This window comes from Triturus cristatus, chromosome 4_1 (assembly GCF_964204655.1).
Source record: "Triturus cristatus chromosome 4_1, aTriCri1.1, whole genome shotgun sequence".
NCBI classification, from domain to species: Eukaryota; Metazoa; Chordata; class Amphibia; order Caudata; family Salamandridae; genus Triturus; species Triturus cristatus.
In genome coordinates this window covers 893,455,644-893,744,001 of record NC_140585.1, presented here as the reverse complement: position 1 = coordinate 893,744,001, position 288,358 = coordinate 893,455,644, and the positions used below count along the sequence as shown (strand labels likewise).

Genomic DNA, 288,358 nt, shown 5'->3' with positions numbered 1-288,358 from the left:
CCAACAGTGCCCGCGCCACCACCGGTGCAGTGATGGTCCTCAGAGGAATAGCCTCTGGGTACCTTGTGGCATGGTCCACCAAAACCAAGATGAACCGGTGTCCCGCTGCGGTCGGAGGGTCCAATGGCCCAACAATATCGATACCGACCCTCTCAAAAGGGGTCCCGACCACGGGGAGCAGTTCCAACGGGACCTTCAACTTAGTCCCAGTCTTGCCACTGGCCTGACAAGAATTGCAGGTCTTACAAAAGGTGTCTGAGGCAATCCTCATCCTGGGCCAATAGAAATGGGGGACCAACCGTGCAAAGGTTTTGTCCTGACCCAGGTGTCCGGCTAAGGGTATCTCGTGCGCTAACTCCAGCAGGAAGGCCCGGTAACATTGGGGGACCACTATGGCCCTCGAAGATCCATGTACCGGCACCCTGGGCTCACTGTATAGGAGACCATCCTCCCAATACACGTGATAACCTCCCAGTTCCTGACTGGCCACTTGGGCTTCGGCCTGCCGCCGCATGCCTTCAAGCGTGGGGCACGCCCTTTGTGCCTGACAAAATTCCTCCCGGGTAGGCCCTCCTTCCACATGCCCATCAGCAAGGGTCGGCAAGTCCTCCACAGGAACGACATCTACCTCCGCGGACTCCGGGGGCACCTCTGCGGCCTCCCCATCCATCTCACGGGGCATGTCCTCTACCACCTTCTTCTTTCCATGTTTGGCTTTGGGTTGGGCCCTGATTCCAGGCTCCAACCCAGGGTGAGTTCCATGCCGGGCAGCCATGGACCGCGTGCTTACGCAAGTCCACCCTGGTAATCCCAGCATCTCGGTGTGAGCGTGAAACTCGACATCTTTCCACTTGGTGTGCTCCAGGTCGTTCCCTAGCAAACACCCCACAGGCAAGGCAGGGCTCACAGCAATTCTCAGTAGGCCTCTGACTCCTCCCCACTCAAATGGAACACGAGCCACTGGATAGTGACTCATACTGCCGTCAGCCAATACGGCCGGCTGGAACTCCTCGGGGACTACTTGGTCTGGGGACACCAGCCGCCGCACGACAGTGGTCATGCTGGCCCCTGTGTCCCTCAGAGCTTCCACCTCCTCCCCATTAATTCTCACCCTCTGCTGATATTTAGCAGTGTTCGGGGGCAGGGACACTACGGGGACCACCTCTCTATCCCCGAGTGAAACCAGCGTCAGGCCTGTCCACTCCCCTTCCCTATCTAAGGGCAGCTCCACCCCAAGCGCTATACTACTCACCCCGGGACTTTTCCCGCCCGTTGGGGCTGGTGGTCGCTTGCGACACTTGGGATCTCCCCTGTAGTGTCCAATCTCCCCACACTCGTAGCACCGCACAATCCTAGGCTGCTGACTCCTGTTAGGGTAAGTGGGTCTTGTGGAATTGGACGGGGGTGGGGTTCCTACTCCCTTCCCAAACTTATTTTGGGGACCTTTCGAGAACTCCACCTTTTTATCTCCCCCCTCTTTCTTCTGGGGGAAACCCTGTCCGCCTTTCGAGCCATCTCCCCCGGGGCCCTTGTGAGACACCCGGGTGCTCACCCATATATCTGCCTCCTCCGCAAGCTCACGGGGATCCATCAACTTGCGGTCCACCAGATGTTGGCGCAGCTCCGGAAAGCTCTTATCCAAGAGGTGCTCCCTTAAAAAAAGATCGTACAACCCTTGGTAGTCCTGCACCTCGCTGCCACGCACCCAACCATCTAGTGCCTTCCTCGCATAATCAAAAAAATCTACCCATGTCTGGGTGGACAGCTTATGGCTGCCACGAAACTTTTGCCTGTACCTCTCGGGGTTAAGACCAAACTTTTTTAACAAGGCCTCTTTCATGGGGGCATACCTTACCTGATCCGCCTTGGCCAAATATAGCAGGGTGTCCCTAACATTGGGAGGGATATACCGGTATAAACCACCTCCCCAATTACTCTCGGGTACCCCATGGGCCGTCAAGGCTACCTCGTATGCCTCCAACCATTTCATGATGTCGTCCCCCACTGTGTAATTGTCAATTACCTCCTTAGGTAGGTAGAACTTTGACTCTTGAGGTTCCTTAGGTATGCTGCCACCATTGTCCTTATTGGACGCGTTCAATTGGAGGGCGCGTAGCTCCAGCTCTTTTAGCTGAAGCTCGTGCGCCAGCTTCTTCTCTTCCATTGCCCATTTCTTGTTCTCTCTTTCATGTTCTAATTTCGCTAGCTCCCATTTTAATTGCCTCTCTTCCCTCCTGTCCTCGTACTCCTCTGGGGACGCGCTCCTTCTAGATCCTGTCCTACTACTGGCCCCAGAACGTTTCCCTGGGGGCACATTTTCCGACATATCTACATTTAAGATGTCTAGTACTTCCTGGGCGCTCTCCTCCTGAGGTGCATCTGGCGCCTCCTGTCCCTCATCCTCTTTCCCTTCTGGGTGGGCCTCTACCCATGCCCTAATGGCGGTGCGGAGTTCCGGTCCTTTGGCCCTCCGTACCCCAGGCACCCCCATCCCCTGCCCGAACTCCCTTAGTTGCTTCACCGAGTACCCCTCGAGGTCAGCTAACCGGAATTCCATTCTGGCAGGTGGGGACCTAGACACTAAGGAGAAAAATTCCTAGAGGATAGGCAACAGTTCTCAGCTAACCAGGCTTCTTGTACTCTCAACCTGGACAGTGGAAATAACAATGCAGAAATCAATGGTTTCAGAGCTCTGGAACAATTAGGCGTTTAATTGTGGCGCCCTCCGCCTCACGGAAGGGTGCTGTATGGTCACAGGTCCTAAGGATCCCACCGCTCGCCAACAATGTAGGACCTGGGGTCTCCAGGCCCTATGGGGCGTTAACGTGACACGAGCGGTCGGGCCACCAAAGGTCTGTGTGTAAAGCAACCATACAATACGCACCTCACATGGGACGAGGAACACACACAATAAGTGACGCCACACTGGAGGAGTTATGTAAATACTCAAGTTTATCCAAGTAGATCACGTTAGATGCAGTTCATGAGGTAGCAGTACATTTCAGAATCAGATAACACAATTCCTAGCGATATACAGATCAGTCAGGAGTTATAAATGTTGGTCATACCATAACTGCAATTCATGAGATATCAGTACTGCCTGAGATATAATCACCATTCACGTATATGCACTCGCGCGCTTCACTTTCCTGTAGCGCCTGAGGGGGGGTGATTATAGCGCTAGGCGCGCTAATCGGTGACGACCTCAGAACGGGGCATCTAGCACAGAGAGCTACTCGTAATCAAGGACATTTAGCACTTCTATATGGAACATGAATAACAGAGCGCTATTCGTAATCAATAGCACTTAGCACTTCAATATGGGCGCGAATAACAGAGCGCTACTCGTAATCAATAGCACGTAGCACTTCAATATGAAATATGAATAACAGAGCGCTACTCGTAATCAACAGCACGTACCACTTCGGTATGGCACATGAATAACAGAGCGCTACTCGTAATCAACAGCACGTAACACTTCAATATGGCACATGAATAACAGAGCGCTACTCGTATTCAACAGCACGTAGCGCTTCAATAGGGCACATGAATAACAGAGCGCTACTCGTAATTACTGACATTTAGCACTTCAATATGGCACAGGAGCAACAGAGCGCTACTCGTAACTACGGGCGCTGAGTACTTCAATACGGGGTAGGACAGTCAATGCGCCTCACGGAGCTTCTAGCGGGGAGTGCCCGAGACTGGAGGAGCAAGTTTCTCGGCTCCGGTGCAGTTCGTAGGGCACCACGCGTCAATACAGTCACGGGGGACACCAGGGAGGGATCCCTCGGCGGGGTCTCTCTGTCGCGATGATAGGGGGAACTCCCACGGAGAGGGAACCCGGGCTGAGGGTGCGGTGTGGCTCCCGACCAGTAGGGGGCGCACCGGGGACAATCCCAGCCTCCGGGCTTACCTCGTTCTCGGCGTCCGACGGCGTCCGCTCCAGCGACGATGGGGAACTCGGCCCCAGGCCTCGCGCACCTTCTCACACAGCTACGACGGCAGCGGCGGGGCCCCGGGCTTCTCACGGGCCTCGCGACTCGGCAGGGCACTTCTTCCGGCCTCCGGGCCGCGGCGGTGAGCGCGCTGGCTTCCACGTCACAGGGGGGTGCTCAAGTTAAGGATGGGGGTTCCGCGCTCAGCGGAGCACGCTGCCGGGGGTCCCAGGCCAGGTCAGGGACCGCAGGGGTCACAGCGCTAATACCTGGTCGATCCCCGGTGGCTCTTCAATCTGCTTTGCATACGGCGTCAGGGGTCAGACTGGACACGCAGTCTCAGTGCTTGGCAAACAAGTTTTAGAGTTCAATCTGGACACGCAGTCTCAGTGCTTGGCAAATAAGTTTTAGAGTTCAATCTGGACACGCAGTCTCAGTGCTTGGCATATAAGTCTCTGTTCTCAGATGTTAGATGAAGTCTTGTTGGCGCAGATGTATCTGGCGCCCTTAAAGGGGTTCTGTTACAGGTAGGTTTTCCCTATATATATATTAAACATATTTAAAATTTACAGAAACACACACTCACTGGATGATTTCATCAGTGATGTCATCAGTGATGTCATTTCAGATGTCATCAGTGATGTCATCAGTGATGTCACTGACCATGTCATGAGTGATGTAATATGTGACGTCATCAGCAGTGCATTGCGGGGGCGCGAGTTATAGTTAGCTGAACTAACTATAACGGGGGAATTTCTAGGGTTTTGTACGAGGGTTTTGCACGAGGGAAATGTCCAGCTAACTATAACGCCCCTGAAACCTATGGTTTTTTCAGTGAATTTCAAAGGTTTTTTAAATGCTAATTCCTAACTATATCAGGCCTGAAACAACCTATGGTTTTTTCTGTGAATTACAAAGGTTTTGTAAATGACAATTTTGAATGTATTAATTGTTATACTGATTCTTTTTATACTGATTTACTACATTTTTAAAACTATTTATTTTTATATATATTTTTTTAATTACATTATAATCACATTATACATTACAATACAAAATATACTTTCTCAGAATGAATTACTTTAGTTTAAATACTTGGCAAATAGGCAACAGACTTTTATGTACAGTAGTTACAGTTGTTGCAATGGGCAACACAATTTCAAACACAAAGCAACATTGAGCTCAATGTGAATTTCTAGTTAAATGCAAACAATTACTTTATGGATTACTTTTCTAACCACAGGACTGGATCCTAGATTCAGTCCTTGGACATCTCCTGTAAACAGTTGAGTAAAAGCGCTTTGGTTACAGTAGTGATTTTTAAGGAATATTATTGTATTTTAAAAGTTGACACTTAGAAACTTTTTCCCATAGAATCACAAATGTAATCCTATGGCAGAAAATTCACTAAGCAGGTAAGTAGTGTTATCGTTATTTTTTCTTACTCAGTGGTGGATCCTGGATCCAGCACAGACCAACCTCCTGTAAACAGTTGAAAGAATGTGTTTACGTCATACAGACGATTTTTTAGGAATATTTTTAGTTTGTGAAAATAGACACTTAGAAACTTTTCTGGTGAAAACCACACAATGGATTCCTACGGAATGAAATACAAGTTACTGGTAAGCACGCTTAGAATTACTTTTCAGGGTCAGTGCTGGGCTAAAAGATGCAGCCCTGGGTTCTCTCCTGATAACAGGTGAGTAAATCGGAATTCGTAGTTCGGCTGATTTTAGAGGAATATTTGTACGTTTCAAAAATGGACACTTTGAAAATTTTCTGGTGAAAACCACACAATGGATTCCTATGGAAGGAAATACAAGTTACTGATAAGTACGCTTAGAATTACTTTTCAGGGTCAGTGCTGGGCTAAAAGATACAACCCTGGGTTCTCTCCTGATAACAGGTGAGTAAATCGGAATTCGTAGTTCGGCTGATTTTAGAGGAATATTTGTACAATGGTAAAGGAAGGGGGAGGGGCCTGAGGTGACCTGTGCAAACACGCCCTGTGGCGCGTTTTAAGTTGGGGAATTAATTCCTCTTCAATCCTGTGGTCCCCTGGGGGCCAACTAGCCCACCAGGTACATACAGACGATTTTTTAGGAATATTTTTAGTTTGTGAAAATAGACACTTAGAAACTTTTCTGGTGAAAACCACACAATGGATTCCTACGGAAGGAAATACAAGTTACTGGTAGGCACGCTTAGAATTACTTTTCAGGGTCAGTGCTGAGCTAAACGATGCAGCCCTGGGTTCTCTCCTGATAACAGGTGAGTAAATCGGAATTCGTAGTTCGGCTGATTTTAGAGGAATATTTGTACGTTTCAAAAATGGACACTTTGAAAAATTTCTGGTGAAAACCACACAATGGATTCCTATGGAAGGAAATACAAGTTACTGGTAAGTACGCTTAGAATTACTTTTCAGGGTCAGTGCACGGCTAAAAGATGCAGCACTGGGTTCTCTCCTGATTACAGGTGAGTAAATCGGAATTTGTAGTTCGGCTGATTTTAGAGGAATATTTGTACATTTCAAAAATGGACACTTAGAACATTTTCTGGTGAAAACCACACAATGGATTCCTATGGAAGGAAATACAAGTTACTGGTAAGTACACTTAGAATTACTTTTCAGGGTCAGTGCTGGGCTAAAAAATACAGCCCTGGGTTCTCTCCTGATAACAGGTGAGTAAATCGGAATTCGTAGTTCGGCTGATTTTAGAGGAATATTTGTACAATGGTAAAGGAAGGGGGAGGGGCCTGAGGTGACCAGTGCAAACACGCCCTGTGGCGCGTTTTAAGTTGGGGAATTAATTCCTCTTCAATCCTGTGGTCCCCTGGGGGCCAACTAGCCCACCAGGTACCTCCAGTAAGCGCCAGGGAGCTGCGTTGCAGAGAGGTGTAAAAAGGGGCGTGGCCCCATTACACCTCTCTGCAATGCAGCCCCCTGGCACATACTGGAGGTTCCTGGTGGGCTAGTTGGCCCCCAGGGACCCCCAGTATTGAAGGGAAATTCGTTCCCCCTCTGCAAACGCGCCAGGGGGCGCGTTTGCAGAGTGGTGTAAGGAGGGGGCGTGGTCTCCGGCCCGATCCTTTTTTTTCCCCTCTGTTTTTTAGAAGGGGGGCTGTGTAGCCCCCCTTCTTTTTCTTTTCCATCCCCGGGGCGTTTTTTTTTTATTTGATTATTATTATTTTTTAGGATGGGGGCCTCCCGGGCCACTTATGGCCCTGGGGACCACATTCCCCGGGGCCTGGCCTCCGTTGGGGGCCGTGGGGGGTCCCCAATCCCCCCACAGCCCCGCTGGCTCCCCGCGTCCTGCGGGAGCCGGCATTGCTTTTCCACATGGGGAGCAGCTAACATGCTGCTCCCCATGTGGAAAAGCAATCGTCTTTGGTATTTGGAAGAGAGAGCAGGTTTCCTGCTCTCTCTTCCAAATACCAAAGCAGTTTGCTATGGCACGATGGGAGCAGCGAGGCTCCCACCCTGCCATAGCAAACAGCAGTGTCCCGGGGGTGGGCACTCCGGGACACTGCAGGAGCCGGCCCAGGGGGGTGGCGGTCCCCAGGGCCATCACTGGCTCCAGGGGGGGCCGCGCTGCCCCCTCCCATTAAGTTAAAGCCCAGGGGGGGTGGTGGTCCCCGGGGCTTGGGGGGGGCTCTAACCCCCCCACACAGGTATTTTATTTATTTATTAAGCCCCGGGGGGTGGCGGTCCCCGGGGCTGCGGGGGGGCTCATGAGCCCCCCCGCATACATTAAATTAAAGCCCCGGGGGGTGGCGGTCCCCGGGGCCCCCCATTATAATAAAGAAATTGCCCCCGGGACTTGGCCCCCCGGGGGCTAAATCAAAACGCAGCGCGGAAGTCCGCGGACCCTAAGCGCATCCCGCAATTTAAAAAAATAAATAAATAAATTGGGGGCCTTGGGGGTCCTTGTGGGACCCCCTGAGCAGGCCTAGGGGGACAGGGTGTTTCTACCCTGCCCCCTTGTCGCGTTTTGCGCCTTTTTTTGTGCTTTCTTGTGCCTCGGTTCTACCGAGGCACAAGATGGCTGCCAACACTTCCTGATTCAGAGTGTTGAAAGCCAATTAGAATTCAGCTCATGCTCGGGAGGGTTCGGGGAGGGTACGGGGAGGGTGCACGGATCCTCCCCGGCCATAGATATTTATGTACTTTTAACTCTAATTTTCTCAGGAACTACTGAACGGATTTACACCATTTAAGCAAAAGACACAAGTCTGAACTGAGGACTACCTCTTTGCCAAATTTGGTGTAATTCCGTTCAGCAGTTCGGGCTGTAGCTGCAACAACAGATCCTATGGGAAATTGCATGGGGAAAACGCGTTTTGGGACCCCCTTTTTTCTCGGCCCCGGCTTGACGAATCACCACGAAACTTTCAGGGTAGGAGCGGAGCGGATCTGGCCAAAAGTTTGGAAAATTTCGCGAAGATTCGTCAACCGGCGCCAAAGTTATTCCCAATAGAATGTTGCGGATTTGCTATGGAAAATAGGTCCTAACTATAACTATCTACTGGCGACCGCTAGTAGATAATAGGTTTGTGAACACAGAGGGATTTCAAGTGTTCTCACATTCTGATGCATTACACATGTGTGTATGCCTCGAGAAAGTAGAGTTCTTTCGGTAATGCTGCCAGGAATCCATTCTGGATCTGACAGCCTATACATACACAATTGACCATCCCTTCCCCATACACAATTTGTTTTTGTGGGATGTCAGGTAGCCCACCAAGGCTTTGAAGTTGTCATAGTTCTTCTGCTAGGTAGAAACGAATCCATCTCCTTCATGCTCCAGATCTGCATTCCTTTATGAACTTACCTCCTTTTTGAGGTGAATATCTATTTCACCAGAGTCCGTTGAAATGGCTCTGGATTGTGCAACAGCGCTACATAAACTCAATATGAGGTGATCACACTGAGATATGACCATCCAGGAATGAAGGGACCCCTAGAAATTCAAATGCTTCAAATCACCGAATTCGCCAGACATGGGCATCTGGAAGGATATGTACTCGGCCCCTTCCATCAACATTATGTTCAAAGTTTGACTCTAAATCAAAGAATGAGCTGTATATAGTTATCTATAAGAACAAAACAAAAGACCCCAGAGTTGAATCTCTTCAGGTGGGCATTCTCATGTGCAGACTAGGACAAAGTCGAAGACGAAACCACTGCAGCTGACCGTAACAGACAGAATAACTTCCTTGGCCTTGGGAGATGATGGACTGGGGGGTTGTACTACTAAATATCGACCCCCAGAAGTAAAGAGATGACTGGATAAAAAAGTTGTTTGCATTTTATAACAATATATTTGGGTAATACAATCCTTCCCACATATTCCTCACCTTATAAATATATCCCAGGAGCAAGCCTGGATCAGGAAACGTTTTTTCTGAGCTAAAGCTTTTGAGCACTGTCAGGAGATGCCATAAAGTTTCAGCCAAGACTTTGACCGCCCCAGACGTGATGACATTGGAATATAGAAAGTGCTGACTGGCATGCTAGAATCATTTCCTTGAAACTTTTCCACAACCCTTCAAGGCATGCAGATAGGAACCACGAAAGCATTATCAATAGCAACAAATTTAGCATATAATATGTCTTCATAACTAGGGATGTTATAAGTAATATCATTAACACCAGGGGGGGAGGAATGGTGGTGTGGAATCTGCAGGAAGATTATGTGTCCATCATAAAGGTAGGTCATATTTTCTTCTGATGGATGCATTTCCTCATAGATTCATCACCTTAATATTGCATTCCAAAGCAAAACCCTCAAGGAAGGAAGATTTAGGAGTGCAGTTAACCAGGGAAGTCCTGCAGCACAACCCTTGTAAAGTATCTCCACTGCGTATTTACGCTGAGTAATATTTAGCAAACGTATGCAAAGATGACCATGTGCCTGCCCTGCAGATGACCATCACAGCAACATCTCTGCTGGGAGCCTGAAAGCAGCCTTAGCCCTTGTGGAGTGAGAAAGGATGCCCTTCACAGTGCAAACTAGTATGGGCAGAATACTATCAATGATGGACAAATGAAAAGGCTGGCAGTTCTCCGACTATATGAGTTGAAGTCATTGTCACCAAGAGAATAGTTTTCAGAGTGACGTCGAACAGGACAATTGTGCATTGGCTTAAATGGGGATGCCATTAGAAAAGTCAACAAAAGATTGAAATCAAACTGAGGAACACTGAACTGTTTAGGATGAAACAAGTACACCATTGAGAAAACACCCCACTAGAACCCACATAAACAAGGATGGTTGGTCAGGAAGATACATAGAGGAGGACAGGAAAGCTAAATATCCTTGTACAGTGACCACTGCCAAGCAAATTTAGCTTGAAAAGAGGCAGTGATAATTTCAAAACATCAGAAAGGCAAGACTTAAATATAATGCAGGCCCTCCACCTTGCACAACTGAATAAACTTGCTGCAACAACGTTCATATATGGGTTTCATAATGGTTTCCTGGCAACCTAAATGGTGCATGCCACTTCCGGAGGTATGCAAAATAAATGACTCCAGTTGGCTGGGCTGAATCTACGTGCTTGCAACCATAACATTTAGGATGGAGGACTTAGTCATCCTGCTGTGAGAACGGGTCTGCCCTTTGTGGAAGACGAAGAGGTAACTGAATGCTGAGTGCCAACAGACTGGCATACCAGATCCTCCTTACCTAATATGGGTCAATCAGCATCACATATATTTGAACCTCCCATTCCTTTCAAAGGACCTCCAACAGAAGTGGATTTGGTGTGAAGATATAATGCAGGGCCTAAGACCAGAGGATTCTGAAGGCCTCTTTCAGGGAACCATTTTGAGGCAAGTGTAGTGCACAAAACCAATATCACTCTCTGTTCTGGGCCATAGCAAACCAATACAAGTATGTACACCCCAATATGGAGAAGGTCATGCCCAACACGTCACAGTCTAAATACCATTTGTGGTCCTCCAGGTTGTAGTGACTTAGAGTATCCACAGTGACCTTGATAAAGCCTGCAAAAAGGGCCAAGACTGGGAAAATTACCAATCACTGTGCCCACTGCCACAGGCGAATCGCCTCCCAATGCAGGGTTCATAAGCTCACATCACCTCGTCTCCTGATACAATGAACGGTGGTCATGTTGTTTCCCTGAGATGCAAAGGATGAAAGGGGACCACACACAGCTTATCTGAGACCAGGGTAGCCTCCACTTGTGGGAAGCTGAAGTTGAAGGGACATATCTAACAGCGTTTCTGTGGATAGATTGATTCAAAGATCAGCACATGAGCAAAGAGGCTCTCCCAAGGTTGCAATCGTGTTTTTTTAGGCAAAACTGAGTGGCTCTCATTCTCCATTTGGCACAACAGAATAAATAAGGTCAGGAGACCAAGCAGACATAAAACTTGCACAACTAGGATCTGTGTCTGAGACAGAAACATCAGAATCATTTCTCAAATATCCGTAATTCTATGAGGAGGAGGAAAAAGCATTCATGATTCATGTACCAGGACCACCCCTATGAAGGTCAGTCTCAATGTAGGAGTGAGGTGAGATTTATGGGTGTTGATGGTAAAAGTCAAGTCATGGAAGAGGATCATTGTGCATTGAAGGTGTATTTTGCCCAAAGCCTGAGAATCAGCATTCTACTGAATGCTGATTCTCAGGCATTCAAGTATGGAAATATGAAGGCTCCTGACCTTGCCAGTGAAACCACCACAACTGCTGGCTCTTTCATTAACAAAATCAAGGTGCGGCTTTCAGGTCATAAACTGATATGTAAACTTATATAGCCGAGACCGCACTGTAAACCTCAGGTAACATCGGAGGCCTGGAAGGATCAGAAGGTGAAAATAGATATTTTGGTGGATCAGGGATGCCGACCAATCCCCAAATTCAGGGTCAGCAAGATTTTGTTCAGGGACAGCATCTTAAACTTTTCGTGCTGAATAAACAAGTCCACAAAGTTGGGACCCAAGATGGGTCTCAAACCATCGTCCTACTTGGGGACCAAGAAATAAAGGGAGTAGAGTACATACCCATTTCTTCTAGAGACCCAGCACTATTGTTCCATTGTTCAACAGGGCAAAGATTTTCACCTCCAGAATCAAGCATGTCTCAGAACGTATGCCTAGTGGAAGGCGGAAAATCCAGAGAAGGGACAGGAAGGATAGCATTTAGACCTCAATGATTTGCTGGAAGACTGAGGTATTTGTCATGCTTGTCTTCCAATAGGTGGAAAAACCTGAGACCCCCACTGTAAGAGTGAGGATTAAGGGGGAGAGCCACAGAAGTTTGGAGGCATCAGAGTCAGTGGTAGATGGTGATAGATGGTGGGGATGGGGTCTGCTGCTACTTATGGAAAAAGCGTCACTTAGAACCATCCATACCCTGAAAGGAGCATAATAATCAATATTTGGAACAGCTGAGAAATGTGTTGCTGACATTAAGGTTATGACAAGGAACAATGGAGCAGTGATGGTTTTGGTGAAATTTCAATATTTGATAGACACCAAAGCATGGGTCACTCTCAGCACTGCAGCTGACTTTTGCGGCTCCTTTCGGTAATCCCATACATTTCTGGGACACTGACTGTCAAAACCTGGAACAGCGACTCTTACTCGGGCAATCCATCCGACACTTTTCTCTTCTGTGATAATACTTACACTGCTTTCAATTTAAATTGTCTATAGCTTCATGAGAAACGTTTTGTACTGATTATGACCCCTCTATGGCTACAGGTCGAAACACTGTAGGCAATTTTGGCAACTGGAATTAATTGATATGGTGTCTGAGCTTTCAGGACCCAAATATTGTCATTTTACGAAAACCCTTGCTGCTCCATTGCTACTTGTTGTATCCTACAAACTTTGCACTTTTAAAACCTTCACGCACTGAATAATCACCGGATCAGAGAGCACTATCATGGAGCAGTAAATATGCTTATTTATGCAACTGTGTAAAAGCCTTTATTGTGATTATTTCTAATCTCATAATTAACAGTGACTTTTTTAAGTGTTTAATCATTACTGTACCTCTAATTGATCTCTCCACATGGACCATTTTGTTGTTTAAGTGTTTGAATGCCTCTGGTTCCAGGAGGTTTTGGGGTTGCCCTTGTTTTATTTAACTCGTGTCCAAGGATCGGGCCATGATATCCACAGTATCCAGCCGTACTTTAGAATCTCTGTGAATTTGCCGAAACTATAGTCCAGCAGTCAGAGAATGGCTTTTTCATGTAGTCTTGAAGAATGCTGACTTTGTTACGCCAGTTCCGGCATGGCATGAACATAGTATCATGAACATAACGTCACCCAGAACCCTACACCACACACGTCTATTCGGTTGAAATGTGCACTACTCAATTGCAGATCAGCAAAAAATCATGTTGCAGATATATTCGATCTTATCCAAAACAATAGGCTAGATATCATAATCCTCACGGAAACCTGGCTAGACCCTTCGTCCACTACCATATTAGACCTTTTAGTACCTCCTACCCATGACATAATCCGACTAGATAGAACCACGAAACAGCGTGGGGCATTAGCCTGTATACACAGGAATATGCTTTCGGTCTCCCACATGGAGACCTCCTCCTCATATGTTGTGGAATACCTTTGACTCAACATTTCTAGTAACCACCTCCCTGAATACAAACTTCATACTTTCTACCACCCTCCTGGCGATAACTTACTCTTCATTGAACAACTAATGGAAATGATTTCCTCCAACGATGACCGCTCAATATCTCAAATCTACCTCGGTGACTTCATCCTTCATTGGTCTAAACCCAATGACCATGCGGTGAGCTGTCTCAATGCCTTCCTATTGGAGAGGGACCTTACACAATACTGTGACCGACTAATGCACAACAAAAGAGAAATTCTGGACCTCATTATCTCAAAAGGTAATACCATCACACGGGAAGATATTACTCCTTGTGATTGGTCCGACCACTACAGCATCTTCTTCCTAATCAATAGGGAGGTGTTGCCGAAAATGATCGAACCCAAGAAAATTAAACAGTGGAAAAGGGACCTCAGGAATATCAACATGGACTGTCTAGCTATCGACTGTAAACATGTCTTGTCTCCTCAAGATGACTTGACTGACGTTCATGAGCTCACAGACTTCTCTACAACTCTACTATCTCTGATATCATGGACTCAATAGCACCTCTACAACAAATAAATACCGCCTCTAAACTCTCCAAACCATGTTTCAACGACAACCTAAACTCTGATCCGTGCAACTTAAGGGCAGCTGAATGTTTATGGAGATCAAAGCCATCTGTGTATCAGTTAAAGGTCCTTAGATTGGTTAGGAGCTCATACAATAAAAAAATCAAGACGACTAAGGCCGATTGCTTCAGAGCTCAACTGAGACAAGCCGCAAATCGCCCAAAATTACTTTTTTAAATTGTGAAACAAAAATTAGTGCAAGCTCCCAATAACCTCAACCCTGCAGCCAATTCTCCTTCCTGCGCTGATCTGGCCATCTTCTTTAGGGAGAAAACTAAATCCATCAGTCTTGACCTTAAAGCTAAGAGGGCCCTTCTATGATAATACAGCTCATCCTGTCCTCTCTGCAAGTCAAAAGCCTCTCAGTACTTGCACTAAGAACAGGGCCACCTGGATCTCCTTCTCGCTCCTTAGTGAAAAGGACATCTACAAAACCCTTCTTAGCATAAACCCCTCTAATCACTTCAGCAACCCACTGCCACCATCTGTCTTCAAAGAAATCAAGGAAGCCCTCATCTCCCTCTGGACTAAAATTGTCAACGCCTCTTTATCTCAAGGCAAGATCCCTGAATGTCTAAAAGCAGCTCAGGTCTCACCCATTCTAAAAAAAAACGAGGCAGACAGAACTGATCTCAACAACTTCCGATCCTCCCCAACATCCCGACTCTGGCTAAGCTCTTAGAAAAATGTGTCCAATCGCAACTTTGCTTGCACAGCAAGACTTTCAATCTCCTGGATCAATATCAATCTGGCTTTAGGAGTGGTCACAGTACCAAATATGACTCATTCACATCATTGATGACATTTTAAACATGTAAGACCAGAATGAATCCTGTCTCTTAATCCTCCTCGACTTGTCATCTGCATTCGTCACGGTTGAGCACGACAACCTCTTAGCTATTCTGGAACACATGATGGGCCTCTACAGCTTGGTATTACAATAGTTCTCCTCCTTCCTTCACAATAGGTTCCAAAGAATTAAGGTGAATCATACCATATCCCATCCGTCTGCCGGGCCCGATTCACAGAACTAACTTAAGACAAAATCCTAAACTTACTACCATTTTAGTATTCACAGAAGGCACTTACTCATTTTGGTATTCACAGGCGGCACTAACTCATTTTGGTATTCACAGAAGGCACTTACTCATCAATGAGTAAGTGCCTTCTGTGAATACCAAAATGAGTAAATGGTAGTAAGTTTAGGATTTTGTCTTAAATTTGTTCTGTGAATCGGGCCCACAGTTTCCATGGGGGTCCCAAAGGGATCTGCCCTCTCTCCTATACTCTTAAATATTTTTCTGCAACCACTAGCGAACGTTCTATCAACCATGAACATTCTTTTTCATATGTATGCGAATGACACACAACTTTATCTGAAAATCAATTTCTCTGAAGACTTCATCTCACTGAACTCCTCCTAGACGATTATCCAAAACTGGCTAACTGAAAACCATCTCCTACTGAACACCACCAAAACAGAATTCCTTCTCTTCTCCCATCCCAAGCACACCCTCAAGACTGACCTCTGGATGAAACAACTCTCGACATTTAACTTCTCCCCGGATATCATCGACTCAGCTAAATCCCTTGGAATCACCCTAGACGCACACTTGAACATGAAGAAAAATATTAGTAAGATGTGCAAGGGTGCAAATCACCAAATAGGGTTGCTTAGAAACCTAAAACAATTCCTCCCCCAAGAGGGCTTCATGCAGGTGGTACAAGCACTTGTCCTAACGAGGCTGGACTATGGGAGTGCGATGCTCTGGGGCCTCCCCAATTATACCTTGGCCCCACTCACTGCCTCATTGAATGCCACGGCCAGACTGATCACCGACACAAAAAGAAATGAGCACATTTCCCCAGCCTTAAGATCTTTAAAGTGGTTACCCTACAAAGCAAGAAATAATTTAATGATTACTTGTTTGACGCACAAAGCCCTCCACTACAAAACCCATGAATACCTGGCTCAAAAACTGGAATTATCAGGAGGGGGCAGACCCACCAGAAGTGCAAATGCTTCACTACTGAAACCTTAGACTTTTTGCAAAAAGAAAACGTGACTCAGAGCCTTCTCTGAAGCTGCTCCTAAGATCTGGAACTCTCCTACCTGAAATTCGCAGTATCCCCTACACGGCGGCGTTCAAACTTGAAGTCAAAACAATCCTAATGAACAAGTTCCTATCTTAATTGGATCATGGCATGTCTGTTTGCGAAATGTATTTTGTTTATTCTCTCTCCTTACTATTGCAATGTCTATGTTTCTCTGCCTTACCTTATTATGTAACGTTTTGTTCACCTCTTTGTACAATAACATTAGTTAATCTTGCTATCCTCCCATACCCTCTCTTCAACGTCCCCTTACTTTGTTCCTCCACCCTCTACTGTGAAGCGCTCCGATACCCTTCAGGGTCTTGTTCGCGCTATACAAAACTTTAAATAAATAAATAAATATAAATAGCAGACGAGACAAGGTATGCGGTGTTTGTCATCTGGAGGGCGAGGCTACCAGACCTCAAAAACGTTCCAGCCAGAGGAATTTGCAGTCCACCTGGAACAGGTGTACTCTCCCTCTACCCGATACATGGCTGACGAATCACATCAGCTTCTCCGGGACAGCGATGTGCCGGTCGTCTCAGACGTCGAGAGAGAAACACTAGACCGGGATCTGTCGGATGACGAGATTAGTAAGGCCATAGGACAGATTAAATCCGGGAAAGCGATGGGGCCAAACGGTATACCGGTTGAGTTTCTAAAAGCCACTGCCTCTCAAACCGTGCCGCACTTATGGGCCATGTACGAGGAAAGCCTAGAGGTGGGCAGGTTACCAGTGGACCAACGGCTAGCTACCATCGTAGTTATCCATAAGCCGGGACAACCAGCAGATAATTGTAGCTCCTATAGGCCAATGTCATTGATTAACGCGGAGGCAAAAATCTTGGCAAAAAATCTGGCCAATAGGCTTGTGATGGTCATCGCTTCTCTGATCCATCCAGATCAATCCGGATTTATGCCAGGGAGAAATACGGCCCTCAATATACGACGACTACATAATGTGATGGCCCATAGGGAATATATCGAAGAGGATGCGGTGGTGTTGTCTCTCGATGCCTCAATGGCATTCGATTCAACAGAATGGCCGTATCTGTTTGCAGTCCTAGAAAAAGGTGGGACTCGGCCCTAAATTTATAGCCTGGGTGAAGCTCTTATATACTGACTTGTTGGGACAAGTAAGGGTCAACAGCTATACGTCCTGGACATTTAGACTACAAAGAGGTACCCGACAGGGGTGTCCACTGTCCCCGCTGATATTCTCTCTCCTGTTGGAACCCCTGGTGGCATGGGTGCACCGAGATGGTATGGTGCGGGGATTGAGATGAGCAGATGACGTGGAGGATCGCATATCCCTGTATGCGGACGATATACTGCTATATCTAGCTTCCCCATACAAGTCTATACGAGTAGTGCTTGACATCTTCACTAACTTCGGGAAATACTCTGGATATGCAATTAACTGGCATAAGTCCATACTGTTCATGCTGCGGGGCCAGGTCCCCCGACTTCCGGTTCACTGTACCATAACGGTGGCGGAGGAAGGGTTTCGATACTTGGGGGTCTTTGTTACTTCGGATCCGGTTCTTTTCTACAGTTCCAATTTGGCTCCCCCACTGGTGAAACTGTGCGCTGATGTGAAGCACTGGAGGTCCCTTCCTCTTTCGCTGGTGGGTCGAGCTGCCCTCTTTAAAATGCTGGCTCTCCCCCGGTTTCTGTACATGCTCCATAATTGCCCACATAAAGTCCCTGACTCCTATTTTAAAGCAGTGGAGAGTGAACTCCGGATTTTGTTGTGGGATGGGAGGGTCCTAGGGTGGCAATGAAGAAATTGACTAAAGGCTGGTATGATGGAGGCATAACACTGCCTGACCTGCAACTTTATTACTGGGCGGGGCAGTTGGTGACTGTCAATCACTGAATATGTCACCCCCCTGATGACCAGGCACACACTTTAGATAGGTATCAGATTGATCGCTCCGGTTACCTAGGGGCCCTATATTCCAAGGACAGAAAGAAAAAAAATAAACTTTTTGGGCCCACCCAACATACACTTGAAATATGGCGCATAGTTAATTCTCGTCTGGGGTGGGCGGGTGTCCTCTCTAGGGCAACGCCACTATGGTATACGCATAAGTAGGGCATGTTATGCTACCAGCCTGGGTTTGACAAATGGGACTTCATAGGTATCTCAGCAGTAAAAGACCTGGTTAAAAAGGGTTCGATACTCACATTTGAAGACCTGCAGAGCCAATATCACCTGGCCCAGGGAGAAATATATAGATATTTGCAAATAAGACACGCAATTCAGTCTGCGTTCCCTACCCTTACAGACATACCGGAATCGTCCCCACTGGAGGACCGATTGCTGGATGGACCTCTACTCTCCAAAGCGATATCTCTCACATATAAAAAGTTGATTAATAACTTGCCAGATGCCTTCCCAAAGCTAAGAGAGCGATGGCAGGATGACCGGGGCCCGATAAGTGATGAGGATGGCAATTGGCTCTTATGTCCCCCAGGGAGGCGGCTATCCCACTTAAATTTAGGCTCATCCAGCTAAGGATACTTCACCGATCATACATGACCGGGAAAACCTTGGCAAAAATAGGGTCTAGACCTGATGACCTTTGTTTGAGACGATGTCGGCAACAAACCACCTTTTACCATATCCTGTGGAGCTGCTCAGCCTTGCGTGTTCTTTGGGAGGGAGCCTCGGATCACATGCAGACAGCCTTGGGAAAGGAGATAGTGTTGATGCCACAACTGGGGCTGCTGAACATAAGGTATGCAACAGATCTCACTGAAATAGAACAGCAATTCACTACACTGGGGTACACGTTAGTCAAACGGGAACTGGCAAGAGGATGGGGGGGGAGCGAACCCGCCATCCACCATTGCATGGGCTAAAGAGCTAGATAGGTGCATGTTGGCAGAGTCAGAAGTCTTTGTGGCTAGGGGGTGCCCCTAAAAATGGGATCAGAAATGGTCTAAGTGGAACGAATATCGTGGAGATATTTGTGTGTCCCCTATGAAAGATTTGGAGATGCGCAGGAAGGCAGAGAGGGTTGGGAATCTGTGATATCCACCTAACTTAATGTATGCATATGCAATGTACTGATTGACTTGATAAATTGTTGTCAACTTATTTCATATGGCTGTCAATAAAACCAATAAACAAATTTAAAAATAAAGAAATGTTATAATATGATGTATAGCCTTCACCCAAAAAAAAACAAAAAACAAAAACGTTCCAGACCATAAAGTCCATCCTTTTTGACCCTCTATCTGAAGGGGGCTTGGAAAAGATATTTGATTTTAATTCAGAGAAGAAGCTTGGACCACTATATTTTCTGGTGAAGGATGTGATGACAGGAGCTTCGGGTCAGACTGTTGCAGGTCTATGCCATTTAGCTATTTGTCAGACAGTCCCGGGACCCAAAAAGCATTTCTAACTAGCAGCCAGGACAGAGTATCTGTCAGAATGTTAGATATGGCCTTTGCGAGGAATAAATTCAACCTCAAGGCTTCAGCTGTTTTTCACTTCACCATAGTAAAAAATTACTTCTTCAGTAGGAGGGCCAGAGACAAAAGAGATATTGCATTCTGAAGAAGGCTCCAGACAACTTGCATTGTGTAAATCAAGATGTAAGTCAGCAAGGCACCAGGCTTCCCAACAGAATAGAATCCTGATGAAAGAAGTCCCAGGCAAAGGGGAAGAAAAAGCCAAACAACCACAGTGTTGGTAGCAGGAATTGGCTATTTCCTAAATAAAGCACGATGAATACTCTCTCCGAGACAAGCTGTGAGAATTTCAGAAAAGATTCATGCAGCTATGCTATAAGTACAGCAATCAAAACTTGTGATTGTCTATCTATAACTTCAATCTGCTTGTGCCCCACATGTTCCTGCTGAAGGCCTAAAGGTAGGTCACCACAGTGCAGAGATATGCTCTAGTACAGTTCCACAGCCATTCAGATGTATTGTCAACTATTGAATATTCTCATTCAGGGCCAGAATAATGTCAACTAAGAATGTGGATCTTTAGTGTAGATATCCCTGCTAGAGCCAGTATGGCAGATGAGGAAGACATCCCAACCAATTAGGGGCCATTGTCAGTATACACAGTACAACATTACTGTGATTAAAAGATACTATGTGAATATTCCACTATCAGTCAGTTGTCACAAAGCAGCCTTTCAATCTTGTTTCCACTATGTAGAACAAGCATTAGGATTCAGGTGTCAGGGATGGGTCAACAAGAAGTGGGCTAAAATGTCCTCAAAGCTAGATAACGTGTCATTTAATCTGCGAATCATATTTTCACATGCTGCTGTATTACAATGTCTCTCATCCATTCCTCATGGGCAGGGAATGTGGAATTTTCCTGTTTTTATAGGATACAGACCTTTACCGCTGTTGGCTAGTGGGGCAGTCCTTGTCTTTGGTGATTTGTTGGGTCAGGGATGGATGATGCCTCATGAAGAATTATTATTAAGGCAGAGAAGGTGGCAGCTTGGTATCTGGGCCCAGTAACCCTTCTCCAGACACGCAAGCAAAACGTTGTCTGGCACTGCCACAACCAGAGGATGCACACAATGCATCATCCATAATTATGGCATCACCAGCAAAGTGAGTTTTACATGATACACACTGCTCTAAGCCTCCAGGGGGACTAGTGCCAGGCAGGAAGAATTTTAGAACATCTGAATGTGAGATCGGCCTCCTGCCGGCCTCTCATGCAGGTTAATCATCATCTGAAAACTGCATAGAAAGACACTTCTTCCACTATTTCTTAATGTTAGACACCATGCATTCCTAGAATAGTCTATCAACAATTATACAGTGTATTCCTTGTGTTGTGCTTTGAATTGGGTCCACATTTTCAGTTAAGACAGGATTGGCGCTCTGCCCACAGCATACTTTCTGGAGGACCTGAGTTGGCTCTGTGTCCAGCATTGGGAGGAAGGAACAAGGTGTTTTTCTTACAACACCCAAAATGACATCACATATAAGGCGGCTCTGAAATCCCATTATATTAATATTGAAGCCGCCAAGAAGAGCTATCTGCAGAATAAGATTGCTATCTTCAACAATAAGGGAAAGGAGATTTTTAACATCGTGAAGCGGTTCACGACCCCTAAGGCTGCCATTAAGGAGTTTACGCACTCTGCTGAATGAACAAGCCAGCTGGCATTGTTTCTACATGAAAAGATTGTTGAGATTCAAGATTTCCTTTTCAGAGGGGTCTACGGAGGACCCTGCTCCAGGTACTCACCCGTCCAGGCAGTGTTCCACCCGGCAACCCCCTGTGTTACTGCAGATACCTTTTCTGCAACATGAGACATCCATTGAGATTCTGAAGGGCCTAAAGTCTGGCTCGCCTGCGGATGTGTGCACAGCACAACTGATGGCCTCTGTGGCCTCGGTCGTAAACCCTGTGGCCAATAAGGTGATGAACGAATCTCTTTCAATGGGCCTCATGCCTTCCATCTGGAAGCATGTGAAAATTCTTCCGCTCCTTAAAAAACCCTCTGCTGATTCGAAGGTGCTTGGTAACTACAGGCCCATCTATCTTCTGACTTCTCTTTCTAAGGCGCTGGAGAAGCATGTGAATAGAGTAATTTCGGACTACGCTGAGAGTCATAATCTCCTACACATCACTCAATCTGGCTTCAGGGCTAATTATAGTACAGAAAAGGCTCTGTTGGAAGTTACCGAGCACATCAAGGAAAAGCTAGACCAAGGTGGCAGAGTTATCCTTATTTTATTGGACCTGTCGGCGGCTTTCGATACGGTCCCACATGACAGGCTCCAGGAGAGGCAGAGGGATCTTGGCAATAGGCGGATCCGCGCTCTCATGGCTAGCCTCCTTTCTTGAGGATAGAAGTCAGGAAATTTGGGTGCCCCTTTTTGCTTTCCCCTTGCTCATCCTGAAAGTGGAGCCCCTCAGGGCTCTGTTCAAAGCCCCACTCTCTTCAACCTTTACAAGTCGCCCCTTGCATCTCTGACGGAAGCTTGTGGGGCCAAAATAATCTCATATGCCGATGATACACAGTTGATTTTCACCTGTGTGAAGTGAACTGATTTTGATGGTGAAAGGATCAGATCATGCCTTACTAAGGTGTTCAACTTGCTTAATAGGTACCAACTTAAATGTAATTCAGAAAATCGGAAATTGTCTTTTTTGGCTCTCCGTCCGTAGTGGACTGGAGACAATGGTAGCCGGATGAGATGTCTCTGCCCCTCTCAGCCCAATCCATGGTAAAGAATCTCGGCATCTACATTGACAGAGTTCTTTCTATGATACCCCAAGTCCAGTCTGTAGTGGGCATTTGCTTTGGCATGCTACGTATGATGAGAAAGTTTCTTCCTCTTCTCTCATTCGACACCAGGAAAATCGTGGTCGAGGCTCTGGTCACTTCCAGACTGGACTACGCTAACATCCTGTACCTGGGCCTTCCAGGCTATCTCCACCAGCGCCTTCAAGTGATTCAAAATGTCACTGCCAGACTGGTCCTTAGGCTTAAGCCCAGGATCCACATGACCCCGCATCTTGAAGGCATTACACTGGCTTCCTATGAGTAAAAGGATCCCGTTTAAGGCCCTCTTAATGTTCTCCAAAGCCCTTCATGGTAAGGGCACCAGCTACCTCAGGGCTAGAGTCAGCCACTACTTGCCTGCCAAATCCCTGAGGTCATCCTCCATTATCCTGGCCAGCGTCCTCAGAATACCCCTTGTTTGGGCTGGGGGCAGGTCTTTCAGACTTCTGGGAGCTCAAGCGTGGAACCAATTCGCGGAGTCTCTCAGAGCTATGGCTGAACTGACGTTTTTAAGGAAGATTTTTCAAAACCTGTCTCTTTTAGTGTGCGTCAGGTCTGTTAGTTTGCGACTATTAGCGCCGGGACACTTTTGCTGATTAGCCGTGCACTCTATAAATGTATTTCTTTCATTCACTCATTCGACCACGTCTTGGATTGGATGTTATTGTCCTCGACGAGCCCCTCTCCATTGCAGCATGCAGTCACCACCAGTGACAGTAAATCGTCAGACCTCCTGTCCTGCCAAACCCCAAGTTCTCCACTCCATTATGAGGTGTGGGGAACCACTGGTTTAGCGTCAGCAGAGCCCCAGCTGGCTCTCCTGACAGTAACTCATTAGCTGCCCTATTAAGGGTGAGCCAACCATCACTGATTTTCCCTCCCATGTTGCCATTTAATTAGTCCGAGCAGAGAAGCAAGCCATATAGGACAGAGAGGATAATTTAGGAAGACTGTCCGTTAGTTCACAGGTCACTTTTCCTGCAGATTTGCCATGCACATAAAACCCCAAAGCTGAAGCATGGAGTGCGCCCTGCAGAACAACCGCCGAACTCAGGACTATAGAGATGCGGAAGAGCTTAGCCCTCACAGGTTGACACTACTTCTGTTATCTGACACCCGGAACCGAGGCAGCCTCCCCAATAACCAGGACTGTAGACGGAGACATAACCAGATGGTAAGATCCAATGGGAACCACCTTGAATGCCAAAGTAGGAGCAGGATGAAACAGTACCCCCACCTTTAGGGGCACCTTCAGGAAGGGCTGATTTAGTAAGATGAGAAGAATGAAATAATGCAACTATACAAGATGCGAATACAGCCAACGCAGGTTCCCAAGCTGAACCTCTGGGCCATATCCTTTCCACACAATGAGATATCGTAAAACTCCATGGAAAAAGCATCAGCCTATCTTCTGCACATATTTCTCCAAACCCATGACTAGAACAGGAAAAAGATGAGTTCAAAAGTGCATCAGTGTTAACTAGTAGGAAGTATAGATATTTGAAACAGAATGTTTTGAGCTTTAAGCAGGAACTATAAGTCAGACCACCAGTGGACTGACGACTTTTTCAAGTACATCAGGGCGAACATAACAAGGAAGAATATTTCTGTTTTGTACAACTCGAGGATTGCATGTGTATTGCCAAACCTTGTCTCCAGTGGCATACAAAGGAGTGTCACTGAGATGGTGACTTGCCTTGTGCTTTTACTGTTATTTGGCTCTATCCAAATTCTTTTTTGCGTGTTTTCTTAAATAATGTTACTCATCCACTAGTACAGATATAAAAATTCTACTCTCACCAATAATTTAGAGTTTTGATAAAATACAAGTCAGTTTTACTTACTTTCCGTAGTGAAATGGTAAAAATAGGCTTTTATTTACAAATAGGTCTTCTCATAAGAAAATGTAACTTGACCTAACTAAACAGTGAAGCACTGTGGGGATATATGTTTCTTAAAAATTTAACAAGTTCTGCTTTTCTACATCCATCACCCAATCCTGTAGGCTTATAGCGTACACGTAGGAGTGACTTAACTAAGGTAAAAAAGTAGGATTTCAAGATAACGAAGCACATTTCTTTGACAGGTGTTACTACATTATTTTTAAAACTGCGGCCAGCCTGGCTACTACGGAGCCATACATTATAGTAATATATGTGAGGGGGCAGATATACACTTCAGTCCACATGTGACATTTAACATCCATGCCATTGGTCATTACCCCGTGCTAACTTATTGTGGCCTTTCTGAAAAACTGAGGAAGCCAGTTGGCTATAGCTAATTTTACATCATGTTTCATAGGGAATAGCACACGTGTCGTGATACTGATTAGCAACATCTTTAGTGTACAGTCTTAATGCCAGCAAAACCCCTTACCCTCTGCTTTTCAATCCCAACATGATGATTCGGCCAGTGTCGCCCGGGGTTAAACCTCCTCACTAACAGTTCTCCGTGATGGAATTCTAGCCAACTCCTGTGTCTGTTTCTAAATTAACGAGGACAAATTCATACATAACAAGCATTTGCAATGCAATAGGTCTCGCATTTACGCGAGTTGGAGCTATTGGCATTGTAAATGACAATGCGTTTTATTTAGGTTTCAAAAACCAAAACATAAATAAAAGGCATTGTCATTTACGTCAATAGCTCAAACTCACGTAAATAAGAGACCTGTTGCATTGCAAATGCTTGCTTAGATTCAGCCAGCAGGGTCAGAGTACTGGCGCAGAGGAAGCCCCGCGACAGACCATACCATACGACTGGCTTTCCACAGCCCTGCAGGCCTTTGACAGGCATCAACCAGCCTGCCCAACAATCTGCTAGTTCCCCCACAGGGCCTGCACGCACCACTGACTGGCACCGCATGAGCAATGCGCGTGATTGGTTCACATAGTTATTTTCATGGGACATCGGACCAGAAAAAAAAAAGAGAAGCTGTGTTGGAGTGATATATTAAAGCTAAAGCAAAATTACAGTCTGTAAAGTATCGCTAAGTGGCGTGTTTTCAGAAGATTCAGAGGTAGGATTTTACAGGATTACTTCTAATGGGATTAGAATAGAACAGTGATGTATATTAAGGAAGAAATCACAATATTCCTGTACTTCTACCCTTATCAGTGGATACTTTAGACAGTAAATGTAAGCAGAAACACTAAAACAAGCTCTGCAGCTGCCCGATGACCCCTGATTGAGAAAGTACACAAAAACAAACAAGCTACATGAGGGAGGAGGGTGGGGGGACAAAGAACGGACAGCGGGAGGAGGGTGTTAAACAGAATATACCGTTGTAGGAAGGCAGATGGTGGTAAAGAGATAGACAGCGGGAGGAGGGTGGGAAACAGAATGGACAGCGGGAGGGCGTAGGGTTGTCAAAACAGAATGGACAACGGGAGGAGAGTGGAGGGTTGGCAAAACAGAACAGACAGTGGGCAGAGGGTGAAGGGTTGGCAAAATAGAACGGACAGCGGGAAGGTAAGAGAGATAACCTGCAGACTCACACACTTAATAAGTGTGCATCACAAAATTATTACAGGGGGGGTGGCAGGCGCTCACCAGACAGACGCAACGAGCAGTTAAGGATAAATGAAAGTACCTGGTCTGTTCCAGCTGGAATCGAGTGGGACGCTGGCAACAAGGGCCGGAGGGCTAATAAATTAAGTTGGAGTTGGTGCGCCTGCGAATTGGGGAAAGTAGCACGTAACATATGAACTGTGCCAAATAATTAACAAGTTATGTGTGCTCCGAGGCAGGGGGTGGGGGATGAAGCGAGGAGGAAAGTCCCCAAGTGTAGTGATTTCGAATCATGACAAGAAAGCATTTGTTGCACCACTCTTCCTATTACCAGTGTCACTGATGGCTTGTTAGCTTTTCATTTTGCTGTAGACAGCTCTGGTCACATGAAGTCTGTCTGCGTCGCCCTGAGGTGCCATCTACGTGTATATTTTATAGTTTTCCTAAAAATCAGAACTGTGTAAGCGAAGTGCCCTGATAATGAAGCATAATGATAGCATTGGGAGGGAAATGTTTTCCTTCTAATTAAGCAGTTAAGGCACAACCGAGGTGCTGGTGTTCAGTCACTGAGATGCAGCTTGGGGGCAAGTGACTGCTGAGTTCGAGCCCGCTGTACCTGTTGGCCCTGCCCTCTTTGTTACCTCGTTGGTCTGTTGAGAAGCACGGCTTACCTCAAACCTTTACACATCGGGTGCACTGCAGCCATAGGTGATGACACCCGTGGACCCATCTGCTTCAGGTGCGGGTGGCAAGCTATGTTACTCGAAGGCAGAACACAAGGCTATGAGAAAGGTAACCATCGTGAAGCCTACATTGCTCTGATCATCTGAAAACTTGAAGTGCATTTCTTGACCACAAAGTGCGTGTATTAAGACTGCCCAAAAATCAACGTAATGTGATTCTGTATTTGTAAAGCTTTCCTGCGTGTACATATTGTAGACATAACCACGCAAAATTCAGGCCACATCCATAAAGGGAGAAGCCACCATCCTCTATTATTTTGATAATATTAAATGTAAAATAAACATTTTACACGAGCAGTGCTCTCCCTCGTTTAGTATCACACTAGTTATTAATAGAAGTGACTGTATAGATGCTAATCACCAGACAGGGTGATGCCACATGGGAACCGAGATGTCAGTCAATACGCACACACGCCCAGGCACGCACACACACACTGATGCACACACAGACAGATGCGCACACATACACAGGCACACACACATAGGCACGCACACATACACAGATGCACACACACACGCAGGCACGCACACACACACAGATGCATTCACATACACAGGCAAACACACACAGGCATGCACACATACATAGATGCGCACACACACCCAGGCACGCACACACCAAACACACACACACACACACACATACATTCATATTTCCGTCTGCGAGGCTGCGAGAAACAGTCAATTCCAAACTCAAGTAGAAACCCTTAGTGCACAAATTTGCACCAACGCCGTGATTCCGTTTTGGATGCAAACTTCTTTTCGCAACACATCGGAATGTACACGGTCCTTGGGATACAGAAACAGTGTCCATCAGAAAAAAAAAGGGAAATTGTGCTTGTAATAAAAGAAACGACGAGCTACAGTGCACACCAACAGTCTAGCTTTTTTGTCCAGCGTAGCTTGGTGTGAGCAGGTGTAAGTTAAGGGAACCGAGATGTCAGTCAGTATTATGTGAAGTAATCTGTGTGTCAGAAAAACACAGAAAGCAGACTTTGGACAGTGCGTGTTATCACACACCCTGGCCTCTCTCCAGCCTGGCACTCCATAACTGTGCCTTTCCTGGTAAACAGACTGAAGTGAACGATAGGTGCTAGCGTGAGATCCGATAAGGGAGACACGTGATAATTTTACAGCTGCCACCACTTCCCCAAAGCGGAAGGGAAACAAGACAAGCCTGGCGGAGCGTGGCGCGCGCGCTTGGGGGCGGGGGAGCGCATTCCAGGTGGGGGAGCGGACCCTTTGAAGTGCTCCCAAAAAGCGGATTGCATGGCGGCACGATGCGCGTGATTGTGCGCGTGCTAGCCATGCAATCCGCTTTTTGGGAGCACTTTTAAACCCGCTTACAATAGTCTCGCTTCGCGATCGCTTACACGATAGCAAGGCGAGACATAAAAAGGGCCCCTGCTCCTGTTTCAAGTGGAAGCAAGCTGAAATTCAATCTATAAACAAGGTTTAATCGGAGCCTTCGGATGTAACCACCCGGCGAAAGGATGCGACTATTGCAAAATGGCAACCGCCATGTAGTGAGGTTCATACCAGCGCCAACAACAGAGGTGCATCTGGTGCTTCAAATCCTGAACAGTGAGTGACACATTTAAAAAAAAGAAGCAGAGACCTGAAGCCTCATAATGCGCTATTCCTGTCAAGCCGAGCAGCGGAGGACAAGTCCAGTGGTAACAGCTAGTTTTGAGAGGTAGAGATACCTGTGATAATTAACCGCCTATGGTAACTGAGACGTGCTGGGTGCACCTGGCTAGTGAAACAGCGCCAACCACTTATTGTGGCCTGCTTACATACCAAACTGCTTCATTCTACAGAGACGTTCACCACTCAAACAAAAATGCTGTGCAGGACCCTCATGATGACTGTGGGCGATCGCGTTGATGATCGTGTTTGCCTGCTAATCCACACATTGAGGAATATGCAGTGTAGGGTTTGCTTGAAGCTTCTGCTTGTAATATCTGCATGTAACTCGTGTACATGAACTCTGCGAGTTCACAATAAAAATAGGGAAAACACACGCATGTAACTCCTGCATGTAATCCTTGCACCTGCGTCTTGCAAGTTCATAATATTATGAAAAAAATGCTGTGGAAGACTCTCACAAATAATGGGGATGAGCATTTAGACATGGTTGAGTGTTACATCACGCTAGGGGTCTGATTACAATGGCGGTCAGGCGAGTGGACCATCAGCGACGGCCTGACGGTGGCAGTCCGCCCAACATCATAATAATGCCTTTGAGGTGTTTGAAATGTAGGAACTGCATGTTATTTATACACCTGAAGCTTGTATGTGACCCTCGCCAGATGCTCCTACTTCGTGCTGCTTTAATCTCACAGTCTGGAACCCTATATTCTGTTAGCCCTGATCTATATCAATGATAAACACACTGGCACTATGTGCCTTGAGGATCACTGACATAATATCGAAACCAAAAATATTGTGATACAGAAATATTGTGTCAAAAATATCGATCACAAAAATATTGTTTTCTAAACATATTGGGCCTGATTTGCGAATTTGGCAGATAGGTTACTCCATCACAAACGTGACAGATATCCTGTCCACCGCAATATGAGTTCCATTATGTTCCATTGAATATAATGGAACTCGTAATTTGGCGGACAGGATAAACATCAAGTTTTTGATGGAGTAACCCGTCTGCCAAAGTTGTAATCAGGCCCATAACAGTAAGCACAAAAATATTGAAAAAAAAACCCTACATACTCCATTACACAATTTACATAATTAGTTATCAATTAAATAGTTCAAAATTAATTATCAATTAAATACATTTAATTTACTTCCCATCCTGCACCCCTACAAACACCACAACCAGCACTTAACTAGTTAATTACACAATTTACATAAATATTTATCAATTAAATAATTAATAATAATGAAAAAAAATGTATTCATTATTTTTAATTAATTTTCTTTCCTCCCTATACCTCTATAAATCGCTGCCTTAAAAGAACAGGACATACTCCACGCATAAATGCACACAGTCAAGCGTGTTCAAGTTTTCGATATGCATGCATGAGTAGCTCTTCTAGTGATTTTTTTTGCATTGTATTCTGGGGCCTATTATATTTTAGACCATTATCAAATCAGCACTACAATTCCCAGAATGCGAAGCAAAAAATATCTGGCCTTGATGACTTACACACGTATGGGCCTTGGAAGATTGTGAGCTCTGATTAATTCTTCCTTCGAAAGAGATATTTGAAGATACCAACGCCCTGCAAAATAATAAAACAGCTTTAAATGCTCAAAAATGCAAACAAAAGTAAGCGCATATGTGAGAATTTGAGTGATGTTTAAATGAAACGATAAAGATGTTGGTGTTTTATTGGTATTATGTTTTCCTTAGTACATACAAAAAAACGAATTATTGCACTTTTAAATACTTTTTGCATGTGGATTTGTAATGTGCGACTCAAAACTTTGCAACATATACTCGGGTGCCTGCAGGTTGAGGAGGGCCTCGAACTCAGACCAGCAAGGGTCAGGGGCAACAGCTACCTAGAAGGAGGGAAGGTAAACTGTTCACTGACGAGGTCAGTGAGATTGCTCCTTTCACCGTGCAGTGGCTGCCATTAAGTAGTGTGAGGGGGAGAGCTGGACAGCTGGGCAGCGGGAAAGCGGCACTAGAAGGGGGCAGGCCACGGTGGACGTGCAGCAGCAGGGACACAGGGGGAAAAGGCACAAAAAGTGAAAAGAGGCAATAGTGATAGAAATGTGACACAAATTTCTCTCCACATTTTGTGAATCTTGATCTATAATGACTCGGAAGGCACACAATACAGTGACATAGCCATGAGGTCCCAACCTTCAGCATCTTTTAGATAATGCTGAATGCTTTTCCACTGACATCGCAACAGTTGCACTGTGGCGTCTGTATCCCCGAAGCAATACAAGTCTCACAAGGACTGCTTGGTGAACAAAGTTGTTACTCCCAAGCACAAGTAGGTATCTGACAACGCAACCCGTGTTACTTATTCTACAAAAAACAGACGCAGTGCACAGCATTCGCTAATTCTTCTTCGGGATTAATGTATAAGGATACCACACATGTCTTAATCAACCTATATGCACAGCTTAACTAAGCACCAGAAGATATATTAGCTAAGGTAAACAAAAAAACCTTAACCTTCTTGAAGGGAAATGTACACAGCTAGTAACTTACTTCGACAGTTCAAGAACATCACATCGACACAATGTAATCCATGTTATATACATCCCCAGACATTAACGTCTTTAAAGGAAGGAAATATTGCAAGCAAATTTCCCCAGAAAGGACATTGAGTGCACAAACTTGATTCTACAACACAGTAAAACAGCCATTTTCAATCTAAGAGGAGAGAACAGAAGTTGCTCATGCCTGGAGACAAAAAACAAGAGGGTTGCTTATTGCTTTGGAGTAGGAAGAGGTGGCAATGTAAACTTTGATTTCGATCCTGCAGAGCCGTAGTATTCCACGTGCATAACTAGAGTCCAGTCACAGCCTTGTGAATGAGAAGCATAGACTGCAGTTTCTGCTCATTCAGGAAGCCTGAGCCAGCGGGAGCACATTGCCCTCACACCTTAGTTCTGCCCCTGGTCCCCACAGACTCAGTGGTTACAGGCAGAGCTGGTGTGAGTGCTGCAAAATGTGTTGCAGCCTGTACCAAAATGTGCGCTTTAAAAAGTATCCATATCCACAAACAACCAGGTTGGAGCTCTGCACAAGCCTCTTCTCTGTATGTAGTGCAGTAAAAACAAATCTGCGTAATAATCTCAAAATAAACCAAACACCATTTCATGCAGAAATGCTACATGTAATAAATCTTTACAAAGTGCCAGATCAGAAGGGAGTGCGGCAGGGAGTTGGGGACATTTGACCTCAGTCTTTGAATGCAGAGCAAATGTGACAATAAAAGAACAATATTTACAGGCCTTTTCATAAAAACGCAGCTCGGTGTGAGTGAAACCACAAGCGCTCGTGTAAACTGCTCATCAACAACAACAAAAATAGTTACGAAGACACTTCCTAAAATGGGGGCAGTGAATGGATAGTAGTAATTGGTCCCTGCTCTCGGGGAAGGCTAAACACAGCACGATGCATGACGTATGTATGGCATGGAAAAATGGGGAGAACGAATATGAGAGCGACAATGGAGCCAACAAATGGGGAGCATATGGGCGAGCTGAAGCCTACAAAGAATATACAACATGTCACGAAGAGACAGTTCAAAAACTGTCAAGCTGAGACCTGAAAAAGCAGGAATACAAAATAATAAAAAAATGAGAAGCTAAAATGGAAATGTTAGAATTCAAACTCAACCACACAAAAGGCAGCTCGTTGCTAACTTGGGTAAAATTCCCTAAAATAACAACAACAAAATGCTGAGAGAAAAGGCTCAGAAATGGGTAATCCTTAAAAATGCATTTTTAGCAAACTATCTAAAATATAGCAAGGACAAATTAACAATCCTGGCTATAAGAGATAAACATTGTGTGGTATTCTGCTCTTATTGCTATGTATTTCCTCCTTTGTATTCGTTGCCCTGCTACTCAGCCAGAATGTGTGTGATGTCATCGAATGTTTATGTGTGCCTGGTTGAGTGAATGTCAGTTAGATTGTGTGGGCTGAGCGGCTGGGATGCTGGTCCCAGTGGGGCTGCTACCTTACAACATACAATACCTGCAACCTATGACTCCTACTTGAAACTGAAGAATAAACGTTAATCTTGTTTTATCATCTACGCTGGTTGCTCTCGTTCTTACAATTCTACACAGGTGACAAGCGGAAAAAGGGCCTAGAGTGAAGAAAAGGTCACAGCTGGAACAAGGGACGAGAGTAGAGTGAAACTGGTGTGTAACTATGTCCAAGAGACTGAGAAGAAACCAAGAAGATTACCAATAAAGCCTTAGCGAAGCCTTCCAAATAAGTTTGATTGGTAGCACCAACGGTTTCTGTCTCCTGTAGACAGCCAACAGGCCAGGACATTTAAAAAGGCGTACAGCAGATTCAAACTGCAGCTGCTGAGTTACCATTACTTTATTGTCGTACAACGACTTGTAATGTCTGGCCTGGTAAGGAAAAATACAGGAAATATTTCTAGCATTTCATTGCAGTTTAGTTCATTTTAAACTACGCGTGGCACCGTGATTTTGACTTTTCAGAATCAGTGGAGTAGTGTTGCCATGTGTTTAGTGTCTTCAACCTTCTTTTCGTCAACTTGCACAGCAGCAGACGGATTGCCCATCTGACAGCCTGTACATGCAGTATAAACCTTGAACTACCGGAAACTTTCATTTAAAACTAACAGGCAGCGTGATATTGACTTTTGAGATATCCATCGAAGCACTACCTTGTTCCCTTGGAGGTTATTGCGGTGAGTCAGCATCTACTGTGCTGATGAACTATTTTACTGCCGACTGAGTCTCCTGAGCGTGAGCATTTTTGCTATCCATTTCCTAACATGTATAGTTTATCTATGCCATTGTGCTTAAAATATATGGGGAATGCCTGACCGCTTCCATATATGTGCTAGTCCTCTTAACTTTCAGGCATTCGAAAATATTGCAGCATTGACTGCCATGTGCTGGACAGTAAAACGCTTATTTTTGGCTGAGGCTTTTGAACGGGTAAGTGCGCTCTACACTCTACGTTCTCTTCCTGAAGAGCCGGAAGGCGGAGACACAACAGGTCTTGGATGCGTCAGAGGAATGCACCGTTATTTCCCTTGTGACGCGCCAATCAACAATTCAGCTAATGGTCTAGTCTGTAGAATGAATCTACAGAGTCCGTCTTGGGTCTAAAGACTTACACACAAACGGGACCTGTTAGAATGGGGGTCTCTAGTAATCAAGGCTTTGCACCTTAGGGACCCTTCCTTCTAGTGAGGATAAGGGGGATACACTTCTGAAATAACCCCTACTTACCCCCTTGGTAGCTTGGCACAAGCAGTCTGGCTTATAGCAGAGACAGTGTGTAAAGCATTTGCACCTAACCAACAGTAATACAGTGAGAACACCACAAAAGGACATCACCCCAGTTTTAGAAAAATAACCAATAGTTATCTGTGCAAACAAGACCCAAAATTATAAAGGGCCAACATACAGTAATCAAAAATAGGCACTTTGCATGTATGACTTAAAAAATGCAGTTCCTTGAAGTCGATAGCTCCGCCCGGGGCTACTGCGGTGCTGAAAACAACAGTTCCGGTTGACCGCGTCGGTGCGGACCGGTGTTAGTGTCAGTAGACTCGTAAACAGTACCTTTGGTTCCGGCCAACCGCGTCAGAGCGGGCCGGTCGTGGCAACCATCACGGTTGCGATATGAAGCGTAGCGGTGCTGTTCCCTAAAATCCCAGTGCAGGCAGCGGCTCAGTGACGGTCAACCAGCGGCATCGGTGAGACTAGGGCTGTGGTGCTGAGTGAGGCGGTGCTCATAAGGGTGCTGTAAGGTCACGGTGCAAGGGACTGTGCCAGTTGATGGGAGCTGGTGTTGGTCGGCCCAGACGGCAGTGTGAGACGGGGTGGTGCGTCGTGTGAATTACGAGCAGTGCCCCCAAACCACGGTGAGGTCATGGGTGTCGAGGTCAGTGTGAAGCGTCGTCATCGGTGAGACCAAGGAGCAGCAGCTCGGCGGTGGTGGCAGTCGTCGTCGTCGGTGACACCAGGGTTGCGGTGCAAAGTGCGGAGGTGCCCTCTGCAGTGCCTTCAGGACACGAAGTCCCCAGCTGTGTCAGTGATGGTGTTGGCTGCTTTTCCCCTCTGTGGTAACTGAACCCCACGGTTCCAGAGGCGGTACCGAGAGGTGAAGTCTTTGCTGTCCCTGAGACTTTGTGAACAGGAGGCAAGCTCTATTTCAAGCCCTTGGAGATACTCAACAATAAGTGAAGAAAGTTCAGTCCAGTCCTTTCACTGCCCAAGTCAGAAGCAGCAACTGCAGGCCAAACCAACAAATCAACAACACAGCAAATGGGCAGTATTCCTCCTGGCAGTTCTTCCAGCTCTTCTTCTTGGCAGGTTTCTTGATTACTGCGAGTTCTCAAGTTCTGGGGTCTGGGCCCCAATATTTATACTCAGTTTCTCTTTGTTCTTTTGGTCAGAGAGTGTCTGTGCCCAGCCCAAACAAGTTCTGTCCTCTCTGGCCCAGCTTCCTTGTAGGAGGTGGAGACAGCATTGTTCAAGGCAGACCAAGCCCATTCAGGTGTAAGGAAATCTCCTCCCACTACTTTAAATGCAGTCCAGGTCTATTCAGCCCAGCCTTGACTCATCCAGGAAACGCAGGACACACCTCAACTCCCACAGTGGCTGTCTCAGGAGAATGCACAACCCCAGCCCCTGTAATTCCAAAGGCAGACAGTGAATCCACAACCCAGCAGAGGCACACAGGATGGCTAAGCAAGAAAATACCTAGGGGCAGCTTTACAAGCCCCATGCGCCACATTTAGACTGCCGTTGCATCACTTCTGTGATGCAGGGGCGGCGTAAATCATGCGCCACGTTGCGCCTTATTTACAATGTGACGCATCTAGGGAGATGCGTCACGTTGTAAAGCCCTGCGCCACATGAAACCTGCGTTAGGTTTCATGTGGGCGTGACTGCGCAGGGTTCCGTTGCAAGAACGCCTCGTAAAAGTGACGCAGTGAAATCTACGAGATTTCACTGAGTCACTTTCCCGAGGCCGCTGCGACAAAACCTTACGCCTGCTTGAGGCAGGCGTAATGAGTGGCACACCAGGTTAGGTATGGGCAGGCCGGAGTGCATTGCTGACACGACTCCAGCAATGCGCCACCCTTATGCCACAGGATGCGACACTCATCGCTCCATTCTTGCGCCACGGTGCGCCGCATTGTAAATGCGACGCATTTGTGGCGGCGCAAGGAGAGAATTGCGTGTCGCATCTTTTCTGGCGCATCCCTGCTGATTTGCAGTGATGCCCCAGAACTTGTAAATCTGCCCCCTACTTTCTAAAAGAGGTATTTTCCAACACAGAACATACTAAAAGATGCATTTCTACATTCTGAGTTCAGGCATACTAAACGTCATTTCTCTAGCTGGTCCCATTGAGATGGGAAGATATACTCGTAAACTGATACCCAGTATTCCCCATTCTATTCAATGGGACAGAGAGCCTTTTAACAGTGAAAAAGGAAATACATCTGTATTTCGCTATCAGGACATGTCACACACACCAGTACATTTCCTACCTTTCACATACACGGCACCTTGCCCTTAGGAGTACCTTGGGCATACCTTAGGGATGACTCACATGTAATAAAATGGAAGGTTAGGGCTTGGCAAGTGGGTGCAATTGCCAATTCGAAATGGCAGAAAAAACTGCGCACAGACACTGCAGTGGCAGGTCTGAGATCCCTTTGAAAGGCTGCTTGTGTGGGTGGCACAATCAGTTGTGCAGGCCCACCAGTAGCATTAGATTTGCAGGCCCTGGCACTCTCAGTGCACTTTACTAGGTACTTACCGGTATATCAAATATGGCAATCATGGAAACACCAACCCATAATACAATTTACAATAGGAGCACTTTCACTTTAACACTGAACAGCAGTGAGAAAGTGCGCAGACACTAAACCAGCAAAAACAGAGTCAAAACCAAGAGGTCAGAAAGCAAAAACACAGGGGAAAATGCCAAAAGATGCCAGGTCTAACAGGACCTGATTAGCTTTGACAGCGGTGACAGAAAATCCCTTTGGGAGAAGCGCACAGAGCACTCACTCTGAGGGCACATTTTTGATTTCAACATTTCTTGGCCCCTCATTCTCCTACTTATTTTGTATGCTGAGAATGCATTGAGTGTCTATGTGCCTGCACGTATGATTTAATTCCACTGGTGATAGGCACACCACATAAAGTTCAAGAGGCTTTTTCTTTGCTTTATAAGATGTAGTGAAGATCTCCATGCATCTGCTACTTCAGAAGGATTTCCGGTGATAAACCGCACACCAGGGTATGGTTTCCATCATACGACATGTTATGTTGTTTAAAACCTTACCGGCAATCGAGCAGCAGAGGGGCAGGTAATAGGCTGCAATGGAGTAGAGGCATTGTTGCCCTCTTCATCACTGTGCAGACATGCCAATGAGGCCAACCTTTATTATTTGAGGGGTTGGATCAAAGAACGCCCACTGGACGTTCATGTTGGCACATTGACGCCTTATACCTGAATTTAGGTGCCATAGGAATATAAAGTGTCGCCGTCTCTGATTCCTATTTTTTATTCTTTCACTCCTGTATCACGGTCCTGATGAAGAGCAACGGGATCCACTAGGGACCCATCCAAAGCACAAAACATGTCAACCTAATGTACTCACCATCACTAGCACTTAGACTCACTGACAAGAGAACAGCAGGAAAAATACTCACTCCTCTGCAATATTTTTAAAGAAGCCTTCCTTGTCTACCGTTTTTTAATCTTATCACTCGGACCCTTGAATAAAGCTTAGCTTCTGGGTACCGAGGGGGTAATTTTTATTCACTCACTTAGTTTTCCCACCCACACACCCACAATCACAACTGCGGTGTTACTCCTATAAAGATCTCCCACAAAGAGCCCGCTCGTGGGGCCCTTGGGGGACAGCAGCGCCACCCTCACGAGGAGCAAATGCCCGCTGATGAAGCATGACACCCGCAAGGGTGTGTGAGGGCCCTCTTTCTAAAAGGAGGAATTCCCCCACCTTCATCAAAATACAACCTTTACTGTGAGTGCTTTTCACTCATGATGAGCCTCTTTAAGCTACCAAATAGGTCCGCTTCTTCTCCTATTTAGGAACTGTTACCTACTAGTGATTACTACGTTAACCTTGGGAGCACGGGTACTGGACCTATCTTTTGTTAGAGCTCCCTGTCCCCCCTCTTCAGTATTTTATGTTGTTTAAAACGCCATGCCAGTATATTCTGAATTTGCTGCCGATTTATTTATGATGATGGTGCCTTTCCTATTTGACTATTTTAGCCTTTTCTTCTTATTTTATTGCCGTTCACTATATTCTACTATGGTTGGCATTTTCTGTAGAATTGTCTTTGCCGTACTTGCTTGTCAACTTTGGTATGCTAAGCTGTAAACCTCTATGTATTGTTATACACCTGTGAGAGTGTTGCATCTGAATTTGTGATTGCTTTTTAGATGAGGGTTATGTTTTTCACCCATACGTTGCATGCTTTTTCTTGTGCTGGGATATGTCTGTTTGTATGCATCCCAAACAAATCTTTATTTGTACTGGTGATGGGGCAAGTACCCTATTTCCCAAACCTTATTTGCTAGGTGTACTTATGGTGTTGGGACATGATTTCTAGCTCAAACCATTTTGCGGGGGTATGTTGCGACCCCAAACTTTACTTTCATTTTCTGGTGATGGGCATGTTGTTTCGCTCAACCCATTTTACATTTACATTACATGTGAGGGTGCATATTAGTTGTGAGTTTTACTGGTGATGGGCATTTGTCTCATGCTCAAACATTTACATTTACCATTTACATTACATGTGATGGGGCATATTAGTTTTGACCCCACACAGTTTACGTTTTACTGGTGATGGGCATCTGCATTAGCTCAAACCTTTCTAGCATTTACATTTTACTTCTGCATTAAATGCGATGGGGTATATTGAATATAACCTCAAGTACTACTCACGTTTGCTGGTCTTGGGTATTTGTGCCCAAACCGTGATACAGTTACATTTTACATGGTGCATATCTTGCACCCTGGTTCTCCCTTTACAATTCCTGGTAATGGGACATTTACTTTGTACCCCCATTTCTAGGGCATATGTGTTGCCCGTGTTGGGGCACATGTATCCTGCCCACTTGCTGAAGGGTAGAGAGTGTGTGTGTGTGTTTATTTCTCTCTGTATTTCCTCTTTCTTTATATGCCTGTTTGTATGATGATGAGTTTTTCCTTATTCGAAGTGTTGTTTGTTAGTGTCGCCTTAAAGGAGGGCGTTGTGTGGTATCCTGCACTAATTGCTATGTATTTCCTCCTTTGTATTCTTTGCTCTGCTGCTCAGCCAGAGTGTGTGTGATGTCATAGAATGTTTATGTGCGCCTGGTTGAGTGAATGTCAGTTAGAGTGTGTTGGTTTGAGTAGCTGGGATGCTGTTCCCGGTGGGGCTGCTCCCTTACAACTTACAATACCTGTAACCTATGACTCCTACTTGAAACTGAAGAATAAACGTTCATCTTGTTTCATCTTCAAAGCTGGTTATTCTCATACCTACAATTCTACATATGGCAAAAATCTAACTTCTTCAAGAGGCATACCAGGTGACTTTCAAGAATTCTATAAAGGCCATGTATAGATCTCAAGCTTTTATTAAACCTGAAGATTATAGAAAATACCTAGATAGCCCCCCACTGCCCTCCCTGGATTTAGAAAGCAAAAAACAATCTCTCATACAGAAATACTGAAGGCTATCCAAAGGCTTAAAATTTGGAAGGCCCCAGGGCAGGATGACCTATTTAGCACATTTTATTAAGGGTACCCAATTTAATTGTTAAAACCATTCCACATTATATTTCAACACTTTGCAAATACTAGGACTATTCTAGGTACATCTACTAATGCAAACATAGTAGTTGTCCGAAAAGAGTGTAAAGATCATTTTGATAGCAAAACCAAAAGTCCTATATCACAAATAAACCTAGATTAAGAGATCTATGCTAAATTCCTAGTCATGCACCTGGAACAAGTCCTCAAACAGATCTTACCTCCAGCACAATCCTGCTTCCTAAAAGGCAGACTCATGAGCGATAACAGCAGAATATTTTCCCACGTTCTCGAAAAGCAGAAGCCTTGCAATAGCCCAAGATGCAGAAAAGGACTTTGATAAGGTATCTCCTGCACATTTTTGAGGCTGTCTTGGAAAGGTTTGTTAACCTCAAATCCCACAATCAAGGTAAGGATTGATTGTAAATTGTTCAATAGTTTCAAACTGAAACATGGCACAAGCAAAGTTGACCACTTTCCCTACTTGTATTCCTCTAGACAGCAGAACACTTTTTAATTGTAATACCTGTTAGATAAAACACTGACATTGAAGTAATTCCCTTCACATCAGGACCAAAAAAAAGCTGTGGCCTATATCAACGATGTGTTACTGTTTACAAATTTCATTGACTCAGCTCTACCACTCATAATGGTAAAGAGCCCTCTAGATATGCCGCAGTGTCTGGATAATACCTTCACAGGAATGAAAACGAGGTCTTCCACTAAATATTTACTGCTCCTACCTTGTGACACAAAAACTAAGCTTAAAAGAGCAAATCAAAGCTTTGCAGTACTTAGGGAATTCATTTTGTAAAGATTTGAATGAATCTAGACAGATTTAATTAATCCAAAATTATTGCCAAAACCAAATACATTGGGTCTCATTAAAATGGCACTGGGTCAGACCGCCGACCACCATAGTTTCGGGCAAGAACCATCTGCACAATGAGTTGGCAGTCCCGCCTGCACTATTTGAATATGATCTCCATGCAGACAGTCGTAAAAATGCTTTTTTCTACTGCGGATTGTGCAGCGGCCCCAGAAAAAGGACTCGGCACAAGCCGCAGTAGAAAAAGGCACTTTGTGCACATCCATGCACTGTGTGTCAGGCACCATGTGGTGCCCGGCAGACTGAACATAGATGTGTGGGGTGGCGCTACATGCGCCCCCCAGGCCACATAGCAGTGGCCCACGGGGGACAGGGCACTGTTTGTTGGCCCTCAAAGTCCCTTTCCATCTGACTATTGATGGCAGTGGGACCTCCATGAACAGATAGTTGGAAAGGGATATCCTAAGCCATACTGCGGTGCCTGTGCAGGCACCACCTCCACTGTAGGATTAGGAATTTGACCGCTGTCCAGACAGGATCTTTGATATTGTCAGAGGCGGCAGTCTTTCCCCCGACATTATCGCTCCGGACACCTGCATCATTATACGGCATTCGGACCGATGGCCTGGATGTCGGGTAAACCGACAGCCTGTCAGTGGGGGTCCGCCCGACATCATAATGAGGGCCATACTGTTAAGTTGGTCTCCAAAATTAAATACCTGGTGGGGGACAATGGAAACTAGAAAAATTATGTTAACCCCTCTTGTAAATATCACCACCAGTAGGGTTGTAGTGTTATTCCTTCCAAAATATCTTTAAATCAATTGAAAAACTCCTCTCGGAATTCCAATGGCAAAACAAGAAACCAAAAATGTCTCTCAAACTTAAATTAAACTAAAATGAAGGAGAAGTTGAGCTGTCTGCTTTTTGAAGATACCAAACTTTGATGTAAAGTCATAATACCCAACTCCATTTTGGGTAGACAGCAGCTCCATTTTGTGTATTTCTGCAAAATCATCAACCTGTCTTCCTTTGATACAAATGTTGTCTGTCCGTATCTTTCCAAGAACTGTGAAAGTGTCATAGCTTTTAGATATAGACATCAACAAAAGACCTGATGTGACATCAGTCTGAAACAAGAGCCTTGTTAGCTCAATTTAAAAGTCAAATAAAGAACAGTAGTCAAAATAGTGTAGTCTGAATTATCATACTTTTACCTTACATGTTTAAAGGAATGCATCCTAAACTAGCATCTTATTGCTTATTGATTATATCATACATTCCTACGATGACGTCGCAAATTCCATCTTAGATACGAAACAGTATAAAAGGACTGTTACTTGACCATCTGTAAGGAGAGATCCTTCACTTAGATTATCAAGAGCAAGATAGGGCCAGACCAGGAGACGATCCTGCCTGCCAGAGATGCTGGCACCGTATCGCACTTTCTACTGAAAGTTGAGACCGAGCCCAAACCCAGGAAGAGTTGATGCTGATACTGAATATGTGTTTGCCTTTTTCAGGGAACACAGCCTCCCTGACACCGAGTAATTATAGCATTCTGCCCTAAACATATTATTCAGTGCGCCCATTACTCCTAAGAAAATCTAGCTGCAAGTTTTTCTACTTCAGGCTCTCCTAGCATAGAGCATAGAAGCAGGCTTTAGGATGCTATGTTTTTAAATTACATTTTAATCATATTAGAAATGTTCCTTTTATTTTCGTTGTTCAGATATTGCATTTATGTTGTTTTAATCATATTATGTGTCATTATTTTAGATGTGTTGAGCAACGGGTTGCACCTGTTGTAAATGTGCTTTTTAGATAAAGTGTCTTTTTCTTAGAGCATCTTGTGTGTATTGTTGAAGGGAATGAAAGAGGTTTGTTTCTGATCACCATGGTGTCCCTGATCCCTGTCTAGGGATTGTTAGTAACCCAAAAGCATTAACATCATTTCAAGTAGGAAGGACTTCTGAGGGGCTACAAACACCTGTCTCTCACATTCAAGTATGGTGCATTGAACTAAGTTCACTCGTGTCACCTCTGGGTGTGAGAACAAACCTTGGAGAGCTCAGCCAGAGACTCAGTTTACACAACAACTGCTTCATGCACGCCAGGGTTCTTGGTGGCTAGCAAGGGATACATGTACTAAACCACTATGGCTTTCAATAGAACCTGAACTGTTATAATCAATACTACTTATTTCATCCCTAACAACCAATCAAGTCAAGCAACTAAGAATCCTTCACTCGGACACAATAATCTTTAACACACTGGGGATGCGATGATCGCTTGAGAAGAGACTGCCCATATAACTTTCCAAATCGTGCAAAGCCTTTATTTGGTACAGCAAATCAATCAAGATTGAAGGGCTCACAGTATTCTTGGAGGATTGACCCTTTAAAGGCATTAACCACTTTTAGATTTAGGAACTGAAGAGAATCCTAAAACCTTAGAAGAATTGAAAACTAAACATAACCTCCTCAACTTTCTTTTTTATAAATTCCTGTAATTGAAAGAGGCAATACAAAAAACAAGAACACCCTAACAGCCTATTCTCTCTTAACCTGATTCCCTGAAGAAATATACACAGATGGGCCATGTTCCTTCAAAAATGTACAACTTTCTAACCCCACTTAGACCACACGTTAACTGCAAAATTATAACCTTTTAGATCAACCACTAAGACCATTCCATATACACATTCTCATGGGAACAAATATGACCTGCACCGTTCAAAGACAAAATTACACTGGCACGCGCCCAAACAAGGCTGTGGAGAATGCACAATGCTTACTGGACTCCAGACTGACTCCACAGATTTGGACTTTGAGAATCTAACTACTTTTGGAAATGCAACTCAGACACAGGCAATCTGCACCACTTGCTATTCAACTGGAAATATGTCCTCACACTGTGGATCCAAATTCAGTCACTTATTTAAAAATGATTTAACATACTTCACAATCGGAGCCAACACAGAGCTCTAAGGTATTTTTGTTGACAATTCTATTGTACAACTCACCTTATATTCTTCTAGTTTATCTTCTTCTGGCGATGGATGCAAAACGGTTACTAGTTCAATGGCAAAGATCAGCCAATACTTAATTCCACATTTGGTGTGCATGACTGTGCTTTATTTAAAGTTCTGAGAATGCCATACTCCTAAAAGTTCACTCCTTATAGCCATCCAGAAAAACAAACCACTGAGACAGACTTTCTTTAGCCATATACAGGATGTACATCATGTTCTGACTCTGCTACCCTCAAGGAAGTATTAGTGTAATACTGACTCACTTCCTAGCTCTGAACACCTCTCCCTCCTGTCACCTCTTCTCTCCTTCATCTTTTCTTTCCCTCTTGGACTTTCCGTGTCTCATTTCCTCCTTCCTAGACACTCCTTCTTAATAAAACAACTTTGTTCCTAAACTAGGTACATAAGTTGAATCCTCATTGCAAGAGTACATGTCAGAGTATAACATTTGTACAGATTGTCGTCATGCTGAGTACCAGTCAAGATGTTTGATATACCAATGTCCTGTATTTCATATCTTTAATAATATTTTAAGAAATTAAAAAAAGAAACATGATCACTCCATCATCTCAAAAATTGGGCTGTGGCGGTATGGCCTTTTCAGGTGAGTATTCTTATTTTTTTTAACATCAGAAATGTTGTCTACCACTTAAAATTCTACCAGGCAGTGAAGACTTCATCAAAGTAGACCTACACTTGGGGCACATGCATCAAGCATTTTTCCGGTCGGAAACGGGCCGATTCGCAGAATCGACCCATTGGCGAATGGAAAAAGGCCTTTTCCGATTCATGAACCTTTTTTCTGTCGCAATTTAGGTAATCACAAATTTCTGCTGTTACCTAAATTGTGAATGCATTTAGGGAATCACAATTTGCGATTCCCTAATGCCGATGCATGCAGCCTTACTTAAATGCAAACTGGTCATTTAGGAAATGCAAATTACCATCAACTTCAAGTTGATGGTAATTTGCACATGCTTTGAAAAATGCACAAAAATGCATTTTTCAAAGTGGCACTTAGCGCACACATGCCCTTAGGGCATGTGTGTGCTGCACATGTGCACAAGTGCATCTTTATTTGGGGTGCTTCAGGGGGGCCTTAGGCCCCCCGGCAACCTTGGCTTTGCATTCGCAATTTGCAATTACCAATTTGGTAATCGCAATTTGTGAATGCAGTACCATTCATTCCTATGGGCCTGTAAGCCTGCTGTCCTGCATACAGCTAAGAGTAAGTGACCAACTACGCCATAGATGAGGCTTCCCTATCCCTGGGGAAATGCATGTGGGAGATACGATTACTCATTGCTAGACTGCATTTGATGGGGCACCCACAAGACACATACATCATCCTGCTACCACTGCATGGGAGAGGGATTTACTGTGCACGCCACAGCATTTTATGCTATGATGGTGCACCCTAAGGGCTCCAAACCTAGGGATGCTCGTCCGAGCTGGGGACACCCCTGATGGGGTTGCCCCCCAGTTCGGATCATGTACTGAAGGACAATATTGCCAAGTTCGTTGAACTGTTAGCAGCTGTGCAAGGCTTAAAAACGACACTTTAGCTTAAACTGGATTCCTTGATCTTTGACATGGGCCACATGCCTGAGGAACATAATAAACTGAAGACAAGAGTAGCCACCCATGATGTGGCTATAAAGGAGATGTAGCCAGTTGTATCGGTAATGCAGGCTGCGCTGACCTCTCTGCGGCAAGAGGTGGACCTATTGAAATGAAGGGCTGAAGACATGGAGGAGAGGTTGGGATGGAACAACATACAGGTGGTGGGCCTACCTGAGAAGATTGAAGGTCTGAGCAGGGACCTGTATCTAGAACAATGGCTGACACAAACAGTCCTCGGAGGTCGGACAACTACTTTCTTTTCAGTTGAGCAGGCTCGTCGAGTTCTGGTCCGACCACTGTTGCGAGGAGCGCCTCTGCATCCGGTGGTGGCATGCCTGCTCAATTATCGGGACCAAGATGGCATTCTTAAGATTGCTCACACCAAGGGCTCATGGCAAATGGATAATCAGGCAATTACTATCTTCCCGGACTATACAGCTGACGTACAGAAACGTAGGGCTTCCTACCTTTTGTTGAAACTCAAATTCCGACAACTGGGGATCAAATATTAGTAAATCTTTCTGGCTAAGCTCTGCGTTGCGTATGGCGACAAGGTGCTTCTTTTTCAATCCACCCATAAGACGTAGAATTGGCTGAAGTACAAAGGAGTGCAGCATCCGTTGGACCGTCAGGACACGAAGGAGGGTTGTCATCCTGTGCGGAATCAACGCAGAACCATTCGTAAGTACTTCTCCCGCCCCTCCCAGGCCACACAGGAGAGGGCACAGGTGGTGGCCACACTGATACGGCGAGGTCCCTTGGCTCAGGGGGCAGCATCAGAACCATAGACACCTCAGACTCTCTGTCCATGAATGGCTAAATTAGTTGACTCTCTTTTGCCCATATCCTTTTCTTCTTCCTGTGAGAGTCCGCTGGGCTGGTTGTTCTGCTTCCAACTGGGTGCCTTCTTGAAGGAGGGTGGCAGGGTTTGAAATGGCTTACCTTTGTTCTGGCGCTACAGGACATGTTGAGCGTTTTCATGATTTGGTTCACACAAGCTGTTGCTGCATTGTTGTGCATTGTTGTGCAATGGCATGGGGAAGGGAGTTTGAGACACAGTTGGGGACCGGAAATGTGTGTGTGTGGTGCTGAGAGCTAGTGGCATCTGACCAGCTTCTGTCTTGGGGTGCGTGCATGTTTATAATTTCACTTTTTTATAACAGTGCCAGAATACAGGTGCCTCATATGGAATGTTAGTGGTATTTGTACGTATGCTAAGCGCCACAAGATATATGCTTACCTGAAGAGACGTGGGCCCATTTTAGTTGCCTCCAGTAAATGCATCTTACATCTTTAGAACTGGCTCGACTGGGTAGACAATGGTGGGGCGGGGTCTATGGTACTACATATTCTAGTTATGCAAGAGGTGTACTGATATGGGTGTCCCAGGGTGTGCCCTTGATGACATCACACAATAAGGTCGACCCTGAGGGTCGCTAAGTCGTGGTGGGGGGATGCTTGATGGAACACCCTTAACACTTGTAGCGGTTAACGATCCAACTGCGGGGCAATCTGCATTTTATGTGACCCTAACACCCATCTTGCTCCCAAATCTAGGGGCACATACACTTTGGTGAGGGGACTACAATGGGGTGCTTGATCTAGCCATGGACAGATCCACTCCCCCCTTCCAGAGGCACACCCTTGCTCAGTCCCATAACACCTGAACACGTGGGCTCATTATTTACAAGTAAGGGACATTTGGCATTCATTGCACTCTACCGACAGGGAATATTCCTATTACTCGATGATACACAAGCTTCATTCCAGACTCGATGTGGTCTTCACTCTGTTAGCGATGATTACATTGTGCACAGAATTGGAGTATACGGGCAAGACACTGTCAGACCACAATCCCTTACTGATTTCACTAAAGTGGGGGAGATCCAGACCGTGGTTTCCCATTTGGCGCTTGCACACTGATGCCTTAGCCAACACGGGGTTTCGCTCTCAGAATAGCGAGGCCACTGATACTTACTTCCAGGAAAACAAAGGAACAGCATTAAATGCGTTGGTCAAATGGGATGCATTCAAAATTGTGTTACGTGGCTTCTCTATGAAAACTGCATATGGGGTACGTAGGAGGCTGAATGATGAAGTGACTGTTATGGCGGGTCGCTTGGGAGAGTTGGAGCAAGCCTACCTGATGGGCTGTGACCAATATCCACCTCCGTTGTCCTTACTAAAAGGATACAGGCAATTAGTCAGTCGGCTATCCAGAATTGATTTCAAGGTATATACACAGCAACAACACGAACATGGAAATAAGGCCAGTCACATACTGGCATGGCTGCTACATCCAGAATCCTCCAGACATCTGATCACTGTGATTCAAGAGCAGTCAGGGAAGATATTTAACGAACAGGGGGATTTTAATGGAGAATTTGGAAATTACTAGCGGGGTCTGTACAGAGATCCCTTTGAGATACATCCAAAGTTTATCCCCCCCATAGAAATTAGATAGTACAATTACATTGGAAAAGGTGCAGGTGGAGATAGCCCAGATAGCCTGAGGGAAGGTTCCAGGTACCGATGGGTTCCAAATTTAATTTTATGCCCATTACAGTACTCAATTGGCCACGCGCCACCTTGAAATGAAAAGGCATTTGTAGAGTGTGCGCATACTCCAGAGAGTGTCCCGGCACTGAAGATAGGGAATCCTGCCAGCAATTCTTTTGGAAAAGCCAGGTTATTAGCTTCTTCATGAAAACAGGAAGCTCTAAGTGTGGCACGGAGTTCCCTAGGGAGTTTATACCATGCGTTTGAATCAAGAAAGGAGAAAGAGAATTCTGGCCCGGCGAATTTTAGGAATACTGGCTAAGTGGCTGTGTGTAGATTAAAATGCTGGGAGGGGCATACGCACATGTCCTCCTCCTCAGATAAACAGCTCCCTTTTCATGAAGGGCTCCATGCACCAGGACCAGTGTCTTAAAAAGAATCCTCTTTTAGATGGGGAGCCAATGAAGCACCCTCAAGTGTGGAGTCATATGAGTTCTTGTAGCAAGATTCGGAATTATTCTGGCTGCCGCATTCTGGACCACTTGTAATCGACTTGGAAGATATTCAGAAAGACCTAGATAGAAAGCATTTCCATAGTCAAGCCTGGAGCTGATCAGGGTTTGGACCACTGTTTTCCTCGTTTCAACATATAGGAAAGGTAAAAATGTTTTCACAGAGCGTGATAGCCCAAAACAGGAACCCACCAGTGTCTGAATTTGGGGTTGGAAAGAGAGGGCACTGAACATTTTGATTCCCAGGTTTTTTACGAGCTCTGTGTGTTCCTGGGTTGGGGGGAGAGGTCTCGAGGCCACCAAGTCCTCCAGACCCCAGGTGAGGAGTCACCAAAAAACACAGGGGCAAATTCTCAAGGAGCTATCGATGAGTTAATGGCACTTTGTCGCAGCCAAAGTCGCGATACATTTATCTCCCCATTCTCAAGCTGGTGCTAACAGCCCATAGCACCAGTTTACCTGCTGTAGCAGCCGCCAAAAACATCGCCACAGATGACCCCCGCAACTATCGCTAATGACATGCAGAGTAGGCATTCCCGAGCAAAAAGCCGCGACAATACCACTTTGCAACATTCTCAACGACCAGCCACATCGGCGATATGACCAAAAAACATGCGATAAGGCGCATTAGCAGCAGGAAATTCACACCTGCTCTGACCTGGTGCAAAGTCGGACGACAGCTGGCACCAGAAAAGGGAGCCCCCCTGTAAGCGTGAGTAGAGTTGGATAGCCCGGCATACGCCAGGCCAGCGTAGGGGTGTGAATAAAAAGCACGTAGCACTGGGCGTGGTTCTCTTCTGGAATGCCCAACGTCTCTGCCAGGGCGCCGCCACGAGGCCATCGCCGTGAGTGGTGTGGCCTGCGATCCTGTGGGCCTGATGCGCCCCAGGCAGCTGGTTCCCGAACCAGTGTTGCCCGCCTCTGCGCACCCAGCCCTCAATGCCCAGCAGCCGACACCGGTGTGTGTCGAAGAGGGCCCACCACGTGCCGGTGCAAGCTCCAAGACCGAGGCACTCAACTTTGGCAGCCTCCTCAGACCATCACGGCCTCCGCGACACAGACCCGCAGTACTCCTTTCTCATTTACCTGACCTGGTGCAAAGTTGGACGGCAGTTGGCACCAGAAAAGGGAGCCCCCCTGTAAGCGTGCGCAGAGTGGGCTGGCCCGGATACGCCAGGCCAGTGTAGGGGTGTGAATAAAAAGCACGTAGGTCTGGGCGTGGGTCTCTTCCAAAATGCCCAACGTCTCTGCCAGGGTGGCGCCTCTCGCCCTGCCATGAGGCTGTCGCCGTGAGCGGTGGGGCCTGTGAGCCTGTGGGCCTGATGCACCCCAGGCAGCTGGTTCCCGAACCAGTGTTGCCCACCCCTGCGCACCCAGCCCCCAATGCCCAGCTGCCGACACTGGCGTGTGTCGAAGAGGGCCCACCACGTGCCGGTGCAAGCTCCAAGCACAAGGCACGTGACTTTGGCAGCCTCCTCAGACCATCACGGCCTCCGCGACACAGACCCACAGTACTCCTTTCTCATTGACGTACTCCACCAGCGTACGCAGCGGACTAGTAGGTCACACATTTGGAACTGAGTCTTGCCCTCTACATGGAAGAGTCCATGTCATTGTACAGGCCTCATCGCATACTGCATCCCCTTCCAGCTCTGTTGCCCCTGAGCGTGTGCCCTGAAATTCATGGCCGATATCTGTCTGTACGTCTGTGGTGTCTGGGCCCATGGGCTGGAGGTTGTCTTCGTCTACATGTAGCTGATACTGACAAGGTGGAAATGTGGAGTCTGTAGCATTCAACTCCGCCATTAGCCTGTTTCTGCTTGCTTCTGCCCTCTGCATCATGCCCTGGAAGGACACCTTCCACTGTCCCCCGCAAACCTCCGCGACATTCCCCTTGGACATCGACGAGTACACGCTCAGTTCGCATGGCCCTACCCACCGCAAGTCACCGTCCCGTGGCGGTGTGCCTGTGCAGGCCGCTGTGCATCCGGGGCCACAAACTCTGTGCTGCTCAAGTCAGAGACCCATGATGTCCATACCTTGTACTACTGATTGTCTGCTCACTGTTGTGGTTTTTGCCAGCACCAACCAACCCCTGAGTGGTAGCTTACACTACCCAACACCCATCCAGCAAAGGCTTTACTGGAGATGTGACCCTGGAAATAAAAGGGACCGGGCGCACGTGCCCGTAGCCAGTCCCAAAAACTCACTCAGTTTGTCCGTGTGGTCATTATAAATGCATGTGGGACTGGGGCCATTCCACATAACATTGTGCTGTGTACAGCGTGCGCAACCATGTCACCGCAGGCAGTGGTGTGGACCTGGGTCATGTAACCGTGTCGTATCTTCATGTGAGCGTAAGCGGGGTGGACAGGCGTACAACAGTACTGCATAGGGGTCTGGCTCCTCCACACGTGGTCTGGGTGTGGTTCAGTGTGGGCCTTGCCAAGGATGTGGCTGTTGCGTGTGTCTCTGTTGTAGTGTCTGCGCCACCCATCACGCAATCGACAATGTTGCTATGTGGCATGTCCCCGGTGTGTGTGGTCGGGCGAAGGGGTACATGGGGAGGGCATGCCCGCTCGGGGTCAGGGATCACACTTGCCAACTGTTGTGTGTGTCGCTATTAGCGCAGCATGAGCTAAATATGTACCCTCAACTGCATGTCAAGTTCAGCCAGGCAGGTTCTCTATATCTGTGTCAGCACTGTCCTTGCAATGGGCCTACCCACACGTGGCCAGCCACATTCTGCGCAGCATCATCACTGCGTCGTACTCAGGCTTGTAGACATGCGCAGACAGGCATGTCAATGGTGTGCCGTAGGGGTGCATGTGATGTAATCGCGCTGCACACACTAGTGAATGTGCTCGGGGGGAGGTGCAGCAGTGAGGCTACATAGTACACAGTGATGCAGCTCATTTGCAACACGCAGTACATGTCATACAGGAATCACTAAGTCACACATATCACACACCAATGAAATAGCGAGCCTGCCAACACATCATGCAGTATGTAGTCGTGACTCATGTCTCTCTGCACTGTCACAGGTGACCAAGGATATGCACTCTGCGCTTGGATGATGACACCCCTCCGAGCCCCGAACACAAAGGCCCAGAGGCAGTACAATTTGGCCCACAAACGCACCAGGGGCATCGTGGAGCGCACATTTGGCATGTTGAAGTCACGTTTCAGGTACCTGGACATCACAGGTGGTACGCTCCTTTACAGCCCAGACCTCGTGTGCAAGATGATCGTTTCATGTTGTGTGTTGCACAACATATGTGTACGCAGCAAAGCCCCATGGATACGAGTGCCAGATGCACCGGACGATGATGATGAAGATGAGGCAGGTCGACCACACCCCACTGCAGCCGCAGCAGGAATATCCCATAGGGACTACATCATTGACAATTTCTTCTCTGGTTGACGTCACATTGTGTGGTGCTTCGCAGTAATGGCACAGTACGTTGACTGCCACAGGCACTGCATGTGCTAATAAAAGCATTCCGATGCACATTCCCTGCGTGCACGTCACTCATCTGTACAGGCACTTCACTCAGACAAGTGTGGGTGCGACATGTTGTGCTGTCAATTGAGGGATTTGTTGATGGATGGTAGGTGTGTCACCTCTGTGCAGTGAGGCTGTTTATGGTGTCACGTATTCGAACTGCCAGTTCTGTGTGTCACAGTTGTTATGGTATCCCACTCTTCGGCGTTTCACGTGTGTCCCAAATCATTCCATTTTGACTGTCATTTGTGGCCTAGAGGTGACAACAGGGATTCTTTTGTGCTCTGATATGTGCCACCATGATGCAGGGATGCACCCTGTGACTCAAGTCTCACGACATGGGCAACATGTACGTAAGGGGGAGTCACTGCCCCTACATTAGTCCGTGCTTTCATTCTTGTTTGGTCATGGACATGGCACGTCGGTGTGCAGGGGGTGTTGTTTGTCCCTCTGCAATGTGAGGGGGAGATGCAGTTTCGCAGTGTGTACCATGTTTGTTTCCGCATTGGCGCAGGTTACAAACTGAATGCATGTCAATGTACATTGTGGCTGTTTGTGGGGAAATGCAATTTGGACAATGGTCATTTGTTCTGCGCCACAGCTGTGGGGTTGTGCTCGCACGTTGTCATCTCACCATTTATTTACTCTGCTGGTCGCTGGTTTTCGGTATTTTTTGTACCGCGATTGGCCTCATCGCAGGATTTATTGCGTTTTGCATTTTTGCAGCGTGGCTTTGATTTAACGCGGTCAGTTGACGTGTTATCTGGTGACTATCGTATGGTACCGTCGTGTTGAGAATGCTTAGTTAACACGGCGTAATTTTTCCGAGATAGACTGCGATGTTGGAAGTTGCGCTAAGATACTTTTGCGATGGTTATCAAACGTTCTTGAGAATATGCCCCTCGGTCTCCCTTTTGTCGGGCTGTATTTTAGTTGATATTTTGTTTTTTTTTATAGAGTTTTATATAGCGCGAACTAGACCCGAAGATATTGGGTATCAGAGCGCTTTACATGAGCACCAGTTTCGTTACACAAGGACACATTCATTTTTGTTAGGTACGGAAGATTAAGTGATTTTCCCAGAATCACAGGATGTTGAGCGCCGTTGCCGAGAGCCGAACCGGATTCCCTAGCTTCAAGGTCAACCGCTCTAGCCGTAAGGCTATATTTTCTCCCAAAGTGGTTAGTGGATAGCCAAAAGAACACCTTGAAGAGACAGGACTTAATAACCCTTCCATCAAATTCAACTCCTTTTTCACAGGTAATGATGGTGCAGGTAAAACAAAATTTTGTATACCTTCTCTATTTTACACGAAAATACTAATGACATAATCAATTTATATATTAACCTGTATTAACTGTGTGCCATGATTTATTAACCAACAAAGTGCACCTTGATAAACACGAATTACACGCGGGACTGATTGCTATTTGCATGGCAGAATAACTTTAATGACTAACTGTGGTACGCATATTAACAATAGAAGGTGTGGCGATAGAAATTGCATGATTTGTGTTGCTTTTGTGATGTTTTTATTCCTGCCCTGGACCAAATGGTGATTATTATTGCTTTAAATGTCGCTATAAGCCAGGAAAATACTAATACATAATAGGATTAGTGTGGGTTTAAACATTAGAATCTTCATTTCCGTATATTAATTATGTTTTATGTTTGTTTTGCTTAAGTTGGCATTCGGGCCTACCAATCCATAATATTCAAAATGGAGTTCGGAAGTGGCCACCGTCTTGTGAGCGCGATGTCTACTGTGCCGACTCGGATGGCTCCGAAGATCTCCAAGCATCCTCAATTCAGAGCACAGTGTTCCTTGTCAAGGATAGGAACGTGGAGGACTGCCAGATTTCAGTCAGTGTGAATGACCCAAAAAGAACAATAACCACCTATAACGGAAGGTCAACAGGTCGATACATCGGACCTTTTCGCATGAGAACTGTTTGAGCTAAGAGAATGACATAGCAAATTCTATGAGAACCCAGGACTATGAGAAATAAAGGACTATATTGCAACATTAATGGGTTCAACCAATCGAAAGATATTCCCAATTCAGTAAATGTTACACGTTCCCCAGAATTTATTATAAAAGGATAGTAGAATAGAGAGAGAAGTTAGTGCGTTCTGGAGGGGTGTCCCGAATTTGCGTAATCGACTTGCTTGCACGATTGCTTGATCCTTTGGATATCTTTGGGACTGTGCCGTGCTGAGTGAAGGAACGTTTCGGACTTGTTGAGTCTTGGCCTGCATTTGATTGGGACGATTTATCAAAAGGGATTTGAGTTATGCAGAGCTAACAGAATTAGAGAAAAGACCCCGATAGCAAGAATAGGTAAATATAAATGTCATGCTAAATTGTGTTGATTAATTAAATTTGAACTTTATTGACCAAAATGGTAATTATACAACTGCAAGCAAGTAATTAGATAAACTAAACATTGATTAAGAGAAAAATGAGTTTGTGGTTCTTTAAGTAGGGCATTAAATAAGGATTCCGAAGCTTTAATGTGTTTTAGCTGGTTCTAGATCACCATCAACCAGTCCAACTAATTGGTCCGTCGACCAAGTGGTGGAGTGCCTTGATGTTAAGGTTAGGATCCTATAAGTTTTGATGTAAATATGTATACATTATAACAAATTTCCTTCCCTATAGGTAATAAGGTACCCGCCACATGTCCAGTGGATTCCTCATCCTTCTGTGTACAGATACGAGTGAGACGTATGAGTGTTGGTGTTATGGGCCCCACCAATGAATGCGTGTGTGAATGAGTAAGTGTGGTGACGGATCTGTGACACAGAGAGGATATGTAAATTTGCCCCTTTCCGCTGGATCAGTTTTCCTGGTAGCAGATTGATGGTTATTTTTGGCTAATTTGGTGATTAGGACGGGTTTTATTGCATTGGTTTGGTGATTATTGATTATTGATTATTGATCGTGGATGTTGATTGATTGTTGATTTATGTTCTAACATCCTATGTTGAGTCGCATTGCGTTATATGTTGTTTTTGAAGACTTCTGCGATGTAGGATGTTGGATGCCCTGGAGGTACACGGGGAAAACGTGTGACGGCTTGTAGCTGAGAGCCTGTGTCAGAGATGCCTTATATGTCAGCAGTACAATCCCGGAAGAAAAACAGTGGTGAGTCTAGGAACGATAGGATGGGAAGGAGGACCTTTCACCAGAATGCAGATTGACTTCATTGAAATGCCGCCCTGCAATAGGTTGAGGTATGTTCTAGTAGTAGTTTGCTTATTTTCACGTTGGGTGGAAGCGTACCCGACTAGAAGGAGTGATGGAATTACAGTAGCAAAACTCCTATCGAGGGAATTAATTCCCAGATTTGGTTTCCCAGTCACGATCGAATCAAATAGAGGGAAGCATTTTCATAATGAAATCATGAAACTGATTTGTGAAGCATTGAATGTACAGCAAAAACTGTATTGTTCTTATCGCCCAGAGGCTTCTGGATTGGTAGAACAAGTGAATGGCACCATTAAAAATAGATTGGGGAAAACGTGTTTGGCTACAGGTTTGAAATGGCCTGATGTCTTGCCTCTAGTGCTCATGACTATTAGATCTATCACTGATAGGAATACTGGACTGAGTCCCCACGAAATTGTAATGGGGAGGGCAACGAGACATGTTTTCGTTCCTGTCAACAAACTACTGCCTATATCTGATGACTTAGTGTTGGATTATTGCAAGGGGTTGGCTGATTCCGTTCATTCTGTGTTTCATCAGGTTGGACCAGATGCAACCACTCTTGAAAAGAAGCAAGCTCATGATTTAAGTCCAGGAGACTGGGTAAGAATTAAAGTGCATAGAAGAAGAAATTGTCTGGTCCCATGGTGGGGAAAACCACGTCAAGTGATCTTGACCACTACGTCAGCTGTGAAATGTGCAAGAGTCAAGAATTGGATTCATACGAGTCATACCCTGCGAATCCCTAGTCCAGTAAATAACCCTGAAGAGGAATACTTGGAAGAATCTGATACCAGTTCCGAGTCGGATTCAGAAGAAGCAAGAACAAGACCAACTCCTGGAAGGGGGGAGTTGGAATCAAGTCCAGTTATAGCACCAGAGAATCTGCCCTTAAGAAGGAGATGGAGATTTCTGACACTAGCTCAGAATCATACGGAACAAGTGCAAGTACATGAAAGTGTAAACGAGAACATTGAGGAAACTGTCAAGGAGATTCTTGATAAAGAAGCTCCACAAATAAATACGAGAGAAATTCCACCTGAGGTCACAGAAGTAGAAGGTGAGGTACTAGATTCAGAGAGTAAGGGTAAGATTGGTGCGGAAGACCCCCGAGGAGGTGTAGGGAAACCACACATCCAGGTGGAAGAAGGGACAGTTAGTCAGCAGGAAGATTGCGTGGAAGAAACACGAGGAGGGACAAAATTAGAAAGGGAACAGGAAGTTGTAGAAAGAAAATCTACCAAAGGTAAAGGTCAAGGTGGAACCGAATATGAAGACAGTAAAGAAGAAGTACAAGAAGCTCGAGTCCTGAGGAAAAAAGGATGGAAAACTGAGAGAGGTGTAAAGGGAAGTAAGTTGAAAAGGCCGGCGAAGGAGGAAATTTGGCCGAACAAGGTAAAAAGATTAAGATATCGATTGACACGAGTAAATTCATGTAGAGCAGAACAAGTGAATGAGGTGTCTAGCCAAGAGAAATCAAAAGACATCAATCAGACACCCTTGGAGAAGGGAAAACGGACTAAGAAACCCAACCAGATATATAAGTCACCAGAATGGATATACGTGGCACTTTCTGAAGTACAAGAGGAAGCGGACAGCCAAGGAAGTCTAGGTGTGACTATACCAGAAGTGGTTGAGGAAGACGAAGATTCGGAAATCCTGAGAGTTATCTTGTCCAACATCGGAGGAGAGACGGATGTTCAGGAAATTCTGAACCAAGACTGTGAGAATGAAGTGAAGAACGATCAAATGACAGATTGAAGGGACGAAGGTGTTCCAGAGAGATTGAATTACTGAATAAAACACATACCCGAAAGGAACCAAGTAGGCGCTCAGAGCCTTGGGTTTAGACAAAACTAGTTGTGAATAGACGAGGCTAAGTCAAAAGACACTGATCATTTCCGAAATGGCAAACACAGAAGGTAGAAAATCTACATGTGTGTTCCTTCGAAGATGGTGCAAGGTGTGTTGTACAGGATTATTAATTCTTCTGTGGAGTGTATTAGCTCTAATAGTTTCATTTAAAGTAACGTTCGAAATGATAGAGAGTCATAGTGAGAATAAGACTAATATAGAAAAGATTCATGATACTCATTCAACTAGAGTGATTGACAGAACTGATTTACATAAGGACAGGTCCATAACTGATATTTCTAACAATGTTTTCTCCAAGTTATTATATGAATACATAAAAACTATGGATGTGAGAGATTGTTACGTCTGCATGCAGTTACCTGTATCAGTGTCTGAAGGTGTTACGTACCACCACCTTCCTGTGACATATGGAATAACATGTAGTGTATTAGCAAGTTTGTTTTATAAAACGGGGAAACTAGAATATTATTTCTCTGATGTAGATACCATTTTTTCACAAGTACCTGTAGTTCCTGAATTGAATAAGATAACACCTGGTAAAGGTTTAGGTGAATATTTCTTAGAAACTAGAGAATTAACTTTAGAAGCAGTATTTAGGAATAATCTCACTTGTAGTCTGAAGAGGGAAGACAAGACCTTTTTGGATATGGTGGAAGAGAGGAGAATCAAGATGCAAAGGAAGATATCTAAGGGAAAGGGAGAAAAGACGGTCTGGGACGTTGAAAGAGAAAAACATTTGAAAGGAGAAACCAGTCCGGCTATGGCTTTAGATTGGCCTCAGAGAGGGAAATTGTGTATTAGAAGAAATGAAACTGTGTATGATAACTATTTTATAGGTGCGAGTGAATGCTATGATACGTATAGAATCATGGGAGGATGGGGATTTAAAGGAGGAAATGATCCAGTACTCCCTGGATTATATTTTATCTGTGGGAATAAAGCTTATTATTGACTACCGGACCATTGGTATGGCACATGTTACCTAGGCCTGGTCTTGGAAAAATATTTCATGTGGGAAGGGGAAAAGATCGGGCGCATGAAACAGGTAGACAACTAACACATAGAAGGAGGGAAAGTTGGTCAGAAATTGTAGGGGATATTTTTGGAGCACTCATACCAGCTGTTGGAATATCTCTAAATGCACACAAACTTAGAAAATTGTCTACAATAGTGGATCGCTTATCGACAAGCACTGCTGGAGGGTTTCTATTAGCAAATACAGAAATGGTTGCCATGAGAGCCATGGTGATGCAAAATCGACTTGCCCTTGATATTATTTTAGCCAAAGAGGGAGGAGTTTGTGGAATGTTGAAAGTGCAACATTGTTGTACTTATATTCCTGACGAAAGTCAAGATTTAAAGACATATATTAAGAATATAAACGACTTGCATGAGGAGATTGTTCCGTTGGAGGTTGAAAGTGTTTGGGAAAAAATTGGGAAAGGGTTTTCCACGATTAAGAACTTCTTAGTTAAGTTAAGCAGTACATTTATAGGCAAGATTCTAATTCCAATAACTTGTGCGGTAATATTAGTATTAATTCTGAGCTTAGGATGTGTGTGTATAAAAAGAAGAAAGTTACAAAATAAAATAAAAAGAGAAGTCGCTAAGAAAAGAGAGAAATAAAGGAAGGAAAGAGAAATGGGAGACATAGAACTGGAAGAATGGAAAGAAAATATGTATAAGAAAACAAGAGAGGATGAGACGGGGGAAACTATGATGTAACGTAACAAACTTAAGAGAACTGAATTAATTTCCATAAAAATGTTATCAAAATTTAGTGGAATTTGTGGTGATATAAAAAAATCACCAAAGGGGGGATTGATGGAGCAGGTAAAACAACATTTTGTATACCTTCTCTATTTTGCATGAAAATACTAATGACGTAATCAATTTATATATTAATCTGTATTAACTGTGTGCCATGATTTATTAACCAACAAAGTGCACCTTGATAAACACAAATTACACGCGGGACTAATTGCTATTTGCATGGCAGAATAACTTTAATGACTAACTGTGGTACGCATATTAACAATAGAAAGTGTGGCGATAGAAATTGCATGATTTGTGTTGCTTCTGTGATATTTGCGTTCCTGCCGGGACCAAATGGTGAGTATTATTGCTTTAAAGGTCGCTATAAGCCAAGAAAATACTAATACATAATGGGATTAGTGTGGGTTTAAACATTAGAATCTTCATTCCCGTATATTAATTATGTTTTATGTTTGTTTTGCTTAAGTTGGCATTCGGGCCTACCAAGCCATAATATTCAAAATGGAATTCGGAAGTGGCCACCGTCTTGTGAGCGCGATGTCTACTGTGCAGACTCGGATGGCTCTGAAGATCTCCAGGCATCTTCAATTCAGAGAACAGTGTTCCTTGTCAAGGATAGGAACGTGGAGGACTGCCATATTTCAGTCAGTGTGAATGACCTGAAAAGAACAATAACCACCTATAACGGAAGGTCAACAGGTCGATACATCGGACCTTTTCGCATGAGAACTGGATGAGCTAAGAGAATGACATAGAAAATTCTATGAGAACCCAGGACTATGAGAAATAAAGGACTATATTGCAACATTAATGGGTTCAACCAATCGGAAGATATTCCCAATTCAGTAAATGTTACACGTTCCCCAGAATTTATTATTAAAGAATAGTAGAATAGAGAGAGAAGTTAGTGCGTTCCGGAGGGGTGTCCCGAATTTGCGTGATCGACTTGCTTGCACGATTGCATGATTGCTTGGTCCTTTGGATATCTTTGGGACTGTGCCGTGCTGAGCGAAGGAACTTTTCGGGCTTGTTGAGTCTTGGCCTGCATTTGATTGGGACGATTTATCATAAGGGATTCGGGTTATGCAGAGCTAACAGAATTAGAGAAAAGACCCCGATAGCAAGAATAGGTAAATATAAATGTCATGCTAAATTGTGTTGATTAATTAAATTTGAACTTTGTTGACCAAAATGCTAATTATACAACTGCAAGCAAGTAATTAGATAAACTAAACATTGATTAAGAGAAAAATGAGTTTGTGGGTCTTTAAGTAGGGCATTAAATAAGGATTCCGAAGCTTTAATGTGTTTTAGCTGGTTCTAGATCACCATCAACCAGTCCAACTAATTGGTCCGTCGACCAAGTGGTGGAGTGCCTTGATGTTAAGGTTAGGATCCTATAAGTATTGATGTAAATATGTATACATTATAACAAATTTCCTTCCCTAAAGGTAATAAGGTACCCCCCACATGTCCAGCGGATTCCTCATCCCTGTGTGTACAGATACAAGTGAGACGTATGAGTGTTGGTGTTATGGTCCCCACCAATGAATGCGTGTGTGAATGAGTAAGTTTGGTGACGGATCTGTGACACAGAGAGGATATGTAAATTTGCCCCTTTCCGCTGGATCAGTAAAAAGCAGTTGACTGTCATCCACGTATAATATTATTTTTGCCCCAGAGCCTCAGCCAGAACAGCTAGAGGAATAAGGTATGCATTGAATAAGGTGGGACTCAATGCCGACCCTTGGGGGACTCCCACAGCAAACTCATGAATTGGTGATGAACACGCTGGGATCCACACTTCATGACTTCTGCTGTTCAGAAAGGGGGTCAGTCACTTCAGGGACAGACCTTCAATCCCAATAGACCGTGGCGAGCCAACAATCATTCGTGGGGGACTGTATCAAAGGTCATGGATAAATCTAACACGATCAGGGGAGCTTTACCTTGAACGTGCTTTTATGCGTTCAATTACTTCGAGCAGTTTCTGTGCTACAGTTGGCTCTGAAGCCTGACTGACTAGAATGCAGTAGGTTGTTGCTTTCCAGGTAACCCGAGATGTGCACGTTAACATGCTTTTCTAGTATTTTCGGAAGAAGGGAAATAGGTCTGTAATTAGATTTGAACTTTCGGGTCAGCTGTTTTTTTTTAAGCAAGGGTAAAATGTTGGCATGTTTCCATCTGGTGGGCACAGACAGTGACTCATTCAGAACTCTGTTTACAACCTGATATATAGCCTGAGTCACTTTAGAGAGTAGGCTGAGCAGGCAGGGATCAGACGGGGACCCTTACTTAACACCCTTGATGGCCATTAAAGATTCAGCCATAGAAATATTTGGGAGGATACAAAGAGTGGACGACTCGAATGTGCTTCTGCTAGAACCAGACACCTCACAGAAACTTTCTGCCATCTGAGCCACATTCAACAAACTTGCTTGGATCATAGTTATTTTATCATGAGAAATAACTGCCAACTGTTTTCACCATTTGGTGGAATAGGTTTGTCGTTTGGTTACCGCCCCTGGGTTAAGGAAGGTTTTCACAAAATTGAAAATTTCTTTCTATTTTTTGTCCGATTGTATAATTTTCTTCTCAAACAACAATTTTTTTTCCAGCTGAGCCTGAGATTAGTAATCCGTTAGTGCTGTTCTATATATGTCTTTGTTCTCCATATTATAGTTTTCCCACCATTTTATCTCAAAACGCTTACAATGTTTTTACAGGTCCTCAGGTTTTCATTAAACCAAGGGGCCGACTGTTTAGTTCTAAGGGATCATAATGTGGGAAGATGGGCTAGTTCGTTGATATTATTAAGAATCCATTCATAAGCACACTCAACATCTAATTCAGGATCTCCAGACAGAGAGGGAGGGTCTGTAGAGATCTGTAAAGGAGGGTACCTCAGGATCTAAAGCTTTTACCATATAGTGGTTGAAGTCACCTAACACCAAGCAATGTGCATATTTAAGGGACCATGGGGCCAAGATTTTATTTAAAGATCTCAGGAAAGGTACTGCATGACAAGGGGGTCTATATATTAGAGCCCCTGCCACAGACTGCTGAGGAGACACGAACAACAAAAACCCAGACTCTCAGCTCCATCTACTTCCCCTAGGGTAATAGTAACAAAATCATACTTATTTATATAAATTATAGCCACTGCTTCACCCCTGCCTTTAAGGCGATCCTTCCTAAGAATTTTATAAACCCAGGGAATGCCATTGGCTAACGTAGCGATTGAAAAATCTGTAAGCCACGTCTCTCTTAAAAAAAAGAAGTCTGGTTTTTCCTCCTCAATTTGCTTGAAAATATGCATTTCATGTTTATTCTAGGAGTGAACGTTTAGATGAATAGCTAAAAACTCTCCTGGAAACTGTCCTGATTTTTTGGGTATGAGTGGTGGATTTACTTTTGACTGAGGCTTGAGGGGTCCAGTAGCAGTGTGTACAGAATAAGTCATTGGTCAATATGTTGGGAGAAAATTAGGGTGTGCAGAATTGCTTGGGGGCGATATGCGCAAAGTTGTGCTATCATAAGTAATCCCAGGCATGCCATCTGCTTTAAAACTGGCAGAGTGGCTTGCGCTGGCCGCTACAGGGACGCTGAAGGGCTTGTGTTAGGCACTCCTTCAGTGCGCCAGCAGCGTGTCTGCTCAGCACCTCTCCTTTAAATACACGTGGCCCGAGATTACAGCGCGTAATAGATTTGAAATCCCTTTCCTTTAGTCACACTTGTCATGTTTTGTTATGTTAGCAATGTGTGGCTACATAAAATGTATTGATGTTCGTATCTGTGGCCTACTAAGTTGTGCCTGCAGTATAAAGGCCTGCTTGACTAATGTGCCGCCATATTGGATTTCGTAATCATTGCCTGTCTGTATTTGCTCTCATGTTAGGCCCAGTTATGAAACTGCTTGCTTCAGCAGAACATTGCATATTGTTATATTCTCTGTACGTGCCCAAGTTTGCAGCTGCCCTTGCTAATAAGAATAAGGTTGTTTTACATTCCGTTGGATACACTTCACGATGTTCTTACATTGTGAAGACGCTGGGATTCGGAACGCGACCGACTGGCAGGTGCAAGCTCATCTGTCTGTACCTCCTTTGTTTGTGTCTGGCTCTGGCCGGTAGTTTTCCATTCTGGGCGTGGCCGAAGTCTCCAGAAAGGTTTATCATCTATTAGCAAGTGTTGATTCGTCAGTCCTCTCGATGCACTCCTTTGGGTGAGGTTCTGATGGGGCTCCTCTATAGAGATTTATGATAATAAACGCTTATTGTATTTTCTCCACTGTCTGACCGACTCTTCATTTGGAAAGGCATAGCAGGTGGTTGTAAGTATAACCCGCGTGGCTTATCAGTCATGTCCTTCAGATGGCGCCTGAACAGGGACTCCGGAAAAGGGCCCTCTCCCCCATAACCGGGTCGTAAGGGTTGGGCTGGTGTCTGGTCGGTCGGGCGGGTCGGAGGGCCCACATATCCAAGACCGAGGTTGGTTCTTGCAGCTGCTCCGCCTCCCTGATCGGGCGGATCTCCAGCTGGCGGCCCTTGGCCGGAGTCCTAAAGGCAAAACCTTGGAGTCGACTATTTGGTCCAAAGAGTCGGCAGTGGAGAATAACTTGCTTGACCTTAGTGCACCATGTGAGTGATTTGTTTCTCGGTAAATTGTGGCACCACTCCTGAACGACACTAGTCAATGGGACTGTGTCCTGAACCTGAACAACGCTAGTCGATGGACTGGGACCTGAACCTGAATAACACTAGCCAACAGGCTGTGTCCTGAACCTGAACGGCAGTCTGTGGAAGGCCCGAGCGTGTGAACAGGTTGCAAAAGGTCTTGATCTGGTACGGCAGATTCTCCAAACGCCGTGTACTTACGGGGCAGATTGCAAAGGGTCTCACATGTGTACGGAAGTCTGCAGAATGTCCTGAATGTGTATGTCAGTCTTCGGCTGACCTGGTTTGATCTTGGTTGGTCTGCGGACCCTTGAGGGACACAGAGCGCTTGTGAGCGGCCAGCCGGACCAACCGGAAATTAGCTCTTTGTAAAAGGTGCGGGCCGCTCACATGTTCTCTGCCAGGCTAACCAGAAATTTGATTAGCTAAAAGGTCTGGGGCTGAGGCCTGACTTGTCTTGGTACAGTCGATGGACTGTCGTGGGTGCAGTTTCTGAACTGCCAGCTTGAACGGCATGTGCCGGTGGACTGTGTCTTGGTGAGGTGTACCGTCTTGATCTGGTACTTGGTGGGTCTGCGGACCCTTGTAATAGGCATGCCTACTAGAATAAGTATGATTTTTTAGCAATTGGTATTTGATTGTATTGCAATTGTGTGTTTCAGATTGGTGTGGTACAGAGACCGGTGTAGATGAAAACACGGATGCAGTGAGTGCACGTATGAGAGACGACAGACATTTCCGGACAGTTGATTTCAATGTGGGAACGATTGTTGTTTTTTTGTTTATTTTTATGATTGTGTGAATTGCCTGTCTGCTGAAGATTGTGTTTGCGTTTATTTGACAACGCCTTGTTTTAGTAAGTTGGGATGTTTTGGATGTCGTTATTGCTCTGCTGATGCGCAGTTGTAACAGAGCCAGCCCACACCTCCGGAGGGTACCCCGAGTTTTGATATTTATGTCAAATATGGTATTGGTCCTATTATGTTTAACACATTATGGAATACATATACCAAAGACAATGCTGAGTTACAATGACCACTTACTGGCTCATTTGATTAACAGAAAATTAATTATTTCCAAGACAAAATGTTTGCTAGGCGAAGTCGACAGTCTATGTTTGATTCTCTGAGAGTGTGGCAGAAGGAAGCAAAGCAACAACGTTTGAGGGCAGAGAAGATGGCTAGGAGAAAAGAGACATAGACCATTACACAGAAGGCAGTAGCCTATGATAGAGAAAAGACAGAGAAAGGTATAGAATATGAAAACAGGACAGGAAGTTTTAATTACAGGTCGATAAAAGCCATGTTGCTAGGGAGGAGGGTGATGAACTAATTGAGGAACTTCTAGACTCTCGCCCACTGCCGCCATATGCCCTGCAGCGTATATCCCCTACAGTCCCCACTTCCCCGGCCCCGGTCACGGGGGCTGCCCCCTCCGGCACCCATGACACTACCGCATCAACTTCCCGTCCTCAGCAAGGAACTGGTGCCGCCCCTCTTCCTGCACCATCTCGTCTCCCTACTGAACCTCCCCTCTTGCCTGTCATGATCGTTTCCCCTCTCTTTACACCCCCAGTTTTGGAAGCTTATGCAACAGTGCCTGTCTCTGCGTCAGCTTCATCCTCCGCAAGCGCCACACCCCAGTCATGGATGCATACTGAGACCCCTGCACGTGGACCCTCCGACGCCGACTGACCAGCGGTGCTGGATCATGCGAAAAGAATACTAATGCGTTCAGCTGTGGGAACAGAGGAGAAGCAGATTGCAGCGAATCAGGCAGCTCAGTGGCTCGACACCCGATCTATAGTGTGGAAGATATCTGGAGTGTGATGAAAGATTATAAACCTTTTATACAGCAGCATGCCCTTAAGCACATGTCGACTACTTTGATTCAGTTGTGGGAACAGTATTTTGGGGGAGTGGCAACGCAGATTATTTATGATATACGAGATAGAGTGTACATGACTGACATGGCCCCAAACAACATTTTTAGTAATGTAACTACCTTGGTGGGTTATAGAGATCGATTACGTCAGAAGGTCCCACTATTAGGGACCCAGAACCCTATGAGAGAGGTTCACCGCCTCTATCACCCTGAAATACCAGAATTGCATGACTCCACGAATACTGTAAGTAGGCTGCGTGTTGATGCCCGGCTTCAAGAGCAATGGATCTACACTCCTTGGAAGAGGAGTGAGGTTCTTTCCCTAAAACGTCACTTACCAGACTCTAGGAAAAATCCTACAGCATATTATAAGGAACTGACAGAAAGCGACCAATTCCAATGTAATGACATTAGCTGACATAGAACTATTCTTTGGGTTATTAGTACCGGTGGATACATGGAAACAGGTTCATACTCAGGACCATGTGCTAGAGTTAGGTGATAAATGGGAAGAAATTAGAGCATGGGACAAGGAGCGCAAGCCCGGTGAGAAGCCGAAAGCAGAACTGTTGGCCCTGCCGGGGCGTATCATCACTTACATGCACTTCCTTATTCCACCGAAGAAAGTGGATAGGGATAAGTTGACTGCATGACGCCAGAAAAAGGACGAGAGTGTGTTGGATTTCTTTACCAGGTTTGAAGGAGTGTTTTTAGATTTTAGTGGCCAGGATCTGGCACTGCATTCGCCTATTTGTCAACAGGTTTGTCAGTAATTTGCTTCCCAAGATCGCTACTCGATTGCAAGCTGCAGAGAGTACTTGGGCGACGTCAGTGATATTGAGTATGGCTCAATATTCTGAACTTAGTGAAAATGAGGACAAGGACATGGTAGAGAAGAAGACAAAGGATTTAAAGACCAGGGTGTTGTTGAGGTAGCTTGCAAGAGGTGGAGGTAGAGGACGTGGTTAAGATTCAGGCCAGCGAGGTTTCGGATCCACTAGGGGTGGTGTCTCATGTGCGCCTGTGGAACTGAATCAGTGTGCGTACTGTAAAAAGGAGGGACACTGGCGGAATGAGTGTCCGGAACGGCCGCAGAGCAGTAGAGGTTTTGGAAGTAGGGGCCGAGGAGGGGGAGGACGAGGTGACATACGCCAAAAGAATACAACGGGCGATAGACAGAGTGTGAACCATTTTGATGAGCAAGGGGGGCGACAGTACTATCATGACGACTATGACATGGATGAAGTGACGGGACTCTCACTCAGCTAGGACAGCCAGGGACATAGCAAGGGACCAGTTCCGGTGTCTGTAGATCAGCGTGGACCGTATGTTACTGCAGATCTGCAAGGTTCCACCGAGAAATGTTTAGTTGATACAGGGGCTATGAATAGCTCTGTATCCCGTTCCCTGGTCCCGGGGGCAGCTGTCTGGCCAGAACAACATTTTGGTGGGTTTTCCAGGTGTACCGGTTGTTAGCCCCATTTCCAAGCCCCTTTCTCTGACACTTGGTCCATTTACAGTTGATTCACCGTTCCTGTTGATGTCACATTGTGGGGAAAATCTAATGGGACTGACACAGATGTTGGGTTACTAGAGATCCCGCCTGTTTCTATCAAGGTTAACCACGAAGCCAGGTGGCCTCAGATTCCCCAATACAAGATTTCCCAGGCAGGAGAGAAGTCCTGATTACAGATTATACAGGATTTGATACAGTCAGAGGTAGTGGAGGAGACAGTATCAAATGTGTGTAACAACCCTAGTCTTCCCATTCTTAAAAAGGCCCCTACTGACTCTTCTGACACCAATCCAGATGTTTATCTTTTTTGTAATTGACCTGAGAGAAGTCAACAAAGTTGTGGTTCCCCAATATCCTGTAGTATCTGACATTACCACCATACTCACAATGATCCCGCCAACTGCAAAATTCTTCTCCGTTATTGATTTGAAGAATGCCTTCTTTGGCATACCGATCCATCCAGACAGCCGCCATCTTTTCGGGTTCACATTAGCCGGCCGAAGTTTTAGATTCTGTTGTGCTCCACAAGGGTATACCAAAAGCCCCAGTATTTACAGTCAGGCTTTAAATGCACAATTGGACTCCCTGGAACTCCCTCCTGGTAATGTATTTTTGCAGTACGTGGACGACTTGTTGGTGGCTTCGGATACGGAAGGGGGTTGTAAGGAAGCTACAGTCAAATTATTGCTACACCTGGCTCACAATGGGCAGAAGGTGTCCCTTTCTAAATTTCATTATTGTCGACAGGAGCTCACCTTTTTAGGTCACCTACTGTCGAAGGAGGGTCTCAGACTAACACCAGAACTCATAGCGGCCATAACTAACATGCCTGTTCCTAAAACCCAACACAAGGTACACGCGTTTCTGGGTATAACTTCATACTGTCGTTAATAGATCCCATATTTTTCCCTACTAACGAAATCCCTTCTGTACCTGACCACTAAAGATGTGCCTGAACCTTTGCCCTGGACACCTGCATGCCAAGAAGCTTTTGATCAATGGAAGCTGAGCTTTGCTCGGCACCTGTGCTTGGCACTCCTGATTACCAGAAGCCTTCTGTGCATTACATACATGAGGCGGAAGGTTGCTCGCTCTCGGTACTAACACAGGGTTTCGGTGGTAAGCAGAGACCCTGCGCTTATTTTTCTGCCATTCTTGATAACGTCGCCAGAGCGCTCCCGAGCTATCTGAGAGCTGCAGCGGCAGATGCGGTATCTATCAGACAATCGGCAGGGCTTGTTCTTGATACTGACCTTACAGTGATGGTATCTCATGCTGCGGACCCACTGTTGAACAAGACAAAGACACAGCACCTCACCAGTGCATGTCTTACTGGATATGAACTAACTTTATTCACTCCACATGTCACTATAAAAAGATGCGCTACTTTGAACCCAGCCAGGTTACTACCACTCACCTCGGACAAAAAGGACAATGATGTTCATGATTGTTTATTTCGGACTGAGGAAGAAACGAAGGAATGGGTAGACCTGATTGATGTTCCCTTATCTGACCCCCAAGGGGAACTATATGTCGATGGCTCTTGTTTCAAATTGCCGGATGGCACTACTACTGCAGCATATGCGATCACCACATTGCACACGGTGGTTGAGACATCCCGTGTCCCTTATTAGTCAGCGCAGGTGGCAGAGTTGGTTGCCCTTCTACGGGCTTGTGAATTGAGTGAGGGACTGACTGTTAATAACTATACGGACAGCCAGTACGCCTTTGGCGTGGCACAACATTTTGGACGCCTCTGGGCGGAGAGAGGGTTCCTCACATCTCACGAGCAGAGAATCCAGCATAGCCCATTGATACTTAGACTGTTATCGGCAGTGACACTACCTGACAAACTAGCTATAGTAAAATGCAGTGCACACAAAGCTGTGGTGGACGATGTTGGGAGGGGAAATGCGTTCGCTGACAAGACAGCCAAGAAAACAGCCAGTTTAAAGCTGAATAAAATGTTTGTAGCAGGTCCTGCTAGGTGGGTTCCAGACAATGGGATGTTTGAGGACACTGTGGAACGTGTGAGGGAAATACAGAAGGAGGCAACTACAGATGAACTGTCAATGTGGGAGGAGAAGACAGGACGCTTAGATGAGGACGGGTGTTGGATAGATTTGTCAAACAAGCACAGATGGCTACTGCCCAATGCGTATGTTCTTCCTGTAGTAACCATGGCCCATGGTCCAGCACACATAGGCGCAAAGGGCATCTGCAAATTGTTGGATCTGGTATGGCAGAATGAGAATATTTCTAAGGTTGCAACACACTTAGTGAAACACTGTATGGTTTGCTTGAAGCATAATCCCGGAAAAGGCACCCCTGTACCACCTGGTCATTTTGCCCCACCTTCCTTCTCTTTCGAGGTCATTCAGATGGATTACATCGAAATGGAACATGTAAATAATCTGAAGTACGTGCTGGTGATGATTTGCACGTTCAGTAAGGGGTTTGAGGCCTACCCAACTAAAGAAAACACGGTCATAGCAACATCGAAAGCACTCTTAAAAGAGTACTTCCCACTCTACGGATTGCCAAGCGTGATCTGGAGTGACAAGGGGAGTAATTTTAATGCTAAAGGTATTGACTTTGTATGCAAAGGCTTGCAGATAACGCAAAAATGCCATGCTGCACATTACCCCCAATCCGCAGGTCTTGTTGAAAAGAACAATGGCACCCTCAAGTTGAAACTAGCAAAGATTCATGAAAGCACAGGATTGAAATGGCCAGATGTGTTGCCCTTAGCTCTATTGTCCACAAAGGTGACAGCACACTCGAGGACTGGTTTGTCACCCTATGAGGTGATTTGTGGGCGTCCTGCTAATGTGTGAGGCGTTCCTGAGACCGAGATGTTTCTCTGACATAGAATATCCTGTTTTGATTGATTATTTGTATGCCTTGTCTAAAGATCACCGTTCTGTTCACCAACAGATATCTGCTGCTCTACAGCCATTGCCAGAGGGGCCAGGACACCAGATCCAGCCTGGCAACTACGTTCTTGTGCGAAACTTCCAGCGCAAATCCTGCCTAGAGCCAAGGTAGCGGGAACCAGTAGAGGTGCTTCTGGCGATTAGGACTGCAGTGAAGGTAGAAGGCTGGAAGCACTGGGTCCTTGTAAGTCACGTGAAATGTGTACCTCTACCGCTGTCTTATGATTCCTGGGGGAAGGGCGGGATCGCGGACCAGGAAGGAGAGCAGATTTCTTGTTTTGTTCCCTTTTCTGATGCCCAGCTGAGAAGGGCACAGACTGACAAGGATGGCGAGGAGGCTTTGCGTGAAGTGACCCCCTCTGAAAGAAGGGTTGCTTTAGACACTCCAGTTTCTATGCATCAAGCCCCTGAGTCCCGGTCCCCAACTGATCAGAAGGTGTCTGGGCATACTAGGTACAATCTGCGGCCCAAAGTAAAGACAGTGCACCAGCAGGGTAATACAGGAGCTAGGGAAGGACTTGAGTTCAGGGTACAGGTGCTGTGACTCTGGTGCCTGTTAGATTAGAGTGAAGAGTACTGGCACACTGCCTGAGACACTGGATAGGATCATTGAGGGTATTTGCCCCGGTGGATAATTGCCCTATCCTGAAAGAAAGACTTTTTTCCTTAGCCTGGGCAGCGATTGTTTCCCTGGCTTGCAAGTTGTGCAACTCCATCATGGGAGAGTCAACACTTGATGAATGATAGGAGCCTGCCTGTGAGGCTCAGAGGGACACAGGGAGAAGACTCACCTCTGGCAGGTTGTACAGCGACTCTGATTCCCTAAGTACTTTCTTGTTAGCAATATACTCCTTTGGTCGTCCCATTCCTGAGGAGAAGCAGCCCTTTGCGGCTCCTCGCCCTAATCCCCAAGGCCCCGGTTGGTCCTCCTGGTCTCCCAAAGCAAAGATTGTTTTTGTGACAATAATCGTGCTTGCTTTGATCTACGTATTTGGAATGCTGTTTTTCTGGAAGAAAGATATCCTGTGCACACTTTGATAATAACTACTCCGACCCCTCCTGAACATATCATTGGTACTCTAGCCCCTCATAAAGAAGAACACAGGAAGGCCTACCAAGATAGTGTTTTTATTCAGACGTTGCATCAGACACATGCTGTCTATAATACAACAAACTGCTGGGTGTGTGGGTTATTGCCTTCGTCTACGCATAAGAGTGAAAAATTATTGCCTGTGCCTTTGCCTTATGGCAGCAGTTGCGAAGGTTGGTTCACCCTGATTAGTCTGGTCCGATCCTTCTCCCAACCAGATAACTTGGATTGCAAAGGTACTAGATCCCGGTCATCAATGACAATGCAGGTGCGCCCTCAGCATAGAACCCCATATGGTGTTTCCCCAGGCAATGAGCGTTTTGATCGTATTTTTGCAACTTCTTATCACTGAGCGATAGGTAGGAGAATTAGGATAAATGAAACAGATGTAGATAGGGACAGATTCCGCCAGCTCAATATATCCACATACTACCAAGCTTTCCAAGCCCGCAATGTCACCGGAGATAAGCCCATGCCTCTTGCTGTTATGAATGTTAAGTCCTCTTTCTGTGTCCAGGGTATGGGGGATATTGAGGTGGGAAGTAGCAGTTGTAACACCACTTCCATACTGAGAATGCCTAGGATTCCTCCACTGATCCCACCTTCCAATGTCTATTTTGTTTGTGGAAATAATGGTTTTGTGTGGTTACCTGAAGGGTGGTCTGGGCGATGTTATCTCTCTTACCTCCTTCCCTTAGTTTATGTGGCCCCTTCTGACTATCACAAGACACATCGACTGCAGAATAGACAGGTTTCCTTTTCCCGGGTCAAGAGGGCTATCAATGTGGATGATATTGATCAAACGGACACATCATTGCAGGAATTTGCTGACATAATGAAAGGGTTTACTCCATTCTGGGGCCCTATGTTCAATAGTCGTAATATACGTCACCTTGCCAGAGTAGTAGTGGGAGTCATCAACACCACTGCAGATATACTAACTAATATTACAGTTGAGCTTCAAGCTACAAGACTTGTCTTGCTTCAAAATCGGATGGTTTTAGATGTTATCTTAGATGATAGGGGTGGAGCATGCCGCGTCATCGGGAGCAGCTGCTGTGTTTTCATACCAGACATTGCCCCAACTGTTAATTTAGAAATTCAGAAGTTACAAAAAATTGCATCAGAAATACATGAGCGCAATGGCTCCTGGTCGTTGACAGGATGGCTCTGGGGCCTATAAGCATCATGGGGTTGGAAGATCCTCCTAGTTTTGATAGGTGTTAGATTTGGGGGTCTCAAGTTGGCACAGGTATGCACTTGTGACAAAGAGGGACCCTTGCCTCTAGTCAGGGTAAGGGGGTACACTCCTAAAATAACCCCTGCTCATCCCCTTGGTAGCTTGGCTCGAGCAGACAGGCTTATCTCAGAGGCAGTGTGTAAAGCATTTGTGAACACATACAGTTATCAAGTAAGAACACTACAGATGGACACCACACAGGTTTTATATAAAAAATAAGTATTCTTTATATAGATTTAACACAAGACCATAAACGACAAAAATCCACAATACTGTTACTTAAAATGGTAGTTTTTAGCTTAGTTCTCTTTTAGATCTTAAATGCGACACTTTGAGTCAATGTACCTTTAGAAGCAACACGCAGGGCAATGAAAGAGTTGCAACGATGGTGATGCGATGAAAGTTTGGTGCAAAGAAATAAAGACGTGAAGATCTTCCTGATGCGGCACGCTTCTCCGATGTTGCGAGAAGACTCGACGCGATGCGTCAGCTGCAGTGGCGACACCCTTGTTCCGTGATGCGACAACAGCGACCTTGGCGGCGGCACTCTTCTCCGATGTTGCGAGACGCTTCCACTCGATGCATCAGCTACAGCGGCGTCACCCTTGTTCCGGGATGCGACAGCAGTGGCTGCGACGGCGACACGCTTCTCCGTGAGTCGCGCTTCCAGCTCCTTGCGAGACGCAGTCCCTCAGAAGGCCCAAAACAGCAGCAGGCACTTCCAAAGAACTCTGGGGAGCTGGGGGTTGAAGTCTGATGTCCCTGAGACTTCAGCAGGAGGCAAGCTCTTTTCCAAGCCCTTGGAGATCCTTACACAAGTTGAATGAAAATGCACACAAAGTCCTTTCTCCTTTCTTTGGCAGTCAGGCAACCACTGCAGGCCAATCTCCCAAGCAGAACTTCAGCTTAGGGATAGTCTCTCCTCAGTTTCTTCTGGTTCTACTCCTCAGCAAAGGTTTCTTCTTGCTTCCCAAAGTGATCTAAAGTTCTTGGGTTGGGGTCCCAATATTTATACTAAGTTTTCCTTTGTTCTCTGAAGGCAGAGAAACCTTTGCCTAGTCCAAACCAGTTCTGGTCAGTCCTGGAGCACTTTGTTTACATGACTCCTTCTTTCCTTTCAGAGTGCAGGGCAGAGACATCAGACGCACCACAGGAGGTGGAGCCAGCATTGTGGACGGAAGGCACAGCCCTATTCAGGTCCCAGGTGCAACTCCTCCCTCCCATCTAGATGCAGATCTCTCTATTCACCACTGGGCTGCCTCGCCCTGTCTCCTGGAATTCCACAGCCCTGTCACTCAAACTCCAGACAAGGAATACACAGCCTAGCAGAGGCAGGTTTGAATGGTTAAACAAGAAAATACCTACTTTCTAAAAGTGGTATTTTCAAACACAGAATGGTAAAACCAACTTCACTAAAAGATGTATTTTATCATTCTGAGTTCAGGCATACTAAATTCGAATTTCTACCATGTTCCCTGAGTCAGTTAGGATTATAAGATGTAATAATCAAACTGCCCATTCTGGCCTATGGAGAACAGGTAGCCTTGCAACAGTGAAAAACGAAAATGGCTGTAATTCACTATTAGAACATGCCAGACACACCAGGGCAGGTTCTACCTTGTGCTTACAATGCACCCTGCCCTCAGGCCTACCATAGGGGTGTCTGATATGAAGAAAAGGGAAGGTTTAGGGACTGGCAAGTGGGTGCACTTGCCCAGTCAGCATGACAGTACCAGACTGCACGCAGGCTCAGCAATGGCAGACCTTAGACACACTTTTACAGGCTGCTTCTGTGAGTGGCACAACCAGTGCTGCAAGCCCACCAGCAGTATTTGGTTTACAAGTCCTGGGCACACTCAGTGCACTGTACTAGGGTCTGACAGGTAAACAAAACCAACCAATTATGGAACCACTAATTCATACATCAATTTACAATAGGGAGAACTTGCACTGTGGCACTGGACAGCAGTGGCACAGTGCCCAAAACATCTAACACCAGCAAAAAATACATGAGGCAACAGCAAAAATGGAAGGGAGACCCGCGCCAAGGTGCCAGGTCTAACACGTGTCCCCTCCAGCTGAAATGTGGGGAGTACTACCCTACCTCCTGGGAGTTCTCATCACTAAGGCGGAAAAATCTGGACAGACCATCAGCGTTGGCGTGTTCTGTACCAGGGCGGTGTTCCACCGGGAAATCCATCCCATGTAGGGAAATGGACCACCTCAACAGCTTTGGATTCTCACCCCTCATCTGCATCAACCATCTGAGGGGCCTGTGGTCTGTCTGAACTTGGAAGTGAGTCCCAAACAGGTAGGATCTCAGCTTCTTCAGTGCCCAGACCACAGCAAATGCCTCACGTTCAATAGAACTCCACCTCTGTTCCCGTGGAAGTAACCTCCTACTGATGAAGGCTACGGGTTGATCTAGGCCCTACTCATTAATCTGTGCCAAAACAGCCCCCACACCATGCTCTGAAGCGTCTGTACTATGAACTCTCAGGAGAAGTTGGGTGCCAAGAGGACGGGCGCCGTGCACATAACAGTTTTTAGGGCCTCAAAAGCTTTCTTACAGGTGTCGGTCCAAATCACTCTCTTAGCTGCTTCCTGGAAGTCAGCGCGGTCGAGGGTGCAACAATGTTGCCATACCCTTTGACACACCTCCTGTAATAACCTGTGAGTCCTAAAAAGGCTCTCACCTTTGTCTGGGTTTTGGGCGGCTCCCAAGCCAGGACGGTTTCAATCTTGGGCTGCAGGGGCGTCACCTGGCCGCTCCCCATCTGGTGTCCCAAGTACACCACGGAACCCTGCCCGATCTGGCACTTACTCGCCTTGATCGTGAGGCCTGCCCTCCGCAGCACCATCAACACTTCCCAGAGGTGACGCAGATGTTCTTCCCAACTGGCACTGAACACTGCAATGTCATCCAGGTAGGCGGCACTGAACTCATCCAGTCCAGCCAACACCTGGTTGACCAACCTCTGAAAGGTGGCAGGGGCATTCTTCATCCCAAAGGGCATCACCCAGAACTGGTAGTGCCCATCTGGTGTGGAGAATGCTGACCTCTCTCTTGCCCCATCAGTAAAGGCGATCTGCCAGTACCCAGACGTTAGGTCAAACGTGCTGAAGTACCGTGCAGCCCCTAGCCCATCTATGAGCTCATCAGCTCTGGGGATGGGGTGCGCGTCAGTCCTGGTGACTGAATTGAGCCCTCGGTAGTCCACACAGAACCGGAGTTCTGGTGTGGCACCCGGTGCGGCGACCTTTGGGACCAAGACCACTGGGCTGGCCCAAGGACTGTTAGAGGACTCAATCACCCCTAACGCAAATATCTTGTAGACCTCCTCCGTGATGCAAGCTCTCACCCTGTCAGTCACCCTGTAGGTTTTGTGCTTCACAGGTGTACTATCCCCAGTGTCCACATCATGGACGCACCAATCAGTGACACCAGAAACGAGGGAGAACAGATCAGAAAACTGTCCCAGCAACTGGTGGCAGTCATTCTGTTGCTCAGAGTGGAAGAGACGTTGACACCATCCACTGACCCATCTTGCTCTGTCGCCAACAGGAGGTCTGGAAGAGGCTCGGTCTCCTCCTCCATTCAACCATCTGTCGCTAAGAGCATGACACTTGGGACCTCTCCTAGTGGGCCTTCATGCGGTTGACATGCAGGACCCTCAAGGGGTTCCTGGGAGACCGCAAGTCCATCAAGTAGGTAACCGGACTTTTGCGCTCCATAACCTCAAATGGTCCGGTCTACTTATCCTGGAGCACGCAGGGCTCCACTGGGGCCATGACCCACACTTTCTGACCAGGCTTAAGCTCTACCAGAGTGGCATTCTGGTCGTACCACTGCTTCATCTCCTTCTGGCTGGCTTCCAGATACGCCTCAGCGAGTTGCCTGAAATGCCTAGTTTGGTTCCTAAAGGCCAGCATGTAGCTATATACATCCTGGGGAGGTTTCCTGGGAGATTGCTCCCAGCCTTCTTTAACCAAACTCAGAGGTCCTCTCACAGGGTGTCCATAGAGAAGCTCAAAGGGGCTGAACCCCAGAGATTTCTGTGGCACCTCACGGTAAGCAAAGAGTAGGCATGGTAAGCGGACGTCCCACTTACGCCTCATAGGTTCCTCAAGACCCATAATCATGCCTTTTAGGGTTTGGTTGAACCTTTCAACCAACCCATTTCCTTGGGGTGGTAAGGAGTGGTAAACTTGTAGGTTACCCCACACTCCTGCCACAGGGACTTCATATAGTTGGAAATGAAGTTAGTATCTCGGTCAGACACTTCCTTGCGAGGGAATCCCACTCTGGTGAAATTTCCCATCAGTGCTCGTCCCACCACGGGGGCCGTCACTGTCCTCAGAGGTGTGGCTTACGGGTGGCATGGTCCACCAAGACCAGGATGAACCTGTTGCCCATGGCTGTGTTGGGGTCCAGTGGCCCCACAATGTCAATACCCACCCGTTCAAAGGGGGTGCTGACCACAGGGAATGGCTGGAGAGGAGCCTTGCGCTTCCTCCCACTCTTTCCACTTGCCTGGCTAGTCTGACATGTCCTGCAATGAGTGTCTGAACTCCTGCGCATTTGGGGCCAATGAAAGTGGGCTGGTTTCCCCCGCCTCCTGCCTCCTCTCTCTAAGGCAGGTGCCTGGGACCCCCTCTCAGGCTCCAGGGCCTCTTGAGAAGCCCTAATGGGTGCCATGGACCGTGTGGTGACACACGTCCAGTCAGGCAGACCCAACATTTCCAAATGAGCACTCCGCTCCACCTTTGCCCAAGGTGTGCTCTCCAGATCGTTCCCTAACAAACAGTCAACAGAAATGGCAGGCCTCACAGCTACCTGAAGAGTACCAGAGACACCCCCACTCACAGGGGACCTGAGCCACCTTGCAGTAGCTCTCTGTGTTGTCAGCGGCAACAACTGGATAGAATGCATTGGGGACAACCTGCTCTTGGGAAACCAGATGACACATGACAGCTGTCACACTGGCTCCTGTATCTCTAAGAGCCTCCACCCTATGGCCATTGATGGTCACCCAATGCCTGTATTTCTTAGTGTTATCAGGTAGTTGGGTCCTAGGGACCACCTCACAGTCTCCTAAAGAGACAAGGGACATCTCTTCTGGCCCCCACCCACCTTGGGCAACCATCTCCTCACCCAGGGCTAGACTAGCCATCTGCCGGGGGGTTGCACCAGGGGGTGCTGTCTTCACAAACTGGCGGCTCCTGGGATCATTCGCTTTATGACCCAGGTCCCCACATTTGTAGCATTTCAGGGGTCCCCCTTGAACAGGTGGACCTGTCGGGGCCCCTGACGGTTTCTGTTGGGGAGGCTGGGAACCTTTCCCTTGGTTCCCTTGGGGATTACTTTGGGGCCTTCTCTGAAACTCCCTCTGTTTACCCTTGTCCCCCCCACTCTTCTGCTGGGGACCCTGCTCACTCTTGGCTGAATCTCCCACGTGACCCTTGTGGACCCTGGTACTGACCCAATGGTCCGCCTCTTCAGCAAGCTTTCTAGGATTAGTCAGCCTACTATCAATCAGGTGCTGGCGTAGCTCTGGAAAACAATTACTTGACAAGTGCTCCCAAGCAATCAAATCAAAGAGCCCCTGAAAATCATCAACTTTGCTACCCTTCATCCAACCATCCAATGCTCTGCAGAAAAAAGTGACATATTCCACCCAGGTACTGTTCTCTATCTTCTTGCAACCCCTGAACCTCTGTCTATATAATTCAGGAGTTAAACCATACCCGGACATAAATGCATCTTTCATGTGGGGATATGAATTATAGACTTCAGAAGGCAAGTCTAACAGTGCATTCCGCCCTTCACTAAGGAACCGCCCCCACAACCCCGCTCCCCAATCCTTCTCAGGGACCCGATGGGAAGACATGGCTACCTCATGGGTCTTGAACCACTGCCCAATATCATCATTCTTAAAAAATTCTTTCACCACATCTTTGGGAATATACACCCTCGATTCAACAGGCAATGACGGTGTGCTGCCTCCAGAGGGAACAATCTCTAAGCTCCTGGCTTTCAATTCCAACTCCCTCAAACTTTTCTCATGATCCAACTGCATTTTCTTTTCTTCTAGGTCCAATTTCTTATTTTCTAATTCCAGTTGCCCACCCAACTTGAGCTTGGCCAGCTCCATCTCATGCTTCCTGCATCTTTCTCTGTCCTCCTGCTCCTCTGGAGACAGACTCTTGGCAGAAACACTTCTACCTGTGGAGGAAGGTGCTCTCCTTCCTCCTGGACCCAATGGCCCATCCAGTTGCCTATCTGCAATCTCATTTCCTTCCTCATTCTCAGGGGCATTCCTAGCTTCTACCCAGGCCCTCAGCGCCTTGTGGAACTCTTCCTTCCTGTAGAGCCCAATAATGGAAACACTGAATTTCTTGCAGAAGTACTTCAGCTGCTTTACTCTGTAGCTTTCTAGTTTCTCCTCTTCCCATTCCAAATCAACAGAGGCGATGGATGCTGTGTCCTCCATGATGGTTAAACTTGGCAAAAATAGAAAATCCCAAAAAGAAATCTACCAAAAGTATGTGGTTGCGTTTTGGTCTGCACTCACTAGTAGTGTTCACCAATCGCTGTACATGAGTCACAAATGCAAGTCCAGAATCCTCACCGCTGACCACCAATGTTAGATTTGGGGGTCTCTAATTGGCATAGGTATGCACTTGTGACAAATAGGGACCCTTGCCTATAGTCAGGGTAAGGGGGTACACTCCTAAAATAACCCCTGCTCACCCCCTTGGTAGCTTGGCACGAGCAGACAGGCTTATCTCAGAGGCAGTGTGTAAAGCATTTGTGAACACATACAGTAATCAAGTGACAACACTAGAGATGGACACCACACAGGTTTTATACCAAAAATAAGTATTCTTTATATCGATTTAACACAAGACCATAAACGACAAAAATCCACAATACTGTTACTTAAAATGGTAGTTTTGAGCTTAGTTCTCTTTTAGATCTTAAATGCAACACTTTGAGTCAATGTACCTTTAGATGCGACACGCAGGGCAACGAAAGTGTTGCAACAATGGTGATGCGATGAAAGTTTGGTGCAAAGAAAAGAAGACGTGAAGATCTTCCTGATGCTGCACGCTTCTCCGATGTTGCGAGAAGACTCGACTCGATGCGTCAGCTGCAGCGGTGACACCCTTGCTCCGTGATGCAACGACAGCGGCCTTGGCGGCGGCACTCTTCACCGACGTTATGAGACGCTTCCGCTCGATGCGACAACTGCAGCGGCAACACCCTTGTTCCGTGATGCAACGGCAGCAGCTCCGATGGGGGCACGCTTCTCCGTGGATGCGAGGCACTTTTCTTGATGCGGTGCAATGCGACAGCTACAGCAGCGACATCCAAGATGCGACGGCAGCGGCTGTGATGGTGACACGCTTCTTATTAGATGCGAGACACTTCTCTCGATGCGGTGCAATGCGACAGCTCCAGCGGCTGCGACACGCTTCTTCGGTGTTGCGGGAAGCTTCTCGTGATGCGATGCAATGCATCAGCTACAGCGGCGTCACCCTTGTTCCGGGATGCGACGGCAGCGGCTGCGACGGCGACATGCTTCTTCTCCGTGAGTCACGCTTCCAGCTCCTTGCGACACGCAGTCCCTCAGAAGGCCCAAAACAGCAGCAGGCACTTCCAAGGAACTCTGGGGAGCTGGGGGTTGAAGTCTGTTGTCCCTGAGACTTCAGCAGGAGGCAAGCTCTTTTCCAAGCCCTTGGAGATCCTTACACAAGTTGAATGAAAATGCACACAAAGTCCTTTCTCCTTTCTTTGGCAGTCAGGCAACCACTGCAGGCCAATGCCCCAAGCAGAACTTCAGCTTAGGGATAGTCTCTCCTCAGTGTCTTCTGGTTCTACTCCTCAGCAAAGGTTTCTTCTTCTTTCCCAAAGTGATCTAAAGTTCTTGGGTTGGGGTCCCAATATTTATACTAAGTTTTCCTTTGTTCTCTGAAGGCGGTCCAAACCAGTTCTGGTCAGTCCTGGAGCACTTTGTTTACATGACTCCTTCTTTCGTTTAAGAGTGCAGGGCAGAGACTAGGCCTGGGCGGTAAATTTTGTTCCGCTCGTGGAATTTGCGATATTTTGACATTTTCGCGTTCCGCGGAGAGTGCGAAAATGTAAAAACTTTCGCAACCTGCTGCGAAACGGAAGTATTTTTCTTGTTCGCGCTTTAAAAATGCATTCTCGCGGTCGCGACTTACCGGGTCCCTGCGTTCGCCAACGAGTTTTCCTATCAGTTCGCGCGCGCCACAAGATGTTGGATTGTTGGTAGCCGGTCGCGCTATCCCACGAGAGTTTCCGATCGTGAACACGTCATTGCGATTGTGAACAGGAAATAAGTATCGCGAGCAAGATGGCCGCGCCCATTAGCGACCGCATGGGAAAGTTGGAGATATATTTCCCCGCGAGCACGCAAAAACACATCGCGAACGGGCGGGAAAAGCAATCTCCACATCTTCGTGAAAGTTTTGCATGCTCACGGAGATTTTGCACAATTTCGCGATAATTTGCGAAAGTCAATTTCGCAAATTCCGCCCACCCTTAGCAGAGACATCAGACGCACCACAGGAGGTGGAGCCAGCATTGTGGAGGAAGGCACAGCCCTATTCAGGTCCCAGGTGCAACTCCTCCCTCCCATCTAGATGCAGATCTCTGTATTCACCACTGGGCTGCCTCACCCTGTCTCCTGGAATTCCACAGCCCTGTCACTAAAACTCCAGATAAGGAATACACAGCCTAGCAGAGGCAGGTTCGAATGGTTAGACAAGAAAATACCTACTTTCTAAAAGTGGTATTTTCAAACACAGAATGTTAAAGCCAACTTCACTAAAAGATGTATTTTATCATTCTGAATTCAGGCATACTAAATTTGAATTCCTACCATGTTCCCTGAGTCAGTTAGGATTCTAAGATGTAATAATCAAACTGCCCATTCTGGCCTATGGAGAACAGGTAGCCTTGTAAAAGTGAAAAACAAAGATGGCTGTAATTCACTATTAGAACATGCTACACATACCAGGGCAGGTTCTACCTCGCACTTACAATGCACCCTGCCCTTGGGCCTACCATAGGGGTGTCTGATATGAAGAAAAGGGGAGGTTTAGGGACTGGCAAGTCAGCATGACAGTACCAGACTGCTCGCAGGCTCTGCAATGGCAGACCTCAGACACACTTTTCCAGGCTGCTTCTGTGGGTGGCACAACCATTGCTGCAAGCCCACCAGCAGTATTTGGTTTACAAGCCCTGGGCACACTCAGTGCACTGTACTAGGGTCTGACAGGTAAACCAAACCAACCAATTATGGAATCACTAATTCATACATCAATTTACAATAGGGAGCACTTGCACTGTGGCACTGGACAGCAGTGGCACAGTGCCCAAAGCATCTAACACCAGCAAAAAATACATGAGGCAACAGCAAAAATGGAAGGGAGACCCATGCCAAGGTGCCAGGTCTAACAATAGGTATTGCAGGTGTAATTTTCTCCTGTTGCCTTTGCATCCATTGCCTTCCGGTGTGCTGTACATAATGCATAAGTAAGCTCACTCCTAGTGCTCCATTGCCCCAGAATGACAATAAATATTCTCAAATGATGATGCAAGAAATACAGTCACTCATGTTGATTGATGAGGGCATATTCGACTGTTAAGTATAATTTCTCTGAAGCTTACATTTGCTTTATTTTTGCTTTGATTAATAGCTGATTAATAAACGATATTTCATCTACCCCTTAGAACGACAAAGACCCTGCCGGATACCCAATAAAGGCTTCGCTTATGATGGCCACACACTTGTCGCACTTGTCATGTTGTGTTATGTTAGCAATGTGCGGCCACATATAATGTACTGATGTTCATGTTTGTGGCCTACTTAATTGTGCCAGCAGTATAAATACCTGCATGACTAATGGCCCACCATATTTGATTTCGTAATCATTGCCTGTCTGTATTTGCGCTCATGTTAGGCCCAGAAATGAAACTGCTTGCTTCAGCAGAACATTGCATTTTGTTATATTCTCTGTACGTGCCCAAGGTTGCAGCTGCCCTTGCTAATGAGAATAAGGTTGTTTTACATTCCATTGGATACACTTCACAATGTTCTCACATTGAGAAGACACTGGGATTCGGCACAGCGGCCTTGGGCCACTGATAACGCAACCCACTGGCAGGTGCAAGCTCATCTCTCTGTGCCTCCTTTGTTTGTGTCCGGCTCTGGCCGGTAGTTTTCCATTCTGGGTGTGGCCGAAATCTCCAGAAAGGTTTATCATCTATTAGCAAGTGTTGGTTCAATATTTTTTCAATCCTATATCACCTCTTTTTAACCCTAGCCTATGGGGACAAACAGTAAATTGAATTCTGTCACCCAGTAGCTAGTTTTATTCACATATTTTTTCCTTATTTGCACTCTGCCCCTTACTCCCGGTGCCTAAGTTGGTATCCTCATAGAACACCTCACGCTGCTCTCTTTCTTCCCTTTTTGAGAGTTGTAGCACACACTGTATACCTTGTGGTTGCAGTGTGTAAGAGGGGACCCAATGATTAAGCATGTCACCCTTGGGTGAGTGAGGGTTCTCGTCTTTATAAGAATAGATTCCCGTTTCACCCTTTTGTGTAGCAGCATCCCATTACTCTTTGTGAGCATCATATCTCACCCCTCACAGAATTAGCAAGATGTTCCCTGGTGTTTATAACATATGTCCGTGGTGCATATCCGTTGATTCTGACTTCCTTCACATGGTGTGGTTGTGCATACTAATTTGTCCCTTTTGAGAGCAGGTGTCATGGGTGCTATCAGCCGCGATGAATAATTTGTTTCCGCTGGACTTGCTTATATACTTGCTTGACGCAGGGTGTATAACCAAGAAAAAGAAAGGTCTGTTGAGATTTCAGAATTTAGCACTCATTTTAGCTAATTAATGTATTACTATAGCCTGAAAGTCTACCGTGGCACCCCCACTGAAAGCGTTGGTGGACAGACAAGCCCCGCTGGGCACCTGCCGAGCAATTGGTGCACAAGCGATTGCGCACTAGGGAAGAGGGATTGGATCCATTGGCATGTTGGGACACTTACCTGGAACAACTTGAGCCAGCAATGGAGGACCGCCCTGCTCCCCTTGAACTCTGAGCCTTTATCTTGGAGATAATGTTCAGGCAGGTTTCCCCCTCTTGGCCGTCACCGCTGGGCCCCTCACCTCGGTTGGTATACTGGACGGCCAGGTGTTGGACCCGCTTCTGTGACAACTTTGAGGGTATGTTGGGAGCAAATTTGTCATCTGTTGTAAAGCATTGTTCTGAGTACTCCTATTTCCCCTGGAGCCTGTGTAATATTGGATTGTGCCCTAATCGCGCACGCGCACACACACGCATACACGCACACACACACACACAAGGGTTAGGGTGGGGGGTATTATTTACTTGTTATGGTTGATTGATAAAGCTCGAGTACAAATGAGAATACACTTGGGGTATCTGTTGCACTGTGCACAACCATGGCATACGAAAGAAAACATCGTACTTTAAGCCCTCTGCTGGCAAGTGTTTTGTCATTGCCGGATCACGCATTGTTTTGACGAATGGGGGACAAATCCCCAATGTACATGTATCCAGTGGCTGATTGCTCACATGTGATTGTGCTGTCAATTATTTTCTTCCTCTACAACAGTGTGAGGTTATTATATGCCATATGTGTTCCTTTTGCCGATTGTTTAAACAACATAAAATGTTATAAAGATATTGTTTTTAAAGCTGGGTGTATTGTAATTGCCATGTAATATTGTAAAACTTCCTACGTAGGTTACACTTCTTTCGCGCAAATACATCAGACCTGTGCCCGGAAGAATGTGATGACTTCGCTCAATGATTTGGTTAATGTTAGAACTGGGGTCACCAATTCCGACGTGGTAGCTTGGCGCGAGGTAGGAAGGCGCCCGAAGGCAATGTGTAAAGTGGTTGTGCAGCACTCACTCACCCGGACTCAGCAATGCGCACACAATGAAGGACACCACACCAAGTTGATTTGTAAAACCAGATTCTTTATGTATTTCAAGTCATGGCGAATCAATTCATTTCAGAAATAATGCAGATAATTTCAAGACAGTAGTAAATTCATTTGAGTAGCTAAAACAGATAATCGCAGGGCAACAATTAATTCATTCAGATAAATGAAGCAGCGAATTTCAGGGCAACAATTAATTAATTTCAGCTCAAAACAGGTGTAAATTCCTTCAAGTGAATAGCACCAATAACCTCTTGGCAACAAGTAACTCATTCTAGCCCCAACACAGGCGTAAATTCATTTAGGGGCCTCAGGGTCTGAACAGATCAGCAAAACAGCTCCTGGATAGGGGAACATCAAGGTACCAGACACCCCCAGGGCCTTCGTGTGAATCATCAACCTATCTCTGGGGTGTGTAGTGCACATTCAGGCAGTCCCCTCCTAACTCAGCCCCCCAGCTCTTAACTGTTCCAGGTGGTGAAAGGAAGTTAATTGGGGGTCCTGGGGGCCCAGGGACAGTCTCCTGAGGGGAGGGGCGGTAGCGGGGCTGCCTTGCTAATCGTGGGAGACTCCTGGGCAGCCCTCGCTATTCCCCGCTGGCAATTCTCACACGCGGTCGGGGCGAGGCAGGGGGGCTCCCGCTCTGCTCGGAGCCCCCCACAGGGGTGTCAGAGCCGGTCCCGGCTCTCCGGCGTCTTCTTCATCCCGGGACTAATCCGGGCACAGGCCTCGTAGGGCGCGCCCGCAGTGGCCAATCCCTGCGCGGCTCACTGGGGGCGCGGCAGCCTCGTCCAATGGCTGTGCGGTGTTAGCGGGGGCGTGGCTGGTGACGCAGCCGGCGCCCCATCACATGACGCAGGACGCGTGGGCTCCTCCGGCCTGGTGCGGCCTCCTCAATACCGCGGCGGCCCTCTCCAGGCTTCGGGGGCCGCGGCGGTGACTCCAGCAGCAGTAGTTCCTCACGGGCAGTAGGCGCCGGGGCCGCGGCGGTGATTCTCGGGCCCACGGCGCACTCGGCAGCAGCGCCCAATCAAGGTACACCCGTCAGAGACACAGGCGGAACCTCCTACTTCACAGCACCCGGGCCGTAGCGGTGATCCTCGGCAGGTGAGCGCTTCTCCTTCAGCGGAGCAGGGGCCGCGGCGATGACTTGGGCAGTTAGCGCTCCCAGCAGCACAGCGCTATATCGTAAGTACCTGGGCGGCGGCGGTGAACGGGGCTTGCAGCGCCTAGAATGCACAGTGCGTGAGAGTCATATCAGGTAGGGGGGGAGGTGCAGCAGTAGTTAAGGTTAAGGCAAAGCAACGCTGAGGAGCTACTCAGTGCTTGGGGGACGGTGGCAGGAGCCCGGTAACTGGTTATTCAGCAGGCACAGTGCTCATTACCTCAGGCTCCTGATCAGCAGCGCCCACAGCAGGCAGTCTCCCTCTTCTTTATAGCGCCTGGGTGGCACAGCGCTTATCTTAGGGGGAGTGGATGGCAGGTCTCAGTTGCTGGCTTTGGAAGGGGAGAAGGGGGTTGAGTTGGCAGGCATCAGAGGCAGGAGGGTTCCCTGCAGCACACTGGAGTTGGTCCCCTGGGTTTCCCCCTCACCAGGCAAGATCAGCAGGCAGGCAGAGTGCCACAACTAACTTGGGTACAGCAGGGCCTAGACTCAGTCAGTCCCAGTAGTGTAGGTTTCTCCCCTAGGCCCAACCACCTACGCTCCGGCAGAGGTTTCCTCAGGTCCAGTGGTGTCCCAACCGACTAGTTCAGTTTCCCTCCTTTCCTCTTACCCTCCTGTAAAGGCGTCAAAGCATAACCCCTCCCAGGGCTGGAAGGTTCCAGGAGCTTCCACATATCTGGCTGTGGGACAAAAAGGCGGGATGGTAAAGATACAGTATCAAGATGTCCCAGCCTGCTCCTAACCACTAGTGCGTGTATGCAATGGCCACTCCGCAGTAGCATGGGCCTGTGGCTGCAATGTTATTAGGAGAGAGCACCTGCACCTTAGCACTGTTTGGCAGTGGTAAGGCGCCCAGAGACCTAGGGCCAACAAAAAGATGGTGGCAAAAATGATGCGACAAGGGCAAAAATACGGGGTAAGACCACCCTAGGGCTGACAGGTCTAACAGTTAAGATATACTTTAAAAGTGTTTTCATTCACAATTTGGACTCACAATCCTATGATTACAAATCCCAATTATGAACCATCAATCAGGATTCCATACAGTGCCTTACTTTAAAGCCCATTGGCAGTTGAAACAGTAGTTCGTGATTGGGTAATCTTATAAGTATTTCAAATTTCATCGGGCCAACGGGTTTTAAAATACCCACTGTCATTGACTGCAATCGGTATTAGAAATTCTCTTTGGTTGGAATTACAAATTCTGATTTGGCAGTTTAAACTCTGGTAATCCATAAAAGGTTTTTGTGACGAAGCAATAGCAACATAATATTTTCTCAGTCAAAATTCTGATTCACATACATGAATTCCAGGCTACTACTTGGAATTTCAAATAAGCATTGGTATTTTTCTACATTCAATCAGATTTATGGTTAAATTGTCTGAGTGGGAGGAAACGTAGTTTAGTAGCGAAGTTCCTGACCATGGTACATCGAAACCTGGGTCCCACGCCTGGCTTAGACTCTGTTTCAAATAATGTATGACCATGAGCAAATCAATTCATATTCATGTGCCTAAGTAGGCAAATCTATGCAATTTAATAGAAAGAAATATGTGTGAGTTTTACATTCTGTGTATTGTGAGGCCATTGTTGTCATATTCATAACTGCTTGCCTCTACTGCTGACTTGTATACCTCTCTCCATTGTTACACAACAAGACACTGTTGAGTAAATTCTCTGATTAAGAACCTGAGCACATTCATTCACTAATTCCTGAGTCAGGATAAGGCAAGAGGATGGTAAGGAGGCACCTCTAGTCTAGATCTGCTTATTTATCCTTCTGTATTGTGCTACAGAGTGGGAGAGACAGATGGACAGTTTTCCATTTTTTATCACTGGACTTCAAACGCGAGGCTCACTTAGGGAGGGGCACCATTGGTATTAAGAATGTCCACAATTGGGCCAGTGGCAAAGATAAAGCTCCTTACACTTTTCTTGAGCTTCAAAATGTCCTGTAGAAACCCAGCAAGAGAAACAGGGATGTCTTAGTCTTGCACAGGGGAGGGGGTTTTACATCCTCCAATCCATCTCTGGTTTGTCTAGCAATGAAAATGAACTTTAGGACATTTCCCTCAATGCCAGCACTCGCTATGGTCATGCCTCACCAGTGACAGATCTCTTTAAGGGTTTTTCTCTCGGATTAAGGATAGTTCTATTTAAGGTTTGCTCTCACACGGGAACCTGACCTCTCAGGCAATTGACACTAAGCAGTGCTTAATTTAACAAGGCGGAGGACTCACGATCATCTACAAAAACACGATTGACTGCACCACCTCCACGGACTTAGATACCAACAGCATGGAACACCTCCACTTCAAAATACGAATGCACTACAACGCCACCCTTACCTACCATCCCGTGGGCCTCCGAGGGGGATTCTACAACCCCATCGCAGACTTTATTGATCTCTTTTCCACCAGATCAACCAACTGCACCCTCATTGGAGACCTCCATTTCCATCCGGAAGACACCACAGATCCTAACTCCGCTGCCCTCCTCGACAGCCTTAGCTGTCTCAGACTCACACATCTTATCAAAGGGCCACCACACACAGTAAGCCACACCCTCAACCCTATTTTCTCCTCCAACAACAGGATTACCACCACCGATATGACCCAGGACAAATGGTCTGACCACTACATCATACATTTCAAGATCACCACCCACCAAGCCACCCCACCAGAAAAACCCAAAGCACAATCAAGAAACTAGGGCAAAATGAACAAAGACAACTGAACCAACACCCTACAGGAACTCCCACCCAGCCACACCGGGAGCTTCAATGTCAACACTACGCTCTCTAATAAATGGCTCGAAGATTGCGCCAACCCCAATGCCCCCACCAGAAGCAAGACCTACAAAAACAACAAACGATCCAGCTGGTACATAAACAACCTCAGGGAGTTCAAGCACCAGTGCAAACAACTTGAGAGAAAATGGTGACTCGACAAAAACACCACTGCAAGATCCACATACAAATTCGCCCTCAACCTCTACTACCAACAACTACGAGATGCAAAGAAAAAGGGACCTACTCTTAGACTCAAAGCCAGTTCCAACAACAGCAAAGGACTCTACACCATTGTGGAGTTCTCCAATCCTGCAGCAGCCAACAAGAACATCATCCCATCCCAAACACTGCAATGACCTCTCAAAATCCTTCTAACAGAAGATTGCCAAGATCTACAACACATTTGACCCACAGCATACCGATACAGACTCCTCCTACAAGACGGGCACCGCCTTCCTCGCCAAACAGCATCTATGCAACTGGATGCTCTCTTAAATGAAGAAACCACTGCCCTTATGAACAACATCCACTCAGGAGCCCCCTCAAACCCATACCTTCACTTCATAGACAACCTTGGAAGAACCATCATCCCCCCCACGCTCACCACTATCATCAAAACCTCCATAACCACCGCCACCTTCCCGTCTTGCTGGAAAAATGCAAAAGTCAATGCCATATTGAGGAAACCAACAGCGGAACCCAACACCCTCAGCACCTACAGACACATCTTGAGCCTGCATTTTCTAGCTAAAGTCATTGAGAAAGCCATCAATACCCAAGTTGCAGACCACCTTGAACTCCATCAACTCCTAGACAGGTCTCAATCAGGCTTTCACACCAACCATAGCACAGACAGCCCTCAATGCGGCCACCAATGACATCAGAAGTATCCTCGAGCAAGGAGAAACAGTCACACTCATACTCCTCGACCTCTCCGCAGTGTTCTCTATGGTCTTCCCCATTCACTCATGTGAAAGCTTCAGCACTTGAGTACCTGTGGACCCGTCCTCAAGTGGATATTCTCCTTCCTCACTGAGAGAACTCAATGAGTTAGACACCCCCTACACCTCAGAACCCAAGAAATTCATCTGCGGAGTACCTCAAGGATCGCCCATAGGCCTAATACTCTTAAATGTCTACATGACACCCCTGGCGGACATCATCAGAGCCCATGGCATCAACATAGTATTCTACGCCAATGACACACAGCTCATCATCTCCCTTACCGACTCAACCTGCACTGCCAAAGCAAACTTCACCAACTGCATGTGAAACATTGCTGCTTGGATGAAAAACAACTGCCTCCAGCTCAACAAACACAAAACCGAAGTCCTGAACTTTGGCAGCATCCACTCTGCCAGGACAACTCTTGGTGGCCTTCCGAACTTGGCCCTCCACAAACCCCAACGGACCATGCCAAAAACCTCAGATTATCCTGGACACCAACCTCTCCATGAGCAGACAGATCAACGCCATTTCCTCATCATGCTTCCACATCCTGTGCATGCTAAGCAAGATTTTCAAGTGGATTCCACTGAAAACCAGATGAATGTCACCCAGACTCTTATCACAAGTAGACCTGATTACGGAAACGCCCTTTAAATCAGATTCCTAGCCCATGTACTGACTCCAAACCACCCAGAACGCTGCTGCCAGGCTCATCCTGAACATCATGCAAAAGAACCACATCTCACCACACCTCAACAATCTCCACTCCCAGTCCAGGAAAGATATAAGTTCAAAGTACTCACCCTACCTACAAAGCTCTCTTAAACGTCAGTCCAGCTTACTTCAAAGACCACCTCAACTTCTACCAACCCACCAGACACCTTCAATTTGCTTCCCATGCAAGAGCACGCCTTCCTCACATCAAGAAGACCAGAAGCGGAGGATGCTCCTTCTCATATCTCAAAGCCAAGACCCAGAATGACCTCCCGAAACACCTCAGAACCTCCCCCTCCCTCATGGACTGCCAAAGGAACCCTAAGACATGGCTATTCCAGATGAACTAGGCATGATCTCCTCCTCCCCCTAGGGCCACCCCTACTCAGCACCTGGATACCCTCATGGGTGATTAGCTGCGCTCTACCAATTCATATAACATGACATTAATTTATGAAAGAATTAGTGACGTCCCACATTTTTCTCAAAAGCCCTGATATGTCAGGTTTCCAAATAACAAGTCTGTCAAGTCCTTATTTCAGCTCATGCCTCTTTCTTTCCCCAATATATTGCCCCATCCCAGAAACCTTACACTCGTAGGTTCCTTTGCATTCCTGATTTCTTCCTATCACTGATTTTCCATCTCACTTCCTACTTCTTTCCCCCATTCCTGCTTTTATCTCTCTTGTTCTGGGCCAAAGTCTGATGAGTAGAAATAATTCCGGGTCCCCCAAAAAGAATACCGGTGGGCTCCACCTCCAACCACTGGCTTAAATTGTGCACTGACACTAAGATCGGTTTGTGGCAAAGGCAGGAGTTGCTAAAGGCATTTCCCATGAAGGGCAGACTAACATTTTTCTGAGCAGTACAATTCTTTATAAGAGTGAAATAAATGCATGCAAGGGAAAAGCAGCTCCTTACCATATAAGTGAGGATTGGTGAGTAAAGATTCTTCATCTGTTCAAAAATTAAAGAAATGCAAATTAAAATGCTGTATCTCATATCATATGATTGAAAAACAATAGGTGTTAACGATCATCTACTTATAATTTGGGGCAATGGGCATGCACCTAAAACAAGCCAGACCCATTTGTTTGCCAGTGCATGTAGGCAGTATCAGATAACTGAGTAACAATGATCTCATTGTGAATCATTTGAATTGAAAATGTTTACATTCTGAAAACATGAGACAGTAAATTAAACCTTACCAAGGTCTGAGGAAGGGTTAATGGTATTCTGAGTGTGACAATCACTTATGTTTAATCTCTTTCAGTCACTTTCCTCTGCAGTCTCTCACTCGGTTAATCACTTATATACTTTTTCTTCCCCAAATCTTTCTAAAATCCTCCATCTGCATTTGTGCCACTTCATCTGTTTTCATTCCCTTCTCCTCTCCCCACACAAAACAAACTCAATCACCTGTAAGCACTGTATTTTCTTTTACTTTCACCCTGTCAATATTTTGATAGCGGGGTATCTACTTCATACACTCTTGCATGTTATCCAGACATGATTAAACAACAAAAAGTGAGCCCATGGGCCTGGAACTTGAACAGAGTGCGGGGAATCCCTTTTAAAGGGCGGTTTCCCTCACCCACCCATAGGTGGCATGCTTCATCAGAGGGTAACATCCTCACACCGCAAACCTAGTCACAGTGTGGGCTAGAACCCCCTCACTGAGAGGGAGGAGCTCCGGAATGCTTTTTATGTAGAGAAGAGGTATCCTAAAACCTTTAAATGAGCAGGGTGTGGGGGGAGTGAAAAGAGAGGTGAGTGTGAGCTAAAACTAACTCACTGGTATGTCAGAACAAATTTTAATAGGTCATCCAGAGGTCAGGATAAAAAAGTTAGGCTATGGCAGGAGAATTTAACCTGTCATAGACTGGTGATGGTCAAAATGTTTTAGCATGGCACCCTCCGTAGAGGTGTAGAGGCTTTCTTCAGGACCAAATGTGAAAAGTGAAGTGAGTTAACCACGCATACCAAACTCAGTAGGTGGTAAGAGAGGCATACGACCATCTAATGGGTATAGTAACCACTCAAGATTGCCTCTGGTCAGCGTCTTCCCTGAAAAGAGACAAAGTGTTAGATAAACAATGTATAACACACAACACCAAGCACTCGCTTTTAGATCACCACGTGTATATGCTGTAAATGCAGCTGTGGCCTAATACAGTATGAGAGTGGCTGTTCTGAACGCTTACCCAAATTATCAGGTGAGCTAATGGCACTTTTATCTCGGCACACACACTCGAGGTGGCATCCAGTTCCTATATAGGAGGAAAGTGGGGAATAAAAACTTCACTGTAAAGTGCAGTCATAAAATATACAAAAACACACAGTTGATTAGATGTAAATGCAATTGTAAAAGCAAAGAATGAGAGGTCTTGTATTAGTCTAAGCACCTGTAATTCAGGCGGCGGTAGATGTAATGCAAAACTATCTGATGGGAACAAGTATGGAAGACTAGAGGACTTACTTGGGCCCCAATCCAGAATAAACATACTTAACCAAAAAAATGGCATCAAGAATATTGTACAGATGACGTGTTCACTATCCTATTGCAAGGCTTTACTTGTATGATTATACGGAAAAGCAGTCCTAGACTCACAGTGATGTCTAAACCCACCTATGGAAAAGGCATCAGCCTATTGGTAGACTTGTCAAGAAGCCAAATGGAAACCAAAAGGGCAAGTATACCATGTAGACTGAACTACTGCCAACATAGAGCTCCTTCATTATTGCGCTAAGAACACTAACCTCAAACGACACAACCCACTCAATGCAGTGGCTCACTGCATTATAAGGAAACTGTGCATCTGTCACCCCACCAAAAATAGTAAAGGGTGCGCACCTATAAAAAAGTTGTGATGATGCCCTACACAGCTGTTGTTGCAAAGGTTAAAATGTAAAACTAGTGACCAGCAAACTCTTGAGAAGACTAAGTTGCCTAAGACAACACTCAAACAAAGTAGAGTGTGTCGGGAAAAGTCCTACAAACGCAGCTCATGACTCCCTGGAGTATGTGGGTGCGGGGGCCCCTGTACAATGTAACAATACAGGCCGACCCGCAAAGGGTGCAACCATGAGGTATAACTAGTGTCCCACACATGGCTGCCATAATGGGGCCCGGGGGGTTGAGTATACCTATGAGGATGAGGAATTATGAAGCAAAGTGACATAGTCCCTGCAGGATGTAGTCCTCTAAATTGCATCGTGCACCTTGGAAGGGACACCGGCGAGTGAAGCATACACGTTCTTCAATCTTCGTCTCGAGGCAGGACTCACCCATCTCTGTGTGGTAGCAAGTAGAAACAAAAAAAAACTGAGCACTGAACTGATAACTGCAACCCAGGTTACTGGGAAATGTGGTCAGTATAGAAGTATGATCGTGCCGCCCAGATCTTGTCAGATATATGGCAGACTATAAAAGCACAGAGTTGAAAAAAAGAAGCCAAACTTTATTGGCAAGCACAGAAACAAGCTTAACAGCAAAAAAAACGTGAATTTCCAGTATAAAAAGACTCATAATGGAAATTGAATGTCAAAACGTTATTTGCAACAACTCTAGGTGGCACAGCTATACCTGGGTTTGTAGTCACCTAATGGCAAAAAAAGCGGTGGGATCACTACAAAGTTGCGCTGCCACACTATGTTGGTCAAAGAAAAAAAAAGCAAGCTTAGCCTATTCTGAGACAGAATCCAGAGTGTTGTGTCTGTGGAGGCCAGATAGCAAATGCAAAACAGCAATGGGGAATCAATCAAGACTGTTACGTAACAGTATAGGTTAACGAAATCCTATAAAAATCCAAAGCGTCAGGGGCCCAAGTGTGATTAGTTTACAACCATTCCGTATCAACATGGAAAAGAAGATGCTAGTGTTGTAATGCCTCATAGAAAAACTAAATTTAGAAAACTAAATTAAAAAAATGAAGACTAAGTTTTATTAACAGTAACATATCTGCAAAAGTCTGAATTAGGCATGCATAGATGTAAAGTGTCCACAACCTCAGGTCAAATCATAATTGTAGACTGTCCCATTAAGGACGAGATAGACTGAACCAGGGGATATCATCGTTCAGACCCCTGCTATCACTGTGTAGCCTAAAGACCCAACGCTGCTCCTTTCTAAACAGAAACTGGGACAATGTTAGCAACTGGCTGCGTAATGATAGGTTTGTCTAAGTCATTTGCATTGTGCCCCATCTCCTGGAAGTGTGTGGTCAGTTTGTTTATTTGTTTTCTACAACAAATTGTACTCTTATGTTCAAGGATCCGGGTCTTTACCTTTCTCATGGTCTTGCCCACATATCTAAGTCCACAAGGACAGGTAATCAAATAAATCAGGCAGTTCGAGTTACAATTTGTGTGTTGCTTAAGCTCCCATGGGCGGTCTGTGCCGATAACAATATGTGTTGTGTATGTAGTTTGTGTATAGACACTACAACCACCACATGGTAAATGACCTTTGACCGGTTGTAAATTCCAGAGAGTATTTTGTTGTGCTGGCTGTTTGCTCCGTGGTCTCGTGTGTACCAATTGGTCTTTTAGATTGGCACTGCTTTTGAAGGCACACATGGGTTTAGGCAGCGTGCATAAACCCTTATTAAGGATTTTCCAATGTTTGATGATGCATTTTTGGACCAAACTTGACCTGCTGCTGTATGTGTTAACGCATCTTATTCTGTATGTTGTTCTTCCTCAGGGCGCACTTCAAGGAGAGCCTCAAGATGATTATTCCTAGCTCTTTTCATTAATCTTTTGATCAAATGGCGAGGATACTGTGGATCCAGGAGTTGCCCTTCCAAGGTTGCTGCATGACTTTTGAATTTCTCCACATCCGTACAATTGTGTCTAAGGCGAAAGAATTGGCTCAAAGGCATATTATCCCTCAGGAACTTGGGATGGTAACTGGAGAAAAAGAACAGGGAATTCTTTGCCATGGGTTTTTATACAGTTCTGTACACAATGAACCCTGTAAAGTGTAAATCAGGAGATCTAAAAAAGGGAGTCTCTCTTGAGTGTATTCACAGGTAAATTTGAAAAAATCGTTACTAGTGTTGAGCCAATGGTGAAAAAGATTGATCCCTTCTGCAGTACCCTGCCATATCACAGGAATATCATCGATATAGAGCTTCCAAAGAAGGATGTTAGATTGGAAGGGGTTCGCAGGAGTTAGAATAATCTCTGTTTTGATGGAATGAACATAGAGATTAGCCAGGCTGGGGGTGAATGTACTTCCCATCGAAGTCCAAGATATCTGCAAAAAGAGACTATCTTCATATTGAAAAAAGATTTCTTTAATTGCAAAGGTGGCACATTGCATAATGAGAGATACAGAGGTTATAGTGTCCAAATCTGTGGTGTTTAGCAGGGCTTGAACTGTAGACAGGGTTTGATCTTGTGGTATACAGTTTTAGAGAGATTCCACATCAAACAATAACAAGAAATCAGTTTTGTGCTTGAATTCCAGGTTTTGTAGTGAACGCAGGACATCTTTAGTATTCTGTAAAAAAGTGTGCATTTCTTTGACCAAGGGTCTCAAGAAGAAGTTAACAAATTGAGACAAAAGCTCAAGAAGGGACCCAATTCCTGAGATGATTGGGGACACGCTTTTCGAGTTTTTGTGGCATATCCTCTGCTTCACTTACCTGCCGTGAGGGGAACGGCTTTTGCAGCGGGCTGTCCTGATACCATTTAGCCCACGAACTTCGCCGCCGTGAGGGGAACGGCCAACGAGAACTCCATTTCCCAGCACCCCCTGCTTCGGCGCACGCTGGTGACGACGCCTGGCAGCGCCGGAACACCATATAAGCCGCCAGGTGCCCCCGCAGCGCGGGACACGCTTTTCGAGTTTTTGTGGCATATCCTCTGCTTTACTTACCTGCCGTGAGGGGAACGGCTTTTGCAGCGGGCTCTTCTGACACCATTTAGCCCACGAACTTCCCCGCCGTGAAGGGAACGGCCAACGAGAACTCCATTTCCCAGCACCCCCCGTTTGGGCGCACGCTGGTGACGACGCCTGGCAGCGCCGGAACACCGTATAAGCCGCCAGGTGCCCCCGCAGCGTGGGACATGCTTTTCGAGTTTTTGTGGCATATCTTCTGCTTCACTTACCTGCCGTGAGGGGAACGGCTTTTGCAGCGGGCTCTCCTGACACCATTTAGCCCACGAACTTCGCCGCCGTGAGGGGAACGGCCAACGAGAACTCCATTTCCCAGCACCCCCTGCTTCGGCGCACGCTGGTGACGACGCCTGGCAGCGCCGGAACACCATATGAGCCGCCAGGTGCCCCCGCAGCGCGGGCCCGTCAAAGGCCGAAGGAGGCCGGGCAGGGCCACACCTCCTTACTGGTGACAGTGGGTTAGTTTGGTGTCTGTCCCTTTTATGTTTAGTAATCTAATTGTTTTTCTTTATGTAAGCAATCAGTCATAAGTTGTGCATGTGCATAGAGTGTTTTATTTCTTACATTTGTCTGCTTAGCTATTAGTTAACCCCCATAAGTGGAGTGTTATTTTATTATTGCTGCTCTAATTATGGGGAAACATTGTAAGCCCCCTACTGCCCGTCCAATGACTATGCAACTTGTAAATTCAAATCCGCCGCTCCCGAGCCTCACAGCTATAGACAAAATGCTCCAGAAAACCATTGGGGTGGTTGCTACAGCAATCGAAAATACTGAAAGGCGGCTGTCTATCACTCCCGCTATTTCTCTGGCACCCCCTCTGGATGATGGTTCGGCAGATTCACTAAACCAGGTGGATGCGGAAGCCCTGTCTTTCATGTTGCCCTCTTTTACTCACCTACCATGTGCCCAGACTACACCAGTAGAGACTGAGCAAGGGGAAGCTGGTCCACTTTCATCCTCCCTGGTATCCACAGTGGCACTCAAAAAGCGGGCGAAGGCAAAGAAAAAAAAACAGTAAGTGAAAAAAATGGGTAACAATTCTGCCCCTTTTGCAGCTAGCCCTGTCTATTTAGATACAGTTCATCAACCACCTATCTCAAGCCCGCCGGTGTGGGCTACTGATCTACTAATAGATTTACAGTCTCATATAGACCAGTCTCTAAATGTTTTTCTAAAAACTTTGTCGTCTAAGATCGACAGATTGGTATCCTTGATTAACACCAAAGGTATTGGGAAAAAACTGCCAAATCCAGCGTTGCATGGTCTTGGTAGCTTGGAGGGTGTGGGAATACAACCTATGATTAGCAAACCTACCCTACAGGTTCCCACTACCTCCTCTCAATCTACTCTATCTGTTTCAGCTCGGCCGCCCTCGGCGTTGTCAGCTCTTCCTCCTTCTCTTGGTGGTCCCTCTATCCCTTCTAACCTCCCTCGAGCTCCTATTGATCCAGTAGCTTGTGAACAACATTCCAGTACTAAGGATTGTACTACACGGAGCCTGGGAGTGGGGAGGCCACCACCTAATTCGGGTGGGAACTTAGGCACACTGGGCCCGGCCAAATCATCTCTTTATCCACAGCTCCCCCCCGAGGCTTCACCCTATGTGGTGGTGCTCACAGGAGTTCCTCCACTATCAAGTGACAAGGGGGAAACATATCACGAACTAAAAAATAAAGTCATCCACTGGTTATCCAAAAATAGACCATTGAATGGAGTAGGCAGGGGGGAGATCCTTTTTGTTCGCAGGGTTTGCTGGCTGGGGACCAGACCTAAGGATATTGGTGGGGACTGTGTCCTAATTAATTTTAGGGACCCGAGAGTAGTTGGCCACATACTGGATTTTGTAGGGAAGTCTAAATTAGGTTCTATTGACACCTGTCACTTGGGGTACTTTTATATGTACTCTTGTGCACTAAATCCCGTGGAACTACCTTATTTTCACCAAGTCACCCATAGTTCATATTTTAATATTCCGGTTGTTAACCGATTTGATGCACTTAGCTCTGTGGATTGACCATCATCTCTGAGGCACACCGAAGGAAGGCACATGCCTGTGAAAGGCGGCCCGGCAAAGGGTGGTTCAAGTGTGGAGGTGGCCCTTTCTAATGTAGCATATGGAAACGGGATAGGATCCATCTCCATCCCCTTATCCCTCCAAAGCATTAGCTCTATTCAAGGGTCATTCGAGTCTGGTTCTCCAGACCGAATAGCTTCCCACTGTTGTGCTGATTGTGTCCCTCTAGCGGCTAGTCCCTCCCATGCAATTACACGCAGACCTCTAGTAGGGTCCTGGAACGTGGCTGGTTTGGGGTCTAAACTTCTTAATCCAGAGTGGGGAGAGCAAGTGGACAAATATGATATTTGCCTATTTCAAGAAACGTGGCTACGCACATTCCAGTGAGGGTGGGCTATGTGTCTTTTTTCGTCCCCGCGGTTCAATGAGGTAGGGGTAGACCCTCGGGGGGGTTAGTTGTTTGGGTTGCAACTCACCTAGGTTGCACAATTAAGACCGTAGATTCACAGTGCCCTGATATTCTATGTTTGCTACTTACTTTCCCCGCCGGATACTCGCTGGTAATACTTAATGTTTACTTGCGTCACCATCCGGTACAGTTGGGCTTATCGATTTTGGGTGCCCTAGATGCTATTTTACATTCTCTCCCCCCTTTGTCCTATAAAATAATAGGTGCTGATTTTAACTGCCACTTTGTACCTCTCCTCGGGATTCCCTCAGCTACCCGAGATGAGGATGAAAATTATAAAATCCCAGACTGTACTATGTACCCAGAAAAACGTCTTTTACCTCTGGCCCTTGAGATTAACAAATTAGTTATTCTTCATTCCTTGAGGGCTTGTAATGGCAGACTCCTTCCCGATGTCCCGGGTTCTTATACTTTTAATAGACCCGGGAACTGTTCGTCAATTGATTATATCTTGGTGAATGTCGAATTCTGGGGTTATCTAGCAGCCTTTTCTGTCATACCTAGGGTCGACAGCGACCACAATTTATTGTCATTAGAACTGGTAACCAATATTGGTGGTCTTATAGTTCCTCTGGGTCCAGCAATACCAAGTAGCGAGAACTTGGTGTTAGCTGCAGGTGGTAGACGCATTAGGTGGGCAAGGGTCGTGACCGAAGAGGCAAGGCTGGCGGAACTATACCGCAGCGTTGCTTGCTCCCTAGAGGAGGTCTCCCACCTTTTGAGTCCTAATGGTGACATTTTGCAGAATCACTTTTTAGATCTGCAGGATATTCACAATAAACTTCTTGGTGGTCTGGTTGGCTTTTTTTACAGCTCTACTACAGAGGCCAAGGACCCCAAAGAATGACCACTGGTACAATAAAACTTGTAGGTTGGCCAAGACTGCTTTGATCAGGGAAGTAAAAGAGGGTACTCAGTCAAGCACTAGAGCTGCGAGGGTCTATTATAAAAATTTGATAAAAGAGGCAAAATCCGAGTGGGAGGATTTAAGGTGGCTAAGTATGAAGCAAGCACTAGAAGACCGTGATTTGAGGGCTTTCTGGAACCTTGTACGAGCAGGTTCGGCAGAAAGTCCATCTGCCATCATCCCTAATCTTAGCGAGGAGGTTTGGCTTGAGTATTTCAAGCCCCTCTATTTCTGAACATGAGGATCTGGAGAGTCGATCTTGCACCCTCTCGGAAATTGAGTTGTCCCTTAGTACCCTATCTGTGGGGAAAGCCCCGGGGCTCGATAGGATCCCTGGTGATCTGTATCGAAGCGAAATAAAAATCTGGGCTCCTTACATTCGGGTTTACTTTAATGCTATTTTACAGGGCCTTGAGATCCCCGACACTTGGCTAGGAGCTGAAATTATACCCATCCATCAAAAATCTTCCCCTTTGGACCCGGCTAATTATCGCCCCATAAGCTTGATCGATGTTCTACAGAAACTGTTTGCCCGAGTCCTTTTAACAAGATTACAGACTTGGATGGAGGACCATCAAATCTTAACCTCTCTCCAAGCGGGCTTTCGAGCAAAAGTCTCGACCATTGATCAACTGTTCAGGCTACAGCTGATCTATTGGAGGACAGTTTCTATGGGTGCTGGTAATCTGTATCTGATCTTCGTGGACCTCCGGTCCGCGTTTGACATGGTCCAAAGAGAGAAACTATGGGTTTTATTAATGGAGATGGGTGCTCCCCCTTATCTCTGCCACCTATTTAAACGTATGCATGAAGGCACCTATGCAAGGGTGAGATATGGGAGATGTGGGGAAATCTCAGGACCATTTCCGGTTGAAAAGGGTGTGAGGCAGGGATGTGTTTTGGCCCCAACACTCTTCTCCCTTTTTATTAATGGGCTGATTGAGCACCTTTTGTGTGCCACTAATCTGGATTCCCCAATGTTAGCGGGGCGTAAGATACCTGCCCTAATGTTCGCGGATGATACGCTCCTATTGTCTAAATCATTTATGGGCATCCAGCGTTCCTTAGAGGCTTTTTGCTCCTTTTGCAAAAAAAGGGATCTGGAATTGAATTTATCCAAAACTAAATTTATGGTTTTCAGCTCTAGTTCAGCTAATTGTCCTCATCCTCAGATGGAAGGCGTAGAGCTGGATAGGGCATCCACATTTGATTATTTGGGGGTAACTCTTAATGATAAAATGGAATGGGGGTCCCATATGGCGAAGGGCAATTTGAAGTTAACACAATCCGTGGGGGGTATCCTGAAGGTTTTTAATAATACCTCTTCCAAACCCTTGGGCCCCCCTATGGAAATTTATAAATCCCAAGCTAGAGGGGGCGCGCTCTATGGTGTTGAGCTTTGGGGACATTGCAGTATCGCCTCGTTAATTTCAACTGAGAATTCTTTTATTAGGCGACTCCTGAAATTACCGATGAGTACCCCCTTAATTCCCCTGAGATGGGATTTAGGCTTAGTCCCTATTGAAGAGATTGCCCTGAACCACCCTCTCCTGTATTGGAGACGACTTTGGTCAACACCCGAGCTTGCGAGCTACAGGCAGGATCTCGGTGATCTCTTGTCAAGGGGGAATTTGGGCAAAATACCATGGCTCACATATGTTAAGAACCTCTGTTATCTCATAGGAATGGGGGACCTGTGGTCTGTACCCGAAGAGTCAAGCTGTTCGTTAACTAAGAAATCATTGATTGAGGCTCTACAGTTGTACCGGAAGGAAATTCTATCACATTCTTCCTTGAGTAGGCTCACCAACACCTTCTTGGACATTAAGACCAGTCCCCATTTTGAAGTTTTTTTGGATCTTATCCAACCCCCATTAGCAAAGAAACTATACATTCAGTTCAGACACGGCTCGTTACCACTGAGGGCTTTTACCCATAGGTGGTCTAATGTGCCCTATTCTACGAACTCGTGTCCTGAATGTACTGATACCTGTGAGTCAGAGTTGCATGTTGTCCTTTTTTGCCCGCTCTACACTAAGGCAAGGAAGAAGTGGATCATTCAGCTCTGTAAGTCCAGGGGCCTTAGGGACTACCAGGAGTACGATACTACTCCAATGATAGTGTTTGCGACGGCCAGATTCCTCCTTTCCATGTGGTTTTCTAGGTCTAAAAAACTACAAACTGTGAGTTAATTTTCCGTCCACAGAGATGATTTCAGCGCTATAGTAAAAGTTTGTCTAGATGTGAGATTATTTAGGGACTGGATATTGTTTTATTCCGTCTCTACTAATAATGCTTCAATTGTGTTTTGTAATACTATTTTTAAATAATGTTTTGATGGATTGTACTCTATGCATTTGTATATTTTAATCAATTTTATTGTAAATAACTATTTATGTCTTTTTATGGTATTTTACCGAAATAAAAGCTTTTGACTTGACTTGATATGATTGGCTGCTAATTTGTGAATTTTGGGGAGCACATAAAAATAGGAGATAATTGGCTCCGTATTGACCAACAAGTCAGCTTCCTTATCAGTAAGCCAGCCTTGCTTCTTCGCCTCATCAATTAGAGGGATCTCTGACAAAATTTCGAAGGTCAGAAAATCGACCTACAAAAATATCGCAACACAAATATCGATGTCAAGAATATCGACATCCTATCTACAACATGGTAAGTGCAAAAATATTGAAAAAAAAATATAGATGTCAAAAATATCGTTTTTAAAAATATTGGTTTTTTTTTGTTACAAAAAATATGTTAAATAAACATAATAATACTTATAGACAAAATAAACATAATTAAATATATTTAATAATGTTAAACATTAATAATTAATCAATATAATTTAATAAAAAATGAATTAAAAATATACATATAATATATAATATATATACTTAATAATGTTTTTATAATTATTGCAATAAATTATAAATTATTTAAAAATATTAAAAATTGCAAACACATTACACACATAAAACAATAACATAAATAAAAATTAAATATTTATGTCTAACAAATTTACAAAATTACATTTCATTTAAAGATTGTTAAAATTAATTATATACTACATTAGCTAAAATAATAAAAATAAATATTAAATAGCAGAGACAATAAAACTACTACTCCAGCTCCCAAAAAAACAACATAAAGGAAAATTTTGGATAGCGCAGGGCTAAAAATTACTATATCCACTCCAGATAGTGTAACAGTAGGGAAAGTGTTGGATAACGTAGAGGTATAAATTACTATTCCGACTCCAGGGAGTGCAACAGTAAGGAAAGTGTTGGATAGCGAAGGGGTAAAAATAACTATTCCAAATCCAGAGAGTGCAACAGTAGGAAAAGTGTTGGATAGCGTAGGGATAAAAATTACTATTCCAACTCCAGAGAATGCAACAGTAGGGAAAGTGTTGGATAGCGTAGGGTTAAAAATTACTATTCCAACTCCAGAGAGTGCAACAGTAGGAAAAGTGTTGGATAGCGTAGGGGTAAAAATTAGTACTCCAACTCCAAAGAGTGCAACAGTAGGGAAAGTGTTGGATAGCGTAGGGGTAAAAATTAAGATTCCCACTCCAGACAGTGCAACAGTAGAGAAAGTGTTGGATAGCGTAGGGGTATAAATTACTATTCCAACTCCAGAGAGTGCAACAGTAGGGAAAGTGTTGGATATCGTAGGGTTAAAAATTACTATTCCAACTCCAGAGAGTGCAACAGTAGGAAAAGTGTTGGATAGCATAGGGGTAAAAATTACTATTCCAAATCCAGAGAGTGCAACAGTAGGGAAAGTGTTGGATAGCGTAGGGGTAAAAATTAGTACTCCAACTCCAGAGAGTGCAACAGTAGGGAAAGTGTTGGATAGCTTAGGGGTAAAAATTAAGATTCCCACTCCAGACAGTGCAACAGTAGGGAAAGTGCTGGATAGCGTAGGGGTAAAAATTACTATTCCAAATCCAGAGAGTGCAACAGTAGGGAAATTGTTGGATAGCGTAGGGGTAACAATTACTATTCCAACTCCAGAGAGTGCAACAGTTGGGAAAGTGTTGGATAGCGTAGGGGTAAAAATCACTATTCCAACTCCAGAGAGTGCAACAGTAGGGAAAGTGTTGGATAGCGTAGGGGTAAAAATTACTATTCCAACTCCAGAGAGTGCAACAGTAGGGAAAGTGTTGGATAGCGTAGGTGTAAAAATTACTATTCCAACTCCAGAGAGTGCAACAGTAGGGAAAGTGTTGGATAGCGTAGGTGTAAAAATTAAAATTCCCACTCCAGACAGTGCAACAGTAGGGAAAGTGTTGGATAGCGTAGGGGTAAAAATTAATATTCCAACTCTAGAGACTGCAACAGTAGGGAAAGTGTTGGATAGCGTAGGGCTAACAATTACTATTCCAACTCCAAGGAGTGCAACAGTAGGGAAAGTGTTGGATAGCGTAGGGGTAAAAATTACTATTCCAACTCCACAGAGTGCAACAGTCGGGAAAGTGTTGGATAGCGTAGGGTTAAAAATTACTATTCCAACTCCAGAGAGTGCAACAGTAGGAAAAGTGTTGGATAGCGTAGGGGTAAAAATTACTATTCCAACTCCATAGAGTGCAACAGTAGGGAAAGTGTTGGATAGCGTAGGGGTAAAAATTAGTACTCCAACTCCAGAGAGTGCAACAGTAGGGAAAGTGTTGGATAGCGTAGGGGTAAAAATTAAGATTCCCACTCCAGACAGTGCAACAGTAGGGAGAGTGTTGGATAGCGTAAGGGTAAAAATTACTATTCCAACTCCAGAGAGTGCAACAGTAGGGAAAGTGTTGGATAGCGTAGGGGTAACAATTACTATTCCAACTCCAGAGAGTGCAACAGTATGGAAAGTGTTGGATAGCGTAGGGGTACAAATTACTACTCCAACTCCAGAGAGTGCAACTGTAGGGAAAGTGTTGGATTGCGTAGGGGTAAAAATTACTATTCTAACTCCAGAGAGTGCAACAGTAGAGAAAGTGTTGGATAGCTTAGAAGTTATACCAAAAATTAATTATCAGACATTAATTACCAATTAAAAAATCTTAATCAATTACATATTTTTTTTACACAAAATAATAATTATTATACATTAATTACCAATTAATAATTTCTTATTAATATATTAATTAGAAATATCACTAAATAATATTTAAACATATTTAATTACCAATTAATTATTAATCAACAATAAATTCTTTTTCATAACCAAAAAAGTATTATTTTAAATATTTACCAATTAAAAATGAATCTACAATTAATTAATTATCAATACCCAACTACAAATGTAATAATTACTTAATTAGATTTCAATTACTTCCAACACTATTCCCCTATAAATGCACAAAACACTCAAATAATAAAATAATACAGTTAACATAATTATCAATTAATCAATTATTCAAAACTAATTACCAATTAATAAAAACTTAATTACCAATTAATACTTAATTAACAATAATATAATTAACAATTAATCAATTATTCAAAACTAATTACCAATTAATAAAAATTAATTATCAATTAATACTTAATTAACAATAATATAATTATCAATACCAATAAATAAATATAAATATTACTTAATTACAATTAAATTACTTCCCACCCTATTCCCCTATAAACCCACAACCCGCTACAGAATTTAAACGCTAAAATTATTTTTAAAAAATGTATAATTCCTAAAAATGTATAATTAATTTCATATTATTAAATTACTTCCCACCCTAATCCCCTATAAACCCACAACCCGCTACAGAATTTAAACGCAAAAATTATTTCAAATTAATTTATAATTCCTAAACATTTATAATTAATTTCATATAATTAAACTACTTCCCACCCTGTTCCCCTATAAACCCACAACCCGCTACAGAATTTAAACGCAAAAAATATTTAAAATTAATTTATAATTCCCAAAAATGTATAATTAAATTCATATAATTGAATTACTTCCCACCCTATTCCCCTATAAACCCACAACCCGCTACGGTACTAAAACACAAAATTATCTTTAAAAAAACCATTATTAACATATACAAATTGTATACATATATTTTAAAAACAGTAGAACACTTAACAAAAAATAATTAACACATACATATTAAATACATAATAAAATACATAACAATATTATAAATATCGATATTAGTGACATGGATATTAGTAACATCGATATATTTCATATCGATATTACTAACTTCGATATTACTATCATCGATATAACAAAAATCGATATTACTTACCTTAGGGTCGATATTCTGTCCATCGATATTCTTGACATCGATATACTGTCCCTACGATATTCTAGACTCGATATTATGGTAGGTCGAAATTAAATTATCGATATTTAGACTGCTCACCCAATTGGAGTTGTGATCGTATTCAGAAGTCTCTTGGTAGGGTTAGTTTTCAAAGGGCGTTAGGCACTAGTTACAGCAAGGTGTTTCAGACATTCTTCTCTATACGAAGAGGAATCCATGATGACAATGGCCTGCCTTTATCTGCTGTCTTGATTGCCATCGTCACATCCTTGCTCAAATTCTGTAAAGCTTCCTGCTCTGTTTTGGAGAGGTTCTTAAATGAGACAGTTGAGTTGCTAGGCCCAAGTTTAGATCTTCATTGGTTCAGCCGTTGATGAATAAATAGTTCAGGACATCTTGAATACTCAGAGTCTTCTAGATACACCTATTTCCCAAACCATTGCACAGTCAGATGACTGGACCAAACAACTTATGTTGAAATGAACTCATACACACACACTTACCCATGGAGCAATAATGACTGAATAATTGAGGGGGAACTGTCCTCATTGTGACCAATGCCCCTAGACTTTTCTTGGAGGATAAACCATTTAGGAAAGACTGGTCCTTGATCGCATGGCACTGTACCAGGGGTTGGCTGATTTTAATTATCAGCACAGCTAAGAGGATTGCGGATGCACTCCTAGCAGAAATCCAGCTTCTGAGTGTCAGCTAAAGGATACCATCTCAGCGACTCTCTTTAAGAAGAATTTGGAAGAAACAAATAAAACCAAGAAGGATCAAAAAGAGGGGCTTCTAGCGTCAGAGATCAAGAAATTCCAGAAGGATCTAGCCCGGTTTTATTGGAAAAGGTCAATCCATATACCTCAGATGATTACAAACCACCCGACCCTAATCAACAAGGTCATGGATATGGTTCTGGATATTCTTCATCAGGATCGGAACTCCACACCAGACTAAGACCCATGGTCCAGTGATTCTGAGTCAGGGACTGATAAGATGACGCAACCTATGACTAGGAGGAGAGTCCGGGGAAGAAGCCTACTTATAACCAACAGCAACAATGGTGGCCTCCCGCAACATGGTCATAACCCATTCCACCTTTCCATCATCCTGTGGCACTATTTCAACCACCACCACAACCCTTCTATCATCCCTCTATTTTAGAGCAGGGCCACGGACGTTCGAGAGTCGGATAAAGATCACAGTCACAAGTACATTGGAATGCACCTCCATCCCCACGGACCACACGGAGTATGAGCAAGATGACAACACAACCAGGGACAAGCAGGGAAACGACTTGATTGTTAATTTGACCTAACGCACTCTGGGTACCACAGAGACAAGATTGTTGAATAAAGGACTTGGCTATATACCCACTTACAAAGAGGACCTTTTCAAGATACATCAGGAACTTTCCCAATTTTTCAGCAAAGTTAATTTGAACTTTTTCTTTTCTGATAAGGGAATTACTACATTATTGGACCCTCTGGTCAATACCAACCTTTGTAAGAAATCAACATTTATGCCTTAACCACATACCAAACCACCAGAGATCATTACTTTTGAGAAGGTCATTTTAAAAGATCTAAACTTGGGCCTAGGAACTCAACAGTCTCTATTTAAGAACCTCTCCAAAATAGAGCAGGAAGCTTTACAGAATTTGAGCAAGAATGAGATGATACAATCAAGCCAGCAGATGAAGGTGGGGCAATTGTCATCATGTATTCCTCTTCTTATAGAATGCCTTAAACAACTTTCAGTAACCAGTGCCTTCCGCCCTTTGAAAACTAACCCTACCATGAGACTCACAACTCTAGTTGATGAGGCGAAGGAGCAAGGCTAGCTTACTGATAAGGAAGCTGACATTTTGGCCAATATGGAGCCAATTATCCCTTATTTTTATGTGCTCCCCAAAATTCACAAACAGCAAAGACCTCCTCTTGGGCGGCCAATCATATCAGGAAATTGGTCCCTTCTTGAACCTTAGTCTCAATTTGTCGACTTCTTCTTGAGACCCTTTGTCAAAGAAATGCCCACTTTTTTACTGGATACTAAAGATGTCCTGTGTGCACTTTCAAGACCTGGAATTCAACAACTAAACTGATTTCTTGATATTGTTTAACCCCTTCAGCGCGGCGCGGATTTCCGCGCCGTGCTGAAGGTTCCGTGCGCGGGCGGGGCCGTGACGGAGCGGTTCCGTCATGCGCACAGCGCGACCGTCGCGCATGACGGAACCGCTCCGTCACAAGCATCGAAGGGGTTAATGTAGAATCTATCTACACCTGAATACCACAAGATTAAACCCTGTCTACAGTTGAAGCCCTGCTAAACTCCACAGATTTGGGCACTATAACACCTGAATCTTTCATTATGCAATGTGCTACCCTTGCACTGTAAGAAAACTTTTTTCAATTTGAAGATAGTCTCTTTATGCAGATATCTGGGACTTCGATGGGAAGTACATTCGCCCTCAGCCTGGCTAATCTCTATGTTCATTCCATCGAAATAGAGATTATTCTAACTCCTGTGAACCCCTTCCAATCTAACATCCTTTTTTGGAAGCAATATATCGATGATATTCTAGTGATATGGTGGGGTACTGCAAAAGAGATCAATCTTTTTCACCAGTGGCTCACCACTTGTAACACATTTCTCAAATTTACCTGTGAATACAGTCAAGAGAGACTCCCTTTTTTAGCTCTCCTGATTTGCACTTCCCAGGGTTCATTGTGTAGAGAACTGTATAAAAAATCCATGCCAAAGAATTCCCTGCTCTCTTACTCCAGTTACCATCCCAAGTCCCTGAGGGATAATCTGCCTTTCAGCCAACGCAATTGTACAGATGTGGAGAAATACAAAAGTCATGCAGCAACCATGGAAGGGCAACTCCTGGATCGACAGTATCCTCACCCTTTGATCAAAAGTACAATGAAAAGAACTACAAATAGGCATCGTGTGGCCCTCCTTGAAGTACACCATGAGAAAGAACCAACAGACAGAATGATATGCGTTAGCACACTCAGCAGCAGGTCAAGTTTGGTCCAAAAATGCATCACCAAAAGTGGAAAATCCTAAATAAGGGTTTACGCATGCTGCCTAAACCCATGTTTGACTTCAAACGCAGTGCCAATCTAAAAGACCAATTGGTATACTTGAGACCTGGAGCAAACAGCCAGCACAACAAAATACATTCTGGAATTTACAACCGGTCAATGGCCATTTCCTATGTGGTTGTTGTAGTGTCTGTGCACAAACTACACACACAACACACATAGATATTGGTACAGACTGCCCATGGGAGCTTAAGCAACACACAAATTGTAACTCCGACTGATTTATTTGATTATCTGTTCTTGCAGACTGAGATATGTAGGCATGACCACAAGAAAGGTTAAGACCCGGATCCTTGAACATAAGAGTACAATTTGTTGTAGAAAACAAATAAACAAACTGACCACACACTTCCAGGAGATGGGGCACAATGTGAATGACTTGACATGGTCTGTCTTAGACAAACCTATCATTATGCGGCTAGTTGCTAACATGTCCCAGTTTCTGTTCAGAAAGGAGCAGCGTTGGGTCTTTAGGCTACGCAGTGATAGCAGGGGTCTGAAAGATGATATCCCGTGCTTCAGTGTATCTCATCCTTAATGGGATATTCTACAAGTATGATTTGACCAGAGGTTGTGGACGCATTACATCTATGCATCCCTAATTCAGACTTTTGCAGATATGTTACTGTTAATAACACTTAGTCTTCATTTTTTAAATTTAGTTTTCTAAATTTAGTTTTCCAATGAGGCATTACAACACTAACCTCTTCTTTTCCGCATCGATACAGGGTGGCTGCTAATCACACTTGGGCCCCTGTCGCCTTTGATTTTTACAGGGTTTCGTCAACCTATACTATCACATAACAGTCTTGATTGATTCCCCAGTGCTCTTTTGCATGTGCTATCCGGCCTCAACAGACACGACACTCTTTGGATTCTGTCTCAGAATAGGATAAGCCCACTTCTTTTTTTCTTTGACCAACTTAGTGTGGCAGCACAACTTGGCAGTGATCCCACCCCTTTTTTCATCACTAAGCGACTACATACCCAAGTATAATTGTACTGCTAAGAGTTGCTGTTGCCAATAACGTTTTGACATTCAATTTCCATTATGAGTTTTTTACACTGGAAATTTAAGTTTTTTGCTGTTAAGCTTGTTTTTGTGCTTGTCAATAAAGTTTTGGCTTCCATTTTTCAACTCTGTACTTTTATAGTCTGCCATATACCTGACAAGATCTAGGCAACACGACCATACTTCTATACTGACCGCATTTCCAAGTAACCTGGGTTGCAGTTATCAGTTCAGTGCTTAGTATTTTTTTAGCTTCTACTCCCCACCACACAGAGGTGGGTGTAGTCCTGCCTCGAGCCAAAATTGAAAAACGTGCATGCTTCACTCGCCAGCGTCTCTTCCAAGTAGTTAGATGGAAGCTAGAACACTACATCCTGCAGGTACTATGTCACTTTGCTTCATAATTCATCACCCTCATAGGTATACTGTAGCCCATGGGCTCCATTGTGGCAGCCATGTATGGGACAAGCGTTATCCCTTATAGTTGCACCGTTTCTGGGTTGGGCTTTGTTACATTCTACAGAGGCCCCAACTCCATGGGCTCCATGGAGTCATGGGCTGCGCTTGTAGGGCTTTTCCCGACACACCTAACTTTGTTTGAGTGTTGTCTTAGGCAACTTTGTTTTTTCAAAGGTTAGCCGTCACTGGTTTTACATTTTAACTTTTGCAATGACAGCTGCGTAGGGCATCATCACAACTTTTTTATAGGTGTGCACTCACTTACTATTTTTGGTGGGGTGACAGATGTGCAGTTTCTTTATAATGCAGTGAGCCACTGCATTGAGTGAGTTGTGTCTTTGGAGGTTAGTGTCCTTAGTGCAATAATAAAGGAGCTCTGTGTCAGCAGTAGTACAGTATACATGGTATACTCGCCCTTTTTCTTTCCATTTGGCATCTTGACAAGTCTACCAATAGGCTGATGCCTTTTCCATAGGTGGGTTTAGACATCACCGTGAGTCTAGGACTGTCTTTTCCTCTAATCATACAATTAAAGCCTTGCGATAGGATAGTGGCCACGTCATCTGTACAATATTCTTAATGGCAGTTTTTTGGTTAAGTACCTTAATGCTGGATTAGGGCCCAAGTAGGTCCTCTAATCTTCCATACTGGTCTCCATCGGGATAGTTTTGCATTACTTTTACCGCAGCCTGAATTACGGGTGCTTACACTAATACAAGACCACTCATTCTTTGCTTTTACAATTGCATGTACATCTCGTCAACTGTGTGTTTTTGTATATTTTATGTCTGCACTGTACTGTCAAGTTTTTATTCCCCACTTTCCTCCTATATAGGAACTGGATGCCACCTCGAGTGTGTGTGACGAGGTCAAGGTACCATTAGCTCATCCGATAATACAGGTAAGCCTTCAGAACAGTCACTCTTATACTGTATTTGGCCACAGCTGCATTTACAGCATGTACACGTGGTGATCTATAAGCGAGTGCTTGGTGTTGTGTGTTATACATTGTTTATTGAATTGACACTTGTATAGCGCATGGCTACCCGGGAGCATCCCAGCGCTGAGTATGTAATTAGAGGACAGAGACCCTAGGGGAAGAGCCAGGTCTTTAGTTGCTTTCGAAACATCAAGTGATTTGGTTCTCTACGGAGATGCAATGGGAGGGCGTTCCATCATCTGAGGGTGTTGAATGAGAAGAGACGTCCACCACTTCTTGCTTTCTTGATCCTGGGGACCACAGCGAGGTGAAGTTCATTTGAGCGGAGTTTCCTATTCACTCTGTAAGGAATATCATGGCTTTGTTAATGGGGGGTCCCCGCCCATCCAGCGACTTATGAGCAATACAGAGGGCCTTGAAGTTGATTCTCTCTTGTACCGGCAACCAGTGCAGAGAACGTGGGGCAGGCCTTGCTGAGCAACGATTAGGGGTCTCAGTAAGAAGCCTGGCTGCACAGTTTTGCACGACCTGTTATTTTCTCGATTACTAAGTTCGGGGCACCTAGGTAGAGAGCATTTCCGTAGTCTATTCTGGACAGAATTAAAGACTGTATCAGAAGTTTTTTTGCATGAAAAGGTAGGAGGGGGAGAATTTTTTGGAATAATTCTCTGCAAACTGTAGCATGACGCAGCAGTCTTTCTCGCCTGTACAAAAAAGGTACGGTCTTGGTCTAGCCAGATCCCCAGGCTTTTTATCTCTGTCTTTTGGACCGGCTCCTGACCCATGGAGGAGGGCCACAAAGTGTTAACTGGGAGATTTCGAGGGTTGCCGAGGATCATCAGTTCGGTCTTTTCCCCATTGAGTTTAAGGTGGGAAAGGCTCATCCATTTTGAGACTTCCTCAAGGCAGGAAGGAAGGTCGCCGGTCTGCTGGTTGGGTTGGCCTAAGGCTACAACCAGCTGTGTATCGTCGGCGTTTGTCACCATATGGATCCCATAAGGGGATACGACCTCTGCCAGCTGAGCCATATACACATTAAAAAGCGTAGGGCTCAAAGATGAGCCCTGCGGGACTCCGCACCATAAGGGGATGGGCTGTGACTTAGCGTTGCCTTCAAAGACCTGGATGGATCTTCCTTCTAAGGATTGTAGCCAAAGTAAGGCTGTTCCTGTTACTCCTGCGCTCCTGAGACGGTGAATCAAGACACGGTGGTTAACCATGTCAAAGGCCGCACTCAGGTCGAGGAGGATTATAGCTGCTGCTCCTCCTGCATCAAGGATTTTTCTGGTTTCTTCCACCACTGATAGTATGGCGGTTTCTGTCTCTTGACCTGGGCGGAAGCCCGTTTCAGAGGGGTGGAGAACCAGGTTGGTTTCGAGAAACTTAGGGAGGGATTGATTGACATGTTTCTCCACTATCTTGCTGATTCCAGGAAGGAGCGAAATAGGGCGATAGTTGGCTAAGTCGGTCGGGTCCAGGTTAGGTTTTTTCAGCAATGCTTTCACCATTGCCCTTTTTTACTCAGGAGGGACCAATCCCGCTGGAATTGAGGCATTGATCAGGCAGGTGGCAGTGGGGGCAATTGTTGGTCCGACCAGTTTCAGGATGTGAGGGGGTGCGGGGTCTAGTGGCGACCCACTTTTTACTGATGTTAGGCTGGCTAGGAATAATTACTGAGTCATCATGGGGAAGGTCTCCAGTTCATATGCCCCTGGGTACTCAGCCGAGTTTGCAAGCTTAGATGGGGTGTTGCTGTCTTTTAGGGGGAGGTGCTTAAGGATATTTTGTACTTTTGCAGAGAAGTATTCAGCTAGTTCAGTGCAGCGAAGACCTGAAGTATCCGGTGGGGCTGGGGGGACGGGGGCTTTGAGTAGCTTTTTGGCAATGAGGAAGATTTCTCTCGGGGCGTTAGCAGCTGATATTATTTTTCCCTCATAATAAGAGGCTTGAGTGGTTTTTGTTTCTGCCTTATATCGTCTGATAGCCGCTCTATATTACGATTTCTGCTCAGGGGAGAAGTCTTTCCTCCATAGTCTTTCCAATCTTTTACAGTTCTGTTTTAAGGTGCGTAGTTCAGGGGAGAACCAGGCGGCTTTATTAGTGCCGGTTTTCTTCTGGATAGCAACTTTGGGGAGTACCAAGTTGAGTGAACCCTTAATCCATTTGCCAAAGCTTTCATTGACTGAGGCTGGGTCGGGACCAGGATTTGGCGTAGTCTTTTTAAGTTCTGCGGTCCATCTTTCCAATGAGAGTTTGGACCAAGGTTGGATTTGGGTTCTTGAGGGTCGTGTGAATCGACCTGTATTTGGTGACGCCCAAACGAAGGGAATCATTAAATGATCCGACCACGGGAGGGGGATGAGTTCTTTCACTTTTAAGTCTCCCAGGTTTGAAAAAATGAGGTCAAGTAGATGACCTTTTTCATGAGTTGCTTGTGAAACCTTCTGAATCAGTTGGTAGGCTGCAAGGTCTTGAACTAATTCAGTTGCCAATGAGGCTGAGAGGTCATCAAAGTGAAGACTAAAATCACCGAGGAGGGTAAAATTTGCGGCAAGACTAGCCAGGTTGACGATTGTTTCCAGCAAGGTTTTACAAAATTGGCCTATTGCTCCAGGTGGGCGGTAAATAAGGATACATGAGAGTGTGGTAGTGGGGGTGAATTCGATAGAAAAGTGAGAGTTCTCACAGTCTGACAATGGGCTACCTAACAGGCGGCATTTCAGGTAATCTTTATTGACTATAGCGATGCCCCCGCCCTTTCCTGTTGTTCTATCGATCCTCCGGATCAGTTATCCCGGGGGAAGTGTTTGGACAATGTCAGGCTCTGAGCTGGAATTGAGCCATGTTTCCGTAAGGAATAGGACTTCTGGGTCGGAGTCTTTTAAAAACATGGAAATTTCCATTGAATGTTTGCGCAGGGATCTACAGTTGAAGAAGGACATGTTGTATACTTTCACAGGAGTTGTGGGGGTGACCGCACGTGCAGAAAACTTGAACTGACAATGGAGACACTTGACTTCGAGCGACTGGATCAAAACAGCGTGCGCACATTGTGGCCCTGGTGCTATATTTAACTGTTTAAGTTGTGCGCTAGTGTAGTGGTACTGACCCATTAGAGGGGGACCAGGAGTTCTGGCCCAGGTCAGGTGCGGACGGGCGCAGACGGGCTTGCCTTTGGGGCGCTAGTGGCGCGCGCCCTGCATGCGTCCGCTGCGCGGTCGTGTCATCTGTTGCTTATATTGCATCAGATGAGCGTCGGGTTTCAGCTACTGGAATGCTGACCCGGTGCCTGAGTGCAAGAGCGACTTGATTTAAAAGACCCCACTACCCAGAGCATTGAACACAGCTCTCCCCGGACTTGTGGTGACATAAATAGTTTTAAAAGCAGTTTTAAAAACAGTAGCAGCACAGAATAACAGAAGCAGTAAGTTTTTAAAAACCGATAGCACGATCAAAATGCGCAGGCTACCGCAAGGGGAATCGGAGCCTCTAAATCACCTCAGCGCGGTCGCATCATCTGTCGCTTATATTGCGTCAGATGAGCATTGGGTTTCAGCTACTGGAATGCTGACCCGGTGCCTGAGTGCAAGAGCAACTTGATTTAAAAAGACCCCACTACCCAGAGCATTGAACACAGCTCTTCCCGGACTTGTGGTGACATAAATAGTTTTAAAAGCAGTTTTTAAAAAATGTACCAGCACAGAATATCAGCAGAAGTAACATTTTAAAAACCGAAAACAAGATCAAAATGCGCAGGCTACCGCGAGGAGAATCTGAGACTCTAAATTACCTCAGCATGGTTGCGTCATCTGTCGCTTATATTGTGTCAGATGAGCATCGGGTTTCAGCTACTGGAATGCTGACCCAGTGCCTGAGTGCAAGAGCGACTTGATTTAAAAAGACCCCACTACCCAGAACATTGAACACAGCTCTCCCCGGACTTGTGGTGACATAAATAGTTTTTAAAACAGTTTTAAAAACAGTAGCAGCACAGAATAACAGCAGCAGTAAGATTATAAAAACCGAAAACAAGATCAAAATGCACAGGCTACCGCGAGGGGAATCGGAACCTCTAAATTACCTCTAAATGTATCTAACACTTTGTCTCTTTTCTGGAAAGACGATGACCAGTGGCAATCTTGAGTGATTACTATACCAATTAGCTAATTGTATGCCTCTCTTACCACCTTTGGTATGCGGGGTTAACTCACTTCACTTTTTACATTTGGTCCTGAAGAAAGCTGCTACACCTCTACAGAGGGTGCCAGGCTGAAACATGTTGACCGTCACCAGTCTCTTACAGGTTAAATTCTCCTGCCATAGCCTAACTTTTAATGCTGACCTCTGGATGCCCTATTAAAATTTGTTCTGGCATACCAGTGAATTAGTTTTAGCTCACACTCACCTCTCATTTCACTCCCTCCACACCCAGCTCATCTTAAGGCTTTTGGATACCTCTTCTCTACATGAAAAACATCCCTGAGCTCCTCCCTCTCACTGAGGGGGTTCTAGCCCACACTGTGACTAGGTTTGCGGTGCAAAGGGGTTACCTTATGATGAAGCATGCCACCTACAGGGTGGGCGAGGGAAACCATCCTTTAAAAGGGATTCCCCCGCACTCCGTTCAAGTTCCAGATCCAGGGGATCAATTTTGTATAGCTTGATTGTGTTAGAGGGGAGTTGCCCCCTGCCGGTCTTTAAACCTCCTCAGGCCTATGTTTAAGACCCATGGACCGGTGCTGTCAGAAACATTTGTTGCCTTCAGCCTCAACTCTAGATGTCTGTCGCAGCCCAGTAGATAAACATACTCACAACTTGAACTCACACAAACACTTTGAGGTGACTATATGCTGTATAAGAAAAGATTACAGAAACAAAAACCTGTAAAAAGCAAACACTTTTAGGGAATTAAACATTGAGTGAAATAATTGAAATGTTCACAGGAACTACATCACTGACATGAATTGGGAGATGGTGGGGGTGGGAGATGCATTGTCGTGGGCACAATCAGATTCTAGAACTCTCTCCCCCTTGAACTGAAAAAAACCCAGATCTGTTAGCTTTCATAAAAGCCCTCAAGACATGCCTTCTCATCCTATAGCTTATACCCTGTATTTCTTCTCTTATTCATCAGTCTGGCTTTCTCTGAGATCACTGCCTAGACACATCTGGGCATGAGTTCGCTCTATAAATCTTATTTTCATTTCATTACCTTAACGTTTTTTACATTGATTTAAAACCGATCAGTGTTTTTACCACTATAGCCTGGGACATAAATATATAGTGCCCTATAGGGACCCGTTACAAGGCCAGGCTTTCATTACTGCCAGGTCTGAACGCCTGGAAAGACCCGGCCCTCTTAAAGTCCTGTTTCTACAGATTTTCAACTATAACCCGAGTAGCAACAAGTTTTGAAACTGATTTAAGATTACCCCTTAGTTCTCCCCGGGGCTTTAAGTGGGATGAAAAACGGGTGGGTCACTCAAATGGACGTGGCCAATGTATTTGAGGGCGTAGCTTAAAAAACACATAAACGGAAAATCTGTGTTTAGCTTAGTGTGCCGCCCGCCCGCCCGACTGGTATTTTGCTACTTCCGTCATTGCCTCCAGATATTATGTTTTTTTGTTCATCCCGAGGATGAGGGAGAGCCCGATAGCGACCTGCTTTTCAGAACTGCCGGTGCTGAGCACCAGCAGGACCCGGCGTCCCGGCCCACTTAAAGCCCTGGCGCTCCCTATTAAGTAATAGGTCGCCGAAACTTGAGGTCTGTGCTCTTTCAGATAATAAAAAACCCAGAGCAAGATAGGAAGTATTCAAAGAACCCTCTCCCCCTCAACCGATAACTTCCTGATACCATAAAGTAACACAAACGCACCTACATTAACACAAGCGTCACCTTCAGTAGTGAACTGATAGGTCATAGTAATAAATGTGTTGCATTGTAACTCTCCCAGGGCGTCAAAGAGACTGCTTCTGGCGTCTTAATACTTTTGAAAGTGACATTTCCAAGCTGATGTTCTTAATAATTTTGTATTTAAATCATTTATTTGTAAGCTATTTTCGAACATTGAAACATGCATACAAGCAAAAAAATGGCAGTAAGTTTCAAACAATATTTCTCGATTGGGACTGTGTCGTCGTCATAGCCAGAACCAAAACTTAACAGTCAGGAGAACAGGGACCGCAAGGCGAAAGAGAGCAAGAGCACACAGCGAGGAACAAAACCCCAAGATTCAGTAGCAAAAATGCACCCCAGGTCAACAGGGACATGCTCTGATGTCAGACAATATAATTAAACCAGTTTGTGAATGCAGTAAGAGACAAGCTCAGAGACTGAGGGTAGCGAGGCCTGTGCCCATTTAGGTCAACCCTTCGTGGGCCTGTGATCCAGGCCAGCGCTATGGGGCCTGTGAGTTACCCAAAGGACTGTAAAAGAAATAACATACCCGTATGTTTCCTGTGAACACACAAACTTGGACAGCGCTCATGCTTGTGTGCTGTATATTGAAAATGTCAATGTTTACAACTGACTAGCATTTTTTAAATAATAAAAATAAAGTGGAGAGTCCTTTGTTATCCATAGAGGAGGGCGAGCCAACAAATTCATAGGAAGTGCTGAGCCATGGGTCTGCCTTCATTCTTAAGAGTGAAAGTACGAGCTGGGCCTTCAAAAGTTCCAGCTTGTGAAGGACACAGCGAATTTCAAAAAAATGTGCCAAAGGGTCTTTCATATTAAAATGTTACGTCTTGAACCCTTGTGAATTCCTTAAACCTGGTCTTACATTTGACTCTCAGTCAAAACAAGGCAGAGAAGTAAAGTGATGTGCGGAGGATCAAATAATTGAGACAAGCGGAGAAGCCAGGATTTGGATTAGGTTTCCTGCTTACACACTGTGCGATTTTGCCCCGGCAAGACTCTCTGTGCCCCAAAGCGGATGTTTTGTGTTCACGATATACATAGAGGCAGAGTCAACCCTTGACTGATGTAAAATAGAGACGGACATTGAATTGTTTCCTGTGACATACATTCTGCTCTCACATCTCTATAACGAGTGTCTGGAACACTTTGCATACCTTCTTTAGTTTTCCTCTTTCGGTTCTTTCTGATGAGGACGAATGGCCCGAGTGCAGCAATCAGAGCCACGGGAACTGCCAACAGTAACAAATACAGGAGTCTCCTCTTTCCCTCGTCAGCGCCGTGTGTTTCTTCAGCTGTAAAAACGTTAAGATATTCATTACAAAGACACTTGTCTGGGAACGCAGTCTTTCCCGCTTAACTCGTGTAAATACGCGCACTGTCCTTCATCTGCCCTTTGCTTGGGCACGTCAGCTTACCTTCTGTATCACAGACAGTTCAGGAAGCCGTTTGGTTCCAAGATGGGCGTTTTTCTCAGTCATCATACACTACCCCTCAATGTAGCTTTTGCCTGATTAATAATACACGTGAGAGGGGTCGAGCCTCTCATGTGTAATTAATCCAGGCAAAAGCAACATTTGGAGTAAAGTAATTACCGGAAAGTGCATGGAACATTTCTATGCAAGTGCAGAACCCCAAACCGGCGGCTTTCTTTCTGGTGGCAATTCTGTTGGTTTTGCGTCTGGTTATATGCATTAACTTTTTTATTCTGTTCTTCACAAGACAAATGTATTTGGCGAGAAATCCTTCCCCCCTTCACTGCTCTAAAAACACTCATGTAACCACCGCTGACCCAATGTTATTAATGGCTGAAAGTTTTGCGTATTGGCGGATTTTCCTGCTGTGGGGGTTTGCCATACATTCCTCCAATCCTGAATCTCTAAATTACAGTTTTGAATTTCGACCATAAAGCCATTTTTTTGTAGTTGCAAGACACATTTAGGACCACGCAGAGTGTTGTAAATCAAACCCAAAATATGAACAGCTCTCCCTCCAAATACCACGCCTGGGTCACGTGGGAGAATACAGCTAATACCCTACCTTGACTTCTAAGTTTCTCCGTTTCCTTCTGAATCATTAGGACAGTGCAGGTGTCTAACGTTAACCAACTCCTTCGGAACCTTTACTGTATATCATAAGTGCTCCATTTGAGGACCAGTACGCATAAAACAAGACTGTGTTGTTTCTTCAATAAAGTCCAGTTGCAAATCTTGAATCTGCTCAAGCAAGAATTCTTCAAAGAACCCCGAGCAGTCATTAAGGTGTTTGGCAGCATAAAACACTGTTTTGATTCAACAATTACTACAATTTAAAAAGAAAAGACACGAAGAAAAGAAGATGGAAATACAGCACGAGACTTCACTTAACAATGACTCTTTTTCTAGTGCAAATAAATAAATCAATAAAATAAATACTGAACTTAAACGGGTTCCAGTGAAGGTTTCCTAACCGTGCACATGTTCACAACAGTTATTTTCATTGTTAGCTTTTCTCTGCGATTAAGGGTAGAAAGCAGTGGCCCGGGTGTGTGACACCTCCAAGGAACAGGCGCGCCTTCACTTCCTTCACTTTCCCGCTACACCCAGGGCCGGACCGGGAGCTAAAGGCATCCCTGGCAAAAAAGGTCTAACCAGCCCTGCTTTCTTCGTCTCTTCATGCCATTTCTCTTTCCATCTATCCTTTCTCTCTATCTATCACCCTCTCTCTTCTTCTCTGATCACTTTCTCTCTACCTTCTCCTTCTCTCCTTTTCTCTTCCAGGAACTGGGGAAAGTGACAGAGGCACCAGGAGAGGTTCTGGAGTGCATATCAGCAAGGGCTTAATCTCCGCTTTTTTGGCTTTAAAAGCCAAAATAGCGGAGATAAAACCATCGCCCTATCAGCAAGAGGGTGCTAACATGCATATTCGCATGTTAGCACCCTTTTTCACTACGCCTACCTTTGCATCTCTAATGAGATGCAAAGTGGGCGTTTCTGACATTCACTACATGTCAGAACATCCATAACGCGGCTTCGCGCTATCAGCAAGAATGCCCTAGCATTTTAGCAGACGTTAGTTTTTGGAAAAAACTGCTGTTTTCTCCAAAAACTAACGTCTGCTAAAATCCTGACTTAGCCACCCCTAACATAAGGGGTGGATTCTGCTGATACGACCACAGGGTCGTATCAGCAAGGTTATCGCCATTTTTCAGGGAACATCGCTGGAAAACCAACGATGTTCCCTGCAAAACGACGATTTCCCCGCTATCGCAGGAATTTTTATCGCCTTGGAGATATGCGTTGCTAATAACGCGATATCTCCGCGATAAAAACCTGCGATAGCGGGCGTTAGGAAAAGGAGCGCTAAGCACGCTTTGCGATAGTTATCACAAAGCGTTGCTAATATGCCCCTGTTTTTTTTTTAAACAGGCCTCCAAGGGCTCCAGACCACTGGAGAAATGACCAGCGGAATACATGTCCTGATTAGTCCTGACAACTCTTCCTCACCAGCAGGAATCATGGATTAGGAGACACCCTGAGCCCTCAAAAGGAAAACAAACATTGGCAAAGTCAACAGGTCTCGCCTAGGCAAGAGCGATCGGCTTTGGCAATGTGTTTAGCCATGTTGTAGACCAGTGTAGCTGCTGTTCAATATGGCTAAAGGTTAGTGGCGCAGAGTAGGTGGAAAGGGGCAGATTGGGCTAGATTGGAGTGGGTAGATTGGGGTAGAGAGAGTTGGGTAGATTGGGTTAGAGTGGAATACAGTTGATTGGGGTAGAGTGGAGCGGATGAAGTGGAGTAGATGGGGGTTAGCTGGAGTGGGGTAGTTTGGGTAGAGTAGGGTTGATTAGAGTGGGGTAGCTTGGGGCAAAATGGGGTAGATTGGAGAGGGGTGGACTGCAGAGGAGTGGAGTGGGGAAGATTGGAGTTAAGTGGAGTAGATTGGGGTGAAGTGGGGTATATTGAAGTGGGCTGGATTGTGGAAGGTTGTGGTGGAGTGAGGTAAACTGGGCAGTCCTGCCTAGTGGCATGCATGTGGCATTAGGGTAACGCAATTTATGTTTAGTTCCCCATGATTGGTAATTTGTCAAGCAAACAAGATAAAGATAAAGCTAAGCGAATATCTTATTTTTTCACTGCTTTGTTGTGGATGGCTCTACTCTTTTAATTAACTGTCAGACAGTGACACCTAATGGGCAGCCAGCTCCGTTGATCAGAACAGTTGTAAGAGCGCTGCTGATACATGGGCAACCTTACATAAGCACCTGAGAGGAGGCGCTCTTACTCAACCAGGCCTGAGAGTATTCCAAAATTATGTTGTGGCTGCTGGTAAGATTATTGGGGCCAAGTAGTTGGGGTGGTTTAACACATGCTGATTTTTGTGTGTGGGTGGCAAAATAAATCCAATATATTGATGTTTGCAGGTCAAATTTAAGTAAATGAAAAAAATGTGCATATCTGAAATTTTTGTAGGTGGGAAATGCCATTGAACGAGAAACACCATTTATATTTTGCAGGGTTTATGTTTGCAGACTAGCAGTGGTTGCAAAGTAGCCTTCTCTTATGTGATTTATGCTTTTTGCCAGAGGGACTTTGCAGTCTGATTGATTATCTGTTAACCGTATCAGGCTAAAGCCTTCTCAGATGGCTACATTAAATGCTGGTTTAGAACGTCATCATTGCATTAGATCACATGGCTTGTTAGTGTAAATGAATATAAACATGGTTTAAAACAGCCTTGTGAATTGCATTTATGTACATAAGCTAGTACATCCCACAATAGTGAATACATTTTGGCCCATCATACGCAATTTAGCTGAGCTTCGCTTATGTTCAGTGTGTGTACACGGTGGTGCTAGGGACATGCACTCATTAAATGGACAAAACTGCTTGACTACACTCACCATAAAATATCACTCAAAGTGTCACAAGTATGGCAATCAAATGTCACACATAAACAATGAAAACACAGAAATGTCACACTTATGGAATCAGAAAACTTGGCAGCTATGTCATGCTACTACTAAGTGTGGGTGACATTATACAGTTCGCAATAAAGTGCAACTCATAGTCATTGAATGTCACTGATAATTACACTGAAAATATGAAAATATCACACATAAGCAATTGGAAACCATGGCAACTATTACTGGAGTAGATTGGAGTGGAGTGGTGTGAATTTGAGTGGAGTAGTCTTGATTGGAGTGGAGTGGTGCAGATTGTGATAGATTGGAGTGGAGTGGAGTTGGGTAGATTGAAGTGGGGTAGACTAGTGCAGGGTAGATTGGGGTACAGAGAGTGGTGTAGATTGGGGTAGATTGGGGTAGAGTGGAGTGGATTATATTGGGGTATAGTGAGGTAGATTGGGGCAGATTGGATTGGGATATATTAGAATAGAGGGGGTAGATTGGAGTGTGGTAGTTGGGGTAGAGTTGGGTAGATGGGAGTGGGGTAGACTGCAAAGGAGGGGAGTGGGATAGATTGGAGCAGGGTGGAATGTGGTAGATTAGAGTGGAGTGGGCTAGATTTGAGCTGAGACGGGCAGATTGGGGTAAATTGGGGTAGAGCGGGATGAGTTGAGTAGAATTGGCTGCATTGGTGTAGATTTGGGTTGGAGTGGCGTACATTGGAGTGGAGTGGGGTAGATTGGAGTGTAGCAGAGTCAATTGGGGTATATTGGGGTAGATTTAGTGGAGTTGAGTAGGTTGAGGTAGATTGGAGTGGATTGGGGTACATTGGAGTTCAGTGAAGATTGGGATTGATTGAGTGAAATGGGGTAGATTGAAGTGGAGTGGGGTAGATTGGGGCAGAGTTGAGTGAAATGGGGTAGATTGGATTGGAGTAAGGTATATTGGGGGTAGATTTGAATGGAGTGGCGTGGGGTAGATTGGAGTGGAGTGATTAGGAGATTGGGCTGAAGCCATCTCAGTGCCAGAAGATGTTTAAAAACAGCAAGTGTGTGGATGGTGTTCTATTTGGAACTAGGGTTCCCAGGGGTAGATTGGGATAGATTGAGAGGAGTGGGTTGGATTGGGGTAGATTGGAGTGGATTTAGATAGATTGGAATGAAGTGGGGTAGACTGGAGTGGTGTGCAATTGATTGAAGTGGAGTGGAGATTGGAGTGGATTGGATAGATTGGGTAGATTGGAGTGGAGTAGCGTAGATTGCAGTGGGGTAGATTGGAGTAGAGTAGGATAGGTTGGAGTGAGGTAGATTGGAGTAGGGTAGATTGGGGTACAGTGGGATAGATTAGGGTAGATTGGAATAGACTGGAGTGGGGTAGTTTGGGGTAGAGTTGGGTGAATTGGAGTGGGTTAGACAGCAGAGGACTGGAATGGGGTAGATTTAGTTAGTATGTTTATTGACAGTTCAATTATTTAAAATCTTTACAGTAGAATGGGCTTAAAAATCGGCGCCATTCCCCCCCTCCCTCGAACCCTCAAGTCTCTTAGCAGCGTGAGACCTGCTGTTCATGCAATTTCACAATGTGTTAATAGTTCCTTCCTTTCCAATGAGCAGGCATTACCTAAAAAACAATTAAAAATGCTCTTAAAGATAAATGTGGGGAGCCTAAAAATAATTCATTAACGGGCGCCATCGGATGTAAGAACGCCCTGCTCTGGTTCGCAGCCTTTGGCACAGCCCGTGGAATGTTCGAGTGCAAGTAGCCAGGGATAAAGTACTGTTTCCTCACACCTCGTTGCTGTTGTGATGCCTTGGCAGCCTACTGTGAATTGCCCGAGGGGCAAGAGCTTTTAAAGGTGTGAACTTTTCAGCTCCTGGGCCGAGCAATGACACTCATTGATGGCTCTTTGTTGTCGGGAACCGTTTATTTGATTTTGAGCTCAGACTGCGAAGCGCCAAAGGCTGTTTTTAGGTCTCGCTGAGCCCCAGCGCTTTCGCTGGCTCGAAGAGACATTTTGTATGTGGGATTTTCAAAGTGCTGCTGGCTGGCCTAACGCTTGCATTCACGCGATCGTGCACGCGCGCAGCCGGCCGCCAGCAGCACTTTGAAAACTCGTGTGCGTCATCGCGATCACTTTCGCTTTCAGAGCGATCGCGATGACGCACGCGCACACACAACTCCCGCTTCTCCCCCTCCCCCTCCCCCACCACATTTTCCATCTCCGGCCGCTCGCGCGCGGCCAACGCTTGTTTTTTAATGGCTCTGCTCCTGTCTCTGCTTCCGTGATCCCACCACTCTCCAGCTATCAATCAGCTGCTTTCCCCCAGTGGCTATTGATCTCCGCCTGTCTCTCGCTCTGTTTCCAGCTCCCTGCTCTATGTAATCCGCATCCCTCCGTCCGCGCTTGTTTGTTTGGATAATGGCTTGTTTACCCCCTTTCCCCCGCAGCGGGTGAAGGTAACATTTCCCTGCTAGATTGCTGTTTCGTGACTTCGTCCTTAGTGGATGTTAAAAACTGTGCCATTTTAGACTTGAACGCTCATGTTTTCATTTTTTATTTTAAACGTGTTCAGTTCACTGACCTGTTTATTTTCAAACACAGCGTTTCCCTCCCCCCAACCATACCCTGTGCATCGAGTGAGGCAGCACAAGCCCTGGGCACCCTCAGCAGCGTTTATTCTTTATTTCGGTGATGGCTTGTTTAACCAAACTTGCTCCAACAGCGCCGTTGTTAACAGCACTGTTCTTATCTGGACTGTTACTGCACCATACACAGCAGGCATTATTGGAGGCTTCAGGGGGAGAGCGGGCAAGTACATCGGCCTGCTCTGGCGCAATGCTTTCCGCCCTCCTGCTGCCCATACTCTGTTCCGCAGCTGCTAGCATTCCCACGAACTGACCAACCGCAGCCCTTAATGTTATATGCGCCGTAGAGAGCAGGCATGGGAAGTCGCCTAACGCCATCTGGTGTAGTTTGTGAAATGTGAGACGGCCGCCTTACTGTTTCCAACACTGCTTGGAGAACTGTCCATGAGGAGGGGGGGTGAACTGCGCTTGCCATTTGCGTTGTGTGTAAAAGTTATACGGTGGACAAGCAACTTTTTTTTCTATTTATTTACTTTTGTAACAATGGCAGCAGGCCGCACTGCGTGCCCCAATTACTACAAAAGTAATCAAAAGTTGTTTGCCCACCATATTACTTTACACACAACGGAAATGGATCTCGTCACAGCGGATATATTAAACTAGTATTTTCCCACTTGGAAACCTCTTTTAAATCGTTATCCACACACATCATGCAAATAGCATTGATTAATTGGCAGGTAGCACTTCAATTGCTGAGCACTTGCACACATAATTAAATGTACTTGTTAAGCCCATCCACTTGTGACACAACAAAGATAGGTTACATGTGTACATGCCGTTGGTGCACCCCCTGTTGCTTGGGTGTGTACCTCACTGCCCACCAAGTTCAAGCTTTACACCTGAACTTCCTGCTGGTAAGCGTCTTGTGATTTGCTTGTTTTTCATGGCTCATTTAGGAATCCCATCCGCCCCCTGCATGATAAAGGTGACAGCATAAATGTTTGGAAATGAAAGTGGTGCTATCACACACTTCACATGTATTCTAACCAGGGCTTCAAGTGGAATGAAAGAACTTTGGAGGGTCTCTCCAAGGGACGTGGTCGATGTAGTTAAGGGCGTGGCTTAAAACAAATAAGCTCAAAGCTTGTGCTTTTTTGCTTTCCCTCACTTCATATGTCAGCAGGGCACCCGTTTCTCCGACGCTGCTCTTCATGTGCTATGTTACCAATGCTTGTTTGTTGAGCTTCATGCAGCACCGTGTTTAACTAATGGCATTTTTTATTTATTTGTGCTAAAGCGCCACACATCGCGTGCTTAGCTGATGCATTTCTTGCTTAATTTACTGTTTATTGTAGCACTACAATGTGCGTGACAGCAGTAAATCACCAGAGAGGAGCGGTGTTTCATCAGCGCCTCGGGCAGAGTAGAGAATGCCAAAGTGCAGCAGCAGCACATTGGTCCAAACATTACACACTGGAATATAGTGACAGCTGAACAGCCAATAAAAATCCCACGCTCTTAAACGAAATGGTCAAATTGTTTTGAGTAAGCGACGGGAAAATTTTGAAATGGGTTATGTGTCTAGCAATCTAGTGCCAATCGATGACCTACTTGCATGCTTTTTGTGTTATCCTGGGCAAACTAGTCTACTCTATTTCCCTCTACTTTAGCTATCGCAACAATGATCCTAGTGCACAACCAGCATGAGAGCCGACTAGTTTGAGGTTAGCTCGATTTTGTCTGTCATGACATGTTTATCTCTGAGGATGCGTGTAGATTTGACACCTTTATTTTTGCAGGAAAGTCGATCAATAGCTGATGCTGGTGTAGAGCAGGGCAGTGCATTTAATAAGCACCAAAGAGTCCTGCAGGGCTGCGGAGTCTGACCCCCCCTTGTGCTCCGCATAAATCTTGAGCTCGAATCTCACTTTAGTAATTTAGCCTGTTTGTGCCCTTGTAATTCGGAATTCTTGTATCTTCCTGTGCTCAGTTACTGAGGATGTGGCTGTCTGTGTGAATAATTTCCCACAGACCAAACATTTCACCATCTCTCTCTTTTAAAATGTAGTGACAGCTGAACAGCCAATAACAACCTCACGCTCTTAAACGAAATGCTCAGCTATTTTCACCTAATTTTCCCTTGGGCATTGAGACAGTTCACATTTTGTACTGCAGCCTCATGTGCCAAGAGAAAAAACGTAAGTTCTAAAACTTATGAATTTGATCCCAAATATGTGTTTTCTTCATAAAATATAAAGATCATTGCAGACCTGCACTGTTATGTAAGGCTATAATTCACTTGAGCGTTTTATCGTTTGCCTTTGGATTTTGGCTTTAGTGTTTTTCACAGCCCTACAGTGGAATATACCTTTTAAAACATGGCAGGCCTTTCAGCAACTTCTGTATTATACTGTGCACAGAACGAACAGGAGTCACCTAGCTTTGGAGTGATCGCAGGTGTGCCTTAGAGCGACCTCTTTCTTCAAACCAAATGCCAAGATATGTACAGGATGATGCTGCTCTTAATTCCCAGTCTGGCCCTGGATGGCACCAATCTCAACAAGCATTGGCATAGCCAATAGGTCTCGCTTTTGGGACCTTATAAGTGTTTAGTTATGCAACTGTTGCATGGCTAAACACTTATATGGTCCAAAAGGCGAGACCTATTGACTATGCCAATGCTTGTTCTGTTTGAATTTATAACATGCAGAGGGCTCTGGGTACTATGGCAGGTCTGCAAGTGCCTGTCTGATTAGGTGTGTGAACTTCGTCACTCTCCCGAAGATGCAGGTTTTTATTTAGGAAAAACACCAGTCTTGCACGTAGCAGCTGATGATATTCTCCGGCCAATTTGGGGCAGCAGTATAGTAGATGTAGCCAGGATTCTTATGAAAATGACATAACCGACAAAAGGCTACTCCATCCTTTCGGGCCCAAGCTGAGCTTAAATCCGAAATCCTGAGTGCGATGAGCCGCATGAACAGAATTTTCCTGCGTGCCTGGACTGAGAGTGCTTCTCGTACGCATTATTGGGCATTCCCCAGGATGTAAGATAAGTCCAGTGCCATTGTATTAAGGTTATAATGAAGTGAGGCCCGATCCTTTTCATACGAGATAGCCTGGATCTGCCGCTACACTGCATTTGTCCAAGCAGATATCGGAATCTCAGGTAAGGGCAGGCTCTCTGCTTCGATCTTCAGATTCCCAATTTCTTGGTTCAACTTGGAATACCAGGGGGACTCCACTTCCCTGAAGATCAATCCCAGTTGATGTTAAAGGGTGTTGTCTGAGGCTTTAAGGACCCTGATGTAGTACTTAATCAAATCAACCCTGTAATGCCAGACTGGGTCTGCAAAGGCCAAATTCCAGCCATAGCCTGGCTTCCATGGCTTATCTTGGCACTTGCATCACTGCCTTAAAGGCTTTTATCTGGGCCGCCGTTATAAATTGATCCAGGGGTCCTGGGAAAGCCAAGTGGCCATAGTTGATGGCCAGAATTAGTTTTGCCTTGAGGACTGTCAGCAATGTCTCCACTGTTGGACTTGTCAAACACTGGCTGAGTCGCCTCAGTGTGAAGATTACTTGGTTGGTCTTTGCGCTTAGATGTTTTATATGGGTTGCCCGGGTTGCCCTCTCTGAGAGCCAGACCCCAAGGTAGTTGTAGGCAGGGGTTGTCCCTATTCGATAGTCTCCCAATTGCCATTTAACTTGCCTTTTATGAGGGTATTTGCCAAATACAACTATCTTGGTTTTGCTCTGGTTGACCAGCAGAGAGTTTTCCTTATTGTACTTGCGAAGTTCGTTTAGGGCCCTCTGAAGACCCACCCTAGTGTGGTCCATTACTACTGTGTCATCTGCGTACTGGAGGGTTGGGAGCCTCACCTTGCCCAGTCTCGGGCAACTAAGCTGGCTTCTTTCAGGACGTTCCCCAAGTCCGCGGTGTAGAGATTGAAAAGTAGCGTGGCCAAAACACAGCCCTGCTTGAGCCCATTGTTGGTTTTGACTCTTGATGTAACTGCTGTGGGGCTTATTTTGACCTGAACTCATGTCCCCTTGTAAAGAGGTGTAATCACTTTCAAAATCTTAGAGGGGATCCCCAGGCTGTCAGCCTTCCCCAAAGCCTGCCTCGTCAAAGGCTGTGATATTATCTATGAAGCAGCAATACAGGGGCGGCTGCTTTTCTTTAACCGCTTGTTTGGAGAGATAAGCCAGCATATTGATTTTCTCCATGAATCCTTACTAATGGAGTGGTAGAATTCTTTTTTTATTTGTCCATTCCTCCAAGTCCTTCAGTAGTATTCAGGTGTAGGCCTTAGCTTTTAGATCAAGCAGAGCGACAAGAATGTAATTAGCAGTGTTCGAGTGGTCGCTATTCTTATGGATGGGGAATAAGAACCTTTCCATGACTGTGGTATTGTTGTTGTTGTGAGTGCCTGATCAAAAAGTGGAGTCAGGATTGGGACAAAGAGTGCCTGAGCTAGTTTGAATACCGTGGCGGGAATACCATTGGGCCCTGGGGCCCCATTGTTTCTTGTTGCCATGATATTCTTAGTTATCTCGCCTTCTGTGAATACAGTGCCTAGGGTAGTCTCTGGGCTTGCTTCCTGGGCGCTCTTAATGAGGGGTCCAGTGTCTCAGTCTGCATCCAAAACATTCTTAATGGTGGGCCATCTTCTGGAGAATCTTTAGTGTACAATCCTTTCACGTATGTTTCCAACACGTTTCCTGCTACACCATTCTCTTTTGTAGGACTTCGAGTGTCAAACTGATTTATATATCTCCATAGTTTGGAGTCTTTTTTTTCTTTCATCAAAGAGAACAATGAGCCATTTCCCTTAATAACCTTTCTTTTGCGCTCCCAGGCTTTCTTCCTATATGCTGTCCTCAGGGCGGCTATAGGACTCGCTCCGGCAGTGTGCCCCCTTTCTTTTTTGCCTTGAGCGCCTTCCTGAGGGCTCATTTGCATTGAGTGGGGTAGATTGGAGTGGGGGAAATTGGGGTGTATTTGTGTAGTTTGCAGTGGCATACATTGGAGTTGAGTGGGGTAGATTGGAGTGTAGTCGAGTGAATTGGGGTAGAATGGGGTAGATTGTAGTGGAGAGGGGCAGATTGGGATAGATTGGAATGTTGTGGAGAGGGGTAGATTGGAATGGAGTGGAGTTGGGTAGATTGGAGTGGAATGATTAGGAGGCCTGAACTGAAGCCATCTCAGCTCCAGCAGACGTTTAAAGACAGCAAGCGAGTGGATGGTGTTCCATTTGAAACTTGAGTTCCGAGGGTTAGATTGGGGAAGATTGAGAGGAGTGGGGTGTTTGGGGTAGAATGGAGTGGGGTAGATTGTGGTAATTGGAGTGGGGTACATTGGAGTAAGTTGGATAGATTGGAGTGAAGTGGGGTAGATTGGAGTGGGGTGGAGTGCAGTAGATTGGAGTGGAGATTGGAGTGGAGTGGAGTAGATTGGGTACATAGGAGAGCAGCAGGTTAGATTGCAGTGGGGAAGTTTGAAGTTGAGTGGGGGTACATTGGGGTAGAGTGGGATACATTGGCATAAATTGGAATGGAGTGAGGACGATTGTAGTAGATTGGAATTGAGTGTGGTAGAGTGGAGTGGGGTAGATCGGAGTGGAGTGGGGTAGACTGGAATGGAGTGGGATAGACTGGAGTGGAGTGAAGTGAGGTAGAGTGGGGTAGATTGTGATGGAGTGGGATAAATTGGACTTGAGTGAGGTAAACTGCAGTGGGGTAAATTGGAGTGGAGTGCGGTTGATTGGGCTATGGTAGGTTGGGGTACATTGGAGTGGAGTAGATTGTGGTAGATAGGGTTGGAATGGATTGGGGTAGATTGGGGTGGAATGGGGTAGATTGGAGTGAATATTACTTGGGGATTTATAGAGCGCAATTGTTGCCCGAAGGCGTCCAAGCGCTAGGATAGCCGGGACCTACAGGGAGCAGGGAAGGGACGGAGAAAAGAAACAAAAGTTTAGCAGGAAGATGTGAACAGGTGGGTCTTAAGTTGCTTGCGAAACATAGTAAGATTCTGGGTGGCTCTAAGATGAAGCGGTAGAGCATTCCAGGCTTTCGCTGCATTGTACATGAATGTCCTTCCGCCGGTTCTAGATCTATTTATTCTTGGAACTGCTGCTAAGAAAGTCTGGCTGGAGCGGAGACTGCGATTTGGGATGTAGTGGGTGGTCAGATTACGGGTAATGATGGGTCCCGTATCCCAGAAGGCTTGGTGGGCTATACATAGTGCCTTGAACAGAACTCTCTGCCGGACCGGTAGCCAATGGAGGCTAGTCAGTCCGGTCCTCACTGAGTGCCTGTGCGGGATTTTAAGTAGAAGGCGAGCTGCGCTGTTCTGTACAGTTTGCAGCCTCCGAAGAGTGTATTCTGGTGCCCCCAAATAAAGTGCGTTGTTAAAATCAAGACGTGAATGGATAAGCCCTTGAATGGCAGCCTGTTTGGCTTCCAAGGGGAGGAGGGGGAAGATTTTATTTAGCACTCGCAGAATGCCAAAACATGTGGCTGACAGTTTTGTGGCTTGGACATTGAAAGACAGTGAGCTGTCTAGCCATACCCCAAGACTTTTGATGGTACTTTTTGGGGTTGGAGGCGGTCCTAGGCATGGGGGCCATAGGGAAGGGGAGAGTGCCGGCTCTGAGGGTCCTAGGAGCATCAGCTCAGTTTTTTCTCCATTCAGTTTCAGGGATGATGACGACATCCAGCTCCTCACTTCCTCCAGGCATTCTCTGAGCCCGCCTGGCGCAGTTCGAGATGCCTCCTGCGCCAGTGAGACCACCAGCTGCGTGTCGTCCGCATATGAAATGATTTTAATTCCAAATGGGCGGACGACACTAGCCAGCGGTCTCATATAAAGGTTGAATAGAGCAGGGCTCAGAGAGGAGCCCTGAGGAACTCCACAATTTAAAGGTCTACTGGAGGAAGCTGAATCGCCATCAAAAACCCTGAAGGATCTGTTCCCCAGAAAGGATTCAAACCATGCCCAAGCCCTATCCTTGATCCCCACACCGGACAGGCGGCTTAGTAGGGTGTCATGACACACTGTGTCAAAAGCCGCGCTTAGATCAAGGAGGATCACTGCCACTGATCCTCCCTGATCCAGAATTTTTCTCGCTTCCTCTACGACCATGAGGAGAGCGGTCTCTGTCCCGTGCTTAGGTCTGAAACCCGTCTGAGTAGATTGGGTGGATTGGAGTTCAGTGGGGTAGATTTGGGTATACTTGGGTAGATTTGGAGTGGAGTGTGGTAGATTAGATTTAAATGAAGTGGGGCACATTGGAGTTGGGTAGATTGGAGTAGAGTTGGGTAGATTTGAGTGGAGTGGGGGAGATTGGAATAGGGTAGATTGGGGTGATTGCCATGCGTTGGTATAGATTGGGCTAGATTGGGGTGGAGTGGCGTATATTGGAGTGAAGTTGAGAAGATTGGGGTGAAGTGGGGTATTTTGGGGGAGATTGTAGTGGAGTGGGTTAGATTGGGGTAGAGTGGAGTGGGATACATTCCAGTAGAGTTGAGGGGGGTAGAATAAGGTAGGTTGGAGTGGAGTGAGTTAGACTGTAGTAGATTTAGATTAGAGTGGGGTGGAGTGGAGTGGAGTTGAGTAGATTGAAGTGGGGTAAATTGGAGGGAAGTGGATTGGAGTGGAGCGTGGTAGATTGGAGTGGAATGTGGTAGAGTGGAATGGGGTGGGCGGGGTAGATTGGAGTAGTGTGGGATAGATTGAATTGGAGTGGGGTAGATTGGGGTAGATTGGACTGGAGTGGAGTGGGGTAGATTTGGGTAGATTAGAGTGGAGTGAGTAGATTGGAGTGTGGAGTAGGATAGATTGGTGTGGAGTGGAGTGAAGTGGGGTAGATTGGACTGGAGTGGGGTAGATTTGAGTGAAATGGAGGGGGGTAGATTGGAGTGGAGTGATTAGGAGCATTGAGCTAAAGTCAACTCAGCGCCAGCAGAAGCTTAAAGATAGCAAGCAAGTGGATGGTGTTCCATTTGAAACTTGGATTCACATAGTGTTGCATGACTGGAATACGTGGGTGAGAGGAATGGAGGCTACTGATTTCCAAGCCCTGAACCAGCTGATGGTCGGAGAGCAAATCACAGAGTAGTGCTCTTTCCAACTTAGGCAATACCTTTTATATCTGCCAAAGAAGGATCCATGGAAATAAAAAATAATAAATGGCTGGAGCAGCATGGATCTAGGTTAAAGGGGTTTGAGGAACTCTCCACAGCCTGGTTCCAAACTGCAGGGTGAGAGCAGAACAATTCCCAAGATTCCAGAGGGCGAATGAAGCAAAATAGGAATTTGATTCCTAGTCAGGAACAAAGGAAGGAAAAAGGAGGACAGGAAAGTTCTCCCAAGCTCAAAGTGATAATTTGCTTCAAATTCAAAGAGAGACTGTCAGGTGAAAGACCCTGTACCAGGAGGATGGGACCATGGAAGGGGTACACCCAGCCCCTGAGTTATCACCTGACCTACACACCCCATGAAAGCACCAGCAACACTAGCAACACCCCAACCAACAACACGCCACAGCAAACCTGCAGGCCACCACCAACTTGCATTGCATGCTACTTAACACACAACCTCTCAAAAAATACGGAGCCGAAATCTGGGAACTGCTGAGAAGTGATGCACCGGACCTCCTCTTCCTCATGGAAACCTGGCTCAACTTCATATCGGCACCCGACATCGCTGGAACATTCCCAGTGGGCTAAAGGTTTTACCAACAGGGCTGCCCTCACAAGTTAGTAGGAGGACTTGCAGTTGTCTATCAAGGAATCTATCATGTGCTCAACAGCCATGGAGAGCACCACTCCACTCATGGGACATCTGCACTTCAAACTGCAAATCTCCAAGAACTTCACCCAGAATGGAATCCTCGCCTATCGACTACCTGAGCTGCGAGTCACCTTCACCAGAATCATCACAGAATATATTGCTGTCTTCCCCATTGACTCGAGAGCCTACATACTCCTTGGTGACCTCAACTTCGACCTGGAAGACAGAACAGAACCCTGCTCCACAGAACTCCTCAAAAGTCTGCACAACATTGCACTTACCCATCACATCACAGGACCAACACACATCACAGGACATACACTGGAGCTCATCTTCAACACTAGCAAAAGCATCAAATACAACACCATTTCGCCGCTCACATGGACAGACCACCCCATTATTACCTCAAAATCAACACACCGCAAGTAAACGCACCAACCAGCCCCAGCCTGTCAAGCTGCAGAAACAGACTAGATTAACACCCTCAGCACTGATCAACCCATCCCCACATAAAACCTGAACAAGGACATCACCGACTTTAACAACTGGATTAAGAAATGTGCAGACTCCCTCACATCCATCAAACCTACCAAGCAAAGAAGATTCAACAAGCAGGCCAGCTGGTACACGGAGGATCCTTAAAATGCCAAAGAACACTGCAAAAAGCTAGATAGAAACTGGAGAGGCAGCCTCAAACCACTGATAGAACCCCCTACAAGGCTGCACTCAGATGCTACCATCAGCAACTGAGAGACACTAAACTAAAAAAGAGTGCTAGCTGAATGCATTGAAAGTAGCTCTAACAGCTGCAAGAAGATCTTCTTAATCATTAAAGCCTTCACCACACCATCGGCCTCCATCAACAACATCACCTCCTCCCAAGAACTCTGTGACGACCTGTCAAACTTCTTCCATAGAGATATCGCAATAATCTACAGCAGCTCCGCACAGCAACCCAACCCCAGTGATCTCATCACCAGCCTACTTATCATAAACCAAGACGGCCACCTGACCGAATGGACAAACCTCAACAGAGATGGCACAGCAACAATCATGCTGACCATCCACTCAGGGGCCCTATTGGATCCATGCTCCCACCAAGACTACTACCCAGGAACATCACCTATCAGCACCACCCTCACTTGCATTATCAACACCTCCATCACATCCACAACATTCCTGGAAGACGGAAAGCATGCCAAGTCAATGCCCTCCTCAAGAATCCATCAGCTGACCCAAGCCAACTGAGCAACTTCCGACTGATCTCCCTGTTCTCCTACCAAGTGAAAGTGATAGAGATGGTGTTATGTTTTATCTAACAGAAGGCCATCAACAAGCAACTCACAACTAGGGGTGAGCGGAATTTGCGAAATTCACTTTCGCAAATTATCGCGAAAATGTTAAAAATCACCGCAAACACGCGGACATATCGCGAAGATGCAGAAGTTTTTTTCCCGCCCGTTCGTGGTATTTTCTGCATGGTTGCGGCTCGCCAATTTACCCATGTGGTTGCTCGCGGGCACGGCCATCTTGTTTTCAGTTGTCTCGCGGTGCATGATCGCGGGAAGAAAGACGTGATCGCGCGACAAATGACGTCACTGCGGGCGCGAACTGTCGCGAGACAGCGCAAATGGCTACCAACAATCCAACATCTCATGGAGAACGCGACCGGATCGGGAAAACTTGTCGGCGAACGCAGGGATTCAGGTAAGGCGATCGCGCGCACGCGAGAATGTATTATTTTACAGCGCGAGCAAGAAACAAATTATCGCTAAGCTGCGGAATGCGGAAATTTTGACATTTTCGTGCTTTCTGTGGAACGCGAAAATGTCAAAATATCGCAATTTCCGCTACCGGAACGGAATTTTAGCCCAGGTCTACTCACAACCCACTTCGAACTACACCACTGACTAGACAACAATCAGTCAGGATTCAGAAAGAACCACAAAACTGAAAAAACACTCATCATAGCCATCAATGACTTCTGGACCATCATGGACCAAGGAAAAACAGCGGCCCTCATACTTCTCAACCTCTCCATGGTATACAATATCCCACAGCACATGTGTCAGAAGACTCCACGAGATCGGCATCCAAGGAATAACACTCAAATTGATCTGTTCCTTCCTCACAAGAATAACACAAAGAGTCAGACTGCCACCCTTCAAATCAGAGACCAAGAACCTGATCTGTGAAGTCCCACAGAGATCATCCCTCAGCCCCACCCTGTTCAATGTCTACAACATCATCTGATCCCTGGGCATCTACATAATATCCTACGTCAACGACCACAGGAGGTCATTCATTCTCATACATTGCACCAAAAACATTGAACAGCCTCCCACAACACATCAGAGCCTCCTCTTCACTTTTTGAGTTCTGCAAGAAGCTGTAGACCTAGCTCTTGGAATTACTCTGAGGGGACACACACCTAAACACCTGCACAAGTGCCTCGATACCCTCACATGTGATTATACAGCTATATTTATGGACATAACATAACATCAAGTGAGAGAGTATAAGTAGGTTTTGGGGATGTTTGGCCACATCTTCTCACTGACTCCAGGGTTAACACCTGACTGTGTCTATGAGAAAGACACAGGAGGTAGTCTTCCTGTCAAAAGCAAGACTTATGCATGTCTGACGAAGTCCAGTGGCCCAATTCACAAGGGTAAACTTATACTTTTGATTAAGTTTACTACTTTTCGGTATTCACAAAGGTAAACATAGACCAATAGTCTAACTTTAATACTTTTCAGTATTCACAAAGGTAAGTTACTATTAGTAAAGTTAGACTTTTGGTCTAAGTTTCCCTTTGTGAATACCAAAAAGCAGTAAAGTTTGATTTTTGGTCTAAGTTTACCTTGTGAATACCAAAAAGTAGTAAACTTACACAAAAGTGCAAATTTACATTTGTGAATCGTGTCCCAGGAGTTCATCAAGGCAGAGGTGGTCAAGATGTTGGACGTGGTGTGATTGAAAGCTTGCATAGCTCTTGGGTCAGACCAGGGGTGCTGGTGCCCAAGCAAGGTTCTATGGACTTGCGGGTCTGCGAGAACTACTGCGTTCTCAATGAAGGCATCAAGAGGGATGCACATCCGATTCCCAGCACTGATGAACTTGTGGACCAGTTGGGTGCTTTGGAGCACCTTTTATCTATACCGTAGTCACTGACAGAACACTTTAGCATCAAGTGACAAGGAGAAGACCACATTTTCAAAACCAGAGAGATTATTCCAGTTTAAGGTGATGCCCTTCAGAATGAATAATGCTCCTGTCATTTTTCAGCACAGTGTTCTTTCAGGGTTAGAACTGTTTGTGTGACCTGCATAGATGACCGCTCCATGTTCACCTATGCACCTTGGACAGGATTTGGACAGGATGCATATGGCAAAAGTGCCAGATGGGGCACTCCACTGCAGTCTACCTCGGACATCAGGTGGGGAACAGGATGATTCAACCCATTGACTGCAAAAATGCAATCAATGCCAGTTAGCTGGGCTAGAATGTATGTATTCTCCATGCTTCCTTTCATACGCCACCCTATTCTTGCTCCAGCATGAGAGGAGGGGGCAGTACAGCATTTACAATCTATGCAATTGACTACATTGGGCATTATCTTTCCAGAAGGTCAATTCATTGACCTACAGTTTATTATTTCCAAACCCTCACATACAGCATTTATGTTTTATACTATAGCCTCAGAGTCACATGTAGGTGTGTGTTTCCAGGATTCCCAGCCTAGCTCCTGGAGTGTACGCCACTCACTATGGTACCCTCATCCACAACTAACAGTCACATGGTGTCTAACCTATATGCGACAGTTTAGAAGCAGGAACCAGTGTTTGTCCCTTATTAGAATGTCAGAATTCGAGGGTCACATAACAGATGCAGATTGGGGGCATTGCTGTGCACAATGTGTCACCCTATATATGAAAAGTCGTTATAGAATGATCCACTTTAATTATTTCCACATAATATACCATACCCTGATGAGTTTAAAACATTGTGTTTTGGTGGCAGATGCAAGATGCTGACGCTGCAGTGTTACTGATGCTGGCTTTTTATACCTAGCAATGTGGTTTTGTCCGCAGATCTACAGCTACTGACATGCAACAATATCTTGGCTATCAGACATGGTGGGATAACCTAGTCAACTGGACCCCAAAGTTGCCCTGTTGGGTCTGGTTAAGGAGATCCCTCCAGATGTTCGCAAATTCACAGCCAAAGTAGCGAAGTGGAAAATATTGAGATGCTGGGGGAGATGTAGTGCTACAACACATCAGAGATGGCTCAGAGGGTTAACTTATTGTAACAATCAGTTTGAGCAAAACGAGAAAGCATTATCAAAGACATCCAGCCCCAGGGGCATTTGATGGCTAAAGGTAGAAATAATTGTGATATTACAATATGTTAAAATAGGTGTTACATGTCATGATCAAAACAGTATTTTGATGTATTAATTCACAGACTGTACTACGCATGAACAAAGCAGAAACCCTTTAAACTTATTCTCTTATTCTCTTTTTCTGCATTTCTCATTTGTATGGCTAACCCAGCTATATTGATTATACAAGTTACACCCTGCCCTGTGTGCCCGAACTGCATACACCTGTGATCCTGGCTTTTGATTTTCAGTCATGCAACTCACTAATCATATGTGCATGCATTGACCCAGGCTCAGTCTTTGACAGTGATCAGATCTGGACCTTGTCCAGAACTAGGAAGTGCACGCCCTAGTACTGTCAGAGGACTACCGTGGGATGGGCGCACGATTTGCACCCATAGACCTTCCCTCAAACTCTGAACCTGAGGGGGGCCCCAAAAAAGAGTGGAACCAACAATGTACAGGTGGATCGGTGACAGGATTAGTCTGCAGAGGCCCCTTAAAAGCACAAAGACCCATACCCATGAATTGGAGATTCATGCATTAATATTCTATATTGAAATTCTATGTTTTCTGTGTAATAAAGTGCTTGTCTTTTCTACAAAGAGAAGCACTAGGATGGATAATGACTTTATTGTGCTGCTGGGGGCTGGTATTGATTTCTTAGCCTGGGTACCCCCACAATAGCCTCCCTGAAAAGCCTGTTACCGCTCGCCTTCATAACCACTTAGAGTCAAGTGGGGAAAGGTTTGTACTTGGCCCAGATTGCAAACAACAAGATAGGCCCAGGACAGCAATGGAAAAACACCTCAACCCGCACAGTTGTGGCCTTGTAGCCACTGCCTGCGCCATGACTTTCTGAACTGGTCTGACACACGCTGAGGTGTCCTGAAGCACCGAAGGTATGCCAAGTCAACCTACTTTTATTGAAGCATACTGCTGATCATGCTATTCTGGATAATTACCTTATCATCATCAACCTTCCTTTATTTTCTAAAATTCTGTAAAACCAGCTTTAGAATTTCATCCCTGACCACTCACTTCTAGGAAGCAATTTCTGTTATGTTTCAGACCAGGCAATGGTATGGAAACTGTCATTCTAGTGATAGGCGACACTGAAGTGGGCTCCATGGATAATGGTGGCTCTTGCAAGATGATTATTTTTGTGCTTGCAGCAGCTTTTGATACCTTACAGAACGTGATCCTCCTTGAGACCATGTGTTCCAGAAAGGGTAATGGTGGGCAGTTCATGAAATGGTTCAGCTCATATATTGTAAAATACAGTTAAGGGGTGAGAATAAAAGCTTCTCCTTCTCGAATAAGGACCACTCTCCCAGATGTTACAAAGAGCTACTTTGTTCTTCAACATTTATATGGAACCCTGTAAAACTCTTCTGGATGATTTAGGCATTTCATATCCTCACTATGCTGACAACACATAGCCGGCTAAGTGCTCCCTCTCCACTTAGGGGATCACAGAGTCATTCAAAAGTAATTCCAAAAAATTCAAAGTTCCTGCTCCTCACCTCCAACCACAACAATGCTGAGTTAACAGCCGGGCTCCACCTGCTGGTGCTCTTAATGGTATCCTAAACATTGCCTATGGCTACTTTTGTCCAGTACTTCTCCTGGAAAAGAGACAATTGAGTTCATGTTATTTTTGAGCTTGGCACAACGGGAGAACCACCATCAATCAGTGGATGTCCCTTCCCATCACACCCATAAGTTCCCCCTCTGCAGACAGAGGCTCGTCTGACTCTCCTGATGAAAAACTTCAACATGGCAGTCCATCCACCAAAGAAACCTCCAGGGAATAGTGGCAATTATTCTGCCCTATTTACGGCAGGGCGACAATCAGTGAGTTTACCTTCTGAAGGTCACCACTCAGCGCATGGAAATTGTAGTCAGGGAAAACGAACAATGGCACTCACACACAGGTAGAAAACACCATGCCTGTCAGGGACATTGATTTTTTTATCATTCTGAAACAAACTATAACTTTGGGAGATTCTTTAAGAAAAACAAAAAAGGATGCAGAGTGGGGCTAAAATATCATGGCACTGAAGGAAAAAAGGTCTCAGCCAGGAAGGCAAAGATCTGTAACTATAGCATGTGGTCTTTTGCCAAGGGAGTGATGTCTAGAGCCCCTGCTGATATGGTGGGGAATACCCCCAATATATTTCATGAATTAAATCAAATAACACTAAAATTGGATCTACTACAACGTCCTAACCTCTATATCACAAGGTTAGTATATGTGAGTTTAATGCAAGTAAGAATAGAAATTGTATACGTACTCAGCAATGTAGTGGATGCGATATTATCGTAGGTCGTAATTTCTGACCTTGATGTAGTTTCATATAGCCCCTAGCTGGCTGCACCCCAAAAAGGTAAATGAGAACAGGACCAAAACTGCCCAACTCTAGCTAAGGCTTTTTCATGATATCAAAACTGACATTCACATGGAAGAACTCAAACAAGGTATGGGGTACTTGTGATCGCTTGTATAGATTAATGGAATGACCTCTGGATAGGTTAGTCTAAACCAAAATCAGTCCTATCAAGTTACCCTTTATGTAACCGCATATCTCATCTCAGGAGGCAACAATTTCACTGGCACCAGTCCAGATCTGAAAGATCACTGGTGGTTCCTATAGTGGCCTGTCCATCTACAAACCAGCCTGCCATTTCTACAAGGTAGTAAACCAGAGCTCTCCGACATCCAAAGCTCAAAAACCCATTATGTGTGGCCAACACTTGGTTAGGAGCAACAACCACATGATTTAGGTCCCTGTTTTAGGAAGAAGTCTACAGTTCCCTGCTCTTCATTAGTAAATACTCATGGAATCTGGAATATCCTATGCCCTAAATTCAAAATGACCCCTTCATTAGCCTCCTTGTATCCAAACTTGACATATGTGAGGCTTTATAAATATTTCAAGGATACCATGTGCCTATGACTCCGTTTTTACCCCATAGATTACTAAACTCACCTCTGATGTAAACTGAAATTTTCATGCCTCATATCCTTTGACAATGATTACCTGCTCTTACCCACAAGCACGTGATATGGTTTGGTCTCAAATACAGACATGCACCATTCCCTGTCCTTACTTCATTCATTGTTTCAACATCATAATTATATTTGTGTCTTTAGCACTATTATTCTAGACACAAATTATTTATGTCAATTAGTGAATACCCTGCTTCACATATTTTATTGTACCTTGGTGCACTATGCAGAATTTTTGAAAGGCATATTTTGAGCACTTGGACTCTGTTCACTTTTTAATGTGCCAGGCCAGCTTGAACCCTATCGTACTGCATTCATACTACTGTTTCTACTTCCATTGTGAAGCGCTCCGACATCATCAGTGCACAGGTTAGTCCACCACAAAATATCATAAATAGATGAATAAACAACCAAAGACCTTATCTGTAGTTTGGAAGACAGGGTTCGCAGTCAAAACGTGGTAAACGTCCCATCTGGTGCTTTTAGTATGCCATGATCTATAAAGCATTTGTAATATGGCGGGCCTGACAACCACCACATTTTTGATTGTGGATCCAGTCCACCAACCTCTATATAAGGGCCAAAGTTTTTAAGCTTTCTGGAAAATTTAGATATAGATGGCAGGAATATCAGGGGGTCCAATAGTCAAGTTGATAATAAAAGCAGAACCTATTAAACATTTTAAAGGTAAAAATGTTGCCTAGTCCGCCTTCATAAATAAAGGCCTATTTCATGTAGGGGTACCTAATTCCTCTCTTAAGCTCATGTAGATTTCCAAAGGTGAACAACTTCAAGCCATAGAAAGTCTAGTCAGGTTTTGGGCTCCACCTGTCCTGAAAATGCCAAGGTGAGACTAAAACTTCTTTATAAGAGACTGCAATATACTAAACTGAGCAACCTGTCTGTGACCATCATAGAGTACTCTTTCCTCTCCTTTAATCCCTATGCAGGGCTGCAAGCCATAAATGGTTTTGATCTCAGAAGTCAGTGCGCTGTCATTTTTTCATAAATTGGCATCTCCTATCCCTACACTGAAGCTCCCACAGATTTGCATTTGACAGCAAATGATAGTTCAGTAAAAGCAAACAAGTTTCTGTGGCATTGATAAAACAGCAGCATGGCGTGGATTTGGAAGAAAGTTGATTTTCTCTGAGTCGAATCGCAGGTTTTCTCTGAAAGATTCAGACTAAGAATTACAAGCACTGACTCTGCTCAGGAAATGACTAGCCTTTGAAGCTTAGCCACACCAGCCCCCACCTTTTACTCCCACGCCATTTAGCAATTATTATTTTTTGGTAGTTAATGGGTCTAAACATACAAAAAAATGTTGATCACCAAAAACACTTAAAGTGAAACATCGAATAAGTCTTTTCAATTATAAAATTATGCTAAGAGACAGTTGGGCAAGAGAGTGAGTTGCTCCACAAGAAAAAAAGCTAAAAACATTTGCACAATCTGGGCAAGAGTGGAAGGAAGTTAAGAATATTTTTTTACCTTGGTGTTGGAAAACATCCTTTTTCTAGACTTAAGAGGACTTAACACGCACAGCAGAGTTAAAATGTCATCATCGCTATAGTTCATATTGGATTCAAGATCCTTAAAAATACACCAATCACAGAAAACAATAAACTATATAGAATTACAATCACAATAAAATCACATAACAATAAAATGGCAGATGACACTGTTTTTAGCACAAACAACGATCATAACTCACCATATACATGAAAAGTGAATACAATTCACACAAGTCTGATAAAAGATCGATATATTCCCATCTAGCAATTATATTCACCTACCGGTACTGCACTTGAAAACATAAAGTGCAAGTGCAGCAAAATAATCAAGTTGTGAACAACCGTGCTCATCAATAATATTGCATAGGGATGTTATTTAAAGTGCCAAAGTACGATAAATGCAAAGATGCATAATATTACAGAGAATCAGCCTTACAGAACATCACACAAAATTAATCATCGAACAATGGTATGATAGCAAAATACTCAAGATTTGTGCATCCCCAAGTGATAGCACACAGGACTCATAAAGTGCAAAGGTACATTAAGTGTAAAACACCCATAGCCTTCAAAAGTGCAAATCACAGCTATTAGTTAGTTAGTCGCAATAATAAGGATCGGGTTCGAGTACTAATGATATTCTTGCCAATGATCCTTGCAGATAATAAAAACGTACCAATACTTATAAAAATCATATAATTCATATAGGATTTAATCATTCGCAACGAGCGTTCAATTTGCCTGACACCTAGGGAGCGACACATAGGTTTAATCCACTTTTTGCGAGGGGTTAGATAAGCATTACTGAAAAAAAAGAAGTGATGTAGAGTCTCAGCCTCCAATTTGCAAGATGGGCATAGCAGGAAGCTGTTGATTGGGAGAGTTCCGTATCTATATATCAGGAACAACTGTTTGGCTAGAAGACAAGTGATCTTCTCCAAGAGAGGCTCAAAGGACAGAATCAATTTAAAATCTAGGAAACTATCCGACCGACTGCTTGGTGTACATTTACTTAGCTCCTCATCCCATGAATAAACCTAAGTCTATCTTTTACCACAGATTTGGAGATAAGTACAGCATCGGAAGGGGAGTACTGAAGGGGAGCTATATCAAGCCTCATGATCATTTTCTTGACAAATCTTGAATTTTCATACAGACACTGGGATGCATTAATTCCATAAGAGGAAGTAGATACAGAGCCAGCTCACTGTTAGTCCTCAGTCTTTACCAGTACAGTAAGGGTATACATTTGCAACCTAGGGCAAAAGAAAGACAGCCATGTCTAAAAACAGCGGTAAGCAGGGAGCGCTTTGCAGAAGATTCAGCAAGGACCTCAAGAATTTATTTTCTATTACAGAAAAGCGCTTGACCATAGCATGGCCGCAAAGCTCTGCACCATAAAGGGCAGATCCTTTGACCTTAGAATTGTAAATCTCAATCGCTGGGGATAGTGGACTGGTCCTAGTCTTCTTATTCATCGTTAAGATCGCCCTACTTTCCTGCTGTAACTTTAGTGCACTCTTCTCTATCTGTGAGGACCAGGCAAGCTTGTTAGACAGTCTATTTCCAAGTTAGGACCTCATTCCGAGTACGCTGTACTCACGGTTTGACCACCACCACCACTTTGGCATCATGCACTGCAATATTAGTGCGGCGGTCGGACTGCCACAGGACCACTGCGTCCACCGGGGAACCTGGATTCAGCTTCGGTGGCGCAGTGGTCAGGCATTGTAATATGCTGGCGGTGCCGCTGCTGCACCGTTGAGCATATTACGAGTTGCCTATTTACCACCCTTTTCATGGTGGTGGTCCCACCATAAAAAGGGTGGCAGAGAGGCAACTAAGGGAGCCCTAACAGGGCCCTTACTGCTCCAGGGCCTGGGGGTGCATGCAAGGGGACGAATGATGTGCACCACTCTAAATGCACCCCCAGTTCCTGCACAGTATGGACTGCACAGCAATTGCATTCCATATTATGCAGGAATGTGCTGCGCCGGTGTCAAGGCAGTGCCTGTCCAAGGCTCTCCTATTTAGGGAGAGGTCCACTCCCCAAAATTGACTTTGTAAGTAGATTTAAGTAAGACCCATATGGTGGGTTCTGCAGCAAACAAGTCACATAGTATGCCATTAGGGCCCCGGAATTTCCCAGGGACAATGGCTGGCAAGGTTTAAAGATAATTCCCTGGGATTGTAGAGCTCTAAACTAGGGGTATTACAGCATGTCATAGTGGGATCAAAATACAGCTCTTCAAAATGTTGGAGCCAAAAATGAGGATGGAGAAAGAAATCAACATGGACAACAGTCAATTTTCTCCCATGGGCAACAATATTCCAGAAAGACTTGTTGTCCCCCATTCTCACAGCAGAACCAGATCTTCCCACACATCTGTCTTCCAATTGGATCTGGCACACATTGGATTATAGCTGCATAATTTGCTCCAGTCTATTTAATTTAATTGATCGTACTAAGGCTGCCTTAGCAAATCTGCACTGCTTGTTAGGCCAAACATGTTTAGATCTTCCTTTGCGTGGCCTTTTATATTCCCTACAGAGTTAAAATGTCCTTTGGAGGTAGGGCGCATGCTGCCCTCATGAGCTGCCTGTATAGGTTCTGGGAGAGTGGGACAGAAAGGGACAAGGGAGAACCAGGGCAAGAGTAGTTGGACTTCCAGCTTCCTTCCTCTTGTCTCATGGAAAGATTTACAAATATGATTCAACGTTAGTGGAGAAGAGAGCCATTTCATCATTAACTTAGACAATATTTTAAGCGACTGTGCTGACACGCACATCCTAGTGTTTGTAGAGTGTGAGAAGTAGCCCATGGGTCTGCACACTAAGAAGATGTCGAAGCAGACACACAGCAGATGACTCTTTGATTCTCATTATATGCATATGGATACCCTCTGGGAGTGGGAGCCCACAGCCTTATAGTATTGAAGGTGATAAAACGCCAGGGGAACAGCATATTTCTCGGAGTGTTTGGGGTGACACTTGGGATGTAATGCATTCCGAGATGTATTCTGTAAAATATTTGGTGAGTGAGTACATTTGAAATACATCCTGGAGTGACGCCAAACTGCCATCTAGCGAAAGGCTAGAGGAGCGGAGGCCTACAACTCTGCCTGTGTGGTGGAATAAAATCCGGTGCCTCGGGCGTTATTTTTAAATCAAGTTAGTACAGCAAATACAAGATGGCACCCACGCATGGTACGATAAGTACTTCATGTAAGAAGCGCATTGTTGGTGTAAACTCGTTTTTTCTTGTTTACTGATTTATGTCACATGTTTCTTTTCTGTTGCTGCTTAACAATTGAAAACGAATAGAAGCGAGTAAATTGTGGAAGAGTTAGCACTGGCTGTTGATTATCCCGGGAGGTGAACCATTCTCTCACTGAGTGCTTACTTATATTTCTGCTTCAAGTAAGACTGACGACATTTTCTTTCACAGTGGTAAGAAAGCTGTACTAGTATTAGAATCTGCAGATTGCAGAGTAATTAAACAAACTGCAAGGCCATTTGAAATGTATTTCTGTTTTTTTAAATATAATATGGTATAGTCCCAATATCTTCGAGGTCCCTGATCAATTTGTCTATATTTACTGGAAGGATGGAGTATGACTAATTAATTCCCATAGCAGGTAATCACCAGTGGCCATAGAAGACAGAAGGACTTGTCTTTGATGGCAAGTTGTTGAAGTCAGCCTTGACTGTAAACAGTTGTAGAATTCTGAGTAATGAGGTATAAAATATGTCATACGAAAAGTGTGACCTTCAGTTGCTGGAGGCTATTTCCCAGATTGAGCAGTTCTCACTAAATTTGATAACAGATTAGTCAACACCTACTACCCAGGACATTGTAAAACTGTTAAGTGCAGCCATCAATCGTGGCATACTTTATTTTCTAAAATCAATCCCACTTCATGGGCTTGGTGATATAAAATGGTAGATTTAATTTGTAAGTCAAACAATGGCAATCCATTGTGACTTACGTTGCCACCTTTGATAGCAAGTTGGGACCCTAATTGAGATAGTGGAGTGGTGGAGGTTACAACTACATCAGGCATCTCATAAATGCTTTTCAACTTTTAGATACATTATATAGTTAAATATTTTAGAGACACTTGATGATGACCTAAGACCACACATAGAAGCAGGTTACCACATTATTGTGAAAAATTGTCAAGGACTGGATGCATGAGAGGAGGGTTAGCTCCTTCTAGATTGCTCAAAGAAAGGACTTCTCCTCCCAGTAATCACGGTGCTATTCTGCGCAGATTAGTATGCATGGAAAGTGTCAAGTTTCTTCTTAAGAGGATCCCAATTCGGAGGAAAACTCCACAATGGGAACAACCCCATGGCAAACCTATGAATCTTGAATGAAGATGAATAGCAAAGCACCACACTCTTCTTGTAGGAACAAAAAAGAGAAAATTGCTAGGTCAATTCCCAGAGGTAGAATACAGTAGATTAGATAGAGAGAATACCTTCAGCAACTGTCTTATCTGAAACATAGCGACATCGCCCTGACATATGCCTTATGTTGCTTGTCAAGCACCATCTATATTACCCTATGGTTTTGTGGGTTACCTCTAGATGTTCAGCTAATAATAATATTCTGCCCAAGTTAATCTTTTTAGGGTTTTTTATTTGAGCTCTTTCCCTTGTTAGGCGATGCAGACTTTGAATTATGATATCAATCTCAAGCAATGCATGCAGTCTTTCTTAAATTATGTTATAAAATCCATGCAGGAAAAAAAATACTAATTAACCCTACACCTTGAGAGCAAATTGCCAGGGTGTCAGGATCATTATATATTAGTTTTTCAAAAACAAACTTTCAGTTTGTGAATAAAAAGGTTTGCTGTGCAGATGTTCAACAAACTTTTAGTGCCTCCATTGGAGGCAGCTCCTGTGAAATGCACAGAGCTTATGGGACAACTATTCGCTTTCCCATATAGTAGTAATTAAGTCATTTGGTGTAACTCGACATTTTAGGTACTCTTCTTCTTGCTTAACTGAGCAGTCACTTTCTCTTGTAGGTATATTATTAGCTTAGGGATGGGATGTATTAGTGCAATAACCAAAACCACTTTAGTTCAAGGGATTGGTCAGACGGAATCCTGCTACATCTGTGCAAATGGAGTTGAGAGCGTCCTGGAGGTTATCTGTGGACGGAAGAGGAAAAAGCATTGGAGCATGGATCGTGTTATGATGTGGTACATTCTTAGATATAACCTGTTTAATTTTTAAATGACAATGGCTACTCCATTTGCTGTGACTAATCTAATTTTATGTTTTGAACCACCATCACCGGGATTCCTATCAATGCATATCGCTGTTTGGGGCAGGGTTACATCAGCATGATACAACCCTGCACCTAACAAGTTTATTATTTATTTTCATAAACAAAATTCCAAAACGCAATTTTCTATTTAAAAATAAAAAATATTGATGCATCCCCTCACCATAAGAGTCATCGGCCATGGTGGGGGGAGCATTATTCACATTTTACTGTCCCTCACCACCAGGGTTAGCCGACGAGTAAAAAAATGGGTACATGCCTGCCGATCAAAATTGTGGAGTGAGGGTCGTCGGAGATGTTTGGCCATGGTAGAGACAGAGTAGTCTTCATCGTGGCCAAAATTAAAGCCCACCAGGTATATGTCAGGCAGGTGGACCACTATGTAGGAGGGGAAGGAACTCAATTGCAGCGACAACGGGGTTCCCTTTCCACCAGCATATAAATTGGGCCCTTTATTTTCTAGAGCAACAGTGTCAGCAGAATTTCCTGGCCATGAACTCTGGTGACTTAAAATAGTCACCTTGGTGTGCTATTGTCACGGCCTTCAACAAAATTCTACTTGCCTTACTCACTGATTCAGACTTTATGAGGCCATATTTTACTCGTGATCAAATAAGGGCATGACAAATGGTACTCAAAGTACACAAAGTATGGCTTTGCAAGCGAAGACAGAACATTTCAAGAATCTGGTGATTCATGTTATGAGGTACACAGATCAGGTTATGTAGGGAAACACAGAGTAACATTTGCAGAGGTTTAAAGAAAATGCAAAACTATGGAAGGGATTGCCATTTTAAATCAGAAGCAGAGATAGAATTTTCAAGACCTCTCCTCACCTATGTACTCTCCATGTGGCACACAGTTCTTCATTTCTGAGGCCTGAGTTATTCAGGGTTATTCAGGGCCAGATGTACAAAGCATTTTCATGTTCATAAACCCTGTGAATCACATTTCTGGGGCCTGTAAACGTTTACCATACCAAATCAGTAAACACTGAAACAGTATGCAAAGTATCAATGTTTTGCAACCGCAATCTGGTCGCAAAATGTTAAAAAGTTACTGACTCCTGAGTTGGATTGGCAACCGATTTCAAATGTAAGATGTCCCAAAGGAACCCTTCCCCTTTGTGAATGCTTAGAGAATGTTAGTTGGAGAGTGGTCTCGGAGATCACTGCCACCTCTCAACAAACATTTTTTGAAGCAGCTAATTTCCTTTAAAGAGAATGGGCTGCATTAAAAGAAAAGTTTATTTTATTGAAATGTGATCACAGATATGATGGTTTGCTGACCCTAGAACATCACCATCTCTTTGACCGCCTCCAATCAAACTGACCTGAAATTGGGAGCACACCTCATTAATATTCATAAGGTAGGTGAGAGTACAAATCAGAATCTTATGAACTGACTTATTAGCACAAAGTAAAAGACACACAATTGATGGACGGAATGCAGAACAAATCAAAACATTCACCTCCAGTCAAGAGATCTGGGTTAAATCCATCATTCTTTTGCTCACCATGCCACCCCAGTTTAGACCTGGCCATATGCAAATCAGTCTTGACCCTGTGCCTCATGGGAACAGTCCAGCCCGAACTGCCAAGCCAGGTCCTCCCTGGACCAGAAACAAGCATCCTAGGACCGGTTTTTGGGTTTCACCACTCTTCAGCCAGGATAGCTTGATTCCAGTGGCACAATGAGCCCAGGACTCACGTCGGAGCATACCTGGCGCACTTAGGGCGAGAAAGCAAAAGACACACAATTGATGGACGGAATGCAGAACAAATAAAAACATTCACCCCCAGTCAAGAGATCTGGGTTAAAACCATCATTCTTTTGCTCACCGTGCCACCCCAGTTTAGACCTGGCCATATGCAAATCAGTCTTGACCCTGTGCCTCATGGGAACAGTCCAGCCCGAACTGCCAAGCCAGGTCCTCCTTGGACCGGAAACAAGCATCCTAGGACCAGTTTCGGGGTTTCACCCCTCTTCAGCCAGGATAGCTTGATTTCAGTGGCACAATGAGCCCAAGACTCACGTCTGAGCATACCTGGCGCACTTAGGGCGAGAAAGCAAAAGACACACAATTGATGGACGGAATGCAGAACAAATCAAAACATTCACCCCCAGTCAAGAGTCCTAGGATGCTTGTTTCCAGTCCAGGGAGGACCTGGCTTGGCAGTTCGGGCTGGACTGTTCCCATGAGGCACAGGGTCAAGACTGATTTGAATATGGCTGGGTTCAAACTGGAATGGCATGGTGAGCAAAAAAACGATGGATTTAGGCGCAGATCTCTGTACTGGGGTGAATGTATCACATTGTTCTGCATTCTGTCCATCAACTGTTGTTTTTGCATTTGTCACCCCAAGTGGGACGGGTATGCTCAGACGTGAGTCCCGTGCTCTCCATGCCACTGGAATCAAGCTATCCTGGCTGAAGAGGGGTGAAACCCCGTAACCGGTCCTAGGATGCTTGTTTCCAGTCCAGGGAGGACCTACTTGGCAGTTCGGGCTGGACTGTTCCCATGAGGCACAGGGTCAAGACTGATTTGCATATGGCTGGTTTCAAACTGGAATGGCATGGTGAGCAACAAAACGATGGATTTAGGCCCAGATCTCTGTACTGGGGTGAATGTATGACATTGGTCTGCATTCTGTCCATCAACTGTTGTTTTTGCATTTATTAGTACAAAGGTCAGCTCATAAAACGTTTTAGTGGTCGCAAAAATACTTTTGCACAAATTGTAACCAGTTTTTTGCAACCAATAATTGTACATCTGGCCCTTATTTGCAGTCTGTAAGGAGAGTTACAAAGATTTTTTTGCAACTAGTACAAAGGTTTAAACTATATACAGAAACATATATGGCGGGCCCAAGTCTGCCTTCAAATTGACAAAATATATCAGTGGGTATCACATTTGATCTTCATTAAGAACTGGATTCATATGACAGTTACGGAACCATATCCCCTCCTAAAACGGAGCCAATGAAAGAGGCATCACGTTCATAGCTATAGTATGGAGCAGGCCAGTGACTAGCATACCTGTTAAACTCGTATATGTTTTACATTACTATTTGTCACTTTGTAAATGTTTCATATTACTAATATTCACTTCGTAAATATTTTAGATTACTAAAAATCATTTTATAAAATGTTCTGTTATTATATCCTGGGTGTTCTGTACTTCTTTTATATCTGTGTTGGAATGTTTGCATCAAGCTGCACTGACTGGCTGCACTGCTGGGTGGAACTGGTTCAAGATTCTTGTCAGTTAGTTTGTGTTATGTCAGAGATGGATTACAATAAATGCATTCCTCCATACCTGGATTGATTTATTGATAAACATGGTGACGGTTTGGCTGCTGACTCATCCCAACAGATTTAAGCACAAGAGTTGGGTCTCTGCTCAAACACCAGAGTTATTGAGCCAACCCATATCTCCACTTTGTGTTTCTTGACAAAATCTCCTCGGATAAGTTTTCTCTTGAAAGATTTAAATTTTATACTCTCGCTCAAAAAGATGGAGAGACACTTAATTAATATTATTGTTCAGTGTTAGATCTTTATATATGTCATGCAGTTTTTGTCCAGTGATGGAATGAATGAATGAATATTGAATGACTGGAAGAGTACATAAGTATCATGCTTACAAAAAGTAATCAGTTTTTTATTGTAATGTACATTAGAGTAAAAATGGAAAAAGGGTTAATACATACCAATACCAAAGACACCCTTAGTTGTGCCAAAAAGGCATTCATAAGAAGAAAGTGTGTAGTGCATAAATTAGTTAAAAGTCAAATAGACGTAGTTATACCAAGAAAGAGTTTTCTTAGGTACCAACATCAAGCCCTTGTGGCAAGAAATATGTAGACAGAAGACCGAAGCTCGCCATAGTCCATAGCCACCATCCATTTCAAAATGGCCAGAGCACAAAAAAGACTGTAAACATTAAAAAGCGCTACAAGCCATAACTCCATCCATTTTGACGCTAACCATGCATAGAAATAACTTAGAGATATGCACAATACCAAAGGGCTAAAAAAGTAAAAACCAACACCTGATAACATTCGTAAATTCCAAATTTAAAATTCCATCAAAAGGTTGAAAACAGACCGTCTGCTATATATAGGAAGAGTCCTTTCTGGCAGAGAAAAATACAAATTCAACAAAATAGGGGTGGAACACCAAGGCTATTACAGTAAGGGAATGATAACTCACATTCCCAGTGTTCTTGAATAAACTTTGTTACTGTCAGAATCTTATGTGATAAGAAGTATACATAATAGGAAGTAAACGTATTTGGAAGCAACTATGGATTTTGAGAGGGGGGCGTGGCTAAGATGGCCGCCGCGACGAACGTGCCTTGCTGAGGCTCCGTGACAGGGCTTCCACCTCGCCCGGTTTTGGAGAGCCTGGCTGGGTCGGACCTACACCTGGGGGTCCCTTGGGGCATGGGGAACCCGGTGCCCATGCTCGGAGAACAGCCTCGGCTCCGAGAACGCTGAAACCCGGAGCTCGGAGCGGAGCGGAGGCGCCGAGCGCAAAATGGCACAGTGAGTGTATCGGCGGAGGCGTTATTAGACCTCTGATCTTGTGTGGACGGCCTGGATGGTCCAGAGGACGGTGGAGACAGCGCAGTGGCCGTTTGCTGGAGCAGGTGTCCAGCGTGTGGCGGGGGCCCCCTCTGTATAGAGCTCGCCGGAGACACACCGTGGCCCACACGCGACGGGGGAAATTGGAGGCGCGCATTGCTGGAGAACGCCGCCTCTGCCTGAACTGACCTGCGAGGCCCCATCTCGGGTCGGCCTGGAGGGCCGTGCGGCGCATTCTTGGAGGCCTGGAGGCGGGCGTGCTGCTGGACCACGGGCGGCCGCCGGGGCAGAGGTGAGCTCCCGCGCTGGTGAAGGGGACTGGGGGCAGCGCCGGGATGGTGCTTCGCGGGGGCTGCTGCCCCTCGCAGCCACGTGGCAGCCTGCCTGACTTTAAGATGGCAGCTCACCATGCTCCGGCCTGGCGGTCTGCGCGAGGGAGCTGAGGACCTCGGAGGACGGGACGTTACTAACTGTGGTTCGGGGGCGCTGCCCCGGCGCTCCTCTTCACTGCAACGGCCCCCCATGGACTGCCTGGACACTAGAGGAGACCGTGGAGGACTCAAGGTGTGCCGGTCCTGATCTGGCATTGTAGCGGCGCCATCGCCAGCCCAGGCGAAAGGAGCTACCCTGGGGACGAAGTGAGGGACGGGGCCCCTGCCGACAGGGGAGACCGCTGACTTCCCAGTGGCTGAGTGACGTCGGCGGCCTCCGCCACCAGAGCGGCCACATAATCCTCCACATCTCCGCCTGCCCCACGGGCGACACTCCCCTGCAGTGGCACCTACCTGCGCAGCAACGGACTATTGTGCCGGAGGGTCCAACATTGGCTGCAATTATGCCTCGCCCCCACTAAAGAGTCCATTTCGTGCCTGAGAGGCCCCCAGCGGACAGTATGGGCAAACCTAGAGCGGCGGCACCGGCCCCGGGGGCAGCATCAGAGGCCCCGGCCAGCCAATCCGGCGGGGCCTCCAAGGCCGCTGGATCATCGGGGGAGCCCTCTCTATCGGATAAGCTCTACAAGGTACTGGCGGCAATAGAGCAGTCGCGGCTCTCCCTGGAGCATCAGCTGGGCACCCTCACTACAGACGTCAGCCTCCTCCGCGATGATCATCGGAAACTGTCGGATAAAGTCTCGAATAATGCAAAAGTGGTCACCGATATCCAACCTATGGTGCAGGCACACCAGGACTCGATGCACATCCTGATGGGTCGCATGACCACCATGGAAGAACGCATTGATGACCTGGAGGGGCGGTCACGACGCTGCAACATTCACGTCCTTGGGTTACCGGAAGGAATTGAACGGACTGATGCAGTGGAGTTTATGGAGACATGGACTAAATCATTCACCCCCAGTGATGACCGCACAGCGTACTTCTCCGTCGAAAGGGCGCACCGAGTTCCGGCGTGTCGCCCACAGCCAGGAGCCCCGCCGCGTCCCATGCTGGGCAAATTCCTACACTTCAGAGACCGCGATGCGATGCTCCGGGCAGCTCGGCAGTCGGGACCGCTCCGTGTCGAGAACAAAACCATCATGATCTTTCCCGATTATTTACAAGCGGTCCAGCGCCAAAGGGCGTCCTTTCTGGAGGTGAAACGACGCCTACGAGCGGAGAAAATACAATACTCCCTGCTGTTCCCGGCCCACCTGAAAATCATACACGATGGCGATACTCACTTCTTTACTACACCTTAAGAGGCGCATGACTGGGCGGAACGGAACTGTACTGCGGGCCATCGAGCAGAGCACACCCAGGAGCAACGGGTGAGAGCAGCGGGCCCCAGGAGGCAGCGCTCGCGGAGACGACACTGTCCAGGTGCCCCCGCGCCGCTTCCGCGCAGCTTGGGATCCCCGGACCTGGAGCAGATAGTTCAAGAGCGGCACCAGTCCCTGAAGGCGGCGGCGGACCTTCGTCCTGCCTCCCCAGCAACAGACCTTGAACGCGCCCCCCACATATTCATGTCGGAGGAGGAGGGGGACAGTGAGGCGATGCAGTCTGGTGTGGACTCGGTAGCTCTGCCCTCGGTCACCCCGCGAATAGCGGACGACCTGATATGACTGGACCCTTGCAGCAGGTTGTGTATTAACAGCGGGGGGTGATGTCTTCAACCTATTGTTATTGCTGGCTCCCGCGCAGGCCGCGTCCCCTCGCTGCCCGAGCCTAAATACCCCCGGGTGCGGTTCGACAGGCCAGAAGCTAGTCATAGATAGCGCACACAGCCCACACGTTGAGCCCCTAGCAGGCACGGGCTGACACCGCCTACATTATGTTGAGGCTCTCGTACCAATTGAGAGCTAGTTTGGAGGTATCGCCTTTGACGATAGGTCCCCTGCGTTGGGGCACGTTATTTTCACCTCACCCCAGCTTTCCCTTCCCCTTGCACAAGAATTCTTTGCACTATGTCTTAGTCTACAAGTCGTGGAGCAGCTGCACTGACACACCAGGGGCGCGGATATGGGGAAAATGGATCACAGCCGGGTGCCTTAGGGGGAGCCTGCTGGTCCATCCAGCGCTAAGCGCTAGACATACGCACTGATGGCACACACTGGTAAAATCACGATACTTATACTGAATGTGCGCGGTATGCGTACTGCACGCAAGAGATATCCCATATATGCGTACATTAAGCGACACCAAGCACAAATTGCGTTTCTGCAGGAGACACACCTCACAGCAGGGGAGGTAGCGAAATTGCGCGGGCGATGGCGGGGAACCATATGCGCCACAACTTATTCAGCCTTTGCCCGGGGCACCCTTATATGGGTGCATCCTGGGGTTCCCTTTCAGGAACAGTCTCATATAATAGATACGGATGGCCGGTACGTTCAATTGCTAGGCCGGCTGGATGGTCAGGCAGTATTACTGGGCAGCATCTATGGGCCTAACGCCGAGCAAAATAAATTTTGGGAAGCGCTGTCCACTCCCTTAAGCACATATACACAGGTACCCTGGATCCTGGGTGGAGATTACAACTGTGTGCAAAACATAGCACTGGACAGGTCCCACCCACCCCACCCGACATCCCCCATTGTAGTGCAGGCAAAGCGGTTTGCAACATGGGCACAGCACTGGTCCCTGGCAGATGCTTGGCGAGCCCGGAACGCAGCCACCAAACTCTATTCGTTCCACTCCAGACCGCATGACCTTAGAGTGCGCCTGGACTGTTTCCTTTGCTCCCCGACCATCCTACCTATCGTCTCAGACACTGACTATCTAGGTAGAACCATATCCGACCACGACGCCCACACGTTAACGATCCGATGGCGCTCGCCACACCCTCCTGTCCCTAATTGGCGCCTCCCTAGGGATAGTCTGCACGACCCGGTTTTTAATAAACACTAGCGGATAACATCCGCAATTATTTCCAGGAGAACACAGGCACGGTGACTACGTGCGCGCAGGAGTGGAATGCATTCAAGGTCATAATGCGGGGCACCTGCATTCGCCACATCACAGGAGTCCGACGGGTTCTGGAACGGGATATCCAGAAGGCGGAGCAAACGCTGGCAGAGCTCACCAAAGAGATCAACCCGGCTAAAGCCACGCCGGCTCAGATAGCTAGCGCCGAGACTGCCTACGCGAAGGTGCTGGCAAGTATGCACCGGTATAATTTTGCGGCATATGCAGCTCGGGTCCACAAGGAGGCGACCGGACGGGCACGTTGTTGGCTTGGCTTGTCAAGCAGGACTCGAGCCTCCCACCCATCACGGCCATTCATAACACTCAAGGCACTCTGCTATACTCGCAGGACTTGATCCTCAAGGCCTTCCAAGAGTACTATGCGAGATTATATGCCGACCCCCCCCACCCCCCCCCCCCCCCGGTATCAGACGATGTCCTGTCTGAGTCTTTAGACCGCTTCAGGCTGCCCCGCATAGACCGTGACACACGCCACGATCTCGACGGACCTATCAGGGCGATGAAGGCGTTGGCTACCCACAAAGCTCCCGGTTTAGATGGCCTTCCTCTAGAATTTTATCACGCCTTTGCGTCCCAATTAGTCCCTCAGTTGGAGTTGCAATTCCAGGCAGCCCTAGACATGGGGGCCTTACCCCAATCCATGTGCGAATCAGTCATAGTATCACTCCTCAAGCCAGAAAGAGACCCACATCAACTGGGCTCCTACCGACCCATAGCCTTACTGCCAGCAGATTACAAAATCTATGGGAAGATTCTGGCGGATAGGTACGCTACGCTCCTTCTGCGGCTAATCCACCCTGACCAGAACGGATTCGTCCCAGGCAGGCATACCTCTTATAACATCCGGCGGCTGTTTCATGTACAGGACCAGATACGGGATCAGTTCCCCTGGGCAGCGTGTCTGGTGCTGGACCTCGAAAAAGCTTTTGACACTCTCTCATGGGCCTACCTGTTTCAGGTCCTACAACGCATGGGCATAGGACCCAGACTGCAAGCCTATACTCAGCTCAGCTACTCCGGGCCCAGCTCCAGAGTGCGAATAGGCTCCCTCATTTCGGAGTCCTTTCCGGTCCGCCGTGACACCAGACATGGATGCCCACTCTCTCCCTTGCTTTTCGCAATGGCGATGGAGCCGTCGGCGAACCTGCTCCGCGCAGCGGGCGAGGAATCGGGCATCCCAGTCGGTGATTCTACCCACTCAGTATCGTTATACGCTGATGATGTACTTATCTATGTCCGGGATATTACAGCCGACTTAACCCCTATATCGCATATCCTGCATGACTTTGCGGAGGTGGCAGGACTCAGGGTCAACTGGCCCAAATCTACTGTCTATCCCCTAGTGCAAGCTATGCCCCACTGTCAAATACGAATGGGTAACATGGACATCTCGAGGAGCCCCCAAGCGGTTCGCTATTTAGGAGTTAGACTATACCATACACCGCAAGATATCTATGAGGGGAACTATCGCAAATTGATGGGTAACATCCGCTCCTCGGTCCACTTTTGGAAGGGTCTTCCGTTGGCAGTCACGGGGAAGATAGCGGTCGCAAAAATGATTCTCGTCCCGCGCCTGCTATATCTCTTCTCCAATCTTCCGGTGGTCCCCCCAAGGTCTCTATTTCGCGAGCTTGACACCCTGCTGGGGACCCTCATCTGGGGCAATGGTCGCCCAATTGCAGTAGGTGTCACGCTGGACAGCGGGCCGGGCACAGGGGGAGCTGATCACCACGACAGGGCGCATTCAAACCCCTTTTATACACCGCATGTTGCTGCCAGGAGCGGCGCCGCTGCCGACTAAGCCCCTCCAAGTAATGACGGCGCGCGCCTGTCTGGCGCGGGTTCATCGTATGGACCGGGATATGCCCCTGTACTCCCCACTTCTGCCATTGATAGGGTTCCCCAGAGGCCGGATGCATTATACAGAGGGAATGCTGCAAACATGGACGGATCACGCAGTGACAGAGGTGGGGATGATGTTTTTTGAGGGACATTTGCAGACTTTTGACGCACTGGTCGACGATTTCGAACTTCCTGGGGGACAGTTCCTACGGTATAGACAGCTCCTCACGGACTACCGCAGGCAGTGGCGTACGATTGACACGGAACCCCCCACACACCCGGTCCTCCATGCGATACTACAGATGGGGCCTGGACGCCACCTAGTTACTTGGATCTATAAAGCTATACGGACTCTAAGACAACCCACACTTGCCCCCCTCAGAGAGAACTGGGAGACTGACTTCCACAGACCACTACATAACGGGGAATGGGTCAGGGCCCTTGAGCACACCAAGAAGGTTTCCCGCAATTACCGCTTCAAGAATATACAATTGCACATCCTGCATAGGGCGTACCTCACTCCCGAAAAACTACAGAAATATTTCCCTGACAGCTCGTTTGCTTGCCCAAGATGCCGGGAGCCCGCTGCCCCTTTCAAACACATGTTCTGGGATTGTCCGACACTTCACAGTTATTGGCGTGTGATCCACACCGCCCTTCGCACGGTTACGGGGCTACAGGACTTACACACATGGGAAGCTAGCGCCTTGGGTATCCATAGGTGGCACAAGCATAAGAAAGTGGAGAGGCGGTTTGCTTCCCTGGTGCTCCTCCTGGCCAAACCCATGCACTGGAAGACACCGGAGGGGCCCCCTCTGGCGGCATGGGTGGGCGCAGTTAAAAAGTGGGGCAAAGCGGAGGAAGCGTTACTTAGAGAGGAGGAAGCCCAAGGACGTCGTAAACACCCGATTTCTATGCCCTGGGCCATGCCAATGCACTCTTTCACGCAGGAAACAATAGTGGTGGCGGGCCCACAAATGATTGGTCCCCCAGGGGCCCCTGCGGCCCATGAGCCCGCCCAGGGAGACAGAAAAGGGGTCCAGGCGCCCGGCGGATCGTAATTGGGACCTGCGACTGTTCCATCATTATGCCTCCACACGGGCAGTGATCAACGCTCCCGCCTCCCTCCCTCCCCTCCCCGCGCCCGTGGACAAAAAACCCCAACAAGATACCACGCATTGGTGCTGCTCTCAGGCGCAAGATAACTGCTGCTAAACATTCATGACATAGTGCATCCCCCCAGTTCATATATCCCCAGTTTGTTGACAGTTCACATATGGCTGCAATCCCATAGCCTCTACGGTAAAATGCTAAGGGGAGTAGGTTCACTTAGTGGCCCCTGCAGGGCGCGGCGACCACCCTGTGCGCTAGCTGGATATGCCTAGGCGCAGGCCCCGGACGCCTGACTGCAACTCATAGACTTAGCGGAGACCCACATGCCCTCGGCTCGCACGCTGCAAAGTCCATACAGGGCGCGATGGTGCGTTCCTGATTGTAGGCCTATATCAAATAGTATTACCAGGCGTGCTATTGTATGTATTGTTTTTCAAAATGCCAATAAAAAGTGTTTTTTAAAAAGAAAACTATGGATTTTGGGAGACCTTTCAATGAAAGCTGCAGTAACAGCTGTAAAAGCCATTGGACAATGTATAACATGAGAAAGATCTGTCATTGAGGACAGACTGGACACAAAGGGCCTCATTTTGATGTCGGTCGGAAAACAATCCGACCAACTCCTTGTCGAAGTCGGTTCGGACCGACTCGGGTTCGGTGATTCTGACTGATCGACCGACAACACAGGCTCCCATTGAAAAAAGGGGTGGTTTCGGAAAAGCTTGCACCCTGTTGCAGGCACCCCATTGTGCCTGCCACACAGTACATAGTTGGAAAGTGGGGTCCCATGGGTACCCCCATGGGCCCAAACTTGAATGCATCACGTTGAAGGGGATCCTTCTACTGGCCCCCAAAGTCAGTTTCCATCAGCTGCTCCGTGTCGGACAGACCAATTCGGAAAGGCTGTCCGAATCCGACATCGTAATACGTCGGTTGGAAACGCAGTCCCTAGAGCTGTACGTTTCAGCTCCGACCCACTTGAAGTCTCCACATGCCGGTGGAACCGAGTCAGAAAGACAGAACATTTACCTTTTATCATAATCAGTCGGTTGGATATTTTTATGAGTCGGTCGGAAACCTGGGTTCCGAGATGGGTTAGGAAAATCTGAATGGCGTTCGGATTCTTTCAGACCGACATCTTAATGAGGCCTAAAGAATAAAGGTGTATGCAGCGTTACTAACCAGGTTACCATAGCATAAGATCAAAGAAATCAGAGAAGAATTATATGTGTTAAAAGTGTGGTCATTTGTTTTATTTATATACCTCTGAATTGATTGTTTCCTCAATGTAACATAGTCATAAAATCATAGCAGCATAATGTGATCAATGTCAGGTCGGGACGTACTTGTACACATGAGTCATAGATAACTTTTAACATTAACATCATTATGTAACTAAGCAAACCTCACCACCATGCTCCAAGAATGCTCCCACAACATAACATATTCAATAGCCAGAGTTCCAGTGGTATTCCATAGCTCTCAAATATTATCCCAAGAACCTCTTTAGGTCGAGTGTGGATGGGGGAACACAGCAACATATCATCACATTTGGAGGGTAATGATCCCCAGTCATAAGTTTGGTAATTTGTTCCCTATTGCATCCTTTCCAGAGAGTGGAAAAAGGTGTAAGACCTGTGGAAAATATGGACATTTCACAAGAGCTTGTGAAGACCTCAAAACTGTAAGCAGAGGTGTGAGAACTACAGTAGTATGTACACCAAAATTTTCCTATAAGGGATGACGTGGATGTGAAAGGTTTTGTTTTATCATTAAGAGAGAATGTTTTGAAATATAATGATGTACCTCCTAAATGCCCTCCTTTATGTCAAGTACATATATTGGGCAGGGAACTGAATTTAATGGCTGATTCAGGATCATCCCGGACTATCATTAGTAAAGAGATAATCCTAGAGAAGCTTTGAGACATCATAGGGTTGAATGACCGCAAAACTTCTGACATCAGCTGTGAGGAATTTGAGGGACACACTATTCATGTCGTCGGGTTTTAGCCTTTAAAGATGACTTTTATGGATAGAAAACCCAATATTAAGTTATGTGTTGATGCTTTTGGGTGACGAGATCAGTGGGAGTTGGGAATCATACTGAACCCCAGAGCTGAGGAACAAGTGTTACTGGTTAAGACCAAGGCTGAAGCCTTAAAGAATGAACAGATATTTCCCAAAGATTTTAATGATAAGCTTGGTAAGCTTAAGAAATGTGTACATATGATCAGGTTCAAACAAGGTAAAGTTACATTAAGGCAAAATTAAGAAGGGTCCCTAAGCATGGAAGAGCTGACCTGAAAGATAGGTTGGAAAAATTCATGAAGGATGGCATCATTTACGATATAGGTTCTTCTGAATGAGTATCGCCTATTATTTTAGCCAAAAAAGGAGACCACAGTTTAAGACTATTTATCAATTTGAAGTGTTCTCAGTGCTAACATTTTAGTGGATTGTCATCCCTTACCAAGGATTAATGAGATATGTTTCACACTTGAAGGGGAACGTTTTTTCCTCCACAGTAGATTTAAGATCTAATTGAATTATGTTCCGAATCTAGACCTGTAACACAATTCATTACACCTTTTTGCCTTTTTCAGTAGAAATGTACACCGTATTGGCTGGCCTCAGCTACATCTGTTTTTCAGAGAGCTGTATACTGTATAATTAAGGACATGGGGCACTACATTTAATCCTTTTATGATGATATCCTTCCCTATTCAAAGAACAGGAATGAACACCATAGTCACATTCGTAAGGTGTGCAAGAAGGTGCAATAGAAGAATCTCTGATTTAATAAACAAAGCAATGTAGATTGTTTTCCAAGGACGTCTATTACCTTGGCACACTATTTCAAGTGATACTATTATTCCATAAAAGCCCTTGGTGTATTCTATTGTTAAAACCCCTTCTCCTGATTCTTAGGAAAAACTGTCATCTTTTGCTTGAATGTGTAAATGCCATAGCAAATTCACCAGTATATTTGCTGAGAAAAGTGGGTCTAGAAGGAAGGTAATTAGAAAGAGGCTAAGTTTGTGTGGGTAAAAGAACAACAAGAGGTATTTAAGAGAAGTAAAGAAGAGACATGCATTGCACTCAATTTGAAATCATTTTACTCTGGTAGAAAATGCATTATAATGGTTGGTCCTAACAAGGATGGGCTAGGAGGAGTATCGTCCCAATATTTAGAGTGTGAAGAATGTAATGTTACCTTTGCATCTCATATGTTAAATGAAACTCAAAGGAAGTACACTGTCATCAAGGAAGAATTATTGGCATGTGTATGGACTGCAGAACATTTTGGAGATCATGTGTGGGGATATATGTTTGAATTGAGATCAGACCACAAGCCAGTAGTTGGGATTTTATCCCCAGGAGATGGGAAGGGACCCACTGCTCGTATTGCAAGATTGCAGGAATACAACTTTGAGGTCACATATGTACCAGGAAACTAATGATATGACAGATTGCTTATGTATGATTTCTTTTAGACCAGAAGGTCGCCAGTTTGAGGCTAACAATTGTAAAATAGATGCCACTGTAAGTGAAGTAGTGAGAGGACAATTTGGTAAACTGAAGGAGGAAGAATGGAGTGATGCTAATTATAAAGATATTATTTTGAGAACTGCGATTGAGTATGTGACGGGAGGCTGGCCAGATGTGAAGGAAGGTTTGTTATATACCATAGAAATCTTCATGCTTTTAGAAGAGCGAAACCCAGACGTTTTATTTCTGTCAGAGACCTGGCTCCATGCAGAGTCAGAACCTGATCTCACCCAGGCTCTCCCTCAAGGATATCAAATATTACCTGAAGACCGCACAACGGGAAGAGGAGGTAGCTTAGCAGTCATTTATAAAGACTGTTATGGGTGTCGCAGCTCCCCCAACCTGATACCAGACTGCAAAATTCTCCCCTTCGCCATAGACTTTTCCCCCACTAGCACCTTTTCAGGGATGCTTCTATATCGCCCACCCGGAACCCTGGGACAATTTTCTAACACCCTTCCATCCACCATAGCTAACCTAACATATAGCCCATCTAATTTTACCCTCTTAGGGGATTTCAACATCCATTTTGAGGACACCACCCTAGAAATGACCACCAGCCTTTCCGCACTACAATTTAAACAACTAGTGCCTAAACCATAACCATACCAAAGATCATCTCCTTTATCCCATTTTTAGTAACTGTACAGATCTCCTAGTGGGAAATCCCTCCCCCCTTCCATTGACGGACTACTTCCTAATACCCCTCTCCTGGGTCACCCCAGACCCCCACTCCCCTTTCTCCTCAGTTATTCATAGAGATCGAAACTGGTCAAAACTCCCCTAAGCTGAATGGTTAACAGCTCTTGAAATCTCTAAACCACCCAACAACTCTGACCCTACTCTAGCTAATGAGAACTACAATAGATAGATTTCTAACTCACTAGACTCTGTACTCCCCATTAAACGCACCAAACCCAAGCGCAGTACTGGGGCTGCCCCCTGGTACTTCTTGGACAGGAAACGTATCTGCAAAAAATTGGAGAGGAAATGGCGACTGGATTATTCTCCTTCCTGAAAAATTGCATATAGAGCAGCGATTAAAAGTTACAAAACTGAAGTTAAAAACTTCGAAAGGAAGATTAACGCAGCTGCCTCCAGGCCTAAGGAAATATATTGCATCACGAAAACCCTCCTTAAGCTCCCAGAAAAAAACCCAAACTTCCTCAATGTACAAACTCGCTGCAACAACCTGGCAGAGTTCTTTTTCCACAAAATACAAACCATTTATACCTCCTTCCCCCCTACCCAGACTCCGCTCACCAAACCATCTGAATTTGGGCCTCAGTCCTTAGACACACTTGATTCCTTCCCCCATCTCAATCCCACCATGCTACAATCCATTATGCATCAGGTGAAATCCGGCTCCCCCAATGACCCGGCACCCCCACGTACCTTGCTCTCAGCCACTGGCCACATCCTACCCACCATCCTTGATCTACTCAATGCCTCTCTGTCCGCTGGCACTGTCCCGCTCCCCTGGAAGTGAGCCATGGTTAAAGCCCTCCTCAAAAAAGCTAATTTAGATCAAGACAACCCCAGTAACTACCGACCAATTTCCCTGCTGCCTTGGCTAAGTAAGATCCTTGAGAAACATGCCACTATGGTATTGGCAGAGTTTCAAGAGTCCAACCACCTGCTCGACCCCACCCAGATGGGATTCCGTCCCGTGCATGGGACCCAAACTGCCCTAGTCACAGTGATGTAGGAGGCCAGGAAGATCTTGGACCAAGGAGGCTCTGCAGCAATCATCCTCCTTGACCTAAGTGCCGCCTTCGACACTGTAGGCCACAACATCCTACTGCATCGACTTACCAGCTTAGGAGTCTCAGGGAAGGCAATTGCCTGGTATGAATCTTTCCTCTCAGACCGCTCCTTCCAGGTTTTTGAGGGCGAATTCACCTCACCCAGCAAGCCTCTTGGCTGCAGTGTGCCGCAGGGCTCTTCTTTGAGCCCAACGCTATTTAATATATACATGAGCCCCCTAGCTGAGTTTGCCGCCCCTTCGGGGTAAAAATTATCACCTACGCGGACGACACTCAGCTAGTGGTGGCTCTCAATCAACCGCACACCGCGCCCAACTGCTTGAGGAGCTGCTTAGAAGCAGTTACCAAATGGATGAAATCGTCCTGTCTCAAATTGAATGGAGACAAAACTGAGCTGATGCTCTTAGGAAACTCCCCCAATATCACCATCGACTCATTGTGGCCTACCTGCCTGGGACCTGCCCTCACGCCTAAGGACACAATCAAGAGCCTGGGCATCTGGTTAGATAAGTCCCTTAACTTTAATTGTCAAGCAGCTAAACTTTCAGCCACTTGCTTTGGTCTACTCAGGCTTATACGTAAAATCCTCCCCTTGCTGCTCTTCCACGCAAGACAGATAATGGTCCAGCGTCTCATTCTGTGTCGTGTGGATTTTGGGAACACCCTTTACTTAGGAGCCCCCAGGCCACCCTGCAAAAACTCCAGATCAGCCAAAATTGTGCAGCCAGAACCCTCCTTCAGACTCCCCGTCGACTCCCAGTCAAACCTGGGCTGAAGAGCCTTCATTGGCTCCCAATCAAGGAAAGAATTGAATTAAAGGCACTGTGCATCGCCCATCGAGCCTTCTGGGAAACGGGCGCTGTCATCAATCAACCACTGATAACCCCCTACCAACCAAACAGACAGCTCAGATCTGAATCTTCTTTTTTCGCCGTGGTGCCCAGGATTAAGAGAGCCAGATGTGGGGGCCGCTCGTTCTCCTATAACTCGGCTAAGCTCTGGAACTCCTTCCCCTCCAGCTGAGATCAGAGCCCAAACTACTTCTCTTCTGCAAACACTTAAAAACACTACTTTTTAACAAACCAGAATAGCCTCAACCGTTCATCTATACGCGTTTTGTATGTAGTGCTAGGACACCTGAGGGTAGCTATCGCGCTTAACAAATTTTCTTTTCATTTAATTTCATTTATGAGCTCTATTCTATTGCAGAAAAGTTGCCAGTGGAAAATATTTTGCTTTTTGAAGATGGGAGGTGTACCTACTGAAAGCTATTTGTTGGTCTATGCTTAAAGTTGCACATCAGGGGCATCCTAGTATGTCCTCCATTGCATAAATGCTGAGGGATTTCTTTTGGTGGGCAGAAATAGATAGGATGCCAGTAAATGGGTTACAGAATGGAAAAATGTGCTGACATTGACAAGCCAATGAAAGTGACCTCCATTGTCCCCTGTCCCATAGTCACAGTATGCATGGCAGAAAATTGCCTTTGAAATGTATGGACCTTTTAGACAGTTACACCAGGAGAACAAATTGCTTTTGGTGGCAAAAGAATTGGCATTCCAAATGGCCAGAAGTCAAATGTGTTGCTCAAACTACTACGGATTTTGTTATTTAATTTTCCAAGGAAATATCTTAAAAGGGGGGTTATCCTGATATTGTGGTCATGGAGTACAGAGTTCAATTGTTGTCTACCCGTGTAAAAGAATTGTTTTGGTGCCTGTGTTATTAAACATATAACAACTTCCTTATTGGAACACCAATAAAATGGGCTACAATAAAACCACATTATTAAGGACATTATTGTGTGGGATCATACAAAGGGTTTGCACTGGAAAGAGAAGTTTAAGGAAAAAGTATGACAGTATCACACAACTCCTCACAGCTCCACTGAAGTCAGTCCATTCAAGGTTTTGAAGAATAGAATGCCCTATTCCAAGATATGTCCTTGGCAGTTTAAGAAAAAACTTGTTCTGTTAGAGATGCAGAATGATTGCATGAGGCTGTTGCTGGCAGTGACGAGAATAAACAAAACAAAGTTAAGTGTTGGCTTGACCCCAACAAGAGAGTGTTGTCAAAGAGAATGATATTTTACTTATTTTAAAAGCCAGGAGCTGTACGTAAATATTAGTCAACATTTGGGCAGTCTATTAAAATCATGATGTTCAATAAAAACAGTGTAATAACACAAGATGGTAAAGTTTGGAACTCTGGACAGATTTTAAGCGCAGAAGAAGTGTGTGTATACATTCAGTTTCTTTTGTTAAGTCGAGCTTAACTGGTGAATTTTCTAAGACTACATAGAACGTGGGTCATGTTTGGTTGGTGGAGAAACCAGTGGTACTCCAGCTCAGGTGATGACAGGTGAACTGTTTTACTGGGATGACATGCAAGATTATAACAAGTGAACTAACCAGTTGTTATGTTATGTTGTTATGTTATGTGTATCTGTAAAGTGCACTATCACCCATGACTGTATCTGGCACTGAGCAGGTATGAGTGCCTGCCCTGCCTATAGTAGGTTGATTAACAGAAAAGACAGGTCTTTGGCTTCTTGCAGATGTCAAGAAGAGAGGAGGAGGCCCTGCTACACTTTAGGAGCTATGTGAGAGTATTCCAGCCCTCTGGTTCGTATATGCATGGAATGTGTGCGAGTAGGTGTCCTACAGAGAATGGTGTCTGAATGAGTGGTGGAAGGAGAAGATGCGACTGTTTCAATAGGTGGGGCCATAGTTGTGTAGTGCCTGGAATGTCTGTGGGAGGAGTTTAAAATGAGTGTGTTTGTGTATCGGGAACCAGTTGAGCTCCCTGAGGTGTGGTGTTACATGAGTTATGTGTGGAAGGTTGATGATGAGTCTGGCTACCGAGTTCTGGATGGTTTATAGTCTTCTAAAGAGTTGCTTGGTGATCCTAGCACAGAGGGTATTCTCGTAGACCAAGTTACTGGTGACTAGGGCATGAGTGTCAGCTTTTCGTGTGCTGTTTGGGAGCCATTCCTCAGCATCATCAGGGTATGGAAGCAGGATGAAGTGAAGGCATTGACCTTTTCGGTCATGTTCAGTTTGCTATTGATAATTATTCCAAGGTTCCTGGAGTGGACGTAAGCTGTTGGTTTGGGTCTAAGTTCAACCAGCCACCATTAGGAGTCCCATGGTTTGGTCTCCTTGCAGTAGATCACTACAATGGTCTTGTCAGTCTTGAGCCTGAGACTGTTGGATTACATCCAGTTAGCGACTTTGGTGATGCAGGTGGTTAACTTGTTTCTTGTGTTGGGGGTCTTGTCTGAGAGAGAGAGTATGAGTTGCATATCATAGGCGTAGGAGAGCATGTTGATGTCGTGTGTGCGATGACATTGGCCAGAGGAATCATGTATGCATTGAAGAGGGTGGGAATGAGCAGTGAACTTTGAGGCAGATGAGTTTGGGGGCTTCCAAGGAGTAAGGTGCCAGGCTGACAGATTGCGTTCTAGCCATTAAATAGGAGCAGATTCTTGGATGCCAATCTCAAGCAGTTGCCTGATGAGGATGTGGGTGTGAGACTGTGTCAAATGCTGCAGAAAGGTCTAAGAGAATGAGTGCTGCTATGTGTCCTCTATCAAGGATCATCCAGATGTCATCAGTGGTGGCATTGAGTGCTGTGTCTCTACTGTAGTTTGGTATGAGTCCAGACGGCATGGCATCGAGTAGCTGGTTGCTGCTGAGGTGGTCAGTGAGGCATTGGTTGATTAGTTTCTGTAGGACCTTTGCCAGCTATGGAAAAAGGGAGATGGGTCTGTAGTTAGCATGGCTGGGTCAGCGGATGGTTTCTTGAGCTGAGGCATGATGGAGGCTTGTTTCCAGGTCTATGCGAATGTGACTGAGCCGGTGGAGTCATTGAGGATGGATGTTAGTGCTTTGTTGATCAGTATGTTCCCTTGGCAAAGTCACGGTGGGGCAAGGGTCAGATGGGGCCCGAGTGGATGGTCTTCATGGCAGCAGTTATTTCGGCTGTGCCGATTTCAGGATTCATTCTTTGGCCATGATGCGAAGTTGAGAGGTCCGGTTAAGAGTAAGGGTGGGCGTAGTGGGCGTAGTGGGGCTACGTGAAGCAGCACGTAGTGTGCCCAAATCTACGCACACTACGCGCTTCGCGTAGCCCCACTGCGTGCCACCCACCTCCCGCCCGCCCTCCTTTTAAATAATATCAGCAATGTAAAATAAATTAAAGTAAAGAGACTTACCTTAAGCGCGGGGTCTCCGGGGCTCCCTCTTCTTCGTTTCTAATTTCTTCTGACAAATGCGCATGCGCGGACGCCCGCACATGCGCATTTCTCGCAAGAAATGCGCATGCGCGGGTGTCCGCGCATGCGCATTTGCCAGAAGAAATTAGAAACGAGAAAGAGGGAGCCCCGGAGACGCCGCGCTTAAGGTAAGTCGCTTTACTTTAATTTATTTTTCATTGCTGATATTATTTAAAAGGAGGGAAGGCGGGAGGTGGGTGGGGGGTGGCAGGCAGCTACGCTTCGCCCTCGGCGTGTGCGTAGCGCTGCCCTGCTTCGCCTACTTCGGAAAGTGCGAAGCAGGCAGCGCTACGTACACTACGTGGGCGAAGCGTAGTGCTACGCCCGGGGTTAGTTAAGAGTTAAAGTCGGTTTAAGTGGGGGAGATTTTGTTACAGAATTCCAAGAGCATGTTGCAAACATCTTGTGAGGGGGTAAGGTTGTTGGAGGTGGCAGGAGAAGCAATCACATTTTTGATGAAGACAAAGATTTCCTTCCTGCTGTTAGTGCCTGTGCACTTGGTGTTCGGTGTCTGGTGGTGGTAGGGTCTGATTTGAAGATGACTTTAGCCATGGTGTCTTGACATGTTCTTCATTTGCCCTCCAGTTGCTTGCAGTGGTGTTTTCTCAGCTTAAGTTCCTATGTGTACCAGCTGGCCTGTAGTCATGCTCTTGCTATTGGTGTCAGATCTGGTAAATTTCTGTTGGGTTCCTCAGGAGCAGTGCCCTCAAGAAGCCCACCTTCCAGCAGCCATGACTCAAGGTTAACTGCACTGAGTATCAAAGTGGCTAGACGGGGGGGGGAGAGAATTAGGGAGGGTATTGCGGGGAGGGAGACCTGTAACGAGACGTTGTCCTTGATTAGCTTTCCTTTCGTGCTTAGAAAACTCTTTGACTATATTTAACATGGGTTAAACAATGACAACATGCCTGTAAAAGAAAATCAGGTTATGCATAGAACAGTCATTGTGTACATCTTCTCAGGCTTCACTGTCAATTTCTGTTCCTATAATTCTCAAGGCTACAATGTTATGGCTAAACAACCATGTTTCAAAACGAGGCACACATTCATATAAACAGCCACTTGGCTTTAGACACAATGTTTCCATAATGATGTGCTTTAACCACTGTTAAATATCACACTGGTACTTCCAACAACCTTTTTGCAATACACAACACATTACATATGCTAATGAGGCAGATTAATATTCAAATGCCCAAGAGAACGCTTCAGCGCTATGTATCAGAGCTCAAATATGCAAATGTCCAGGAAGCGCATCAGCGTGAGTCCAAATATACAAATGTTCAAAGAGCTCTTCACCGCAATGTAACACAATGCCAAAGTCATCAGGTGTGCAAATCCACCCAAGAGCGCTTCAGCGCTATGTGCCAAGTTGCCAAAATCACCAAATATGAAAATGACCAAAGAGCACTTCAGCCCGATATACAAAAATGCCAAAATCACCAAACATGTAAATGACCAAAGAGCGTTTCAGCGCGATGTACAAAGTGCCAAAATCACCAAACATGTAAATGACCAACGAGCGCTTCAGCGTGATGTACAAAGTGCCAAAATTATCAAACGTGTAAATGCTCAAAGAGCGCTTGAGCGCGATATGCAACTTTCTTTCGAAATGCAAAATAACAAAAACAGCAAATAACAAAAACAGCACGTAGTTCCTTTCATGATGCTGTTGGTTAAGGAAGGAACGATTGTAGCTGAGAGAGGATCTAGAACCTGGTAAAAGAAAACAGAAGTCTCCTTGCTGCATCCGGAATCTTCTTTCAGCAACCGGAGAAGAGGAACAGCTGCTGCTAATGCTCAGGTTTCTCAATAACCAGCAATGAGAACAGAGTGTGGCCCTTATTTAAAGGGCTCAGGAAGAAGCTTCCAGATTCAAGCTCACAAATAAACTACTGGAGCTGAGAAGGTACAATAGGCCTTGATAACATCATAGTCTGCAACAAGCATTGGCACAGACAAATGGCAAAGTCATATCAAGCATTGGTCAAAACTATAGAAAACAGTAAACAGGTGCCAGACAAGGTGCACCAGGAAACCGACGTGACAGAATCATGACAGTTGGGTTGTGCTTGAGGAGAACTAGGGTGTTGACACACATTAATTTAGCTGTTGAGGTTCTTGATGGCTTTCTAAAAGTTGCTTGTGTGCTCGGGCAGCTGCATGGAGAGTGGTGAAGTCCACTCTTCTATGATGCTTTTCCAGCTGCTGCAGACTGGTCTTGTGGTGATAGGTCAGTGGTGGTGTAGGATAAGTATATTGAAACTGACAAGGGCATGGTCTGTCCAAAGCATAGTTGCTGGCTTGCTGACTGTGATGCTCCTGATTCAGGAGAATAATTGGGACAGGTGGTGTGGGTGGGTTCAGCAACAGGGTGGGTGAGGCCAAGGTTTCCAAAGTTTTCTAGAAGGGCCTTGGAGTTTGTTTTGGTATGGTTTTGTAGGTGAAAGTTAAGGTCTCAGTAGAAGATGAAGGTGCTGGTGTTGATGATGAGGAGTGTAATGAAGTCTGTCATGTCACTGACCACATTGGTGCTGATCCCAACAGCCTATATATGAGAATTCGATCTAGGGAGAAGTTGGCTGTGATGCGTAATCGTGGATGTGCGGGGTTCCATGTAACTGGTGGGGGTGTCAATGTAGGTGGTGATGTTGATTCTGTCTTTGAACATAATGGCAACTCCACCTATGGGATTGCCTGGCAACCTTGGAGCCTGCGGGATGGCTGTAGCAATGTGTGGTGCAGAGGTTAGATTTAGCCATGTTACCATGAAGAAGAGGGGGTCAGGAGCATAGTCATGCAGCAGGTCTTATATCTCCGTGACATGTTTGATGAGCCAGTGGGTGTAGAGGAGCATACATGTGAGCGTGGTGTGTTGTGTGTGTGATGTTTAGTCTGTGTGAGTGTGAGCAGGTGGCTGACAAGGGAGTGTGTGGTGCTGGTTGCTGTTGGTGCTTGAGTGGTGGGTGTAGGGCAGGGGTCTTCAAACTGTGGGGCGCGACCCCCAGGGGGGCCGTGGAGTGATGCAAAGGGGGTCGCGCCTTCCCAGTCAGCCCGGGCTGCTGCAGTGAAACGTGAGCTGCTGGGGGCTCAGCTGGGCAGTGTCTGGATTCCTATCTCCGGCACCCCCGTGTTTTTTCACAGGTCTTTAAAGACCATTTAACATGCCTTTGTAAACTGCTTACAGAGGCTTAGGTTTTTTTGCTGGTTCCAGTACCCCCTGGGTCCCCACTGTGCCTATTCCTTACATTTGGATTTTACATTCACTGCTGTAGTGTGCGAATGCATTTCATGGAAAGGAATACAAAGTTGGCTTCCTGGGGGCGCCGTGTGTCAAAGTTTATTGTGCTTTTGAAGCACCTGCTGCAGCGTTTCTTTCCCCGGCAATTGCCAGGCCTCACATAAATGTCAAGATAATACGTGTGATTAATTATCTTCCTGGAGAGAGATCAGAATTTTGTATAGTTGAGGTTTTGACTTAGGTGAAGTTAGTGCAGAGGGTTAATATGCCTGCTGCAAAGAACGTGTACCAAGTAGATTACAGAGTGCGTATGATGTGAAGAGATCAGCAGGTTACTGCTTTCAAAAGAGACATCCTTTTGTTACTTGCAATTTATAACTTAAAGTCCTAATATAGAATAGTGAGCTATTAACTTTCATCCTAGAACAGCATGCACACTACAAAGAGTACATTATTAGACCATTGATTAATGTTGCAAAAAGGGTTAATTTGGCTAGAAATCAATTCTTATTATTAAAGGAAACTCCCAACTATGCTGTTTCTTTTTCGACTCTGAGTTTGTGCTTCTCCACACCAAGCACTCTTGAACTATACTGCCTACCAGTATGGATGACATGTGACTCCTATACTTTTAGTCCTTTGGCGTATGTAACATTTCCTACACACTGATTTACACACTTATGATTGATTGTCTCTGTGTAATGTGTGTGTGATGCAAAGTGCTTGGACACCCTACACTGGTATGAGTGGCACTATATAACTAATTCAATGCATCTGAGAGTGTGGGGTTATGGAGACTTGGTCACTGTTAAAGGGTGCTAGTGAGAGAATCCGTGGTGGGGGTGGTCATTGGGGGGGCACCAACAAACATTGTCGCACAGGGCACCACCAGCACTAAAGCCGGCCCTGGGAAGTATGCACAGATAAGCGCTGAAAATACCGCTTTAGGTGACTGCTTTTTTTTGTACCGACTGGGCCATCAAAATAATCTGCTGGTAACCCTAACCATAGGACTGGAAGTTTGTTGCAGGATCAGCACATTATTTATTTCCTTCACCCTCGATCCCCGATTAATGCCGCAATAGTTTAACTTAGATCTTAAAGTCTACGCCCCGTCAATAACATGCTGAGTTACTTCATGGGTCTGGGAACGCACCCTGCATTCAGACAACTCATTCCTCATTCTCGCCCTTTATTGTCACGCTCACCTGGCACTCACAGTGATCACAATGCACTCACACTGATCACCATGCACTTGCACCATTCACCCGCTCACCTTGCACTCACAGTGATCACTCTGCACTCAAAATGCACTTGTCCTGCTCACACTATACCTCAACCTGCAGTCACACGAGTACACTACTCATCCTGCACTCATGTGACACTTCACTCACCTGTCCCCCTCACTACTCAATATGCAACTCACTCAAACAAGCCCATCAGTAATCATACATTCATTCATCCCATTCTGAACTTGCATCCGCACCCAAAATGAGAGAGGACAGCAAGGGAGTGAGAGAATTTGATTGAAGAGGTCAGGGATGAGGAGAAATGTGAATTGCCGAAGAGAAGTGTGGACACGCAAGAAGTGAGTGTGATCCAAAGGTGAGGGCTTCTGTTAGAACAAAGGGGAGATGTGAAAGAGGAATGGGGGGGATACAAATAGACAAAGATTTGAATGAAGAGACGAGGTGAATGAGAAGTGCTGAGGGGCACGGGAGGTGACAGGGCCAGAGAGGCCATGAGATAAATGTGAGAGACTGTTAGAGATGAGGACAGTGAAAGGACAGAATGGCAAGAGGTGATTAAAGGTGAAGTGAGAGGTTGAATGGGGAGAGTTCAGAAGTTGTAAAAAGGGGTGAAAGAAAATGACCTGCAAAGTAAGAGGGATCCGGGGTTAGGAGAGGAGAGAGGGATGGAAGGGAGGGGGTGAGAGGAAAGCTGCATGGGAAAACGGCTTAACTCTACACAAAACCGCCAGGGTTTTAAGGGACCCCTGCTTCTTCCGGTCAGGGCCAGGTGAGCTTCTAATGTGGCAGCACGTATTGCTGCAGAGTGGAAGGCCCTTCACAAAGGTTGACTTGAAATCTTTATGATGATAATTGCTGTATTTTGGTTATAAATGGGTACTGATTGGGTGAAATCTTTCCTCAGCATTACTGTGTGTAACAAATATCAAAATAATGAAGCAATGCTATCCCAAAATACGCGGCATCACATAACCTCATTTACATTTTCATCCCACGCAATTTAGTCAACAGGTTTAGACATTTTTGTCAGGAGGGGGTCCTTACGCCTCAAAATGTTGACAGTGGGGTCTCGGCATCCAAAAGTTTGAAGACCTCTGGTGTAGGGTATGGAAGAGTGCATGAGAACTTGCAAGAGGCACATGTGAACACTCCTTCCATGTTGTGTGATATGGTGTGGCAGCAGTGCAGCAAGTGGAGGCTGGGGTTGAGGATGCAGGGTAGAGCTGAATAAGAAGAGAGCCAGAGCTTCTCTTTGCTGTGCCTTTGGCATGCTAGTGGTACACCCACTGCACATCCATGCTGCAATCGCCATTAAGTATGTCCTAGGAGGGGGAGGGGCACAGGGCACTGTTAGAGGTTAACCATTGATGTCACTTCCTGTGCAGGTGGATGATGCAAAATTAAGTGATATCACTTCCTGTGCAGATGGTTGATGGGAAATGTAGCTGCAAATGACACAGTAGTTTGCTGAGTTAGATAGGAGGAAAGAATCCATACTAGGTCAGTAAGATGGAAAGACTTTGTATAGTTAGTTCAAACTCTATTCTACATTATTCCATGATGTATGATCTTGCATTTGTTTTAAAAGGAAAGGATATTTTATATTTAGTAATTCTTGTATAATACTAATTGTGATATTGTAAATAATTGGGATTACTAATAATCATATTGCGCAATGTTAGATTATGATATCCTGGATGTTCTGTAATACTTTTATGGAATGTAGACTGCAGCTGTACTGTCTCACTGCACTGCTGGTTTGAACTGATTTAAGATTCTTGTCATTTAGGTTGTGCTGTGCCAGAGTTTGGTATCAACAAGGGCATCCTTCCATACCTTGATTTATTTATGAAAATACCAAAAACCACGATGGCATTAATTACAGAATATATACCAGTCTTCACATTGATAGGCTCGAAAAACAGACATAAAGGCGAAACACCTGTTTGTAAAGACTTTTGGGCCCGATTCACAGAACTAATCTAAGACAAAATCCTAAACCTACTACTTTTGGCATTCACAGAAGGCACATACTACTTTTGGTTAAACTTACTACTTTTGGTTAAATTTACTACTTTTGGTTAAACTTGATTCTTTTCGTATTCACAGAAGGCATTTAGTAGTAGTAAAGTTGGTTTACTACTACTAAATGCCTTCTGTGAATACCAAAAGCAGTATGCTTAACAAAAAGTAGTAAGTTTAACCAAAAGTAGTAAGTGCCTTCTGTGAATACCAAAAGTAGTAAGTTTAGGATTTTGTCTCAGATTAGTTCTGTGAATCGGGCCCAAAGCTGGTAGACTTGATATAGTTATAGGTTTTTTATAGCTATTTAACCAAGAGCCTTATCAGGAGTTGGCCTGGGCGGAGTTCCATGAGTGGCAGAGTGCATTACCTTGTGCTGTTTGCACTGATTGTTAGCACCGGGTGTTTGTCCTGCGCTGTGAAATCAGCGCAAAAGGCAGCACGCGCAGCGCAAGAGGGTGCTGCTTATTTTTGCTGCTCGAGTAGAAGTTCTACTTGAGAGGCAGCTTCCTCAATGCGAACGGAAGGTTTCTCAACGTGAGCGGTAGCGACCATCCGCGACTGCCCGTGCTGAGAAATCATGCTGGGAAGCAGTTTGGCGCTGGAATTTCCTCATTCAAGAACTTATTGTTGGTGAGAGAGGGAAAACACTGCTAATGTAGGGGAGTTTTTCGGAACTCCGCGAGCTCTGTGGAGTGCGAAAAACTCCGCAAACGGAGCAGAGTTCACCACAGAGGCCTAATCAGGAGTGTCTTCAGTCAACAAAATACAATATTACAGCAGGGTTGTACCTCTGTATAATGCAGAGCTCTCCCTGCATCAGAAGAAGAATTCTAAAAGACGGTTGGCACATTATCTATGAATTATGGGGAATCCCTAAGAAAACATTTGTCTCCCCCTACCAGTAAGCACTATTCACTCTTGTCCCCAAAGGATAGGCATATCCATAGAGGCTATCTACATAACTGCTTGCCTTGAACAGATAGGGCCCGATTCACAGAACTAACTTAAGACAAAATCCTAAACTTACTACCATTTTTGTATTCACAGAAGGCACTTACTCATTTTGGTATTCACAGAAGACACTTACTCACTTCGGTATTCACAGAAGTTAGGAGTCCTAACTTTAGGACTCCTAAATGCCTTCTGTGAATAGCGAAAGTCTTAAAATTAGGATTCTTCTCAGTTTAGGAGTCCTAAAGTTAGGACTCCTAACTTCGCTACTACTAAACTGAGAAAAATCCTAATTTTAAGGCTTTCGGTATTCACAGAAGGCATTTAGGAGTCCTAAAGTTAGGAGTCCTAACTTTACTACTACTAAATTGAGAAAAATCCTAATTTTAAGACTTTCCGTATTCACAGAAGGCATTTAGGAGTCCTAAACTTAGGAGTCCTAACTATACTACTACTAAACTGAGAAGAATCCTAATTTTAAGGCTTTCGGTATTCACAGAAGGCATTTAGGAGTCCTAAAGTTAGGAGTCCTAACTTTACTACTACTAAATTGAGAAAAATCCTAATTTTAAGACTTTCCGTATTCACAGAAGGCATTTAGGGGTCCTAAAGTTAGGAGTCCTAACTATACTACTACTAAACTGAGAATAATCCTAATTTTAAGACTTTCGGTATTCACAGAGGGCATTTAGGAGTCCTAAAGTTAGGAGTCCTAACTATACTGCTACTAAACTGAGAAAAATCCTAATTTTAAGACTTTCGGTATTCACAGAAGGCATTTAGGAGTCCTAAAGTTAGGACTCCTAACTTCTGTGAATACCGAAATGAGTAAGTGTCTTCTGTGAATACCAAAATGAGTAAGTGCCTTCTGTGAATACCAAAATGGTAGTAAGTTTAGGATTTTGTCTTAAGTTAGTTCTGTGAATCGGGCCCATAGAGTGTAAGTTGTATGTTCCTGGCTGGCACTTTTATGTAAGCAGTGGCAGTGGACTGGCTCAGTGCTGCCGCTCGGAAGCATGAAGGAGGCAGGTGATTTAGAGTGTACAACGTGCTTGGTACACTACAACTCACACCACGCCAAACATATGACATCAGATAGGCTGCTTTTAGAATGATGAACATCTTACTTAACAACCTGACACATTGTGCTCAACTACTATTTTGTTACAGCAAGCTCCACTAACCCTTTGCCTTACGTTGTCTCCTGGCTAAAATAATAGTTGTGTTTCTTCTGCCTTCCTGGATGTTTTACTTAAGAGACCGAATTAAATCACAGAAGGATATTTTTGCTTCAACTAAACTTCTGAATGACTCACTGAGTACTTACAAGACAAACTAAGGGCCTGATTTAGATCTCAGTAGGTGGGTTACTCCATCATTACGGTGACCGATATCTCGTCTGCGGATATTAGCCTATGGGCTTTATATTTCTGCGGATAAGATATCCGTCACCGTTGTGATGGAGTAACCCGTCCGCCGAGACCTAAATCAGTCCCTAAGTCTTAGTTTTGACATTTGTCCAGGAAAGTACGCTTGGAATAGCCTTATGTTTTTTAATTATTCTCAGTTTTTATGTGTGGATTGTTATCTTTACTCTGTTAAGGTTCTTTTCCTTGTAACTTTTGAATAGATGTCTGGAACCTCACACTTCCCGTGCATTTATGTGTCAGTAACCATTTCTGACCAACATTCCAGATAACATTATGGAAACCAAGTTTTCACTGGAAGGGGTCTGGCGCAGCGGCCAGGGTGCCTGACTCTGGACCATGGGGTTCACGGTTTGATCCCTGGTACCGGCAGCAGGTTAGCCCAGCACCATGTGACTCTGGGCAATAGCTCACTTAATCTTCCCAATGGTCCCCAGTGCTGGGACACCTCTCCAGAGGTAGCTGTGCGCTTTACAAATGCTGGTATTTCATTTCATCTCCTCTGATTGCAGTCCACTGAGCTTCCTCTCAGGTTGGCACCAACTTCAGTCATGATGACTGGACTAGTAATGAACTGCACACAACCTGTCCATTTCCTTTAAACCCCATCTTTTGGTTCATCAGAATCTGTCAAGTGGGTCCTCTATGAACTGTGAACCATAAAGGAACTCATTGTTGTGCACCATAGTGTCAGGATGTGGCATGGAAGTGTATACCTCTAGCCGCCAGTCCCGCAGTTGCACTACTTCCGAAGCTCCTCAACTTGCAGTCTTTAGGAACAGAAGAAGATGTAAGGGTGCACAGAGAGTCAGCCCTATCTGACTAGAAGCCTTGTATCTCAGGACAACGTGCTATGATAAACACCTGAGTAAAGGCAAGAAAGTCCCATGGAGCCAAAGGACTCTCACAAACTGGTTGATGGTGGCAGCAGCTTCAATGCCTAAAATATAAGTTACTCGTGGTCCATAGAGTTCTTGCTAGGCAATTGTAATATATACTAACTGCAGTTGAAATTTGCTGTCTGTGAGAAGTTGGCCTGGTCCACTAGTTATAGTGGGCACCTTGCACCAGTCCAAACAACCTCTTATTGATGATAGGTTAAAGACAACCATTATTGAAAGCTATCCTAGTGGTAGCTATGCAGAGCAGCCTTCAGGCTAAGTCTTGAAGGAATGTAAATCAGCTTGTTTTACCAGTCTATAATTTCTTGAGTGGCTAAATGAAAGGAGACCACACCAGGTATATATATAAAATATATGTATTCAATAGTAAACACACCCCTCTAGTCTCTTTATGAGGCTAGAGGCAAAAGCACATAAGTGACACTTCAAATATTACAGTAAATTAGCACAATACACGTTAGGCCCTAGGGGCGGACCAAACCATATACTAAGAAAGTGGTATGAGAACCATGACTTGAGTAGACACAATGCCTAGAGCCTGTAGAATCACTGGGACCCCAAGAAACCACCCAAGGTAGTGACACAGGGGACCCACGGGGGACGCGTGCAGTGTGAGAACACAGCCGCGAGCTCCCATTGACTTCTATAGGGAAAGTCGCAGTTAAAATTTTAAAGTTTAAGGACACTTAGGAGTGCAATAGGAACAAACCCTTTTGGACTTAGATGGTTCTAGAGCCACCACCCATGGGAGCACCAGAGTACTCGTGTTACCTCACCCAGGGAAGCCGGGTGCATAGGTGTCAAATGGTGTCGGGTCGCGTCGTCGTTTTCAATGGCAGGAGACTGAAAAGTGCTGATGTCGGGAAGAGGAGAAGTGTCTGAAGAGATCCAAGCCTGGATTAAAGATGTGAAGGACCTGTAAGCAGAGGGGACAGAGTCTGGGTCACTTGCCAGTGACTAGGGGCACGATAGACGAATGCCCACCGATGTCGGGTGCTTCAGGTGCGAAGAGGGGAAGCTTGACTCTTCAGCCATGAGGACCAGGAGACACCAAGGACTACCAGGAGCTGGATTAGAGCTGTCCCATGAAGGATATCGAGTGCTGCAGTGTCAGTGCTCAGATTGGATACAACAAGCCTTGGCAACAGCAACCCACGCAGAAAGAAAAGAAATTCTGCGGTGCGGACCAGCAAGGTCCTGGGGACTCCCCAAGTGATGGAGAGTCAGGGCATGTCTGGAGCAATCAGGGAAGCCCAATTAAAGTAAGAGTTGCCTTCACAGAGACCCACTAGTCAACGGACCAGGGATCGCGAAGGAGCCTCGAGCGAACACACAAAAAGCAGGCTCACGGAACACTCATGGAGTGTAGGCCAGCAATCTTCAGTGAAAAATGTGCTCGGGGTCTGGGCTATAAGTAACCCAATGCACAGTCTCAAAGGACATTGAGAAGCTGATGCACTTGCAAATGTGCACAGTGTCCAGGGATTCCGGTTCCACGGTACCCACAAGGGCTATGGGTCTCGACTTTGCTGGGGACTCGGGTCAGCCTCTGGGAAGTCTGGAAACCCACCTCCTGAGATGCAAAGTCTTCGGTGTCCGGCGGGAGCTTCGGAGATGCAGACAGGACAGATGCATCTATGGTGCCTGCCAAGCAGGGGAGTAACTCCTTTACTCCAAAAGAGATTCTTCAGTCATCTAGTCATGTAGATCATCAAAGTTCCAGGATTTCTGTAGCAGAGTTTCGTCCAGGTGTAATCTAAAGTCCTGTAGTCAGGGGTTCCTTCTTTAAACTCAAGGAAGGGGTTGGACTAACTCTGGGGACCCACCTATCGGAGGGTTTGGAAAGAGGGGTGGCTACACCCATTTCCTTTGTCCAGTCCAGTCACGCCAGAGCAGGGGCTGGTAGCCCCTGCAACTGGTTTGAGCTGGACTATGCACAGGGACACCAAGTGGGCCCCCAGTGCAGACTTCAAAGCACTCCTGGAGTGCTCCCACCCAACCCTAATCCACTAAGGCCTGTCTGGGAGGTGGTAACACCTCCCTGTGACAGGAAACCTATTGTCCAGGCCTCCCCTACCGGAGTTTCGGTCAGCAGCAGGAGGCCAGACCCGTGTCTGTGGCTGGCAGCATCCATTTTGTGATGCCAGGGCTCTGTTAGCTGGTACCGGGTATACCGGTGCTGTCATGTCTCTCCCTCTAGAAGGGTTGGATCATACTCCCACACCAGTTACTGGTATGATTCCAAGGTGTTTGACACCAAACACAACATGTTTCTGTGCAGCCAGTCCAAAGTTAGCATTTACCGTTGGGTTATAATGCACTTAAGAGTATATGGTTAGGCTGCATCACAGACAACCCCAGGGTAGAGATTCCGAAGGCTGCAGAGGGGCTCTGCTCATGCATGGGCACCCTCTCACATAAAACCAAGCTCCCTGCCTTCAGGATTGATATGGCCAGCCATAGGGGTGACTGATAGGTTTATATGTGCAGTGATAGGTGAGATATAGTGAACCTATATATCAGTAAGGGGTGCATACACCACCTTACCCAGGCTGCAGTAGCCGGCCTGTGGTGTCATTTTGGAGGGCTTCCCAGGGGTGGCATAATATATGCTGCAGCCCCTGGTAGGCCACTGGGGTACCTATGCCCTGGGTACATAGTATACCATATACTAGGGACTTAAAAGGGCACCCCAGAATCCAATCTGTGGTGTACCTAAGGTAATAGGAATCAATTTAGAGAGGAAGCAGCTAGGCCGGGGTCCTGAATAGCAGTGCCCCAGCCAGACTAAAGTCGAAAAACAGTGAAACATCAGCAAAAAGTGGGGGTAACCATAGGAAGCAGATCCTACTCTCCTACACAGACCCCCCCCCCCCAAACGGAGGGACATTAAACTAACCTTGACCAGTTGAGTCTTCATGTTCTAAGTGGAAATATCTGGAGAGTCCATCTGCATTGGCATGGTTACTCCCAGGTCTATGTTCCACAATATAGTCCATCCCGTGTAGGGAAATGGACCACCTTAAAAGTTTGGGGTTTTCACCCTTCATCTGTTTTAGCCATAAGAGGGGCTTATGGTTTGTCTGAACAATGAAGTGAGTACCTAAAAAGTATGACCTCAACTTCTTCAGAGCCCAAACAACAGCAAAGGCCTCCCTCTCAATGGCTGACCAACGTTTCTCTCTGGGGGTCAGCCTTCAGATTATGAAAGCTACTGGCTGATCATGACCTTCATCATTCAACTGTGACAGTACAGCCCCTAGCCCCAACTCAGATGCATCTGTTTGCACAATTAACTTTTTGGAGTAATCAGGACTTTGCAGAATGGGAGCATTGCACATGGCCTGCTTCAGGTCATCAAATGCCTTTTGACAGCTAACTGTCCACTGAACTTTCTTGGGCATTTTCTTAGAAGTAAGGTCATTCAATGGAGTCACAATGGATCCATAACCTTTTACAAATCTTCTGTAATACCCAGACAGGCCTAAGAAGGCTCTCACCTGAGTCTGGGTAGTGGGAGCAACCCAGTCCATTATGGTCTGGATTTTGCTCTGCAATGGTTGAACCTGGCCTTCACCTACAAGGTGGCCCAGGTACACAACCTGACTCTGCCCTATCTGGCACTTAGTAGCCTTGATAGTTAGGCCTGCTTTTTGCAGGGCGTCCAAAACATTCCTTAGGTGGACCATGTGATTAACCCAGGTGGAGCTAAAGACAACAATATAATCTAGATATGCTCCACTATAGGGTGTTCCAAGGTCTACCAAGTAGGTAACCTCACCTTTCTATTCAACAATTGTATGGGGGCCACACCACTTATCCAGGAGGGCTGCTGGGGCCACAGGCTCCAACACCAACACTTTCTGCCCTGGCTGGTAAACAGTCAGCACAGCCTATTGGCCATGCCAGGCCTTTTGCAATTCCTGGCTAGCCTCCAGGTTTTTAGTTGCCTTTTTCATGTACTCTGCCATCCTGGAGCGGAGACCAAGTACATAGTCCACTATGTCCTACTTAGGGGGTTTGAGAGGTAACTCCCATCCCCCCTTCACCAGACACAAAGGACCCCTAACAGGATGGCCAAACAAAACTTCAAAAGGGCTGTAACCAACCCCCTTTTGAGAAACCTCCCTGTAGGCAAAAAAACGGCAGGGGAAAAGGATGTCCCATCTGCACTCAAGCTTTTCTGGGAGACCTTTGATCATTCCCTTTAAGGTTTTGTTGAACCTTTCAACTAAACCATTACATTGTGGGTGATAGGGTGTGGTGAATTTGTAATTCATTCCACACTCCTTCCACATTGCAGTCAAGTAACTAGACATGAAGTTTGCATCCCTGTCTAATACTACCTCCTTAGGAAAACCCACTCTTGAGAATACACTCAATAGGGCCCTTGCCACCACAGGTGCTGTAGTGGTCCTGAGTGGAATGGCTTCTGGGTACCTAGTGGCATGGTCCACCACCACCAGGATACATCTGTGCCCAGATGCTGTCTGAGGATCCATGGGACCAACTATGTCAACCCCACCATCTCAAAGGGAACCCCCACCACAGGAAGTGGTATCAGTGGGGCCTTTGTGGTTCAACCTGCCTTCCCACTGGCTTGACAGGTTACAAAGGAGCGACAAAACTCTTTGGTGTCTTCAGACATGTGCGGCCAATGAAAGTGAGGAACAATTCTGTCCCAGGTCTTGTTTTAGCCCAGGTGTCCTGCTAGGGGAATATCATGGGCTAGTGTCAATAGGAAGCCCCTAAACTTTAAAGGTATTACCAACCTCCTGGAAGCACCAGGCTTGGGGTCTCTACCCTCTGAATATAGGAGTCCATCATCCCAATAAATGTTATGGGTGCCACTAGCATTCCCAGCAGCCTCATCAGCAGCTTGCTTTCTGAGGGTTTCAAGAGAGGGGCAGATCTGCCCTGGAAGGACCCCCTGTCCACAAGAACTCAACCTGATCAGGCTCAAGCTCCTCTGGGACAGTTCCTTCTTCAGGTCCAACATCATCTCCCTCAGGAGGCTGATCTGTATTCTTAGTCAGGGGGAAAGGCACTACTGCTCCTCCTCTTGGGAGGCACCTGGTCCATTCTTCCAGAATCCAGGGCCTGTCCAGTGTTTGACATTTTGGCCTGTGACCTGGTCACAGCAAATACATTGGCAGGGATCCCTAGCATTTCTGCATGTGTCCTGAGCTCCACTTCAGACCAAGCTGAAGTTTCTAGATCATTGCCAAGCAAGCATTCAACAGGGAGGTCTGCACTTACCACAACCTTTTTGAGGCCAGTTACCCCTCCCCAGGAGAAATTAACATCTGCCAAGGAATGGTTTGTCCTGACATTGCTAGCATTGGTCACTTGGTACATTTCACCAAGTATAATCTGCCCAGGATCCACAAGATCTTTTGTCACCATTGTGAAACTTGCTCCTGTGTCCCTGAATGCCAAAGCCTCTTTTCCATTAATCAAAGGCTGCTGTCTATATTTTCCCAAGTAACTGGGTCTCACAAAGGAGGACATATCCATGCCTCCATCACAGATCAGGACAGTCTGAGATGGAACTCTGACTAGGCCAGAGTCCATCTCAGAACCCAGGGTTAACCTTACTACACTCTTATTCTGAGTACCACCAATTGTAGCTGCACTAGGGGAACAGTTGCCTCAGGGGCAATGGTGGCTGGAGTTGAGTCTTTGGACTTTGTACAGTCACTAGTCCAATGGGTTTTCTGTTTACAGATGTTACACCATGGTTTCTTTTGGCCTTTACCTTTGTTAGATTGGGACTCCCCCCCAGATGAAGATTTTTGGGGACCTTGAGAAGACTTCTGGTCTTTACCCTTTTCCCCACCCATGTCAGAGTTCTTTGAATCTTGCTTCTTACACCACCTTGCTTCTGAACCTTCTGTCTCACCCTGGTTCTGACCTATTTGTCTGCCTTCTTTCCCAATTCTTGGGGAGAGGTCAGATCAGAGTCCACCAGATACAGATGCAACAGCTGATTTTGACAATTATTAAATATCTGCTCCGTCATAATTAGGTTGTACAATCCTTTGAAATCACACACCTTGCTGCCAAGCAAACAGCCCTCCAGAGCCTTAGTAGCACAATCTACAAAGTCCACCCAGTCTCGATTCTGTGCCTTTTGGGTATCTCTGAACTTTAAACTATATTGTTCAGTGGTTAGGCCAAACCCTTCAATCAATGCACTCTTCAAGCTTTGATAATCATCAGGATCCTCTTCTCTTACAGTGAGGAGCTTATCTCTACCTTCGTCTGCAAAGGTGAGCCACAAGATTGCTGCCCACTGCTCCCGGGGGACCCTCTGTACTTTACAGGCCCTTTCCAGTGCAATAATCCATTTGTGGATGTCATCCCCACTCTTGTAGGGAGGGACAATCTTGTTTCGGTTTCTATGGTCATGAGACCTCTCCCTAACAATAGGGAAGTTGCTGCCACCATGGGGCTCTAGCCACAGCTTCTTTCTAGTTTTCTGAAGCTCTAGGGACTCCCTTTCTAGGGCTATCTGCTCTCTTCTGATCCTAAACTGAGCTTCCTCATACTTCAGCAGTCTTTCTTTTCTCTCATGAGAGGATTCCCTCCTATGAGAGGAAAATGAGGTCCCTATGGAGGTGTCCGAATGGTTAGACTCCTGAGAAGGAGATCTGGACCTTCTAGGCACACTCCAAACTCCTGGTGGAGTAAAGAGAGGGCCATCATGACCATCTTCCTCATCTTCAGGGGGAGTTGCATTATCCAGGTCAAGATCATTGTCATCTTCCTGGCCAGCTCCAGAGCTCAGGTCAGGGGTGTCTGTACCCCTGGGCCCTTCCTCATCAGCTGCCCCACCCACTCTCGCTACCCCTTCAGATCCTGAGGTCTTTCTGAGATCATCCAACAGCAGCACCTCTATGAGGCTTTGGATGATTGCACTTTTGCCTGTCTTTAACTTCCTAGTACTACACAATGCTCTCAATTCCAAGAATGGGAGTTTGCCGTACTTGGAGGCTAGAAGCCCACTGGCTTCTGGCAGTGACCCACTGGTTCCTGGCCTTGAAGACATCATTTGTGAGGTGAGGTGTATGCACTCGCTACTCTAGTGTGGCCTACTAAACTCTCTTGAGTTGTAGAAAGGGTGTGCTAAGCCCTTGACACACTACTCTAAGTTCAGTAGAACTTACTGTAGTTTTAGCTTGTATTATATGTACCTTAGGTACCTTTAATGGTTTTCAGTTAGTCACTCACTTGAGATTATCTGGTAAAACAAAGGCAAGCTTGAATGCCAACCGCTGCACACCAATGTTAAAAGTTGGCCTGGTGTATGCTGTCCACTAGTTATACTAGTTATAATGGGCACCTTGCACCAGTCCAAACAACCCCTTATTGATGATAGGTTAAAGACAACCTTTATTGAAAGCTATGGAGAGCAGCCTTCAGGCTAAGTCTTGAAGGAATTAAAGCAGCTTGTTTTACCAGTCTATAATCTCTTGAGTGGCTAAATGAAAGGAGACCACACCAGGTAAATATATAAAATATATGTATTTATTACTAAACACATTTACTAGTCTCTTTATGAGGCTAGAGGCAAAAGCGCATAAGTTACACTTCAAATATTACAGTAAATTAGCACAATACACGTTAGGCCCTAGGGGCGGACCAAACCATATACTAAGAAAGTGGTATAAGAACTACGACTTGACTATACACAAGGCCTAAAGCCTGTAGAATCGCTGGGACCCCAAGGAACCACCCAAGGTAGTGATACATGGGACCCACGGGGCACGTTTGCAGTGTGAGAACACAGCCGCGAGCTCCCGTTCGCTAAGTCGCAGTTGGAATTTTAAAGTTTAAGGACACTTAGAAGTGGACTAGGAACAAACCCTTTTGCAGTTATATGGTTCCAGGGCCACTACCCATGGGAGCACTGGAGTACTTGTGTTGCCTCACCCAGGGAAGCCGGGTGCATAGGTGTCAAATGGTGTCAGGTCGCGTCGTCTTTTTCATTGGCAGGAGACTGAAAAGTGCTGATGCCAGGAAGAGGAGAAGTGTCCGAACAGATCCAAGCCTGGATTGAAGATGTGAAGAACCTGAAAGCAGAGAGGACAGAGTCTGGGTCACTTGCCAGTGACCAGGGGCACGAAAGACTAATGCCCACCGATGTCGGGTGCTTCAGGTGCGAAGAGGGGAAGCTTGACTCTTCAGCCACGAGGACCAGGAGGCGTCAAGGCGAACCAGGAGCTGGATTCGAGCTGTACCATAAAGGATGTCGAGTGCTGCAGTGTCGGTGCCCAGATTGGACACAACAAGCATTGGCAACAGCAGACCACACAGAAAGAGAAGAAATGCTTCGGTGCGGACCAGCAAGGTCCTGGGGACTCCCCAAGTGATGGGGCACATCTGGTGCAATTAGACAAGCCCAATTAAAGTAAGAGTTGACTTCGTAGGGACCCACCAGTCAACGGACCAGGGATCGCGAAGGAGCCTTGAGCAAACACACAAAGGGCGGGCTCACGGAACACTCGTGGAGTGTAGGCAAGCAATCTTTAGTGGAAAAGGTGCTTGGGGTCTGGGCTACAAGTATTCCAATGCACAGCCTCAAAGTACGTCGAGAAGCTGATGCACTTGCAACTGTGCACGGTGTTCAGGCGTTCCGGTTCCACGGTACCCACGAGGGCTATGGGTCTCAGCTTTGCTGGGGACTCGGATCAGCCTCTGGGAAGTCTGGAAACCCACCTCCTGAGTTGCAAAGTCTTCGGTGTCCGGTGGGAGCTTTGGAGATGCAGACCGGACAGATGCGTCTTTGGTGCCTGCCAAGCAGGGGAGTAACTCCTTTGCTCCAAGGGAGATTCTTCAGTCATCTAATCGTGTAGATTGTTGAAGTTCCGGGACTTCTGTAGCAGAGTTTTGTCCAGGTGTAATCTAAAGTCCTGTAGTTAGGAGTTCCTTCTTTATACTCAAGGAAGGGGTTGGACTAACTCTGGGGACCCACCTATGGGAGAGTTTGGAAAGAGGCGTGGCTACCCCATTTCCTTTGTCCAGTTTCACGCCAGAGCAAGGGCTGTAGCCCCTGCAACCTGGACTATGCACAGGGACTCCAAGTGTGCCCCCAGTGCAGACTTCAAAGCACTCCCGGAGTGCTCCCACCCAGCCCTAATCTACTAAGGCCTGTCTGGGAGGTGGTAACACCTCCCTGTTACAGGAAACCTATTGTCCAGGCCTCCTCTGCCGGAGTTTCGGTCAGCAGCAGGAGGCCAGACCCGTGTCTGTGGCTGGCAGCATCCATTTTGTGATGCCAGGGCTCTGTTAGCTGGTACCGAGTATACTGATGCTGTCATGTCTCTCTCTCTAGAAGGGTGGGATCATGCTCCCACACCAGTTGCAGGTGTGGGGGGTATGATTCCAAGGTGTTTGACACCAAACACAACATGTTTCAGTGCAGCCAGTCCAAAGTTAGCATTTACCGTTGGGTTATAATGCACTTAAGAGTATATGGTCAGGCTGCATCACAGACAACCCCGGAGAAGAGATTCAGAAGGCTGCAGAGGGGCTCTGCTCATGCATGGGCACCCACTCACATAAAACCAAGCACCCTGCCTTCAGGATTGATATGGCCTGCCATAGGGGTGACTGATAGATTTATATGTGCAGTGATAGGTGAGATATAGTGAACCTATATCTCAGTAAGGGGTGCATGCACCACCTTACCCAGGCTGCAGTAGCAGACCTGTGGTGTCATTTTGGAGGGCTTCCCAGGGGTGGCATAATATATGCTGGAGCCCCTGGCAGGCCTCTGGGGTACTATGCCCTGGGTACATAGTCTACCATATGCTAGGGACTTATAATGGCACCCCAGAATCCAATCTGTGGTGTACCTAAGGTACTAGGAATCAATTTAGAGAGGAAGCAACTAGGCTGGGGTCTTGAATAGCAGGGCCCCAGCCAGACTAAAGTCGGAAAACAGTGAAACATCAGCAAAAAGTGGCGGTAACCATAAGAAGCAGATCCTTTTCTCCTACACTGTCTATCAGGAGACAAAAGACAAGAGAAGAGTCAGATGTTGATGGGCAGATTCCTGATTACATGTGGGCTTTAACACATTCCTGGGGGCTGTGTGACATGTTATGTCAGCTTCATGAAACATTCTACAAACCCTCCTTAGCAAAGGTGAATTTCGAAGTTTAGCCACACATTTTCTGTGTTTTTTGCATCATATTTTAGGATATTGATGGCTGAAGGATACTTCTTTAATAGTAAAGGGGTTTTTAAGGGTATTTAGTTGCCAGGTCTATTACAGCCTGAGAAGAAGGACATTCCACCCTACCATCCATCTCTAACTGCACCAACCTTTTGCATCATGATCTGTCTACTTGAAGTGAAGATCCCAACATGGGCAGCAAATAGCATACAACTACTTTCACTAATATGTTTCAGGATAACATCACTTTCCCTCACCACCATGCATGGAAGGCTCTTCTGCAGGTACCCTCACCCCAAGACTCTGCTCCTACTATCCACTTCTTCCCATCCTATAGGAAGCGTGCATAGTGCTTATTTTGTAATAAGTGCCAGTGCCCAAAGTTTTGCTCTGAAGCCAATGGCTGAATGACTGAATGTTGAGGTGACAAATACCAAGGATGTGTATTCTTGATTTCCCATTATAACACTTCAATCCACCAGGTACTCCCTGCCTCTTTAACTTGCTCTTGCAGGCTCTTTTCCATCCTTCCTTTCTCCCTTTGTGGCTGTTTGTCAATAATTCTCTTCCTCCTTCTTTCCGCATTTTGTGTGTGTTGTTTATTTGCTCTGGATCTAGGTTTGTTGAGGGAAAATAAAGGCTGGTCCCCAAAAAATTATTGCACTGCTTTTGGGTCACATTCAAAATAAGGGTGGGTGTAGTTGGCAGAGTACCACTACACGGAATTCTGCAGAGTTGAACAAAAACTCCACTCCGCAACTCTGTTCCGTTTCATGCCAATTAATAAAACAGAAACCTCACATACCTTTGATAACATAGTCATCTCACAAAAGTGAAAATGAAAATATAGCAAGCAGTGAGAGAGGTGATGATTTTGGGATCCTCCCTAACCTAGGGAGAGAACCAAGCAGATGCCTTTAACACCAAGAGCACATCATGCTGAACGATTCGGTGGTGGTCCCAGTGGTCCCGGTCGGTTGGATGAACTTTGGAAAAATATGGAATAAAAATATTGAATATGGAAAAGTTGTAAGTCACCTCTTTTTGAAGCTGTGCGATTGGTTTTGCAACACAGATTTGCTGCAATTGTTCTTCCCATCCTCCTAGGACCACTCCAAGCACAGTCAGTTATGGGCAAAAATACAATCCCAACCAAAGGCCCTGCAAAACATTATGGGACGAGATTCTAGAGTGCAGTGAACATTATAGTATCCAATATCAAAACATTCCTCAAGGGGGAGGCTCTCCCGCTCAGCTGAGAGCCAATACTATAATATTCACTGCACTCTAGAATATAGCCCCATAATGCTAATCCAGGAGGCAACACAACCATGGACATTAAATGAAATGTTTTCTCCATGTGTTGAATAGTGTATGCTCCTCCAAATTGGGTGAGATATGTGTGTGAAGTATGAATGTAGGAGTGAGACAAGTAAGGCTGTGATGTCTTGTGAGTTGGTTGTGGTGTGAGATTAATACAGTATAGGGGGTTCTGTATATAAATATGTTTATGATGTATTACATTATGAATCACTGATCTAAAAAAACTTTTCTTCTGTATAAAAGACAAAAAAAAGAAATGTTAATGTATTAGAACTGGGGGTCTCTAGTTGGCAGTGGTAGGAGCCTTTGACTAAATAGGGACCCTTGCTTCTAGTCAGGGTAAGTGGGTACACTTCTAAAATAACCCCTGCTCACCCCCTTGGTAGCTTGGCACGAGCAGACAGGCTTATCTCAGAGGCAGTGTGTAAAGCATTTGTGAACACATACAGTAATACAGTGAAAACACTACAAATGGACAGCACACCAGTTTAGAAAAATATCCACAATACTGTACTCAAAAATAGACTTTAAAATGGTAGGAAATAGCTTAGTTCAATGTAGATGGTAAATGCAAAACTTTACTCTCAAAGGGCCAAATTATCAAGTAACGGCGATAACATTATCGCCACTTTAGCGGCAGGAAACTGCCGCTAAAGCGGCGATAATGGGCTTGATAATATGCCCTTGTGAATTCCCATAGAAGCCCAGGTCCTGGTGTGAACCTGGGCTTCTATGGGAATTCAGAAGGGCATATTATCAAGCCCATTATCGCCACTTTAGCGGCAGTTTCCTGCCGCTAAAGTGGCGATAATGTTATCGCCGTTCCTTGATAATATGGCCCAAAGTACCTTGGATGCGTCACGCAATACAAACAAAAGGGTCGCAGGGAAGGTGATGCGTCGGTTCCTTGCTTCGGGGAAGGTGATGCGTCGGTTCCTTACTGCAGCGCAGGGGAGGTGGTGCATCAGTTCCTTACCGGAGAGGAGGTAATGTGTCGGTTTCTTACTGTGATCCGATGTGATGTGACAAGATGGCGCCTCAATGCGATGATCCTGTGCGATACGAGAAAATGGCGTCTTGATGCGATGCGACAATGTTGCGATGCGATGCGTGCACAGCCGATGGCCGTGTGGCAAACTCAGTAACTTCTGAGCCGCAACAGGCCCTGCGACACGCTTCTTCGGTGATGTGCTGGCGACCTCTGCGGCAGCGACATGCTTCTCGGGTGATGGGACACGCTTTGTTGATGATGCGACAGCGAACAGCTGCAGCGGCGGCACGCTTCTTCGGTGATGTGACGGCAACTGCTGCGGCGGCGACACGCTTCTCCTTGTTGCATCGCGCTTCTAGCTCCCATCGACTCTCAGTCTTCTCAGAGGGCCCAAACAACAGTAGGCACCTTTCTGCAGGCAGAGTTCCACAGCAAGGGAATTCAGGGGAGCTGAGGGTGAAGTCTTGTATCCCTGAGACTTCAGGCAGGAGGTAAGCACAGTTCCAGCCCTTGGAGATTCTTCTTCAAGATTGCAAAAGTACACACAAAGTTCCTTTTCTCTTTTCCTTGGCAAATAAAGTAACCACTGCAGGCCAACCCCAACAGCACAGGGGCAGTCTCCTCCTTCAGCTTCCTTGGTTCTTCTCCTTGGCAAAGGGTCGTTGTCTCTGAAGGCAGAGAGTGTCTGTACTTAGTCCAAACCAGTTCTGTGCAGTCCTGGAGCACTTTGTTTACAGGACTCCTTTCCTTTGACTGTGTGGGCCAGGGTCATCAGACGCACCACAGGAGGTGGAGCCAGCATTGTGGAAAGCAGGTACAGCCCTATTCAGGCCCAGGTGCTACTCCTGCCACCATTCCTCATGCAGATAGGTCTATTCAGCCTTGTGCTGACTCACCCTGTCTTCTGGAGCCCCCCAGCCCCTGTCACTCACAAACCAGACATGGAATACACAACCTAGCAGAGGCAGGCTTGGCTGGTTAGGCAAGAAAATACCTACTTTCTAAAAGTGGTATTTTCAAACACAGAATGTTAAAACCAACTTCACTAAAAGATGTATTTTATCATTCTGAGTTCAGGTATACTAAACTCGAATTTCTACCTAGTTCCCTGAGTCAGTTAGGATTATAAGATGTTATAATCAAACTGCCCATTCTGGCCTATGGGAACAGGTAGCCTTGCAATAGTGAAAAACGAAATTAGCTGTAATTCACTATTAGGACATGCCACACATGTCAGGGCATGTCCTACCTTTTACATACAATGCACCCTGCCCTTGGGCCTACTTTAGGGTGACTAAAATGTAGAAAAAGGAAGTTTTAGGAACTGGCAAGTGGGTGTACTTGCCAAGTCGACATGGCAGTCACAGACTGCACACAGGCTCTGCAATGGCAGGCCTGAGACACACTTTACAAGCTGCTTCTGTGGGTGGCACAACCAGTGCTGCAAGTCCACTAGCAGCTTTTGATTTACAGGCCCTGGGCACACATGGTGCACTGTACTAGGGTTTAACAGGTAAATCAAATGAACCAATCATGGAGTCACTAATCCAATACAATACTTTAAAATAGGGAGCACTTGCACTGTGGCACTGAATAGCAGTGTCACAGTGCCCAAAGCATCAAGACCAGAAAAACACATAGCAAAAATACAGGAGGCAACAGCAAAAAAATGGAAGGGAGACCCACGCCAATAGTGCCAGGTCTAACATAATGTATTTTGAAAAATGAAAATGAATTTTATAAATAAAAAACACTAATTTTATAAATAAAGCACTGCTGGTTTTTGATGTATTGATACAGTGAAGGGACCGCCCAAGAAGCTTAATATAGCCGCTGTTGAAGAGATACAGGTGGAGTGGGAATGCTCTTGGAGCGTTTGTTTCAGTTTCTTGTTTTTTCCCCCTCCTCCCAGACCTAAATTATCATTTTAGGGGGTACCTTTTGTATATTATACCTGCTCCATCCTCTTCAGGCTGGACTGGCCGTAGTGGGTACCAGGCGTTTCCCCAGTGGGCCGCTAGGGTGGGGGCCGATTTTGGCCCCCAGGACCCGTTTTTGTTCCAGGGCTGTTTTTGCAGCATAGTTGCAAAATCATCCCCTGTAACAAAATCGTCCGAAACTGGCCCTGGCAAACAGCTCGGCCGCTCCCAGGGGGGCAGGCCAAGCTCTTTACCAGGGTCGGTTTTGGTTCCCAGTCTCGCCCTGATCATCTTCCACACCTGTTCAAAACCCCACCCTCCATAACACAGAGACCCAGTATGGTCGAGTCCACCTACAACAATCTCAGCTACTACTGCTTCCACCTGTCCTTCCAAAATCTCTGGCACGAAGAAACCTCTGGCCTACAAACCAGATATTTGCAACATCACCATACTCTACTTTCGTACGGCACATCACCTATTCCAACCTGCTGCTGACAAATACACACCAGGTCCTCCCACCTCTGAGGATGGTCATTGCCCCTCTTTACTTCTGTCATCTAAAACTTCCTCTCAAAATACCTGTGCAATCTCAGATACTTTTGCCTTTAGGAAAATAGTAAACACGTGTTTCTGCCCCTCGTGACCGCTTTCACACTACCAAAATCATCTCACTTCCAGTCACATTTTCCCAAGAACCAGCCCAGACAGCACTCACCTACAGGCTTATCAGCCTTCTGCGAAAAACAATCCAATGCTCAGATATCTCATTGCTAAGAGGTCACGCCACAGGCACGGTCGTACTTTGCAAATACTGCATGATGTAACCCTTCATACAGCTGATGTAAATGGGAAAGATACACATGGCAGACCTCACTGTAAAGGAATCTTCTTTTACAAGGACCCCGTTAGCATGCCTTGTTTGGCAGGGCTAGGTGTACCACGTCACTCTGATAAGCACATCACATATTTCTGTGAGGGTGTTGTCAGTCAAAACCATCCCCTTCAAGCAGCTTTGGACAGAGGGCTAAATTGAGCCGAGTGCCCGTTACTTTGAAAGGAATACTTTTTATAGTTAATTAACTTACAAATTAGTTTCCTATGATTTGCAAATGATCAGCTTTTTGTCAGTAATTTGAAAGTAGAATGTCATCTATATTAAGGCTACTCCTCCAGTGTTTAAGCACCGCACCGCATGACCCCCGAATCATCATTTTAGAATAATTTTAATCAGCCATAAATTGATAAAATTATTTTACCTCAGTCTGGTTCTTTACTATCTTTTATAGCCCGCCGTAGCGGGCTATACCAGCTGTTAATGGCCCGCTGCAGCGTTAAAGGCCCGAGCCGAAGGCGAGGGACTTTAACAACAGCAGCGGGCCATTAACAGCGGTATAGCCCTGCTACGAAGGGCTATAAGGCTATTAGAACATTCTGCCACTAGAGGGCAGAATGTTCTACCAAAACAAAGCCCTTCAGGGAGCGCGAGGGGATTGAAATCCCCTCAGGCTCCCTGAAGTCTTTGTTCACAGCCAGAGCTGTGAACAAAGACAATCATTGGAATGTTGGAGCTCCGGGCTTATACCGGCCAGTATTAGCCCGGAACGCTCCATTGTCTTCAATGGAGCTTCCAACGTTCCAATGTTCTAATATAAATTAAGGAACACATACACATCTCTAGGGAGCGATTTTAAGAATCCTCTCCGTCTCTTCAAGTCACCCAATAACTATGTGATGTTATTGATGTAAAAACACTGTCTGTGTGAACTTCCTACCTTAGAATAAAAAGATACCCAGGCCCCGTTAAATATTTTTACACCTAAATCTTCCTACTAACATCTTTAATTGTGGTATCAAATTTCGATTATTAAACGTTTACTCATGTAGTGAAGATACTACTTATGGCCTTCAAAGGAATAACATCAGAGGTACTTACTCTGCACTTGAAGTACAACGTGTTTAGGTGGCTCTCCGTCCCTGTCATGCAGTATGTAGTGGCAGGTGTAACTCCCAGCATCAGACGCTCGCACATCTTTCAATAACAGAGACGCGTTCCCTTCCTGAAACTCCTCGGGGAATAGCTGTGTCCGCCCTTTGAACTCCTCTTCCTGGTACCCAGGCTGGTCTCTTTCATAATCAAATCTGTGCACAACTGCGTCATTTTCTGAGCGCTGCCAGACGATAACAAGGTGTTCCAATGTGAACTCTCCACTGTAGGCCCCTTGACAAGGCAGCAGCACATCTTCGTGTAAATTCGCTTTTATCACTGAAGCATCCTGTCCTATCAAAACAACATTTTTTTATAATTAAAACAAAGAAATGGCAAGCAACGTGTTCATTCAATGTAAGTATCTCGATTGAATGCTGCTAGACGGTAAAATATTATTTCATTCTCTATCAACTTCATTTAATCATTTTATCGCCATGACAATTTCACTCTCAGAAATAAATGTGTCTACACCCGGATGTAATGTAGCACTGCTTTAGAGTTCCTGAAACTGTAAGAGTTTTTTCTAATGTGCAATTATGGTGTGAAAATTATTTGTGAGAATTAATGATTTTAATGATGCATGGAATCGTTATTGATTAATTAATGATGTTGCACTTGAAACAATTTGACTACCTTACCTAGAAGTATAATTAATGATGTGAAGTAGTTATGTCACATTTTCATGTGAGATCCCATTTATATTAAAATTAATGCAGTTTCTGGTGTTCTGCTCATCTTGCTCCTGCTCATTCCCCCATCCAGTCAGTGACCTGTTGCTAGCCATGTCTTCCCTCGTTTCCGCAGAGCACAGAGTGATAGGACCTCAATGTTGATAGTCAAAGGTGAACAACTATGTTAGAAAGCATACATTGTGAATGAAGCTTCCATCATGTACCTAAAGTATGATTTTCAAGGACTTCTGCCGGACGTTCTGATGCAGGTGTGCTAGAGAACATGACTCTCTGAGCCATTGTTTAAGAAATGTTTCATTTTGTACTATACATCTCCAGAGTGCAGTTGCTGAGAAAGAAGGTGGGAGATTTCTCTTACATTAAGGAATGGGTTAGTGCTAATACCGCAAATAATTACGTAGTTGTTTCTGATTTCCCAGTGCAACCTAGCTATGATCATACCATGCTGAATTTGCAGATTCTATTAATAGATATGCGTGAAGTATGTATAAAATCCCTGGGTTTTGGGATCCAGGGTGACTTTCCATTTTCCTCCTGAGACAGTCTATTTGTTTTTAGACTTGAGATGTTGTCAGTACTCTTTATGAGTTTGGCTCTCAGAATTTGTCTAGAGTTGCCTGAATAGGGTTTTTGCTAAGTTTTGTGATTCTGTATTTCTGTATCTGAGCCTTCGTGATGATTTATACGTTGTTTGTACCGTAGTTATTAACAATTCTGTAATACATCTATTATTCCGTATTTTTGATCTAGAACGCAGTTAATAATTGGTTCCATATTTTATTCTGCAAAATTTACATGTATTTGATGAGGAGTGTTTTCTCCTAACTGCTAGTTCAAGGGAAAATCTCAGAGCCGAATTGTTTAGGTTAAAATCAGGGTGCCTAAAATATTGGGGTTCAGGTGATTATTGGGCTTCAGCTCCCACAAAACCATGAATTTACGTACTGTATTTCCACTTTTTACTTCCTGCATTTCACTTTTACTTTTTTTAAGTCGTTTTTTAAGTAGACTAACCATCTTCTCTGGAAAGCTCTGGCACTGATTGGGTCAAGGGCCTGCAAGTGACAAAATGCTTCACATTTTCTACATATTATAGCGTGTATTCATGCATGCACAGCACACTCATGATCTTGTATGCAAATTGTTGTTGCCTCCCAGTGACTGCCTAGTTCATTATTGTGTATAGAGTAGACTATTGGAAATGACTGCAAACGTTTTCAGCATTAACTTCCTCCTGTTTGAATCCCTAAGATTCAAGAAAAAGACCTAAACATGCACCATCTCCGGATCTGCAATGAAAATATGTAACTTGCTCCCATTTGAGATTAGGTCTAATCCCTCAACTGACGTATTCAAGGAAGAAGTCAAAAAATTCTTCTGGACATATTCGTAACATACATTTCTGGTCCTGTGGATTTCCACCCACAGGGCATCACCCCTAGGAAACTATGCCACTCCGGCAAACATGCATCTACATACTGCCACGAACATTTTGCCTGAATGATGATATCCTGTGTAGAGCATTTTTGAATGTCTTGGAATGGACCAGACTACAAAACCTTATACTGAATGTCATAAAACAAAATGTGATGCTAATGTACAGCACTTTTAAACCCATGCATCATGTTTGCGCTTTAGAACAAAAGAAAGAAACAAAGAAAGGAAAACAACAACAATCTACAGCAGTTTACTAATGATGCTAGTGCTGGTTTGTGACAAATATATTTAATTCTTATTTTTATAGAATTGTATTCTTGGTACAAAAACTTTTGAAAAGGGTTAAATCACATGGTGGAATGAAAAATTAAAATGAAGTGGTATTTATTTATTGACACAGCATTTATTGTATTAAAAGAAAAGTAAGAGTTTCAAACGATGGGTGTGTGTGTGAATCATCACAGTTCACACAAACCCGTGCTGTTTATATAAGTGACGCTGGTGATCAGTTTGTGCCTAGAGATGACCCGCTGTATGAACCTTGTTTAGATACAAAGCACTATGTGTACCAGGCAGTCGAAAGTAAATAAGCCTGGCTTGCAATTTGCTTATCAGTCAGAACTGCTAGGTTTGCCAGCTCAGAAGAATGGAAAGCAGCGCCATCACAAAGGGCAGGCCAGCTCAATGAAACAGCAAACATTACTTGTGAGCCATGAAGGCATATCAATTCTGAATTTTATTCTTCTGAATTTACTGCGCGCAATTACATAAGGTAGTATTATTACCTGCTATTTACAGTACTTAGAAGTGGAAGACATAAAAGAGAATTTTAGATTATCTGGATAAATAGCCCAGAAGCTGCACTATTTAACAGGATATCCAGATAAATGGTGCAAAAAATGTGCCTTGTAACATGCAGTCTTTTAGGGGCTCATTATGATGGCGGGAGGATCGCCACCACCAGACCGGCGATGGCAATCCTCCCGCCATCACAATGTAATTCACCCACGGCCAAATTAGGATGGCAGTGGGAATCACATTGGTTCTGCGGCAGACGGAAAGTCCGTCCGCCATGGTCCTCCAAGGAGGTCCTTTTCCGCCCGCCTTACGGAACCCGGAACCAGGGCATCATTGCGGTGGTGCTGTGTAGGCACCGCCGTAGTGATTAGGATGAGCCCTTCCGCCTGTCTTTTTGCGGTGGATATCCCACCGCAAAAAGACAGGCGGAGACTGGCTTTGGGGCCCCGTTGCAGGCCCTCTTTGTGGGGGGGGGGGGGTGCCCTGGGGGTACCCATGGTACCCCCTACATTTCCATGCACAAGGTGGAAGGCACCGCGTGGTGCCTGACACGTTGTGCATGGAAATGCACATTGTGGTATTTTCACATTGTGGACGGTGCTGCAGCCAGCAGCACTGTCCGCAATATGAAAAGGCGAGGATGTGCCCGCCAGTGATGCGGGCGCATCCTAATTGGGCTAGTGGGACCGCCGCATGTCTGGCGGGCGGTCCCATCACCGTTATGATGGCGGGCGGACTGATGTCCGCCTGCAATCATATAACCCCCTTAATTCGATAAATCTGTGTTAATTACCACAATATCAGGGTAAGTAATGGAGAATCTGCTATTAAACAAACTTCATTTTAAATGGTGCAGTGCTTAAAGTATTTCACACACACCCTGAATGAACAGCAATATATCTGTGCTATCTAACACAAGACCTTGTATTATGGGTTAACCACTCCCTATGTACAACGCTAAGTTAGCATAACCTCGTCGGCTGTTAGAAAGCCAGCTTGCTGCTTTTGCACGCGACACTGTTACATGTTATTCATTCGAGAACTGCTGACTCGACTTTGCTTCACATGAGAACCGTCTGTTGTTTAACATCCTTAACAGTAAGTAGTGACCTTGGTCTGTACACCGTGTAAAGAACGAGTCTGGGTCACTAGACAGTGCAGGTTGTTGTGTTCAGGTTGATCGTACCACTTCTTAGCCATAACATACATACAGCTGCCAATACCTGAAAGACGAGTCCTTTCATATTGCAGAGCAGCATGTTTTCACGGGCATTTCGAAACAAAGAGCTGTTGCAGGAGAGAGCCTAGCTGATCCTGTGATGTGATTCCACTAAGCTGATCCATAAGGTATGGGGTCCCCCATGCAAGCCTAAGAGACCTTCTATTAGTCTAATAATAACCTATTAGTTGCTAGAGAAAGGAGGGTGGTCGCTTTCCACTGTCATTATTATTATGATTGCTCCTTTCATTTTCTATGGTATTGTAACAATGCTGATGGTTCTGATCTTAACCATTTGTCTGCTTGTGTTAGCCAAAGTACTGCATCTTAGGACGCGAGGTTTATAAAATAAACTCTTTAAACTTTACCGTGTCTTTGTTATTCTGTTGTGGACTGATATATAGATACCAACGGGTATTTCGGATTCCCACCACTCCTGAGAAAATTTAAGTCGCTTGTTCTGGGTTGTCTATACATTGGGACCGCCGAGCTAAATCTCGGATAACGAATAAGACACTAAGCTAGTCGGATAGGGGTTCTTGGTTCTGAGGGGAGTTTCTGGTACACCACAATTCTCTGAGGTCCTGGTTTCCTGCGCATAGTTCTGTGTATAAGCAGAATCCTCGCAACATGGCGCACCTAACGTTTGGTCTTTTGATCTGAAACGCCTTAGTAGTGCTTTTATTAGTCCACAACGCCCTCACTCTAGTTTCCGGACAACGGGAGTGACGGCTTAACCTACCTAGGTTTCGACTAAAGGTTCTTTCAAGCTTGATAATTAAAAAGGTTTTCTTTTTCTGAACCCCAGTGCTACTGTAGAGCTTGTTGTTGCTCTTCTGTGTGTCCCGATGGCGGTCAACGTTGCCGCACATAGTCGGGTTCCCCTGACCGCACATTTACGGGTCTATGGGGTACCTGATGATGGGTTGGCTGTTATTTTTGTGGTAGGGGCTGATGCGGCGTTCCCATATGAGTTGTTTTACTCTTGGGTGACGTTCGATGCAGTGGATGTGAACGATAATTTGTTCCACGAATATACTGCCACAGCGATGCCTGCAGCCTATGCCCCTTATCGGACACTTGAAATACCTCTCACTGCCTGGCAGCATACCATTTGGTTTAATGGCACCCTTCCCCATGCGGTAGTACCGGCGAGAATGGGCCCGTTGTCTATTGCAGGGGCCACATGGCCGGTGCTGGCCGGTTATACGCCCCATCCCCGCTACATGACTGTGGGGGTGGCGGAGTTGCGTGTGCTACACACTGCCCTGATTACGGTCCATAGGGCGTTAGTGTAGTACGTGTCTCGCAATGTACAGGTGGGGGCACCTGCAGTTGCGGGCCACACGACTGACCATCACGCGGTGGTCATCAGTCCAGTTATGGTTAATGCGGTTGTCGGCAAGCGCCCCCAGAATAAGGATGAATTTCCTTACTGGCTTGCTGAAAAGTTTGATCAATTAGAAGCCGTGTTTCCGCATACTTCTCCTGTGGATAAACACAGGATACTCACTATTACTTTACCGAAGGACCTGGTCCCGGATATTGTCGACTGTGACAATTGGGGCAAGGTCTTTGCTGCGACCTATGTGAAGTGCTATGGCACTCCGTCTATGTCCGTACTACCCTCTGTCATCAAGAAGGTCCAAGAATATCATGGTGCAGAGGCAGCCATTGAGTTGGGAATGAGGCTTGTCGACAGCTTCGATGTGGTTTGTTCCATGGTAATGGGCAACCTCAAAGGAGATGCCATGCAATTCCAAGTGGGCAATATGTTGGCACTTGTGGATCCGGCCGACAGGCCAAAGGAATTCGCTAAAATTATTGCGAAAGCCTACAGAATGCTGGGTCGTAGCGCCTTGGGTGTGAAACCCACCGTGATCATTCCTACTGTAGTACAGCAACCTAAGGTGAGTTCGTCTACCAAAGACGAAAAACCCAACTTTCCAAAACAAAGTTGGCGAGCCAAAAAACAGGGGAAGCAGCAAGAGAAACGGAGGTCTCGTTCTGCGTCGCCGGTGCAGATACAAACTGAACGTACTTATGATTTGCGCGCTCGTTCTAATATTAAGTCACCTGATAGATTTCAGGTTCCTGAACAACGCTCTCCTCGTTCTTCACAGGAAACATCGGCTTTTCAATCCGGTGGCGGAGATCGTGGGAAAGGAAGGGGTGCTCAAGGTCGTGAGCAGCCCCGTCAGACTGACAGCAAAGGCAAGCAGGACGAATCTGCACGTCAAAGACCCCCGTTTCAGAAGAAAAAAGTTGCTGCTCTAACTGCGAGATATGCCTCAGATGGTACGGACACAGCTTCTGAACCAGACATGGGCGCTAACGTTGCTAGACAGAGCGGCGGAAGTTACAGTAGTGCGACAAGTGCTGCGTCCATATCTGGCGGCGACAGCAACTGATACATTTGTAAGTGTTGAAACTGCTGATACTCGCGTATCTCCCCCTGAACGGATGTTTGAAATTGTCCTTATAATTGAGGGTGACATACAACGTAAAATTAAAGTGGTATTTTGGGATAATCTAACCTCCACCTATGATATCCTTTTGGCGGAGGCGGATTGGCCCCCGGCTTTCGTTTTAGATGCTCCTAGAGGGGAGGTAGTGATCCTCCCGTCCTTTGGGCACACAGTGCCAATGGAACATTCTAACAGGTTAGCCGGGGAGTGGGCGCAGGTGCTCGCGCCTGCGTTGTACCGTACTCAGGTGGGCTGGGACAAATTTTCTCCCAACCATACGATTCCGTTGCGGACAGAACCCCAGCCACAACCCCAATATCCCATGCGTCACGAGGCTAGATCTCACGTCGTGTCTATCCTTGAACAATTGGAATATCAGGGAGTAATTGAAACATGTGTGTCACCCATGAATAATCCTTTATTTACTGTGACAAAGCCTGTCGGATCGTACCGCCTAGTTTTGGATTACCGGCACTTAAATTCGCACTGCCGGACGTGTGCGGTACAAAATACTCACAGTTCGGCTCTCGGCGATAGTCTCGTGAGAAAACGGTTTAAAACCACACTTGACATCTCCAATGGCTTTTATAGCCATAATCTGTCCCCTCATAGCTATGAGTGGACGGCGTTTACCTCAGGTGGCAAACAAAAGAAGTTCAAAAGGCTCCCGATGGGCTATAAAAATAGCCCCGGGGTCTTTGCTGCTCGTGTGGTCTCTCTTTTGGAGATGGTTGACCCGGAAGCATACTCGTATGTAGATGACATCTACCTAACGGACGACGAGTTGCTTCCACACCTTGCTCGCGTGGATAACATAATTACTATGTTTGCTGACTTCGGTTACAAATTCAACTTTGCGAAGTCCCACATTGCCGAGTTCACAGTGTTGTTCTTGGGGTACAAACTCAATAATGAGGGTCGAGGCTTGGCTCCGCAGTTCCTTGAGAAATGCGCACGCCTTAGTGCTCCTACGACACTGAAGAAATTACAATCTTTGCTGGGTTTTCTGAATTTCGGTCGTACCTACATTCCTGATTATGCCCAGCGTATCAAGTCGCTTTATGCCTTGGTACAACCTACTTTTACCAAATCTTGCTGGCTGCCTGAGCATTCTGCTGCATTGCAATCTTTGCAGTCTGATCTTCTTGCTTCGAAATTCTTACAAACTCGTGATAACCACACTAACCTGGTCATTAGAATCGTACCGGGTGCGGTGGGTTTCACCTACTTGACGTTCAATGAGGGCGACACCGTCCCCATTGCATACAAATCTCATCTGTACACTTCGGCTGATCTGCGCTTTTCCGCTGTTGAAAAAGTACTGACAGCAGTTCAGATGGCGATCCTGAAGGAGCGAGCGCTATCACAGGGGAAGCACATGCTGGTGGTAACACCGTACCCTGCCCTCGAGGCGGTCACTAAAGCCAGTGTACTGAATTCTAAGGCTTTGCATCCAAGGTGGATACAATGGGCAACCTCCTTGACCTCGTCTGACGTCACATATATCTTTGACGCGGCATTACAGACACAGGAGTTCTTGGAGTATGAATTTGTCCATCCGGCTCCTCTGACTTTGCGCCCGCTCGAGGAGTACCATTGTGTCATTTACACTGATGGGTCTGCGCAACCCGCTACTGGATCAAAGCACGCCTATTCAGCGGCCTGCGCAATTGTGGTGGGTACTTTCGTGAACGGAGAGTTGCAATCTGATGTCGTGCATACGCAGTCATTGGGTGATTGTACCGCACAGTTAGCAGAACTGAGAGCTCTAGTGCTTGCACTGGAGTTTGCTGATCCTCGAGTCACTACTCTTATAGTGAGTGACTCGTACTATTGTGTTCAATCATACAACGAGAATCTACACTTTTGGAGTCACAATGACTTTCGTGATTCAAAAGGTAGCACAGTAAAGCATAAAACGCTTTGGGTTCGAGTGGCAGAACTTAAGGAACGTTTGCCCCTCGTGAATGTAATTCACACTCTTGGTCACCAACGGGTTGGTGTCCATGCTGTCGGTAACAGTTTGGCCGACGAGGCAGCAAAAACCGCAGTGGCGACATATTTAGTGGCAGCAGTTACAAGATCCAAAACTAAGATTGATGATGACATCTTGGCAGCCATTGCTGCGTCCGAGACAGGGACAGGCTTTCCGAAAGGTTTCCCTTCTCGCTACCATTATCGCTTAAGTCCTGATAACGTCCCGTTAGTGAGGATTAACGACCTTGGTGACAGATTGATTCCCAACGCGGACTGCAGACCATCTCTGATTTCAGCTGCCCACGAAGGTGTTGCGTCTGCGCATGCCGGCGTTTCGGCTACTGTATCTCTTTTGCAGCAACGTTACTGGTGGTACGGTTTGTACAAACAGGCGCGGGCTTATGTCCTTTTATGTGACATTTGCCAGCAGATTAAACCTTCTTCTGCCGCGCGTCCACCACAAACGCAGCTGTATATATCTAATCAACCACTTGCGTGTGTTTATTTAGATCACTGCGGTCCTTTTTCCTCTGATACTGCGTACAAGTACATCTTAGTTGCAGTGGATTCGTGCACACGTTTTCTGTGGGTGTGGCCGCAAAGGTGTGCTGATGCCCGGACTGTCATCAAGGATTTGCGTGTCTTTGTAGGGAGTTTTGCATGTGGTACCCTTCATTCTGATCAGGGCCCTGCGTTTGCCTCTAGGGAGTACAAAGAAGCTATGAGAAGTTTGGGGGTCCAAGTCTAATTTTCGTCTCCATACCGGCCTGAGGGCAATAGTGTTGTGGAGCGAATGAACCGTGACCTAAAGCAATCTTTGACAGCAAGGGTTTTAGGTACAGGCCGAGGCTGACTCACCCACTTGTATGACGTGCAACGCGTACTTAATAATCTCCCTAGAAGGTCTCTGGGTGGGCGGACCCCATACATGATGCTCTTTGGAGTACGAATGTTTGTCCCGGACCTTGAGGGTCTAGACATGGCGGCGGCTGCCGCACCTTTTGACCTAGATGATCACTGTGCTGTATTGCAGAATCTTCAAGAAGCCAGAGACACTCTAGCAAAGGAACACGTACCCTCTACATCCGAAGCTGAGCTCCAGATTCTGGTATTCGGCTGGCTACCTCGAGTTGGTGACCTGGTCCGTGAGAAGGTGGAGAACAAGAAGGAGTTTGGCCCCTCTTATCGTGCACCGGTCCCGGTGCTTGGAGTCCAGGGTACACGTACAGTTATTTTACCTCCACTTCCTGGTCGCAAGGATAACAGGTACATCTCAATTGACAATGTCAAGCTACAGCGGGTGGCCGATTCTCTATAGTATGACACCTTCAGTTTCTTGCCCTTCTATTCTGCGAAATTCTGTTGTGTGCCCGCCCTCGACCATCATGCCTGAGGTTGCCGTTGAGATGCATGCAGTTACTGCTCCTTCTATGCCGCCTACTGCTGGTAGTTTGCCTGATGATCCTGAGTATGCTTATCCTGCAGGTGTCCCGTTGCCTCTGTTACATTTGACAGCGATTAACCAGTCACATGCTTCCTTTGACACTGAATCAATGACTTCCACTGCCCCTTCCAAAATTTCTATATTTTTTGCCTGGTTCAAGAGACACTTTTTGGTGGCACCATGGACTTACATCTGGCTGGTGCTAATATGTATTTTTTTGTTCATGACAATTGGCTTTGTGGTAGTGTTTTTTAAACTTATCAATGGACACTACCTGACTGAACGATCTGCGATTAGCTTAATTGATGGAACTTTGGCCCCCCATTCCTCATCACACATTATGAAAAGGGACCAGACTTTTGTGAACATTACGGCCTGGCCTGTGCATGATCGGATCGCTTGGGATGCTGTTAAGTTTTGAATTCATGGGCCCACTGAAGTGATTAATGTGCCTAATGTCTTTCGTGTTTCTATGGGTGATGTAGTTAAACAGAATATCCGATCGGATGATTGGGATGTACAAGCAATAGAAGCACTATTTTCTGATCTAAAATATTATGCTGCATTTGATGCTGAAGATTTGTATTTAAATTCTGCGAATTATGGTGAAAAATTTTGCTATCAACATTATGGCACACATTTCCTACACAGAGCAAATACCTTTCGTAATTTTGTTAATTACACACAATGGGAACACTGTCCGGCCCCTTATTATGGCAGCTCTGCCACGTTGGTGAACAAGTTCACATATTTTTCGGATTTTCGTGTGTCTAGTCCGACCTCCTTTTATTTTAAAGTGGCTACTGAGACCACCTCTAAGGTTCGATTGACACATACCAAATTGTTATATTCCAAGTCCTTTATGGACGAATTGGCTATCGGAGGCTATGAGCTATGGAAAGCTACTATCGATCTTAAATCGGTTTGGGGTACTAAACCGTGGCAGGTTCAGGGGACAGAAGCTTTGCATCACGCCTGTCTTATCCCAAACCACATGTTGTTTTTGAATTCATCTATTTTTCAGACCACCTGTTTTGGATTGGCCACATCTAAAAAATTTAATTCCCCCTCGATCCCAGATCTGGGTGCTTACCCCGGCTGGGGTAATCACACAGATCTTTCCCTTGCTAGGTTGCAGTCCCTCATTTCTAACACCACCTTTAATGTTTCAGCATTTGATCCTGATGGGTGGTTGGTATGGCAAACTGGTTCAGATTCCTGTCAACGTCGATTTCTAGCTTTAGCACCTGGGTATACTCAAGTCAGGGTAGATCCTCGTTTTGAATCATCACACACTGTAACTACCTACTCTGTGGGTAAGTTATGCCAGTCTTGGCTGCAACATTCCACATTAGCATCTGTTAAACTTCATTTGTCACGTTTAAACGACAAAATTGATCTGAATGATTTTATTATGGGTCCTGCAACAGGCAGGTCCAAAAGATGGGTATATGCTATTTACAACGAAGTTTGAAAAATGTCGCAAATTGAAGCTGCGTCCAGATTACGTGCTATTGACCAGGCCAATATGGAAAAAGTATTGGCTGTGATAGATAATAGTATAAACACCTTGTCTTCTAGAATTTACACTTTAGATAATATTGTTTCATCTGTCGTAGACATTGTGCAGGATGATTTGTCTGTATTGTATCATGGCCAGAATCAGTTGCGTTCTGTTATGCAGTTTGCATGGACTTTACAAACGTTAAAGGCAGGGAAGGTCCCATGGGATTACATGAATGTTTCATCTTTGTTCCTCCCTTTTAATTTAACTGCAAAACAACAGTTTATGCCCATGAAAGATGCTACTTATTCATTACTGCACATTGAGAAATTAGAACCGTTACCTTTCTCTATTGCTGAGTTAAATTCAGCCGTGTGGCTTATCCACGGAGTGATCACTTTACCTTTTCCGCTTTTTAAGTTTAGTTCGTGCATGAAATATTATGCTCTAGGCAGATATGAACAACTTGGTACTGCATTCCTGCACGAAGTTTGATCGCTCCCGTTCACATATAGATGCATGCGGGAGGGAAAAGAGGTTTATTTAAAAGGTGAGGAGTGCACTTCTGCCCCTGATAATTCTGTAGTGTGTAGACACATACAATTACATGGTGCTTGCAATATACACGCTGCTAATCTGGCTTGCATCCTGAAAGGTATACCGGTGCCGGTTATAACCCCTTCATTTACGCTGCTTGCTAACGGTAGTTATTTGCTTATAAATAATGAGGATTGCTGCTGGATGCTAAAGGGGATACCATACATAGTAACTGTTTCACAGCGTGTTGTTTGCTGTAATAATGTCCTTTTCCCACCCCCGCATGGCCGGCTCGATGTTTCTATCTGGCCTTCAATTCCAACCTTGAACGCAGAGTTCAACCAGATGAGCAGAATAAGGGCTCTTTTGTCTCAAAAGGAGGTCGCTTTGACTTCGTCGCGTGAAACCTTTCTTCTTCACGTGGCAAACACCCGCACAGAGGTGCAGGCGCTTTTGAATACTGACCTCCCCTTGCATTTTGGAATATTGATACAGACTATCTTTAATGCCTCGTCTACGACTGGCATAGTTCATTTCTTTAAACTTGTGGGCTCCGGCCTCGTGTCCTCCTTTCAAACTATTTTTGGTGTGATTCCCGCATTTTTTCATTCTATTTTTTCCAGCGCCTTCGGAGGTCTCCCTTTGCTTCTCGCCCTTATAGCTGGAATACTTCTATTGGTTTGCGTACTACGCAATGGCTGCGCAACTTGCGTACCGAGACAACATGCCCCGGCTGTTGCATCTGCGTAACCGGATGCTTGAATGCTATGGCACCTTACCCCTGGCGACCTTAAGTGTCGCATATGGATTGTCCTTCCGGTTTCCATTCTTTACTTGTGTGCAACCGGTCTTTCACTGCCTAGATTGTCCATTCCAGTGGGCTCTGGATTTATGCCTGTCAAACTCGGTGTCACCTGTCCCGGATTTTGATCAACTAATGGGCCCCTTAGTGGCTCATGAGTTTGAATGTTCTGGTGTCGGGTTTATGGCCTTGGGTGCGGCACATGGAGTCCTTGGAAATTGGGCCATTGAAGAGGCTGCGATTGACTTGCTGGAATGAAGTTATGTCGAGGAACCATCGTGTTGTCCTCGTGTGGTGCTGGAAGCTCCAATTGTGAGTGAACACGTGTGTTCCTTTCCCTTGCTGAATTGGATGGCGGATAATTTTGCGGAACGCTCCAATGATTTCCTCTTGGAGGCTGTTGCAACTTATTGTGCCTATACCTTGATGGATTGACTCTTTGTCTTGGTCAACTCATGGTGCATCCATCGATGTCATTTTTCCCCATTTTTTCATGTTTTTTTCCCTGACGACATCATTTTTGCATTTTGACACTTTGTATTTTTTTTTTTTCTTTCTCGAACTTTACACTTACTTATATGGACTTATAGTTCATGCCCTTGGTTCCGTTCTTTCTGGCTTGAACTCTGCGTTATTGATAAGTACGCCCCTAGTGGTTAGTAGTCCGATCAAGGGGGGGGTGTAGTATGGGTTAACCACTCCCTATGTACAACGCTAAGTTAGCATAACCTCGTCGGCTGTTAGAAAGCCAGCTTGCCGCTTTTGCTGCTTTTGCACGCGACACTGTTGTTACATGTTATTCATTCGAGAACTGCTGACTCGACTTTGCTTCACATGAGAACCGTCTGTTGTTCAACATCCTTAACAGTAAGTAGTGACCTTGGTCTGTACACCGTGTAAAGAACGAGTCTGGGTCACTAGACGGTGCAGGTTGTTGTGTTCTGGTTGATCGTACCGCTTCTTAGCCATAACATACATACAGCTGCCAATACCTGAAAGACGAGTCCTTTAATATTGCAGAGCAGCATGTTTTCACGGGCATTTTGAAAAGAAGAGCTGTTGCAGGAGAGAGCCTAGCTGATCCTGTGATGTGATTCCACTAAGCTGATCCATAAGGTATGGGGTCCCCCATGCAAGCCTAAGAGACCTTCTATTAGTCTAATAATAACCTATTAGTTGCTAGAGAAAGGAGGGTGGTCGCTTTCCACTGTCATTATTATTATGATTGCTCCTTTCATTTTCTATGGTATTGTAACAATGCTGATGGTTCTGATCTTAACCATTTGTCTGCTTGTGTTAGCCAAAGTACTGCATCTTAGGACGCGAGGTTTATAAAATAAACTCTTTAAACTTTACAGTGTCTTTGTTATTCTGTTGTGGACTGATATATAGATACCAACGGGTATTTCGGATTCCCACCACTCCTGAGAAAATCTAAGTCGCTTGTTCTGGGTTGTCTATACATTGGGACCGCCGAGCTAAATCTCGGATAACGAATGGGACACTAAGCTAGTCGGATAGGGGTTCTTGGTTCTGAGGGGAGTTTCTGGTACACCACAATTCTCTGAGGTCCTGGTTTGCTGTGCATAGTTCTGTGCATAAGCAGAATCCCCGCAACAACCTACATAATTAGTTCTGAATCTGCACTGTTCAATGCAACATCCAGACACATATTCTTGTAAATAATCTTCTGAGTTTTTCTAAAGTTTCATGATTTTTATTGAAATAGCAAAAAATATATCATGAGATAACTATACAAAAATGTAACAGCCATGCAATTAAATGCAAATGATAATAGTTCACAAGTCAAATCAGAAACAGTAAAGAACATTATTTAAGAACACATTTGTATACCTATGATTAATGCCCTAAATATTTTGTTAGAGACAGGCGAAAAATTAGAAAAAGAAAGTGGGTTTTAAATGATTGCATTTGTTTTAATATAGTGAAATGCACACATACTATTAGGTTATTATACATTACTTCTAACAATTCTGAACTTGCAAAGCACATGTAGGTCATCATTGGTAAGGAAAAACTTCATTTTCTTGGCCTGGAGGGGATTTGTTTTCTGAAAAGGTGGCCAGTTGTTTCAAGTTGCCAGTCATGTTAGTTCTATGTTATGTCTGAAGGTATCAATTTTTCATGGCTGTCCGACTTGAATAATCTAATATGCCATAGCTGTTTCGTGACTCAAATGAGAAAATGCTTTTTGTGACAATTGGCCTCATACTGGGAAGAAGGTGTCTGCTGTGTATGAAAACATTAGTCTGTTAGTTAAATTAGGCATACTAATTACATGGATGTTGCTGAAGTTAAGGGGCTTCTTGTCATTGTTTTCTTCTAAATACTCTAAAATGATGCCCCACGCCATTATTCCGGTACACCCTGTTTTGCACCTTTGTTGTGTGGTGCTTTCAATCCATGTCCCTTTTCTTTTCCAAATGCGAACCTGAGGCTCATTCGCTGATCTCCAAGTCATGCCTACTTGTCTTTTAGCTAGCACAAAAGCCAGAATTTGCACATCTACACTGTAGGTTCATCTTTTTCTTCAGTCTTGCTATCAAGTCAAAGAGGCATGTGTCAGGTTTATATAGATGTGCTCCACAGTATGTGTTGTCACTAGGTCAGAACCTGTAATTCAAAGTATGTGGAGGATGTGCTGCTCATCTTACATCGTGGGCATATGCTTGGTATCTCTGCATTTTCTTTTCTGTAGTGGTTGTGGTGTCAGGTAGATTGAGTTTAAAATGCTTCATTGGATTAGCTTAACTTCTGCGTTTATATAAATTCTGGTGGGGAATGCGAGTACTGAGATCCTTTCTGCATTTATTAGTGGTTTATCCAGGTCTATGTCCTTCCGATCTCTGAGATTGTTGACATTCATCATTGCTATTCCTTGAATATTTTGGTATAATATAGAAATTGCCTTCCAAGGCTTACCAATAATGAGTATGAAGTATTTGTGATTAGGGGTTCAATGTTATCACACCCCATATCTGTTGGGTTAGTTGAGCAAGTGAGCTGTAGGACATAATTGGCCTACTAGCATGAAGTATATTTGTCGCTGGCTGTTCAATCTGTACAGTGTACCATCATCAAATAAGTCTTCCACTTTTAAAATTAGCGCCCTGTGCAATTTCTCATTATTAATAGTATTTGCTTGTTCTTTCAGTGTGGGCTAATCCCACAGTGGTGGCTCCTGAGAGTATGCCATGTTGGTCTTGGAGCATTTAAGGCATCACTTCCAACAGTACTTGGCAGTTATTAGTAGTCTTGTGGATACTGGTGGTATACATAACTCATGCATTAAACATCCTTTCTGTCAGTGTTGTGTTCCCTCAGGTATCACGATTCTTTGACTTTCAGGTCTCAATCAGAGCCAATAGTAGTTGGCCTGATTGGTAAAAGTTTTGATAATCTGTTGCTTAATGTTCTCCCTCGATGCTGGTAATTGGAGTTTCGGCGGTGCTACTCTGTATCTGCAGTGCTTTACCCCACACCCAGGTCAGATCTGTTAACAACAAGTCCAAGATTTTCAATATTTTCCAGGAAAATGTCACTTGGATGTTTGCATATTAGCATAGGAAACAAGGTATGGTGATAATTTTAAAGAGAGACCGTCTACCCATCATGGAGATTGGTAGTTTTTTCCAAACGTATATTGTTTCTAGTGTTCTCAGTGCCATCTGTCATGATCAGGAATGGTTACGACTGTTTGACCGTTTCGTGTGTATTCACATAGACAAGGTTAATAAACAAGGAAAGAAACCTTTATTTTACAGGACTATGAGTACCATGATCCTTTGCCCTGATCTGGCATGGCATCTCCTGTACATGAGGTAACCATATCCCGTTAGCAATGCTTACTATTCCGATTCTCCCTTGCTGGACGGAGAGGAGGGGTGCTCTCTCTTTGACTTATCATGGAACCTTGGAATGGGAGTTTGCAAGCTCTCAGCATTCAGTATCCTCCTGGAGCATGGTTGCTCATACATCTGCCAAGTGAATGTGTCCTCTGTTACACCCTTGTAAATGTGCGGTAAGCAGCGCTGTGGAGCACATTCACTTTGGAAAAATCAAAGTTTCATCTTAAAAATATCTGTTTAATATTTATGATTAAGTATGGCAGGAATGCATTTGTCTCTCTTGCCAGTGAACACTGTTGAATGTTTTCAATTTCAAAAGTTAAAATTCTTTGTAGAAACCATGAACTCTTCCAGGAAAAATAAGACTCACTTTGTTATCAAGAAACTCGAGGAAAGTGAAATAAACTTGTTTGGTAGTGAATGCTATTAATTGCAGTCAGTCTCAAAAACGAAAAGAAGTTTTCTTTTGCATTAAATCTTTTGAGTAAAACTGGATTCACTGTATTTATCAAGAAGCTCAAATAATGTGGATTTGTCGCATTGGACAATGAACCCTATTAACTGCTTTCAGTTTCAAATGTTAAAAAGATTTTGCAACAACAATGAACTCTTTTGAGAAATATAAGACATGCTTGTTCAGAAGCTCCAGGAAAGTGCAAGGATTAATTATTTAACTAAGGTGATGTCTGTGAATAATTTTATTTCTGTGACAAATACCAACTCAGATCACTGGCATTGCTTTCGACTTAACAAGCGCTGAGGAAAGTGCAATTCAGGTACGCTACAATAATATTAATGAAGCATAAAGTGCTGAGCAAAAGCACAGTTGTTTGGAGATTCAAAGACACAATAAATTAAGAAGCGCTGAGGAAAGTGCAATTCAGGTACGCTACAATAATATTAATGGAGCATAAAGTGCTGAGCAAAAGCACAGTTGTTTGGAGATTCAAAGACACAATAAATTAAGAAGCGCTGAGGAAAGTGCAATTCAGGTACGCTACAATAATATTAATGGAGCATAAAGTGCTGAGCAAAAGCACAGTTGTTTGGAGATTCAAAGACACAATAAATTAAGAAGCGCTGAGGAAAGTGCAATTCAGGTACGCTACAATAATATTAATGGAGCATAAAGTGCTGAGCAAAAGCACAGTTGTTTGGAGATTCAAAGACACAATAAATTAAGAAGCGCTGAGGAAAGTGCAATTCAGGTACGCTACAATAATATTAATGAAGCATAAAGTGCTGAGCAAAAGCACAGTTGTTTGGAGATTCAAAGACACAATAAATTAAGAAGCGCTGAGGAAAGTGCAATTCAGGTACGCTACAATAATATTGATGGAGCATAAAGTGCTGAGCAAAAGCATAGTTGTTTGGAGATTTAAAGACACAATAAATTAAGAAGCGCTGAGGAAAGTGTAGTATTTTAGTGTTTCAAAGACACAATGAATTATCGAGCGCTGAAGAAAAGTGCACTTGTTTGAAGATTCAAAGACACAATGAATTAACAAGCGCTGAGGGAAGCGCAATTCAGGTGAACTACAGCAATATTAATGAAGCATGAAGCGCTGAGGAAAAATACAGTTGTTTGGAGATTCAAAGACACCATGCATTAACACGTGCCAATGCAAGAGCGACATGTGAAGTATTGAAGTCATATCTAATTGAAAACACTGAGAAAAGCGCACTTAATTTGAAAAGACAGTCATGAGACATTATCATAGCTAGAAGGTTCAAGCTGTGTGTTATTTTTGTTAATGAGAAAACATTGTGGAAAAAGAACAATGACATCAAGGCTTCCTTCTCTCTACATTTCCTGAAAGACAAATAAGGATAATATTAAGCAAGCCAATCTACCTCTGGGAATATATATTTGCGAGAAATGTGTTGAAGGTACAAGTAGTATAATGAGTTCATACATTTTAGATGATTACTGAAACTGAGACATACACATACTATGCTAATATTTCTTCCATTTGTCATTTCAGACTTCCTTCCCAGCAGTCTCTTTCCCTTCTCCTTCCCCTCACCTGGCTTGTGGGGTTGCTGTGTTGATTTAGTTTAGGAACCCAGTGGTGCCTGGAGGTGGGTCCATTCTTAGCATTGTGCCATTCATGAGAAACTTCGGATTCTTTCCTGACAGACCTGACACTATCTTAATGTAGCTTCAATAACCTCTGTGTCACCATGATGTATCTGAATCCCCAGATACATAAAGTTTCCATTTCCCACCTGATTGGGAATAAAGGCAGATTATACCCACCTGGGGGGGGTGGGGGGCAAAGAGGAAACATACATTATGGTGCCAATTACGATCCGGTAAAAAAAAGGCCCGTCCGACTCGTATCCGGTCTTTTTACCGTACGAATCGTACAAGTGCCGTACAAACTGGCAATCACGATTCGCATGGTAAAAAGTCCATACGAACCGCCTTGGGAATGATTCCCCACACGTCCTCGGGTCGGAAAATGTGTCCGACACGTCCTCGGACGATTTACCGTACAAATGTGAAATGTGAAGTCCGACCGAGCAATCACGATCCAACCCGTGCGTCCGATCTCACAACCGTATGGTAAAAACACCGTCCGCACCGAACTCCCATAGCAACCATGGAGACATGTGCCCGCATACGCGCCCAACACTCCCCCCAGCACCCATACGTTTGAGTCGTACTCCCCGTGTATGTACACCCCCCCTGTATGTACACCCGTGTACGTGTCGAACCCCCACCCGTGTATGTACACCCCTGTACGTACGAGTCCTACCCCCACCCCTGTACGTGTCGTACCACCGTGTATGTACACCCCTGTACGTACGAGTCCTACCCCCACCCGTGTACGTGTCGTACCACCGTGTATGTACACCCCTGTACGTTCGACTCGTACCCCACACCCCTGTACGTGTCGTACCACCGTGTATGTACACCCCTGTACGTTCGAGTCCTACCCCCACCCGTGTATGTGTCGTACCACCGTGCATGTACACCCCTGTACGTTCGAGTCGTACCCCCACCCCTGTACGTGTCGCACCACCGTGCATGTACACCCCTGCACGTACGAGTCCTACCCCCACCCGTGTACGTGTCGTACCACCGTGTATGTACACCCCTGTACGTTCGAGTCGTACCCCCACCCCTGTACGTGTTGTACCACCGTGTATGTACACCCCTGTACGTTCGAGTCGTACCCCCACCCCTGTACGTGTCGTACCACCGTGCATGTACACCCCTGTACGTTCGAGTCGTACCCCCACCCCTGTACGTGTCGTACCACCGTGTATGTACACCCCTGTACGTTCGAGTCGTACCCCCACCCCTGTACGTGTCGTACCACCGTGCATGTACACCCCTGTACGTTCGAGTCGTACCCCCACCCCTGTACGTGTCGTACCACCGTGTACCTACACCCGTGTACGTCAGAGTCGTACCCCCACCCGCGCATGCATGGAGCGAACCCCCACCACAACATCCTAAGGACGAAGCGCACCCCAGGCCCCAACATCACAACCGAATGTACGACTCGTACCAAGCCACACACAAGGACAGCACTGTACAACAAAATGGGCCATGTACACACCGTATACACGCCAAAAAACGCACGTACACAACCAGGACAAACCAAAACGACACAAGAATACACCATTCGAATGGCACAAAGCCACAAAACATGTCCAACAACTACCAAAAATACACATTCACTGACCTGCAACTGCCAAAAACAAACAGAGGCCCAAAACACCACCACTCCTTATAACACACCCACCCAAACTTCAAACACAGCCACACCCACCAATGGACCAATAAAAAGGGCCCACACACACAAACCATGAGCCTTTGCAACAGACTCACTGCTGCCAGACCCCACAGACAACCTACAGCACCAAACTAGAAGCTTCACCACACCTTACACTTGCACACCTTCACACAACCACCTTCACAAACACCCCCTCATCACATTCACACACACACCTGCACAACCACACCCACACACCCACAACCATCCACACCCACCCCCCCCACCATCCACACCCACACCCCTCACCATGCCCACTAACAAGAATCCAAAGTTCAGAGAGTTGGAGGTCCTTGTCGATGAAATCCTCAGAGTCGAGCCACAGCTCTTTGGAACATTGGTCAGACAGACAAGCATTGCAGAAAAAACAGCCATGTGGCAGACCATCGTCGATGCTGTGAATGCTGTTGCGGACACCAGAAGGAACAAGCAGGAATGCCAAGCCAGGTGGTACGATCTGCGGAGGAGGGTCCGAGCCAAGATGACGGATGAACACAACCAGGCCAACGTCACTGGAGGAGGGCCGTCCCGCAGACCCGTACACTATCATCCCTGGGAGGAGAGGGTGATGGCCATACTGCCGGTGGAGGCAGTCGCAGGATTAGGAGGACTCCGAGACCCGGGTGAGTACACAAACAACGCACCTCACATGGGGGGACGTCATCCACAACCAAACTCACAAACAGGCACGCAACCACCCCAAGCTATTGCATGACTCAACCACACTCCATGAACACGCACATGCCACTGGCGCCACCATGCCCCATGCACCCAGCTGGACAATGTCAAGTCACAGGCCACAGAAGACACCAACACATGACACGGTAACCCGGATGGCGGGAGGGTGGGCCCAAAAAATCACATGGTGCAACTCAGAAGCAAACAACAATATCCTCTGCCCATATGGCCTAGGTCACAGCCAGACAAACAGTGTGTCCCCACACAGGAAAGACTCGCCAGCAAATGGCGGACGCCTTGCATCAACACATGGGGGTGACGGCACCTTCTTGCACATGACAGCAGCCAATGAACAGCCAACACTGTGAAAGAGTGGCAGCACACACCACCACAGCAGCAGTGCAGACACACACACTACACCCAATGGGTGCCTGGAGATCACAAACAAACTCACATCAACAATACAAGGGCCATTCAAAGATCTGCTAACAGTGTGTGCCCAGGAAGCTGGGCTCAGGTGACAGAGGGTGACACACAGAGGGAGGGAGAGGGGGACAGAGAGGGAGGGAGACAGAGGTGGACACAGGGAGACAGACAGAGGGAGGGAGGAGGGTGACAGAGGGAGGGAGAAAGGGAGACAGAGGGAGACGGACAGAGGGAGGAGGTTGACAGAGGGAGACGGACAGAGGGAGGAGGCTGACACACAGAGGGAGGGAGAGGGGGACAGAGAGGGAGGGAGACACAGGGACACGGACAGAGGGAGGAGGCTGACACACGGAAGGAGGGAGAGGGGGACAGAGAGGGAGGGAGACACAGGGACACGGACAGAGGGAGGAGGCTGACACACAGAGGGAGGGAGAGGGGGACAGAGAGGGAGGGAGACACAGGGAGAGCAAATCAGCCATGTGGTGTGCGGGAATGTCGGCTCGTCAGCAGGTGGACTGCGTGCATATAGACAAGGGTGGCCAGTGCCAGCACCCCACCTCTCCTCCATGGCAAGACACAGGGCCATGTCACAACCTGTGCACGAGCACAACGACAGCTACCTGCATCATATAAGTGTGTGGAACTACTGCATGTGCCCACGTACAGTGCAACACGGAAGGCGCCAATGCACGGCTCGCCACACCTGCCCACTTCACTGCTGACTGCAGTCACACTTGACGCAGCAAGTAAGACTGTGCCACACATAGTTAAAGGTGCCAAAGCTGTGCCCAAGGGACACACCCATGCACAAGTGCACTGTGAGTGGAATGCAAGACAGATCCAAATTCCCAGAGGAAATGTTCCAACTTTGAAAGTGATGAAACATGGATGTTGCATGGACCAAAATTAACATTGTCTCTCTCACACACAGGTCAACCTCGTGGTTCACCCCCCAACACTGGGGGGGAAGACTCACAGGACCCGGCTCTGCGGGAGGCCGATCCCACCGGCAGCGACGACTCTCACCACTCTGTGGACGACCCCGACCAACCTGGCCCCTCTGGTGTCCAACCACCTGCAGCACCTGCGTCAGGTACAACGGGGCCAACCACCACCCCCACTCCTGCCACATCCCAGGAGACACCCAGGATCCCTGCCCCACCACCACAAAGCAGCCAGGCTGGCCAGGAGGGACACGGTGTCCCGGGCACCCAGGAGGAGGCAGGCGACAACGCCAATGCCACCCCTCAGGGGTCCCGGAGACCCGATGTGCCCACAAGGGCAGGCCAGGTGCAAGTGGGCAGGGGTGGTGGGAGTGGAGGACGGCGGAGGCGCCAGCCTGACCAGTTGGCTGGGGAACCGGTATTTTCCCATGTCCGAAACATCCTGGACACATACCGGCAGGACACCACGGGCATGGCCCAGGTTGTGTCCACCCTCAACGATATGAAGGGGACCCTCGATGAGATCAAGACCCAGCAGGCCCAGCAACATGTGGAGCAACATGCCTGTCTACTGCAACACCAACGGAGGATGGAGGACAGACAGGCTGAGCTCGTGACGGTGTTCACGGGAATTCACAGTACACTCCGTCGGATGGCCGACAACATGGGCAACCCTCCCTGTGCCAGAAGGCCTAGAACATCACCACCCACAGGGAGGGATCAGGAGGAGGAGGAGGAAACATCCGATGGAGCATCCCAAACATCGTCACGGCCTGCTTCTGAGGGTCCCCGCAGGAGGGCGGGTCGTCCACGGAAAAGGCCGTGAGAGTCGGCGCTACAGCACCATCTCCCAGGACACCTGGCCCACTGGAGCAACAGCAGCACAGCATCAAAAGACATTCTCCGCCACATGGCCTTGCTGGTCACTGTCTGACCAATGTTGACAAAGACTGTGGCACGGACTCTGAGGATTTACAAAGGCAAGGACACCAACTCCCCTACTGAACTTTGGATTCCAAACACCCGGAAAGCCCCTCATGCCAAACCCCCCCCCTAAAATAAAAAGTCACACCATGAAGAGAAGATGCCTGCTGGTTGCATTATTACCTTACATGTGTCTTGTAAAGTCTAAACATGCCTGAGTTCTCTTTTGACTTCAACCATCCACACCCTGGGGCCTGAGTCTGGCACAGGACACACGGGTCACAGTGTATTAGGCAAGACAGACATGGAGCACCATACACACCCGTGATGGGCCCAACCAGCTGAGGGGGTGGTTGCACAACCGTGCTGACAGACATATTGAGTACAGCAACAGTCATGCGCAGAGGTCAGGGATCATGTCCAGTGTCCTGGGGGGCACCCAGGTATGTGTAGACAGGTGGCAGAACCATGTCCTGCAAGCTTGAGTCCGGTGGATGCAGATAATGGGGGCCTGGCCAACGTTGGATGCATGGGGATGGCACATGTCACAATACCCACACACTCATGGACATCATGCACAATACACAGTCTCATCCCACACACACAGCTTGCATCTTGTTACTCGACACATAGACACATAGCCACTATCAGTGAAAACCATGCCAGACATGCTGGATGCACCGTGGCAACACACCAGCATTGACTCAGAAGAGGCACCTTGGAGGCATAGGGACACCTTTATTAGTCATGTTTTCGGGATTGCAGAGGCAACTTGAAGTACACATGAACACTTCATGTGGAGTAACATGTGGGTCCAACACTGGCACCCCCCTTCTGCAGCACAAATGCGTGATAGCCATGGAACTGGCACACAAGTGTCGGCTAACAGCTAAACACCCACAGCTGCTCACGGAGAGCCTGCCACACACCATTGATCCGCTGATGTGGAAGTCCCACAGCATGTCAAGCCAATGCAAACCGTATGTGTCCGAGGGCAGTGTTACACACATTGATGCCATCATCACAATCCACTATCCCATCACTGATGACTGTCAACAAGTCTGACCATCTATTCAGGTGTACCCAGCTGCATGTCATGTGTACCATGGTGATGCAACATGGCTGCAGAGGAACCTAACTTCGACAGGGGCAGTGTGCATACATCGTGAACAACTGCCACACCCAATACACCCCTGATGCATCCCTTACCCTAAGGAGACTTCCAAACGTGTCCGTGCCTGTAACGCTGAGTCAGCACACGATTACGTGTCCATGAGGAATAGCAGTGCCACAACAATGCAAGCAGCAGACGGCATGCGCAAGTACCTGGGGAAGAGAGACACACAAGAAGTCAGCCACAAAAAGCACAGCCACTTGCATGTGCATTTACTCGACACATGTATGGATGACAACATGCTAGGTCACAATTATGACTGGGGAAATACAACCATCACTGGCACCATCACTCCAGTGACACACCCACACACACCTCTGACTCACGTGCCATACATGCAGGTGGAGACACACATCACAACACATGCCACACGGGGACCAATGCGTGCACACTCAGACACTGGTACTCACCACTAAGCAAAGAAGTCGCGTATGAGCCGAGTCCGAATGTCCTCTTGCGGCTCCACATCCTCCACATCACTAGCCCCATTGCCAAGACCTTCGTCCTCCACGGGTGGATGGTCCTGGTCATCTTGATCCAGGATGAGTGGCACAGCTTTCTCAACTGTCATGTTGTGCAGCATGCAGCAGACCATGAAGATTTTGCAGACCTTCGCCGGGGCATATGGGAGGGCGCCGCCGGTCTTGTGGAGGCACCGGAATCGGCTCTTCAGCAGGCCAAACGTCCTCTCTATCACTCGCCTTGTACGGCCATGGGCGGTGTTGTAGCGGAGCTGGGCCGGCGTGACGGGGTTGCGGAGAGGTGTGATCAGCCATGGCATGTTGGGATAGCCAGCGTTCCCTACATGGGAAGCACATGGACATCGTTAGAACAGGAGAAGCGGTCGTGCTGGAAGTCTACGCAAAATACAGGACAGACAGACTGTACCCACCACCAACACATGCTCGTTCGTTGCGCAGCTGCGTCATCATTTCAGGCATCCTGCCACGCCTCATGATGTAGGCATCGTGTGCTGATCCTGGGAAACGAGCACAGACATGTGAAATCACCATGTTGGACAGACACACCACAAGGGCATTGATGGAGTGGTAGTGCTTGCGATTCCGGTACGCTACCTCCTGTGCGTGTGGAGGTACCAAAGCAACATGTGTCCCATCTATGGACCCAATGACATGGGGCATCCCTCCCAGGGTATAGAATCCACGCTTGACCCCAGTCAACATTTCAGGGGTAGGAAAATGTATGAACTCATCCAGGTGAATCAACATGGCCTCTAAGAAATCATGCAGCACATGGCAGAACATGCTCTGGGACATGCCACCAACATGAGCTATGGTATTTTGAAAGGTACCCGTGGCTAGAAAATGTAGGGCTGCCATTACCTTCAGCTTGGGTGTCAGTGCCGTAGGATACCTGTGCAGCGGTTGCAGGTGTGGTGCCAGTCTCGTCGTCAACTCCAGAATCAACGGTTGAGGGAAGCGGTAGCACCGGATACTGTCATTCTCCTGCATGGCAGCCAAGTCCGGAATTGGTCGGGCAAGAGGTGGCGCTCTGCAGTAATTTGGAAGTGACAAGGAAGAGTGAGTGCACCACAACAACAATTGATTTGTACTGTGCACATGTTAATCTGTCAATACACATATGCCACATACAGAGTCAGGTATGTGCTACATGCCCTGGACACATATGGCTGCCAGGTGACACTCCTACCAAGACCCAGCTACACACGGAGATTGTGAACCTTCACATGCCATGGCATGGGAATAGCTGTGTCCCAGTGCTAGTGAACAGCCAGACGCAAGACAGGAGTGACAGACATCCACACATCAGCAGAAGTAGGATGTCGATTGCAGAGACTGGTAGTGGAATACTAGAGACACAGGTCACATGACATTACACTAGGACAGCCCACACACCTTGCCATGAAGGTGTACATGTCATGACTCACCACACATTCATAGAGAGGATGCAGACATGTCCTTGTTACGCTACTCCGTGTCCCATGCATACATACGCACTTCACATCCGATACCACATGTGGCATGGTGTGCGGAACAGTGTGCCATGGCCATCTACACACAGACACATGTTGGTTGCTGCAACGGCTGCAGCTTTTGAGGGAGCTCAAACATCTAACTAATGTGAACCCCCCACACATACATGACATAGTCACATCGTGCACCGTGGGTAGTGACATGTCAGGTGTGGTAACCCCTGTACCGGGCCTCGGGGGACACTTCCGTGTGTTGGTGTCCGTGCCATGCCAGTGACGCTCATGCCAAGTGTGCAGTACGACATGCACACATGTCAAAGGAGTCAAGGGCATGCCTGGCACACATTGCACCGTCACACATTACATATGTACACATCTCATCATACATCTGGTGCCTTCTCCACTCAGGAGTATTGTGCCACATCACAGCCATTCACACCTGTGCCCCACACATGTAGTACTGCCCAGACAATGCCTTGATGCCCATCCATGGACAAGTATGTCAGCCCTATTCCTTCCTGTGTGCTGCCTATCACCACTGTGATGTGTGAGAAACAGCGTACTTCTGCTAAGAGGGCCTGTGTACGTTCCCGTATCACTATGGGAGTGCTGCCGTATGTGTACCCATCGTGATGGTGAGCGTACAGGCATGTGTACGGTCCGTACCACTACGAGTACGCATACGCAAGAACACCCATAGTGGTACGGCCCGTACACGCGTGCGTACGTTCACTATCACTATGGGTGTCCTCGCGTATGCGTACTCGTAGTGGTACGGCCCGTACACACGCCTGTACGCTCCCTATCACTATGGGTGTCCTCGCGTATGCGTACACGTAGTGGTACGGGCCGTACACACGCATGTACGCTCCCTGTCACTATGGGTGTCCTTGCGTATGCGTACACGTAGTGGTACGGGCCGTACACATGCCTGTACGCTCACTATCACTACATGTACGCATACGCGAGGACACCCATAGTGATAGGGAGCGTACAGGCGTGTGTACGGCCCGTACCACTACGTGTACGCATACGCGAGGACACCCATAGTGATAGTGAACGTAGGCACGCGTGTACGGGCCGTTGCTATGCATTTGGGGTGCCCTAGGGCCCCGGAACGCACCGTACCTGTGTGTGAAGCTCTAAATTACATAGGGGACACATGAGGGACAAGTAATAAGGCCTACATGCATGCTGGTTGTCATGGAGACCAAGTTAAAATTTTGAATTTGTTCTGGAAGGTTTACAGCAGAAGTCAGTTGGAATGAATCTACTTTGTTGCAATGTGTTTGTGGGGCTGACATCATGCAGGAGAAAAAAACAGATTAAGAACCCACAGACTGCTAGGTTTGAAGGGATTGGAGGAAACATAGGATGCAAATGTGAGTGACCAATCACTCTGTACTCCTATGCATGAGATGGGCCAGCAAGGCAGATATAAGGCAGCCAGGTCCCATGAGGGAGCACTTGCCTGCACATCTCTGTATTCCACGACCCAGCTGCTGCTACTGATTCCCTGGAACCATGTCAAGGGCTGTGGAGAGGTCACAGCCATTCACCCTGGAGGAGAACATGGCTTTGGTGGATGTGATCCTCCCACGGTACCCCATGCTGTATGGGCGACCAGGTTATCAGGTGAGTGCAGTGTCCACTGGGACAGACTGTGTCCCTTTTTTGTGACTGTGACTTCTGCCATTGTGTCCAGGTGTGACACACATGCTATGTACTGTAGGGGGGGTCCCAGGGGGGGGAATGCCTGATGTCTCCCAGCAGTGCCCAGAGACAGGAGGGGTGGGTGCAGAGTCCTCCCAGCAGTGCCCAGAGACAGGAGGGGTGGGTGCAGAGTCCTCCCAGCAGTGCCCAGAGACAGGAGGGGTGGGTGCCTATCACTCCCAGCAGTGCCCAGAGACAGGAGGGGTGGGTGCAGAGTCCTCCCAGCAGTGCCCAGAGACAGGAGGGGTGGGTGCAGAGTCCTCCCAGCAGTGCCCAGAGACAGGAGGGGTGGGTGCAGAGTCCCCCCAGCAGTGCCCAGAGACAGGAGGGGTGGGTGCCTATCACTCCCAGCAGTGCCCAGAGACAGGAGGGGTGGGTGCCTATCACTCCCAGCAGTGCCCAGAGACAGGAGGGGTGGGTGCAGAGTCCTCCCAGCAGTGCCCAGAGACAGAAGGGGTGGGTGTGATGCACAGTGTGAGCCTGGATCATTGATTGTGTAGTTGCCCTCATTCCACCTGTGTCCTTTCAATGGCACGTACTGCTTTTGGCCTTCCCCAGAGGATCATGTCCCTATGACAAAGGTGCAATGCGTTGGATGCATACTATGCCTTGTTGTAAACAGCAAATGTGTTCTAATCTGTGTCTCTGTGACATGTGCCAGGTGTATTGATGTAGTGTCACTTGTTCATCCTCACAGGTAGACGCCTCTGCCAAGGAGCAGATATGGCTGGACGCCGTCAGCGCCGTGAGGAGTGCGGATGGTCGGAAGCGGCGCCTGTCCCAGGTGAGGAAACGCTGGCAGGATATCCGGTGCTGGACGCGGAGGATCGCACGGGTCCTGCTGGGGGACTCACCTGAGAGCCATAAGAACCGCGGGCGCCGCCGTCTCTCCCACATCCAGAAACGTGTGCTGGCGGTGGTCTTTCCAGACTTGGACAGGCGCCTACAGGAGATGCAGCAGCCGGAAGTGGGTAGGTATTTATTTATTTTAAAAATCTTATATAGCGCGCAGCTACCCTTGGGCATCCCGGCGCTTCAAGACAAACATCCGATGAGAGGTGAAGGACAGCGTTGACACATTATCCGGGAAACAAAAAGGTTTTAAGACCTTTGCGAAAGCGCAGTGTACAGGGCTCAGCGCGTAGTTTAAGCGGAAGCGAGTTCCAAAGCTTTGCCGTATTAAATGAGAATCTTCTTCCGCCTGTTCGGGCCTTTTTTACTCTAGGAACAAGCAAGAGGTGTTGCCTCTCTGAACGCAACGTTCTGCTTGCTTTGTATGGCGTAACTAGGTTTTTTAGGATGAGGGGGCCTTTCCCCAAGAGGATTTTATGAGCAGTACAAAGTGCCTTAAAAGTCACTCTCTCCCGCACCGGGAGCCAGTGCAATGCCTTTAGTGCCGGCTTCGCAGATTGCGTCCTCGGGATGTCCATGAGCAGCCTTGCCGCCGCGTTTTGGACCTGTTGAAGGATCTTAAAAGTAGATTCAGGGGCACCCAAGAAAATCGCATTGCTATAATCAAGTCTGGATGTTATAAGACCCTGAATCAACAACTTCCTCGATGTTAACGGAAGAAGAGGAAAGATTTTCCGAGCCGACCTGAGTAAGGCATAACACACTCCAGCTGTTTTCTTGGCATGAGTGCGAAGTGACAGGTCCGGTTCTAACCAGACTCCAAGGCTCTTAATTGCTTCCTTGGGGGTTGGAGGCTCACCCATACAACCAGGCCAACTGAGTGGGGGAAGGAGGGTAGCTTTACTCCCCAGCAGCAGTAATTCCGTCTTTGAGCCGTTTAGCTTGAGGGAGGACTCTCCCATCCAAGTATGGACATCCACCAGACAGGACTTCAAGATGTCCGGGTTGTCGGCCAGATGGGACAGAGAAACAACTAGCTGCGTATCGTCAGCATAACTGACGATTTTGATGTCATAGGGGGAGACTACATCCTCCAGCGGGGCCATATAAACATTGAATAATGTAGGGCTCAACGAGGAGCGCTGTGGCACTCCACACTGGAGGGGGATTGATTTAGATCTCTCCGATCCATCCCAAACCTGGTAGGTTCGATCCGATAGGAAAGATCTCAGCCACTGCAGAGCCACCCCAGACACCCCGACCTCAGCCAGCCGCTGTATCAGCAACTGATGGCTCACGGTATCAAATGCCGCGCTGAGGTCCAGGAGGATCACTGCCACTGATCCTCCTGAGTCTAGGATCCGTCTGGCCTCATCCACAACCGCCACTAAAGCTGTGTCGGTGCCCTGACCCGGGCGAAATCCAGTTTGAGATGGCCGGAGGAGACCATTCAGCTCCAAAAAGGCAGACAACTGCTTATTGGCCAGTCGCTCAGCGACTTTGCCGAGGCCCGGCAGCAATGAGATAGGTCTAAAATTCGAGAGGACCGTAGAATCCAAATTGGATTTTTTTAATAGAGCCCTAACAACTGCCATTTTCCAAGTGGGTGGGACCAGACCCTGGGTGAAAGAGGCGTTCATTAGGTCAGTCACAGGGGCTGCAATGGCAGCTGTTACCTGCTTAAGGAACTTCATGGGGACCGGGTCCATGGGGGAGCCACTTTTAATCAACGATAGAGTTTTGGTGACGTCGCTCACTGACACTGGGCCGAAGGTGTCAAGGCCGGGAGCGCTTTCTCTGTCCTGAATTCCCCCAATCCGTTTGCCATCGTCCTGCGATGACCTGGGCTGGGGAAGGGAGATTAAGATCTTCTCAATTTTCGTGTGGAAGAACTCCGCTAGTTCCGTGCTTTTTTGTTTATCATGCATGGCAACCGGCTCCGGAACTTTGAGCAGTTCTCTGAGCACTCTGAAACTTTCCCTGGAGGAACTAGAAGCGGATTTAATCCGATCTTCAAAGAAAAGGGCTTTCGCAAGTCGTACAGCTGACTTGTAGCCCCTCATTGCAGCCTGATATTCTTCTCTCCTATGATCTTCCCAGTTCTTCCTCCATAGCCTCTCCATCCTTTTACATCCTTTCCTAAGGGTGCGTAGTTCTACCAAATACCACGGAGCTGAACCAACTCGTTTCTCCCTCTTTTGGACTCTCTTTTTAGGAATCAGAGTATCAAGGGAGGCAGATAGCCAGTTGTTAATGTTGGTGTCGGCCGTAACTGGGTCCGACGCACAAGGAGGGATCGTGTCTTCCAATTTCGAGGTCCACTTCTCCACCGATAGTCTGGACCAGGCTCGATCCACCAGGAAGGCCTGTTTGGTACATACAGGTAGTGGGTCAAATTGCCAGCAAGCTGGGACCAAAAAATGGTCTGACCAAGGGAGAGAGAGGGCTGGCTTCACTGTAAGGCGAGGAATGTTCGAGAACATCGGGTCAAGTAAGTGTCCTTTTTCGTGAGTAGGCCCAGAATTAATTAGGTTCAGGTCACACTCTTTTAAAACGCTCTGTGTGTTTGTTGTGTTTCACCAGCATTTGTAAGTGCACTGTTCCATGGATACACTGCCAGGGTTCATGGTGCTGTGCAGATCCGGTTACCCACAGTATTGCAGTGCTCTCCTGCCTCCCTTCCCCTCCTTGCAATGTGTTCCCTGGTCTGTGTGTAGTCACTCCATCACAAGGTTATGTAGCCTGACACCTTCTCCAAGTGTACTATGCCTGCAGCATCATGTGTGGGGGTGGTGTGTAACAGGTTTTGTGACCTTGCCTGTGCCCTGTCCAGTTCTGGACTTGTGGGTTCCATGTCAGTTGGCACTAATGCGGAGTCCAGACATGGGAGTTAATCTCTCAAGTGCGAGGCCTTCCAGCAGGCATGTCCCATGTGGTGGCCTGTGACATGATGTGCATGAGTGTGCGTTACGCATAGTGCAGGGATGTTAGCGTGTGTTGCAGTCATTCCCATTCAGGAGCATGGAGTTGTGTGGCCACTACTGTCCCCAGGGGCATCTTTTCCTAGGTATCATGTGTGTAATCCGAGAATGTCGACAATCTCTGTGTCTACAGCATAGGTTGTGCTCTGTGCCATTGTCCCCTGGCACCATGTATATTGACGTGAGATGTATTACAAGTGTCCACTGTCCAGCCTGACCTGATTTTCCAAGTACATACTCACGGTGGCCATTGCCTGCGTGTCTTGTTACAATCATCTGATGATGCCCATTTGTACATGATTATTTGGACAGGCGCACCTTGGGTATTTTGTGTCCGATATTGAATTTTTGCATCCCATGTGTATTTCACCCAGACTAAGAGATGTAAGTGCTTCCTGTGTCTCCACAGATTTGTCTCATGTAGGGGGTGGGTGGTGCGGGCATGGCCTACATGTCAAGACCTGAAATCTCCTTGCTAGGACTGGCCAGTGTGTGATGTTTGTCTGGACATACACTCAAGGTGCAGTGTGCCAGTCAGGGTGGGCATGTTATCAGTATTACCTATGCTGCATGTGCCTCTAGTTCCTGGATGTGGTCCCTGCTCATCCCTATTTCCTGCCACGCTGTGTGGTGCAGATGCAGTGCTGGATTGTCCCCGGGGCCTTGCTCCTCAGTCAAAATTCCATGTCATCTCATTTGCTATTGTGTCATGCTCTCCATAGTTTTTCCATGGCATGGTGGGTCAAACAACTGTGTCTTGCAGGGCCTACATATGTACCTTGTTTTGTAGTTGTAACTCTTCTTTTGTTTCAGGCTATGCACTGTAACCTAAGTAGATTGGACTCATGTGACATATGTATACAGGTGTATGATTAATTTCTGTCTCTTCACCCTGCCCACAGCATCGTCGGGGGACACGGAGGGAGACATGGACACAGACGGCGCGGAGGGACCGAGCACCAGTGCCAGCGGTGACATCGTGGCTGGCACATCGAGTGGGACAGAGGCGGAGGAGAGTGAAGCCGGGGACCTGTCGACTGGCACAACAGAGTATGAAGCTGACGGGTCCGAGGATGATCTCTCCGAGTGGGCGGTGGCTGCACCACCATCTGATAGCAGCCCTACATCTCGCACCGCCCCCTCCATTGGCATCAGCCGCCTCCCACGTGCTCGTGTCCCTTCCCAGCGTGCCCAGTCACCGCATGTCTCCTTCCTGCCAGGCACCGCACCCCCTGCCCCTGTCTCCACTGCTGCCGCCAATGCCGAGTCTGTGGACATCCAGCGGCAGTTGCAGATTGGTCAGACTGCGATCCTTAATGTCCTCCATGGCCACAGCCAGGTCCTCAACAACATGGAGGCATACTTGGAGGGCATTCATTCATCGCAGGCTGACCAACGCAACTTGCTGAGGTCCATAGACTCCACACTGACTGCAGCAGTGGGTCTCCTGCAGCGCTACGTCACACCCCCTACCCCTGCCCCTTCCACACTTCCCACTCCCATGCCTGTCCCACATACACCCAGACGTCAGCATGCACCCACCACAACAGACACAGGCACCACACCAGCAGGGAAGGTCCGCCGCACACCTCCTGACACGCACACACAGGGTGAAGTAGGCACACCCACTGGGTCGGGGGGCAAACGTGTGACACGCAGCCAGAGTGGGAGTCCGCATTCCACCCAATCCACTCCCTCCAAATCCCCTCCCCTCAGCTCTCCTGGCCACATCTCCCCCAAAGACTCCTTCATGGCCGCTCTGTCCCTGAGCCCCACAGTGACACCACCCCGCAAGCGGTCAAGGAAGTCCACGGTCAGGGTGCTTGAGTCCCCCCCCTGTCCACACCCTCCCCCAGTGGCGCTGCGACCCATCCCTCTGACCCCCCCCCTCCTTGGGGCCTGTGGTTCCTTCGGGTGCAGGGGAGTCCCTGGAGGACCTTGCTAAGGTGTGCAGCGCGCTCCTAGAATCCACCTTTGGCCCTGCCCCCCCTTGTGGTGGGGTCCTCCATCCCTGCACCCACGTCGCCTACCCTTCGCCCTCCTGTCCCTGCGGTGCCTGTTCCCTCCCCCCCACATGATGCCCTCACCCCTGTGGAAGACGACGGAATGTAACTGTGCAGGCAAGCTAGGGGACGCGCATCCCACTGTGTCCCCCATCCAGCTGTGACTCCTGGACTGCCCTATGGGCTTTGTAAATATTGAACTTCCTACATACCAGTTTTTGGATCATGCTGAATAAAGCTATTTATTTTTTGCCCTTGGAACACTACTGCTTTGCTGGTATTGCTGTTGGTGGGGCTGCTACATGGTTGTGGGTGGTGTTCATGTGTTGGGTGTGTGGGAAATGTAGTAGTGTGCTGCTCATAGGGGGGACCCTGGGATCTGTGTGCCATCACACGGTGTTAACTAGCTTTCTCCATTCATGTAAGCAGTTGCTGCATGGTGCAATTGTCCCAAGGTGTATTCCTTCCTCTGTGTACCCTGACTTCTTCCCTGCAGGGTGTCCCCAGACTTTAGCGCAGAGCTGTGTGTACATTAGCTGGGTGTGTGACGGAGTCCTTCAACTTTGCACATGCATGCTGAGCCATTCTCCACCTGCATCATTCGTGGCATTCTTGGTAGTCATTGTACTTGTGTATGTGGACTATTGACATGACTTCATGTGGACATGTTTTCTTTTTGGCCCTATGCATGCGTATACTCCCAGCCTCGCACACATGTGGTACATGTACTGCAGGGTCTTTGTGCACCTGACTGACATTTGTGGGCATGGTATCTGTGGCTACTCCACCCTTTGCGTTCCATGGGCACTGCTGGGAGTGTTAGGCACCCACCCCTCCTGCGTCTGGGCACTGCTGGGAGGACTCTGCACCCACCCCTCCTGTCTCTGGGCACTGCTGGGAGTGTTAGGCACCCACCCCTCCTGTGTCTGGGCACTGCTGGGAGGACTCTGCACCCACCCCTCCTGTCTCTGGGCACTGCTGGGAGGACTCTGCACACACCCCTCTCATGTCTGGGCACTGCTGGGAGGACTCTGCACCCACCCCTCCTGTGTCTGGGCACTGCTGGGAGGACTCTGCACACACCCCTCTCATGTCTGGGCACTGCTGGGAGGACTCTGCACACACCCCTCTCATGTCTGGGCACTGCTGGGGGGACTCTGCACCCACCCCTCCTGTCTCTGGGCACTGCTGGGGGGACTCTGCACCCACCCCTCCTGTCTCTGGGCACTGCTGGGAGGACTCTGCACCCACCCCTCCTGTGTCTGGGCACTGCTGGGAGGACTCTGCACACACCCCTCTCATGTCTGGGCACTGCTGGCAGGACTCTGCACACACCTCTCTCATGTCTGGGCACTGCTGGGAGGACTCTGCACCCACCCCTCCTGTGTCTGGGCACTGCTGGGGGGACTCTGCACCCACCCCTCCTGTCTCTGGGCACTGCTGGGAGGACTCTGCACCCACCCCTCCTGTGTCTGGGCACTGCTGGGAGGACTCTGCACCCACCTCTCCTATTTCACAATATGTACGCTCATAACATACACGGGTGTGGGTTCGCTCCATGCATACGCGGGTGAGGGTACGTGTCGTACTTACACTGTTGGGGTGGGGGGTACGCTCCATGCATTCGAGGTGGGGGTACGTGTCGTACTTACACTGTTGGGGTGGGGGGTATGCTCCATGCATTCGAGGTGGGGGTACGTGTCGTACTTACTCTGTTGGCATGGGGGGTACGCTCCATGCATACGCGGGTGGGGAATACGTGTCGTACTTACACTGTTGGGGTGGGGGGTGCGCTCCATACGTACGCGGGTGAGGGTACGTGTCGTACTTACACTGTTGCCATGGGGGTACGCTCCATACGTACGTGGGTGGGGGTACGTGTCGTACTTACACTGTTGGCATGGGGGGTACGCTCCATACGTACGCGGGTGGGGGTACGTGTCGTACTTACACTGTTGGGGTGGGGGGTACGCTCCATGCATTCGAGGTGGGGGTACGTGTCGTACTTACTCTGTTGGCATGGGGGGTACGCTCCATGCATACGCGGGTGGGGGTACGTGTCGTACTTACACTGTTGAGGTGGGGGGTACGCTCCATGCATTCGAGGTGGGGGTACGTGTCGTACTTACACTGTTGGGGTGGGGAGTATGCTCCATGCATACGCGGGTGGGGGTACGTGTCGTACTTACACTGTTGGGGTGGGGGGTATGCTCCATGCATTCGAGGTGGGGGTACGTGTCATACTTACACTGTTGGGGTGGGGGGTACGCTCTATGCATTCTAGGTGGGGGTACGTGTCGTACTTACTCTGTTGGCATGGGGGGTACGCTCCATGCATGCGCGGGTGGGGGTACGGTCCGTACATATCCGTACCCACGCTATGGACTGCTTGTGCGGGCCGTGCCCAGGCCTTTGCCACGTGGGTACAGCCGTCCAGCCATTGTTGGGGTGACGTAGGTGTGGGCGTGGTACGACTCGTACCCACGCTCTTAAGGCGTGGGTACGGGACGTACCTGTATGGTTGTGTTGCCGGTTCGCGTCGTCAAGGACTTCCGTTGTGGCGGTCGCTGGCTTGGCTGGACACGCCCCCACCCCCTCGTAGTGACCAGGGCCTGAGGGTCAGGTATGTCCAGGGCATGTGTGCTGTGTGTCTTGGGTGGGGGTTATGTGTCCTGCCCCAGCCCCCCCCCTTTGCCCATTGGTGTTGTTCTGACCTTCTGCGGCGTTTGCGTCGTAACCTGTAGAGGAGGTCGACTGCTATGAGGGCCGGGATGACACGTAGGTTCGGGTCCATGTCTGTCCGTCGCGTACAGGTCCTCCTTGTTCGCGTCGTCCTGTCTGTCCGTCGCGTACGGGTCCTCCTTGTTCGCGTTGTCCTGATTTCCCGGCAGTTTTTGGCAGCCGGAAAATATTCACCGTGCGGGATGACGTCGGTGCGAATCGTGATTCCTGGGTCGTGAATGGCAGGCTGCGTGCGTCCCGACGTCACGTCGGCGCTTTCCCGGATCGCATTTGTACGTTTATTTTCGTCGGTCGGTGTTTTGTACGATTCGTACGGAAAAGGTGTTTCCGTACGAATCGTAATTCCATGTTTGTATATTTACACGACCGGGTACGCGTCGGACGGAGAATATGCTCCGTCCGACGGTTCGTACCCGGTTTTTACAGGATTGTGATCGGCACCTATGTGTTTTTGTTTACATTTAAATTGGGTATTTTGAAATGATGTCTTAATTGTTTTAAAATATTAATGGTGTGGAGACGCGCGAGCGCGTGAAACAAGATGGCCGCCGATTAGTGAGCTCCGGCGCTTTTTCGCCCGTTTTTCGTTCAATAACGACGAATCCTGTCAGTTTTGCGGCGCAAACGAGGTCGCTTGACTTCTGAACATCTTACCTGTTGATTGCTGTGATTTTCTTTGGATTTGGACGGTGTTTGAGGCGTTTTCCGGTGTCCAGCCTCTGCTTCCAGCTCTGCCTTCAGGTATTCCCAGCTTTGTCTGTCAGGGGGCGGAGCAAGCATTCAGGAAAGGGCCTGGCTTGGGCCTAGCCACTCCCAGAGCCTGTTATAGCTGCTGCACCAGCTTTAATAAGGATTTTCTTACTGCTGCAGTATTTTTTCCTTCATTTTCTTGCGTTGTTGCTGTTATTTTTGCAATTTTGTTATTTTATTTTCTTTTTATTATTATTATCCTACTTTCGATACTAAATCAACATGGATAATAAAAATATTCATCCTAAAAGGAAGCAGCAGGTTTCATCTCCGCCAATTAAATCAAAGGCGGTAGAGTCAGCAGAACCTTCATTATCCTTAATTTTAGAGGAAATTCAAGCGCTTCGTGTTAACACAGATTCTATTGCCTCAGAGATTAAAAATGTTCAAATGGAAATGGCGAGTATGTCAATGAAAATCTCTGATAATGCAATTAAAATACACAATAATAAGGCTAAGCTTGAGACTTTCACTCCACTTGTAGCTAAAATATCTCCTTTGTCTACCCGACTTCTAGAGATGGAAAATCGTAATAGACAATACAATTTACGCATTTTTAATTTACCAGAGGATGTGGTGGGTGGCAACTGTAGACTGTATTTGGAAAATTTGATTCCTGGGCTTCTACAAATTAAATTTCCAGAAAAATTTGAGATTGACAAGGCCCATAGAATCCCTTCACATCACAATCTTCAACATACCAAACCTCGTCAAATGATTTTCAAAGTCCTCAGGCATCATCATTTGGTTTTGATTCGAAAGGCAGCACGAGAGATTCCTTCCTTGATGGTCAATGGGAATAAACATTTTATTCATCAAGACTTTGCCAAGGAAACAGTCTCAATTCGCAAGGAATTTTCTGCTCTTCGGCCTCAACTGCAAAGTCTTGGGTTCAAATATGGTCTTTTTGACCCTTCAACAATGCGTATCTGGAAAGACAATCTGTCAAAATCTTTTCAACGTCCTGATGACTTGCGTCAGTTTTTGGATCAACGTTCACAGCAATCCATGGATACTCATGACTCTAATACTTGATTATAGCTAATTTACGTTTTTTCTGACAGGTTAATGGGTCATTACTACATTGGGCTCCAACGGTTTGGTCATGCTTGTTAAGCGTATGTGCGTCTCATCTTTGATATTTTTGTACCCTGTTTGTCGTTTTCTCCTTTTTTACATTTTTTCACCTCCTTTTACTTGTTCTGGAGCTACTATTTTCTCTCATTATTGTTCTCCTTCTTTTCTTTTTCTCCTCTTCTTGATCTTTTTTTATTCTTTCTCTCTTCATTATGGCTGATATTCACAATATTAAAGTTGTTTCACTAAATGTTAAAGGTTTACGTCATCCAGTTAAGCGTACAAAAATCTTAGATTATTTAGGTAGTTGTAAGGCAGGTATTTGTTTTCTTCAAGAGACTCATATAGATGACAAAATCTTAAATTATATGAAAAAGAAATGGGTAGATACTATTGTTTCATCACCTGCTATTGGTAAAAAAAAATGGGGTGGCTATTTTTGTTGCAAAAAAATTGCATTGCCAAGTCTTAAGCAAAATTTCGGATGCAGATGGAAGATATATTATAGCTAAAATTAAAATTCATGATTCAGTCATATTTTTACTCAATGTTTATGGACCTACTGCGGATGACCCTCTTTTTTGGTCTAATATTACCACTGAGGTTCTAAAGTTGGGTAAAGTTGCTTTAATTGTTGGAGGTGACTTTAATGTTATTGCTGACCCATTATTGGATAGAATATCTAGTACTAAATTTCTCCCTCCTAAGGTTTTTCATGCTTTTAAATCATTTATTCATACCACCAAGTTAGTTGACATTTGGCGTTTGCACTTTCCTACAGAAAAATGTTTTACATTTTTCTCTAATCCACATAATTCGCATTCTAGAATTGATTATTTTTTAATCTCCACACAACTAGTCCAATCTGTTAAGACTCCTAAGATTGGTAATATTGACATCTCAGATCATGCCTTGATTTCTTTTGTTCTGAACTTAACTTCAACTTTTGCAAACCAAACTAGATGGCGTATGAATACTGGAATTGTTCTTAATGAACATAATAAGCCTAAAATCTTAAAAGCTATTCAAGACTATTTTTTACTCAATACTGAAGGTTCCACTTCTATGGTCAATAGATGGGACGCCTTTAAAACTTACATTAGGGGTGTAACTATTTCAATTATGGCCTATGAAAATAAAACATTCAACGCACGTATCAGATGTTTGGAAAAACAAATCGCGAAATTTGAAAGGCTTTTTATTTCATCAAATGATCCTCAATTTAAAGTCAAGCTACAAAAGCTTCGATATGAATTTAACTCAATCCTTAGTACAAGAGCTGGCATCCAAATTTCTAATTCTAAGGCTAAATTCCGTTTTAATGCCAACAGATCTGGGAAGCTTTTAGCTAATTATTTACGTATAAAAAAAGATAGAACGCAAATTACCTCAATTCATGGCCCTAATGGTAAAATTGCAATATCTCATAACGATATTGTTAAGGAATTTTGGGATTTTTACTCTACTTTATATAATAAGCCTGATCCTCATGATCCCTCCATACTGGACTCTTTTTTAAATACATGTGATTTGCCCAAAATTTCACACTCGGACAGGCTTGGGCTAGATTTACCCATTACTACAGATGAAATTTTAGCTGCTATTAAATCCATTAAAAAAAATAAATCCCCTGGCCCAGATGGTATCCCAGCTGAGTTTTATAAAGAGTTCCAGTCCCAACTTTTGCCTTATTTATTTCAACTTTTTACTTTTTTTGGTTCTTCAGGAACGACCTAAGGTTCCTTTACTGATGCTTTAATTATTGTACTTCCTAAGCCAGATAAAGACCCCACTCTTGTTTCAAATTACCGCCCTATTTCTTTAATTAATCAAGATTGTAAATTGTATGCTAAAATACTTGCTTCTAGACTGGCCCCTATATTGGATTCTATTATACATCTTGATCAATCCGGTTTTATGAAGAATAGATATTCTACAAATAACACAAGAACCTTATTACACGTTATTGAACAGAGTTCCACTTTAAGTTCCCCCGCAGGAATTTTGGCTTTGGATGCAGAGAAAGCTTTCGACAAAATCCATTGGCAATTTTTATTTCAAACATTATTATCATTTAATTTTGGTACTTCGTTTATACGCATGATTTCTGCTCTGTATTATGCCCCTACTGCTCGTTTATTTATCAATGGCCAAGTATCTAGTCAGTTTTCTCTTTTTAGAGGCACAAGACAAGGTTGTCCCCTCTCTCCACTTTTATTTCTCATTGGAATTGAACCTTTCCTTACTCATATAAGAAATTGTGTTAATAATAAAGGTATTAAGAATAAGGAGATTAATATCAAAACCTTAGCCTATGCTGATGATGTGCTGTTATTTATTAGTGAACCTATATCCTCAATGCCTGCCCTATTAGAAATTATTGCAAAATATTCCATAGTTTCTGGCTATAAACGTAATATTAATAAAACTGAATTCTTCCCTTTAAACATTTTTTGTACTCCTGATATGTTACCCATGGCTGATATTGTGTGGCAAAAAGATAAATTAAAATATCTTGGGATTCTATTTGCGTCCTCCATAAAGGCAACATTAACATTAAATAGTAACTTTATTCTGAATTATATCAAAGATAAAACGTCTAAATGGTCTTCACTTCACCTCTCTTGGTGGGGTAGAATGGACTCCATTAAAATGACTATTGCTCCTAAAAAATGTTATACACTTGCTATGATTCCTACTCAATTTCCATTACAATTCTATAAAGACATTGATAGACTTCTCTCCAAATTTCTCTGGAATAATAAATCAACTCGTATTGGTTATAAAAAATTAAAAATACCCAAATGCAATGCTGGATTTGGCTTGCCTGACTTTTTTCTATATCACAAGGCATTTATACTGAAACAAAGTTCCATATGGTTTCCTCCTTCCTCTTTAAATAACCAACCTACATGGTTTCATATAGAGCAGTCTCTTGTGGATCCTTTTCCATTGACCACCTTGCTAACAATGTCCAATAGGTCAACATACGTGCATAAATCGGTTATTATTAAATCCACTAAACTCATTTTTAATGACCTGGATTCAATTTTTTTGACCCCTATGATTCATACTGAAGATATGTCATTGTGGCATAGTAATGTGATTAAATTGAATAGAAATGTTAATTTTTGGAATGCTTGGATTAAAGCTGGTATCTTTTATCTTAAAGATATCTATTTTGACAATGTTTTTATTTCTTTTGAAGCTTTACAAATGAAATTTAGTTTACCTCAATCTGATTTTATTAAATATGAGTCTTTATGTAATTCAATTTTAGACTCCTTCCCTCATGGTATTCCGTTTAATGTTAAAGCAGATTTAGCACTATATATTCGAACTATCTCTACGTCATCACATACTGTCTCTATTTTATATAAAAAATTATCTAATTCTATAGGAAACAATTTAAATATTATTTCAACATTTTGGAATGCTGAGCTTTTACTTTTTTTGTCCAACGATACTTGGATGACTGTTTGGCTTAATAGTATTTCAGGATGGCTGCCTGTTTCACTTTACCAAACCAATTCTTATATTTTATTTAATTGTTTATGGACCCCAGTACGTTTATTTCGTGCTAAGCTGATGCAAGACGACATTTGTTGGCATTGTAAATTACTTCCTGGATCATTACGACATATGCTTTTTGAATGTCCATTAATTTTTCAATTTTGGTCTGATGTTTGGGATATTATTCAACAAATATTTCATATTCATGATGTTATTTCTTACAAAATATTAATATGTAAATCTGTTGGTCTTCTGCATAACTTAACTGAATTAGAAGGTAAACTGTTTAATTTCCTACTGTCAGCTGCTTTAAAGTCCATTACATTTTGCTGGAAGGATATTTCATCTTTATCGGTTCATGCTTGGTGGTCATGGGTCATTTTTACAAGAAGAGGTGCTCAATTATCCCTGAAAGGGATCAATCATAATTCTAATTTGTTTCACTCTTTTTGGTTACCTATAGATGTATACTTATCTTTATAATTGTATATTTATACTTGATCCACCGTTTTACAGTAATTCTACTTAAAGCCTATATGATGAATGTAGCTCTTTTTTCTAATAAGTTGACATTGCAATTTTTCATGGCTCCCTCCCTTCCCTTCTTTTTAGTTTATCTTCCCTCCTTTAATTGATTATTTATACTTCTTTAACTATTGTATTTAGAGTTGCTTTTAGAAATTTCTTATTTTATATAGGTATTTTCGCTTATGATAATTTTTTTGTATTGTCTGTATTTGTTCATTATTATGGAAAAATTTAATAAAACATTTTGAACTCCAAAAAAAATATTAATGGTGTTTCCCGGCTATGATATAACTGAATATAGAGTTTATGAATTGTGGTTTGTCTCTACCGTATGGAATCTGTTTTTAAACGATTGCACTGATTTTATGTTTATTTATGAACGACAAAAACGATTTTGTAAATATAGGTTCATGTTATGGTACTGTGTATAAAATCAGGGTTTAAGATTGAGTGTGGAGATATGCATGTTTGGGATATGACTTACCCAGAGGGAATTATTTTTTAGACTTTTTTGTCCACTCTGAGCCCTGTCCCTTTGGTGCAAGGGGCCTCTCTCTGTGTGGTTTCTTTTCAACCACTGAAATACACCAGTTATATAGTTGTTCAAACTAAATATCACTTCTACCAACAGCATGCATTGCTTAGGACATCATATATTACATCACTCATGGTGTATTAGATGACATCATTGATAATCACGTACTATATTAAAACAACAATATTGTTGACATCGCTAATATGATCAACCAATAATTAAGACAGTGTGCTATTGAGTTTGTGAACAAGGGGTTTTACAAAAACATTAATTGATGGTTGGACTCTTATATGATTGCCTGTGTAAGAATGCAAACGAAGTTGGGTATTTCAGAAGTGTAGAACTTTTGATGGATTTCATTGTCTTTTTGTTTGCATTTACCCAAAGAATGGGTGAAGTGTGGGTAGGAAACTTGGGGAGAGCTGGACCCTGAACATCGTTTCCACAGTTTCTGTCCAATCAAATGCTGTCCTCAAGCAAGCCAAAATGTGGAGAAAACCTAAGCCCCTTTCTCATTAGTACTTCTGAAATCTCTTTTTCTGTTGATCACATATGGTCAGATGATAGTTCCACTGTGAAGCAAGACATAAACATGTACATCCCAGAAGTAGTACTGGGAGAGTTTGTTTTGGGTCAGCTCACTAGAGCCAGTGGTTTTGATATGTTTTTCATGGCTTGCCATTGTTTGATGGGCTCTAATTGCGAACGCTCAGCATACTTACATAATGGTTCACTTCTGAATCTTGTTGTTTTCTATACCTGGGGTGTAGCATGTCAATGGGTTGTGTCTCTACATCACAGAATATCCTTAAGGCCTTTTTGTAAGGAGTAACATTTGCAAAAATACTCCTTTTTGCTTTGGTTGTAAACAAAAGTTTGGAATGGCAAATGGGTTGTATGTTGGAACCTCGCAGGCATTTACCACACATGCCTCAACAATATGGTCTGAACCTCAAATGCATCTTCACAACGCATTATTTTACCATGCAAGTCGTTACAATGACTTACCTTAGGAAAAACGCTTGGACTTTGGAATAGGATAATTTACTATTCAAACTCCAGTCTATGCAACAGTAGGGAAAGTGCTGGACTTAAAGTGCAACATCAGTCCTACAATGCTTTCCTTAAGGCAAGTCATTGTAACAACTTGTGCGGTAAAGGAATGCTTGTAAAGACGCTTTTGTGGTTCGGAGCGTGCTGTTAAGGCACAGTGTGGTTTGAGCCGCGATGTAAAAAAGACTGTTTCCTGGCAAATACCACTGATTTTAGTAGCTGTGTCTGCATTCATGGTTATTTTCTTGGTGCATGCACCCTTGGTTTCAGTGAACAGAGACCTTATACTACAACACACATAGGAAAAAAATTAAAAGGAGCATTGCTTGTATATGTTTAAAGAAGGGTTTTTGGAGGGTAGGCAGTGCTCCACAGCGCCAGTGGAACCACCCATGATATTTGAGGCAAATCCCAATCCACTAACATTTATAGACAGGGGTTTGAGCCAAAATATTACACCTCCTCGAGGCAGGTAACAGTAAAGTAACTTTTAAAAGTCTCCACATTTTTAAAGCTTTGCCTGTGTGCTACACTGTACAGCAAGCATACCATGGGAAAATACTTAAATGATATTTGTTGTTGCTGGAAGGGCCTCCTTCCAGTACAAAACATATGCTTGGCAGAATGCTCACACCCTTGCACTAAGTTCAATAGCAGTGGAATTATGCCATTTTGCTGCCACAGCCTTTTCCACATAACTGGATTTGCCACATGTAATCTACAGATTTAAACCCCAAAAAAATGTTTCTAGCTCAAATGGATCTAAAGTTACTCAAACTGAGACTATCCATTTTGCTGCAAAGTGGAAGACCCTTCACAAAGGTTGACTGGTCATCTTTCTATTGCTAATTGTTGAATTTGGGGGTTAAACTAGTACTAATGAGGTGAGATATTTGCCCAGCATTAGCATGTGTGAAAATGACTAATAGTAAAGTAATAGTATAACAAACTGTGCTGTATTACAAGGCATATTTTGACTTTTCTTCCTGCATGTCTACCCTGATGCATAATCTGGTCTTCTCATGCCACATAATTCCGGTGGCCCTGACTATGGTTCAAGGTAGAGATGGGTGAGCCAGGGGTTGGCTATGGCTCTTAAAAGTGTCTGCACAAGCCAAGGCTTGAAAATATGTGGCATGTCAATCATGCAGCACTGTTAATTTTAAAATATGGTAAGGTGTCATCAAAATTAAACAAATTAAAAGTGGAAGCATTTCACCTCAGTCAGGGCCACTGGAATTATGCAATTCTGTGGGCGTGATTTCTTTCCACATAATTATGGATTGGCTGCATTTGCCACAGAATCCATTATCTGCTGCATAATTTGCAGATATTAAGAAAAAAATGTTTCTAGTTCAAACGGCTCAAAAGGTACTAAAAATGTGGCAATATCTTTGCCCGCAATAAAAGGCCCTTAGATTAACTGGTTATTTTCAGTTGCTTATTTCTTCATTTGGTTATTAACTGGCAGCACAGAGGTGAAATCTTTGTACAGACAGTATTACCTTATGTAAGAAATGACAAAACAATTAAGTAATTCTATCACAAAATGTGCTCCATTATGCTGCATAATTTGCCTTTTCTTGCTGCATAGCTTAGTCAACCCTGCAGCATAATTTGGTGATATCCTACCCCATAAATCCAGTGGTCCTGATCTTAGTCTACCAGATTATGCATGAAGTATTTATTGAAAGTGAGAGTTTTTAAACATGAACTAAGAAACATTCAAGACCACAGTCTCATAACAGCGCTATTAGTCAACTGAAAGGCAAGTCAGGGTTCATGTGCACTCTATATGTGGCCTAAATACTAATTATAGATGGAGAAACTTTATAGGCTATTTAATCAAGCACAAGAGATAATTTGTACAGTGCACAGCCTGTACTCCCGTATTTGAAGGTGCCCTCATATGCGAAGATGAACAAAAAGGAGGATCCGTTAAAAAGTATTTGCCCATTCTTTAAGCTGAAAGTTACATATTTTTCAGATTTATATAGCAAACTCGACAACAAAGTATTGGAGCTTCAAGACTGGAACCTGTTTTCCCAGTTCAAAGTCAGCAGCTCTGGCAGTAATGCAACATACTCACCCTCTCATTACGGTGTGAAATGCAATCACCCGTCTTTATTTCACACTGCCTGCTGTCAGCCTCTTGAAACACATCTGGTCTAATTCATAAAGGTAAACTAAGACAAAAGTCTAACTTTATGACTTTCGGTATTCACAAAGGGCATTTACGAGTAGTAAAGTTAGGCTTTTGTCTCAGTCAAACTTAAGTTTTGGTCTTAAGTTTAACTGAGTTCATTTAAAATCAAAATTTAAGTTTAACTGAGACAAAACTCTAACTTTAACACTCGTAAATGCGCTTTGTGAATATCAAAAGTCGTAAAGTTGACTTTCGTCACAGTTTGCCTTTGTGAATCAGGCCCTCTGATCTTAAATCAAAGAAGTAGCCCCGTTGTATTAAATGGATTTTCTGGGCCTCGTGGTGCTCCGACATAGAAGGGAGTTTTCATGCCTACCTTTAATGTCTTTTGGTCCTGGGAGCGGCAAGCGTGCTCCCAGAGAGAGTCTGGGTGCTGGAAGAAACAAGGCTGCGTGTTCATGCTCACTCTAGAGGAATTACAACTCGTGACCAGGAAATAGTACATCTGGCCCTTATTCGCAGACTAGAAAGAGAAATCACAAAGATTACTTTGCACCTAGTACAGAGGTTGAAAGTCAATATAGAAACCTATATAATGGGGCCTCAGTCTACCTGCAAAATGACCGAAGACATTAGTAGGCATACCAATTGAACTTCATTAATCACTGGTGCCAAATGCCAGTTACTGAACCTTCTCTCTGCTTAAGATGGAGCCAATGGGAGAGGCATCATGTTCATATCTATAGTATGGCAACAGGGCAATGACTAGCTTACCCAAAATTATGATGGCAGTGGTAAAAGCCTAGATACCAGTCTTCACAGTTAGCTAAAAAAAGAGACTAAAAGTGGAAACAACTCTGTGTTTAAAAACCATGCAGAGAGGTGTGATGTAGTTGAATATTTGTTAGACCTGTCAGCACTTGGATGATCTTCCCCCCAACTTTTTGCCTTCCTCCATTTTTCTGTTCATGTTTTTGCTGGCCTTAGGACTTTGCAAACTTTGCCACTGCTAACCAGTGCTGACGTGCATGTGCTCACTCTTTAAAACATCGTAATATTGGCTTATCCCCCATTGGTATATTTAATTTACTTATATGTATCTAGTAAAGTGGTACTATGTGTACCCAGGGCTTGTAAATTAAAGGCTACTAGTGGGCCTGCATCACTGATTGTGGCGCCCAAGTAAGTAGCCCTTTGCAAAACCTCTGTGTGCTGTTTTAAAATGCCATTTCGACCTGGAAAAATAAACCTTTTGCCAGGTCCAAACCTTCTTTTTCAATACATATAAGTCCCCCGTAAGGAAGGCCCTGGACAGCCAGAGGGCAGTGAGCAATACATTTAAAAAGTAGGACATGTACCTTTAAGTTTGATATGTCCTGGTAGTGAAAAACTCTTTAATTCGTTTTTCACTACTGCAAAATGTCTATCTGTCCCATACGACAACATTGAAGTTGCCTTATTACATTTTATAAGTGAAATTTCCAATTGGGAAGGGATTACCAGTTGATGTTCAGTGTCTCTGGAATCACAATTTAAAATCCTAGCTCATGGGGAATTCAGATTTTAAATTGCCGTTCTTAAAATGCCACTTTCTTACCTTAAGCATTTAGTGCCTGTAGCCTGTCTCTGGTCACTTGACTTGGTGTATCTTTGTGTACTACGACTAAACAGTCACGCACAATAGGGAGGTTAAGTGTGCCTGGATGGGCTCACTGGCAAAATAGGAGAGGGGAACTGGGCACAGCCCCACTTGCATCTGAATAAGCTGTGTCCTGCATCCACACAAAAAGGGGCTGCATACCCTGTGTGGTTAGTCTGGAGCTAGGGCAGGGAAGGCAGAATGTTTGGGAATTTCAAATGGAAACCTCTGTGAGAAGTTGGCCTGGTATATGCTGTCCACTAGTTATAATGGGCACCCTGTAGCAGTCCAAACAACCCCTTATTGATGATAGGTTAAAGACAACCTTTATTGAAAGCTATCCTAGTGGTAGCTATGTAGAGCAGCCTTCAGGCTAAGTCTTGAAGGAATGTAAAGCAGCTTGTTTTACCAGTCTATAATCCCTTGAGTGGCTAAATGAAAGACAACCACACCAGGTATATATATATAAAATATATGTATTTATTTCTAAACACACCCTCCTGGTCTCTTTATGAGGCTAGAGGTCAAAACACATAAGTTACACTTCAAATTGGACAGTAAAATAGCACAAATACACGTCAGGCCCTAGGGGCGATCCAAACCACATACTAAAATAGTGGTGTAAGAACCACGATTTAACTAGACCCAAGACCTAGAGCCTGTAGAATCGCTGGGACCCCAAGGAACTACCCAAGGTAGTGACACAGGGGACCCATGGGGGCCGTGTGCAGTGTGAGAACACAGCAGCGAGCTCCCGTTATCTTTTATGGGGAACGTCGCAGTTGGATTTTTAAAGATTAGGGACACTTAGAAATGAGTCAGAACCAAACCCTTTGGGACTTAGTAGGTTCTAGGGTCAACACCCACAGGAGCACCGGAGTACTCGTGTTACCTCACCCAGGGAAGCCGGGTGCATAGGTGTCAAATGGTGTTGGGTCGCGTCGTCGATTTCAATGGGAGCTGGCGAAGAAGTGCTGCTGCCGGAAGGATGCGAAGTGTCCAAAGAGATCCAAGCCTGGATCGAAGTCAAGAAGAACCTGAAAGCAGAGGGGAAAGAGTCTGGGTCACTTGCCAGTGACCAGGAGCACGATAGGCGAATGCCCACCAAAGTCGGGTGATTTCAGGTGAAGAAGGTGAAGCTTGACTCTTCAGCCACGAGGACCAGGAGGTGTCAAGGATGACCAGGAGCTGGATACGAGCTGTCCCACAAAGGATGTCGAGTGCTGCAGCATTGGTGTCTGGATTGGACACAACAAACCTTGGCAACAGCAACCCACGCAGAAAGTAGAAAGATGCTTTGGTGCAGACCAGCAAGGTCTGAGGGACTCACCACTTGGTGGGGAGTCAGGACACATCTGGAGCAACCAGGGAAGCCCAAGGAAAATCAAAGTTGCCTTCTCAGGGACCCACCAGTCGACATACCAGGAATCGTGAAGGAGCCCCGAGCTGAAATGCAAGAAGCGGGCTCACAAAACACTCAGGGAGTGTAGGCCCACACTCTTCGGTGCAGATGGTGCTCGAGGTGGGGGCTACAAGTAACCCCAAGCACGACTTCAAGAGACGTCGAGAAGTCAATGCACTTGCCAATGTGCACGGTGACCAGGAGTTCCGGTTTCAGGTTACTCAGCTATGCTGGGGACTCGGGTTGGCTTGTAAGATGTCTGGAAATCCTCTTCCTGGGCTGCAAATACTTCAGAGTCTGGCGGAAGCTTCGGAGATGCAGACTGGCAAAATGCTTAGTTGATGCCTGCCAAGCAGGGGAGTCACTCCTTGACCCCAAGGGAGATTTCTTCAGTCCTCTAGTCTTGAGTAGAGCGTCGAAGGTCCAGGATTCAGCTTCAGAGTTTCATCCAGGGAAATCTAAAGTCCTGTTGCCAGGGGTTCCTTACTTATTCCTAAGGAAGGGGTTGGACGAGCTCTGGGGACCCACCTATGGGAAGGTTTGGAAAGAGGGGTAGCTACACCCATTTCCTTTGTCCAGTTTCGCACCAGAGCAGGGGCTGGAAGCCTCTGAACCGGTTTGAGCTGGACTATGCACAGGGACACCAAATGTGCCCCCAGTGCAGGACTTCAAAGCACTCTGAGAGTGCTCCCACCAAGCCCCAAGACACATCAGCCGGTCTCTGAGGTGGTTACACCTCCCTGTGACAGGAAACCTATTGTCCAGGCCTTCCCTGCCGGAGTTTTGGTCAGCAGCAGGAGGCCAGACCTGTGTCTGTGGCTGCAGAATCTATTTTGTGATGCCAGGGCTCAGTTAAGTTGATACCGGGTATACCGGTGCTGTCATGTCTCTCCCTCTAGAAGGGTGGGATCATATTTTCACATCAGGAATTGATGTGGGGGTATGATTCCAAGCTGTTTGACACCAAACACGACATGTTTTCTTGCAGCCAGTCCAAAGCTAGCATTACCGTTTTAGATATAATGCACTTAAGAGTATATGGTCAGGCTGCACTACTGACAAACCCGGAGAAGAGATTCCGAAGGCTGCAGAGGGGCTCAGCTCATGCCTGGGCACCCTCTCACATATAACCAAGCACCCTGCCTTCAGGATTGATAAGGCCTGCCATAGGAGTGACTGATGGGTTTCTATGTGCAGTGTTAGGTGAGGTATAGTGAACCAATACCCCTGGAGACTGCAGAAAACAATTTTTTAAAGAAGGTTTTGAGGCTGCCAAGGGGTACTGGAAATTTCTCGGTTCACGAGGAGTTAGGTGTACCTTTTCTCAGTGATAGATTAGCAGCAAGCCCCATGATATGCTGGCTGACCTCCTGGCTAAACAAAGACATACCTCTCACACATGATATATTAAAAGAAGCCTTAACTTGGGACGGCAGGTTTAAGGTACCATGGTTGAGGTATATAAATGACCGCCTCACGGAATTGGGACGCCCTGACTTGTTTTCAGCCCCAGAGATTATAACTAGAGCTGATGTTACCTTTGTGAAAAAATCATTTTTGTCCATAAGGAATTTTGCCCGGGAGGAGGGCGAATTGTTGAAAGCTAGTGTTAGGAAACATGCTTTACTCCAAACAAGCCCAAGTATGGAACCGTACCTAACATGGCCCATGTCTGGCTTTGAACGCTTTTTATTGACAAGATTCCGTTTTGATTTGATTCACCTCTTGTTGGCAACTCCGAAAGGGGCACACCGAGGTCAAGTGCTACCTGCTTGCGGCTGCGACGGGAAGTCTCCGCAAGACTTGGTGCACTTTTTATTTATTTGTCCTTATTATACAGTACCACGGAAGTTATATCTAAAGCCTTGCTTAAAAAAGTTGAATTTTATACAGATTAAACCAGCTCTTTATTACCTTCAACTCCTAAATAGTGACTGCACTTTATATATATGCAGCTTTTTGAAATTAGCCCTTATTTTTAGGAAAAGTATGGAGGGATAATTATGCTGTTTTTATTGATGTACTTCTCCCTTATTTTTAATCTTGTATACCTATTTATATTTTTAACTGGTTCAATTTGTCTGCTGTCTGGTCTTATAACAACTTCGTAATTTATTGTCTCATAACTTTGCTGTCCTAAATTCGGAACTGGAGGATTTATCCTTTTTAACGTTTATTTGTGAAATCTTGCTCATGATTGTATATTTGTGATATGAACTTTTTAACTGTTTTTTTATGAAATTTGGTTTATGACTGTATATTTGTGACATGAACTTTTATGATTGTAAAGACTACAATCGAATAAAGATATTTGAATTGAATTGAACTGTAAGGGGTGCATGCACCACCTTACCAAGGCTGCAGTATCAGACCTGTGGTGTCATTTTGGAGGGCTTTTCAGGGGTGGCACAATACATGCTTCAGCCCCTGGTAGGCCTCTGGGGTACATATGCCCTGGGTACATAGTATACCATGTCCTAGTGACTCACAAGGGCATCCCAGAATCCAATCTGGAGTGTACCTAAAGTATATGGAATCAATTCAGAGAGGAAGCAGCAAGGCTGGGTCCCTGAATAGCAGGGTCCGAGCCAGACTAAAGTCGAAAAACAGTGAAACACCAGCAAAAAGTGGGGGTACCCATGAGAAGCAAATCCTACTCTCCTACACTCCCCCCAAACGCAGGGAGATTAAACTAACCTTGGCCAGTTGAGTCTTCATGTTCTAAGTTTAAATATATGGAGAGTCCATCTGCATTGGCATGGTTGCTCCCAGGTCTATGGTCCACTGTATAGTCCATCCCCAGTAGGGAGATAGACCACCTGAGCACTTTGGGGTTCTCACCCTTCATCTGTTTTAGCCATAAGAGGGGCTTATGGTCAGTCTGAACAATGAAGTGAGTACCAAATAAGTATGGCCTCAACTTCTTCAGAGCCCAAACAACAGCAAAGACCTCCCTCTCAATGGCTGACCAACGTTTCTCTCTGGGGGTCAACCTTCTGCTTATGAAAGCTTCTTGTTGATCCTGACCTTCATCATTCAACTGTGACAGTACAGCCACCACCCCCAACTCAGATGCATCTGTTTGCACAATTAACTTTTTGGACTAATCAGGACTTTGCAGAATGGGATCAGTGCACAAGGCCTGCTACAGGTCATCAAATGCCTTTTGACAGCTAACTGTCCACTGACACTTTTTGGGCATTTTCTTTGAGATTAAGTCTTTCAGGGGTGTCACTATTGACCCATACCCCTTTTCAATTCTTCTGTAATACCCAGTCAGGCCTAAGAAGGCTCTCACCTGAGTCTGGGTAGTGGGAGCAACCCAGTCCATTATGGTCTGAAATTTGCTCTGCAATGGTTGAACCTGGCCTCGACCTACAAGGAAGCAGCAAGGCTGGGTCGCTGAACAGCAGGGTCCGAGCCAGACTAAAGTCGAAAAACAGTGAAACACCAGCAAAAAGTGGTGGTAACCATGTGAAGCAAATCCTACTCTGCTACACCCCCCCCCCCCCCAAACGCAGGGACATTAAACTAACCTTGGCCAGTTGAGTCTTCATGTTTGAAGTGGAAATATATGGAGAGTCCATCTGCATTGGCATGGTTGCTCCCAGGTCTAAGGTCCACTGTATAGTCCATTCCCTGTAGGGAGATGGACCACCTGAGCACTTTGGGGTTCTCACCCTTCATCTGTTTTAGCCATAAGAGGGGCTTATGGTCAGTGTGAACAATGAAGTGAGTACCAAACAAGTATGGCCTCAACTTCTTCAGAGCCCAAACCACAGCAAAGACCTCCCTCTCAATGGCTGACCAACATTTCTCTCTGGGGGTCAACCTTCTGCTTATGAAAGCTACTGGTTGATCCTGACCTTCATCATTCAACTGTGACAGCACAACCCCCACCCCCAACTCAGATGCATCTGTTTGCACAATTAACTTTTTGGAGTAATCAGGACTTTGCAGAATGGGAGCAGTGCACATGGCCTGCTACAGGTCATCAAATGCCTTTTGACAGCAAACTGTCCACTGAAACTTTTTGGGCATTTTCTTAGAGGTTAAGTCATTCAGGGGTGTCACTATTGACCCATACCCCTTGACAAATCTTCTGTAATACCCAGTCAGGCCTAAGAATGCTCTCACCTGAGTCTGGGTAGTGGGAGCATCCCAGTCCATTATGGTCTGGATGTTGCTCTGCAATGGTTGAACCTGGCCTCGACCTACAAGGAAGCAGCAAAGCTGGGTCCCTGAATAGCAGGGTCCGAGCCAGACTAAAGTCGAGAAACAGTGAAACACCAGCAAAAAGTGGGGGTAACCATGTGAAGCAAATCCTACTCTCCTACACCCACCCCCACCCCCCCCCAAACGCAGGGACATTAAACTAACCTTGGCCAGTTGAGTCTTCATGTTCTAAGTGGAAATATATGGAGAGTCCATCTGCATTGGCATGGTTGCTCCCAGGTCTAAGGTCCACTGTATAGTCCATTCCCTGTAGGGAGATGGACCACCTGAGCACTTTGGGGTTCTCACCCTTCATCTGTTTTATCCATAAGAGGGGCTTATGGTCAGTGTGAACAATGAAGTGAGCACCAAACAAGTATGGCCTCAACTTCTTCAGAGCCCAAACCACAGCAAAGACCTCCCTCTCAATGGCTGACCAACATTTCTCTCTGGGGGTCAACCTTCTGCTTATGAAAGCTACTGGTTGATCCTGACCTTCATCATTCAACTGTGACAGCACAACCCCCACCCCCCAACTCAGATGCATCTGTTTGCACAATTAACTTTTTGGAGTAATCAGGACTTTGCAGAATGGGAGCAGTGCACATGGCCTGCTACAGGTCATCAAATGCCTTTTGACAGCAAACTGTCCACTGAAACTTTTTGGGCAGGGCATTTTCTTAGAGGTTAAGTCATTCAGGGGTGTCACTATTGACCCATACCCCTTGACAAATCTTCTGTAATACCCAGTCAGGCCTAAGAATGCTCTCACCTGAGTCTGGGTAGTGGGAGCATCCCAGTCCATTATGGTCTGGATGTTGCTCTGCAATGGTTGAACCTGGCCTCGACCTACAAGGAAGCAGCAAAGCTGGGTCCCTGAATAGCAAGGTCCGAGCCAGACTAAAGTCGAGAAACAGTGAAACACCAGCAAAAAGTAGGGGTAACCATGTGAAGCAAATCCTACTCTCCTACACCCCCCCCCCCCCCCCAAATGCAGGGGCATTAAACTAACCTTGGCCAGTTGAGTCTTCATGTTCTAAGTGGAAATATATGGAGAGTCCATCTGCATTGGCATGGTTGCTCCCAGGTCTATGGTCCACTGTATAGTCCATCCCCTGTAGGGAGATGGACCACCTGAGCTCTTTGGGGTTCTCACCCTTCATCTGTTTTAGCCATAAGAGGGGCTTATGGTCAGTCTGAACAATGAAGTGAGTACCAAACAAGTATGGCCTCAACTTCTTCAGAGCCCAAACCACAGCAAAGACCCTCCCTCTCAATGGCTGACCAACGTTTCTCTCTGGGGGTCAACCTTCTGCTTATGAAAGCTACTGGTTGATCCTGACCTTCATCATTCAACTGTGACAGTACAGCCCCTACCCCCAACTCAGATGCATATGTTTGCACAATTAACTTTTTGGAGTAATCAGGACTTTGCAGAATGGGAGCAGTGCACATGGCCTGCTACAGGTCATCAAATGACTTTTGACAGCTAACTGTCAACTGAAACTTTTTGGGCATTTTCTTAGAGGTTAAGTCATTCAGGGGTGTCACTATTGACCCATACCCCTTGACAAATCTTCTGTAATACCCAGTCAGGCCTAAGAAGGCTCTCACCTGAGTCTGGGTAGTGGGAGCAACCCAGTCCATTATGGTCTGGATTTTGGTCTGCAATGGTTGAACCTGGTCTCGAACTACAAGGTGGCCCAAGTACACAACCTGACTCAGCCCTATCTGGCACTTAGTAGCCTTGATACTTAGGCCTGCTTTTTGCAGGGCCTCCAAAACATTCCTCAGGTGGACCAGGTGATCCTCCCAGGTGGAGCTAACGACAGCAATATCATCTAGATATGCTGCACTATAGTCTTCCAGGCCTGTAAGGACTTTGTTCACCAACCTTTGGAAAGTGACAGGTGCATTCTTCAAACTAAAGGGCATTATCACACATTGATAATGCCCACTATGGGTAGAAAATGCTGTCTTTGGCTTTGCATCATCAGCTAGTCTGATCTGCCAGTAGCCAGCTGTCAAGTCAAATGTGCTTAGAAACTTGGCTGAGGTCAAAGTATCTATCAGCTCATCTGCCCTTGGGATGGAATGGGCATCATTCCTAGTGACTGCTTTGAGACCCTTGTAATCCACACAAAACCTCATCTCTCTCTTTCCATCTTTGGTGTGAGGTTTAGGCACAAGGACTACTAGACTAGCCCAAGGGCTATCTGAGGGTTCAATGACTCCCAAATCCAACATCTTTTGGACTTCTGTCCCGATACAGCCCCTGACATGATCAGGTTGCCTGTAAATCTTATTTTTAACAGGTAGACTGTCCCCAGTGTCCACTTCATGAGTGCAACAGGTAGTCTGACTTGGAGTCAGAGAAAACATATGTCTGAACTGGCTGAGAACTTTTCTGCAGTCAGTTTGCTGCTGGACAGTGAGGCTGCCTGCCAAGGCTACACCATCTACTGATCCATCATCAGGGTTCTGAGAGAGCAGGTCAGGGAGTGGGTCACTCTCTTCCTCCTGTCCCTCATCTGTAGCCATGAGCAAGCCCATGTCTGCCCTGTCAACATATGGTTTTAGTCTGTTGACATGAAGTACCCTGTGGGGACTCCTAGTGGTTCCAAGGTCTGCCAAGTAGGTGACCTCCCCTTTCTGTTCAACAATTGTATGGGGGCCACTCCATTTGTCCTGGAGGGCTGCTGGGGTCACAGGTTCCAACACCCACACTTTCTGTCTTGGCTGGTAAACGGTCAGTACAGCCTTTTGGTCATGCCAGACCTTTTGTAATTCCTGGCTAGCCTCAAGGTTTTTAGTTGCCTTTTCATGTATTCAGCCATCTGGGAGCGGAGACCAAGTACAAAGTCTACTATGTCTTGTTTAGGGGGTTTGAGAGGTAACTCCCAGCCCTCCTTCACCAGACACAAAGGACCCCTAACAGGATGGCCAAACAAAAGTTCAAAGGGGCTGTAACCAACCCCTTTTGTGGCACCTCCCTGTAGGCAAACATAAGGCAGGGCAAAAGGATGTCCCATCTGTGCCTAAGCTTTTCTGGGAGACCTTTGTTCATGCCCTTTAAGGTTTTGTTGAATCTTTCAACTAAAGCATTGCATTGTGGGTGATAGGGTGTGGTGAATTTGTAATTCATTCCACACTCCTTCCACATTTGCAGTTAAGTAACTTGACATGAAGTTTGCACCCCTGTCAGATACTACCTCCTTAGGAAATCCCACTCTTGAGAATGCACCCAAGAGGGCTCTTGCCTCCACAGGTGCTGTGGTGGTCCTAAGTGGGATTGCCTCTGGGTACCTAGTGGCATGATCCACCACCACCAGGATAAATCTGTGCCCAGATGAAATTTGTACTTGTATAGCGCACTGCTGCCCCAGCAACGGGGCGTCCTGGCGCTGTACTCATACCGCTATGGAACCCTTCCTGCCTTTCCCTGTGAAATGTCCACTCCTGGGCACCCCCAAGGTGAAGCCAGGCATCCCCAGTGCTGTTGGGGCCGTTGTGGAGATTAAGCAAGCTTTTGCCCAGAGTTGCAGAGTGGGACCCATGATTAGAGTAGGCACCGAGGCGAGAATTATCAGGTCCGCGGAAATTGAGCCCAAGACCCGCCGAGGCGGGAATTGAACCCTGGTCCCGGGCCAGGTCTCTGCATCAGGGTCTGCCGCTCTAACCATCGAGCCACACTTCTTGCAGTTTGAGGATCCATGGGACCAACAATGTCAATCCCAACCCTCTCAAAGGGAACCCCCACCACAGGTAGTGGTATCAGGGGGCCTTTGTGGTTCCACCTGCCTTTCCACTGGCTTGGTAGGTCACACAGGAGCGACAAAACTCCTTAGTGTCTTCTGACATGTGGGGCCAGTGAAAGTGAGGGAGAATTCTGTCCCAAGTCTTGTTCTGGCCCAGGTGTCCTGCTAAGGGAATATCATGGGCCAGTGTCAATAGGAAGCCCCTAAACTTCCGAGGTATAACCACCAACCTCCTGGATGCATCAGGCTTGGGGTCTCTACACTCTGAATAAAGGAGTCCATCATCCCAATACATTTTATGGGTGCCACTAGCACTCCCAGCAGCCTCATCAACAGCTTGCTTTCTGAGGGGTTCAAGAGAGGGGCAGGTTTTCTGCTCCTGCTCAGATCAGCCCGGGAAGGGCCATCTGTCCCCAAGAACTCAACCTGGTCAGGTTCAAGCTCCTCTGGGACAGTTCCTTCTTCAGGTTCAAGATCATCTTCCTCAGGAGACTGATGTGTATTCTGAGTCGGGGGAAGGCACTGCCTTAACCGTACTGCTCCTCCTCTTGGGAGGCACCTGGTCCATTCTTCCAGAATCCAGGGTCTGTCCTGTGTTAGACATTTTGGCCTGTGGCCTATTCACAGCAAAGACATGAGCAGGGATCACTAATATTTCTACATGTGTCCTGAGCTCCACCTCAGCCCAAGCTGAAGTATCCAGATCATTGCCAAGCAAGCATTCAGCTGGTAGGTCTGCACTTACCACCACCTTCCTAAGGCCAGTTACCCCTCCCCAGGAGATGTTAACAACTGCCAGAGAATGGTCTGTTCTGAAATTGCTAGCATTGGTCATTTGGTACATTTCACCAAGTATAATCTGCCCAGGATCCACAAGATCTTTTGTCACCATTGTGACACTTGCTCCTGTGTCCCTGAATGCCAAAGCCTCTTTTCCATTTATCAAAGGCTGCTGTCTGTATTTGCCCAAATACTGGGACTCACAAAGGTGGACATATCCATGCCTCCATCACAGATCAGGCCAGCCTGAGTTGGAACTCTGGCTAGGCCAGAGTCCATCTCAGAACCCAGGGTTAACCCTACTACACCGTTATTCTGAACATTACCACCACCAATTGTAGCTGTACTAGGGGTACCAGTTGCCTTAGGGGCAATGGTGGCTGGAGTTGAGTCTTTGGACTTGGTGCAATCACTTGTCCAGTGAGTCTTCGGCTTACAGATTTTGCACCATGGTTTCTTTTGGCCTTTACCTTTATTAGATTGGGATTCACCCCTGAAGAAGATTTGTGGGGACCTTGTGAAGACTTCTGGTCTTTACCTTCTTCCCACGCTTGTCAGCGTTTTTAGGATCTTGCTTCTTCTGGTCACCACCTTGGTCCTGAACCTTCTGCCTCACCCTGGTTCTGACCCATTTGTCTGCCTTCTTTCCCAAATCTTGGGGAGAGGTCAGATTTGAGACCACCAGGTACTGGTGCAATAGCTGATTTTGACAGTTATTAAGGATCTGCTCCCTCATAATCAAATTGTACAATCCTTGAAAGTCATGCACTTTGCTGCCAAGTAACCATACATCCAGAGCCTTAGTAGCGCAATCTACAAAGTCCACCCAGTCTTGATTCTGTGCCTTTTGGGTATCTCTGAACTTTAACCTGTATTTCTCAGTGGTTAGACCAAACCCTTCAATCAATGCAATTTTCAGACTGGTATAATCATCTGCCTCCTCCTCTGTAACAATGAGGAGATTATCTCTACCTTTGTCTGCAAAGGAGAGCCTTAGGATTAGTGCCCACTGCTCCTGGGGGACCATGTGAACTTTACAGGCCTTTTCCAGTGCAGTTATCCTCTTGTGGATGTCATCCCCACTCTGGTAGGGAGGGACAATCTTCAGGTTTTTATGGTCATGAGACCTCTCCCTATCTCTAGGGAAGTTGCTTCCACCATGGGACTCTAGTCCTATCTTTTTTCTAGCTCTGTAGAGCTCTAGGGCCTCTTTATCTAGGGCTTCCTGCTGTTTTCTGATTTTGAACTGAGCTTCCTCCCTCCCAGTCTCTCCCTCTTCTCCTGGAAGGTTTCCCTCCTATGAGAAGAAATAGAGGTCCCTATAGATGAACCAGAATGGTTTGACTCCACTGAGGGAGATCTAGACCTTCTAGGCCCACCACCAACTCTTCCTGAAGGGACAAAGAGGGGACCATTGTGGCCCTCCTCCTCATCTTCCAGGGGAGCTGGATTTTCCAGGTCAAGATCATTGTCATCTTCCTGGTCAGCATTAGAGGTCATGTCATGGGGAATTTCTCCTGTGCTGCCCCACCCACTCTGCCTACCCCTTCAGATCCTATAGGTCTTCTGAGATCATCCAGCCTGAGTACCTCTATGAGATGCTGGGTGGTTGGGCTTTTGCCTGTCTCCAGTTTCCTAGTAGTGCATAATGTTCTCAATTCCATGAATAGGAGGTTATCATACTTGCAGGGTAGAAGCCCATTGGCTTCTGGCATGGATCCACTGGTTCCTAGCCTTGAAGACATCACTAGTGAGGTGTGGTGTATTGTACTACCTACTCTAGTGTGGCCTACTAAACTCTCTTGAGTTGTAGAAAGGGTGTGCTAAGCCCTTAACACACAACTCTAAGTTCAGTAGAACTTACTGTATTCTAAAGCTTGTATTATATGTACCTAGGGTACCTTTAGCGGTTTTCAGTTAGTCCCTCAATTGAGATTATCTGGTAAAAAAATAGCAAGCTGGAATCCCACATGCTGCACACCAATGTGAGAAGTTGGCCTGGTATATGCTGTCCACTAGTTATAGTAGGCACCCTGTACCAGTCCAAACAACCCCTTGTTGATGATAGGTGAAAGACAACCTTTATTGAAAACTATCCTAGTGGTAGCTATGGAGAGCAGCCTTCAGGCTCAGTCTTGAAGGAATGTAAAGCAGCTTGTTTTACCAGTCTATAATCCCTTGAATGGCTAAATGAAAGACAACCACACCAGGTATATATATAAAAAATATGTATTTATTTCTAAACACACCCTCCTAGTCTCTAGGCTAGAGGTTAAAACACATAAGTTACACTTCAAATAGTACAGTAAAATAGCACAAATACACGTCAGGCCCTAGGGGCGAGCCGAACCATATACAGAAGTAGTGGTATAAGAACCACGACTTAACTAGACACAAGGCCTAGAGCCTTTAGAATCACTGGGACCCCCAAGGTACCACCCAAGGTAGTGACACAGGGGACCCACGGGGGCTGCGTGCAGTGTGAGAACACAGCAGCGAGCTCCTGTTAGTTTCTATGGGAAAAGTCACAGTTAGATTTTTGAAGATTAGGGACACTTAGAAACGAGTCAGGACCAACCTCTTTGGGACTTAGTAAGTTCTAGGGTCAACACCCACGGGAGCACCGGAGTACTTGTGTTAGCTCACCCAGGGAAGCCGGGTGCATAGGTGTTAAATGGTGTGGGTCGCATCGTCGATTTCAGTGGGAGCTGGCGAAGAAGTGCTGCTGCCGTGAAGATGCGGATTGGACACAACAAGCCTTGGCACCAGCAACCCATGCAGAAAGGATAAAGATGCTTCGGTGCAGACGAGCAAGGTCTGAGGGACTCACCACGCGGTGGGGAGTCAGGGCACATCTGGAGCAACCAGGGAAGCCCAAGGAAAATCAAAGTGCCCTTCTCAGGGACCCACCAGTCAATGGACCAGGGATCGCAAAGGATCCTCGAACTGAAATGCAAGAAGCGGACTCATGGAACACTCGTGGAGTGTAGGCGCACAATCTTCGGTGCAAATGGTGCGTAAGGTGGTGGCTACAAGTAATCCCAAGCACGACTTCAAGAAATGTTGAGAAGTCAATGCACTTGCAAATGTGCACGGTGACCAGGAGTTCCGGTTCCATGTTACTCACCAGGGCTGGGGGTCTCAGCTTTGCTGGGGACTCGGGTCGGCCTATGAGATGTCTGAAAATCCTCTTCCTGGGATGCAAATACTTCAAAGTCCGTCAGGAGCTTCGGAGATGCAGACCGGCAAAATGCTTTGTTGGTGCCTGTCAAGCAGGGGAGTCACTCCTTGACCCCAAGGGAGATTTCGTCAGTCCTCTAGTCTTGAGTAGAGTGTTGAAGTTCCAGGATTCAGCTTCAGAGTTTCATCCAGGGATATCTAAAGTCCTGTTGCCAGGAGTTCCTTACTTATACCTAAGGAAGGGGTTGGACTAGCTCTGGGGACGCACCTATGGGAGGGTTTGGAAAGAGGGGTGGCTACATTCATTTCCTTTGTACAGTTTAATGCCAGAGCAGGGGCTAGAAGCCCCTGAACCAGTTTGAGCTGGACTATGCACAAGGACACCAAATATGCCCCCAGTGCAGGACTTCAAATCACTCTGAGAGTGCTCTCACCCAGCCCCAATACACATCAGCCTGTCTGGGAGGTGGTTCCACCTCCCTGTGACAGGAAACTTATTGTCCAGGCCTCCCCTGCTGGAGTTTCGGTCAGCAGCAGGAGGCCAGACCCGTGTCTGTGGCTGCAGCATCCATTTTGTGATGCCAGGGCTCATTTAAGTTGGTACCGGGTATACCGGTGCTGTCATGTCTCTCCCTCTAGAAGGGTGGCATCATATTCTCACATCAGGAAATTATGTGGGGGTATGATTCCAAGGTGTTTGACACCAAACATGACATATTTCGGTGCAGCCAGTCCAAAGCTAGCATTGAGATTCTGAAGGCTGCAGAGGGGCTCAGCTCATGCCTGGGCACTCTCTCACAAATAACCAAGCACCCTGCCTTCAGGATTGATAAGGCCTGCCATAGGAGTTTCTATGTGCAGTGTTAGGTGAGGTACAGTGAACCTATACCTCAGTAAGGGGTGCATGCACCACCTTACCCAGGCTGCAGTAGCAGACCTGTGGTGTCATTTTGGAGGGCTTGCCAGGGACGGCACAATACATGCTTCAGCCCCTGGTAGGCCTCTGGGGTACCTATGCCCTGGGTACATAGTATACCATATACTAGGGACTCACAAGAGTACCCCAGAATCCAATCTGGAGTGTACCTAAAGTACATGGAATCAATTTAGAGAGGAAGCAGCTAGGCTGGGGCCCTGAATAGTAAGGTCCCAGCCACACTAAAGTCGAAAAACAGTGAAGCACCAGCAAAAAGTGGGGGTAACCATGCGAAGCAGATCCTACTCTGCTACAACCTCGCTCAAAACTTCTCCCCCACTTCAAAGTATAAGTGTATAAATACTGGACCTCAGACACCAAGTCTTCAGTACACTTCTGGTGCTGTGGATACTCTGCCATTAAGAAGGGCTGCTCTGCTGCTACAAGGACTGTCACTCTGCTGGACTTCTGCTCTAAAGGAACTGCTGCCCTGCTATGCTGACCTGCTGACCTCTCGCCTGGGGAAGAAGAACTGAACCTGCAACTTTTGCTTGAGCCTAGGACCCCAGAGTGACTCCGAGGGCTAGACTGCTGGCTTCCTGATCGGAACATCAGGGATGTTAAAGGCTACCTAACCATCTCCTAGAACAAGCTGCAGCAAGTTCCTGAGCCCCAGGTGGTGCCTTCAAGTCCTGAACTCTTGGTGTTTATATCAAGATTTTCCCGATCGCAAATGTGCTCGTTCACACCGAGACTGCACCCTTCACCGGAATCCAGTGCGAGCTGACGCCTGCCTGTCTCTTCACACAGCAGCATCACCAGCGTGCTGGGAACTGCCAACACAAAGCTCAGCCCGTCCGTCCATCCGTGACACCCCAGCCTGCTCTTCACGCCACGCCCCTACAATTGCCCAAAACGCTCTCCTGCTCCTCGTGATCCTCTCCAACGCAAACGGGGCTCCTGGCACAAAACTTGAGAAGGTAAAACTTCAGAAAGTTTCATCTGGGACTGTATATGACCCGCGTTCCATTATGATCAGCCTAAACTTTTGACTTTTGCCGAGTCCAGCACCACCAGATAGCCACCATCGGTGCTTTTTAGGTGCGGTTTTTCACTTTATTCTCAGTGGCAGCTGGTCCATAGGGGCGCTGGGGCAGCGCCTCACAAAAGAATCGGGCAACAGGTGAACAGGAATGTGAGCAGACAAATTGACAGCTTACAATTTGTCTGTTTACATTTCCGGGCCAGCCTGTGCTTCACGGGTGAAAGTGTGCATGTCAACGCACAGCGCATACAGGCGAGAGGTGAGCAGGAGTCCAGAAGATGGTCTGCACATGTGAGAGAGGAGCGTTGCTCCTCACTCACATTCACAAAACATTAGGTATGCTGCGCATGCCCAGCGCAGTGCAGGCGTCTGAAGATAGACTCCTGCTCGGGCGATGATGTGTTTTGCGCAAAGTAGCCCCATGCCCTATCAAATGTCAGGACAGAGTAAACAAGGGTCAGCCACCCGGCCCCCCGTCACATCCAGTCTCCTAATTGGCAGTTAGTATTTCCTGTTGCGGCAAAAGAAAAGAGCGGGTAGAAGTTACTTCCACCACCATGTTGCAGAGGAGACGTGATGCGACGCGCGACAGGAGGAGATGTCTGGTACGTTTTATTAATAAAATTAACCCCCACACCCCTCCATGCACGTACCCCCCCCCACCCCCCGAGTCATGCCAGACGCGCCTGGTCCCAGGAAGGGCGGAGATGCTAACGGTGAGCGTGAATATAAAAACCTGCTTCCAAGGATTTCTCATTCTGTGTAAAATGCCAGATTGTTCAGGGAAACTACCTAACGTATGCCCACGCTCGTACAGGGGAGTAGAAGTTCAATTTTTTTCAGTTCAGCTTTATGTATAGCTGCTGGTGCAAACTCGTCTCGAGTGGCCTTGCTCCTTTAAATTGATTTATCCCTTTAAAATTGTCTCCAGTAGTAATTTCTATAATTATGTAACATCCCTCATTGTGCAGGGATAATTCACTCATTGTACATTATTTCCCCGATAAGGTTTCTGTGGAAGTCTCAAACTAATTTCGGAGTACACTTCTGGTGCTGTGGATACTCTGCCATGAAGAAGGGCTGCTCTGCTGCTACAAGGACTGTCACTCTGCTGCACTTCTGCTCTTAAGGAACTGCTGCCCTGCTATGCTGACCTGCTGCCCTCTCGACTGGGGAAGAAGAACTGAACCTGCAACATTAGCTTGAGCCCAGGACCCCAGAGTGACTCCGAGGGCTAGTCTGCTGGCCTCCTGATCTGAGCGTCAGGGATGTAAAAGGCTCAGGAACTGAAGCAAGTTCCTGAGCCCCAGGTGGTGCCCCTCAAGTTCTGGACCCTTGGTGTTTATAGCAAGATTTCGCCGACTGCAAATGTGCTTGTTTACACCGAGACTGCGCCCCTCACACCAAAATCCAGTGTGCGCTGCCACCAGCCTGTCTCTTCACACAGCAGCATCACCAGCATGCGGGTGACCGCCAACACGAAGCTCCAGCCCGTCCGTCCATCTGTGACACCCAGCCTGCTCTTCACGCCACGGCCCTGCAATTGCCCACAACGCTCTCCTGCTCCCCGTGATCCTCTCCAACGCAAACGGGGCTCTTGGCACATAACTTGAGAAGGTAAAATTTCAGCAAGTTCAATGAGGGACTGTATATGACCCGCGTTCCATTGCGGTCAGCCTAAACTTTTAACTTTGGCCCAGTCCACCACCACCAGATAGCCACCACTGGCGCTTTTTAGGTGCGATTTTTCACTTTATTCTTTAAAAAATAATAACTCAAGTTATACTGGTTGTTATTTTGGCCTTGTTTTATTTATTAAATTAGGTTCTATTGTTCTAAACTGGTCTGGTACCTCTTTGCGTGATCTTTTTACTGTTTTACTGTTTAAAGTATTGCAAAATACTTTACACATAGCCGCTCAGTTAAGTCTGGTGCTCTGTGTCAAGCTGCCAGGGGTTGAGCACAGGTTAATTTGGGGTTTGCTTGTGCCTTTTCTTGACTAGGATTGCGGTTGCTGCTGGACCAGGGTTCACACCCCAGTCAAGCAGTAACCCAAAGTCTAACAATATCTTTCATGGATATGTAACCTGAAGCCTTGCCATTAATCTCTTCACCCCTAATAAGACAATTTTCAGCATCTTTGCACATCTGTATGGAGCAGAGCTCTTCCTGCATGAGAGGAAGCATTTTAAAAGAAGGAGGGGACATTATCTACTGATTATGGTCGTTCTCTAAGAGAACCTTTGCCACTCTCCACTGGTATGCACTATTTGCTCTTGTCTTCAAAAAGATCAGGCACTTCCTTGGCGGCTACCTATATCACGTCTTGCCCTGAATATACAGGATGTAAGGGATAGCCGAAATCTTCCTGGATGGCAATGGTATGCCAGCAGTGACAGAGAACTGGCACCGTACTTCTGCTAGGAACCAGAGAGTAGACCAGGAAGCATGATGTAGACAGGTGATAGAGGGCGTCCTGCATGCTGATAAGTAGACCACAGCTCAAAGCAAGCAGCATCCTTACATCAGGCTTGCAACCTTTGAACTGATGAACAGCTTGCTTAACACGCTGACACAGTGTAATGTAGCGTCTCCATTGCTACATTGTTGCAGTGAGTTCTTCTAACCCTTTTCCTTACAATGGCTCCTATTAGATTCCGTCCTTTCGTTCATCTGATTCTGTCAATTAGGCCTTCCATGAATCGGAAATCATAAAGGAACTCAATGCTGTGCACTAGAGTGTCGGGATGTGGTGCGGAAAGCGCTTAGCGCTAGGCACCAGTCGAGCATGTTGTGCTATTTCCCTAACCTTAATGCAGTGAACACTCTCCTCCAGCTCCCCCAACACTGAGCTCCTAAAACGCTCTTCTTTCCCTCCCACACATCCTGAAGAACCTTCCACAGTCTCACATTCAAACAACTTCTTCTTACTCACCTTCGTTTGCACAGCATGGGGACTAAAATATGGCTCTAGTTCTTTCTAATGCCTAACTAAACACATCAAGTCCAAGTCACACCTACCCTCATGCCTCTCAATGCTCACATTATCCGATGCTCTCCTATGATTTTCTACCCTCGCTTCACCCCTGGTGCCAAAAGAAGCCCCCCTCCTTTAAGAACCAGTTGTCTTTTTCCTCAGCACTTCCTGTCAAATGGTGAACTTCCACAGCACTGCAGTCCCATTGTGCTCCCACAGTCAAGTTGCAACCATCTCCCCTGACACCACTTCGCCCGCACATTCCAGCCCAGCCCAGCCCATTACTAGCACTACCGCAGTACCATGCCTTCTAATTTCTTTCTAGTATTACCTCTTCATCTATAAAATTCCACTTCGCACACCTGTTCCATCATCTTCCACATCTGTTCACACCAAACCCTCTCACTCAGAGACCCAGCATGGCCAGTCCACCTACAGCAAACTCTGATACTCCTGGTTCCACTGCCCACCTGTTCTTCCATAAATCTGTGCCAACAAAAATCCTTTGATGCCGTCAAGTGATTCAATTATTTCAGCTTAGTTCGGCCTTTCATTGTATTTTCATGCTAACACACACATCTCTTTGGCGCCCTTTTAAGTATTCTCTCAGTCTCTTCAAGTTAACCATTACCTTTGTGGTTTTATTGGTGTAAAATCACTACTGTTGTGAACTTTCTACTTTAGAATAAAAAGGACCGCAGGAACCTTTAACGCTTAATTTTTTCTTAAATCCATCTTCCAATTTACATTAAACTGCCTTATTAACATCTCAAACTTCGATTAAAAAAACTTTATTCTTGTATTGAAGATATTGCTGATGGAAGGTTCATTAACAGCCCTTGAAAAAACATCTCAACGCCCATCAAATGAATGACATCATCAGATTACACTTACTCTGCACTAGAAGTACAACCTGTTGAGGCGTGTAGGCGTCCCTGTCATGCAGTATGTAGTGGCAGGTGTAACTCCCAGCATCAGACGCTCGCACATCTTTCAATAACAGAGACGCGTTTCCTTCCTGAAACTCTTCGGGGAATAGCTGTGTCCGCCCTTTGCACTCCTCTTCCTGGTACCCAGGCTGGTCTCCTCCATGATAGAAGCTGTGCACAACTGCATCATTTTCTGAGCGTTGCCAGGTGATAACCAGGTATTCCAATGTGAAGTCTCCACTGTAGGCCCCTTGACAAGGCAGCAGCACGTCTTCGTGTACATTCGCTCTCATCACTGAAGCGCGGTGGCCTAGAAAAACAACATGCAGTGAATATAAAAATAGAAATGGCTCACAAAGTTTTAATTCAATGTATCTTCATTCAGACAGTCTATCTAGTTTCACTGCTATTAGAAAGTAAATTTTGTATTCCTTTTGTATCAAGTTAATTTAGTCATTTTACCTGCTGGAATATTTCACCTTCATTTGCATCAATGTCTACATACCCGACTATAATTTAGGAAAGATTTACAATTCCTGACACCCTGAATTACGTTACTGAATGTGCACTTTTTACTCTCTAGTGTTTTTTAAATAGCGTTTTTCGGTATCTTCAGCGTAAAGCTGTGGCATTGATCGATATGGCAAGAGTGGGTCAAGGGGCAGAAAGTGACATATTTTCTACATGCAATAGTGTGTATTCGTGTATGCATAGCACATTCGTGTTCTTGTATGCAAACGGATGTCGCCTCACAGTGACTGACTAGTTTATTATTGTGTCTAAAGTAGCCTAGTAGAAATGTTGAGTTTCCTTTCTGACCTCAAAAGTAGCCATTCACATACAACAATAATCTGTTAAATGAAATGATTGTAGAAATAACAGTAGTTTTAACATGATGCTAGTGCAGCTGTGCGACATAAACATATTTACTCAAATTTTACAGAATCAGAATATTGAAAAAATAAACGGCTGAAACATGTTGGATCACATGTTTGAATGAAGATTGAAGTGTGGTTTATTTATTGACACAACATTTGCAGCAAAGAGCAAAGCAAGATTTTCATAAGATGTTGTGTGTGTGAATTATCACAGTCACACAAGCACGTGTTGTTTACAAGTGACCCTGTTAATCAGCAAGGGGCAGATCTAAAAGGAAGTGCTGCAGCGTTGCACTGCATGCCCTTTGGCTGCACCACGCTGCGGCACTTCCGAAGCACAGGGATGCAACATATTTACAAGAATAGGTCGCATCTCTGTGCTTCCCCCTGCGCTGGCGCACAAACAGCTGCCATGCGCCGGCGAAGGCACCTTTCATCATGGGTAGATTATTTTTGTGCAGGAAGAGGCACCTTCCTGCACAAAAACAATCACTACGGGCATTTTCCTCTTTCAATGCGTGCTGTAGAATTCAGCATGCATTGAAAGGGGAAAAAACATTTCTCCTTGTTGCGCCTCGCAGCACCACCTCTAGGGTGGCATACCATTCAGACGCATCTCCAGATTTACGATGTCTTGTTCCATGGGTGTTGCGTGGGAACACCCACAGCAACACCCATGGAATGCCCTTTCAACGGAAAGTGCTGCATGTGAAGGGGCCGTATTTACAAGGAGAGGAAATGTCACGCAGAGTGGCTTTTCCTCTCCTCGTAAATATGGAGGAGCCCTCTGCGCCACCAGTATGTCACGAAAAGTGACGTACTGGTGGTGCAGGGAGCTTGTAAAGCTGCTCCCTTGTTTAAATACACAGAACTTCATGTAGCAAGCAGTGGCAAAGCCAATCGGTCTGGCTTGCAATTTAGTTATGAGAAGAATGGAAAGCAGCACCACCCCTCAGGCAGGCAGCTCAATGAATCAGATTACTTGTCAGCCAAGAAGGCACATCAACTCAGGAGTTTATTCTCCCAAGGGTGTTGAGTATAATTACATTAGGTAACAGTGATACCTGTTATTTACAGCACTTTGATCGAGTAGACGTGGGAGACATTAAAGAGTTGTGATGATCTGGATGGCACAGAATATCCGGATAAATGGTGCCGAAATGCACGCATCCCGATAATCAGGCGAATCTGTGCCATTTAACATAATATCAAGATAGATAGCACAGAGCCTATTATTTTACAACAAGTCTCCTTTGTAAATAACGCAGTGCCACGTATTTCAAATGCAAGCTGAACGAACAGCACTATATCTGTGCTATTGGGCACAACGCATGCATAACTAATTTTGAATCACCGTGGTTTCATGGGACACTCAGATGCATTTTTTGGGTAATTATTTTGTTTTATTTTAGGTTTAATAACATGTCTGCTGGGCAAGAACCCATCAGTCCGCTAGTTAAATGTCTCATTATTTTCTTGGATGGTGCCGCAGTTAAAGGACTTCTCTCATTGTTTTTTGCTAGTGTGGGTAAGATGGCATCCACGACGTTTACTCTGGTACATCCTGTCTTGCACCTTTGTTGTGTGTATTTTTCTACCTCTGCATCTTTTGGTAGCTCTCTTTTTTCACACACAATTATGAGTGCCATTGCTGATCTCCTAGTCTTGGATATCGTGGTGCAAGAATATCTCTGCCAAAAATATAGGGGCATATTAACAAGGGCCGGCGATAAATATCGCAAAGCGCGCTTAGCGCTTGCATATTTATCGCCGGCTATTTCAGGTGGGGGTACGTGTCGTACTTACACTGTTGGGGTGGGGGGTACGCTCCATGCATACGCGGGTGGGGGTACGTGTCGTACTTACACTGTTGGGGTGGGGGGTACGCTCCATGCATACGCGGGTGGGGGTACGTGTCGTACTTACACTGTTGGGGTGGGGGGTACGCTCCATGCATTCGAGGTGGGGGTACGTGTCATACTTACACTGTTGGGGTGGGGGGTACGCTCCATGCATTCGAGGTGGGGGTACGTGTCGTACTTACTCTGTTGGCATGGGGGTACGCTCCATGCATGCGCGGGTGGGGGTACGGTCCGTACATATCCGTACCCACGCTATGGACTGCTTGTGCGGGCCGTGCCCAGGCCTTTGCCACGTGGGTACAGCCGTCCAGCCATTGTTGGGGTGACGTAGGTGTGGGCGTGGTACGACTCGTACCCACGCTCTTAAGGCGTGGGTACGGGACGTACCTGTATGGTTGTGTTGCCGGTTCGCGTCGTGAAGGACTTCCGTTGTGGCGGTCGCTGGCTTGGCTGGACACGCCCCCACTCCCTCGTAGTGACCAGGGCCTGAGGGTCAGGTATGTCCAGGGCATGTGTGCTGTGTGACTTGGGTGGGGGTTATGTGTCCTGCCCCTGCCCCCCTCCCTTTGCCCATGGGTGTTGTTCTGACCTTCTGCGGCGTCTGCGTCGTAACCTGTAGAGGAGGTCGACTGCTATGAGGGCCGGGATGACACGTAGGTTCGGGTCCATGTCTGTCCGTCGCGTACAGGTCCTCCTTGTTCGCGTCGTCCTGTCTGTCCGTCGCGTACGGGTCCTCCTTGTTCGCGTTGTCCTGATTTCCCGGCAGTTTTTGGCAGCCGGAAAATATTCACCGTGCGGGATGACGTCGGTGCGAATCGTGATTCCTGGGTCGTGAATGGCAGGCTGCGTGCGTCCCGACGTCACGTCGGCGCTTTCCCGGATCGCATTTGTACGTTTATTTTCGTCGGTCGGTGTTTTGTACGATTCGTACGGAAAAGGTGTTTCCGTACGAATCGTAATTCCATGTTTGAATATTTACACGACCGGGTACGCGTCGGACGGAGAATATGCTCCGTCCGACGGTTCGTACCCGGTTTTTACAGGATTGTGATCGGCACCTATGTGTTTTTGTTTACATTTAAATTGGGTATTTTGAAATGATGTCTTAATTGTTTTAAAATATTAATGGTGTGGAGACGCGCGAGCGCGTGAAACAAGATGGCCGCCGTGTAGTGAGCTCCGGCGCTTTTTCGCCCGTTTTTCGTTCAATAACGACGAATCCTGTCAGTTTTGCGGCGCAAACGAGGTCGCTTGACTTCTGAACATCTTACCTGTTGATTGCTGTGATTTTCTTTGGATTTGGACGGTGTTTGAGGCGTTTTCCGGTGTCCAGCCTCTGCTTCCAGCTCTGCCTTCAGGTATTCCCAGCTTTGTCTGTCAGGGGGCGGAGCAAGCATTCAGGAAAGGGCCTGGCTTGGGCTTAGCCACTCCCAGAGCCTGTTATAGCTGCTGCACCAGCTTTAATAAGGATTTTCTTACTGCTGCAGTATTTTTTCCTTCATTTTCTTGCGTTGTTGCTGTTATTTTTGCAATTTTGTTATTTTCTTTTCTTTTTATTATTATTATCCTACTTTCGATACTAAATCAACATGGATAATAAAAATATTCATCCTAAAAGGAAGCAGCAGGTTTCACCTCCGCCAATTAAATCAAAGGCGGTAGAGTCAGCAGAACCTTCATTATCCTTAATTTTAGAGGAAATTCAAGCGCTTCGTGTTAACACAGATTCTATTGCCTCAGAGATTAAAAATGTTCGAAAGGAAATGGCGAGTATGTCAATGAAAATCTCTGATAATGCAATTAAAATACACGATAATAAGGCTAAGCTTGAGACTTTCACTCCACTTGTAGCTAAAATATCTCCTTTGTCTACCCGACTTCTAGAGATGGAAAATCGTAATAGACAATACAATTTACGCATTTTTAATTTACCAGAGGATGTGGTGGGTGGCAACTGTAGACTGTATTTGGAAAATTTGATTCCTGGGCTTCTACAAATTAAATTTCCAGAAAAATTTGAGATTGACAAGGCCCATAGAATCCCTTCACATCACAATCTTCAACATACCAAACCTCGTCAAATGATTTTCAAAGTCCTCAGGCATCATCATTTGGTTTTGATTCGAAAGGCAGCACGAGAGATTCCTTCCTTGATGGTCAATGGGAATAAACATTTTATTCATCAAGACTTTGCCAAGGAAACAGTCTCAATTCGCAAGGAATTTTCTGCTCTTCGGCCTCAACTGCGAAGTCTTGGGTTCAAATATGGTCTTTTTGACCCTTCAACAATGCGTATCTGGAAAGACAATCTGTTAAAATCTTTTCAACGTCCTGATGACTTGCGTCAGTTTTTGGATCAACGTTCACAGCAATCCATGGATACTCATGACTCTAATACTTGATTATAGCTAATTTACGTTTTTTCTGACAGGTTAATGGGTCATTACTACATTGGGCTCCAACGGTTCGGTCATGCTTGTTAAGCGTATGTGCGTCTCATCTTTGATATTTTTGTACCCTGTTTGTCGTTTTCTCCTTTTTTAAATTTTTTCACCTCCTTTTACTTGTTCTGGAGCTACTATTTTCTCTCATTATTGTTCTCCTTCTTTTCTTTTTCTCCTCTTCTTGATCTTTTTTTATTCTTTCTCTCTTCATTATGGCTGATATTCACAATATTAAAGTTGTTTCACTAAATGTTAAAGGTTTACGTCATCCAGTTAAGCGTACAAAAATCTTAGATTATTTAGGTAGTTGTAAGGCAGATATTTGTTTTCTTCAAGAGACTCATATAGATGACAAAATCTTAAATTATATGAAAAAGAAATGGGTGGATACTATTGTTTCATCACCTGCTATTGGTAAAAAAAATGGGGTGGCTATTTTTGTTGCAAAAAAATTGCATTGCCAAGTCTTAAGCAAAATTTCGGATGCAGATGGAAGATATATTATAGCTAAAATTAAAATTCATGATTCAGTCATATTTTTACTCAATGTTTATGGACCTACTGCGGATCACCCTCTTTTTTGGTCTAATATTACCACTGAGGTTCTAAAGTTGGGTAAAGTTCCTTTAATTGTTGGAGGTGACTTTAATGTTATTGCTGACCCATTATTGGATAGAATATCTAGTACTAAATTTCTCCCTCCTAAGGTTTTTCATGCTTTTAAATCATTTATTCATACCACCAAGTTAGTTGACATTTGGCGTTTGCACTTTCCTACAGAAAAATGTTTTACATTTTTCTCTAATCCACATAATTCGCATTCTAGAATTGATTATTTTTTAATCTCCACACAACCAGTCCAATCTGTTAAGACTCCTAAGATTGGTAATATTGACATCTCAGATCATGCCTTGATTTCTTTTGTTCTGAACTTAACTTCAACTTTTGCAAACCAAACTAGATGGCGTATGAATACTGGAATTGTTCTTAATGAACATAATAAGCCTAAAATCTTAAATGCTATTCAAGACTATTTTTTACTCAATACTGAAGGTTCCACTTCTATGGTCAATAGATGGGACGCCTTTAAAGCTTACATTAGGGGTGTAACTATTTCAATTATGGCCTATGAAAATAAAACATTCAACGCACGTATCAGATGTTTGGAAAAACAAATCGCGAAATTTGAAAGGCTTTTTATTTCATCAAATGATCCTCAATTTAAAGTCAAGCTACAAAAGCTTCGATATGAATTTAACTCAATCCTTAGTACAAGAGCTGGCATCCAAATTTCTAATTCTAAGGCTAAATTCCGTTTTAATGCCAACAGATCTGGGAAGCTTTTAGCTAATTATTTACGTATAAAAAAAGATAGAACGCAAATTACCTCAATTCATGGCCCTAATGGTAAAATTGCAATATCTCATAACGATATTGTTAAGGAATTTTTGGATTTTTACTCTACTTTATATAATAAGCCTGATCCTCATGATCCCTCCATACTGGACTCTTTTTTAAATACATGTGATTTGCCCAAAATTTCACACTCGGACAGGCTTGGGCTAGATTTACCCATTACTACAGATGAAATTTTAGCTGCTATTAAATCCATTAAAAAAAATAAATCCCCTGGCCCAGATGGTATTCCAGCTGAGTTTTATAAAGAGTTCCAGTCCCAACTTTTGCCTTATTTATTTCAACTTTTTACTTTTTTTGGTTCTTCAGGAACGACCTCAGGTTCCTTTACTGATGCTTTAATTATTGTACTTCCTAAGCCAGATAAAGACCCCACTCTTGTTTCAAATTACCGCCCTATTTCTTTAATTAATCAAGATTGTAAATTGTATGCTAAAATACTTGCTTCTAGACTGGCCCCTATATTGGATTCTATTATACATCGGTTTTATGAAGAATAGATATTCTACAAATAACACAAGAACCTTATTACACGTTATTGAACAGAGTTCCACTTTAAGTTCCCCCGCAGGAATTTTGGCTTTGGATGCAGAGAAAGCTTTCGACAAAATCCATTGTCAATTTTTATTTCAAACATTATTATCATTTAATTTTGGTACTTCGTTTATACGCATGATTTCTGCTCTGTATTATGCCCCTACTGCTCGTTTATTTATCAATGGCCAAGTATCTAGTCAGTTTTCTCTTTTTAGAGGCACAAGACAAGGTTGTCCCCTCTCTCCACTTTTATTTCTCATTGGAATTGAACCTTTCCTTACTCATATAAGAAATTGTGTTAATAATAAAGGTATTAAGAATAAGGAGATTAATATCAAAACCTTAGCCTATGCTGATGATGTGCTGTTATTTATTAGTGAACCTATATCCTCAATGCCTGCCCTATTAGAAATTATTGCAAAATATTCCATAGTTTCTGGCTATAAACGTAATATTAATAAAACTGAATTCTTCCCTTTAAACATTTTTTGTACTCCTGATATGTTACCCATGGCTGATATTGTGTGGCAAAAAGATAAATTAAAATATCTTGGGATTCTATTTGCGTCCTCCATAAAGGCAACATTAACATTAAATAGTAACTTTATTCTGAATTATATCAAAGATAAAACGTCTAAATGGTCTTCACTTCACCTCTCTTGGTGGGGTAGAATGGACTCCATTAAAATGACTATTGCTCCTAAAAAAATTTATACACTTGTTAGGATTCCTACTCAATTTCCATTACAATTCTATAAAGACATTGATAGACTTCTCTCCAAATTTCTCTGGAATAATAAATCAACTCGTATTGGTTATAAAAAATTAAAAATACCCAAATGCAATGCTGGATTTGGCTTGCCTGACTTTTTTCTATATCACAAGGCATTTATACTGAAACAAAGTTCCATATGGTTTCCTCCTCCCTCTTTAAATAACCAACCTACATGGTTTCATATAGAGCAGTCTCTTGTGGATCCTTTTCCATTGACCACCTTGCTAACAATGTCCAATAGGTCAACATACGTGCATAAATCGGTTATTATTAAATCCACTAAACTCATTTTTAATCACCTGGATTCAATTTTTTTGACCCCTATGATTCATACTGAAGATATGTCATTGTGGCATAGTAATGTGATTAAATTGAATAGAAATGTTAATTTTTGGAATGCTTGGATTAAAGCTGGTATCTTTTATCTTAAAGATATCTATTTTGACAATGTTTGTATTTCTTTTGAAGCTTTACAAATGAAATTTAGTTTACCTCAATCTGATTTTATTAAATATGAGTCTTTATGTAATTCAATTTTAGACTCCTTCCCTCATGGTATTGCGTTTAATGTTAAAGCAGATTTAGCACTATATATTCGAACTATCTCTACGTCATCACATACTGTCTCTATTTTATATAAAAAATTATCTAATTCTATAGGAAACAATTTAAATATTATTTCAACATTTTGGAATGCTGAGCTTTCACTTTTTTTGTCCAACGATACTTGGATGACTGTTTGGCTTAATAGTATTTCAGGATGGCTGCCTGTTTCACTTTACCAAACCAATTCTTATATTTTATTTAATTGTTTATGGACCCCAGTACGTTTATTTCGTGCTAAACTGATGCAAGACGACATTTGTTGGCATTGTAAATTACTTCCTGGATCATTACGACATATGCTTTTTGAATGTCCATTATTTTTTAAATTTTGGTCTGATGTTTGGGATATTATTCAACAAATATTTCATATTCATGATGTTATTTCTTACAAAATATTAATATGTAAATCTGTTGGTCTTCTGCATAACTTAACTGAATTAGAAGGTAAACTGTTTAATTTCCTACTGTCAGCTGCTTTAAAGTCCATTACATTTTGCTGGAAGGATATTTCATCTTTATCGGTTCATGCTTGGTGGTCATGGGTCATTTTTACAAGAAGAGGTGCTCAATTATCCCTGAAAGGGATCAATCATAATTCTAATTTGTTTCACTCTTTTTGGTTACCTATAGATGTATACTTATCTTTATAATTGTATATTTATACTTGAACCACCGTTTTACAGTAATTCTACTTAAAGCCTATATGATGAATGTAGCTCTTTTTTCTAATAAGTTGACATTGCAATTTTTCATGGCTCCCTCCCTTCCCTTCTTTTTAGTTTATCTTCCCTCCTTTAATTGATTATTTATACTTCTTTAACTATTGTATTTAGAGTTGCTTTTAGAAATTTCTTATTTTATATAGGTATTTTCGCTTATGATAATTTTTTTTGTATTGTCTGTATTTGTTCATTATTATGGAAAAATTTAATAAAACATTTTGAACTAAAAAAAAAATATTAATGGTGTTTCACGGCTATGATATAACTGAATATAGAGTTTATGAATTGTGGTTTGTCTCTACCGTATGGAATCTGTTTTTAAACGATTGCACTGATTTTATGTTTATTTATGAACGACAAAAAAGATTTTGTAAATATAGGTTCATGTTATGGTACTGTGTATAAAATCAGGGTTTAAGATTGAGTGTGGAGATATGCATGTTTGGGATATGACTTACCCAGAGGGAATTATTTTTTAGACTTTTTTTTCCACTCTGAGCCCTGTCCCTTTGGTGCAAGGGGCCTCTCTCTGTGTGGTTTCTTTTCAACCACTGAAATACACCAGTTATATAGTTGTTCAAACTAAATATCACTTCTACCAACAGCATGCATTGCTTAGGACATCATATATTACATCACTCATGGTGTATTAAATGACATCATTGATAATCACGTACTATATTAAAACAACAATATTGTTGACATCACTAATATGATCAACCAATAATTTTGACAGTGAGGTATTGAGTTTGTGAACAAGGGGTTTTACAAAAACATTAATTGATGGTTGGACTCTTATATGATTGCCTGTGTAAGAATGCAAACGAAGTTGGGTATTTCAGAAGTGTAGAACTTTTGATGGATTTCATTGTCTTTTTGTTTGCATTTACCCAAAGAATGGGTGAAGTGTGGGTAGGAAACTTGGGGAGACCTGGACCCTGAACATCGTTTCCACAGTTTCTGTCCAATCAAATGCTGTCCTCAAGCAAGCCAAAATGTGGAGGAAACCTAAGCCCCTTTCTCATTAGTACTTCTGAAATCTCTTTTTCTGTTGATCACATATGGTCAGATGATAGTTCCACTGTGAAGCAAGACATAAACATGTACATCCCAGAAGTAGTACTGGGAGAGTTTGTTTTGGGTCAGCTCACTAGAGCCAGTGGTTTTGATATGTTTTTCATGGCTTGCCATTGTTTGATGGGCTCTAATTGCGAACGCTCAGCATACTTACATAATGGTTCACTTCTGAATCTTGTTGTTTTCTATACCTGGGGTGTAGCATGTCAATGGGTTGTGTCTCTACATCACATAATATTCTTAAGGCCTTTTTGTATGGAGTAGCATTTGCAAAAATACTCCTTTTTGCTTTGGTTGTAAACAAAAGTTTGGAATGGCAAATGGGTTGTATGTTGGAACCTCGCAGGCATTTACCACACATGCCTCAACAATATGGTCTGAACCTCAAATGCATCTTCACAAGTTTGTTTTGGGTCAGCTCACTAGAGCCAGTGGTTTTGATATGTTTTTCATGGCTTGTCAGTCAGTCAGTCAAAAGGTCTTTATTCGATTTGCATCATAAAAGACATACTACACATATTAGACAATTCGACTACAATACAATTCATATACAATACAAAAAGGACTATAAAACCTTTAAAATAGTAGATAAAATAGTAGATTAAAAATAATCACATCATGTTAAAAAATACAATAAAGTGCAAATAGGGACGTGCTATTTAGCCCAAGGACCAAAATAGATACTATTATGTGGCAGCAAGGAACAAGGATTACGGCTTCAGTTTCTTAGCCCTAAGGATCCATGCCCAACTAATAAATTTAGCAACACCAATTACTATAGGATTGGAAGTATCTGTTTTCAAAATTCTACTAGCGACCTGTGCAGAGCGGGTACTCATTAGTCTGCATACAGGTCGAAGCCAGATACGTCTAGGAAGTTGATAAGTTGGGCAACAAAAAAGGAAGTGGTCCATAGTTTCAATCTTGTCTACACAAAAGGGGCATTTATCACTACCAAGAGGACTCCAACTTTTGGTGAGTCCTCGCAGTGGTAGAGCGCCTACTCTGAACTGGTGATACAACTTACGATCAAGGAACTTCAAGATAGTATCCCAGTAACTTTCATAGACAGAGTCATCCTTAAAAGCTAGGAAAGTAACAGTCATCGTGGGACCTATAAGAGAAGCACATCTCCTGTTCTTAATATAGTTCCAGTACGCATCCTTAAGTACCTTTTTTGCCGGGAAGACTTCTGTATCAGGGTTAACCCATAGGTCACGCATCCCAAGATCATACAACAGGGTTTTGATGCTAGACAACCAGGGAATCCTATGCGACCCCTCCAACCCTTTGATCTCCAGAAGGGCTTTTGCATAGTTAAATAGTTCGGGGGTCGTCCACAAGCGACGCCAGAACGCCAGGGGTCTATACCCTGCCCAGTCCTCTATAGGCTGGATTCCCAGATCAAACAAAAGAGGGATGCGTGGGGTGGATTGAGGAAGCCCAATAGCTGACCGGAGGAATTTATTCTGGGCAGTCATCAATTTAGACAAGTTATTAAAACCCCAGATCTCAGCTCCATATAAAATTGCAGGTAAAATCTTGGAGCCGTAGATCTTCATGAGTGGAGCTATTGGTTTTGTTAAAGAGTGTTTGTGCTCTTTCAGCAAAGCTCCTCCCAGTTGGACATGCTTGAGCGCGAGAAGATCCAGCTGGTGAGACCAGCTGCACGTCTCGCTAAAAGTGACCCCAAGATAAGTAAACACTGCCGTTTGGGATAAGTTGACACCGCCCAAACACACCTCCGCCTTAACCCGCCGGGGGCCGCGAAAAACCATAAACTTGGTCTTCCCAACGTTTATTTCCAACTCATGCTCGCGGCAAAAGATCTCGAAACGAGACAGGGCCAGCTGCAGTCCCTGTCTCGTCCTCGAGATCAAAAGGGTGTCATCCGCGAACATGAGCAGGGGAATCTTCATTCCTGCCAAGGTAGGTGCATCAGTAGGGCTATTTAAAAAGTAGTTAACAACCCCATTGATAAATAATGAAAACAGGGTGGGAGCGAGTACGCACCCTTGTCGAAAACCTTTGGATACTTTGAATCTATCAGTCAGCTCCCCGGGTTTACCCCATCGGACACGGGCGTACGTGTTTTCGTGAATGGTGACCAAAAAAGAAACCAGATCTTTTGGCATGCCCATATCCAGGAGAACTTTCCATAACTTGTCCCTCGGCACAAGGTCAAACGCAGACCTTAGGTCTACGAAGGCTGCATACAACTTGCCTCCCCCCAAAAAGACAACCTTCCAATACAGAAGTACTACCCTGAATACTTGGTCCAGGGTCCCAGTATGTGAACGAAACCCTGCCTGAAGAGGAGACAACACATCAGAGTCAGACATCCAGATTTGGATACGACCAAGTACAAGGCGGGCAATAATTTTTTGTACTGCGTCTATTAGACTAATGGGTCTATAATTGCCCGGGGCAGAGCGATCGCCTTTCTTATAGATCGGCAGTATCTCTGCCCCGAGCCACGAGTCAGGGACTACAGCACCACCCGCAAGGGCATTAGCCAGGAGGGTCAGGTATGGAATCCATACATCTTGCTCCTGAATAAATAAATCGGGAGGGATACAGTCTGGTCCTGGGGCTTTGCCACTCTTGATCGAACGTAGGACTAATTTAACTTCATCAGGGGAGAATTTTAGTGTATTTTCAACAACTGGAGGACAAGAAAACTGGCTGTCCATCAAAGCACCAACCTTAAATTGTTCCTCAAAGTTCGCTACCCATTGTTGTGGTTCTACTTGATTAGAGGGGCGAATATCCGAGGGGGAGTTGCCCCATTTAAGGAGATGCCAGAATTGGACCATGGTGCGATCATGACAAGCCTGATATAAATCCCTCCAGCGCTCTTCATCCCAGTTTTGCTTGGCCTTGTATTGGGCAATTTTGTAAACAAGTCTACATTTTTGGATGGTAGAAAGAGAGCCTGATTTAATGGCCTCTTTCAGAGCACTTTGGGCCACTCTGCAATCCTTGTCGTACCACGTACGTTGTCTCAACTCTTTACCCCTACCAGTGGCGAGTTGGCTTTTCACAAATAAGGATTTAAGCTCTGCGAAGAGTTTGGTATGGGAATCCCGAATATTTTCCTTAATCAAGTTTTGGGATTCCATTTGATTAAGAGTGGCCAGGGTACTGTTGATTAATTCCCTGATGGCCACACGTGAAGATTCACAAGTGGCGATCTTCGGCCATCTCACCCTTCTTAGATCATTAGTAACGATGACATCTCTAGGGGGACTGCCCTCTGGGTGGGTAGGGGAGACTGCAAAAATATTATCCTTGATACACAGTACAAGGGGGTTGTGGTCGCTCTCGACTCTACTTACTACCACCATGTCGTCTATGAGCGGCCACAAATCCAAGCTGGCTAATATGTAATCAATTCGGCTCCCTGATCTACCATTGTCAAATGTCGACCTCCCCATCCTATCAGATTTAGTTCGCCCATTAACAGCTCGCATGCCCTGATTTAAACATAAACCCTTCATAAAAAGAGCAGCTTGAGACCATTTGTTTACTGGTTCCAACTCCAGCATGGGAACACCCCAAGTTGAGTCTTCTTCCTCGGTGAAGTCCCCACAATCGACCCCCAAGGGCTCAAAACAAACATTAAAATCTCCAGCCACAATCTTATACATGAACATAGGAGCGGTCTCTAAAAAGTTCTCCAGTAGAAGACAAGTGGGAGAGCACTTGCCTCCCGGGAGACCTCTTACATAGATGTTAATTATAAGAAAGTTGGGGCCGCTACGGGATTTGACCCTGATAATCAAAATATCAGAACTATCAATTGGAACCTCTGTCACGGTAACACCTTCACATTGACGGACCCAGGTGGTTAAGCCCCCCATGGGTCTGCCTCTATGGCTCTTAACAGCAGGTTTGTGGAAATTCAAAAACCCTGTACGAAAGTGGGGAGACAGTGCCCAGGTCTCCTGAAATGCCCATATTTCAAACTCGTCAACGAAGTCAGCCCAATCAGGAATCTCGAGCCTTGACCCCAGCCCAGCAATATTCCAGGAGCCCATTTTTAATATAGACTTCTCGACCCTGGTTTCAACTGCTTGACCTGAGACAAGATGTGAGTCGATCGTTTCAACAGATGGTATCAAGTTGTGACCAGGTGAAATAATCAAACAGGAACGATCTTTAGGGGGGGATGTTTTGATCGTAATATCATGGCTCAGATGACAATTAGGACCCACCAACCCTGGAGCAGGCACTGGGATATGTAGGGAGCCATCCATATGTCAATCATTATCCTCCAATGTAGAAAGAATATCAAAGCGGTTAAAAGTCGCAAAGGGCATGTCAGACCTGACGGGGAATGTTGGAAGATTACAATTATCCCGTAAGGATTGTATAAAGTCTGGCCTGTAAAAGAAGCCCAAAGGGAGGATCTTAATTGCGTTGGGGGCAGGGGGGAGGTGGTGGGCAGCTTCCAGTATGTATTTGACTAGAACAGGAGACCTGAAGCTTAACACAACACAATCTCCAGGAAAAGACTTGTGGGACTGACCGATCCATTTAATACGCCTAACCATATTAAAGTCATCAAATAGGGCCTTACTATTTCCAATTTTGGAGCTCAAATAATGAAGGGATTTATTCTTAAGGTTGGACCAGTGTTCATAAGATCCGTCCAGGAGTGGTGGAACATTTGCCAAGATGATCGTATAAGGGGTGGCTTGGGGAGGAAGATGTAGACTAGTGGGGGGTGAAGAGAGCCCTGTACCCACCCCTTCTGTACCCACCCTGTTAACTTGAGAGGGGCGTCTTTGCAGGTCATGACGAGTATTAATACCCCTATCGGTAACAGCTTCATGACCTGGGGCGATGTTATTCTCTTCCCCTATAAATGGTAGCAAAGGCGTAGCCCCCACTGGTCTTGATGGTCTAGAACTACCGGCCTCATTAGGCACCTCCACTGGTAACACCCCGTTCGATGGCAAAGGGGGCCCTGGGACTGAGCTCTTGTTACCTGAAAATCTAGCTTCCAATTGGTCCAACCTATTGGCTACAAGATCCAATTTTTGGTGTACAGGTACAAGGAGACAGGATAGATGATCTTTAAGGCCGGCAAGAAGTAAATCCAAAAGAGGTTGTAACTGGGCCTGGCTAGAAGGAATAATGTTTTGGTCCAAAAACGCCCTTCAACAGAGGGCCCACTAGGCTTAGAAGGAAGCGACTCAACAGTAGGTTTACTCTTTCCCTGACCTCTCGGATGTTTTTTATTAACTTCTTTTTTATTACCTTTAGCTTTATGGGCCAACCTCCCTCTTGTTGTGACCCTGGAAGGACTCTGGGTGGAGACATAACCCTGAACAGGAACTAAAGATTCCTGCACAGGGGGAGTGTGTGCAGGAGGAGAAGTGTTACCATCAATAGGGCTAGAATGAGCAGAGGCAAGCGAGCCAGTCTGTATCTGGGCGCATGGAAGGGAAGAGTTGGTGGGATCTAGGGAGAGTCTACGTTCCACCGCTAGAATCTCGAGGTTCAATGCTGTCTCTGCTCTTATTAAATAATCGTCGAGTGTCCCCCCCGGCTTGTCACCAGCCCTCTTTTTAGACATGCTACTGAGACAAGTACGGCCACACTTGTTGGCGAGCACCCCGCCTTCCCTTGATATAGCACTGAAACTTAATATAGTGCACAACAAAACAATAGTAGCGTATCCCACTTGCAACTCCCAGTTCTTAACGCCAACCCCTTACAGCAGTGGCGAGGAGGCACTATGGCAGAGCGAGGTCCCACCACAAATGTTAGGAGGTAGGCCCAGCCCAGCCTTATCCGGGCTTTGACGGGCAAGGACGGGCCCGCCCTTGGCCCGGGCTTCGCCCGGGCGCGGCCCGCGCGCATCCCGCGCAGCGGCTCTTCCTCCGAGCCTTTAACCCTCCCCGGCGCAGCCTGATGACGCTGTAGGCAAGCGCCCGGGAGAGGGAATGCTGGGGGTGGTAGTTTTTGGATGAACCGCCGTTCCCCTCACGGCACTGCAGCAGGTAGGGCGGGAGTTCCGGGTTGGAGAGCCGTTCCCCTCACGGCTGGCGAGGTATGTAGTGACTTCAAAGTGCCCAGAAAAAGCCAAGGTAAGCGCGTCCCGCGCAGCGGCTCTTCCTCCGAGCCTTTAACCCTCCCCGGCGCAGCCTGATGACGCTGTAGGCAAGCGCCCGGGAGAGGGAATGCTGGGGGTGGTAGTTTTTGGATGAACCGCCGTTCCCCTCACGGCACTGCAGCAGGTAGGGCGGGAGTTCCGGGTTGGAGAGCCGTTCCCCTCACGGCTGGCGAGGTATGTAGTGACTTCAAAGTGCCCAGAAAAAGCCAAGGTAAGCACGTCCCGCGCAGCGGCTCTTCCTCCGAGCCTTTAACCCTCCCCGGCGCAGCCTGATGACGCTGTAGGCAAGCGCCCGGGAGAAGGAATGCTGGGGGTGGTAGTTTTTGGATGAACCGCCGTTCCCCTCACGGCACTGCAGCAGGTAGGGTGGGAGTTCCGGGTTGGAGAGCCGTTCCCCTCACGGCTGGCGAGGTATGTAGTGACTTCAAAGTGCCCAGAAAAAGCCAAGGTAAGCGCGTCCCGCGCAGCGGCTCTTCCTCCGAGCCTTTAACCATCCCCGGCGCAGCCTGATGACGCTGTAGGCAAGCGCCCGGGAGAGGGAATGCTGGGGGTGGTAGTTTTTGGATGAACCGCCGTTCCCCTCACGGCACTGCAGCAGGTACGGCAGGAGTTCCGGGTTGGAGAGCCGTTCCCCTCACGGCTGGCGAGGTATGTAGTGACTTCAAAGTGCCCAGAAAAAGCCAAGGTAAGCGCGTCCCGCGCAGCGGCTCTTCCTCCGAGCCTTTAACCCTCCCCGGCGCAGCCTGATGACGCTGTAGGCAAGCGCCCGGGAGAGGGAATGCTGGGGGTGGTAGTTTTTGGATGAACCGCCGTTCCCCTCACGGCACTGCAGCAGGTAGGGCGGGAGTTCCGGGTTGGAGAGCCGTTCCCCTCACGGCTGGCGAGGTATGTAGTGACTTCAAAGTGCCCAGAAAAAGCCAAGGTAAGCGCGTCCATTGTTTGATGGGCTCTAATTGCGAACGCTCAGCATACTTACATAATGGTTCACTTCTGAATCTTGTTGTTTTCTATACCTGGGGTGTAGCATGTCAATGGGTTGTGTCTCTACATCACAGAATATTCTTAAGGCCTTTTTGTATGGAGTAACATTTGCAAAAATACTCCTTTTTGCTTTGGTTGTAAACAACAGTTTGGAATGGCAAATGGGTTGTATGTTGGAACCTCGCAGGCATTTACCACACATGCCTCAACAATATGGTCTGAACCTCAAATGAATCTTCACAACGTATTATTTTACCATGCAAGTCGTTACAATGACTTACCTTAGGAAAAACGCTTGGACTTTGGAATAGGATAATTTACTATTCAAACTCCAGTCTATGCAACAGTAGGGAAAGTGCTGGACTTAAAGTGCAACATCAGTCCTACAATGCTTTCCTTAAGGCAAGTCATTGTAACAACTTGTGCGGTAAAGGAATGCTTGTAAAGACGCTTTTGTGGTTCGGAGCGTGCTGTTAAGGCACAGTGTGGTTTGAGCCGCGATGTAAAAAAGACTGTTTCCTGGCAAATACCACTGATTTTAGTAGCTGTGTCTGCATTCATGGTTATTTTCTTGGTGCATGCACCCTTGGTTTCAGTGAACAGAGACCTTATACTACAACACACATAGGAAAAAAATTAAAAGGAGCATTGCTTGTATATGTTTAAAGAAGGGTTTTTGGAGGGTAGGCAGTGCTCCACAGCGCCAGTGGAACCACCCATGATATTTGAGGCAAATCCCAATCCACTAACATTTATAGACAGGGGTTTGAGCCAAAATATTACACCTCCTCGAGGCAGGTAACAGTAAAGTAACTTTTAAAAGTCTCCCCATTTTTAAAGCTTTGCCTGTGTGCTACACTGTACAGCAAGCATACCATGGGAAAATACTTAAATGATATTTGTTGTTGCTGGAAGGGTCTCCTTCCAGTACAAAACATATGCTTGGCAGAATGCTCACACCCTTGCACTAAGTTCAATAGCAGTGGAATTATGCCATTTTGCCACAGCCTTTTCCACATAACTGGATTTGCCACATGTAATCTACAGATTTAAACCCCCAAAAAATGTTTCTAGCTCAAATGGATCTAAAGTTACTCAAACTGAGACTATCCATTTTGCTGCAAAGTGGAAGACCCTTCACAAAGGTTGACTGGTCATCTTTCTATTGCTAATTGTTGAATTTGGGGGTTAAACTAGTACTAATGAGGTGAGATATTTGCCCAGCATTAGCATGTGTGAAATGACTAATAGTAAAGTAATAGTATAACAAACTGTGCTGTATTACAAGGCATATTTTGACTTTTCTTCCTGCATGTCAACCCTGATGCATAATCTGGTCTTCTCATGCCACATAATTCCGGTGGCCCTGACTATGGTTCAAGGTAGAGATGGGTGAGCCAGGGGTTGGCTATGGCTCTTAAAAGTGTCTGCACAAGCCAAGGCTTGAAAATATGTGGCATGTCAATCATGCAGCACTGTTAATTTTAAAATATGGTAAGGTGTCATCAAAATTAAACAAATTAAAAGTGGAAGCATTTCACCTCAGTCAGGGCCACTGGAATTATGCAATTCTGTGGGCGTGATTTTTTTCCACATAATTATGGATTGGCTGCATTTGCCACAGAATCCATTATCTGCTGCATAATTTGCAGATATTAAGAAAAAAACGTTTCTAGTTCAAACGGCTCAAAAGGTACTAAAAATGTGGCAATATCTTTGCACGCAATAAAAGGCCCTTAGATTAACTGGTTATTTTCAGTTGCTTATTTCTTCATTTGGTTATTAACTGGCAGCACAGAGGTGAAATCTTTGTACAGACAGTATTACCTTATGTAAGAAATGACAAAACAATTAAGTAATTCTATCACAAAATGTGCTCCATTATGCTGCATAATTTGCCTTTTCTTGCTGCATAGCTTAGTCAACCCTGCAGCATAATTTGGTGATATCCTACCCCATAAATCCAGTGGTCCTGATCTTAGTCTACCAGATTATGCATGAAGTATTTATTGAAAGTGAGAGTTTTTAAACATGAACTAAGAAACATTCAAGACCACACTCTCATAACAGCGCTATTAGTCAACTGAAAGGCAAGTCAGGGTTCATGTGCACTCTATATGTGGCCTAGATTCTAATTATAGATGGAGCAACTTTATAGGCTATTTAATCAAGCACAAGAGATAATTTGTACAGTGCACAGCCTGTACTCCCGTATTTGAAGGTGCCCTCATATGCGAAGATGAACAAAAAGGAGGATCCGTTAAAAAGTATTTGCCCATTCTTTAAGCTGAAAGTTAAATTTTTTTCAGATTTATATAGCAAACTCGACCACAAAGTATTGGAGCTTCAAGACTGGAACCTGTTTTCCCAGTTCAAAGTCAGCAGCTCTGGCAGTAATGCAACATACTCACCCTCTCATTACGGTGTGAAATGCAATCACCCGTCTTTATTTCACACTGCCTGCTGTCAGCCTCTTGAAACACATCTGGTCCAATTCATAAAGGTAAACTAAGACAAAAGTCTAACTTTATGACTTTCGGTATTCACAAAGGGCATTTACGAGTAGTAAAGTTAGACTTTTGTCTCAGTCAAACTTAAGTTTTGGTCTTAAGTTTAACTGAGTTCATTTAAAATCAAAATTTAAGTTTAACTGAGACAAAACTCTAACTTTAACACTCGTAAATGCGCTTTGTGAATATCAAAAGTCGTAAAGTTGCCTTTGTGAATCAGGCCCTCTGATCTTAAATCAAAGAAGTAGCCCCGTTTTATTAAATGGATTTTCTGAGCCTCGTGGTGCTCCGACATAGAAGGGAGTTTTCATGCCTACCTTTAATGTCTTTTGGTCCTGGGAGCGGCAAGCGTGCTCCCAGAGAGAGTCTGGGTGCTGGAAGAAACAGGCTGCGTGTTCATGCTCACTCTAGAGGAATTACAACTCGTGACCAGGAAATAGTACATCTGGCCCTTATTCGCAGACTAGAAAGAGAAATCACAAAGATTACTTTGCACCTAGTACAGAGGTTGAAAGTCAATATAGAAACCTATATAATGGGGCCTAAGTCTACCTGCAAAATGACCGAAGACATTAGTAGGCATACCAATTGAACTTCATTAATCACTGGTGCCAAATGCCAGTTACTGAACCTTCTCTCTGCTTAAGATGGAGCCAATGGGAGAGGCATCATGTTCATATCTATAGTATGGCAACAGGGCAATGACTAGCTTACCCAACATTATGATGGCAGTGGTAAAAGCCTAGATACCAGTCTTCACAGTTAGCTAAAAAAAGAGACTAAAAGTGGAAACAACTCTGTGTTTAAAAACCATGCAGAGAGGTGTGATGTAGTTGAATATTTGTTAGACCTGTCAGCACTTGGATGATCTTCCCCCCAACTTTTTGCCTTCCTCCATTTTTCTGTTCATGTTTTTGCTGGCCTTAGGACTTTGCAAACTTTGCCACTGCTAACCAGTGCTGACGTGCATGTGCTCACTCTTTAAAACATCGTAATATTGGCTTATCCCCCATTGGTATATTTAATTTACTTATATGTATCTAGTAAAGTGGTACTATGTGTACCCAGGGCTTGTAAATTAAAGGCTACTAGTGGGCCTGCATCACTGATTGTGGCGCCCACGTAAGTAGCCCTTTGCAAAACCTCTGTGTGCAGTTTTAAAATGCCATTTCGACCTGGAAAAATAAACCTTTTGCCAGGTCCAAACCTTCTTTTTCAATACATATAAGTCCCCCCTAAGGAAGGCCCTGGACAGCCAGAGGGCAGTGAGCAATACATTTAAAAAGTAGGACATGTACCTTTAAGTTTGATATGTCCTGGTAGTGAAAAACTCTTTAATTCGTTTTTCACTACTGCAAAATGTCAATCTGTCTCATACGACAACATTGAAGTTGCCTTATTACATTTTATAAGTGAAATTTCCAATTGGGAAGGGATTACCAGTTGATGTTCGGTGTCTCTGGAATCACAATTTAAAATCCTAGCTCATGGACAATTCAGATTTTAAATTGCCGTTCTTAAAATGCCACTTTCTTACCTTAAGCATTTAGTGCCTGTAGCCTGTCTCTGGTCACTTGACTTAGTGTATCTTTGTGTACTACGACTAAACAGTCACGCACAATAGGGAGGTTAAGTATGCCTGGATGGGCTCACTGGCAAAATAGGAGAGGGGAACTGGGCACAGCCCCACTTGCATCTGAATAAGCTGTGTCCTGCATCCACACAAAAAGGGGCTGCATACGCTGTGTGGTTAGTCTGGAGCTAGGGCAGGGAAGGCAGAATGTTTGGGAATTTCAAATGGAAACCTCTGTGAGAAGTTGGCCTGGTATATGCTGTCCACTAGTTATAATGGGCACCCTGTAGCAGTCCAAACAACCCCTTATTGATGATAGGTTAAAGACAACCTTTATTGAAAGCTATCCTAGTGGTAGCTATGTAGAGCAGCCTTCAGGCTAAGTCTAAGTCTTGAAGGAATGTAAAGCAGCTTGTTTTACCAGTCTATAATCCCTTGAGTGGCTAAATGAAAGACAACCACACCAGGTATATATATATAAAATATATGTATTTATTTCTAAACACACCCTCCTGGTCTCTTTATGAGGCTAGAGGTCAAAACACATAAGTTACACTTCAAATTGGACAGTAAAATAGCACAAATGCACGTCAGGCCCTAGGGACGATCCAAACCACATACTAAAATAGTGGTGTAAGAACAACGATTTAACTAGACCCAAGACCTAGAGCCTGTAGAATCGCTGGGACCCCAAGGAACTACCCAAGGTAGTGACACAGGGGACCCATGGGGGCCGTGTGCAGTGTGAGAACACAGCAGCGAGCTCCCGTTATCTTCTATGGGGAACGTCGCAGTTGGATTTTTAAAGATTAGGGACACTTAGAAATGAGTCAGGACCAAACCCTTTGGGACTTAGTAAGTTCTAGGGTCAACACCCACAGGAGCACCGGAGTACTCGTGTTACCTCACCCAGGGAAGCCGGGTGCATAGGTGTCAAATGGTGTTGGGTCGCGTCGTCGATTTCAATGGGAGCTGGCGAAGAAGTGCTGCTGCCGGAAGGATGCGAAGTGTCCAAAGAGATCCAAGCCTGGATCGAAGTCAAGAAGAACCTGAAAGCAGAGGGGAAAGAGTCTGGGTCACTTGCCAGTGACCAGGAGCACGATAGGCGAATGCCCACCAAAGTCGGGTGATTTCAGGTGAAGAAGGTGAAGCTTGACTCTTCAGCCACGAGGACCAGGAGGTGTCAAGGATGACCAGGAGCTGGATACGAGCTGTCCCACAAAGGATGTCGAGTGCTGCAGCATTGGTGTCTGGATTGGACACAACAAACCTTGGCAACAGCAACCCACGCAGAAAGTAGAAAGATGCTTTGGTGCAGACCAGCAAGGTCTGAGGGACTCACCACTTGGTGGGGAGTCAGGACACATCTGGAGCAACCAGGGAAGCCCAAGGAAAATCAAAGTTGCCTTCTCAGGGACCCACCAGTCGACATACCAGGAATCGTGAAGGAGCCCCGAGCTGAAATGCAAGAAGCGGGCTCACAAAACACTCAGGGAGTGTAGGCCCACACTCTTCGGTGCAGATGGTGCTCGAGGTCGGGGCTACAAGTAACCCCAAGCATGACTTCAAGAGACGTCGAGAAGTCAATGCACTTGCCAATATGCACGGTGACCAGGAGTTCCGGTTTCAGGTTACTCAGCTATGCTGGGGACTCGGGTTGGCTTGTAAGATGTCTGGAAATCCTCTTCCTGGGCTGCAAATACTTCAGAGTCTGGCGGAAGCTTCGGAGATGCAGACTGGCAAAATGCTTAGTTGATGCCTGCCAAGCAGGGGAGTCACTCCTTGACCCCAAGGGAGATTTCTTCAGTCCTCTAGTCTTGAGTAGAGCGTCGAAGGTCCAGGATTCAGCTTCAGAGTTTCGTCCAGGGAAATCTAAAGTCCTGTTGCCTGGGGTTCCTTACTTATACCTAAGGAAGGGGTTGGACTAGCTCTGGGGACGCACCTATGGGAAGGTTTGTAAAGAGGGGTAGCTACACCCATTTACTTTGTCCAGTTTCGCACCAGAGCTGGGGCTGGAAGCCTCTGAACCGGTTTGAGCTGGACTATGCACAGGGACACCAAATGTGCCCCCGGTGCAGGACTTCAAAGCACTCTGAGAGTGCTCCCACCAAGCCCCCAAGACACATCAGCCGGTCTCTGAGGTGGTTACACCTCCCTGTGACAGGAAACCTATTGTCCAGGCCTCCCCTGCCGGAGTTTTGGTCAGCAGCAGGAGGCCAGACCTGTGTCTGTGGCTGCAGAATCTATTTTGTGATGCCAGGGCTCAGTTAAGTTGATACCGGGTATACCGGTGCTGTCATGTCTCTCCCTCAAGAAGGGTGGGATCATATTTTCACATCAGGAATTGATGTGGGGGTATGATTCCAAGCTGTTTGACACCAAACACGACATGTTTTCTTGGAGCCAGTCCAAAGCTAGCATTACCGTTTTAGATATAATGCACTTAAGAGTATATGGTCAGGCTGCACTACTGACAAACCCGGAGAAGAGATTCCGAAGGCTGCAGAGGGGCTCAGCTCATGCCTGGGCACCCTCTCACATATAACCAAGCACCCTGCCTTCAGGATTGATAAGGCCTGCCATAGGAGTGACTGATAGGTTTCTATGTGCAGTGTTAGGTGAGGTATAGTGAACCAATACCTCTGTAAGGGGTGCATGCACCACCTTACCAAGGCTGCAGTATCAGACCTGTGGTGTCATTTTGGAGGGCTTTTCAGGGGTGGCACAATACATGCTTCAGCCCCTGGTAGGCCTCTGGGGTACATATGCCCTGGGTACATAGTATACCATGTCCTAGTGACTCACAAGGGCACCCCAGAATCCAATCTGGAGTGTACCTAAAGTATATGGAATCAATTCAGAGAGGAAGCAGCAAGGCTGGGTCCCTGAATAGCAGGGTCCGAGCCAGACTAAAGTCGAAAAACAGTGAAACACCAGCAAAAAGTGGGGGTAACCATGAGAAGCAAATCCTACTCTCCTACACCCCCCCCCCCCCCCAAACGCAGGGAGATTAAACTAACCTTGGCCAGTTGAGTCTTCATGTTCTAAGTTTAAATATATGGAGAGTCCATCTGCATTGGCATGGTTGCTCCCAGGTCTATGGTCCACTGTATAGTCCATCCCCTGTAGGGAGATGGACCACCTGAGCACTTTGGGGTTCTCACCCTTCATCTGTTTTTGCCATAAGAGGGGCTTATGGTCAGTCTGAACAATGAAGTGAGTACCAAATAAGTATGGCCTCAACTTAATCAGAGCCCAAACAACAGCAAAGACCTCCCTCTCAATGGCTGACCAACGTTTCTCTCTGGGGGTCAACCTTCTGCTTATGAAAGCTTCTGGTTGATCCTGACCTTCATCATTCAACTGTGACAGTACAGCCCCCACCCCCAACTCAGATGCATCTGTTTGCACAATTAACTTTTTGGAGTAATCAGGACTTTGCAGAATGGGATCAGTGCACAAGGCCTGCTACAGGTCATCAAATGCCTTTTGACAGCTAACCGTCCACTGACACTTTTTGGGCATTTTCTTTGAGGTTAAGTCATTCAGGGGTGTCACTATTGATCCATACCCCTTTTCAAATCTTCTGTAATATCCAGTCAGGCCTAAGAAGGCTCTCACCTGAGTCTGGGTAGTGGGAGCAACCCAGTCCATTATGGTCTGGATTTTGCTCTGTAATGGTTGAACCTGGCCTCAACCTACAAGGAAGCAGCAAGGCTGGGTCCCTGAACAGCAGGGTCCGAGCCAGACTAAAGTCGAAAAACAGTGAAACACCAGCAAAAAGTGGGGGTAACCATGTGAAGCAAATCCTACTCTGCTACACCCCCCCCCCCCCCCAAACGCAGGGACATTAAACTAACCTTGGCCAGTTGAGACTTCATGTTCTAAGTGGAAATATATGGAGAGTCCATCTGCATTGGCATGGTTGCTCCCAGGTCTATGGTCCACTGTATAGTCCATCCCCTGTAGGGAGATGGACCACCTGAGCTCTTTAGGGCTCTCACCCTTCATCTGTTTTAGCCATAAGAGGGGCTTATGGTCAGTCTGAACAATGAAGTGAGTACCAAACAAGTATGGCCTCAACTTCTTCAGAGCCCAAACCACAGCAAAGACCTCCCTCTCAATGGCTGACCAATGTTTCTCTCTGAGGGTCAACCTTCTGCTTATGAAAGCTACTGGTTGATCCTGACCTTCATCATTCAACTGTGACAGTACAGCCCCTACCCCCAACTCAGATGCATCTGTTTGCACAATTAACTTTTTGGAGTAATCAAGACTTTGCAGAATGGGAGCAGTGCACATGGCCTGCTACAGGTCATCAAATGCCTTTTGACAGCTAACTGTCCACTGAAACTTTTTGGGCATTTTCTTAGAGGTTAAGTCATTCAGGGGTGTCACTATTGACCCATACCCCTTGACAAATCTTCTGTAATACCCAGTCAGGCCTAAGAAGGCTCTCACCTGAGTCTGGGTAGTGGGAGCAACCCAGTCCATTATGGTCTGGATTTTGCTCTGCAATGGTTGAACCTGGTCTCGAACTACAAGGGGGCCCAAGTACACAACCTGACTTATCCCTATCTGGCACTTAGTAGCCTTGATACTTAGGCCTGCTTTTTGCAGGGCCTCCAAAACATTCCTCAGGTGGACCAGGTGATCCTCCCAGGTGGAGCTAGCGACAGCATTATCATCTAGATATGCTGCACTATAGTCTTCCAGGCCTGTAAGGACTTTGTTCACCAATCTTTGGAAAGTGGCAGGTGCATTCTTCAAACTAAAGGGCATTATCACAAATTGATAATGCCCACTATGGGTAGAAAATACTGTCTTTGGCTTTGCATCATCAGCTAGTCTGATCTGCCAGTAGCCAGCTGTCAAGTCAAATGTGCTTAGAAACTTGGCTGAGGTCAAAGTATCTATCAGCTCATCTGCCCTTGGGATGGAATGGGCATCATTCCTAGTGACTGCATTGAGACCCTTGTAATCCACACAAAACCTCATCTCTCTCTTTCCATCTTTGGTGTGAGGTTTAGGCACAAGGACTACTAGACTAGCCAAAGGGCTATCTGAGGGTTCAATGACTCCCAAATCCAACATCTTTTGGACTCCTGTCCCGATACAGGCCCTGACATGATCAGGTTGCCTGTAAATCTTATTTTTAACATGTAGACTGTCCCCAGTGTCCACTTCATGAGTGCACCAGGTAGTCTGACTTGGAGTCAGAGAAAACATATGTCTGAACTGGCTGAGAACTTTTCTGCAGTCAGTTTGCTGCTGGACAGTGAAGCTGCCTGCCAAGGCTACACCATCTACTGATCCATCATCAGGGTTCTGAGAGAGCAGGTCAGGGAGTGGGTCACTCTCTTCCTCCTGTCCCTCATCTGTAGCCATGAGCAAGCCCATGTCTGCCCTGTCAACATATGGTTTTAGTCTGTTGACATGAAGTACCCTGTGGGGACTCCTAGTGGTTCCAAGGTCTGCCAAGTAGGTGACCTCCCCTTTCTGTTCAACAATTGTATGGGGGCCACTCCATTTGTCCTGGAGGGCTGCTGGGGTCACAGGTTCCAACACCCACACTTTCTGTCTTGGCTGGTAAACGGACAGTACAGCCTTTTGGTCATGCCGGACCTTTTGTAATTCCTGGCTAGCCTCAAGGTTTTTAGTTGCCTTTTCATGTATTCAGCCATCTGGGAGCGGAGACCAAGTACATAGTCTACTATGTCTTGTTTAGGGGGTTTGAGAGGTAACTCCCAGCCCTCCTTCACCAGACACTAAGGACCCCTAACAGGATGGCCAAACAAAAGTTCAAAGGGGCTGTAACCAACCCCTTTTGTGGCACCTCCCTGTAGGCAAACATAAGGCAGGGCAAAAGGATGTCCCATCTGTGCCTAAGCTTTTCTGGGAGACCTTTGTTCATGCCCTTTAAGGTTTTGTTGAATCTTTCAACTAAAGCATTGCATTGTGGGTGATAGGGTGTGGTGAATTTGTAATTCATTCCACACTCCTTCCACATTTGCAGTTAAGTAACTTGACATGAAGTTTGCACCCCTGTCAGATACTA

General features: G+C 45.7%; 1 protein-coding gene across 1 annotated transcript; it reads right to left on the bottom strand.

Annotated features, from left to right (window-relative positions):
• Positions 1-86,570: 86,570 nt before the first annotated feature.
• On the bottom strand, positions 86,571-272,218 carry LOC146855752 (CD276 antigen-like). The gene is made up of 7 exons (XM_085651174.1): positions 272,140-272,218; positions 260,761-261,105; positions 193,373-193,717; positions 117,333-117,470; positions 90,086-90,121; positions 88,057-88,151; positions 86,571-86,663 (listed from the first exon to the last, which is right to left on the bottom strand). The coding sequence occupies exons 1-7, from the start codon at positions 272,216-272,218 to the stop codon at positions 86,571-86,573; spliced, it is 1,131 nt and encodes a 376-aa protein (XP_085507300.1).
• Positions 272,219-288,358: the final 16,140 nt, after the last annotated feature.

What these genes read in the sequence shown, in the direction of transcription:
- LOC146855752 (XM_085651174.1), bottom strand. Translation starts at nt 272,218, where the DNA reads ATGACTGTTACTTTCCTAGCTTTTAAGGATGACTCTGTCTATGAAAGT. An exon ending in AAAGAGGAAAACTAAAGAAG is followed by an intron (nt 90,122 to 117,332) that starts GTATGCAAAGTG and finishes ATTTTTGAACAG; the next exon opens with ATGAAGAATCTTTACTCACC. An exon ending in CACCAATCCTCACTTATATG is followed by an intron (nt 88,152 to 90,085) that starts GTAAGGAGCTGC and finishes GCATTTTTCCAG; the next exon opens with CAAGACGGGAAGGTGGCGGT.